Genomic DNA, 288,358 nt, shown 5'->3' on the forward strand with positions numbered 1-288,358 from the left:
GCTGGAGGCTTGGTAAGTATTTTACAGCCCTTCAACCTACCCAAAAAAAGCACCCCAAAAAAGGTCCACGTTATCCCCTCAGGCATGTAGGCTAGTTGAGGACTTCCGGTTGCTTGAGGTCCGGATAACGGGGACTTTGCTTGCTGCTTTGTGTATGAACAAATGGTAACATATAAAATAAAGTATGCACTGCCAATGTACAATATTGTTGAAGGTCTCAGATATTAGCCTTGTTGATACAATAGATGTACATCTTTCCCACGTTGCCTTCCACACCACCTAAAATCATCCCTTACTACTTGTTTCTCACAGTTACTCTCCAAAGGCTTGAGAAAACCATCTGAATTGTTTCTTCAGTGATTCCAAGGGCCTATAGATTCCAAATCCCAAATATTTTGACCTGTACAGACTAAGTGCCTATTTTGACCTGTACAGACTAAGTGCCGCAAATCAAACAAAGACCCTTCCAAGCAACACTAGTTATATTCTGTAATAAGTACACCCTGTGCAATGCAGATCTCTGTTCATTTTGTTGAAGCAAGTATTTCAGGATTTCGGTCATGAGGACACCACCAATAATAACTAACATTAGGCCTGATGCACATACTGCCAGTAATATTGCCGTGCACAGGAAATGCATGGCAATATCACCAGTACTTATGCCAGCAGAGGAGTGTGCATTGCACAAATAGTGCATCCCGCAGGAAATGAGTATAGCAAACATTGCTATCGTACCTTATGATACTTACCTGATGTGTGCTACCCATGTACCACAGGTCACGCTAATTGCACAATGTGTAGTCCTCTGCTGCCGTTAGTACCACTATTATATAATACTGGTATATATCAGCAATATTACAAGGGGGGCGTGCATCAGGTCCAATGTATCAAATACATTAAAACAAAATCAAGGGAGGGAAAGAAACCAAAAACATATTTATTATGCATGGAGGTTTGTCATTTGAATCTTCTAATTATTGTAAATGTTGCATATGTTGGTGCTTTATAAATAGTAGATAACATTCGGTAATAATAATAATAAACTGTGGGTTACACGGTCTAGGAATGGAAATACTTCAACATCAGGCATGGGAGCCTTACAGCCACATTAAGGAATTAGGAGAATTACTAATCACAACAGAAAAATAACTAGAGATTTACCATATGACACCCAGGATAATATATGCTGTTTTAAGTATCAGCGAGAAGCATTCATCCATGTAGGTTTAAAAAGCCATTGAATGTGGTTTCAGAAAAAGGAAAGCATTTATCATCATTCCAGGAGATAACAGTTGTATACTGCTCATTTTTCATAGTGATGGCGCTATTTTTTATGAAAAATATATCCAAAAAGAAGAAAAATGATTTGTGAGGCTACATATAACATCACTGACACCTTTTAAATTAAGCACCCTTGAATACAACTGTTCCTACACATAGCATCATAGACAAAAACACAAAGAGACTCGTTGGTTACACCCATCCACCCTTAACGACACAAAAAAAAAACACGTCTAGATAGTGAAATTAGGTATGTATTCTGTTGCTGATTGCTGCTGCTTTCTATAAATACAGTAGTTATAGGTCTATTGAATATAGCCTAAGCTGAACTTTGAGTATGAAACTAAAAGTTCATACACACAGTAGATTAAAGGGAACCTTAAGTGAAGCAAAGTTGTTCAGTTTAACCACTTGAGGACCACAGTGGTAAACCTCCCTAAAGACCAGGCTGTTTTTTTCATAATTGGCCACTGCAGCTTTAAGGCCAAGCTGCAGGGCCACACAACACAGCACACGAGTGATCCCCCCCCCCTTTTCCCCCAACCAACAGAGCTCTCTGTTGGTGGTGTCTGATCGCCCCCCAGTTCTTTCTTTTTTTTAAATACAAATATTTATTGTCTTTTTTTTAATTAAATAAACGTCTTTTTAATTTTTTTTTTCCTCTCCCACCCCCAGCCAGTCAATCACGGCAATCGGCTGTCATAGGCTTCTGCCTATGAGAGCCGATCACTCTCTTGTTGCTCGGAGACTGAAGACGAGGCAGAGCGCCGCCCCCCGTGAAGGAGATGCGCACGCACCCTGCGCGCGATCTCCTTCAGTAGCCAGCTCCAGGACCTGACGCCAATTGGCGTTAGGCGGTCCTGGGGCTGCCGCCGTGACCACGCCCATTGGCGTGGGGCGGTCTTGAAGTAGTTAAAGGATACACGAGGTGACTTGATGAGATAGACATGGGTAAATACAGTGCCTAGCACACAAATAACTATGCTGTGTTCCTTTTTTTCTTTCTCTGCCTGAAAGAGTAAATATCAGGTATGTAAGTGGCTCACACAGTTCTGACTCAGACTGGAAGTGACTACAGTGTGACCCTCATTAATAAGAAATTACAACTATAAAACACTTTCCTAGCAGAAAATGGCTTTTGAGAACAGGAAAGAGATAAAAAGGGTCAATGGTTAATAGATTTCAGCTCTGGCATACTTCAATGAATCTGTCATTGAGCAAAAACGATAAAACATTTAAAACTTAAAAAGTAAATTTAAACATAAATTACAATTGTGGAATATCTTAAAAAGTCATTTTTAGGAGACGGAAGATAGATAAAATCGTTTATTTCATTAGTTAATTTTCGCCTTGGGTGTCCTTTATACCAAAAAAGGTGCAGCCATGCGAGATAAAAAGGTCATGGATATGATCCAGTTTGTTACATACAGCGCAGGCATTCCATAAAGCGCCTGCTATGGGAGGGGGTGATTGGGGCTTTGAGATATGTGAATAAGGTTAGTTGTGTGAGGAGAGGTGTGGGCAGTGGCGTAGCTAAGGAGTTGTGGGCCCCGATGCAAGTTTTACAATGGGGTCCCCCCAGCACTCTATACATAACAATTGATACGGCGCACCAAAACCTGCCAAAGGCAACTACAGTGTCAGAGGTGCAAGTAGGGGATGGGAAACAGATTGTTAATGAATACCACTATTCAAAGTATCTATAGAAGTGAGTATTATGAGCACAGGACCAAAAGAGACCAAATACTGCAGTTGAGTGAGGGTCCTGCGAGGCCCCTCTGGCCCAAGGGCCCCGATGCGGTCGCAACCTCTGCACCCCCTATTGCTACGCCCCTGGCTGTGGGGTGTGCATAATTACTTTTTTCTAAGTTGCCTTCTGGGTGATATTTTCCCATTGTATCAATAAAATGCTTTTTAAGCCAGTAGCAAGTGACAAAATTGCAGAGTGCTGAAAAGTTATTTTACACAGAAGATGATAAATTACCTCCTAGGCAAAAACTTCTGAGAAAAATTGAATTTAATCAGGCCCACAATGTAATAATACAAAGTATCCCCCTACTGCCTACCCATGTTTTTATCTGAACAAAAAAAACAGAGGTTTTAATTTGTTTCTTCATTCACGTGAGGAACACAATTTTCAGTATCCAAACGAACCATGTGAAAAAGTAAATTCATTTTTAATGCCAATAGTGGTTTATACTATTTTCAGCAGCAATAATACAGCCAAATGCTCGTTATAATTTGAAATCTGTATTTTACATGACTGCTGACTGGAAACCCGTGGTCTGATCAGCCTATTTTAGAAATAACAGATTACACCCTAAATATTTCTGTCAAAACTCAAGAGGGCATTTATCCTACAGAACGAAGAATGAAACCCAACATTTCACTTCTTTGCTCTAAAATATTATTTACAGCATATAATATACGAACACAATTTTTTAAGTAAAACAGCATTCAAAGGGTTAATCACAGGACTACCTTTTTCTCCTGCAGGGCCAGTCTCATCTGAAATGGTGATAACCTTATCTTGTGTTTACATTCTTCACTTATATAGATATAATTAAGTAAACATTCTCTGACTGTGCAGAAACTTCTGCTAATGAGTCCTGAACTAAAACACTGCTCAGTAATCATTACTGGGTGCATTACAGTAGAAATGCAACAGTTATGAATAAAATGCACCAGCAGCTCTCAGAGTAAATAAACTGAACTTTGGAAACTTAAAGAGAATCTGTATTGTTAAAATAGCACAAAAGTAAACATACCAGTGCATTAGGGGACATCTCCTATTACCCTCTGTCACAATTTCGCCGCTCCCCGCCGCATTAAAAGTGGTTAAAAACAGTTTTAAAAAGTTTGTTTATAAACAAACAAAATGGCCACCAAAACAGGAAGTAGGTTGATGTACAGTATGTCCACACATAGAAAATACATCCATACACAAGCAGGCTGTATAGACCCTTCCTTTTGAATCTCAAGAGATCATTTGTGTGTTTCTTTCCCCCTGCATCTCTCATGCACTGAAGTTTCAGGCTGCTCTTTTCTTCCTGCAAACAGCTTTGCCCTTGTCTGAATTTCCTCAGTATGTGAAAGCCCAGCCAGCTCAGAGGACGATTTATCCAGCTTGTAAAAGATAAGAGAGAAGAGAGAAGCTGCCCTAATCTAAATAATACACAGGCAGTGTGCATAGAGGGGCCTGGAAGGGGGAGTTCATAGCAGAACCACAACACTGAAGAACTTGGCAGCCTTCCAGACACAGGCCGACAAGTCTGACAAGAGAGAGATAAGTTGATTTATTACAGAGACTGTGATAGTACAACGTGCTGCAGTAAGCCAGAACACATTAGAACAGCTTTTGAAACTTGTAGGATGATAAAAAACAGGATGCAATTTTTGTTACGGAGTCTCTTTAAAACTGCACAAAAGTGAATTTGCTAACTATATGGGTTAAAAAAAAAGTAGGAAAACACATTTTTATTGAATATTATGTCAGCGTTTTATACCGCTTTAAATATCCAATCAGAAAATAGTACATACTTGTACAAATGGCAATGGTAGGGGTTAGATTGCGAGCCTCTCTAGAGGAGAGTTAAGTGACAAGACAATAAACTCTGTACAGTGCTGTGGAAGATCGGCACAATATAATTACAAAATAATAATCATGAAGAAGGTGCTGGTATCTCACCCTCAGTTCCTGGGCACATTCTCCTGACCCTCAGATGTGTGTATGTTGTCCTGTGTGAGCAGTGTCCCATCACAAGATTGAAATAGTGCAAATGTGAAATAGTGCAAACACCATGCTATTGGATGAACTCATGCTGACACCCACTTTTCTGTATATGTATCCTTTCTCCCAGTACACTGTGATTCTCCTTGCCAGCAGTAAAGATGCCACCACCTGTGATACATTTAAGAATGTGAATCAGGGAGAGGAGAGATTTTACAATGGGTAAACATTGACTAAATCATCTATAAATAATTATTGTAAAATAAAAGAAATTTAATTATTCACATTCAGTAAAGTTCCCCTTAAAGGTTGTAATTGAATGTGTTATTTCTTTCTGTAAAGTAGCCATGCCATGCTATGCCAGTATGCCACATTGTCAGATGTTACCCGCTGATATATACTTTTATTTTATGTGCTTTTTCACTGGTCTGAACTAACAGACATTTTTCATATGTTTGAATAGTTTCCTTAAGCATGGCAGTCTTGGTTCTGTATATGCTCCAACAAGCCTTCTTGATTTCACAACACAGCCTTGTATTAATATGCCTGGCAGTGGCACTATTAAGGTGTAGAACCTTGCCAAATCCCAGCATGCAACATATATCTTGAGAACATGCTTCTGGCATTTTGGATTTAATGCATCTTTCAGACTTTCTACATTAGCGTATTCAACAAACATTCACATAGTGTTACTAAATAGCTCTAATTGAAGGACTGTTTTTCCTGGCAGAGGTTATTGTAAGCACTAAATGTAAGTGTAAATGTGTGTGCACTTGAACATTTCAGGATATTGTATGCTCAAATTATTGTTTTCTATGGGTTTTGGTGCTACAGTACAAAATCAAAACAGTATATAATCAAATCTAAACAATATATACTCAAAATAAATCTTCCCATTATATACTTTACCTTATGCTGTATTTTATTTTTTTTTTTTTATAAAGGAAACCTCTCAAGGTTTTCAGTATACATAACTTTCCCTGCTGTGTAAGGTTCACATTAGCGTTTTTTCTGGAACATAACCGGAACATATACTGTACAAATGGAACGGATGTGAATGGATCCAATGTTAACCTATGGATCCATTCACATACATCCGTTGGTACAGATATGTTCCGTACGTTCCGGTCCCCCGGACCTAAAAATTGCTGCAGGCCCTAATTTTCCAGACCGTTCTGCTTAGCGGAACGGATCCGGACAAAAACGCAGCAGCATTGGGGGCAATGGGAAACGGAATGTTTCTTCACACTAGCGAAGAAACGGGCCGTTCCACGGGGGATGGGGGCATGGGTTGACGCGAATCTAGCAACAGGAGGGTGAGGGGAGGGTGCAGCAGCCAGGCGGGTGGGCTAGGGAGGATTTATACATACCTAATCTTCTGTAGCAGCCGGCGGTAGAAGCTTCAGTCTTCTTCCGCGTCATGTGACTAGTCACATGAAGCGCTGTGTGGTCACAGCGGAAGAAGAGGAGCCTCTACCGCTGGCTGCTGCTGAAGCTTAGGTATGTATTTGCTGAGTGAAAATGGATCCGATCAATCATTGATCAGATCCGTTTTCACTATGTGAACAGGGCCACGGACGAGCCATTCGGATCAGGTGAAGCGGAGACCGGATATGCTCACCAGATCCTTTTGGCTCAAAACGCAGATGTGAACCGGGCCAAAGCCAAGTGCCATTAAGTTCCTGCAGTTATTTTGGTATCCGTCAATATCCATCACTGTGTTCCCTGGAGTCCTGTACAAATCTGGTGGGCACTGAATAGAGAATTTAAAGGAGAACTGTAGTGAGAGGTATATGGAGGCTGCCATATTGATTTCCTTTTAAGCAATACCAGATGCCTGGCATCCCTGCTGAGCTCTTTGCCTGCAGTAGTGTGAATCACACCAGAAACAAGCATGCAGCTAATCTTGTCAGATCTGACAAAAATGTCAGAAACTCCTGATCTGTTGCATGCTTGTTCAGGGTTTGTGGCTAATACTATTAGAGACAGAGGATCAGCAGAACAGCCAGGCAACTGGTATTGCTTAAAGGAAAATAAATATGGCTTTCACAACATACTTCCCAGTGCCACTACAGTTCTCCTTTAACCACCTGAGCGGTCTGGACGAGCTGAGCTCGTCCAACACCGCCGGAGGTCGCCGCTCAGGCCCTGCTGGGCCGATTTTAATCAAATAAAAAGCAGCACACGCAGCCGGCACTTTGCCAGCCGCGTGTGCTGCCTGATCGCCGCCGCTCTGCGGCGATTCGCCGCGAGCAGCGGCGAAAGAGGGCCCCCCTAGCCGCCTGAGCCCTGCGCAGCCGGAACAAAAAGTTCCGGCCAGCACTAAGGGCTGGATCGGAGGCGGCTGACGTCAGGACGTCGGCTGACGTCGATGACGTCACTCCGCTCGTCGCTATGGCGACGATATAAGCAAAACAAGGAAGGCCGCTCATTGCGGCCTTCCTTGTTTATTCTGGGCGCCGGAGGCGATCGGAAGATCGCCTCCGGAGCGCCCTCTAGTGGGCTTTCATGCAGCCAACTTTCAGTTGGCTGCATGAAATAGTTTTTTTTTTATTTAAAAAAAACCCTCCCGCAGCCACCCTGGCGATTTAATCAGAACGCCAGGGTGGTTAACATCTGATTTGGAAGCCTGTTTCACACCAAGGCCCAGTTTCATAGTATTTTTTGTGATCTGGCTGGACTTACACACCAGAGGAAAAGGTTAGTGTTAGGTAGGGGAGAGGAGAGGTTAGTGTTAGGCAGAGGATAAGGGGAGGGAAGTGTTAGATAGAGGATGGGTAGAGGGTAGTTATAGGAGAGGGAAAGCGTTAGGCAAAAGAGAAGGGAGGTTAGTGTAAAGGTGGCATCTAACGGTCCAATTTCTAGTGAAAAATCGTTTGGGCGATCAGAAATTCTGATCGGATTGGTTGTAAACAATCTCAGTTGACAGGCACAATCGATTATGAACGATTATATTTTAATTTTTCTTGTTGATTGTGATAGATAGGAAGCAAAGATTGGTTCGTTGGTGGTGTAGTGAACGATTTTTCTTCCGATCAGAATTTCTGACCGTTGGACCGTTAGTGGCCACCTTTAGGTAGAGGGGTTGGAAGGTTAATACCTACAATAATATAAAAAATATGTATATTTTTAGTAAAAGTGGTTTTATCAAAAGTAGGTTTTTACATTTTTTTAAATCATTAAAATATAAAATATCACAAACATACATTTAACATTTGTTTTGAGCTCTACCTGCTGCCTTGACTGGTCAGCTTTATACATTTTCCTATACCATAAGTAGTACAGATAAGTGAACAATCGGACCTAGTCAACAGTCACCAAGTCTGAGAACTTTGCTTTGGCGATGCAAGAAACAATGTATTTCTTTACTTCTACTGTCAAATAATTATTGAGAGTCTTTTATGGTCAAAACTTTTACCATACAAACCAACAAGCAATGCTCCGAAAAATGAACCGTGTTTAAAATATTTCATATATCCCTAAATAAAAAATAAGATTTTTTTAAGCACAACAGATAAATAAAACAATCACGAAAAAAAGCAAAACTATATAGTACATTCCTTTTAAGAAGAGTAGAAAGAAATGTCACTTTATCTAATTTCACTTTACTTTCCCACCCTGTGTATATGAAACCGACACAGATAACATGAAAGGAACTTTTAAATTAGGCAGTGGTTTCATTACAAAAATCCAAACAATAAAGTTGCTCAAAAAGCACTACAACAGAAAAAATTGTATTAACCCAACACAGATGTGTGGCATTAAATGGACATGAATTGATTAAATTATTGTTTCTTGGATTAAATTTGCATAGCAACTTTGTGTAAGGAAGGAAAACAAACACAGACAAAGGCCAAAACATGAATAACTAAAAGATGTGTGAAAGACACGCAGCTGAGAAACATATCTGTGTATGAGCCTAGCTGCAATATTTGAGGCTCAGCTCTTAAAAGCTATGCAGAAGATCCAGGAGAGTCAAGTGTACCCTGTCAGGTGAATGTCACTTAAAGTGGACCAGAATTCTTGCACAGGTCAGAGGGAAAACAAAAAGTTGGTCCACACATACAAGCATGCAAGCACACAATTCATGCATACACCTTGAAATTTGAAGTGGGAGCAGCTGGGGTTCTTAAAGCGGTCTAACACCCAGCATTTCAACTTTGCTTTAAAAGATTGCTTACAGCTTAGAAACTATTATGCCAGATTTTTTTTAAGCAGAAATTCACTGAATGGGTTAAACATGAAATTTTAGTGTTGCATTTAGCTAGAAATCCGCATCCGTGCTGAGGTTTAGATACAAATGTATCATGTTTGGAATGCAAATAAACCTCTCAAAAGCCTGTCTGGGAAGCCCTCTGTGCTCTCTCAGAGAGGCTTTTGTTTATTTACATTCCAAACATGATACATTTGTATCTAAACTTCAGCACAGACTCTGATTTCTAGGTAAATGCAACACTAAAATGTCATGTTTAACCCATTCAGTGAATTTCTGCTTTAAAAAAATCTGGCATAATAGTTTCTAAGCTGTAAGCAATCTTTTAAAGCAAAGTTGAAATGCTGGGTGTTAGACCGCTTTAACCAGGGGCTTAACATGAGACCCTGCAAGAAATGCAGCCGCAGGGAGGCCCAGAAGCCACAGGGAGCCCATTCCTGAGAGACTGACAACTAAGGGCAAGGAGAGAAAAAATGGTGTGCTCTCTGCACAATTGTTTTAATGACTGCATCTGCTCAGCCACTGATAAGGAATCATACAAAGTTTTGCAGACAAAGATTTGTAGACAGTCCCTATTCAGTGTGCAGCAGGGTCTTGTGTACAGTGCTGTTCTACCCCCAGTGTTTTACACCTCCCCAAGTGCTGTGTCCTGTCTTGATGCTTGAGAAGGCTAGACATGGAGAGAAAAAGCTATTTTCTGCACAATTGTTCTAATGACTGCATCTGCTTAGCCACTGATAACAAATCATACAAAGTTTTGTAGACAAAGATTTTTAGACAGTCCCTATTCAGTGTGCAGAAGGCTCTTGTGTACAGCACCCAGCCCCCAACCTCTCCACCCCTCCCCAAGTGCTCTGTACTGTAGTGATGCCAGAGAAGGCTGCAGAGCCAGTTCTGCTCCATCAGAGATGGACAGAGTGAGTGTAATAAGCTGAGACTGGGAGCACACTCACATGTCGGCTTTCTGTATGCATTTTCTGCAGACCATGTGTGTCTGTATATGTGAAAACATGCACGTTTTATCACAGAAGCTAATGTAATTGATAGAGAAAATGCCTGCAGTGCTTCAGTGCTATCTGTTTATATCTGCATGGGTAAAACACATTCAAGTGTGCACTAGCCAATTGAATAACTTTGTTTCTACCTGTGCAGATAGCTGGGGGGGGGGGGGGGGGGTTTGTCGGGAAGAAGCCCAATCGAAAGTATTGCAGGGGAGCCCAGCGATTTCTAATTACACCCTTGTTCTTAACCTCAATATAAGTGTACACTAGTAAACTATAACTCAAAGTCAGATCGTCACCTGAGGTCATACACAGTGAGGTCAGAAATATGCGGTACAAAAGGATTAAGGCAGAGCTAGGTCAGTTACACGCTAAGTTCATACACTGGTAATCAGATGGCTAAAGTACAAAGCACTGAGACAGGTGCTAAATCGTTAAACAGGCTGAAGTCATACACATAAGATCAGGTGGTAGAGGGACAAACAGGGATGAGACAGAGACAGGGTCGTTAGGCTAGCCGAAGTCAATAACGAATATCAGATGACAATAGTACAGAGGGATGAGACTTTAATCAAAGTGGAGGGCACGCCAGGTCATACACAGAATAACAATCAGGATGATTACAATATACAATACTGAACTAACTAGAGTACGTATATATCGGCAGTGTCTGCATATATACGTAGCTCTGCGGATCACTAACTAGACTCAGTAGTATAGCAAGGTCCAGCGCTCAGAGAACTGAAAGCTATAACGGACAGCGAGTAACTGAATGCCCAGGGTTTATATAGCAGGAATAGAGCACAGACCAAGCCACCAGGAAAATAAGACCAATCAGCAACATCCCTGCAGCACGTGTCAGCTGACTGCAGGAATCAGCTGACACACTTCAGACACGCCTCCTTTACCTATAAAGGCAGTTCTGAGCTGTGCTCGTCCTCCTAGAGAGACTGCCAGAAACAACATGTTGACCCACATCTACAGGGGAGCCAGGGATGCGAACGTGCTGACTCACGTCTACAGGGGAGCCGGGGATGCGACTGACCAAAGAGGAAGAGGAAGCTTCCTCCAGCTGCTCAGAGCAGCCTCCAGAGACAACACCAGGTACGTTTGTTACAATAACGTGAATGCACACTTATTCATCCAACCAGCCATCCAAGGGGATACAAACTCTCTCTTACACCATTGCTGTAATGAGCTGTTAGTGAACCAATCCTAAGGATGGAATCATTGATCATTTTTGAGAATGCTGCAGCATTTTTAGAGAACTAAAATCCTCCATTTTATTTGTCATTGTTTTATGCTGTGTGATATGTGGTGTTGGGCGAACACCTGGATGTTCGGGTTCGCGAACGTTCGCCGAACATGGCCGTGATGTTCGGGTGTTCACGCCGAACTCCGAACATAATGGAAGTCAATGGGGACCCAAACTTTCGTGCTTTGTAAAGCCTCCTTACATGCTACATACCCCAAATTTACAGGGTATGTGCACCTTGGGAGTGGGTACAAGAAGGAAAAAAAATTAGCAAAAAGAGCTTATAGTTTTTGAGAAAATCGATTTTAAAGTTTCAAAGGGAAAACTGTCTTTTAAATGCGGGAAATGTCTGTTTTCTTTGCACAGGTAGCATGCATTTTGCCGCCATGCAGTCATAAATGTAATAAAGATAAGAGGTTCCATAAACAGGGACCGGCAACGCTAACCCAGCAGCAGCACACGTGATGGAACAGGAAGAGGCGCAGGAGGAGAAGGCCACGCTTTGAGACACGACAACCCAGGCCTTGCATGAGGACAAGAAGCGTGCGGATAGCATGCATTTTGCCGCCATGCAGTCATAAATGTAATAAAGATAAGAGGTTCCATCAACATGGACCGGAAATGCTAACCCAGCAGCAGCACACGTGATGGAACAGGAGGAGGCGCAGGAGGAGAAGGCCACGCTTTCAGACACAACAATCCAAGCCTTGCATGAGGACAAGAAGCGTGCGGATAGCATGCTTTTTGCCGCCATGCAGTCATAAATGTAATAAAGATAAGAGGTTCCATAAACAGGGACCGGCAACGCTAACCCAGCAGCAGCACACGTGATGGAACAGGAGGAGGCGCAGGAGGAGAAGGCCATGCTTTGAGACACAACAACCCAGGCCTTGCATGAGGACAAGAAGCATGCGGATAGCATGCATTTTGCCGTCATGCAGTCATAAATGTAATAAAGATAAGAGGTTCTATAAACAGGGACCGGCAACGCTAACCCAGCAGCAGCACACGTGATGGAACAGGAGGAGGCGCAGGAGGAGAAGGCCACGCTTTCAGACACAACAACCCAGGCCTTGCATGAGGACAAGAAGCGTGCGGATAGCATGCTTTTTGCCGCCATGCAGTCATAAATGTAATACAGATAAGAGGTTCAATAAACAGGGACCGGAAACGCTAACCTATCACAGATGGTCATTGTTCATGTTACTTGGTTGGGGTCCAGGAGTGTTGCATAGTCGTTTCCAATCCAGAATTGATTCATTTTAATTTGAAATCACAAACACTGGTCCACATGACAGCCCAGGGGCCCCAGGTCTCTCTCACTCACTGGGGCCCCCAAACCACCATGCGACACCTAGAGGGAAGTGCGAGCAAGCCCTGGACCTCTCACCTCCAGGGAACTCACCCCACCACCTCTAAACTGAATGGCAACTGCAACAAACACAATTGCTAACTTCCAGTCAGAGCAATATCCTGCCTCTATCTGGCCAGCAGACGCTTGTCAGCCAATCAGGTGCACTGTCATACACTCTTTGCCTGCTGTACCATACCTAGCAGGAATTACATAGATTAGCATTCAGGTGGGAGGCTTCGGTTGGACGCAATCGTGAATTGCGTCGTTTAACAGGGACGCCCCTGATTGGCTGACAAGCGTCTGCTGGCCAGATAGAGGCAGGATATTGCTCTGACTGGAAGTTAGCAATTGTGTTTGTTGCAGTTGGCATTCAGTTTAGAGGTGGTGGGGTGAGTTCCCTGGAGGTGAGAGGTCCAGGGCTTGCCCGCACTTCCCTCTAGGTGTCGCATGGTGGTTTGGGGGCCCCAGTGAGTGAGAGAGACCTGGGGCCCCTGGGCTGTCATGTGGACCAGTGTTTGTGATTTTAAATTTTATTTTTTGCAGCTTCTACGATGCGGTTGACAGGTGAGTGGTTAGGGAGGGGACCGTGTGGGAGATGTGCCTACTTCACGATTGTGTCCAACCGAAGCCTCCCACCTGAATGCTAATCTATGTAATTCCTGCTAGGTATGGTACAGCAGGCAAAGAGTGTATGACAGTGCACCTGATTGGCTGACAAGCGTCTGCTGGCCAGATAGAGGCAGGATATTGCTCTCACTGGAAGTTAGCAATTGTGTTTGTTTCATTTTAATTTGAGTCAGACGGTCTGCATTTTCTGTGGAGAGGCGGATACGCCGATCTGTGACGATGCCCCTGGCAGCACTGAAACAGCGTTCCGACATAACGCTGGCTGCCGGGCAAGCCAGCACCTCTATTGCGTACATTGCCAGTTCGTGCCAGGTGTCTAGCTTCGATACCCAATAGTTGAAGGGTGCAGATGGATTGTTCAACACAGCTACGCCATCTGACATATAGTCCTTGACCATCTTCTCCAGGCGATCGGTGTTGGAGGTGGATCTGCACGCTTGCTGTTCTGTGGGCTGCTGCATGGGCGTCAGAAAATTTTCCCATTCCAAGGACACTGCCGATACCATTCCCTTTTGGGCACTAGCTGCGGCTTGTGTTGTTTGCTGCCCTCCTGGTCGTCCTGGGTTTGCGGAAGTCAGTCTGTCGGCGTACAACTGGCTAGAGGAGGGGGAGGATGTCAATCTCCTCTCTAAAGTCTCCACAAGGGCCTGCTGGTATTCTTCCATTTTGACCTGTCTGACACTTTCTTCAAGCAGTTTTGGAACATTGTGTTTGTACCGTGGATCCAGAAGGGTATAAACCCAGTAATTGGTGTTGTCCAGAATGCGCACAATGCGTGGGTCGCGTTCAATGCAGTCTAGCATGAATTGAGCCATGTGTGCCAGAGTCCTGCCAGAATCCTCATCATCCTCTTGTGAGCGTTGTGATAGTTGTGATGCATCATAGTCGTCACCTTCTTTCTGGTCTGCTTCTGCTGACCATTCGCGCTGAATTGTGGAAGTCCAACGTGCACCGCTCTGGCCCTCGTCAGTGGTGGCATGAAATTCCTGCTCCAACTCCAGCTATTCCTCCTCCTCTTCTTCGTCATAGCTGCTGGGGCCAGCGTTTCCTGAGGCAGATGGCCTGATGTTGGTATCATCACGCTGATCGTTTTCTCCTTCAGATTCCCCCAGTTGCATCATGACAGCTGTTTCCTTGATTTTCAACATTGACTTCTTCAGTAAACACAGCAGTGGTATGGTAATGCTGACTGAAGAGTTGTCACTGCTCACAAGCAACGTGGATTGCTCAAAATTTTGGAGGACTTGGCAGAGGTCCAACATGTTGGCCCAATCGGATCCACAGAAGCTTGGCAGCTGTCCGGATGCGCCTCGGTACTGCGCAGTCATGTACTGGACCACTGCACTCTTCTGCTCGCAAAAGCGGGCTAGCATGTGCAGCGTAGAATTCCAGCGCGTAGGGACATCACACAGCAAGCGATGGTGGGGGAGATTGAAGCGCTCCTGCATCTTGGCGAGTGCCCCTGAAGCAGTACTGGAATTTCTACAATGTTTGGCCACTCCTCGCACCTTCAACAGAAGATCGGCCACGCCTGGGTATGTCCTCAGGAACCGCTGAACTACTAGGTTCATCACGTGCGCCAGGCAAGGGATGTGTGTCAGCTTAGCCAACCTTAAAGCGCGAATGAGATTACTCCCATTATCACACACAGCCATGCCCGGTTTCAGGTCCAGCGGTGCCAGCCACAAATCCGTCTGTTCCTTTATTCCCCTCCAAATTTCCTGCCCTGTGTGCTGCTTATCCCCAAGGCAGATCAGCTTCAGCAACGCTTGCTGATGCATGCCAACAGCTGTGCTGCACTGCTTCCACGATCCTACTGCTGCTGGGTTAGCGTTTCCGGATGAGGTACAGCTTTGAGATGCGTTGGAGGAGAAGGAGTCAGAGAGGTAGGTGCTGCTGTTGTTATCCAGTGGGAGGGACGGCAGTGCAGCTGTTTGCGGCGTGGGCAACACCTGCGCCGTAGCAGGTGAGGAATCGCTGCCAGGCTCCACAAGGTTCACCCAGTGCGCGGTAAGGGAGATGTATCGACCCTGGCCGAATGCACTCGTCCAGGTGTCAGTGATGAGGTGAACCTTGCAGTCAACGGCATTCTTCAAGCTTCGGGTTATTTTGCTGACCACGTGCTCATGCAACTCAGGCACTGCAGAGCGCACAAAGTGGTAGCGGCTGGGAACGTGGGATGGCCACTGACATCATGCCCTTGAAGCTGTTTGTCTCCACCACTCGATATGGCAGCATTTCGCAGGCCAGAAGCTTGGCTATGCTGGCTGTTAGTGCCACGGCCCGGGGGTCATTTGCTGGCAATTTCCTTTTGCGCTCAAGCATCTCCGAGACAGATAACTGAACCGTAGGGCTGCACACTGAACGGCTGTTGGTTGTTGTGTTTGATGACTGGGAGACCTCAAGAGCACTATTCCGGAAAGTGACAGTGTCAGCGTGGTCTGATGTTTGTGAATGTTGTTGTGAACCACGCAATGGCTGGGCTACTGCTGCTGCTGAGGAGGGTCTGGTGGTGAGTCTGGTGACCCCAAGGGAGGCAGTGTTGCTGGTACCCTGTCCTGGCGGCCACAGAGTGGGATGTTTGGATACCATGTGGCGGGTCATGCTGGTGGTGGAGAGGTTGTTAATATGTTTCCCCCTGCTCAGGCGGGTCTTGCACACCTTGCAAATCACCATGGTACCATCCTCACTGCAGTCTTCAAAGAAAGGCCAGACTTTGGAGCACCTGCCTTGCTGGCGATTTCTGTTTGCGCCTCTTTTGCGTCTCACTTGAACTTCCACGCTTGTGGTGCCTGAAATTTCGCGCCGCCTACCTTATGGCACAAGGCGAACTCGTGCAGCAGTGGGTTCTTCAACAGACTCATCTGTGCTGCTACGACGGCGATGTTCTCCTTCACATACAAAATCTGGGTCTCTGTCAACATTGTCCATACCCTCCTCCTCTTCCATCTTCTCAAACTCGTCATATGTGATTGTGGGCCACCGCCGTGGAGTAGAGCTCCCCACAACAACCTCTGCGCAGCACACTCCAACGTCGTCTTTAAGATCTTCTCGGCCGACCTCCTGCAATTGAAACCCCTCCTGCCCAACTTGCTCTGGGATTTGGGTTTCAAAGTCCTCCTCGGACTCGCCTTGCATTTCGGTGCGCGGTGCATTTCCCACAGTCAATGGTTGTGAATCCGGGCACAACATTTCTGGCTGTTCCATTGACCTTTGAAAGGTGGAGGTTTGTTGGACTGGGAATAGCTCCTGCGAATACCCCATTGTGTCCTGAGGAAATTCATTGGACTGGTTATTTGGCAGTTGTGTGCGTGGTGTCGCTGCCGGTTGTGTCAGCTTTGTGCCCACTGGCTCCTTGTAACTGGCTGAGGACTCGGACCTCGTGCGTGATGTGCTGGTGCTGCTTAACCCACTGCTGGACGCTTGAGAGGTCATCTAATTAATTATCTGGTCCTGTTCTTTTGGATTTGTGAGGGTTGATTTCCTGGACAACATGGGCGGTATTGAGTGGGTTTTCTTCGGTGCTCCACTGTGGCCTGTACATGAACCGTCAGGGGGAACACCTCTTCCCTTGCCCCTCCCTCTTTCACAGGATTTCTTCTTCATTTCACTTATCCTTAAAGTACACGCTGACTGGCAGCAGTACAGTGGCAATACAGAAATGCTATACAGTGGCGGGTGAGCGGTGTACTACTATTCCCAGCAGCGACACAGAGCACAATGCTATACAGTGGTGGGTGAGCGGTGTACTACTATTCCCAGCAGCGACACAGAGCACAATGCTATACAGTGGTGGGTGAGCGGTGTACTACTATTCCCAGCAGCGACACAGAGCACTATGCTATACAGTGGTGGGTGAGCGGTGTACTACTGTTCCCAGCAGAGACACAGAGTGGCAGTAAACACAATGCTATATAGTGTGGCTGAGCGGTGTACTACTGTTCCCAGCAGCGACACAGAGCACAATGCTATACAGTGGTGGGTGAGTGGTGTACTACTGTTCCCAGCAGAGACACAGAGTGGCAGTAAACACAATGCTATATAGTGTGGCTGAGCGGTGTACTACTGTTCCCAGCAGCGACACAGAGCACAATGCTATACAGTGGTGGGTGAGCGGCGTACTACTATTCCCAGCAGCGACACAGAGCACAATGCTATACAGGGTGAGCGATGTACTACTGTTCCCAGCAGAGACACAGAGTGGCAGTAAACACAATGCTATATAGTGTGGGTGAGTGGTGTACTATTATTCCCAGCAGCGACACAGAGCACAATGCTATACAGGGTGAGCGGTGTACTACTGTTCCCAGCAGACACACAGAGTGGCAGTAAACACAATGCTATATAGTGTGGGTGAGCGGTGTACTACTATTCCCAGCAGCGACACAGAGCACAATGCTATACAGGGTGAGCGGTGTACTACTGTTCCCAGCAGACACACAGAGTGGCAGTAAACACAATGCTATATAGTGTGGGTGAGCGGTGTACTACTATTCCCAGCAGCGACACAGAGCACAATGCTATACAGGGTGAGCGGTGTACTACTGTTCCCAGCAGACACACAGAGTGGCAGTAAACACAATGCTATATAGTGTGGGTGAGCGGTGTACTACTATTCCCAGCAGCGACACAGAGCACAATGCTATACAGGGTGAGCGGTGTACTACTGTTCCCAGCAGACACACAGAGTGGCAGTAAACACAATGCTATATAGTGTGGGTGAGCGGTGTACTACTATTCCCAGCAGCGACACAGAGCACAATGCTATACAGGGTGAGCGGTGTACTACTGTTCCCAGCAGACACACAGAGTGGCAGTAAACACAATGCTATATAGTGTGGGTGAGCGGTGTACTACTATTCCCAGCAGCGACACAGAGCACAATGCTATACAGGGTGAGCGGTGTACTACTGTTCCCAGCAGACACACAGAGTGGCAGTAAACACAATGCTATATAGTGTGGGTGAGCGGTGTACTACTATTCCCAGCAGCAACACAGAGCACAATGCTATTCAGGGTGAGCGGTGTACTACTGTTCCCAGCAGAGACACAGAGTGGCAGTAAACACAATGCTATATAGTGTGGGTGAGCAGTGTACTACTATTCCCAGCAGCGACACAGAGCACAATGCTATACAGGGTGAGCGGTGTATTACTGTTCCCAGCAGACACACAGAGTGGCAGTAAACACAATGCTATATAGTGTGGGTGAGAGGTGTACTACTATTCCCAGCAGCGACACAGAGCACAATGCTATACAGGGTGAGCAGCGTACTACTGTTCCCAGCAGACACACAGAGTGGCAGTAAACACAATGCTATATAGTGTGGGTGAGCGGTGTACTACTATTCCCAGCAGCGACACAGAGCACAATGCTATACAGGGTGAGCGGTGTACTACTGTTCCCAGCAGAGAGACACAGAGTGGCAGTAAACACAATGCTATATAGTGTGGGTGAGCGGTGTACTACTATTCCCAGCAGCGACACAATGACCGGGGGACCCTGGCTAGCCTGGCTGGAGAGAGAACTACCCTGCCTGCCTACCTAAAGCTAAACCCACAGACAAATGGCGGAGAAATGACGTGGATCGGGTATTTATTTACCCGAACCACGTGACCCGTTCGGCCAATCAGAGCGCGTTCGGGCCCGAACCACGTGACCCGTTCGGCCAATCACAGCGCTAGCCGAACGTCCGGGTAACGTTCGGCCATGCGCTCTTAGTTCGGCCATATTGCCGAACAGTTTGGCCGAACACCATCAGGTGTTCGGCCGAACTCGAACATCACCCGAACAGGGTGATGTTCTGCAGAACCCGAACAGTGGCGAACACTGTTCGCCCAACACTAGTGATATGTGTTGCTGCAAGTGCAAGCTTTGAGTGCAGGGGTTGATACTGATTTGCATTTGATTTGGCTGCACGCCTTTGCACCTCCCTTTCCCCTATGTTTGGTCTGAGTTGGATGAACACAGCTATTTTGTATGTTTACATTGGGGATGAGGTTAAGTCTGGACTCTGGAGACTGATATGACAAATGTTTTTGGAGTGCAGATAACTTCTTTAACCACTTCGCCATATCTGGATGCATATATCCGTCCAAATAGGCAGTGGTGCTGCAGCCGTGTGGTGCGCGCGATCGGGCGCGCGCCCGCTGCCTCCCGCTGCCCCCCCGATCAGTGAATGGGAATATAATTCCCATTCACCGATCTAAGTCCCCGGCAGAAATACCGACGCTTTCTCATCAGAGAGCGTGGTATTTCTGCCCCCAGGAAACTTCTTCTCTTCATTTTAGTTCCTAGATGCGACATCGTTCGCATCTAGGAATTTTTTTAATGTGGCCATCTTGTGGTCAAATAGTAAACTGCACCCACATAGCTGTATTGAATAAAAAAAATACATTATATTACATCTAAAATTGGCTATTTACCTCCCAAACTAAAATTACCCAAATACATTTTTGTATTAAAAAAAAAATAAAAAAAATTACAATTAAAAAAAAAAAACTACATAAATAGTTACCTAAGGGTCTGAACTTTTTAAATATACATGTCAAGAGAGTATCTTATTAAATTTTTTAAAATTATAAGCTTGTAAATAGTGATGGACGCAAATTGAAAAAATGCACCTTTATTTCTAAATAAAATATCGGCGCCATAAATTGTGATAGGGATGTAATTTAAATGGTGTAATAAGCGGGACAAATGGGCACATAAAATGCATGGGTTTTAATTACTGTAGCATGTATTTATTTTAAACTATAATGGCCAAAAACTGAGAAATAATGATTTTTTTCCATTTCTATCTTAATCTTCCTGTTAAAATGTATTTACAGTAAAGTGGCTCTTAGCAAAATGTACTACCTAAAGAAAGCCTAATTAGTGGCGGAAAAAACGAGATATAGATCAATTAATTTTGATAAGTAGCGATAAAGTTATTAGCGAATGAATGGGAGGTGAACATTGCTCGGATGCATACGATTTTCGAAGCTGTAGGCTGAAGTGGTTAAAATAATTTTTGACCTTATAGCTTTGGTCTCTTTGGATCTGGTAAGCCACCTTGTTTGGTTGGGGTGAAGGAGGTGGTGATGGTAACAGAGTACTGTAAAGCAGTGCACCTTATTGGGAGAATTTGCACTGGTATGATAAATGTTCACTTTTTTCATGGTCTTATCATTTTTAATTTATCTGTAAAGTAAGGTTATTTCAGTTTAATATGTATACTGGAATTGTCATTTATACTGTGAGCTCCACACAGATATTTACTCATGTCGGCCTGTGATATATGTTTGGCTATGAGTTTTAGTGAATTCTCATAATTTATTTAATCATATATTGGCTTGGTCTTTTCATAACATTGTTAGTATTTTACATTATAATAGTGTAAAGGAATTTGAATGAGGCACACTTGGTCTCTCTGGAGACTGCTTTTTCTTCAGCAGTACAATTATAACCAGATACTATCACACCCAAAGAGTGGTCAGAAGCATAATTACGACATTTTAAGACCAGAACGAAAGCATGTACGTGGTATTTTAGAAACACAATCGTGACCAATACGGTATTTAGCCAAAAGTAGTTTTTTCCATAAATCGGTAAGTGATTCTGCAAAACTGGTCAGGAATTATAGGTGAAAAGGGTTTGCATCCACATGAGTCATGTTGGACCATAGCTCAGACTGTTGAAACATTACTGAATAAGAGGATGTTTGACTGCAGCTGCATTCGCACACCCAAAATAAGGACTTAACTGTGTAAAAAATATAGGACAAGCTACATTTAAAGGCTAATCAGTCAAAGCTACATCTTGCATATGTAACTAAAATTTTCAGGTATGCCTTCAGACCTATATCTGCTCTACAACCTAAAAAAAGACTACTTTTTTGGGGAGGTTAACAGCCAGACCAAACACCAAGGCCACCATCAGAGAGTACAGAAGGTCCTGTATTTTTGTAGTGGGCGAAGGCCACAGTATTTTGTGCCCAGCTAATAATACATGTATTTCAATAAAATTTTACTTAAAAAAAAAAAATAATAATACATGTATAATTTATAGTCCAACACTGACCTTACATTGTACTCTTCTGCCTTTTATTACCGACATGAGTATTCTGAACCTTGTTTATTCTGATAGTCCACATGCAGCTCATGGTACAGAATGGCAAGCCGTCTTCCAATTAGATACAAATGTGCTTGTAGTCTGACCTTCTTATTGGCCTTGTGTAAGGTGGCTGGGGACTGGCCTTTCTCTCAAGTAGCCATGACTCCTGCCTCAACATGATTTAAAAAAAAAAGGTTTAGATCTCTGCAGGAAGGTAGCTGGCAGCAGAGGGCTTTCTAAGGTATAAGTGTCAGTAGCGAACGCATGGAGATAATATATTTCTCCTCTAGAAATACTCAGACAGGAGAAATTATGGAAAAGCATGTGTAAGCTAGATAGGAAGCAAAAATGAAAAATGATATTATGATAAGACAAGACAAATAACATTTATATCGTGCTTTTCTCCTGGCGGACTTAAAGCGCCAGAGCTGCAGCCACTAGGACGTGCTCTATAGGCAGTAGCAGCCTAAGGTCTCCTACTGAATAGGTGCTGGCTTACTGAACAGGCAGAGCCGAGATTCGAACCCTGGTCTCCTGTGTCAGAGGCAGAGCCCTTAACCATTACACCATCTAGCCACTGCATCTTATGAGCTTCGCAAGCTATTCAGAAACATACTGAGCAATCACTCACATGCATTTCGCTTAAATCTCCTTTAGGAGAATTTATGTAGGAGAAATTCAAATGTAAATTAGAGGTTTAGGGTGCTAAAAGTCATGGCATGATAACCCCCACAGGCAGCATAGGCAAACGCAGGGGGAGGGGGGATTACAACTTCCCAGAATCGCCCCTCAGACCAGGGCCGGTGCAGTGTCTCGCGACAGACACAAGTCGAGACACCAGCATATCTGCAGGTATCCTGCAGCCCACAGCACTGCCCCCCCCCCCTTTTTTTCCCTGCTACAGTTGACTTTGGATGTAGCAGCAGCATGTGTACAGAGCATGGAGCAGCTCGGGGGAACTTAACAGAGTCAGGTAGGAGCACAGCCCTGTGTCCTGCTATGTGAATGCCTCACTTCCCCCTTCATTACCAATGTCAGCTGTCCTCATTATTATCTGTATCCAAACTGCTCTTGATCCTGTTGTCAATTGGTAGCAGATCGGACATTTAGGAAATAATTGGCAGATCCTGTAAGTCGGACAAGAAATTGCATTATGTGTACCCAGCATGATGTCTTACTTGATATACTAATTAATATTAATATTAATATACTGTTTTGTGCGTAGCTGATAGAGACCTTTCAGGAATCCTCCCTTAAAAATCCTGGGTTTGCCCCTGGGCAGACCACAGATCATGTTTCTCAGGGTTCAAATAAATATAAACTCAATTTTAATATTACTACTGTAAACTCTAAAAATGAAACATTCCACTCAGGTCCTTTCTTCCAAAATCCAGGACCTCTATATATCTATTACTGCTGCGCAGGTCTCGGTTACCATGATCTTCATGATGAATCGATTGAGAATTGTAGACTACAGTCACACGATCAGCATGCTATAATGGTAAAAGAAGAAAAGAAGTTATCATTTAGCCAAAAACAGAAATGAAAGGTGGAGACCTGAGACAGAAAATTCTGCTGACTGCCCTGCAACTTATATATGAATTTTTGCTGATGTTTAATATTGTATTCCTTTTATCATAGGTCATATTTGTAACATGTTGTTTATAGTACCCATACTCTTCATACTAGTGAGGTTCCCCAATATAACTATTTCCATATACTCCAAACTTCTTGTATTTGATGTTCTAAAACCATGGATTCATTGTTTTCACTAACCATAATTCATTACATTCCATGCCACAGAATTTATGGCACAGCGGGAGTTGTGAAATAGTTGTGCATTTCACCATCTGAGATCATGACCAGCTCTTACTAAAAATGGTATATGTTAAGGAAACACTATAATAGCTTAAAATGGCAACCATATGGTGATCATATTTAACCCCTTTCAAATATAGTTAACATTCTCATACAGCAGAAAGAAAAGAAAATGACCGGCAATATGGTAAAAAACGACAATTTTCTTCTAAAGATACATGGTTGGTATAAACAATGTGCAGTGGAGTCTTGATTTCCCATTATCCTCACAGCAGTACCACATATGGCTTTCCTGACCTCCTCCTGTTGATAGTACAGGTGGGTTAAATTAAGATAATTAGGGTCTGTAATGTGTCTTTGCCTCAGCCCCTCAACGCAATGGTTAGTTCATTAGAACGAGGACAGGCACAAATTGCTAGCTTGCAGTTTGACTGGTTGTTGTTGAAATATATGGACATCTCAAAAGTGATGATTGATATGCTATGCTCTAAGAGTGAGTGTATGTTACTGAACTTTCCGAGATGTTAACAGAAGACCGGAGCTCATATTAAATCTTCTTCACTGCCTCAGATTTACTTTATAATAGCATAGAGGGGCTTATTCGCTAAGCTCAGAGAAACATCAGTGAATATTTGTAAAGCATGATTGTCAACAGGGCCGGCCCTCTCATGAGGCGGGGTGAAACTTTTGCCTCAGGCGGCAATCTTCTAGGGGCAGCACCCGCCCGTCCGTGGGTGCAGGGGGGCCGGCCGCCGAGCCGGAGGGTAGCGGGCATGACGGGGGTATTACAATACAGTGGGCAGCGATGCAGGAAGTGACGTCAGTGGAGCGCACTTTGGAACGCGGAAAAGGTGAGTCCTCCCCGCCCGTGCCTCTTACTATTGGGCATTGGCTGCTTCCTATTTACAGCTGGAGGGGAGCGCAGATCGGGGGACCCAGGCGAGGGAGGGGGGTTCGACCCCCTCCCCACCGCTAGGCCCAATACCCCCGTCCTGTCCGCTACCCCGCCGGCGGCAATTTTTTTCTAAATTTGCCTCAGGCGGCAAAAAGTCTAGGGCCGGCCCTGATTGTCAATAGCAACCAATAGAATTACAGTGTAATGTAGACAAATCAGTTTTTTTTGTTTTGTTATTTTTCTGAACTGGCTGCTAGATTTTCAGTAAACTGAACATTGTTGTCAACAGAGTACAGTTGATTACACTATTAATTTTATTTGTTCATACAAAAACGGAGGACAGATCATTTTATTTATCTTAAAGGTAACCTAAAAAGCCAGTTTAACTTACCTGGGGCTTCTATCAATAGTTACTGCACCTGCGTGGCACTGGCCGCACACATCCTCGATCGCACACAACTGTCACTGTGAGCATCCTGCACATGCGCAGTATGCGAGTGGGAGCGTGATCAAGGACGTGCAGGCACAGTGGCCATCAACTGGCTGAGTAGCCCAAACTGAAAGTGGTGTGCTGCGTGGGACCGGAGCCTCAGCGATGGCATGGGCACAGGGCGGCTGCAGGGGGCTGGTAGAAGCCCCAGGTAAGTTAAACTGGCTTTTTTTATTCCAATTACTTTAGGTTTACTTCAAGATACATACACACATGCGATAACTGTTGGTCCAAAAACGGTCATTAACAACCGTTTCAGCTGACGATTATTCTGTGTGTACGGCGGCCACAGATAGATCCTAATCAGGCATTGTTAAGAATCTGTCCTGTCAGATCCTTAACGACCCCCTGATGCCCGAGACCGACCAGTCATAATGCTATTTACGACCCCCTAGACCAATAGAAGCCTCTCTGTTCGTGGAGCATTGCCCCTTTGTACAGCATTGTACCTCTAATTGTGGCCTGAGGGATCGTTTTCTGATCCCCAATGGGTAACAACTATCAGATGTGTTTACATAACTTTACACATTCACATAGAACAATTCACAGTTCTTCCTGGACCTCAAAGAGACTTACATTCTGAGGCCCTTACCACACTTAGGTTAACGAGAACCCAAGGTGGGGATATGGGGGCAGATGGGACACAGCCATGTTCTCTGCCTATTGACATGGCTGTGTCCCCCAACCTCCACAATCTGCCCCCCACCGCCGCGCTATAGCTCCCCGAGTTTAGCAACAAGATTTGTCGCTAAATTGGCGGTAAACAGAGGGGACAGGAATTCCCCATTTAAACCACCCGCCAGGGGCGTTCCTACAGGGTTTCCTGAGCTGCCGTTGGGCAGCTCTCTTCCCTGGCCATGCCTCCTGCCGCTCCCCCGCCTCCCTGCACGCTATGAGAGATAACACAGTCTCTCAGCGCAGCGTCGTGTCCCAGGGGTCACGCAAGTGAAAGTGAGCTACTGAAGCCCACGGGAGCAGCAGGGAGTGGCGTTTTCTGTGGCTACCTGATCCACTCAGCCCTGTGGATCAGGTAGCCTACTTTTTTTAAATTTTTTGAGCCCACATCGGGCTCTCTTTAATGTGTTAGTTTGCCAGTTAACAATCGAATATCGTTATTAATAATATTATTATGTGGCTGTGGGGGGAAACCAAAGTACCCAGAGGAAACCGTCTCATGCATAGTACAAGTCAGTTAGGAATCCAAATCCCAGACTCTCTGCATCATAACATCATTTTGTGCGATGCATGAGCTAGGCACAACAAATTTTGGTTTTTGAAAAATGGGTAAAAAATGTTGATATTAGATGTTTTCGTTATGTAGCTTTTCAATGCAAGCACATGAATGGAAATGAAATGTGCAGGTCAGCTGGATGGAATGTTTATTAAAATATAGAACCATTCTCATTGAAATTGCGCTGTAAAATGTGTTTGCTATATACAGTATTTCTGTTTTATAAAACCGTGCAATAAAACTTGCCTTTCAAACATCAGCTATATTTTATTTATTGTATAATAATCAAAGTCATGTCCATAATTTTATTTTATTTTATTTATATTGGTTCATAATGAAAATATAGAGATTGTGTTGTCAATGCTTTCTAAGTTGAAAATTTTTTGCATAATGGTAAAGGTCTTTGGAGTGTATTCTAACAGCCGGTAAAATGTATGTGTGCAGACAGTGCATGTAAATGTTATTTGGGAGCACGTTATGTACATAATTATGCAAACTGTCCAGGGGCCTAGCAATAGGGGTTGCAGAGGTTGTGACCGCATCGGGGCCCTTGGGCCAGAGGGGCCCTGAAGGGCCCTTCCTCAACTATATTATTAGCTCTCTATTGGTCCTGTGCTCATAATAATCACTTCTATAAATACTTTGAACAGTGGTAATCATTAACAAACTGTTCCCCATACCCTTCTTGCACCTCTGACACTGTAGTTGCCAGTGGCAGGTTTTGCTGTGTCGTATCAGTTGTTGTGCTTGGGGGGCCCCACTGCAAAACTTGCATCGAGGCCCACAGCTCTTTAGCTACGCCACTGAAACTGTCTAATGAGCGTTACATAGTTGCATCACTCCATGTAAAGTGAATGGACCCCTTGAGGACTGCAACACACTATCGCGCTTTGGCAGCGCTTAAAGAGACTCCGTAACAAAAATTGCATTCTGTTTTTTATCATCCTACAAGTTCAAAAAGCTATTCTAATGTGTTCTGGCTTACTGCAGCACTTTCTACTATCACAGTCTCTGTAATAAATCAACTTATCTCTCTCTTGTCAGACTTGTCAGCCTGTGTCTGGAAGGCTGCCAAGTTCTTCAGTGTTGTGGTTCTGCTATGAACTCCCCCTTCCAGGCCCCTGTATGCACACTGCCTGTGTGTTATTTAGGATTAGAGCAGCTTCTCTCTTCTCTCTTATCTTTTACAAGCTGGATAAATCGTCCTCTGAGCTGGCTGGGCTTTCACATACTGAGGAATTACAAACAAGGGCAAAGCTGTTTGCAGGAAGAAACAAGCAGCCTGAAACTTCAGTGCATGAGAGATGCAGGGGGAAAGAAACACACAAATGATCTCTTGAGATTCAAAAGGAAGGGTGTATACAGCCTGCTTGTGTATGGATGTATTTTCTATGTGTGGACATACTGTACATCAACCTACTTCCTGTTTTGGTGGCCATTTTGTTTGTTTATAAACAAACTTTTTAAAACTGTTTTTAACCACTTTTAATGCGGCGGGGAGCGGCGAAATTGTGACAGAGGGTAATAGGGGATGTCCCCTAACGCACTGGTATGTTTACTTTTGTGCGATTTTAACAATACAGATTCTCTTTAACAATTGCCAGAGATTGGCAAAGAACTTTGCCAGTGCAGTCATTTGGTAGCGATCCCAGAGCAATCCCATCATTGGATACAGTAGCCAAATTGCAGTCGCAAATCGCGACAGCATTGCACCTATTAGATTTCAGTATGAGCGTTTGTATGCGTGTGTTTAGGGGAATATTTAAAGGGGTTCTTTCGCGAAAAAAGTAGGCAGTTAAAAAATGTGACAGATGACAGGTTTTGGGCCAGTCCATATTTTTAAGGGGTATTCTCAGGGCTTTCTTTGTTTTCAACAGCATTTCCTGAACAACAGTTTAACTGCCAAAAAAGCAAGATACCAGCCGGCCTCCCTACTCACTTGCACACTATTATGTCAGTTAAATTTTGCAACTGTTTTTCAGGAAATGCTGTTGAAAACAAAGAAAGCCCTGAGAATCCCCCTTAAAAAGATGGACTGGCCCAAAACCTGTCATCTGTCACATTTTTTAACTGCCTACTTTTTTCGCAAAATAACTCCTTTAATTACAGGCCTATTGAGCAGTGCTATTTTCATAGAGAGTGTCCATCCTCCTGTACTTAATATTGAAGGGAATCTTAAAGAACAAGCGACACCCATGCTAACCTAGAAATAAAAAACACATATATAAGTAGATAAATACTAGTTCTACTTACATAACAGATGTATTGTGCTATTCACGTAATGATTCCTGTGAATTTTATAAAGGAAAAGCAGAAAATCCTATTCTAGGCAGTGGCCATTTTGCTAAGCTAATGCTGACATCATATCCTCCCTGACTCTTGTTTCCCCCCCCCCCTCCCTTCTCTTGCTCATTGTGTATTCATTAGCTGTCCTCCTGCCAGAGTCTTCAGACACTCCCACTGAGGTGTATACTAGCAACTGCACTGTCTTATCCTCCAATCTCTGAGTCACCTCAGCCTTGCTTGTAAACACAAGTGAGCAGGTAAGAAGCTAGGCAGGGAAATAAAGGGAAGAGGAGGAATATATTATAGATAAAAAGAACCCCCAGCATGCAACTGAATGGCAATTAAAGGGCCAGTGCTCCTAAAGTATGTGATAACTCCAAAATATAACAGCAGAACATTTTTTTGCAAGTTTTGAATGCAGCATTAGCATCTTTATCACTTAATACACTCAGACCAGTTACTGTTGAAATTTGACTTTTATGGTGACTATACCGCTTTAACCACTTAAGGACCGCCCCCAGCCGATGGGCGGCGGCAAAGTCCGGGCCCAAACGACCACAATACGCCCATCGGCGGGGGCGGCTGCGGGAGTGGCTATGCGGCGATCGCGTCATTTGTGACGCGATCAGCCGCCGGGGACTGGCTCCGCCCACCGCTCGCTGTAACCCGCCGGCCGTTCGGAAGCGCCGGCGGGTTACTAGCTGCCCGATCGCCGCACGGAAAGTGTATAATAGGCTTTGTAATGTATACAAAGCCTATTATACTGGCTGCCTCCTGCCCTGGTGGTCCCAGTGTCCGAGGGACCACCAGGGCAGGCTGCAGCCACCCTAGTCTGCACCCAAGCACACTGATTCCCCCCCCCCCCCTGCCCCCTGATCACCCACAGCACCCCTCAGACCCCCCCCCTGCCCACCCCCCAGACCACTGTTTGCACCCAATCACCCCCCTAATCACCCATCAATCACTCCCTGTCACTATCTGTCAACGCTATTTTTTTTTTAGTCCCTAATCTGCCCCCTACTCCCTCCTGATCACCCCCCCACCCCTCAGATTCTCCCCAGACCCCCCCCCCCCCCCCGTGTACTGTATGCATCTATCCCCCCTGATCACCTGTCAATCACCTGTCAATCACCTGTCAATCACCCGTCAATCACCCGTCAATCACCCGCTGTCACTGCCACCCATCAATCAGCCCCTAACCTGCCCCTTGCGGGCAATCTGATCACCCACCCACACCAATAGATCGCCCGCAGATCCGACATCAGATCACCTCCCAAATGCAGTGTTTACATCTCTTCTCTCCTCTAAACACCCACTAATTACCCATCAATCACCCATCAATCACCCCCTATCACCACCTGTCACTGTTACCCATCAGATTACACCCTAATCTGCCCCTTGCGGGCACCCAATCACCCGCCCACACGCTCAGATTGCCCTCAGACCCCCCCTTATCAATTCGCCAGTGCAATATTTACATCTGTTATTCCCTGTAATAACCCACTGATCACCTGTCAATTACCCATCAATCACCCCCTGTCACTGCCAGCCATCAATCACCCCCTGGCACTGCCACCCATCAATCAGCCCCTAACCTGCCCCTTGCGGGCAATCTGATCACCCACCCACACCAATAGATCGCCCGCAGGTCCGACATCAGATCACCACCCAAGCGCAGTGTTTACATCTATTCTCTCCTCTAAACACCCACTAATTACCCATCAATCACCCCCTATCACCACCTGTCACTGTTACCCATCAGATTAGACCCTAAACTGCCCCTTGCGGGCACCCAATCACCCGCCCACACGCTCAGATTGCCCTCAGACCCCCCCTTATCAATTCGCCAGTGCAATATTTACATCTGTTATTCCCTGTAATAACCCACTGATCACCTGTCAATCACCCATCAATCACCCCCTGTCACTGCCACCCATCAATCACCCCCTGGCACTGCCACCCATCAATCAGCCCCTAACCTGCCCCTTGCGGGCAATCTGATCACCCACCCACACCAATAGATCGCCCGCAGGTCCGACATCAGATCACCACCCAAGCGCAGTGTTTACATCTATTCTCTCCTCTAAACACCCACTAATTACCCATCAATCACCCATCAATCACCCCCTATCACCACCTGTCACTGTTACCCATCAGATTAGACCCTAATCTGCCCCTTGCGGGCACCCAATCACCCGCCCACACGCTCAGATTGCCCTCAGACCCCCCCTTATCAATTCGCCAGTGCAATATTTACATCTGTTATTCCCTGTAATAACCCACTGATCACCTGTCAATCACCCATCAATCACCCCCTGTCACTGCCACCCATCAATCACCCCCTGGCACTGCCACCCATCAATCAGCCCCTAACCTGCCCCTTGCGGGCAATCTGATCACCCACCCACACCAATAGATCGCCCGCAGGTCCGACATCAGATCACCTCCCAAGTGCAGTGTTTACATCTCTTCTCTCCTCTAAACACCCACTAATCACCCATCAATCACCCCCTATCACCACCTGTCACTGTTACCCATCAGATTAGACCCTAATCTGCCCCTAGGGCACCCAATCACCCGCCCACACCTCAGAACGCCCTCAGACCCCAGCCCTGATCACCTCGCCAGTGCATTGCTTGCATCTATTTCCCCCCTCTAATCACACCTTGAGACACCCATCAATCACCTCCTGTCACCCCCTAGCACACCTACCCATCAGATCAGGCCCTAATTTGCCCCATGTGGGCTCCTGATCACTCGGCCAAACCCTCAGATCCCCCTCAGACCCCCTTCCGATCACCTCCCCAGTGCATTGATTGCATCTATTTTCCCCTCTAACCGCCCCCTGAGACACCCATCAATCACCTCCTGTCACCCCCCTAGCACTCCTATCCATCAGAACAGGCCCAATACATCCTGTCATCTAAGAGGCCACCCTGCTTATGACCGGTTCCACAAAATTTGCCCCCTCATAGACCACCTGTCATCAAAATTTGCAGATGCTTTATACCCCTGAACAGTCATTTTGAGGCATTTGTTTTCTAGACTACTCCTCGCGGTTTAGGGCCCCTAAAATGCCAGGGCAGTATAGGAACCCCACAAGTGACCCCATTTTAGAAAGAAGACACCCCAAGGTATTCTGTTAGGTGTATGATGAGTTCATAGAAGATTTTATTTTTTGTCAAAAGTTAGCGGAAATTGGATTTTTATTGTTTTTTTCACAAAGTGTCATTTTTCACTAACTTGTGACAAAAAATAAAATCTTCTACGAACTCACCATACCCCTAACGGAATACCTTGGGGTGTCTTCTTTCCAAAATGGGGTCACTTGTGGGGTTCCTATACTGCCCTGGCATTTTAGGGGCCCTAAACCGTGAGAAGTAGTCTAGAAAACAAATGCCTCAAAATGACCTGTGAATAGGACGTTGGGCCCCTTAGCGCACCTAGGCTGCAAAAAAGTGTCACACATGTGGTATCGCCATACTCAGGAGAAGTAGTATAATGTGTTTTGTGGTGTAATTTTACACATACCCATGCTGGGTGGGATAAATCTCTCTGTAAATGGACAATTGTATGTAAAAAAAAATCAAAAATGTGTCATTTACAGAGATATTTCTCCCACCCAGCATGGTTATATGTAAAAATACACCACAAAACACATTATACTACTTCTTCTGAGTACGGCGATACCACATGTGTGACACTTTTTTGCAGCCTAACTGTGCTAAGGGGCCCAAAGTCCAATGAGTACCTTTAGGATTTCACAGGTCATTTTGAGACATTTGGGTTCAAGACTACTCCTCACGGTTTAGGGCCCCTAAAATGCCAGGGCAGTATAGGAACCCCACAAGTGACCCCATTTTGGAAAGACTACACCCCAAGGTATTCCGTTAGAAGTACGGTGAGTTCATAGAAGATTTTATTTTTTGTCACAAGTTAGCGGAAATTGATATGTATTGTTTTTTTTTCACAAAGTGTCATTTTCCGCCAACTTGTGACAAAAAAAAATCTTCTATGAACTCACCATACTCCTAACAGAATACCTTGGAGTGTCTTCTTTCTAAAATGGGGTCACTTGTGGGGTTCCTATACTGCCCTGGCATTTTAGGGGCCCTAAACCGTGAGGAGTAGTCTAGAAAACAAATGCCTCAAAATGACCTGTGAATAGGACGTTGGGCCCCTTAGCGCACCTAGGCTGCAAAAAAGTGTCACACATGTGGTATCGCCGAAGAAGTAGTATAATGTGTTTTGGGGTGTATTTTTATACATACCCATGCTGGGTGGGAGAAATCTCTCTGTAAATGGACAATTGTGTGTAAAAAAAATCAAATAATTGTCATTTACAGAGATATTTCTCCCACCCAGCATGGGTATGTGTAAAAATACACCCCAAAACACATTATAATACTTCTCCCGAGTACGGCGATACCACATGTGTGGCACTTTTTTGCACCCTAACTGCGCTAAGGGGCCCAAAGTCCAATGAGTACCTTTAGGATTTCACAGGTCATTTTGCGACATTTGGTTTCAAGACTACTCCTCACGGTTTAGGGCCCCTAAAATGCCAGGGCAGTATAGGAATCCCACAAATGACCCCATTTTAGAAAGAAGACACCCCAAGGTATTCCGTTAGGAGTACGGTGAGTTCATAGAAGATTTTATTTTTTGTCACAAGTTAGCGGAAAATGACACTTTGTGAAAAAAAAAAAAAAAAAAAAGTTTAAAAAATTAAAATCAATTTCTGCTAACTTGTGACAAAAAAAAATCTTCTATGAACTCACCATACTCCTAACGGAATACCTTGGGGTGTCTTCTTTCTAAAATGGGGTAATTTGTGGGGTTCCTATACTGTCCTGGCATTTTAGGGGCCCTAAACCGTGAGGAGTAGTCTTGAAACCAAATTTCTCAAAATGATCTGTGAAATCCTAAAGGTACTCATTGGACTTTGGGCCCCTTAGCGCAGTTAGGGTGCAAAAAAGTGCCACACATGTGGTATCGCCGTACTCAGGAGAAGTAGTATAATGTGTTTTGGGGTGTATTTTTCCACATATCCATGCTGAGTGGGAGAAATATCTCTATAAATAGACAATTGTGTGTAAAAAAAAATAAAAAATTGTCATTTACGGAGATATTTCTCCCACCCAGCATGGGTATGTGTAAAAATACACCCCAAAACACATTATACTACTTCTCCTGAGTACAGCAATACCACATGTGTGGCACTTTTTTGAAGCCTAACTGCGCTAAGGGGCCCAAAGTCCAATGAGCATCTTTAGGCTTTACAGGGGTGCTTACAATTAGGCACCCCCCAAAATGCCAGGACAGTGAACACACCCCACAAATGACCCCATTTTGGAAAGTAGACACTTCAAGGTATTCAGAGAGGAGCATAGTGAGTCCGTGGCAGATTTCATTTTTTTTTGTCGCAAGTTAGAAGAAATGGAAACTTTTTTTTTTTCTTTTTTGTCAGAAAGTGTCATTTTCCGCTAACTTGTGACAAAAAATAAAATCTTCTATGAACGCACCATGCCTCTCACTGAATACTTTGGGATGACTTCTTTCCAAAATGGGGTCATTTGGGGGGTATTTGTACTATCCTGGAATTTTAGCCCCTCATGAAACCTGACAGGTGCGCAGAAAAGTCAGAGATGCTTGAAAATGGGAAAATTCACTTTTGGCACCATAGTTTGTAAACGCTATAACTTTTACCCAATCCAATAAATATACACTGAATGGTTTTTTTTTTTATCAAAGACATGTAGCAGAATAACTTTCACGCTCAAATGTATAGGAAATTTTACTTTATTTGAAAAATGTCAGCACAGAAAGTTAAAAAAAATCATTTTTTTGCCAAAATTCATGTCTTTTTTGCTGAATATAATAAAAAGTAAAAATCGCAGGAGCAATCAAATAGCACCAAAAGAAAGCTTTATTAGTGACAAGAAAAGGAGCCAAAATTCATTTAGGTGGTAGGTTGTATGAGCGAGCAATAAACCGTGAAAGCTGCAGTGGTCTGAATGGAGAAAAAGGCTCTGGTCCTTAAGGGGCGAAAAGACTGTGGTCCTCAAGTGGTTAAAGAGGAGCTGTTAGGTATAGGGTCTCAGAGAAAAAAAACACATATATCAGTAGCTAAATATTGGCTCTACTTACATTACATATGCATTTCACTGTCCACGTTTGGATTTCACAGAATTTTTATATAGTATTTGCAGAGAACGATGCTCCTGACAGCTCATGGCAGGTTCCATGTTTGTCTGTCTCCTATGAAGCCAATTGTGATGTCAGATCCTCCCTGTTTCCTGATGATTCGACTCACAAAAAAGATCCTAATGGACAACACTACTGTGCAGTGAATATTAATTAGCCATGTGGCTAGGAACAATAGCGGACTCATGCAATATACTCATGTGCCCTGTGATTTTTCAGTGCTGTGAGTTTAGGCTGCTGTTAGAAGCTGCTGTAACATGAGCCTGTAACTTCTCACTGTGAAAGCAGCCTTAGGGCGTGATAGGGAAATGAAGGGGATGACCCAAGGTAGTGCAGTGGGGAGAAGAAGCAGCCCCAGAATGCTTTGCAGTATCTGTTATGCGTCCTGCCGGCCTCCTTACGAGCTTGGGAATAACAGCCTTGCTGTTCAACACACACCACAGTAAGAGAGATTTTTAACTTCAGTATTGCCTTTTTAGCTTCCTTCTAAACTGTTTAACACAGGAAAATAGATGTTTAAATTAGCTTTTGCAGCCTGACAGTTACTCTTTAAGTAAAATAAATAAATAAATAACTTATCTGGGGCTTCTTCTAGCCCCCTGGACACCTACTGTGCCCACAACATCCCCTCCGTGCAGCGGCCCCTACAAAGCTGGGCTGTCGCCGCCAGTCGGCAGCTACAGCGCACGTGGGGCCCCTAGCCGTGCATGCGCAGTAGCCACCGACTGGCGGTGACAACCCATCTTTGCGGGGGTCACCACTGCTGTCCGGAGGGGATCAGGAGGATGTTGTGGGCACAGTAGGAATTCAGGTGGCTGGAAGAAGCCCCAGGTAAGTTATTTTTTTTTTACTTAAGATTCCTGTAATGTTTCTCTCAGCTGTCTGCACAGACAGACAGCTGTTTGACCATTCCCCTTGGCGGTATGGACGAGTATACACGTCCATTACCGCCGGAGGTCGCCGCTCAGGCCCTGCTGGGCCGATTTTTACCAAATAAAAAGCAGCAAACGCAGCCGGCACTTTGCCAGCCGCGTGTGCTGCCTGATCGCCGCCGCTCTGCGGCGATCCGCCGCGAGCAGCGCCGAAAGAGGGTCCCCCCAGCCGCCCGAGCCCTGCGCAGCCGGAACAAATAGTTCCGGCCAGCGCTAAGGGCTGGATCGGAGGCGGCTGACGTCAGGACGTCGGCTGACGTCCATGACGTCACTCCACTCGTCGCTATGGCGACGAGGGAAGCAAAACAAGGAAGGCTGCTCATTGCGGCCTTCCTTGTTTATTCTGGGCGCCGGAGGCGATCAGAATGACGCTTCCGGAGCGCCCTCTAGTGGGCTTTCATGCAGCCAACTTTCAGTTGTAAAACAGTTATAAAAAAAAAAACCTCCCACAGCCTCCCTGGTGATTTTAATAGAACGCCAGGGAGGTTAAGTCTGAGGGATGCAGGTCTCTGGAAAAGAGACCTGTCTTTGCTTTGCAAGTTTCAGACCTGCTCTGCTGCTGAGGAATTTGCATATATTTGTTATGCAGATTGCCTAGCTGCCTCCTTTGATGGCTGGCAGTATAAATACCATGTTCTCCCAGAATCCTTTGCTGGTCATCTTCATGGTTTGTTACTAATGAACTCTCCTAGAGTATCAGCCCTGTCTGTTTGCTAAAGTTTATCTTAGAGTAATTCCTTGGGACTGCACTAGGCAGCTCTCCTAGTGCAGTCAGGTTAAAGTTTATCTGTTTTGCCTGTGTTGTCTCTGCTGCGATTGCCCTGTCGCCAGCGGCGGTCGACATGAAATCGTTCCGTCTGTCTGGGAGTGTAGGCCAGAGCTGCGGTTGCTACTGGCTGCTCCATCTGTCTGGATCACACTTGCCCTAGTGGTAGTGGCACTGCCTTAGGGGTGCTAGCCAGAGCAGCGGTTGCTACTGGCAGCCCCACCTGTCTGTCTGTCTGTCTTGTCTGATACGAAAGCTTGCTGTAGGCTTGGTGAGGTAACCGTTTAGCAAGCGTTCGCGTTCTCTATTCCGTGTTTGTGTGACATTGGTCAGTTAGGGTGGCACGCTTATCACTGGGCGCCTAGCCTGATTCTTGTTTGCTGTGCCTTTGCTACTCTCGTGCTCTGTCCTTCTCAGTCTGGTGTCAGTTGGCAATCGCCATTCTTGCGATTGCATTCGCGCTTTCTTTCCGTTGATGTGTGTTCACCGTTGCTGGGGGCGACTAGATTGGTGAACACACATTCTGTCTGTCCCTGTGCTATTTCTCTTTGAGGGCTATTCAGCCCTGCTTGATCCTGCTCGTACAATTCCGACTGGCATCTGTGGCAGTGCAGAGGCAGGGCTCATCTGCACTCCACAGCTCCATCCGCCGGTGGGAATTGCCCTCTACCGGTGCATTGCACCTAACCTGGGTTCTCCCAATTACATGTTTGTGGAGGATTTCCGCCGTGTCAGCACGCATCTTGTGCGCTGACCACGGAGATAGAAACCCACAAACGTTACAATTCCCTTTAATGGTAATTCATTCTTAGCTGTTCCTGCCACAACTTTCCTAAGTGTACTCTAATCCATTAAAGGTTAACTCCTTCCCTAGCAAATATCTAACTTTTCCCTTCTATTTCATTGGAGCCTAAGGCCTCATGCAAACGCTAGACTGAACTCAGCCATGGTTGCCATTCAATTTAGGACTGTCTTAGTTGAGAATCTAGCATTTGTACAGGTATCCCAAAATACCGCAGATATGGCAGCTACAGCCAAGTGCATTGTTCCCCTTGGGATCTCCCTAACTGGAAGCTGTCTCATTGTGCAATGCACTATTGCCCCTCGCCCCTCCCTACAACAACAGCTACACCTAAGCATTGCATCTATATGTAATTGTGCCTGGAACCATTACCCTAGTATTTAACATTGTCCTAGTTCTACCCCTAAAAGTTAACACTAACCCTTCTCCTCTACTAATCACCACTTTTGGTGTTTAGAGGACAATCTTTTTTATCCACCTTAATTCATGATTTAAATAATTGTGTGACCGGTAATGTTTTTGTGGGTTCTCCAAACATATCATCAGTACATTACATGATAAACCTCCCTCACAGATCATGTTTCTACTTCTATTCTATGTTTTGACAGACACAGCCCTGGATTGGAGCTGGTGAATCATACGTCACTTCCAGTAGGCGGCTCCTTTTTTACTAATCTGGTGCACAGGTCCTTAATTAATTAATTCACCCAATTAAGGGGAAGGCAGGTCACCAAACAATATTAGCAACAACAAAAAACGAGTGACCGCCACTCAAAGAATTATAAAAGTACAAAACTTTATTGGTCAATAACTCTTCCAAACCCCCAGCTGTTCCCCACAATTCAAACCTCCCCCCCATAAAAAACTGCATAGGTTATTCTTCTAGGAGCGCTCCCAACCTCACATCCATCATCAGTTACACCACACACACACAATCCAGATCGGCCGATCTTAGGACTGACATTCTGTGGAAACTGAGATTTTGCAAAGGGTTGCCCACTTCCATTGGACTGAAACCATCAACTCATCTGGTACCTGGATCTTCAACAATTCACCCAAAACCCCCAGGTAAACATTCGTAAGCATAACAAAGTCCTTCTCTTTACATCGCCTTCATGGCCGGATTCCGCCTTACTGACAGCCTGCGGCTGTAAGATCAAATAGCAGCCAAGCCCAGTCAGCATGTGACAGTAACAGTCATTCAAAGCGGGGAGTCCTCCTCATCGCGGCCACCAAACGTCTAACAAAAGCTTTTACCTTGTTGCTTCAAAGTGAGGGAGTATTCATGGATGTGTTGCGGCGTCCCGCAGCACCAGGTACCTGGTTTGTGCAGCCCAGCGGACGGACATTAACCTTGCGGCATCCATGAGGTAAAGGAGCGTCCCATCGACCTCTTGCAGTTAGCCACGCCCACATACGCGTTACGCCCACATCACGTGGGCTTCTTCAGTGTGATGCTGCTGTGGATGAAAGGCAGTGGGCGTGCTCTCTCTTTTGAGCAGTAACTTTGAACCAAGCCTCGTTCTGACAGACGGGACCGATCCTCCTCTTCACATTACTAGAGCTCACTCTGTTGTAACCATGCCTCGTTTTCATCATAGCAGGGAAGTACATACAATATACCGATATATTCATCTGCTATAGCTCATCAGATTACCACTTACACTTTTTCAGATTTCATGTGCATCTTGACGGGATCCTTAATCATAGGACCCCATAGTTCCATAATGTCGTTTTGCATAATAATTTCCACAAATTCTTACATGCAACCGACATACATTCTAAACGACTTTTTGTGCTGCCTTAAAGGGGAACACTCCACTCCAGATCTCACAGCAATCCACATTCAGTTTGTCACCTACCACTCATTTATTTCTTATATGCAGGTAGAAAATGGACTAGATTTAAATCTGAATTCAATCCATTTGGAATTAATGTTCCCAAATTGTAAATCCACCTGTTCTCGATCTGGTATAGTAATTTTTCGTGATCACCCCCTCGTTTATTCCTTTTGGGTTTTAGGATCCCCTTGAACCGCAAACAATCTGGATTTCTATCATGAAACAAGGCAAAATGTGCACCCAGAGGACTTTTTTCATCTGCTTCTTTGATGTTGGTAACATGCTCCCCTATGCGTTCTTTCAGTTTTCTCTTAGTTTTTCCTATGTATTTAAGCCCACATGGGCACATAATCATGTAAATTACTCCCTCTGATTTACAATTGATAAAACTTCGTATCTCATATTCTCTAGTTTCTTTGGCATTCTTAAAAGTTTTTGTTCTCTCAACTAGCTTACAGTGTATACACGAGCCACAGGGAAACATTCCATTTGGTATTGGACCTAAAAAACCCCGTCCATCATTTTTCTTAGTGCTTTTAGAGTACACTTCGGCCCTAACCAATGTATCCTTTAAATTTGGTGCCCTTCGGGGAGTCAGAAGTGGGTATGGACCCACCGCCCTGAGTATATCAGGATCCAGACTCAGGACATGCCAGTGCTTCTGTAATACTCTTCTTAATTGGGGCCAGTGTGAACCATAAGTGGTGACGAGCCTAACCTTGTCATCACCCCTTTTCCCGGTCCTCTTTTTAAGACATTCCTCCCTATCAAGGGACGAGGCTTTTTCAAAGGCCTCTTCAAGAACATTTTCAGGATACTCTCTTTTTCTGAAACGGTCACACATTTTAATCGCTTCCTCTTGGAATTCCTCATCTTTAGAGCAATTCCGTCGGACCCGTACAAGCTGGCCATAGGGTATCCCCCACTTCTGACTCTCAGGGTGAAAGCTTGTTCCATGTAAATAAGTATTACCTGCTGTTCTCTTTCTGTACAAAACTGTCTCAAGTCTATTATTTCCCTTTCTTATTTCCAAATCCAAAAAGGAAATTTTTTCCATACTTATAGTGAAGGTCACTCTTAAGTTCCTAGAATTTACATTTAATCCCCCCAAAAACTCCAACAGAGCATCATGGGGACCTCTCCAGACGAGGAGGGCGTCGTCAATGTAACGAAGCCAGAGGGCCGCGTGCGCACCAAAAGCCGGTCGGCGATAGACATCCTGCCTCTCCCACGCTCCGAGATGCAAACATGCATAGGCCGGTGCGCACGCGGCCCCCATCGACGTCCCCCTCGTCTGTCGGTACAACACCCCATCTGCCAGGAAACAATTATTTGTCAACACCAACTGTAAAAGATCAACGACCACCCGGTTTCTCTCGCCCATCCAGCCCCTGTATGAGTCAAGGAAATAACTCACCGCCTCCACACCCACCCTATGGGGTATGGAGGTATACAGGGACTCGATGTCGATCCCCACCAGGTAGTCGGTGTCCTCCACTTCAAAGTCCTTGATCAAATTTAACAGTTCTCTGGTATCTCTAACAAAGGAGGGCAATTCCTCCACCAATCCCTTCAGATTCTCATCAATAAATGTCCCGATTTTTTCCAGCGGGCCATCAATTGCCGCCACAATGGGGCGGCCTGGAGGGCATTCCATATTTTTGTGTACTTTTGGAATTAGGTACAGAACTGGTATTTTGTAATGATCCAATTTCATAAACTGGTACTCACTAGCAGAAATTGCTCCTTGTGACAGGGCTATGTTCAGAATTTTATCTCTCTTTTTAATGATATCTGGAAAAGGATTCTCCCTTAGTCTGGTGTACGTCTCACTGCACCCCAACTGTCTATTCATCTCTTTAAAGTAAGCTTCCTTACTCCATAAGACAATGTTGCCCCCCTTGTCACTCCCCCTGATGATGATGTCCTCAGCCTCCTTGAGTTCAAGCAATGCCTGTCTCTCCTGTGGGGAGAGATTGTCAAACCGACTTCCCCAATAGATTTTTCCAAGATCTCTACTGACCAAGTCAGAAAAGATCTGTACACTCTTATTCATGGAGAGAGAAGGCATATACCTGGACATCTTTTTCAGGTCAGTATAAGCAACACCACCACCAGGGGGAGCTGTCACACAGTCACCTCCTTCATCAAGAAGGGTTTCAAGATCTCTTAGGGAGATTCTATCATCCAACGATCTAGTATTAGGACCTGCCTCAGCTGGTTCTTCTGGCGAAGGAAACTTTTCATTTTTTCCAGCAAACATTTTTTTGAACAAAACCCGCCGTAAAAAGAATTGAATGTCTTTAAATGTGTCAAAAGGATCGCCTCCACACACTGGGGAAAAAGATAGTCCCTTATTAAGGACTGAGACATGATGTTCTGACAGCGGAAAATTACTCAAATTCAAAATATTGTTATTATCCTCTTCACCTTCATAACCAGCCACGGTCTGTTCCTCTACTCTTTGTTTCTCTTCCCCTTTCTGTATGGTTGAACTCTCTTTTTCAGGATTGGTTGGGGGTCCCTGTCCAGCCTCTGCCGGGGGTTTCTGCGGGTATTCTCTCTTTGATCTTTGGAGTTTTGGGGGGGATTAAATGTAAATTCTAGGAACTTAAGAGTGACCTTCACTATAAGTATGGAAAAAATTTCCTTTTTGGATTTGGAAATAAGAAAGGGAAATAATAGACTTGAGACAGTTTTGTACAGAAAGAGAACAACAGGTAATACTTATTTACATGGAACAAGCTTTCACCCTGAGAGTCAGAAGTGGGGGATACCCTATGGCCAGCTTGTACGGGTCCGACGGAATTGCTCTAAAGATGAGGAATTCCAAGAGGAAGCGATTAAAATGTGTGACCGTTTCAGAAAAAGAGAGTATCCTGAAAATGTTCTTGAAGAGGCCTTTGAAAAAGCCTCGTCCCTTGATAGGGAGGAATGTCTTAAAAAGAGGACCGGGAAAAGGGGTGATGACAAGGTTAGGCTCGTCACCACTTATGGTTCACACTGGCCCCAATTAAGAAGAGTATTACAGAAGCACTGGCATGTCCTGAGTCTGGATCCTGATATACTCAGGGCGGTGGGTCCATACCCACTTCTGACTCCCCGAAGGGCACCAAATTTAAAGGATACATTGGTTAGGGCCGAAGTGTACTCTAAAAGCACTAAGAAAAATGATGGACGGGGTTTTTTAGGTCCAATACCAAATGGAATGTTTCCCTGTGGCTCGTGTATACACTGTAAGCTAGTTGAGAGAACAAAAACTTTTAAGAATGCCAAAGAAACTAGAGAATATGAGATACGAAGTTTTATCAATTGTAAATCAGAGGGAGTAATTTACATGATTATGTGCCCATGTGGGCTTAAATACATAGGAAAAACTAAGAGAAAACTGAAAGAACGCATAGGGGAGCATGTTACCAACATCAAAGAAGCAGATGAAAAAAGTCCTCTGGGTGCACATTTTGCCTTGTTTCATGATAGAAATCCAGATTGTTTGCGGTTCAAGGGGATCCTAAAACCCAAAAGGAATAAACGAGGGGGTGATCACGAAAAATTACTATACCAGATCGAGAACAGGTGGATTTACAATTTGGGAACATTAATTCCAAATGGATTGAATTCAGATTTAAATCTAGTCCATTTTCTACCTGCATATAAGAAATAAATGAGTGGTAGGTGACAAACTGAATGTGGATTGCTGTGAGATCTGGAGTGGAGTGTTCCCCTTTAAGGCAGCACAAAAAGTCGTTTAGAATGTATGTCGGTTGCATGTAAGAATTTGTGGAAATTATTATGCAAAACGACATTATGGAACTATGGGGTCCTATGATTAAGGATCCCGTCAAGATGCACATGAAATCTGAAAAAGTGTAAGTGGTAATCTGATGAGCTATAGCAGATGAATATATCGGTATATTGTATGTACTTCCCTGCTATGATGAAAACGAGGCATGGTTACAACAGAGTGAGCTCTAGTAATGTGAAGAGGAGGATCGGTCCCGTCTGTCAGAACGAGGCTTGGTTCAAAGTTACTGCTCAAAAGAGAGAGCACGCCCACTGCCTTTCATCCACAGCAGCATCACACTGAAGAAGCCCACGTGATGTGGGCGTAACGCGTATGTGGGCGTGGCTAACTGCAAGAGGTCGATGGGACGCTCCTTTACCTCATGGATGCCGCAAGGTTAATGTCCGTCCGCTGGGCTGCACAAACCAGGTACCTGGTGCTGCGGGACGCCGCAACACATCCATGAATACTCCCTCACTTTGAAGCAACAAGGTAAAAGCTTTTGTTAGACGTTTGGTGGCCGCGATGAGGAGGACTCCCCGCTTTGAATGACTGTTACTGTCACATGCTGACTGGGCTTGGCTGCTATTTGATCTTACAGCCGCAGGCTGTCAGTAAGGCGGAATCCGGCCATGAAGGCGATGTAAAGAGAAGGACTTTGTTATGCTTACGAATGTTTACCTGGGGGTTTTGGGTGAATTGTTGAAGATCCAGGTACCAGATGAGTTGATGGTTTCAGTCCAATGGAAGTGGGCAACCCTTTGCAAAATCTCAGTTTCCACAGAATGTCAGTCCTAAGATCGGCCGATCTGGATTGTGTGTGTGTGGTGTAACTGATGATGGATGTGAGGTTGGGAGTGCTCCTAGAAGAATAACCTATGCAGTTTTTTATGGGGGGGAGGTTTGAATTGTGGGGAACAGCTGGGGGTTTGGAAGAGTTATTGACCAATAAAGTTTTGTACTTTTATAATTCTTTGAGTGGCGGTCACTCGTTTTTTGTTGTTGCTAATATTGTTTGGTGACCTGCCTTCCCCTTAATTGGGTGAATTAATTAATTAAGGACCTGTGCACCAGATTACTATCCAATTTGTAGAATCCACAATTTCTGTGTTGAACGGTCTTTCTAGGTCAATTGATTACAATTCCATCTCCAGCCTCCCACTGCAAACCTTGTATGGGGTTCACACCAAGTTTTTAATTGTTAGTGTTGAGTGCTCTCTCTCTGGGTTTCACAATGGCATACAGATTGGGGACTGAGATCGACTCTGATATCTCCTCAGCGTTTAAAGAGACATCTGAGAATGATCATGATGAAGTACAGGAATTGAAAAGATTGTTTAGAATACACAAGAAACTCACTTTAAGACATTTAAGGCGGAAGTGGAGTATAAGCACCACACAATCGTATGTTGATAAGGGGGTGGTGCCATGGGGTATGAGAAACAGATTTGTTCCAGCTGGTCATCTTCAAAATCCACGATTTATGACCAAATGGAAGGCTATGGCAATTGCCTCTGATCTCAATGTGATGAAAATCATGATTGAGGAAGAAACAATACAATTGGAGAGTCTACAATCAGAAATAAAAGAAAGTGTGGCGAGGTTAGAATGTTATCGGTCACATAGTGATTTTGAACGTTTGAATGAACTGGTTAAACGAGAAGTTGAATTAACTCAAAAACGGATAAAATTGGTGAAACAAGCTAAATTTCAGATTGATATCAAGGAATGGAAGGAAGGAGAATTTTACAATTGCAAGCCAGGTCGGGCAAGATCTAGATCTAGGGGTAGAAGTGGAAAAGATACAGAAGATGAAGATAGCATGGGTGGGTCTCCTTCCTCTTCTGGTAAATCTGTCCTTTTTTTAGAGGACGAGGAGGGAACAGAAGAGGAAGAAGAAGACGAAGAAGAGGCCCAAAAAGCAAACAACAACAAAAAAATAGTCAAAAAGAAAAAGAATATAGATCAAAGAGAGAATACCCGCAGAAACCCCCGGCAGAGGCTGGACAGGGACCCCCAACCAATCCTGAAAAAGAGAGTTCAACCATACAGAAAGGGGAAGAGAAACAAAGAGTAGAGGAACAGACCGTGGCTGGTTATGAAGGTGAAGAGGATAATAACAATATTTTGAATTTGAGTAATTTTCCGCTGTCAGAACATCATGTCTCAGTCCTTAATAAGGGACTATCTTTTTCCCCAGTGTGTGGAGGCGATCCCTTTGACACATTTAAAGACATTCAATTCTTTTTACGGCGGGTTTTGTTCAAAAAAATGTTTGCTGGAAAAAATGAAAAGTTTCCTTCGCCAGAAGAACCAGCTGAGGCAGGTCCTAATACTAGATCGTTGGATGATAGAATCTCCCTAAGAGATCTTGAAACCCTTCTTGATGAAGGAGGTGACTGTGTGACAGCTCCCACTGGTGGTGGTGTTGCTTATACTGACCTGAAAAAGATGTCCAGGTATATGCCTTCTCTCTCCATGAATAAGAGTGTACAGATCTTTTCTGACTTGGTCAGTAGAGATCTTGGAAAAATCTATTGGGGAAGTCGGTTTGACAATCTCTCCCCACAGGAGAGACAGGCATTGCTTGAACTCAAGGAGGCTGAGGACATCATCATCAGGGGGAGTGACAAGGGGGGCAACATTGTCTTATGGAGTAAGGAAGCTTACTTTAAAGAGATGAATAGACAGTTGGGGTGCAGTGAGACGTACACCAGACTAAGGGAGAATCCTTTTCCAGATATCATTAAAAAGAGAGATAAAATTCTGAACATAGCCCTGTCACAAGGAGCAATTTCTGCTAGTGAGTACCAGTTTATGAAATTGGATCATTACAAAATACCAGTTCTGTACCTAATTCCAAAAGTACACAAAAATATGGAATGCCCTCCAGGCCGCCCCATTGTGGCGGCAATTGATGGCCCGCTGGAAAAAATCGGGACATTTATTGATGAGAATCTGAAGGGATTGGTGGAGGAATTGCCCTCCTTTGTTAGAGATACCAGAGAACTGTTAAATTTGATCAAGGACTTTGAAGTGGAGGACACCGACTACCTGGTGGGGATCGACATCGAGTCCCTGTATACCTCCATACCCCATAGTGTGGGTGTGGAGGCGGTGAGTTATTTCCTTGACTCATACAGGGGCTGGATGGGCGAGAGAAACCGGGTGGTCGTTGATCTTTTACAGTTGGTGTTGACAAATAATTGTTTCCTGGCAGATGGGGTGTTGTACCGACAGACGAGGGGGACGTCGATGGGGGCCGCGTGCGCACCGGCCTATGCATGTTTGCATCTCGGAGCGTGGGAGAGGCAGGATGTCTATCGCCGACCGGCTTTTGGTGCGCACGCGGCCCTCTGGCTTCATTACATTGACGACGCCCTCCTCGTCTGGAGAGGTCCCCATGATGCTCTGTTGGAGTTTTTGGGGGGATTAAATGTAAATTCTAGGAACTTAAGAGTGACCTTCACTATAAGTATGGAAAAAATTTCCTTTTTGGATTTGGAAATAGGAAAGGGAAATAATAGACTTGAGACAGTTTTGTACAGAAAGAGAACAGCAGGTAATACTTATTTACATGGAACAAGCTTTCACCCTGAGAGTCAGAAGTGGGGGATACCCTATGGCCAGCTTGTACGGGTCCGACGGAATTGCTCTAAAGATGAGGAATTCCAAGAGGAAGCGATTAAAATGTGTGACCGTTTCAGAAAAAGAGAGTATCCTGAAAATGTTCTTGAAGAGGCCTTTGAAAAAGCCTCGTCCCTTGATAGGGAGGAATGTCTTAAAAAGAGGACCGGGAAAAGGGGTGATGACAAGGTTAGGCTCGTCACCACTTATGGTTCACACTGGCCCCAATTAAGAAGAGTATTACAGAAGCACTGGCATGTCCTGAGTCTGGATCCTGATATACTCAGGGCGGTGGGTCCATACCCACTTCTGACTCCCCGAAGGGCACCAAATTTAAAGGATACATTGGTTAGGGCCGAAGTGTACTCTAAAAGCACTAAGAAAAATGATGGACGGGGTTTTTTAGGTCCAATACCAAATGGAATGTTTCCCTGTGGCTCGTGTATACACTGTAAGCTAGTTGAGAGAACAAAAACTTTTAAGAATGCCAAAGAAACTAGAGAATATGAGATACGAAGTTTTATCAATTGTAAATCAGAGGGAGTAATTTACATGATTATGTGCCCATGTGGGCTTAAATACATAGGAAAAACTAAGAGAAAACTGAAAGAACGCATAGGGGAGCATGTTACCAACATCAAAGAAGCAGATGAAAAAAAGTCCTCTGGGTGCACATTTTGCCTTGTTTCATGATAGAAATCCAGATTGTTTGCGGTTCAAGGGGATCCTAAAACCCAAAAGGAATAAACGAGGGGGTGATCACGAAAAATTACTATACCAGATCGAGAACAGGTGGATTTACAATTTGGGAACATTAATTCCAAATGGATTGAATTCAGATTTAAATCTAGTCCATTTTCTACCTGCATATAAGAAATAAATGAGTGGTAGGTGACAAACTGAATGTGGATTGCTGTGAGATCTGGAGTGGAGTGTTCCCCTTTAAGGCAGCACAAAAAGTCGTTTAGAATGTATGTCGGTTGCATGTAAGAATTTGTGGAAATTATTATGCAAAACGACATTATGGAACTATGGGGTCCTATGATTAAGGATCCCGTCAAGATGCACATGAAATCTGAAAAAGTGTAAGTGGTAATCTGATGAGCTATAGCAGATGAATATATCGGTATATTGTATGTACTTCCCTGCTATGATGAAAACGAGGCATGGTTACAACAGAGTGAGCTCTAGTAATGTGAAGAGGAGGATCGGTCCCGTCTGTCAGAACGAGGCTTGGTTCAAAGTTACTGCTCAAAAGAGAGAGCACGCCCACTGCCTTTCATCCACAGCAGCATCACACTGAAGAAGCCCACGTGATGTGGGCGTAACGCGTATGTGGGCGTGGCTAACTGCAAGAGGTCGATGGGACGCTCCTTTACCTCATGGATGCCGCAAGGTTAATGTCCGTCCGCTGGGCTGCACAAACCAGGTACCTGGTGCTGCGGGACGCCGCAACACATCCATGAATACTCCCTCACTTTGAAGCAACAAGGTAAAAGCTTTTGTTAGACGTTTGGTGGCTGCGATGAGGAGGACTCCCCGCTTTGAATGACTGTTACTGTCACATGCTGACTGGGCTTGGCTGCTATTTGATCTTACAGCCGCAGGCTGTCAGTAAGGCGGAATCCGGCCATGAAGGCGATGTAAAGAGAAGGACTTTGTTATGCTTACGAATGTTTACCTGGGGGTTTTGGGTGAATTGTTGAAGATCCAGGTACCAGATGAGTTGATGGTTTCAGTCCAATGGAAGTGGGCAACCCTTTGCAAAATCTCAGTTTCCACAGAATGTCAGTCCTAAGATCGGCCGATCTGGATTGTGTGTGTGTGGTGTAACTGATGATGGATGTGAGGTTGGGAGCGCTCCTAGAAGAATAACCTATGCAGTTTTTTATGGGGGGGAGGTTTGAATTGTGGGGAACAGCTGGGGGTTTGGAAGAGTTATTGACCAATAAAGTTTTGTACTTTTATAATTCTTTGAGTGGCGGTCACTCGTTTTTTGTTGTGGCTCCTTTTTTACGATGGATATTCGGGGCATGAAGGACCGGCCGTCCACAGAGTTCGTCACCTGAGGAAGGCGTGGACTTACGCCGAAACCGGTAGTGACGTCAGACGGCAGAGTCTGTGCACTGCTCTCCCTAGACGGACGTCCCTCCGACATTCCACCTACACCATCGGCCCTGGCCAGGCTACCTATGGTACGAGGAGACCCGCCAGACGGGCTAGAGGCACAGAGACAGACATTATTATCAAATGTGAGTGTAATCATTTTATTTTTTGTGAAAGTGGCAAACCCCATTTAATGCACTACAGAGCGCACTCTTGTTTCCCTACCCTTTGTTTCTTACAGTTGCTGGCACCAACCAGTATAAGAGAGCAGCACCGTGTGCATATTAAAGGGCCAGTGCTATTTTGTTTGAGTGCAAGTGTTTTTCTTCATTTTTTCTACTTCTATTCTTGTCTATTCTTTTCTGTCCTTAGTCAGTCAAGTATTTCAGATCTATTTAGTTTTTAACTGCTGAAACACTTCCACAGTTTTGTCATAATGATTATGTTTTCACATTATTAAGAAAATGTTCTGTTAAAATGTTACTTTCAGAATATCTGGAAATGCATTCATTACAAATTCAATGGTTCTTACAGCATCGTTACCGAGTTCTGCCTGCAGTACACATGCTTGCTGGAAGATCACTGAAATATAATCACCACAATTGTGAAACATTCCTTTTGTGGTTTTTAATGCCTCAAAAAATTCTCTCACTGGGTCGTATTAAACTATTTGAAATCTATCTGTGTATATTATGATGGCTACAAAGCATTTCCATATGAACTCTTTGAAGGGACCTGGTGGTCTCATGCTAAGCAAGGAAATCCAATATACTATGAAAGACCAATCTCACTATGATCAGAGGAAAACTCCCATTGATTTCAATAAAAGTCTCCAGACATTCTTATTGAGATCTTTTGGCTCTTATAATATTGAATTACATTATTCTCAGCACAATCTTTACTTTAGAGATATCATACTATTGTTGAGCTGAGGATTCTTTGTCATTAGCACATCAAATCCAGTTTGCTCTAAAATTATGCTGTGTATAAACCTGTTTTAGTTTAAACCATTCTATATTATTTATCAGTCTTATAAAATCCAACCTTCTAGTTTAGGTTTATATCTATAAATATAAGCAGAATGTTTCACATTCTTTCATATATCATGATTCATACAAGTTTGTTATGCTATATCCAGGGAACAAAGATTTCATGGTCTTAGTAGGGTACATACTTAAAGTAAATCATCTATGAATAAAGCAAGATGTTCATTGAGTTTATCCAATCTCAAAATTCCCTACACTGGTTCCTCAGTTGCTAATGGTTAAAGACATTATTATTGATAATTTCATGTGCTTGTATAAAGCCATGGCACAATATGCACAGGAACAGGTGATGACCACAGTGTGCAGTGATACAGACATGGAAATGAGGAATAATGTGCCATATTAGCTTATTGTAACCAGATTGTGCATACAAACTGACAAAGCAAATATAATACAACCACATGCACAGCACACTATATACAGACAACCCAGGCAAACAGTGAACGTGCAAGTATATAAATAACACCCTGACTAGTCTAACTAAGCACACCACAATATATACAGATGATATATACAACATGTAAATATACAGTATACAACCATACGCAATACCAAAGGAGCAAGACAGAATCAGAAACAACAGGAGAGCAGGGTCAGTAACAGGTAAGCAGATAAGCACAGTACCAAGGATTAAGCAAAAGTGAGGTCAAGACAAGATAAACAGGTTAGGACAAGGAACAGATTCAGATCAGGTAAAGGGTACTAGGATTGTTCAAAAGCTCAGGTCTGCAAGTGACAACAAAGTTCTTGTAACAGGCTGGAGCAAACAGCAGTCTTTATATAAGCCACGCAATTAGTGGAATTAGTAACAGGAAGCAGCTGGTGGTGTGATCCTGCAGAATCTGCTCCTGAACCACCCACAGGCCAGGAACTGCAGGTCTTTCTTACAGAAGATATACAGCCACCTGCTGGTGGAAGGCAGAAATCTAGGGCTGCTTAAAGCGGACCTGAACTCAGAACATCCTAAAAACATACAAATAAGCTAATTGGCTTCCCCGAATTAACTCTGGAAAGTTGGTTCATTCAAAATTTACTAAATTTCACCAGAAATTCTCCTGAATTCTCCTGCAACAAGACTAACAGCTTCCACCCAATGTAGGAAAATTCCTGGTTTTAAAAGGCATACACCTTTCCACCATGCTTACCTTGATCGTTCACGTGGTCTGCCTTATTTGCATACATCTGCATAGCTACTTGCATCCTCCCAATGTAGCACACTCTACATTGATTTCACTTTCCTTGCTTTCTTCACCTTCCTTAGCTTTTCATGAACTCCTTTCTCTCCTGAAATCTCTCTCCCCCAGGCAGCTCCAAAAACTCCTAGGCAAAATTTAAATCACACTCTCATCTGCAGACACTTTCCCTTCTCCTCCAGATGGTGATATATCCACTAACCCTGGATTATAGCCTCTCCACAGTGAAGCCTCCCCTGCTCACCTGCCTTACACACCCCACAGCTCTCCTCACACAAATGACCTTATTAACATACCCCCAGCCAGCTCCATCCCATAGCAGGTGCTTTATAGAATGCCCACTCTGTATTTAACAAACTGGAACATATCCATGACCTTTTTATCTCACATGGCCTCACATTTTTTGGTATAACTGAAACATGGCCACTTCCCTTAGACACCGTCTCTCCTGCTGCAGTCTCATATGGAGGCCTACAGTTCAGTCACATAATCAGACCTGGTAATAAACATGGTGGAGGTGTAGGCATCATTCTTACTTAGCACTAATCATTCAGCCCGCTTCCTCCTGCCCCAGCCTTTTGCTTTTCATCCTTTGAAGTCCACTCAACCCGAGTCTATTCCCCCTTTAAAAGGGAACCCGAGGTGAGAGTGATATGGAGGCTGCCATATGTATTTTTTTAAACAATACCAGTTGCCTCGCAGTCCTGTGTCTCTAATACCTTAAGCCATAGACCCTGAACAAGCATATGCATATCAGATGTTTCTGACTCAGCTGACTCAGGTGTTATTGGTTTAGTTATATGCTTGTTCCAGAGTTTTGACTCAGACACCATGTATGCCAGAAGATCAATAGGGCTGCCAGGCAACTGGCATTGTTTACAAGGCAATAAATATAGCAGCCTCCATATCCCTTTCACCTCAGGTTTCCTTTAACCACTTTACGTCCGCCTCACGCCAATGGGCGTGAGCAGAGTGGCTGCCCCAGGACCGCCTACGCCGATCAGCGTGCAGTCCTGGGGGCGTGTTTTGCAGGAGATGCCGCGTGCCGATGCGCGTACATCTCCAATTGAATGACGGAGCTCCGCTCTGTCATGAATCTCACAGCGGCAAAACGCCATCTATTTACAGTGTACAGTGCTGCAATCTACTGCAGCACTGTACTCGGGACAGCCGAATGACACGGCTGTCCCCTCTTGACCCACACGAGTGATCAGCTGTATTACGCTGATGCCAATGACAGCCAATCACTGTGATCGGCTGGCGGGAGGAGGGAGAGCGGACTTTTAATAAAAATAAAAAAATGGTTTTCTTTAAAAAATAAAGATAAATAAACATCCCCACAGGGATCAGACCCCACCAACAGAAAGCACTGTTGGTGGGCAAAAAAGGGGGGGAGGAATCACTTCTGTGGTGCTGAGTTGCATGGCCCTGCAGCAAGGCCTTAAAGCTGCAGTGGCCTAAATAACAAAAAAAATAGCCTGGTAAACGGGGGGGGGGGGGGGGGGGGTTAGGGGGGGTGTAAGCCTACAGTCCTTAAGTGGTTCACTTTCAAATCTATCAACTCCCAGGTCCAACCAGTCTTTTCTTAGACCATTTCTCAGCATGGCTTCCCCTCTTCCTGTCCATTAACATTCCCTCAGTCATCATCGGGGACTTCAACAACCCCATCAACACTAACAACTCCTGTGCCTCTAAGTTCCTGTCACTTACCTCCTCCCTTGACCTCACCTTTTGATCCACCAATGCAATCCATGCTGACAGCCCCACACGTGACTTAATCTTCACAAAGATGCTGTCCCCTATCCAACCTTACCAACTCTTCCCTCCCATTGTCCGATCATAGCTTACTCAAATTATCTCTCCTTCCATCCAGCCTCTACACAATCCCATGCAGACCTCTATACACAAGTTCAGAAACACTTAAACCTCAACCTCCAGGCACCACTAACCTCTCTGCATCCTCTACTCACTCTACCCTCTTTTACTGACCCAGAGATAGAAGCTGCTCACTATAACAGCACCTTAACCTCAGCCTTTGATTATGTAGCTCCCTCTCCCATGATTCACCATTGCCAACCCCACCGGCAACCTCGGCTCAACGAGGAGATCAAACAACTGGAACATCGCTCCTGGGTACCTGAAATGCCTGGCGCGAAAAAGACCAGAGCACCTGCAGAGTTTCAAAGAGGCTTTGCACACACTCAGACAGGCTTTCTTAGCAGACAAACAATCAAACGTTTCCACCCCAATCTCCTCACAGTCCCACAACGCTTAACTACTATTTGCTACTTTCAACTCCCTCCTCCGGTACCCACTCCCATCTCCCACTCCCTGCATCTAAGCTGAGTTTGTTTCCTTTTTTAGTGACAAAATTAACAATAGCAGGAAAGGTTTCACCCAACAGCCTCCTCTCTCCATACAAACCCCAAACCTTATATTCTCCTTAAAAGTGTTCTTACCACTATCTGAACTCACTGTCTCCTCTCTCATCTCTAAATGATGTCCCACTACATGTCCCCTCGACCCTATTCCCTCTCACCTTATTACTCACCTATCCTCTACCATCACACCTGCCTTAACCTCCATCTAAAACCTTTTTCTTTCCAATGGTATCTTTCCTTCCACACTCAAGCAAGCCCTCATCATGCTTATACTCAAAACATGCTTGCTCTCTTGACCCCTCTTCCCTTTCCAACTACTTTCTTATCCCTCTGCTTCCCTTCTATTCCAAACTACTTGAGTGCTACATTCACTCAGACTTGGTCTGTCACCTCACCACAAATTCTGTGTTTGATGACCTCCAATCTGGTTTTTGCCTAAGCCACTCAACTGCAACTGCTCTTCTCAAAGTAACCAAATACCTAGAAACTCCTAAATCTAAAGGCCTCTACTCTATTCTCATTCTTCTAGATCTCGCTTCCGTTTTAGACACAGTTGACCATCCTCTTTTTCTGCAAATCCTCTCATCCTCTCATCCATGGGCATCCAGGGTCTTGCCCTCTCCTGGCTTTCCTCTTATCTTATAGATAGGACATTCAGTGTCACTCACTCCAAAACCATTTCCTATGTCCTCTCACTGTTAGAGTTCCTCAAGGCTCAGTCCTCGGACGTCTCTGTTTCTCTATCTACGCATATGGTCTTGGTCAGCTCATCAGTTCCTTTGGCTTCCAGCATCACCACATGGACAAGAAGGAAACAGTTATTTTTCCACCATACAGTTCAATGACCCTGCCTGTCATCTCAATCTCCATTGATAGCACTTCTATCACCCCTGTCCCCCAGGCAAGCTGCCTAGGTGTAATACTGGACTCAACTTTTTCATTCAAACCAAAGGATTGATGTTATGTGGCAATGGTGGGGTTGGCTTGTTAACAGTCTTGCAATAGCAATCTGTACGAGCTTGCAGGTGGTGTAGGGGTGTAGGGGTTTATTGGGAAGGCCTGCATAGAGGGCATTGCAATAGTCCAGCAGTAATGTGTTGAAGGCGTAAACTAGGGTTGGAAGATCCTCTGAAGGAATGAGGTGCTTAATTTTTGCAATATTCCTTAGGTGAAAATATAAATAAACTTATTTCCAGATACCATCCTACATGCAATCACCATTCTTTCAACAATATTTTCCTGTCTTCCTTTCCGGTCACGTTTTCTCACTCCCATCTACAAGACTTTTCTAAGCTGTAATCCATCATTGTCTTGTACTGTTATCTGTTGTACTGTTTATATTGTATTGTTATACCTTGAAATCTATTGTTCAGCACCATGGAAGATACTGGCCCTATATACATCAATAATAATAACTCCCCATGAGCAGGAGGTGTTGACAGAAGTTCAGATTGCATATAGACATAAAATAGTTACAGTACCTTAATTCAGAAAAAAAAGTAAGCTTACTCTTCAGGTTTGTTAGTCCTTAAAGAACGGCTATTTTAGGAATGTTCATTCATAGTGTGTGTATGTGATATATATATCCCCAACATGTCTTTCTGCATAAAATAAAACAAGAGCATTCAGTTATTTAGGGACTCCCAATGGCTCTTCTCTGCTTGCACAATCATTGTAAATTATGTCAATATAAGCCGAATGTATGGTTGGCACATTAGGCTTTTTTGTTTTTCTACATTGTTATGTCTGGTCTCAGTATCAGTAACATTTGGCTAGTCTTGTATGTATATTAACTTATGCTATCCACTGCCAAAGTAAATGCAGTGGAACTTTGGCCCAACAACGGGAAAGGAAATATCTGGGGACCTTCCCTTCTGTACAATATGGCAATCTCACACCAAAAACAAATTAGACAATTTATCAATAAAGTTATCATTTTTGCTTTGTTAGAACACAATTCTATTGAAATAAGCAAGAATGGTACGAAAAATCTGCAGCTTATGTCCTGGGAAAAGATTGCAGTCGTTGTTCTTGGTATTGTTCCATCACATAAGATAAGCAGATTTGATGCTAAGAACTGCTCTGTACAATATTCAATAACACTCATTGCAGCTGTACCAGACATCCGTAGATCCATCTATGAGTCATACTTATTTCTATATTTAATTACATGCATTATGATTTCCCCTCCAAGCTATAATAGTTTGCATTTGCTGTCTTTCATCATAGAATAATTTGATAACCAAGTTCCTTTTTATTTTTACAATCTGTTATAGGACAAGCACTTATTTTTTACTCCTTCAACTTCACATAGTCAGAAAAAATGAAATTTACAAAGTGGATAGTTGTAATAATTTTGCTTTCACTAAATCGTATAAAATGTAGAAAAAGTCAGCCTGCTTATTTTATAAATACTGACCATTAAAAATTAAAAATAAAAATAATATTAACATAAAAAGTAGAACTACAGTACATATACTTTACTGGCGATTAAATTATTTTAAAAATGATTTCGAAAAGAGAAGAGACAACAATAGCAGAGGGATGGCAACAGCGGGGATGATGTCAATAACTATTTTGTGAAAGTCAGCAGTCTTTGAAAGCTGCTAAGCCTGGCCAAAGTCTGGTTAGGTGCGCCATAATTGCCCCTGGCATTTTTAATGCATAACTAGCCAAAGAAAATATATCTAACAGGCAAAATACAGTCTACAAAGTCCAGCTTATTTAATAGAGCAAGGAGCGATACAAAATTTTCATAGTGATTGTCACAAATAATTATGGATCCTGTATGCCACCAGCAGATGTTCAGAGCCAACCGGCATCATGCCTGTTCTTCTAAGGAATATGGGGGTCAGGTTTGCTGCAGTTCTTGGAATCACTACTCTTATGATGATGACAGATGAAAAGAGGTGGAATGTGCATGTGTACGAGAAGAAACATTAACCAGTGTGCACTTTATTGGTAGTGATGACAGTAACCAGAAATGACCACCTTTGGTCCTCTATAGCAGGGCTTTTCAACCTTTTCATAAATTGTACCATTTCTATCGCAATAAAATTTCTAAGTACCACCAGTGATTTTGCAAGGGGAGAGGGGTGGGGAGACTGCTGACTTTGCAAGGGGAGAGGGGTGGGGAGACTGCTGTGTTTGCTAACTTTCAATCTGCGGGATCAAAAAGACACATTTAAAAAAAAAATGCAGGACACACTCACACACACAGGTGTGAGGAGTATGGTGTAATCACGGGGGCTGTACTATGCCAAAGGATAAGGTAGACATGCGGAAGTTGGCAGGGCTGTGGATCAGCCGGCTCCGCTCTGGAACACCTATGAGCACAATGACAGGATCAACTAAATAGACGTGTATTACACGTCTTGTGTTGACTAAGGAGTGCATATGGTGTATAACTATGTGGATCCGCTGGTGACCTTTATCCTGAACAGTCTGATGTAAGTTTCCTCGCTGTTTCTCACATATGATCCATGTAGCATTTGCAGATGCTAGTTTTGTTTGGATATATTTGCTGTTTCTATTGGCTCATACAGATATGAATATGCATATATGCAAATTGTGATAGGCATGCTGTAGTTCTCTATCAGGTCCTCTGTAGTAATATATAAAGGACAAGGTTGTTGTGATTTGACAGTGTGCATTGGAACCATTCTGATGAAGGAGTGATCCGAAACGCCGTGCGTCAATGGTGACCCAGCACACATTTTTATCTTTGTCCTTGATGATTTTAAGAGCTTAAATAAATACTACATTTTAGACGGTGCGGACCCTTTCAACTGATAAAGGATAAGGTTTATGGCATAGTGCAACCCACATGATTACACCATACTCCTCAAACAGACTCCTGGCTGCTCTGATGTCATTTCTGTCTATACCCCCCCCCCCCCCCCAATACACATTACAATTCATCTCCCCTGCTCACCCCCTTCCTAGTACACATTACGATTCATCTCCCCTGCTCAAATCCCCTCCTCCTCCCAATAGAAGTTTTTGAAAGCTTGAAAAATCCACATGCTGAAAAGTCTAGTGGCCTGGCATTTAAAATTAATACTTGTGCAGATTGCTGTATATTTATATAATTCTGAACTATGGACACTGTTCTTACTCAGCAGTGCTCATCTCTTTACAATACTAATTGGCCCTGAATTGCTTGTTTCTTTTTTACATTAAAAATGCATGCTAACAGTGTGGTTCATTACTAAGATAAATTCCATTCTACCTCTTCTTTTTACATGTAAATGTTTGTAAGAGGCTTTTATAGCTCTACTTCCGTGGCCTGCAGTCCACATAAAGAGCAGACAGATAAGGACTGCTATAATTAACAGTAGCAAAGAGCAAACAAAATCTTTCATCAGCGGGGGAGGAGGGAGATAGGACACTGTTCTTCAAGCAGTTTAGAGTAGTCACACTTGATTACATTCACATCCTCTCCTAGATAAATAAGGGAAGATGAAGGGGAGAGGGGAAAATGGCAGCTCTTACAGCTTTTAGAAACCAGGACAAACTACAGAAAAAAAGCTGCTTGGATCCCTTTAAATGACAGGAAGGGGTTACTATTAAAGTAGCATACAGGCTATGTTCACACTTTAGATTTTCCTCTATGAAACAATCATTCCTAATCAGTGTCAAACTGGGAAGTGAAAAAACTGGGGAAATCCACTTGCTGGCCAAGCAGCAGTAATCAGGTATTGCTGCTCACAGTGAAGACTTGCTACAGGTTTCTATTGGGAGTGATAACACAGGGTTATTGCTGCTTGGCCAGCAGGTGGATTTCCTTTTTTCCCACCTCTCAGTCCGACACTGTTCCTGATCATTTCAGCCAGAAATATAAAGTGAGTACAAATTTCTCCCAATGCTGCTGGCCTCCAGAGATCTTTCTACCACTGTGACTTTGAGAGGTTTAGCAGCTTGCACATTTGCAATTACATATTAAGTACAGTGCTCAGCTGGGATCCAAACAGCAAAACTGGTTAACTTAATTTTTACAGCTACTTAGCTAACAATAGTGGCATCTTGGCACTCCGCCACATTCTCCTTTGAGCAGGTCAAGCATAGACTTTGCCATATTTTATTGTTTGAAAAATTGAGAGCTCGGCTAACGGACACTATGAAAAAATTTGATAAAATCTGGTCTCCACTGTCTAACTACATACTGTGAACGGTTGTAAATGCACAACTTAGGCATCTCTAACCTGGGTTTAGCGGCAGAGCGGGACGCGGAAAAGCTGCCACATGCAACAACAGTCAGGCGGCTGATTCCGCGTCCAGCGCGGCGGTTTGCACGCAGCAGCGTGCAGCTGGTGTGGCTGAGCCTGTTAGTTCACACAAGTTTAGAGCTATGCACGCGCGTGCCAGAAGTCAGGACCTTTATGCCAGCAGGAGATGTGTCAGCTGATCAGGATGATCAGCTGATTCCTGCTGGACTCCTGATTGGCTGAGTGGTTCGGGCGGGGCGGCAGAGTCCTGCAACTATATAATCAACTTGCTTGTCAGTTGCTGGTTGTCTGCCGTTGCGATCACTACGTGGAAGCACTCAGACCTTTAGTCAGATCCTACAGTGTGTTAGAACTAGGTGGACCTGGGAATTCACACTTAGCCAGTTTACTAGTACTGTTAATCTGTGTATTTATTCAGACTAGTTCCAGGGTGCTGAGACCAAGGACCTCGCACTCAGACTAGGCATTGTTTGATATCTGTTATGACTTATTGCTTTTCTGACTACTCCTCTGTCTTCTGATTCGGTACCTCGCATATTTGATATAACATTGCCAGACCCTGCTTGCCTTGGATTCCGAATCAGCCTTCTGTCTTTGTACTTTATCTGTCAGTGTGTTACCGACCAGGCGTGCCCGACCTCGAGAGCTATCTCTCCCCTTAAGAGATAGTCTCCAGACCAGATAGTGACATCCACCTTCGGGTGTCACTCACTCCCTGGTCCTTCCTACCTCCAGCCTGACTCCTCCCCTTGGAGAGCCTCAGGCTGCTGAAAGGTTCCTGTGCCTTGCTGAGCAGTATTCCAGCACTGCTGGTGCATTGCTCAAAGTATTACTGTTACACCAAACACTCACATACCTATAGGTGTCCAGAGGTTAGCAATATATCTGTATTATCGATGATGCTGCAGATCACCAATAATCAGGTATATATCTGCATTTTTGGTGATACTGCAGATGACCAATAATCAGATTCTCTCTGCGTGCTGACACCAATCGTTACAATAGGTATAGATCTTAACCACGATTGATAGAATTGGCTTAATACCGTAGGAATGGTCCTCACTCCCTTTGACCTTGTAAATTAAGCCTCTTTCAGTCCAGAATAAAGTTCCAACCTCACTGGAAATTGGACCTCACAAGTTCCCTATAGCATTTTGTGGGGAATATCTCTACCCAACCACGTTTGGTCTAGTTAATGTGTAGTATTTATTTTCGTGAGTTTTGCTTTGGAATTCTATATGTATTGACCTTTCCTATTTGAAATTGGTGATTTATCGTTTTATTGCAATACAAATGCTGCTTATAAGCCTAATATTGCTGCTATCCTATCTCCCTCTCTTGAATGTTTATTGTTATATTTTTAAGCATTTTTGTACAACCAAGATATAGTTTAAGGCTGTTATGATTTCCTATGTTGTTATGAAATTGCGCCTTATGTTCTGCTGTTCCACTGTTTTTACTATTTATTGTAAAATCAATAAAAAATATTGAACAAACAGCAAAATTGTTTCAAAACTGTTGCCTGATATATATATATATATATTCGGCCATGAACAGCCAATCATATTTGTTTTATTTCAATAGGAAAATTTACATTATTGATGCCAAGGACCCAAAGCTCACAAACTTGGACATTGAGTGGCTGTGTGTCAAGATTATAAAACGTGGGCAGAGACAACAACAGCCAAATACATACCAAGGAGGCAAGGATGGCTCATCAGCTAGTGATTTATAAAAATAATTTGGGTCAACAGACAGTTGAAGAAATGCAGCTAACACCAGCAAAAGCATCATTATCCGTGATAAACTTTTACTCATTGCATACTTGTGTTCCTTTCATATAGTTTATAGGGCATTCCTCAAGCCAAATACTTTTTTGTTTTGTTTTAATACTCCAATTCCCTATAAACTAAACAAGCCTCACCCACAGCTTTTTCAGAGAGCCTTGGCATTCAGTCCCAAGTAGCAGGGACTTATGGGGGCTCAGTCTGGGCAGGAGGAGGTTACTAGCCATTAATTTCAGAGGCAGAGGGGAGGAGGGAGGAGAAGAAGGGACTGAATTTACACACAGGCAAGCTGGTAGCATCTCCAGCCCTCAGGCCTGTGACAATGTGACAAACAGAACATGGCTGCCCTCATTGTATCACATGAATACATAATCATAAACTTTTAAAGCTGTTTGAAGCTAGATTTGCTGTGTAAACTATATAAACTTTAGACAAGATATATAGACAAGTTATTTGTTATAGTTACTTTCTCATCTCGGATCCGCTTTAAGTGTATCTGGGCAGGTACACAACTACACAAAGGAAAAAGATTTTCCTGTTTTAAAAGTTCAGAATTTACCTCGTTTAATTTGGGGTTTAAATGAGCTTTACAATGGGACTTTTTATGAAAGTGTTATTTGATGGGTACATGATAACAAAGGTTAAATAATTAAATCAGTATAGACCTGTTCAGCACTAATATTGGAATCCGTTTAAATGCTATGCGTCATCACGGCGACGGTGCGTCAGGGAGGTGCTGGTTTGCTGTATATGTCATTCCGCCCATGCAGCAATCAGTTGACTTGAGTTGCCATGGTGACGGCAGGCAATGCTGTATCGTGTTGAAATGCTGTTTTAGTACAGTGCTGACCTCTTCACACATGAGGACTTTTTGATCATATCTATGGATTTAGGTGCCTGTGTCCTTGCCCTGGTGCTTGTTAGGTAATGTTTGCGCCATTCAGATCAGATATATTTAGCACTGTCTATATGTTTATAATGATAGTGTGACATCACTTCTGGGAGACCAATGAGGTGGGGGGGGAGTGGCTCTGTGTAGCCAGCTCCTGCAGTTCCCCATCAGGTCCGGTCGTTAGCATGTTTATTCTGATTGGCTGCATTTGTATTGTAGTGACTATATAAGCTGTATGCTTGCATTTGTCTTGTTGGCTGTGTGGCGTGAACAAGGACCTTGGAGGTTTCAAATGATCGATCACCATAGCCACTATGCAGCTTGTATGTGTTAACCTTTGAAGACTAAATAAAGCAAATTGCAAAAGAGCTGTGCTGGATTACTTTGGAGAAGCTGGATTACTGACCCAGGTGGTACACGGGTGTATCCACTGCAGACTTTTGTTCCCTACTTCGCTTGAGTGCTGTCCCACACACTTTTTGGGAACTATAGAGAGGCAATTTGATAATTATTTTTTTTTCTTTGGAAAAGGGGACATAAACATCTACTTTCATTATCCCCAGTCAAACATTTAATATATTCATGAAAAATCTGTAAGCTATTATCTTATGGTTATTAATGGCTTCCTTATAAAAATACAATAGTGTATTACAAGCTCGCAGTGCATTTTTTTGGCTTGTTTTTTATGCTTGGTGACAAGTTTCAGGAATATAAAAGGGATACCTAGTCATTGAAGTACACCCACAGCATCATGCAGCTGTTTAAAGTGTGATTGGAACATATATTCCAAAGTCCATATGTGCCATCATTAGCCATGTTCTAATAAACGTACAAATGTAAATGCAAAATGAGTGATTGAAGTTCAAAAGCACATTTGACGTGTTCATCCACAGAACAGTTCTTTGATCACTAAAAATGTCTGGTTATTATATACTACTAGCTAAGAAAAACAGGGAGGGTATTCTTCCAGTATTCACAGAACATTTTCTTTAGCTGTTTGGATTCTTGCCACTGTTTAAATATAGGCAGGTTTTTTTCCCTACCAACATCTGCAGTTTGATTATTTGACTATTCTTTGGCATTCTGACAAGCCACAGCAGAACACACTATCCTGTAATTAACTATCCTCAAATTCAATCGAAATGGCTTTCAATTTATTTAGGTAACTCTTCCTTCACAGACTGATTTACATAAGTACACATTGTTACAGCAACAATTGCATACCGTAATTGGACAATTTGTTGGGAAAGGTACAGAGTCGTTTCAAGTTGAAAATCTAAACTGGACAAAGCTATTGAATACTTTTAGGCACTAAATACTGCATAGTCTTAAGGTGGTCATACAACATCAGGTGACTTGGCAACCGATCGACCATCCAATTCAATTATCATAATCGAATTGGATGAAAATTGATGCCACCAAGTGCATGCCCAACTGACAATGCGACCAATTTCGGTCCCGAAATTGGTCACATAGTCGATTGCGCATGCTCCAAAATGTTAAGCTGACTCGCTCAATTGGGAGCGCGGAGGTAACGGCGTGCAATTTCACGACAATCGACAAACCCGACGAAACCCCCTGAGCTATTCCCCTAAACAGCATTACCTTTCTGCCGCCTTCACTTGTCCCACGGAGGCTCCGGGTGCATCTTACTCGCCATACACGCACGCCCCACGTGGTTTCCTGGTAAGGGATGTGCGTATGACATCAGACGTCATACATGCGGCCACGTAACTAGGCAACCACGTGGCGCGCGTGTATGATGAGCAGAGTGCGCCAGGAGATTGCGGAGACTAGCGGAGGCGGCAGAAAGGTAATGTATATCTTGCACTGGGCACGAGGGGACATTTACATTAGGGGGGCAAAACGTCGGGGCGCCAAGGTGGACATATGCGGTGCACAAGGCCGATTCCAGAAAGATTTCATGCTGAAATTGCCAAACCCCGAATTACTTCTGCCTGCGAGTTTTTACAACTCGGAGGGGGCATAGTAATTAACATTTGTGCGGCAGTGGAATTTGTGCGGAATTTGTGAGTCATCATTCTGCTCACCCTGTGCCAAAAAGACCAGGCGGCGAAACACTATGTATGCCTTACAGTACATTCATATAATAGATTAAACTCAGACAGGGAAGCTGATAAAGACCACCTCAGGCAAGAATCTAGCATGCATCTAGCATCAGTATGGAAGCTCTCCGACGTTGCCAAAGATCTAGCATGGTGGAACTGTAGCGATCTCCAACACCTGAGAGACCTCTAAACACACTGCCATGTTGTCGTTGTGCATCATCCCTCTGCCCCCTCCATAGTAACAGAGGTGTCATCTGAGAAATCAAGTTCTGGTCTCTACTGGGTGACAGTCCTCAAACTTGGGTATGAGGCTTTAGGACCTACAACCTGCATCAAAAATATTGTCTGGTTGCTTTGTTTTAGGAACCCTTAACAGCCTATTTGTTTATATGCAAATGTGTACAGGTCTTCAAGCATAGTGAGAGCCTATGAATTGGGCAGCTTGGTGATGTTGTAGATAGCACTCTAACCAGTTCAGGATCCCTGGTTCTAATTTGGGTCAAGACACTATCTGTATGGAGTTTGTATGCTTTCCTTCAGTTCATATGCCTTGTGGAAGGCACAATACAAATAGTAATTAAATAGAGAAAAACATTGTAGTTAAGTTGAAAAAATTAGAAAGAAGTGGAAAACTATATGAAAAGAACAAATGTAGGATGTATCTAGAAAGGAGGAAAAAAAAGAGAATGAAGGTGGGTTCATAGCCAATGATAGGACAACTATTCGACTAAAGGTGGACACAAAAGTACATTTTTTTTTATATTTTATTTTGATTTGAGAATTACGATCATCTATTTTTCTCTATTGATTGTATTTTCGGAACATCTGACCAATGTATCACATATGTGTTTGATCCTTCCCCAATTATAAAAAAAGATGGAAAACTCCCCCAAGATTACTTGGGTCTATAAATCAACAAATTGACAATCTATCCTACATATGGCTATGGTAGGGTCAAGATTGATAGCCCCACCGAGGGACAGTTAGTGACAAGACTTTATACTCTGTACAGCGCTGTGTAAGATGTCAGCATTATATAAGTACATTTTTAATAAATAAAAAAATAAACAGCCTGCCAGTGCCAATCGCAATCTGACAAGCTGATCTCTGGGGTCCACTGTGCACGCTCCCATCAAATCTCGTTCCTCGCAAAATGACGCTGTCCAGCAGCAATTCCGCGTTAGGGGGTCAGGAAGGGGTTAATATCTTTTAGCTTTTTTCTTTCTTCTCTTGTCACCTGGCTTATGAGGATTATAGTTCTTGACTAGGGATGGTCAATGAGATCCAAATGATTCTCAGCTGATGAGAATTACAATTACTGTATCCAAATTGATGCAGCCTGAAAATAGATTTATAGAATTTCCCCAACGTGGAATTCGGTTGTTCCCTTTTCAAGCTGAATAAATTTTCATATAAAATGTGCATTATTCTGCATCAAATCATAATTATTTGTATCCCATTGACCATTTCTGTTCTCAACTATGCACACCTGGTAATGGAGCCTGATCACTTCATATTTGTTCACATAACTTTTTATATATTCAACCTATATAGCTATGATTTCTTATTTATCTATCAAAATTATAAAGTGGCCCTGCTGTTTGATATATGCATTCCTGCTTACATGTTCTTTTCAATGGAAAACTGAACAATTGATATAAGGACCAGGGGATTTTGCACTGATCGGTGCTGCGTGGGCTCTACAGCCCGCAGCACCGATCAGGAATGTGGCAGGGCGATCCGACTTCCCCCCCTTTTTCCCCACTAGGGGGATGTCCTGCAGGGGGGGTCTGATCGCCGCCGGCTACTACTGATTTGCGGGGGGGGGCTCCTCAAAGCCCCCCTCCGCAGCGTTTTCTGGGCTCCCCGGCTTTCCCTCCCTCTACCTTTTTTTCTGAGCAGCGCAGGACGGAATTCCGTCCTGCGCCTGATAGGATAGGCTTCTGCCTATCAGATGACGGCGATCCCCGGCCAATCAGAGGCCGGGGATCGCCGATCTACGTCACGGCGCTGCTGCGCAGCAGCGCCGTGTGATGTAAACAGCGGGGATTTCTTCCCCGGATGTTTACATTATGCGTGCGAGCCGCAATCGGCGGCTCGCACACTGTTCACGGACGCAGTCTCTGTGAGCTAGCATGGAAAGGCCGCTTACCACTAACGACCCGCCGACGCCTATCGGCGTTAGGCGGTCGTTAAGTGGTTAAAACAGTACTACATACATCCATTGGTAATTTAATGTTATTAAAAATACCTTTACATTTTTGTATGTGTAGTCATGACACCATACTCACTGTTTGGTGAATTTCCTTTGCAAACAATCTGTGTAGTTGAACGGTTGACACATAAGTTACCATTCTGTATTCATGTAGCTTATCTATCTCCTCAGTAAATAATATTGAGTGTTATTGTGTATGCTGTTATTATTGCAATGTCTCTATGGTTTTCCTAGTGTATTTTTACACAACGTTTTACAATCCTCATTTATTAATTTACTAGTTTACCAAAGATTCTGGCCTTTTACACACCTATTGCCCATTTTCTACTTTTGAAGACAAAGGTTCCCATTAGAGCAGCAACTAGCAGTGCAGATTTGTCATTGAAGGTGGATGGACCAAAGGACCAAAAAGGCAAACAGAGAACTAATAACAGGAGCCAATAATGCAATATGCCAAAATAACAGACAATTTTTGTTTAAATAAGATTACTCACACTTTTCTGGTTGCAATAAAGATGCAACAACCAAGGCCTGCAGAGGAATTCCTACCACAGCTCGGGTTTTGTGATGCTACTCACCGGTTGCACTCCTGATGATTAGGAAGGCCCCCAAAAGGGATTTAGCTTAAAGGAGTCATCAGGGCACAGAGAGTAAAATGAATGGTACTTACCGGGGGCTTCCTCGCCGCAGCTCTGTTTGCAGCCATTCGTCGGAACTCCGACCTGGTCCCCGGCTCTGTACTGCGCCTGTGCGATCGGTGCTGTCAATCACTGCCACGTGGGCCGGAGCGGACTGCGCAGGCGCAGAACTACTGCGCCTGCTCGAACGGCTGCGAGCAGAGCTGCGGTGAGGTAGGTCCTGGGAGCTTGGGGCTGGAGGAAGCCCCCGGTAAGTACCATTCATTTTACTCTCTGTGCCCTGATGACTCCTTTAAAGAAGAGCTGTTAGCTATACTATCTCAATAAAAAAAAAACACATATATAAGTAGTAAACTTGCTCTACGTACATAAAATATGTATTGCACTGTCCATGTTTTGATTTCAGTAACTTTTATATAGCAAATAAAGAGAATTCTGTTTCAGGCATTTGCGATCGTAATGCCCTCTGACTGAAGCCAATACTGATGTTATTTCCTCCCTTACTCTGGGATGAGGGCAGCCAATGCAAACACACTCTCTCCCAGCTCTACAATAGAAAGTGCATTGTCATTATGTGACTCTGTAGCTTGAGAAGCATGAGAAATATTGGCCAATCAGAGAGGAACAGAGGTGTGGAAGGGGAAAACAGGAGGGAATGAGGAGTCAGCCAATCAGGCTGCATTAGTTAAGTCTGATGGGATAGCAAGGAAGCAAAAACAGACAACCCAGCATGCCCTGCAACTTCCTTTGTGCGACAGATGTACCTAATAAGAGCCACGGAAACTGGGGAAAGATGTATTATGGAGAAGAAAAGTAATAGTGATTTTAACTTTTGGATTGCCTGGTTAGCATCTTTATTACTTGTTTACCAGATAAAAATAAAGAATTGATTTTTGATTTTTATGCCCGACAGTTACTCTTTAAAAGAAAAAAACTCCCAAAAGAGGCGTAAAACAGTAATACCAGAGGTTAGAGGTGCCCAAAAATAATAAAATCATTAAAAACTGTTCAAAAAGGAGATTTAGTGGTTGGCTTACATCCCCTGTAAAATATAGTCACCAGTACTACTCAATAGAAGTACAAAAAGTTTATTGCACAGAAATAAGGTCAGATGTAGACGCCAAGCTCTGTCTGCAAGTCTGTTTTGTCAGCACCGACTGGAAGTCCCAGGAGGCACCAAACCTGGATGAGTTGGCAGATAACGTAGCCTCATACATTTGTTTTTGTGAGGACTCTTACATACCAACCAAATCCTTCAAGGTCTACCCAAATAAACAAAAGTGGTTCACCAACAAACTGCGGCAACTGGGGAACCGTAAAGAGGTTGCCCACAGGTCCGGCAACCAGGAGGATTACAGGAGGGCGAAAAATGACCTGAAGCGAGAGCTGAGAGTTGCAAAAAAAAAAAAAAAAAAGTATGCTGAGAGGTTGTGGCATAATCTGCGCTCAAATGACTCACGTGCTGTATGGAAAGGGCTTAAGGCTGTCATTAATTACAAGCCTCCCCCCCAACAGACACCACCCAGCCATGAACTAGCGGAAGATCTTAGTAAATTCTTCTGCAAGTTTGAGAGACAGGCAGCACCTGGGGAACATCTAGCAACACCTACTCCCCATCCAGGTTCCAAGAAGGACACCCCGGATCAACCCTCTCCACTGGTGGAGGGCGAGGCCGATGTTCTGTACCTCCTGTCCACATTAAGCGCCAAGAAAGCCTCCAGCCCCAATGGCGTGTCCCCAGTCTGCCTGAAAACTTGTTCTCGGCAATTTGCTGCTGTCCTCTCCGCCATCTTTACCAAGACACTAAAGGAAGGCAAGGTCCCTGCATGCTTCAAAAGGTTCACTATCATACCGGTTCCTAAGAAGCAGGGGATCTCCGACTTTAACAACTTTAGGCCTGTGGCCCTGACGTCCGTCATCATGAAAACCCTGGAGCGGGCGGTCCACCCTCAAGCTCTCCCTCTCCACCTAGCCTTTTCTGGACCCCTACCAGTTCACCTACAGGGAAAACAGGTCCACGGATGATGCCATTAACACCTTCCAGGAACTCATCTATGACCACCTTGAAAGGCTAGATGCATATGCCAGAATACTACTCTTGGACTTCAGCTCAGCCTTTAATACCACCTGCCCATGCATTCCCTAGGATTATCTAGCTACATTGGTGTCCATCCCTGCCTACGCCTGTGGATCACGGACTTTCTCACCAATAGGACACAAGTCGTCAAGCTGGGGAACATCCACTCAAAAGTAATGACAACAAACACTGGTGGACCTCAAGGCTGTGTCTTGTCACCACTGCTGTTCTCCCTCTACATGAACAGCTGCAGATCCGCAGCAGACTCGGTTAAGGTTATCAAGTTTGCTGATGACACCACCACTGCCGGCCTGGTCACCAGCTACAATGTTCAGGAGTACTGCCAGAAGGTGGAGAGACTCTGCCATTGGTGTAAGGAGAACAGTCTGGTGTTAAACACGGAAAAAACTGTCAAGCTGATCGCAGACTTCAGGAAGGCTGCTTCAACCCCATCTATCTTCATCAATGACATGGAGGTGGCAAGAGTACCATGCGCCCGTCTTCTGGGCACTACCATCTCCAGTGACCTCAGCTGGAAGACTAACATCTCCGCCATCCAGTGGAAAGCCCAGCAAAGACTTTACTTCCTTTGCCAACTGAGGAAGTTCGGCATGGCCCAAGAGATTCTATCAAGCTTCGATCCTATGCTCTTCCATCTTGGTCTGGTATGCTGGCTCCACCGCCAGTGACAAGTACAAACTACAGGGGAGTTATCAGGTCGGCGGACAGGATCATTGGTAGACCCTTCCCCTCACTTTCCCGCCTATACAACACAATTCTGCGTTCTAGGGCACTGAGGATCTCAAACGACTTTTCCCAACTAGGCAACCTCTACTTCAGTTTGCTTCCATTGGGCTAGAAGTTAGGGTCAACCCCACAAGGACTGCTAAACACATGAACTCATTCTTTCCCTTAGCTGTCAGCCTTTTAAACTCCCTCCACATTCTTCCATCAGAAAGTGCCACGTGACTTGGTCAATCGATCAGACCAAATGACTAACTTTATCCCTTTGTCAGACTGTAACTGTATACAGGATGGTGTTATGTACAATGAGCAATGTAAATGTAATTGATGTTCCTCTACTTGATTGTTGTTCCTCTGCTTGATGACTCTTGCATGCTTGTTCACCTTTCTATCTATGTCTTCCTCTTGAGCTATGAGTTGTGTCAAACCCAATTCCGGGCATGACCCTATTATGCTTGGCAAAATAAGTTATTCTGATGTGTACTGTGGTTGATCCCCGCTTCCCCAGGTCAATATTACCCCAAAAAGCAGCATGTGGCTGTGTGTGTGTGTGTATATGTATATATATATATATATATATATATATATATATATATATATATACACACACACATATACAGGAGTGCAATTAGATACCTCTCCAATAGTTTTGAAAATGCAAATGTGTATAGACACTGTGCTGATTGGCCATATTTTGCAAAACAATTTCCTGGTGTTATGTGCAAATGGAGCAGATTATTGTGGAAAGACAATCAAATCTTTTAAAAGAAACAAGTTCACTTTAAGTGAGATTTTTAGAGCTATTTTAAATAAATCTTATTCTATTATTTTGCCAGTAAAAGTAAATTAGGGAGAATGCGCTGTCCTACATGAAAATGGAATTCATTTGAATGCATTTTATAGGTAAGATTGACCAGGGGCCATAACCACAGCTTGATCCATTCCATCTGCACTGTGTCAACTGTGTCTGCTACCAAGGCGTCTGGAACATATGCGGGTATGTGGCATATGAGTAAGACTTCATTAAGCCAAAAATGGATTTTGGTCCCTTTTATAGATCTCATATTATGTCTGGTTAGAACTTTTAAGTTTCCAGCGAAAATTCATCTGGCAAAGGTTCCTTCCATTATCCTCTAATAGGATCCCCATGTTTAAAATGACCAGCATTTTTTGCCAAGTTCATATTTACAATATTTGCATTTATTAATGTAATTTATCAGAAGACACCATGTGAAATGTGTTTCTATATGAACATTAGATACAGCAGGGGTGATTAACAGTAATCTGGAAAGAACATGAAATAGGAAAATTGACAGTAAGATACCGTAATAATAAATGGTTGATTAAAAATGATTAACGTCTCCTACATGATTCCTCCAATAGGATCTATGATCTATTTATAAGCCTCTGATTGAGGATAAGGAAAAAAAAACAACAAAACAATTTCAACAACAGAGCAGCACACACCCTCCCTAAGAAGCTCCCTCCTACCACACATACACAGCCAGGCCACAGAAGAGGGGGCAGGGTCTCTGGCAAAGTCTCTGGCACTGCATTATTATTTTCCCCTGCATTACGTCACACATGCGCACCTTCGTCGGTCACCGAATTGAAAGCTGCTAGTAACACCCTCCTGATCAGCCGCTTATCGACCAAAATTTTCCGCTTCGGCGGATTGACCCAATAAAACAATTTTATCTGGAGATCACTCAATCGGTCGATTGATCAAGCCAAATGCTGCATTGATTTCTCACTGATTCAATAAGAGAGATTGAATCGGTTGTATGTCAACAGGAGAAATCGATGAGTGTATGGCCTGCTTTAGCCTACGACAGGGACATATGACATCTTCTAGAGATTAGACTGGCAGCTCCTCTGAGGGACAGTTAGTGACATAACTAAATACTCTCTCTGAATTATATACAATAATAATAATTCTCACTCAGTTGCCTAGAGGAGCCGGTCGTTGAGAAACAGCCCAAGCTTTGGAGTGTCAGAGAATATGTTAAGTTGTCAACAGCTAACAACTCCTAAAAGCTATTCAGACGTAATGAGCTAACTATGGTCAAAACATAACAAAACTATTTATTACAGTACAAGTAATTTTTTTACATGCCAAAATTATCATTGATTTGTTCCTATGCAGTTCAAAATCTATAGAGTAACTGTTCTTTAACATCTTTAAATATGTTGCTTCTTAACACATTTTTTATTGCAGTACTTTAGTATTTTTTCCTTACAAATGGAACGAAATACTGTATGCAATTTAGCTAAGAGTGGACACATATTTGCTGTAATACTATAAATAACAAAGGATCGTTTCTAAAATCAAATGTTTTAAGCCTTGGATTTTAACTTAGGCATATTTACAGCCAGAAACTGTCTAGTCTTTAATGGAACCAACTATCTTCTAAAAAAAAAGCCTCTTGCCAGATAGCCAAGCTTTGCAGGATAAACAGGATTTAGAAAGGCTTTTACTAAATCTAATTCTACTAATGTGCAGTATAAATGCTCAGAATAAGCCACATCTATCTAATCTATTTGGCGAAATAGAACACAAATAAATATGTGCATAGGAGAATTAGCAACTATACGACATTCATCACAAAGGATATATTAGACATAGTTAAATTAAGCTTTTTGTTAGGTCCTCTTTCATACTGTGCAGATGGGAGCTCTTGGCAGGTCCATAAAAATTAAGGACAAAATTAAAATAGTATCGTAAATATGCACAGGAAAAATGTATTTTTATTCTGTTCTGCGGTGTTCAAACAACAAACTTTAAACACATGTAAAACATTTATTTTATTTATGAAAGCACACATAATCCCCATTTTTATGGGATGTAATTAACATGCCAAACTATAGATGAAATTATATTATATAAACAGACATTTTTCTGCAGCTAATGCATTTACCATTAACTTTGTGCAAGCATTGCAAATGTATTGCCTAAGGACTACTTTAGACCTTTGTGCCATGATGCACTAGAAGATTAGCGAGTGGAAAAATGAAGCTCTTCCACAATTAGCTTATTTGCGTTACTGAAGCTAGCTACTTTATAAGTTTGTGTAGCTACAAGTCATTATCATGCAGTGGTTTGTAGTTCATAGTTTTGCTAGAAGATAATCAAGTTAGATTCACTAGAAATTCAGCCAAATAGGCCAAGAATGGCATTTTAAATCCTAAATCCAAAAAACACTTAAATGATGCATCTGACAAACCTGATTAAAACAAGTTTTACTCACCATGGGGCTTCTTCAGGCCTCTAGAAGTCTGTTACGTACCATAGCGCAGCTCTACTCTGACCTAGGCTTCCGCTCTCCCCTCCACAAGACTGTGCCTGTAGCCGGGTTGGGATCTTCTGTGCATGCGTGGGCACCCACAGCCCTCGTGATTGCTCTCCCGATGCCGGGAGCACTCTGCGCTTGTGCGGTTCAAATAGAACTAAACTGCGCAAGGGGGGTAGAGCAATCACCAGAGGCACGCGGGTGCACCCGGTCATGTGCAGAAGATAGTGACCCGGCCATGGTCACGATCTTACGGACGGAAGAGTGGAGGCCTGGCTCAGAGCAGAGCTGTGAGACGTGAGACCTAACTGACCTCTAGGGGCTGGAAGAAGCCCCAGGTGAGTTAAACTTTTTTTTTGGGTTGCCAAAAGACAAGCAACCACTTTTCTCACATGTGAGGAAGTGCCGTCCTCACTCGGCCTTGCTTCTGATAGTATGGGAGGTCGCAGCTTCAAGCAAAAGGCTGGTCACTAGGAAAACTTCCAAGTGTACGCTCCCCTGTACAGGGGTATAGAAGACTGGGAGAGGGTAGGAGGCATATATCAGTGGTTCGTATCAATCATACAACCGTTAGAATAAGGTACTATAGTTCCTACCTTATAGCAGTAAAATTCACTCGTAAGGTAGGGGTAAATACTTCTCAAATTTTATTGGGGCACAATAAAATATAATATATAAATCTTTTTTACCCCACCTGTGCATAGACATTTCTTCACTGAATGATGCAATACGCAGCTTCCAAAGCTGATAAAAATGTCACGGAGGAAACTGTAAAGGCACATCTATAGACCTGAGGAAGCGGTTTTGACCGTGAAACGCGTTGTCGTTTGTGCCCCAATAAAATTTGAGAGGTGTTTACCCCTACCTTACGAGTGAGTTTTACTGCTATAAGGTAGGAACTATAGTACCTTATTCTAACTGTTGTATGATTGATATGAACAACTGATATGTCCTCGGGCGCCTCCTACCCTCTCCCAGTACTCTGTTCTTTGTTTCATTCTTCTCTGTTAAATCTGCCTGTTATCAGCTCTGATAAGAATCCCCGACTGAGCATTCAGTCTAGCTTTACCCCGGAATGTTATAGCTGAGTCAGTCTTCTGTGATGTCTTTTCAAGTCCAAGTCTGCCCACTTGTAGCTCTGATTTCCTGCTATGTATCCTCATAGCAGGAAAGCAGAGCCACAAGGGGGTTCTCTTTAAAGGGAACCAGAGATGAATGATTCACACAAAATAAACATATCAGTCGATAGCTTGTAAAGAATAAATGCTCTACTTGATAATTTCGCCACTCTGGTGTGCCTGTTTGAGTGTTTGTTATTCATTATTGCTCCAGGAAACTCCAATATGGCTGCAGGCTCATGCCCATTCTGCTTCTAGGTTATGAGCTGTTCTGGATGTGCTGTCTAGGCTCTACAAAACTATAGACAAGCAGGGCTGCTGCTGCAGCCTTTCATCTATCTGTGTGCATTCAACTTTATTATTCTGGTATGCTGTGTGGCTGCCTGTAGGAAGTGTCTCTCATAGGAATGAACCTGCATAGATAATAATGATGACTGCACAGTGCACACAGATCACACAGCCACACTTGTCTTTTTTAGAGCTTCTTTCTCGGCAGGAGCAACCCCTCCCATGTCAACAGAGCTCTGAGTATGCAAAGCAGGAAAGCTGAGCCAGGAGGGGGCGGGCTTGGGCTTAAAAAGACTTCACAGAAGACTGACTCAGCTATAGTGATTCCAGGTCAAACCTAGACTGAATGCTCAGTTGGGGATTCTTATCACAGCTGATAACAGGCAGATTTAGCAGAGAAAAATGAAACTAAAAGCAGGATAGGTGTTTACTGTCATGTTCCCACTGATAAATGTAAGAAAATACATGAGGGTGCTTCGTCTTTGGTTCTTGTTAAATGTGTTGTGAAAGAAATTAGCTGGGCTGTTTAGCAGCTCAGATGACTACAACAGCCTTATATGGGAGATACTATTACTCCATCTTCAGCTCCCATTTTTTTGGGAGCCATACCGGCATTCTGCAATGATTTTCTACTTTCTTAAGGCCTTTTATACACCATGCACTTTGTGTAATGCATGTTTTATTACATATATAAAATTCATTACACCCTGTTATTTTTTTTCATAGCCTTTCTATTCAAATTTCTATGGTACATACATTTTTGCATGTGTTAGTTAAATGCATTGTAGACAGGGCCTCGAGACAACACAATCTGTTATGCCACAGAGATGTGAATGTGCCCATCAACTTGAATGGGCAGTGCATTAGTATGTGCTAATATGCTGCCTTATTGCGCAACACATAGGGGTTGATGCGCACGTAACAGCGGTAATACCCTTCCTTCTGCCTGCAGTACCATGAGTTACGTTATTAGCAGGACTTGCGTAGAGCAACTGTTGCTGGGGTAATATGGTAACGTGTGTTACGAAGGAGCGTTAACATATGAATGTGCGTTACCATAGGTCACACTACTCGAGTATTGCGAGTTGTGCTAATAATGTAACTCGCGGTACTGCAGGCGGAAGTAAAGGTAATATTGCCATGCCCTGTCTGTGCACGGCAGTAGTACCACTGTTATGTGCATCATCCCCCTAGGCCTTTATTCAATTAACTTTTTCTCCATTTTCTACTAGAAAATATCTTTTCATCTTCTGTTTAAAATAACTTTTCCCATCTCGTGGCTGATTGGAAATCGCAATTTCTCTCTACAGATGCAGTTTTTACTACCTTGAATGAGATTATGCTTAGTGGACATATTCGTGTGAAGATCAGAGATACACTTCCTAATTTCCATAAAACGTGGGACCTATGGATCTCCTGGCAGGATAAGCTGGGCTTGACTTATGTGTTTCTTGTCCTCTCTACTGTATAAGCCGTAAGTGAACTGCCCTGATATTGCAGTTTGGCATATGAGAGGCAATGCGACCAACCTGTGTGTCTGAATCCTCTATGCTCTACATTTCTCAGTTCCTCCCCTTCCCCCCTATACTGATGATATCTTTGACCATATTGATAGGTGTAACCATTGGTCCACAGACAGAAGTGTGACCCATCATTGGGCCAGACCTTAAAGGACATCTTTTTCTTAGGTTACCTGTTCAGTTTCATTGAATATTTGCTTTGCTCGTAATTGCTGCATCATGTTAGCCCCTGAATGGGCAATGTTGATTATGTTGATGCTTTTCATGTGTTGATGATTTCAATAAAAACTTTTTTTTGCTGTTGGCTTAAAAAGGCATTTTGATAATGTGTTAACCTTAGGAGAAAAGTTAATTGGATTGGCCCCAGAGTGTTAACAAGGCCTTTCCTTAATGATGGGCCTATAAAGGTAAACAAAGCCTCTTATTGGCCACGTTCACAGCTAAGCCATTAATTTTCTGGAGTCAGCCAATCAGGGGTTTATTTACCTCTGAAAGCTAGCCACTAGGGGCAGAAGCACATAAAAGTTGCCCAGTGGCTCCATTTTGGCTGCCATTAATATGGCTGCTAGACAGAGGGTATTACTGCTGTTACTTTTGATCACAACAGTCACTAGAGCAGTTAAATTATACATCATGTACTCCCTGTAGTCCTCAGATGTATATTAACCAGTTCTCCCCCGCCCTTAGACAATATATAGCAGCTGCATGAGCACATGTGCACCCCCCACCCCACACACACACACACCCGTGGCAGCCATGGTTGTCCATTGATCTTTGCTACTGCAAAATGGATGTTTATAAAACATCCTATTTGCACATGATTTGCAGCTATGCAACCGGGATGTAAGTATACTTCTTTAGTTTTAAATTACAGACTAATCAAGAAAGCCTCTCCTTTCCCATGGCAGAGTATGGCATTTGGCATAGCATGTGGAAAGTTACTGGATAAGTATTATATTCACATCTACACAACCCTGCAATATTGACCATGATGCAGCCCACCCCGAGTCCTCTACGACAGCCTCCACTGCCATTTGGACCAAGTGTGAGGACATCATGAAGTCATGTGACTGTCAGGCCAAGAGCTGTGGAGGACTTGGTAGAAGACAACTGTGTTCAAAGCATGAATAGGAAGATAATAATTCACAGCATGCTTTCCACTTGCAAGACTTTGCAGAATAAAAGAGGTATTGTGTTGAGGGAAATAGATGCTGTAAATGGGGGCACTAAATGTGGAATGGCAAAATATATAGAGATTATAATAGGGGACAGGAGAGCACTAAAAGGAAACCATAAACTACAGATATATTGCAGGGGCACCAAAATAGAAAGGCTAGATCAAGAGCCAAACATGAGAGCTATAAAATGCTATTTATTCACTGAAAACACTTAGAGCCTGAGCCCACTGATGCAGTTGTGTCCGCTTTTCAGTTACACATCAATGTTACAGATGCTGAAAAGCGGAAATAAGCAAACACAACTGCGTTAGTGTGCTCAGGTCCTAACTCTTCTTGTTAATCAATCAATAAAAAAATGTTTTTTTTTATTGATACAGTGCAAAAAAGTACACGGAAAAATATACCTTTACGTCAGAATAAACTGTCTTTCCCATGCACTGTACTAGCACCACACAGCTATTTTTGTTTCTTTAAAGCAGAATAAAACCCTGACATAATATTCAATAAAAACATGTTGTCCTACTTTTTATATGTTATCATATTTGCATTTGTGTATAAGTATTATTATTCATTTAGAAATTATAGGTTCCCAAAAGTACAGTTTTTTGCTTTGTGAGCTGACTTTGGCATTTTATTAATAACTGGTTTTATTCATTATGTATTGAAGGCAGACATGCTTTGACCCTCTGTCTGTGTGGAGCTGCTTCTCCACAGTCAGAGAATGTGTCACATTCCTCACGTGATACATTTAAGTAAACACAAGATAACATAATCTACAACTTCGGAGGTATCCACATTTCACTGCACTGAACTTTCAAGCTCTGTGTGTAACCCTTCGAATGCTGGTCTAGTAAAAAAAAAAATGCTGGTTGTATATAATATGCTGTAACACAGCATCCTACATATGAAAATGATGATCATTATCACCTGTTTGACCAGATTAGTTAATCATACACATGACAATAGGCCCACAAAATCCCTGGCTTTATGCAAATGTACATATAAAAATGTATGCTATTTTGAAGACAAAAAATAATCGCACTAAATAATGATTTGATTTAGATTTTACTTTTGTCTGTTACTGTAGCTAACTTTGCAGTTTATTAACTGACTAGTGGACCTAAGCCCGTTAATATAACAGGCTCTAGGCCACCCTCACAACCCCTTTCCCCTCCCACCCGTCACCGCCGCATGTCAGCGCACACACGCCTGCGCACCGTGCCCCCACACACCCGCCTCCCTGGCCCCATCCTCCTCCTTCTCTAACTGCCGCCCGCGTGCCGCGCATGGGTGGTATGCAAAAGCACGGACACAGGGACACACAGGAGGAGGAAGCAGGGATACAGGGGTTTTATTGTATAGGATAAGCATAAACAATTAAAATTTATATTTATTAAAGCATTCTTACTGTACAATATTTTTCACACCTGCCTAAAATGTTTACATAGCAATATACATATATATCATTTCCTTCTCCTGTAAAGTGAATCCGAAGTGAAAATAAACAATTGCATTTACCTTCCTATAAATGACTTTTTTTTAATATCACATGGTTTTATTTTATATTTCAACATTTTATAAAGAAGATTGAATGTTTTATTGTCTCTGCTCAATGGCAGCCTAGTAAGTGTCCCAGAGTTAAAATACATGAACTATTGACCTTCATCTATACCACACCTGCCCCAGAAGTATTCTGCCAGGAAAATTTTGTTTATCAGTGAGGTTTACTATATTCCTGACAAGGTACTGACAAAACTGATGCTGTCACTTGCATGCCTGAAAATGAACTATTTCAGGCAGAAAAATGAAAACAAAAACAGCCTGGTTATTAATGTTTTGCACTGTACATATACGTTTATCTCATCATGGGTTTAAATGTATAAGGTATGTATTCAAAACATCACAGCAATGGGGTAATTACAACAGAATAGAGAGCCATAAGGCTAATCAAAGACATGCTATACTCCTATAGGAGTATACAAAACTCCTACACGCACTACTAAACGCACTACAAAAGGAAACGACGGGTCCGCCGAACCCTCCCGCTGAGCGGTCTTTAGCCGACAGTATGCGCGTGTGTACGCGCTATCGGCGGACTGATAAGGCTGTTTCTGAATGATCCGTTCAGAAACAGGTTTATCTATCCGCAGACAGCGCGTACACACGCGCATACTGTCGGTTAAAGACCGCCCAGCAGGAGAGTCCGGAGGATACATTTCCTTTTGTAGTGCATGTGTACGCACCTATAGGAGTATAGCATGCCTTTGATTAGCCTTATGGCTCTCTATTCTGTTGTAATTACCCCATTGCTGTGATGATTTGAATACATACTTTATGCATTTAAACCCATGCTGGTGTGCTAGTCAATTTGTATTGCATATGTTTGTAAGACTCAGCACCCATTAGTGTTATTTTTGCCTGATTTGCTGATACCAGGTATGCAAACCTCTCTATTTAATATTGGGTAGTTTAAGCCATGAAGCGGTTTTAATGCGATTTGCTTTACTGACCCAAACGTTGACATGGAGGTGCCACTTCTGGGTTGCGGCTATTGGAAGACTTGCAGTCCCACTAGCATCAGAATGGATTGCATCAGATTGTGGTAGTGTCATTACATGACAGGAGCAGAAAGCATTTTATGCCACTTATTACAGTGACTGAGTACAGTGACAGTTACAGTTAGCAGGGTGAAGATTTCTGTCTAGTCAATTTACTGATGCATTATGCCTCAACTAGAATTCCAAAATCTACACTTGTTCATGCTCTTTTATTTTTTTAAGAAAAAAATGAAAACAATAGGAAAGGAAACATAGTTTGTTGTAAAAATGTGGATTGCTTTGTAATACTGCTAAATGTCTGGATGTGTTGTACACGATATTACTTCTCCGCAGGATACATTTAGTTTCCTTTTGCAATTTTGAGGAAAGGCTTCCCCCCCCCCCCCCCCCCCCAAAAAAAAAATTGAACACTTTTGGCCAGTTTACAATTTCACCTTGCTGGCTGATTCAGATAAGTTGGTTTACACAAGAGCGTACTTTTCACTAGACTGTGTTCATATCACGTTTCAGTCCTATTTATTAAGTTTTAATTATTTTTTTACATCTCTGTGGGTACTCAGTCGTTTAAAAGGGCATCCCTTCCATGGGGCAATGAGAGGAAACAGCCTGGCACATAAGGGTGGTCTGGCACATAGGGGTGGTCTGGCACATAGGGGTGGTCTGGCACATAGGGGTGAAGCAGCACTTCTCAGCATTCATTAGAATCACCATGAATAATATTTAACAGTTTAATATCAATAGTGAACGTGATCATTATTTTAAATAACAATTCCAGTATTTGTATAGCACCTTTCTCCTGTCAGACTCAAAGCACTTGCAAGGCAGCCAGTAGAGTGCACTCAGTAGGCAGTAGCAGCATTAGAGAGACTTGCCCACGGTCTCCTTACTGAGTATGTGCTGGCTTACTGAACAGAGATGTGCCAAGATGTGAACCCGGGTCTCCTGTGTCAGAGGCAGAGCGCTTAACCAGTACACTATTCAGCCACCACTTTTAGTATGGGCGAAAGCTACTATTAGTTGTGTCCAGGGCTTACTCATACCATACCCAGTGTGAGTGCTTGGAGGCGGAGGGGGGAAGTTACTTCAAACATCTAGAATAGCCCCTGGTTGTAGGACATGATTTTGTCTGTGTGTAAGCATCTTAATTAGCTGCTGTCACAATACATAACTTTAAACCACTACAGGATCGTAATAATTGAAATCTACAGCCTGTTTTTGTCCTGTTATCTTTGAGAGGATATAGATTTCACTTGCCAAAGTGTACTGCTCCCGATACAGGAGATTACAGTACGTTGTCACTTGACAGCTGACCTCTTCCAGTGAACAGGGGTCACGTCATACTTTTTGACTACTGATCCATAATTACTATTGCAAAACAACATGTGTGGCCCCCCTATGACATGTGCAAAAATCCATTGCTACACACACACACACACACACACACACACACACACACACACACACACACACATTCTCCCCTCTATAATTATCCAGTTTAGATTTTTGGACGTGAATTTCACGTCCTGATTATCCCTCCTGTGCATTCTAGGATGTGAAATTCACGTCCTGCACTTTAATCCCACACCGCGCGTTCATGCGCGCTCGTGCCCTCACTTAAATGTACATGACTGCTGCTAATAGCAGCACTCATTTATGTAAACAGAAAAAAAAAGTTCAGTTAAAAAAAAAAAAGTTTACAGTGACAGTGTCTCCATAAAAAAATAAAGTCCATATGTAGAGGAAGAGTTGCACACTACTAGTGAGGTGCAGGACCAAAACAAATTTGCAGCAAAAATACAAAAAGGTTTGCACACTCCAGTGTGGTTCGTTACCATTCTGCTCTGTTGCCTTGACAAAGGGGGCCCTCCGTGGCCCGGAAACAAATCGTTGGTGCTGGAATGGCATAATGTCACGATGCATTAAAAAATAAAGTTTTCACAATCCCCCCAGCAAAGTATTATCCCTTTGTCTACACGTGTTTATTGTGGAAGAGATAGGCATTTACTTTCAGTATATCCGATGGAGGCGGCTAAGTGGGCACTGGGATGGAGGACCTCTGAGACATCTGTTTTGCACCGCTGGCGTTTGTTCAACCAGGCGGTCTGACCTTTAGACCTCTTGGATGAGCAAGTACCAGCAGCGCAAAACGAACATCTCAGAGGTCCTCCCTCCTGGTGCTTAGGCCCCGTTCACACTGCACACGTTTCCAGACGCGTTTTGGAAACGCATGCAGGTGGCCGACACGCACGACATCAGACAGTGCATAGAGTGCACTGTCTGATGTTCACACTGCATGCGTTCCGGACCTGTGCGGTCCGGGAACGCATGCTGCACGCATTTTTTACAAAAACACGTGGCTGTCCCATTCACTTTTCAGTGATGGGATCAGCCACGCAACGCACACAAACGCGGATGGCGTGCGTTCGCATGCGTTGCGTTCCGCACGCATGGCCATCCGCGTTTGTGATGTGAACGGGGCCTTGCCACACTTAACCTCCTCCACTGGACACACTGTAAGTGCCTCTCTCTTCCACAATAAACACGTGTAGCAGCAGTGCCAGCGTTCCTCTTTCCTCCTTCATTGCTGCTATACGTGTTTATTGTGTAAGAGAGAGGCACTTACATACAGTGTGTCCAGTGGAGACGACTAAGTGCGGCTGAGTGAGCGCCATGATGGAGGATCTCTGAGGCCTCCATTTCACGCTGTTCACCTCCTGGGTGAACAAACACCAGGGGGGAAAAAACAGGTGTCTCAGAGGTCCTTCATTCAGGCACCCACTTAACCGCGTCTCACACCTCAACCGGGCACACTGTACGTAAATGCCTATGTCTTCCACCATAAACATGTGTAGCAGCAGTGCAAGCATTCCTCTTTTCTCCTTCATTAAAACAGAAGGTATTTGCAATAAGTCAGGTTGGAGTGAGCTTTGAGGTGTCCCACAATACATTACTGCTGAATATGCAAATCATCTCTTTGTCCCTGAAAGCTAAACACACATCCAGAACCGCTGGAATACAATGATGTGTCAGCTTGTTAATATTACATTGCTAAACTAATCTAACATGCATACAGACTGTTTCAGATTGGTTGATCTGCATCAGTGCATGGCATGGATTAATACGGCTCTATGTTTCAAGTCCTACCACATAGACAAACTTTCATACCAGTGCGACAGGAAGTCAGAGTCAGAAATATAGGTTTTATTTCCCTGCCTTCTCTCTTATCACATCAGATTAATCATGGAGATGGTCTTATGTTTTTCCTGGGTCAATAATGGTATGGCATGCTTGTAAAACTGTCAAATATCAAAGGAATGCATAGAAGAAAGCTTAAGGGCTTTTAAACTGACAACACAAGAGAACAGAAACCAGAAGAGAGGATCTGTCAGCGGCATATAAGTCTGGCAGCATATTACAGACCTTCAGCCTGAAACTTAGTGGAAGATACAGAAGAAGATTCAGTGCACTTGAGTATTTGACAGACTTTCCCCCCATTCAGAGGCCACTGGCTGGCACCTGCAAACTCACTCTTGTCATGCCTCACCCCCAGCAGCACTGCATACACCAAGCTGCCATGGTCCAACTTCCTAAACTTTTAAGTTCACCCTACCTGGTTCATCGCATGAGTGACTCACGGAAGGGCACACACTAGATGAAACATGTAGGCTGGAAAATTTGAATTCTGTTAGGTTTTTAACATTTTAATTCAAAGACAATTTCAAACTGACATTAGTCAGTCAGTTCCTGACATAAATGAATTACAGGCAAGCTGGTGAGTGATTAACCCTACCACCTGCCGACCTGCACAAGATCTTTCATCAGTGGTCCTCTTTAACCTGTTTAAATTGTGCCTCATCTTCTAAGCTGCCTTCCCATTCTCTGTTTTAGTCCTTCATTAACATCCATCCCCTCCAGGTGTTGAGGCCACCATTACCTGCTGTAACCTGTGCTCTCTTGTCCCACAGATTGGACACAGGTTTCTTTCATGTTTGTACAAAAGAATACATAATATTGGTCATAAAAACCCTTTACTTCATCATTTTAAAACATCCAAGTACAAAATATCCACATTGTCAATTCTAATCTAAAATATCTTGCTCCTAGGTGCATCCAGTCTAACGTACGTTTCGCAGATTTCAGGCCGCTTCATCAGATGCACTGTTGGTGATATCTAGCGTTGGTGGAGATCACCAATGCTCTAAGTACATATAACTGCACCACAAAGTGTACCTTTATAATAAGAACAATAAACATACCAGATAAAGGTGGTCAACAGCCTCCATAGCTCTCAAAACAACAAGGGTATTTTAAGCAATGGCCTATTTAAGGAGGAAGTGTAGTGAAAATAACGTAAGTAATAAAATTGCTTATTTTATAATTATTTATAATATTCATTTATTAAGTGTTTGCCCATTGTAAAATATTTCCTCTCCCTGATTTACATTCCGAAATTTATCTCAGGTGGTGACATCTTTATTCATGTCAGGGGCAGCTTTGAGGAACTACTGGAAGGGGGAGGCACCTCAAGATGTGATGTGTGAAAGTGAGAATGTCAGCTGGATAAAACATAAATAAATAGGCTTACCTCTAAAAGAAGGGGGTAGCCCAAGTAAAATTATAATATTTGTAATAGAAACCAGACACTTAAATGATAACGTGTTTCGTGGACTGCGGCCCACTTCCCCAGATCAAACAACAAAGTGTCTTAAAGCTAGCATTTTGCAAGCAGGGAGTGCCTCGCTAGTATTAAGTCATTTTTTTGTTATTTGATCTGAGGAAGTGGACTGGGATCCACAAAACTCATTATTATTTAAGTGTCTAGTTTCTATTAAAAAAAGTTATATTTTTAGACTGCCCCTTCTTTTAGAGGTAAGCCTATTTATTTATGTTTTATCCAGTTTACATTCTCACTTGCACACACTACATCTTGGGGTGCCTCCTCCCTCCCAGTAATATTCTGCACCAGCCCCCTCAGCTCGGGGTATTGGCCGTGTATGTTGGTTCCTTGGAACATTGTTGAAGACTAAAGAACCTGAGTGAGGACAGGTTTTCCTCACCAGCCATTAAACTATGGTTGCCAGTCTTGCAATCTATTCTTGTGAGCATTCTGCAAATACCGTTTTTGGGTGTCCCATACTTTCGATAAGCTGCACTATCAGGGTCTTCTGTAGTCCCCGTCTCATCTTTGGTCTCCTTTGGAAGGTCTTCAGACTCCACTGGTACCACACTCTCTAGCTTTGAGGAATGTTCATTACTGAGATTTAAGAAACCAGTACAAAATATACCTGGGCTCCCAGAATGCACTGGGAGGAGAATTCTGCATAGCTTAACAGCCTAGAATAAGCATCACTGGTATAGGGGTGGGGGGTTACAAACCAATATACAACAATATATACTGTAGATATAGGAAGTGTTTCTTATGCTGAAAAAATTAACTTAAAAGTGGGTATCCTGAATATTTTACTGCATTTTATTATATGTCACTACAGTGCCGCTTTAAGTGTTCTATTAAACTTACATTGGCATCATTTTTCTTACATTTTCAAAACATTTGTAACAGAATTATGAAAAAAATGTTTGCACGTCCTGAATCATTAAACCTTGGATAGGTTACATTTTTGACAGCAGGCAGCCATCGAGTTTACCCAGATGTTTTAGGTAATGGAAACTGGCTTTATATATGGGCAGTGCAGAAGAGTGATCAATTTTCTAGAAAACATTTAGATCTTTTCATCTCTGACCAGCCAGCATCAGTGCTCTCGTTAAACACATCCATTACAAAAACATACCAAAAATAAGACGCAACAGAAGCCAGTTTTGCAAACCTAATTTCAAAGCATTCCTACCCATTCCGATTCATTTAACTCATCTTCTCTTACAACAGATTACAGTGTTCACTTCTGTTAAGGCACAGTTCATTTAAAAAAAAAAATTCTCGAAAAGCATCTGTTTTTAATTTGGGTCCTGACTGCACAGCAGGCAGGTTAACTGCGCTGAACTAAATACAAAGAAGCATACAGTATTTCCAAAACAGAATCTATCCACTTGCCTCGAACCTTCAGTGTATTTATAGCAATGACCTGCTTGGAAGCAAAGCCATTTCAGGACATGACAAAACGCAGACTTCTAGCACTGTAACTGTATCCAGTAAAAATCATACAAATAAAAGTCCATAATTTAAGACTTTGAAGTCTAACATTTTTATGGCTAGTAGCCATGGCTAGTTTTTATGGCTAGTTGACCTAAAGCTCTCTGGAATTTGCACAGCATATAATCTTCTCACTCTCAGCGGTTCCTTGGCATTCACCTTCTATACACCTGTGTATTTTAATAGCTTCTTGTATCATCGTTATTCCACAGAATGCAAGAGTCCTATCCAGTATAGCTTTAAAAACTGCACATGCAATGAACTCTTGGAATGAGGGGAACATGGAGGCTACCATTGCCAATTGCTTGGCTGTCATGCTGATACTTGTTTTGAGTGATTTCTTAGTCATACACCTGCAACATACATTCAAACCATGGATTCAGCTAATCTACATACTTATTCTGAGACTCCGAGTCAGACAGAGATGCACCTGCTCACAGAGATGCTTGGCTGAAATTAAAGGCCCGTACACACGGCATACCGTAGCGAACGACGGGTCCGTCAGACCCTAGCGCTGCCGACAGTAGCACGTGTGTACATACTGTCGGCAGACTGGTAAGACTGTTTCTGACAGATCCGCTCAGCGGACATTTGCCTGATGAAGCAGGATTACAACAGCGAAACACGTATTGTGGAGTATTAAAACAGAATAGTTGACCAAAATCAACAGGTTCATATCTACCTTGGGGAGATAAGTCCACCACTACCTCCGTTATTAAACATTTTTTTTAGCATACTTTTATTGTTGTGTGCACCTCTGTTCATGTAATCAGTTTATAGAAATTAATGTTGGTGTGCTCTGAACAGGAACTGGTGGTGTCCTGCTAGGGTGTTGGTAAGAAAATATTTGATCCTCATTTTTTTTTAATATAAAAGGAAGGGGGGGGGGGGGGGTTGTACATGAACGAAAGTTATCTGCTTGTATCAGTACAGGGCAGAGCTTCTCATTAAGGCCTCTTGCACACTGCACGCGATTCAGATTCAGATTCCGCTTTTTAATCAGTTTTTACATCCGATTCAGATTCCGATTTGCAGTTTGCTCCCTGCACACTGCAAATCTGAATCTGAATCGGATGTAAAAACTGATTAAAAAGCGGAATCAGAATCGGAATCGCTTGCAGTGTGCAAGAGGCCTAAGAGTGTTTACCTTTAGCAAGACGTAAACATTTCAGTCTGACTGTGTCCAATCTGTTTCTTCCTGTGTACATGGCTTGAATTATGTGGGATAAAATAATAAAAACACACATCTGAACACAGGCAGTGATATTAACCACTTGAGGACCCAGCCTTTACCCCCCCCCCACCCTTAAGCTAAGTACTCACGGGGGGACAATTGTAGCTGTCGCTGCACACGGGAGCGTGTGCGCGACAGTTCGGAGACAGTTCGGCGACAGCTCGTCGCCAAGTCCCTCTGCATACACACGGCAGCAGAGGGATTAGCGATGCGGCGGAAGCTGTCGCCGAGGTTCCTCCCCCCCGCCGGATGCTCCGTGTACTGTCTGTGGGTAGCTGTCGCTAGCCCGCATACACATGCGGGGCTAGCGACAGTTCCGGCGAGGTTGCGGCGACGGCTGTAGCCAGCGATTGAACATGTCAATCGCCTGGCGACAGCTCCGACGGGTGACGGTTCGGGGCGCGCGCGTCATACACACGGGCGAACTGTCGCCGCAACATGCGCGTGCCACGCGGTTGCGGCGACGGCCGTCCCCCGTGAGTATGGGGCTTAAAGGACCAGAGCTGTTTTAGAAGATCTGTGCTGGGTGGGCTCTATAGCCCCCAGCACAGATCAAACAACAGGCAGAGCGACCAGATTGCCCCCCTTTTTTCCCCACTAGGGGGATGATGTGCTGGGGGGGTCTGATCGCTCCTGCCTGCGTGTGTATGGCGGGGGGGTCACCTCAAAGCCCCCTCCACCGCAGGATTCCCCCTCTCCCTCTCCTCCCTCCCTGCCCCGGAGATCGGAGGCTGCACAGGAACGGATCTGTCCTGTGCAGTCTCTAACAGGCTCCTGCCTGACATGTGACAGTGATCCCCGGCCGCTGATTGGCCGGGGATCGCTGATCTAGTACAACGCTGCTACTGTTAGCAGCGTTGTACAAATGTAAACAAAGCAGATTATTTCCGCTTGTGTTTACATTTATCCTGCGAGCCGCGATCGGCGGCCCGCAGGCTATTCACGGAGCCCCCCGCCGTGAATTGACAGGAAGCAGCCGCTCTCGCGAGCGGCTGATTCCTGATTAATTAGCCTGCAGCCGGCGACGCAGATCTGCGTCGCTGGTCCTGCAGCTACCACTTTGCCGACGCGCGTTATGAGTGCGCAGTCGGCAAGTGGTTAAACTTCAACAGTTGTGGTATGCGTTAAAAATGCAGTATAACCTCATTATAGTAAACTCTGATATTGTAAACATTTGGGGCTTGATCCACAAAAGCGTGCTAACCCAGTTAGCACGCCTAAAGACTTTTAGGAGTGATAACTATAGCACTAACTGGTTAGCACCGCTGTGTAAACCTGATCACGTGCAAAGTCCGATGCGCAAACGTCGCATAGGGGTGAATGGGCGCTGTGCGCGCGCAAAACTTTGCGTGCGGGACTTTGCGTGCGATCAGAATTTATCACGCCTAAACTGAGTTTAGGCGTGATAAGGGGCTTTTCACAAGCGTGCTAACAGTTAGCACGCTTTTGTGAATCAAGCCCTTGGTATAGTAAACGTATAGTAAAATAGTGAAGTGGCCAGGCTCCATTATAGTATATGGGAGTAACACCAGGTATAGTAAACCTTAATATAATAAAACTTCTGTTATAGTAAACCTGTTTTTTTTTTTGCCCCTGCAGTATTCTGTATCAGGCGCACGCATCATAGTCGGAGACCCATGAGCCGTGGTTGGTAGGCAGGCTAGCCGCAAATTGTAGCCTGCTCCCTTTCTACACACTACTCTGGGCCTGTGTGGATTACCTCAAAAGCACCAGCTAGTGAGACCTATGCTTCCTGTGTACGCTGCTGCCCGATTATGGAGGGAATTGCCTGTGACTTTCCTGTACATGGCTGCAAAGCTGCACAGAAATGTGGACAGAGGAGCACACTATAAGCACGGTACCTGCATTAACTGGTGAGATCTAAGCTTCCTGTGCAAGCTGCTGCATGAATATTGCATGCAAATCACTGCATATTAAACACCTTTTAAATGCCAGTTACTGTAAAAAACAACAACATTTTTTACAACTTTTTATATTCTGACTGTATAGTCTCTTTTAGTTGTATAATGCCCAGTTCCAGATCTTTAAAGGGTTTTACTGTTAAGTTTTGCCTAGGAGACACATTTCCTCAACACTTCCTGTCTCAATCTCTACGAAGCTTGGACTTTAAAGAAATTACAAAAAACAACAATTACATCACACCCCATTCGGTTTGTGTATTGTTTTGTGTAGCTGTTTTGAGCTTTACTTATTTGCAGTTATCTCCTACCTCCTGTGCTGTGGTTGAGGCAAGGGGTATGTATAAAAGATGTATGAAAGATTCAGACTAAGAAGATACCCACATCGTTGTTTAAAGAGAGGAGACAAATGGGCATTACAAACCAATAGGTCCAATATGGTTTCCTCTGAGGGAGGTACAGATCAACAGGAGAATGATTCGACCCACCCTCCGAGCGGAAGGTTTCCCTGTGGGGCAAGCAATGTGTGTGATTATATGTAGAGAGGTCCTGACTTTTTCAGCCAGGATAGTTCCAAGAAATTCCCCACTAAATCCTTCATGAATTACACCACCGAAAGGGTGGTGTATACTGTGAGATGCCCCTGTGGCAATGTCGGTATGACTACAAGAATGTTTAAACTGGCTGGTGTCAGGCTTGCCAGGTATTAGCTATAGGTCAGATCGTATGCCCATATGACTGGCACCTAATCCAGCCCTAACACCTGCGCAAGCTCCTACCTAACAACAAGCTAAACCCCTGCAGATAGATGTCACATACAACCTGGCCAAATAGCAACATACCAAGGTAATAATGGATGCAATACAGTACACTTGTAACAGTAACCTGAGACCTTAAAGAGGATCTGTAACCTCAAAAAATCCCCTGGGGGGTACTCACCTCGGGTGGGGGAAGCCTCCGGATCCTAATGAGGCTTCCCACGCCGTCCTCTGTCCCACGGGGGTCTCGCTGCAGCCCTACGTGCAGCCGTGACGTAATATTTACCTTCCTGGCTCCTGCGCAGGCGCTCTGACGGCTGTCGGCTCCGAACTTCACGGAAATACCCGATCGCCGTCGGGTCTGCTCTACTGCGCAGGGGAAAGTTTCCGGCGCCTGCGCAGTAGAGCGGACCCGACTGAGATCGGGTATTTCTGTGTAGTTCGGAGAGAAAAGCAGCCACAGCGCCCCCGCTGGAGCCAGCAAAGGTAAATATTGAAATTACAGTCGGGCCTGTCGCCGGCTGTTCAGAGGGCTGCAGCGAGACCCCCGTGGGACAGAGGACGGCGTGGGAAGCCTCATTAGGATCCGGAGGCTTCCCCCACCCGAGGTGAGTACCCCCCAGGGGATCTTTTTCATGTTACAGAGTCTCTTTAAGAGCTGAGGGAATCAAGGTGCAGTACTTCAATACAGATGCGTGGTCAGACAGGCCGAGATCAGGGCAGGCAGCAAACAGTCGTAATGATAATCCAGGCAAGAGGTCACTCATCATCGGGCCTGGGGCCCCCCTCCCTGGGCCCACCCACTTGTTGCTTTGCCCGCCCACTAGCCACCCCACCCCCCGTGCACAAAGTGCGCTGCAGCGAAAAAATGTTCATGGCTCCGACACTGAAGAAAGCGGCATGCACAGCATGATGCGTCAAAAAGTGGGCGTGGCAATGACATGTTGTGGGTGGAGTCAAATACTAGCAAAATACAGGTAGTCCCCGGTTAACAAATGAGATAGGGACTTGTAGGTTCGTTATTATTCTTTATCCATCCTCTTTTGTCCCCCTCTTTTCTTCCTGTGCCTCTTTTGTCAGTGCTGGAATGCAGTGTGCTGGTTAGTGAGCCACAGGCCCGCAGCCAGCATATGTGGCCCTTCCAGCGCATGGGGGGGCACAGGGCCCCAAGAAGCCCTGGGCCCCTCACTGCAGTGTCAGTTGTCCCCCCCATGGCTGCCCTGCACAGTGGTCAAGCGCACCGCTTCCGATGTGAGAGACCAGGGTTCAATCCCAGGCAGGGTCAACATCCACATATATTATTTATGACATAAACCCCCTGCTCGAGTGTCAGCTGACTCTACCTCTGTCGCCGACTCAGACCATACTGCAGCCAAGAGGAGCGATTCCTTACAGCTGGATAGGGTACTGGTTGAGGGCTCTGCCTCTGACACTGGATTTCAAGGTTCGAATTTTGCTCTTCCTGTTTAGTAAGAGAGTCTTCACCTATTCAGTAGGGGACCTTGGGCAAGACTCTCTAACACTGCTACTGCCTATAGAGTGCATCCTAGAGTCTGCCAGGAAAAAAACGCAATATAAATGTTCTTTGTCTTGTCTTTAAACATATGCATGAGCATTTTTCTGATATTCAGAGCAAAGAGCCAAAAACTCCTGTTGGCCGGCATTTTGGATCTTGCCACGGGGGCAGCATCTCAGGTGTTAGGGTGAAAGCAATCTACAAACTCATGGTTTCCCGATGTAGGGGTGACTTTGAGATGATACTAAGGCAGAATGAAACAATGTGGCAATATAATCTAGGAAGCATGATCCCCTTTGGTTTAAATACTTACTATTTTGTCAGCCCACTAATATTTGGTTGAGACGCATGTATTTTCCTGCCTATATCTGGCTACTTTTGGTATAATTTATAATGCTTCCTCTGGGGGAGCTGTTCTGCCACATCTAAGTTAAATGAGTCTCTTTGCGGAGTCTGTGATTGTCCCACTACTTGTGTCTCCATAATTTATGTACATGTATTCATTCCTTCAAAAAGGAATGATGGCTCCTTTGTACCCCATTGGCACTGATGACGCCTACATGGGCAAAACACGTAGGATCCTCCCACCACCTTGCGTACTGATCCATGCCTGCATGGCAGGTGTAGGAGTGCAGAACATTCAATTTACACTGTTGCACCGAGTTGCCGTATTGGCTGAGAACGTGTTTGCCTGGCAATGACAACTGGATTCCTTGTGGAACACTGCCAGGATGCTACAGATCTTGCTGCCTGATTCATTTCCGGACTGGGATTCATCCATTGTGTGGTGCATATCCGCCCATATCCGCATAGTCAATGAAAGCATGCTTTTATTGAAGAATAAGTACACTAATACTATACTGAGAGTATTATGGGTTGGGGAAACCTGAAGATTTTATTTTAATATGCTCAGAGTTAGTCTAAAACCATGAATAAACATAACACAGACAAACCAGACCACAACTTGTTATATTGTTGATCACACATTTTTATTTGATAAAAAAAAACATGAGTTAAAAAATACCATACTTTAGGCGGTTAGCATTTCCCAGATAACATTGCTTATGTCCAAACTCACCTATAATCACCAGTAAACAAACGTTGCACCAATTAAATTACATTAAATATATTATACTTTTGGAACAGATTTACGAGCAATAAATAAAAGGCAATGCCAAACAAGAAATAAAAAAAAAAATCACATTGCAGTACAAAACATATTAAATAAACTCACAATACTAATAACAATGTGCAGTCAAGTTTTTTGTTTCCTTTTGTTCTTTTCCAGAAATGAAAATACGCCAGTAAGTCCCAAAAAGTATTTCCAGTTTGGCAATAAGCGGTCACACTTGCTTATTCACATAATTACTAATCTAACATCCATTTGTAAAATAAGGCCTGGGCAAACACAGTCAGAACAGCATACCAGCTTTGGCAGCATGCAACTTGGCCTCAAATAAATGCCCTCTTTAGCTGCACCATTATATAATTCCCATTAAATCTAAATATCTTGTAGGCATGTGCTATACACGTAAGATCTCAGAAACTGGAAATAGTACAAGGTACAAAACATGTGAAATGTTATACATGTTGTTAGTATAGCTATAGACTGAATAGCAAAGTTGAGTTGCTTGCTCAAGGGTGAAAAAAAACTTGTCAAATGCATATAGCTATTTAAATACAGTAGTAATAAAATAGAAATGGGATTATCTGATATTCCGCATTATAGCTTTCTAAAAAAAATGGCATACATAAACATAAAAAATTAGAGTACAAGTGCACAAATACAGATATGAAGAGACATAATTGTAACAATAATAATACATGAATAGCAACCATTAAATGATGTGCAAATGGTTTAACAGCAATAAACACAATATCTGTCTTTGAAGAATATTTTTAACTGAAAACAAAAATGAGTAATCAACAAAAAATAATAGCAGGACATTGGATTTATTGCATTTTTTTCAGATCTTTACATCATTTAAAATAGGTAATAAACAATGTCAGCTATTAAAAATGAGCCTATATTATACTATGTTTGGAAGTTTCGGACCACTGCATGTTTCCTACATCTACCCAGTCAGTGATTTATAATATACGCTATGTGCCTCTGAGCAGTCAGTATATTTTCCCCTGCATCTCAACCCAATTGGAATTTTAACCTCTGTAATTAAACATGTGCAAAGGTCTACAGTAAAAATGCCTGATCAAAAATTCTGATGCCGTGCAGAAGTGAACGTGACGTGCCTTTCCAAATATTTAAAAGCATTTCCAGCCTAAGTCTAAGGGCTTGTTTATATTTGTAATGCAGAGCTGTGCGGCTTTGCATTGCACATGACTCCCTGGGCGGGGGGGAGCGGTGCTTGCCATCCCATTCATTATATTGAATGGGATTACAGGCGCAATCGTCTCAAAATGCAGGCAACCGTGCGCTGTGATTCAGTGGTGAATCGCAGCGCATGAATGGTATCAGCAGACGGTGCAGTCTACACACTGTCTGCTGGCCCTGCGATCGCTATTCCATAAGTGCTCCTGAAAGTGCACTATATGTAAACAAGCCCTAAAGAGGTACCACAACAGCAATAGCAGCCAAAGCAACCAAGCACTGCATTTAGGTTTGGTAAGAGAAGACTTTCTGTAGTCTAGCTTGAGCAAGCAGAAGATCTACAGCCTAAGCCTTCATGTTGAGGTCTAGCGACAAATTTTACCATCAGCCAACTATTAAAGTAATAGTAGTAAAGCCAACACATGTCCTCAAAAGATCCAGTTACCTACACTAGTATTCATGTGCTTTGGCAGCTCACAATTACAATTGAGGGTCTCTGTGACAAGACTTCTAATAAGAAAGATGATTTCTACAAACAGCTGAGATCGTTTAACCACCTGGATGTTACTTTGCTTGGTCTCCTCAGCCCCGCATCTCACTAGAGGGTAGAGCTATTAATCTGGGTTGATGTTTCTTGATAATGGGACACTCATAATTATGGCATTGTTACAGTTTACACATGTGTTAGGTTTATTTTGTATATAGCAAGTAAAGATTTTTATGAAAATAATTGGATTTATTACAGTGATTACCATTGCAGTATATACTGTACATTTCTGGTGTAATTATGGTTAATATGGCATTGTGTCAATTTTTTTTATAAAAGTTAAAATGTATTTGTTAAAGTCATCATTTTGGCTCATTATACTTTTGCCTTTAAAATGTGAAAATAAAGATACTGAAAATATGGGACTATTTTTGGGCCAATTCATTGAAACAACTTCATATAGTACATCAAATCATATAAATACCATGTTTTTGTCATACACACATTCTTCAAGAACTTGCTCCATCTAGATTAGCAGTCTTAGGTTTGCCAAGGCCTGTCTCACTTTGGACATGCAAAAGTATACACATTTTCATTGACCAGTGAGACACCATTATGATGGGCCTTAACTTTTTCTCTAACATTTTTAACTACTTTTAACTTTCTCACACCCTACAGTATTCCATTTCAACATATCTGAATTCTTTTCAAAACTGTAAATATACAGTACCTTCTGATCCGAGCCTGAGTGCATAACCTCATTCTGGGCACCACGCAATGAGATTATTTCATTTCAAGTGCACACAAATAAACCTCTGCACTGTATACACAGATCTTCCTACACTTGCCGAATGGAGGACAGAAATTGCAGTATAACCTATTGAGTCAAAACTAACTGCATTTCATCCATCCTCTATAGTTCTGCCACTCCACCTAAACACTTTCTTCTAACCATCTCTTCAAATCACATTACATAATTCCAAACAAGTGACTTTTCTACATTCTGTGAGCCATTTCCATCAACACGGTACAAACAAACGAATCCAACATAATATAACCAATATTAAGCCCATATGGTACACTTTTCACGTCAGATTTGCTGACAGTAAAAGTAAAAAAAACTTGAATAGTCCGTTGTACTGACCATTGGTCTGCAAAATATTATATCTACTTGATACGGTGTTTCACTTAGCATAACATAAGTACCTTTTTCATATTAATTCTGACTACTGCAACTTAATCCATCATATTTTTAAATGTTAAGTTACCTCCTACAGATGCTTTACCAGCATTGTATCTTTAAATGTTTTTAAAACCTTGAAAGATAACTGCTCTCACAAATGTAGGCACCACTATCCACTTGTCTCCACAAGGAGTCCATGCCATTTTTTATGTGCATGATTCAATAAGAAGATACACCTGGGGTGGCCTAGTACCCGATTACCTACTTAGTGTGCGTAATTTGCATACATCAGTCCAGATTGCAGGTGGGGGGCAGGGGTTTTAGGTTAAAATTGGTGAGCAGCATTGAAAGGCAAATTAATAACTTTGCTTATAGTTGTAGTTTATAGTAATCGTGTAAAAGAAACACCAAAAGTTACATAGTCAGCATCATTTGTTTCATTCAATGAATTACATGAGGGTCAAAATCAGAAAACTACATTAATAGGTGTAAAGTAGATTAAAATTTGGTGCAGTTTTTTGTACGTTTTTGTTTTCTTGTAAAGGCACACATAGAAGACTAGCACTAACTAAAATCCAATTGTCAAAAATAATGCTTCGTGAGAATCAAATATCTGCATTATAAATAAAAATCAGTGTTAACAGATTTACTAATCTGTATACTCTTCTTCCCTTAATCTTGAGTTACTTACTGAACATACTGAGCATTAAGAAAACAAGATAAAAAAAAACATAAAGGAGACAGGAGTAACAGTATGAAATTAAGATAACTTAATATTTTATATATTAAATATACGGTACCATTTAAGGTACTTCGTTTTCATATGAAAACCAAGAGATTAAGGTTTTATTTTTTTAAATTAGTTAATAAAATACTGTGCAAATACTGTTCTACCTGATGTCCAGTTACCCAAAAACTAGAGTATCATCAATATATAATATAATGTAACAACTAAAAGGGGGAAAAAAAAGATTTTCAAATATTTTAGGTTAAAAAAGCTAAAAATAAAATAAAAAATATTTCAAGTAAATACTAGGCAAAAATCTTCTATAAATTCCATACCAATAAAATGTACCTATTAAAATAAAAATAATAATATTTGGGCTTAAATACTTTTTGTACTCCAGCTTAACAATTTATGCTTCCACAGTATAAAATGATTTTATCAAAATAATATTAACAATTAAAAAAATTATAACTTGACAAGTTGTTTTGATTCCAACAAATATAACAGAAGTGCAGTTCCCATAATGTCCAATTACATAGCACATGGTATTCTAGACTTTACACTGTCAGCAAAGTATCTACCAGTCTAATGAATTTTGCCTTTCTGCAGCTAATTGAACTTGTTGCAGATTTCCAATGCTTTTTTATAAACCTGAGTGACATCATCCATATCTGTTAGTAGAGAAAAACTGCTGTCAGCAAAGCGATTACGAAAACGTTTTAAGTTCTGTGGCCGAGGGCTTTTCTGAAACCTCTCAAAATCCTTAACATGAAGGATATTTTCAGCAGAGACACAACTACGTATTCTCTGCCTGTTTGGCCTGCCACTGGTCAATTCAAGCAATTCAAAGGAGTCATTAGAGAGTATGCTGTCATCACTAATCACACTAGATGGACGACTGTAGCTTCGAGACAATCCTTCCCCGGGTAAAAGTCCCTGTTCCATTGATTCCAGTGATTCTGAGGTGGTATTAGCCAATGAGGGATCGGTGTTTGCGCCGGCATATTTACTGTTGTGCTTTAAGATGCCTTTCCGTCTATAGGAAAGGCTGTGAGACACGGTACGCTTGGGTTCATTATTAACTTGAGATGTGCTGCCACTTTCAGTTCCGTTATCCAGTAGTTCTGAAGACTCACTCCTCTCTGGTGAAGAATAGTAGCCAGACTCCCGTTGCTGAGTCTTTTTCAAAATGCCTTTCTTTGGCAAAGGTGTAGACTGGTTTGAATCACATATGACTAGTTTTTCTATGTCACCGGCATTGTGAGTACAGGCATCTGTGATCCCTTTTTCATTTTCCGTTTTGTACGTAGGAGACAATATGGGGCTTATAATACCCTCAATATAACCAGCACTGTGGCACCGATGTTCACTGTTACTCCTTTTCTTTAAGATACTTTTAGGTCTCTTTGAAATGGATGTCTCCTCAGAGCCATCCTGTAAAGACTGTGCAATGTCATTTCCCTTCTTGGATTTCTTCAAGGATCTCTGTCGCTCAAGTGATACTTCAGATGGTTTTGATAGGCACTTGCTTTTGCTTTCAGACTCCACCTGGCGGGTTGCAGAACGGTGATGCCAGTCAATAAATCTGGCAGTCAGTGGGGATTCTGAGTCTCTCAAGACATCACAATCACATACACTACTTTTGTAACTCCAGTTAACCCACCAGTGGTTTGCAATATCTTCAATGGTGGCTCGACGTTCAGGATTAACCATTAACATCCATCTGATTAGCCCACGAGCATCTGAAAATACATTATACAATGATGTGAATAACCAAAAGTACAACTTGTATTTTATCATCCATATTTTTTAATCAACTCTGTTCCATATGCATTCATATATTCACAATACTGCTAGCATAATGATATGGGGAATAGCTACAGGAAATGACTGATCCCAGGCAGATTTCATTCCTAAAATTCACCTGCAATATTTATAAGGCGGTTTGGTAAATATAGTTAAAGGACCACTATCATGAAAAATTATAAAATTGAAGATACTTGTGTACGAGAAATACATTACTCCCACATTAAAATGCACTATAAAGGATTTTTCTCCTTTGTTTCTGCTGCTTACAGTAAGCAGTAAAAAGTTGACAGGTTTTGGAAAAGTCTATCTCCTTATGTAAAGTTTCTCTGGGTTTTCTTTAATTTTCAGGAGCACTTACTAAATGGTAGTTGTTAAGACCAACTGCCAGAATAGTGTGCAAATGAGCAGGCAGGCTGGCTGACATCTGTGTATAGATATTTTCTAGGGAGTGCTTTTGTAAATCTTGACCTGGGTTCAAATCTCGGCTTTTCCTGTTCAGTAAGTCAGCACTTATTCTTTAAGGAGTCCTTGGGCTTCCTAACACTGCTACTGCCTACTGCATCAAGTGCTTTGAGTCCGCCAGGAGAAAGGTGCAATATAAATGTTATTTGTTTTGTCTTTTTATAGAATAAAGGAGATATTGAAAATCCCAATGTGAAAATATCTATCATATAGGTCAGATTTTTACTGCCTACCGTAGGTGACAGTAACATGGGTGAGAAGTATCAGGGAGAGATATATTTAGTTGTAGCGCTTTTAACAGAGATTGGCTGCAGGGAAGACTGTGGAGTTGCTCCTACCCCACCGACTTTAAAGAAACAGTGAATATTGAGACTCCTGTGCCTATAAACAATTTATTAAAACAAATGATCACACAATAAAATAATGACCCATTCCATCAATATTCAGTTGTGATAATATTGCTTTGCATACTGAACATTCAGTCTGGTCTCACCTCCATACATCCAAACTGCCTCCACACTGACCGACTCACACACCAAAACTTGTCTGATTATCTGCATAAAAGCCAGCGCTAAAAATATATATCAAATATATCCAGAGCCGCTCGTATATGAACAAAACCAGTCCCCCTGAGGTGTGCTTTTACACTGGTGTCGGAAGTCCGTCCAGGTGCAACGTTGCAATAAAGTACACCAATATAAAAAAATCCCCCCCAAAAATCTTTAAAATATGTTCAAGCCACATCAATCGTATATAATGCCACTTCAGATAGTTATCTGCTGTCTTTAAAAGTTTCTTCTAAAATTGCCACCATTCGCATTTAGATATTGCACTTAGATGCTCTGATTTATAATGTCCTCTATAGTAAGCCGCTGAGGCGTGTAAATTTAATGCTAATTGCTAATTTCCTGCTCAGTTTGACCGACCAATTTCGAGGCTGCATACGATTTGCATTCAATTTCCATAAAAGCTGGAATTATCAGCATTTTAAAAAGAGTAGAATATAAAATTCAACAAACCATTAAGGGCTTACATGTATGTAAAAGAAAGGGTCTACTCCAATATAACTAAAAAATAGAGAGATTCTTGATCTGGTGTACTTCAGTTTCCAATATAGGTTTATATTAGGTTTTGAGTACCGTATATGGTTATCTCAGCTGCTCTAAACGGGTGTTTGTTGTGAATTATAAGGAGGGCAAGTGCTGCAGTTTTAAATCACCTTAAAACATGTTATTTGGTTCGTCCTGGATTCAACGATGCCAAATATGCCATATTTTATCACTAGTTGGCATGTTGCGTATCATTCTCGCTAGCCTGTGCGTCTGGAGCAATTGCATGCAATCACTAAGGTGCACACTTTGAGGATCCCAGTACTGTACAGATGCAGTGTTAGACAACAGGCTAGCGATGCATCTATACTGCATTGGGTCTCCAAGCTATTGTCTAGTTAAGCCATCCCACTGATACAGGCAGCAGCCTTAAAGAAAGCCTGTAACGAAAAAAACCTTCCCTGGGGGGTACTCACTTTGGGTGGGGGAAGCCTCCGGATCCTATTGAGGCTTCCCCCATCATCCTCCGTCCCACGGCGGCAGCGATAAAGCTCCCTGAACGGCCCGGATGTAAATGTTTACCTCCAGCACAGGAGCGGCTCTCTGCTCTGAGATAGGCGGAAATCGGAACAGGCAAAAATGGCGCACAGCGACAACAGTATAAAAGTGGTGCCCCAGTAATGTACATAAACCGATATTTATCGTTTTATATGTTTTTATCGTTTTATATGTTAACAAATGTTAGGCAGGAGGGATCGGAGAGAGAGGCAGCGGGACACGAGGCAGCAGGGTGGAGGGAGTAGGATTAGGTGGAGGGAGGATTAGGTAGCATTGGTATACATTACTTTGTCCTTCACTTCTTCTGTTAGTTTGCTGTAGTCCTGTATCCAGCCAATCACCATGCGGCTTCAGTTGCATGGTGATTGGCTGGATGCAGGAATCCTGCAAGCTAACTATGAAGTGAAGGAGCGATCGCCGGCCGAGACAAGGTAATGTATACCAATGCTACCTAATCCTCCATCCACCTAATCCTACTCCCTCCACCCTGCTGCCTAGTGTCCCGCTGCTTCTCTACCCCGACCCTTGCTGCCTCACTAGCCCCCCTGCATTTTTCAATGGCGCACCGTTCTGCTTATAAATGTTTTATAAAACGCTATTTACCGTTTTAACCACTTGAGGACCTAGGGCTTTCTACCCCTTAAGGACCGGCCACTTTTTTTCCATTCAGACCACTGCAGCTTTCACGGTTTATTGCTCGCTCATACAACCTACCACCTAAATGAATTTTGGCTCCTTTTCTTGTCACTAATAAAGCTTTCTTTTGATGCTATTTGATTGCTCCTGCGATTTTTACTTTTTATTATATTCATCAAAAAAGACATGAATTTTGGCAAAAAAATGATTTTTTAAACTTTCTGTGCTGACATTTTTCAAATAAAGTAAAATTTCTGTATACATGCAGCGCGAAAAATGTGGACAAACATGTTTTTGATAAAAAAAAACCCATTCAGTGTATATTTATTGGTTTGGGTAAAAGTTATAGCGTTTACAAACTATGGTGCCAAAAGTGAATTTTCCCATTTTCAAGCATCTCTGACTTTTCTGACCCCCTGTCATGTTTCATGAGGGGCTAGAATTCCAGGATAGTATAAATACCCCCCAAATGACCCCATTTTGGAAAGAAGACATCCCAAAGTATTCACTGAGAGGCATAGTGAGTTCATAGAAGATATTATTTTTTGTCACAAGTAAGCGGAAAATGACACTTTGTGAGAAAAAAAAAAAAAAAAAAAGTTTCCATTTCTTCTAACTTGCGACAAAAAAAAATGAAATCTGCCACGGACTCACCATGCCCCTCTCTGAATACCTTGAAGGGTCTACTTTCCAAAATGGGATCATTTGTGGGGTGTGTTTACTGTCCTGACATTTTGGGGGGTGCTAAATTGTAAGCACCCCTGTAAAGCCTAAAGGTGCTCATTGGACTTTGGACCCCTTAGCGCAGTTAGGCTGCAAAAAAGTGCCACACATGTGGTATTGCCGTACTCAGGAGAAGTAGTATAATGTGTTTTGGGGTGTATTTTTACACATACCCATGCTGGGTGGGAGAAATATCTCTGTAAATGACAATTTGTTAATTTTTTTTACACACAATTGTCCATTTACAGAGATATTTCTCCCACTCAGCATGGGTATGTGTAAAAATACACCACAAAACACATTATACTACTTCTCCTGAGTACGGCGATACCACATGTGTGGCACTTTTTTGCACCCTAACTGCGCTAAAGGGCCCAAAGTCCAATGAGTACCTTTAGGATTTCACAGGTCATTTTGAGAAATTTCGTTTCAAGACTACTCCTCACGGTTTAGGGCCCCTAAAATGCCAGGGCAGTATAGGAACCCCACAAATGACCCCATTTTAGAAAGAAGACACCCCAAGGTATTCCGTTAGTAGTATGGCGAGTTCATAGAAGATTTTATTTTTTGTCACAAGTTAGCGGAAAATGACACTTTGTGAAAAAACACAATTAAAATCAATTTCCGCTAACTTTTGACAAAAAATAAAATCTTCTATGAACTCACCATACTCCTAACGGAATACCTTGGGGTGTCTTCTTTCTAAAATGGGGTCATTTGTGGGGTTCCTATACTGCCCTGGCATTTTAGGGGCCCTAAACCGTGAGGAGTAGTCTTGAAACGAAATTTCTCAAAATGACCTGTGAAATCCTAAAGGTACTCATTGGACTTTGGGCCCTTTAGCGCAGTTAGGGTGCAAAAAAGTGCCACACATGTGGTATCGCCATACTCGGGAGAAGTAGTACAATGTGTTTTGGGGTGTATTTTTACACATACCCATGCTGGGTGGGAGAAATACCTCTGTAAATGGACAATTGTGTGTAAAAAAATCAAAAGATTGTCATTTACAGAGGTATTTCTCCCACCCAGCATGGGTATGTGTAAAAATACACCCCAAAACACATTGTACTACTTCTCCCGAGTACGGCGATACCACATGTGTGGCACTTTTTTGCACCCTAACTGCACTAAGGGGCCCAAAGTCCAATGAGTACCTTTAGGATTTCACAGGTCATTTTTGTTTCAAGACTACTCCTCACGGTTTAGGGCCCCTAAAATGCCAGGGCAGTATAGGAACCCCACTAATGACCCCATTTTAGAAAGAAGACACCCCAAGGTATTCCGTTAGGAGTATGGTGAGTTCATAGAAGTTTTTATTTTTTTGTCACAAGTTAGCGGAAATTGATTTTAATAGTTTTTTTTCACAAAGTGTCATTTTCCGCTAACTTGTGACAAAAAATAAAATCTTCTATGAACTCACCATACTCCGTACGGAATACCTTTGGGTGTCTTCTTTCTAGAATGGGGTCATTTGTGGGGTTCCTATACTGCCCTGGCATTTTAGGGGCCCTAAACCGTGAGGAGTAGTCTTGAAACCAAATGTCGCAAAATGACCTGTGAAATCCTAAAGGTACTCATTGGACTTTGGGCCCCTTAGCGTACTTAGGGTGTAAAAAAGTGCCACACATGTGGTACCGCTGTACTCAGGAGAAGTAGTATAATGCGTTTTGGGGTGTATTTTTACACATACCCATGCTGGGTGGGAGAAATATCTCTGTAAATGACAATTTGTTAATTTTTTTTACACACAATTGTCCATTTACATAGAAATTTCTCCCACCCAGCATGGGTATGTGTAAAAATACACCCCAAAACACATTATACTACTTTTCCTGAGTACAGCGGTACCACATGTGTGACACTTTTTTGCAGCCTAGGTGCGCTAAGGGGCCCAACGTCCTATTCACAGGTCATTTTGAAGCATTTGTTTTCTAGACTACTCCTCGCGGTTTAGGGCCCCTAAAATGCCAGGGCAGTATAGGAACCCCACAAGTGACCCCATTTTAGAAAGAAGACACCCCAAGGTATTCCGTTAGGTGTATGGCGAGTTCATAGAAGATTTTATTTTTTGTCACAAGTTAGTGAAAAATGACACTTTGTGAAAAAAAAACAATAAAAATTAATTTCCGCTAACTTTTGACAAAAAATTAAATCTTCTATGAACTCGTCATACACCTAACATAATACCTTGGGGTGTCTTTTTTTTCTAAAATGGGGTCACTTGTGGGGTTCCTATACCGCCCTGGCATTTTACAGGCCCAAAACCGTGAGTAGTCTGGAAACCAAATGTCTCAAAATGACTGTTCAGGGGTATAAGCATCTGCAAATTTTGATGACAGGTGGTCTATGAGGGGGCGAATTTTGTGGAACCGGTCATAAGCAGGGTGGCCTTTTAGATGACAGGTTGTATTGGGCCTGATCTGATGGATAGGAGTGCTAGGGGGGTGACAGGAGGTGATTGATGGGTGTCTCAGGGGGTGGTTAGAGGGGAAAATAGATGCAATCCATGCACTGGGGAGGTGATCGGAAGGGGGTCTGAGGGTTTGGCCGAGTGATCAGGAGCCCACACGGGGCAAATTGGGGCCTGATCTGATGGGTAGGTGTGCTAGGGGGTGACAGGAGGTGATTGATGGGTGTCTCAAGGTGTGATTAGAGGGGGGAATGGATGCAAGCAATGCACTGGCGAGGTGATCAGGGCTGGGGTCTGAGGGCATTCTGAGGGTGTGGGCGGGTGATTGAGTGCCCTAGGGGCAGATAGGGGTCTAATCTGATAGGTAGCAGTGACAGGGGGTGATTGATGGGTAATTAGTGGGTGTTTAGGGTAGAGAATAGATGGAAACACTGCGCTTGGGTGGTGATCTGATGTCGGATCTGCGGGCGATCTATTGGTGTGGGTGGGTGATCAGTTTGCCCGCAAGGGGCAGGTTAGGGGCTGATTGGGTGGCAGTGACAGCGGGTGATTGATGGGTGGCAGTGACAGGGGGTGATTGATGGGTGGCAGTGACAGGGGGTGATTGACAGGTGATTGACAGGTGATCAGTGGGTTATTACAGGGAAGGACAGATGTAAATAATGCCCTGGCGAATTGATAAAGGGGGGTCTGAGGGCAATCTGAGCGTGTAGGCGGGTGATTGGGTGCCCGCAAGGGGCAGATTAGGGTCTGATCTGATGGGTAACAGTGACAGGTGGTGATAGGGGGTGATTGATGGGTAATTAGTGGGTGTTTAGAGGAGAGAATAGATGGAAACACTGCGCTTGGGTGGTGATCTGATGTCGGATCTGCGGGCGATCTATTGGTGTGGGTGGGTGATCAGATTGCCCGCAAGGGGCAGGTTAGGGGCTGATTGTTGGGTGGCAGTGACAGGGGGTGATTGATGGGTGATAGGTGATTGGCAGGTGATTGACAGGTGATCAGTGGGTTATTACAGGGAAGGACAGATGTAATTAATGCACTGGCGAATTGATAAGGGGGGGGGGGGTCTAAGGGCAATCTGAGCGTGTGGGCGGGTGATTGGGTGCCCGCAAGGGGCAGATTAGGGTCTGATCTGATAGGTAACAGTGACAGGTGGTGATAGGGGGTGATTGATGGGTAATTAGTGGGTGTTTAGAGAAGATAACAGATGTAAACGATACATTTGGGAGGTAATCTGACGGCGGGTTTGCGGGCGATCTAATGGTGTGGGTGGGTGATCAGATTGCCCGCAAGGGGCAGGTTAGGGGCTGATTGATGGGTGGCAGTGACAGGGGGTGACAGGGGGTGATTGATGGGTGATAGGTGATTGGCAGGTGATTGACAGGTGATCAGTGGGTTATTACAGGGAAGAACAGATGTAATTAATGCACTGGTGAATTGATAAGGGGGGGTCAGAGGGCAATCTGAGCGTGTGGGCGGGTGATTGGGTGCCCGCAAGGGGCAGATTAGGGTCTGATCTGATAGGTAACAGTGACAGGTGGTGATAGGGGGTGATTGATGGGTAATTAGTGGGTGTTTAGAGAAGATAACAGATGTAAACGATACATTTGGGAGGTAATCTGACGGCGGGTTTGCGGGCGATCTAATGGTGTGGGTGGGTGATCAGATTGCCCGCAAGGGGCAGGTTAGGGGCTGATTGATGGGTGGCAGTGACAGGGGGTGATTGATGGGTGATAGGTGATTGGCAGGTGATTGACAGGTGATCAGTGGGTTATTACAGGGAAGAACAGATGTAATTAATGCACTGGTGAATTGATAAGGGGGGGTCAGAGGGCAATCTGAGCGTGTGGGCGGGTGATTGGGTGCCCGCAAGGGGCAGATTAGGGTCTGATCTGATAGGTAAAAGTGACAAGTGGTGATAGGGGGTGATTGATGGGTGATTGATGGGTAATTAGTGGGTGTTTAGAGGAGAGAATAGATGTAAACAATGGATTTAGGAGGTGATCTGATGTCGGATCTGTGGGCGATCTATTGGTGTGGGGGGGTGATCAGATTGCCCGCAAGGGGCAGGTTAGGGGCTGATTGATGGGTGGCAGTGACAGGGGGTGATTGACTGGTGATTGATGGGTGATTGACAGGTGATTGACAGGTGATTGACAGGTGATCAGGGGGATAGATGCATACAGTAAACAGGGGGGGGTGATCAGGAGGGGGCAGGGAGCAGGGGGGGGGATAAAAAAAAAATAGCGTTGACAGATAGTGACAGGGAGTGATTGATGGGTGATTAGGGGGGTGATTGGGTGCAAACAGGGGTCTGGGGGGTGGGCAGGGGGGGGGTCTGATGGGTGCTGTGGGCGATCTGGGGCAGGGGGGGGAGAAATCAGTGTGTTTGGGTGCAGACTAGGGTGGCTGCAGCCTGCCCTGGTGGTCCCTCGGACACTGGGACCACCAGGGCAGGAGGCAGCCTGTATAATACACTTTGTAAACATTACAAAGTGTATTATACACTTTGTATGCGGCGATCGCGGGGTTAACATCCCGCCGGCGCTTCCGTATAGCCGGCGGGATGTTGCGGCGAGCGAGCGGTGACAGGCGCCGGCGGAGGATCGCGTCACGGATGACGCGATCGCTCCGCCCATGCCCTTAAATGGACCGCCGCCTCTGTGGGTGAGGCCGTCCTGCAGGGCTCCACTTCCCCGCCGCCCCTGTGTAGTGGGCGGTCGGGAAGTGGTTAATGTATTTACATTAAAACGATAAATAGCGTTTTATGATCGGCGGAACGGTGCGCCATTTTTCACTCTGCGCTATTTTTAACTGTATGCGGCGGAAATAGCCGATCACTGTCGGGCCGCACTACTGCGCAGGCACAAGTGTTTTGCGTCTGCGCAGCAGAGCAGCCCCGACAGAGATGAGTTATTTTAGCCTATCTCCGTGCGGAGAGCTGCAACAGCACCCCCCCAGAAGCCAGGAAAGGAAAGGTAAATCAGCGCTTGTCAGCCTTGTCGAGGGAGGATTTTGGGACACTTTGGGGGAGCCAGCACTTTGGATTGCCTGCAGCTACAGGGGAGGGGTAAGCCTCATTGGGGCCCTGAGGCTTGCCCCTCCCAAGGTGAGTACCCCCCAGTGGAACTTTTTTTTTGTTCCAGGTTCTCTTAAACAGGTGTCCACGTATCTTAATGCCAAGTATAGGTACGGGTTAACACTTCACTATATGGGACAAAAAACACTAATGTCACTTTAACAAAAAAAATAAACTTTTTTTTTTTTTACTTTTCATGAATGATATGGCAGCAATCATTCACTATTGTATGGGTGCATGAGTGGTGAGGCGCATGCACAAGCGTGGCAGCGGATTTTACTGCAGGATGTGAATCTCACGTCCAGGAATCTTTAGTGTAGCAAATTAGGACGTGAGACTCACGTAAGTGAATCTCTCAACTGGCTAAGGTTAGGTTTGCTTTAATCATACCACCAAAGGTAAGAATATTATTTGCCATTTTGTCAGGAATAATGATAATGATTATTTTTATTTACACAGCCCCAGAATCTTCTATAGAGCTGTACAGAGTACAAAACAGTTAGTAGTGGGGACCATTAATACGTAAGTGGTTCAACATATACCGGAAGCACAATGAAAACATCCACCAACACAAGTACAAAATAAATACATACATTTGTGTGTACTTTACAACGCGGTTCGTTAGCCAGGTAATCAGTGAATCGGGCTATGGTGCCCGATCACTGATTCCTCTCCCCCGCTGAAAAAGCGACAGCTTCTCTTGGAAGCTTCGCTTTTTCTGGCTGTAGCGTCCCCCATGCGTCTCTCTAAGCGTATGTTACGCTTAGAGTGATGTCATGTAAACAAACTCACGGCCGCCATCTTGTGGCCAAAAAGTAATACTATAACTAAAAGTAAAAAAATTAAAATCACACATTTACATTATAAACCTATTGTTTACATCCCACCCTCCCAAAACTAACCTAATAAAATGTTTAATATAAAAAAAACAAAAAAATGTTACAATAAAAAAAAACATGTAAATATTTACCTACGGGTCTAAACTTTTTAAATATTAATGTAAAGATGAAATATTTCTATATTTTTTTTTATTTTAAACTTGTAAATAGTGATAGATGCAAAACGGAAAAAATGCACCTTTATTTCCAAATAAAATATTGTCGCTATACATTGTGATAGGGACATAATTTTTACGGTGACATATGGGCAAATACAATACGTGGGTTTTAATTATGGAGGCATATATTATTTTAAAACTATAATGGCTGAAAACTGAGAAATAATGATTTTTTTCAGTTTTTTTCTTATTCTTCCTGTTAAAATGCATTTACAGTAAAGTGGCTCTGAGGGCCCTTTTCCACCAGCGCGTTTGCGCTGGCTGAATCGCAAAGTCGCAAACCGCTAGCGATTTTACAATCGCTACGGTTTGCTTTTTAACATAGGAATCGCGGTAGGTCATTTCCACTACCGCGATTCGTTTTTTACCCGAACGCGAACGCGTGGCGGAGCGATATTTGCCGCGATTTTGCTATGCAGTGCATAGCATAGCAAAATCGCGGCCGCAAAACGTCGGGGAATCGCCGGTTTTGCGATTCAGCAATCGCTAGCGTTCAGCGTGAACGCTAGCGACTGCAGGTGGAAAAGGGCCCTTAGCAAAATGTACCCCCCCCCCCAAAGAAAGCCTAATTGGTAGCGGAAAAAACAAGATATAGATCACTTCATTGTGATAAGTAGTGATAAAGTTATAGGCTAATGAATGGGAGGTGACCATTGCTCAAGTGAAAACGACGGAACGAGAATGGGTTAAGCATTCAAAGTTACCTGATGGCTGGGTTGGCTCTTTGTACTCTCCACTACTTATTTGTCTGATAAGGTTTTTGTGATCAAACCCATCAAATGGCATTGTCCCATAAACCAAAGTATACAGAAGTACACCAAGTGCCCAGCTGTCAACCTGCAAAACAGATTTAATACATTGAAATCAGAGGTCTATATCATAAAACAATAATTTATCTTATAACGTCACTAGAAAACAAACAAACTTAATCTGAAAAAAAATACAGCTACCTTCACACTATTTTAATGTGTTTGTGGATCCTGTTTCGCACGCACATTGTTATTTTCTTAATGCACAATGAGTCTTCATACACGTACAATACTTGCATCTTTGACAGTAATGCAATACTTTTCAATATAAAACAAGCAGGTAACACACTACATGCAAATAACCCCTTCGTTTCAGCTGTCAGAGCCAATTCAATTTCGCGTAAATATGCATGCAATGTGAATGAGCACTAAAGCTGTGGTCCTGCATTCCTTGTTTAGCCCTCATCATCATCAGAGTTTAAACAAAAAAAAGAAAATCTACTGCTGTTACCCTTGAAGTCTCCTAAAGATTCGCCTCCCTTCCATTCACAGTCTCTGCACCAATTAAATGGCTGTAGTCATGGAGGGGAGGGGCCTAGAACCCTTGAAAACCTCTGTCCTTTTTCATGGGGAAATCAAAGCAATTTTTTTTTTTACAGTGATATAAGTGGTGATATGTAAGCATTTTTAAATATATGTGCACTCAATTTAATCATGCAACAGCACCGGAGATTTCAGCACAGCTGGCGCCACCATAGGCTGTAATGGGAATTATGGCTAAAGCACGCTCGGAGAGTAATCTAGGCCCTGTCAAAAGACAGAGCCTAAATTACTATAAATACAGCGTAATTCAACTGAGAGCAATAGCTGGCAGCTGAATTACATATTTCCCTACTATCCACCGCAACCTGGTGGGTGAATAGTAGTTAATGCTCACAAAACTTTTGCAGGAGCAGGGTGAGCCGTTTATCAGTTTTACCCTGCACCCAAATTTCCTGGCACAATTATAGATACGCCACTCAATGGGGTGTATTCACTAAACTGCATTAAAGGACAGATCCAAAAAACAAACAAACAACCAAAAAAACAAGATCTACTCACCCAGGGCTTCCTCCAGCCCCTGGCAGCTGATATGTACCTAGCCGCAGCTCCAATGTCCCGGGGTCCCCTCCATTGCAGATGCCGACCTTGCCAGGTTGGCAACTTTTGCTCCTACGCAAGCGCATGCCCGTGAGCGTTCTGCGCAGGCGCAGTAGCCATGTGTGCACACTCCTGGCCATGCAAGCATGATTGCGAGGGACATAACGGCTGCCAGGGGCTGAAGGAAGCCCCGGGTAAGTTTTTATTTAATTTTATTCGGATCTGTCCTTTAAGCTGAATTATATTAGTAAAATCATATGCATGATGAGTAAAGCGTAATGAATTGTGTGTAATGTATTGTATTCTGCTCTACTCATCATGAGGCAAGATCTAACAGGTTATTCTGCTTACCATAGTTTAGTGCATATACCCCAATGTTACAAGATGTTACAAGAAATTAACATACAAAAATAAATAAGATAGCTACATCTAGACAGCTTTTATGTATTATAGCAGAGGTTTTCACAGTAATGTCCAGACACTTTTAAGCACATATAATCCACTTAATCAAGGAGGCAGTCTACACTAGTTGATGCTCATTATGTTGATGTTAATTGTTTAAGTGCTCAGCACTTAAGGTGCATACACACGCACTACTACAGAGAACGACGGGTCTGTCAGACCCTCCCGCTGGGCGGGCGTTCTGCCAACAGCAGAGCGTGTGTATGCACTGTCTGCAGACTGATAAGGCTGTTTCTGAACGATCCGCTGAGCGCATCGTTCAGAAACAGCCTTACCAGTCTGCAGATAGACTGTACACACGCACTACTGCCGGGAGAACGACCGCCCAGCGGCAGGGTCTGACGGACCCGTTGTTCTCTTTAGTAGTGCGTGTGTACGCACCTTTAAAGACAACATTTTGACAGGTCTAAATAAGGATAATAAAATGTTATTGTATGTAGATGGCGAACAATATGAATAACCCTGTCACTTGTCATCATTGTTCCCATCTGATATAGATAGATAAAATGTGCCCTTCACTATCCTCAAAAACCTTTCCTTTATTCTTGAGGTGTAGGTAGGCTGCAAAGTCTAGACATGTAGAATTAGCCCGCCTATGTTACACCATGTGCTTCCTCAGGGATTGCTTCATCACTCCAGTGAACTCCTCAGTATACTGAACTGCATGCAAAGTTCCTTTGCTTGCAGCTAAGTGCTGAATTTTTTAGGATGTACAAGTATCTGTGTCAGTGTGTTGCTAGGTTTAAGAAAGACAGGGATGTGATATGAATTGAAGGTTGTTTCCACCACAAATGGCAAACGCACTGCGATTGCTTGCCAATTTTACCGTGAATTTTGCATTTTTTGTGTCTTTTTTTAACTTGCCATGTGTTTGTGTCTGCAATTGGACTGGCTAAGGAAAATCCCATTCATTGCAAGAAAAACGCATAGTTCCAATTGAAAATCACACCAACACAAAGGCTCAAAACTACAGCTAGCAATGCTATTGCAGTTGTGTAAAAAGGCTGCACCACATTATAGTGCAGGCATCATTGAAATCAGAAAAGTGCATGCATTCCAAAAAAACAAATCAAATGCATGCAGTAGAAACGGGCTCTTTGTCAAAAACTTCAAATACAAGGAGAGAGCAAGCAGCTCAGTCCACTGGCCATCCAGAGAACATACAAACACTTCCAGATGTGTTCAAGGGCCAGAAGCCTGATCTATAGACAAAAGCAATTCATCTGCACACTGGTGATGTTGACTCCGACATTTATTAATAATCAATGCATTTACAGATAAGAGCAACAAGGCTAACGCGTTTCACACTTCTCAATGCTTACTCAATACTTCAACTGCAAACAGGATTACTATGTATGCAATTTCTGATTCTCTCCTGTGTTCTTTGGTCTGATGCTTTCATTTGACTAACAAAAAGATCAACTTATAAATGATCCCTCATAAGAAGCATTCTTTTTATTGCCCCAAGAAAATTGAAAAATGTATTAAAAAGTTGTTATATGGTTTTGTAACAAACTATTTTATGAAAACCGATTGAAAGAGTTAAAGTAATCCTGTGAAGGAAAAAGAAAGTGCCCCTGGGGAGTACTTACCTTGGGAGGGGAAAGCCTCTGGATCCCAATGAGGCTTCCCAGTCTCCCTTCATCAGCCTGATCCAGCACTGGCAGCCCCAAACACAGAGAGACCTTAATATTCACATCTGCGCTCCTGCGGCGACGCAGCAGCGGCTCTCTGCTCAGACTTCAGCAGAAATAGCTGAGCTTGAACGGGTCCACCTTACTGCCTGAGCCCAAGGAGAAAGACGCTACTGCTCATATGCATCGATAAGGAGATATTTGGGGGGTCCCAGGGCTGGATACCCTCTGCTGCAGAGGACAGGGGAAGCCTCATTAGGATCTAAAGGCTTCCCCTTCCGGAGGTAAGTACTTCCCAGGGGAACTTTTTTCCCTTACAGGTTTACTTTAAAGAAATTGTAAAACATAACTAACCCCAGACTTCATATTCTTAATTTACAAAGAGATAGAGAAGAGCTATACTTTACCTCAGGACCTCGATAAGGTCTTCCGTTTACAATTTCTGGGGATGCATAAAGAGGACTACCACAAAATGTCTGTAAAAATTTATCTTTCTGATAGAGATTTGAGAGTCCAAAATCAGCAATCTGCAAGACAAAAATGAAAGGTTTTTATTTATTTTTTGTGTTTTATATTGAAAAACCAAAACACATCACTTTATTACTTTTTGAATTGTGCGATTGTTTTTGCTGGTTCTCCCAAATTCCAAGGATCAACTTAACTTTTACAGAGTAACTCACGGTGGTGCATTAGGGTGTTGAATCAGACAATATAACCACATTGCTAATGCAATTCAATTATATGGTAATGCTACGTTAGAAGTGTGGTGCAATGCAATCCGTTGGCACAACAGCATGCATTTAGTGCATTACCGTATAATGTGCACTGAAGCATAATTTCTATATACGCTATGCTTCACTGTATGTGTTGCATGTACTGCATGAATAACAAGCAAAGCGACCTTTCCCCTCCAATACGTTGCATTCCTGTTTTTACATGGTGCACAATGCAACTTCCCACTGTGAATGTACTCTGGTGCCATAAGTACTTTAAAGCCCCAGTCCAGGCACACTCATTTATGAGCATTACATAAAACATTATTTAAATTAACTGTGCACCAAAAGTTTACATTTAAATTTGCAAAGCAAAAAGGAAAGTGCCTGTTGCATCAGCTTCAAAAGCTCTTGAGCATGAACTTTCATAATGGACAATAAATAGAAAAAAAAGACACAAAATATTTTCGCAGATGCAACTTTGTGGATACATATGGAATTTTGTGTCTACAAATTGTCCAGTTACAGTTAAGAAAAGAATGCGATTTTATTTAACAATAAAATACTTTTTCTGTATTGGTAAATAAAACAAATAATAAAACATTTGCGTATTACGTTTAGGTACAGAATTAATTTATGATCCTGTTAAGCTATTATATAGGCTATTCTGTATGCCTTAGCCTTGCCTGACCTCCTGTACTCCTATTCCACAGCACAGCTTCTTGCCAGTATCTATCTGTTTTGAGATTAAAAGGATGATGCAGACATTATAGCAGACAAAGGGATAGGGTCATATTTTAACTCACCACATCAACCAAACTGCTTTTTCTTCAAAACCTATCATGATATATTTAGAGCCAGCACTTTATTAGTCACTGCTGGATTTATAAGCAACCTAAAATAGTAACAATAAAAAAAACAGTTTTCCCCAAATTCCAGTAAACCAAGGGTTACATGAACCGAATAGCTCGCAATTCTATAGTATAGCCAGGAGAAACCGGGTGTTCTTCTCCCCCAAGAATATATACTACCGTGTGCTAGGCCCAACCAAGCAGAACTTCAGCATCTCCAATTAGTCTGTCTGAAAAAAATTCCAGTTGATTCAAAAGGTAGTCAAAAACCAACTTTTACAAATGATTGGTCCACTGGTTTCACGATGGGAAAAATATATTCTCGACTCCAAAGCAGCAATCAAGTAAAATCCCTGGATCATTGTCTTAATTATGATGTACTCCATGTTTGTGTCTTACTCTGCACAGTGCCATGGAATGCTTTATAAATCAACAATAATAACAATTATCAATCTTCTGTTTAGGATTTTTTTTAACTTTTGCTGAGGAGCATAAGTACTAGTCAAGCCCTGCTGTATTATATAGGGAGGCTGCCAAACTGGTGAACCAAAGTTACCATGTAAAGGCAGAACAGTAACCAACATCAGCAAACTAAATAATTATAACAAAAATATTTTAGAGAGGTTTTTTTCCCAGAGGACTTCAAGTGCTGTTTTCAAAAATGATGCATTCTTAACCACTTCAGGATTCTGCGTACGCTTAAGTACGCCCCTGAATCCTGAAGTGGATTGCATGGAAACGGCCACTCGTATGAGCGGCCGTTCCATGTCAGTTCACGGAGGGAGTCTCTGTGAACACCCTGCGAGCCGCCGATCGCGGCTCGCAGGGTAAATGTAAACACGCGGGGAAGATCTTCCCCGGTGTTTACATGTATTCGGCGCTGCTGCGCAACAGCGCCGTAGAGGAGATCGGCGATCCCCGGCCTCTAATTGGCCGGGGATACCCGGCATCTGATAGGCTAAAGCCTATCCCATCAGGCGCAGGATGGAAATCCGTCCTGCGCCGCTCACAGGGGGAGGGAGAGGGAGGGAAGGGGAAGGAGGCCAGGAAGCGCTGCGGAGGGGGGCTTTGAAGAGCCCGCCCCCCGCAAGCGCAAGCAGCTGGCGGCGAACAGACCCCCCCAGCAGGACATCCCCCTAGTGGGGAAAAAAGGGGGGAAGTCTGATCGCCCTGGCTGCTAGCTGATCGGTGCTGCAGGCTGGAGAGCCCACGCAGCACCGATCAGCAAAATACCCCCCTGGCACAGAAGTGGTTAAAGGACTGTCGGAGTGAGTCCCTAAGAGCTGAGGCTGTACAAGACAAAGCCAGGCATGGGCAAACTTGGCCCTTCAGCTGTTTAGGAACTACAAGTCCCACAATGCATTGCAAGAGTCATACAGCAACAGTCATGACTCATAAAGACAAATGCATTGTGGGATTTGTAGTTCCTTAACAGCTGGAGCCTTAACAGCTGGAGGGCCAAGTTTGCCCATGCCTGTTCTAAGCACAACCCACAAAAGGGCACTTAAATACCATAAAGACTACACATGGCCAACTTTTAGGGTTCAGAGTTGTAGATATGATTTGGAAAAACCGTAGCATTATCTTCCTTGCACTTCTGTCTTTTAATACTTAAAGCAGAATAGCTGTCTGGTACTGTTGCTTCCACAATGCCCAGCCAAGTTTAGTTATGCAAGCCATAACATATATCTGAATAAGGTTCATTATCATTGCCATCTTATTTACAGAGCAGGCATTGTACATTAATACAGTGAAGGAATATGGCATTAAAGAGTACCTGAGCCGAAGCTTGGGTACAAAATTAGATACCTAAAGAGAGGGAAGCCTTGGGATCCTATTGAGGAGTCCCTCGCACTCCATTGTCCCTTGTTGCTGAGCGCAAGGCATTGTTGCTAATCACATCGGGCAGCGCAGATCCTCTTCTTAAAGCATGGCGAGGCAATAGCCGCATGAGCCTGCTTGCACATGCACAGTAAGCTGGAGCCGCGGGCTCACTGCACGCCCACGTTATAGGAAGAGGAGCTCCGCAGCCCTGATGTGGAGGGGGGCCGCACTCAGCAACAGAGGACCACGGAGTAGCAAGAGAAGCCTCAATAGGATCCTGAGGCTTCCCTCTTTTAATGTAAGTATCTGATTTCATTTCGGGATCAATTTAAAACTGAAATTTGTGTTCACATCAGGAGACACAGTTTTTGATTTTGGGGCCAGGCAGAAAAAAAATTTTTCGCCTCACCATGCATATACACATTTAATATGCACTAAACTGAGCTGAGGTGTGGAGCAGGTAAGATGCGAGACAGACACCTTAAGTTCCATCTGCAATGTTAAAGGGTGGTTCAATTGTAGTTCATGCTCAGTTTCAGGAAAATATTTGATTTCAGTTTAGGATAGTATGAAAATTAACCTCTGGGTTTACACTGCCAAATCCCCATTAGTAGGCTTTATACTTTGTTGCTGTAGCTGGACCTTCAAGGCCTTACCCCTGGTGGTCCAGGGGAACATTCTCAGTTAGAAAAAAATATTTGTTGTAGTTTCTGTTCACAATAAATATTTTTTTGCCAGGACCAGGAATTTGGACAGATCTTCCAGGTGGGAATACAGAGAGCAATGCATACCGAATACTGGTTCTCTTCTCTTCCCATGCTATCCAAAATGCCGAGTCACTACTACTGAAAGCTCAGATAGTTACGTGAAGACTCAAAACTGCTTTCTCCAGTGCCAAAAAAGAGGGGCTACTTGTGTAATGTCCCATTAAAGGGAACCTGGAGTGAGAGAAATACAGAAACTGCCTTTGTCATTCCCTTATAAACAATGGCCTCAATTCACTAAGATCATGCTGGAGATAATAAGGCAAGAGAAAACGTACCTCCACACAATGGCCTCAATTCACTAAGCTTATCTCCTGTCTTTAATAACTCTTCTAGAGTTGTTACCATGGTGATAAGGCATGTAGCATTCAGGAAACATTTTACCTCAGGCAAACCTAAAGTTAACTCTTCTGTCTTTAAGTTAACTCTTCAATCCTTAAAATAACTCCAGAGTTAAAGACAGGCTGTTTATTAACTGCGTGTGAAAATAACTACAGAGGAGGTAAAATAACTGCAGGGGAGGTAACTTAACTACAGAGGAGGTAACTTAAGGAATGAAGAGATACGATACCTCTCTCTTATGTGGAGGTAAGTTTTCTCTTGCCTTATTATCTCCAGCATGATCTTAGTGAATTGAGGCCAGTGAGAGTTATTTTTTCTCTTCATTACTGAAGTGACCTCCTCTGTAGTTAATTTACCTACTCTGTGGTTATTTTCACACGCAGTTAATGAACAGCCTGTCTTTAACTCTGGAGATATTTTAAGGATTGAAGAGTTAATTTAAAGGCAGAAGAGTTAACTTTAGGTTTGCCTGAGGTAAAATGTTTCCTGAATACCACATGCCTCATCACCATGGTGATAACTCTAGAAACGTTATTAAAGACAGGAGATAAGCTTAGTGAATTGAGGCCATGGTCAGTTGCCTGACTTCTGCGCTGATGCTCTGCCTCAACTACTACTCTACTACTATAACCACTCTGCGACCACCTAATGCAAATCGGCGGTAGCAGAGTGCCTCCCCTATGACCGCCTAAAAATATTTTTTTTTTAAATGAACATTAATATTTAGAAAATAAATACAATTAAATTAATTAAAAAAAAAGAGAAGCTGCAGCAGTGATCAGAGCCCACCAACAAAAAGCTCTGTTAGTGGGCAGAAAAGGGGGGGGGGAGATTAATTTGCATGTGAAGTTGTATGGCTCTGCAGTGAGCTTTTAAAGCTGCAGAGCACTGAATTGTAAAACATAGCCTTGTCACTAGGGGGGTGTAATCCTGTGGTCCTTAAATCATTAAGTGATTGGCCCACAATGAGCATGCAGATCAGATGCTGTGACTCCGATCTGATTCCACTGACTACACTGGCTGCATGCTTGTTGCAGGTGCGTAATTCAAAAACAGCTAACGCTAAAAGCTCAGCATGACAGCCCGGCAACATGTATTGTTTTAAGGGAATGAAAATGCCAGCCTCCATATTCCTCTCACTTCCGGTTCCCTTTAACTAGGGAGCTTAGCTGAAACTTTTCAATTTACTATGCTTCTTGTTAGACTTGGAAAGTATATATTTTTTCTATCTTCATTTTTTCCAAATAAAATCTTCCTGTGAACACAATTTAATTTCCAATCCTTAGCCTAATATAATAGTAAAAACGAATAACTGCTAGTCTGAAGAATTTATAAAAGCATTACTTCATAAAATAAAGCAATGATCATTGGAAGGTTTCAGTGCTTGCTTTGAAACCTTATTCCAGGACTCGTAAATTGGCCTGGATTTTCTTTCTTATCAATTTTCCCTGACTGGCCAGCAGGAAGTTGCTCTGAAGCCTTGAGACGTGTGTCCTGCCAATCAAGAGGAAAAGAATGAAACACTTACTTAGCTAATGAATTTGCGCTGGTCTCTGACCCTTGTTCCAGTTCTCAAAACTCAAAGCATTTTCCCTAAAATTGCATACTATACTTTCCTTAAAAAAACACATGCCTTTCAATGGCTTGGAATGTATGAAACCTGAATTGCAAAGTCTGATATATTTGTTTTTTTACGGAGGAGCGGTTTCAGCAGCCATGTTTTCATTATGGCTATTCAGGAAAAAAGTATTTACATTAAAATCCACTCCCATCCTCACAGACTGATTCTTATCGGATTTTCCCATTAAACTTGTCAGGCTCCTTGAAGCAAGATTAATAGGATTTCTGATTACTTCATGGTCTTGGCACTTAAAAAAGCAGCAATATAGCAATCTGAGCAGAGAAGAAAAATACGGGAGGGTTTGACAAGAAATGTTATATCTGCATGCTTCAATGTGGTCAATTACAAATATGGGTCTATTCAAATCAAATGTCAATATTGAGGAAAGGAACTGCAGACAAGCACTTGTAATCCAATTAAAGTAGTACACCAGCCAAAATACGTTTCTTAATCGTTTTGGATAAAGCAGGAAAGGGATAGCATGTCTCCCCAGTTTTTTTGCTGACAATTACCACATTGTAGGCAGTGACTCTCGCTTTCTTTCATCCCCAAAGGTCTTGGAGATAAATCATTGATTTTGTCACTTGTTCTATTGACAACTGTTAAAAGGTGGACTTTCCCCGAGTTCTGGGAGATTCCCTCTGAGGGCCCGTTTCCACTAGGGCCAAATCCGCCCCAAATCTGCAGTGTTTCCCTGCAGGCGATTTGGGCGCGGAAAACCTGCCTATCCCACCAATGCTTTGGCGTCTGAATCGCACTGTGGTGACATTCTGGACAGCAATTTCTGCAGCACGCACCCAAATCTCTAGAGCCGTGCATGGCATGGCCAAACGATCTGGATACATTCTCGCATCACTTCAAGTGCTGGCATTCATCCTGCAAGAAGCAGAAATCTAACTTCCTGTTCTGTCTCTGAAGCAGGAGACCTTGAGAAACCTTCACAATGGGGACACAAGTAAACTTTAAAAGATCTAACACACATCCAATCTATCTGAAACAAAACATTTTGGGTGGAGTTACTTTAAAAAACACTTCTTCTAGCCTTAAGACTTTCTACCTCAGCAGCATTGACTTTAGTCATAAACACAGCTCTGAGCTCCTCATAGTTTGATAAGAACTTACTTCATCCTCGTTCCACATGTGATTGCTGCCTTGCCTTAGTATTGTTACAGAAGCCAGGGGGCAGAAAGTGTCTGATGGGCTGTAGATGGTTGTGGCATGGCAGGCAGAAGCATAATAAATGGCGGGAAGGCATGTCATGTCTGAAACGGGGCATGACTTGGATTCTAATAACCAAATATGTAGGACATGAAACGGATTTAGGTGGGCTTTACAAAGGAAAATAAATAATCACAAGAGATGCAGGTGTGGGAGAGTAGGGAGTATAAGAGGAAGGGATCATTGGCAAGTACAGGCTGTATGTGAGATGGTATCTGAAAAAGAGTGTAGCAATGTATGGGGTACCAAGTTGAGGAGAGCTTTATAGATGAAATTTAAGGTCAGTTCACAATCTCAACTGCCACAGTCAGAGTAGGTTGTACTCACTCCGTGATGCAACATGAAGCAGATGGCATGCCATCTTGGATAAATAGCATTGAATCTGCTATCATGGAGGACTTGGCTAAAACACACTTTGTGACTAGGACCCTAGGAAATCACAGGTGAATTCTACATGTCCATTGTTTCCTCCTTAGCAGTGGTCCTAGTGGGAAGTGTCCCATAGAAACTTGCACTGTATCCCTTGAAGAAGCAGAGTTCAAGATGGACTTAAGAAGTACCAGTCAATGAACTAGTAGGCCACAGAGCAGATCACTGCAACATTATACTGTAGTTGGGAAATGATGAAGGTGTTTTCTAGCATTTTGTTTCTATCAAAGATCTAGAAAGGAACAGATCTAGATCTTTTTAGATGGAGACAAAAGGAAATTATTAACTTGGTAAGGTGAGGTTTCAATGAAAGTGCTGAAACAAATGTTAGCTCTAAACAGTGACCTCTAGAGACTCTAGAGACTAGTTTTATTAAAGTGTTATCAATGTTAATTGGCAGGAAGATGAATTTCTGTTTTGTACATACTGAGTTAAGGACATAGCTTTCAGATAGACAGTGAAAACAGAAAGATCAGAAGCAAAGAGATAGATTTGGGTATTATACATATACAAATGATAGCTGTGTGTTATTGTAATAATGTTCGGATATGTCCATAAATAAAGACATTCCATTAGGGCATTGTGGGGATCTGTTCTCTTTTTATTCATACAAATTATATTTTAAGCCAAAAGAGCTAATAAGCCTGTCAAGACTATAGGTGTGGATGGAGCAAGGAAGCAGTCCAAGGACCGGGGCCTGGGAGAGAATGTTGGGTTCAGATTGGGCAGCACTGAAAGTCTTTCCACTGACATAAGAGGAAAGCCATGAATTAGCAAGGATGGGTTATGGGGAAGGGGGGGGATATAGCCTATTTTAAGATTTTATTCCTGTCTGTGTACCCATCTTGGATGATTTTCCTTTCATTCCTGAGATCAACGAAAATATATTATGTTTGGCAGAGCAGGAACAATAGGGATTCACTATCAATGTTTTATTTCTGCCAGCCACTTTCTGTTCCTAGGACTGTTGGGGTTCAGATTAAAGCCATGGTGGCCTCAATGACTGGAAGGGACAAAAACACAGAAGTGAAACCAAAATGAGAATAATGGCTAGGAATGGCTAGGCACGGTGGCTAGGTCCACAAAAACCCTTGCTCACAGTATCTAAAACTAAAATACATATCTTCCAGATGGGCTTTAATACTAAAGCAATGAGAGGAAGAACTGAATGCTAGAATGACTATCAGTGTCAGGTATAGGCTACTGAATCAGTATGGACAAACCTTGGTCCTGACACCCTGCTTTACATTGGCCCTTTATTGTGATGTGTAGTGGCTGGATAGTGTACTGGATAAGGGCTCTGCCTCTGACACAGGAAACCTGAGTTTGAATCTCGGCTCTTTCTGTTCAGTAAACCAGTAGCTGTTCAGTAGGGACTCCCTATCACCGCTACTATAGAGGGCGCCCTAGTGGCTTCAGCCCTGGCGCTTTGAGTCTACCAGGAGAAAAGCACAACATAAATGTTCTTTGTCTTGTCTAATGTGTGACCTCACTGTTCAGTAGGGAACATCATAAACTCAAGTCACTTTTCTTTCATTATGATTTCACCAGCCGGTTTTGTCAAGCGAAAGGTAATCTGTTGTAATCTGCCTCTACATATGCTCAGTATTTACTGCCTGGGTTTATGACAGGTTCAAGTAAACTCAACAACATGACATAATACCTTGATGTGAGATAATATTTGGCATTCATTGTGTTGTACAACAATAGGTAAACATGCTTGCCCATTATCTCTAAAATCAGGCAACAGGTTCTACCACTTTCTCTAATTGTATTCAAGCAACAGTTAGTGTACACTTAATACTGTAATATTTTGTTTCCTTCTAACACAACCAACAAAGTGAAACCTCAAAACTAAACCCAAGTCATAAACTGAAAATTGTAGCCGATGCACATAGGAAACTGTTTTCTAAAGATGGCTATCCACTAGTTCTTTAGAATCATTAACATTATAATCATTATTATTATCTAGCATTTATATAGCGCCCACATCTTCTGCAGCGCTGTACAGAGTATATTGTCACTTAACTGTCCCTCAGAGGGGTCACAATCTAATACCTACCAGAGTCATATGCCTACAGTGCTGCCCATAATTATTCATACCCTTGGCAAATTTTGACTTAAAATTACTTTTATTCAACCAGCAAGTAATTTTTTTGACGGGAAATGACATAGGTGTCTCCCAAAAGATAATAAGACGATGTACAAGAGGCATTATTGTGAAAAAAAGATTTCTCAGCTTTTATTTACATTTGAGCAAAAAGTGTCTAGTCCAAAATTATTCATACCCTTCCCAATAATCAATAGAAAAGCCTTTATTGGCTATTACAGCAATCAAACGCTTCCTATAATTGCAGACCAGCTTTTTACATTTCTCCACAGGTATTTTTGCCCATTTATCTTTAGCAGTGAGCTCCAGTCCTTTCAGGTAGGAGGGTCTTCTTGCCATCACCCTGATCTTCAGCTCCCTCCACAGATTCTCAATTGGATTCAAGTCAGGACTCTAGCTGGGCCACTCCAAAATGTTAATGTTGTCTGCTAACCATTTCTTCACTACTTTTGCTGTGTGTTTTGGGTCACTGTCATGCTGAAATGTCCACTGGTGCCCAAGTTTCTCTGCAGACTGCCTGATGTTGAATCCTCGTGTATTGCTCTTTTTTCATGGTGCCGTTTACAGTGATTAGGTTTCCTTGTCCATTGGCTGAAAAACACCCCCAAAGCATTAGGTTCCCACCACCATGTTTGACAGTAGGGATGGTATTCTTTGGAGCCTTCTCCTTTTTTACGCCAAATGAAGGAAACATCATTGTGACTAAACTATTCAATTTTTGCTTCATCTGACCCTAACACAGAAGACCAGAATCTTCTTCTTTGCCCAGATGAGCATTTGCAAAGGCCAAGCGAGCCTTTGTGTGCCTTATCTGGAGAAGTGGCGTCCTCCTTGGTCTGCATCCGTGGAACTCAGCAGTGTGCAGTCTCTGTTGGATTGTCTGCCTTGAGACATTGCCACCAGCAGAGCCCAGATTCACCAGTATGGTCTTGGTGATGATCTTTGGATTCTTTTTCACCTCTCTCACTATCCTTCTGGCCAGCACAGGTGTACGTTTTGGCTTCCCTCTGAGATTTTCCATTGCGTGGAACATCTTGCATTTTTAATAACACTTTGCACTGTAGCAACTGGAACATGAAAACATTTAGAAATGGCTTTGTAGCCCTTTCCTGACTTGTGAGCAGCCACAATGCACAGCCGCAGGTGCTCACTGAGCTGCTTTGTCTTAGCCATGACTGTCCACAAATTAACTGCAGAGAGCTGCTGTTTTCACCTGCTCAGTTGATTAAAACAGCTGTTCCCAATGTATCAGGGTAATTAGGATGCTTTAGAACAGCTTGGATTATTTTGAATTGTGTAGAACTTTTGATGTTCCCACAGACTGTGACAGTTTGTGAAGGGTATGAATAATTTTGGACTGGACACTTTTTGCTCAAATGTAAATAAAAGCTGAGAATTTTTTTCCCACAATAAATACTCTTGTACATCGTCTTATTATCTTTTGGGAGACACCTATGTCATTTCCCGTCAAAAAATGACTTGCTGGTTGAACAAAAGTAACTTTAAAGAGACTCTGTAACAAAATGTTTAGCCTTATTTCTTCTATCCTATAAGTTCCTATACCTGTTCTAATGTGGTCTGGATTACTGCAGCCTTTTCTAGTTGCACTGTCTGTAATATATCTAAACATGTTTTCTTTGTCAAGCTTTGTCTACCCAGGGAGGAATGCACTGCCTCTGCTGTGATAGGGAGAAGTTATGCACGTCCCCAGCAGGCTCTGTGTGTGTCCTGTGTGTATGAGTGCTGTGTGTATGAGTCACAGGCAAAGTCTCTGCTCACAGCCAGCGTGTCTGTGAAGGCTCATGAAGCTGTGAGGATTCAAACAGCTGTGAGTGCAGAGCGATCAGTGCAGAGCCCAGAAAAGCAGCTAAGGCAACAAGTGGGAGTAACATTCCAGCAGTCAAGTCAGGCTTGAGAGGAGCCAACCCAAATGGGCATCTGCTCTGAGGATGTATTTACTGTTTGGCGGCCATCTTCATTGTTTACAAAAACAATGAATAAAACAGTGATTTTATCACCAAGAAAGCAGCGGGGACTGGGAGCGGCGAAAATGTCACAGGGGGCTAAGAGAAGACAACAAACAGGCTGGTACGTTTATTTATGTAAAATTTTCACAATAAAAATTCTCTTTAAGCCAAAATTTACCAGGGGTAAATTATTATGGGAAGGACTGTATGTATGTATGTATCGTATAGTGTGTGTATTGTAGTCTAGGGCCAATTTTAGGGGAAACCAATTAACTAACTAATCTGTATGTTTTTGGGAAGTGGGAGGAAACTGGAGTGTCTGAAGGAAACCCACAAAGAGATGTAAAATATACAAACTGTGTGCAGATAATGCCCTGGCTGGGATTTGAACCAGGGACCAAGCGCTGCAAGGCAAGACTGCTAACCACTACATCACGGTGCTACCCACAACATTTCCAGCAGATTCAATCACTTTGACATGCTTGCCTGTGATCTATTGGCTCCTGCAAGCTGATCTGGTGGGAGAAAGGGGAAGAGAAAAGAGGCAACCAATTGCAGTCTAGCTTTGTAATGCAGCAAATAATATAAAACTAGAGTGTGCAGCACCAGTCAGGTGTCAGTGAACTGGTTTTGGTGTCTTGGCAGGCATCCTTCTGACTACACTAATTCATTGCATCTCTCCTATTTGCTGCTCTGCACCCTCTACTCACTGCCAATGCATCAAGCGCCCACACTCTGGATACAGTCCTTCACTAATGAGCTGCCCAGGGTAGGTAAAGCGGGAAAGATGCATTGCTCTGTGGTCTGGATGACTAGTGCAGCATAGTGGTAACTGGAAATTAATGAGTAAAAATACACTGCTCCATGTCCATCATCTTTGTCAGCAGGCAGCTTGGTCCCCCATATCTGCCAAAACTCATTATTTGCCTAAAATTTCTGACACCCAACAAGGGCCCAAATCTCTGTCAAAATAATCCCCCCCCCCCCCCACACACACACACACACTCGTAGTGGCTGCCATGAGCACCCCTTCAGCAGCTTGAACACTCCATGTGTTAGAAGCATGGGCCTCCTATCTTTGTTAGGAACCATTATAAGTGCCATCTCTGTCAGTGGCCACAATGTCCTCAAGTTTTAGAGAGATGCTAGGACTCCCCACAATGGATCCAAAGCCATTTGTCAGTAGGTAGCATTGCCTCCAAAATATATCTCATCAGGCACCACTGGCTTAAAGAAATATCAAGGTGAAAATACACTGAACAATTGTATCTATCCTCTTTCTCCTAAAAATCTCTTTTTTTTTTTAGATATCCTAGAATTTCATCTCATCTTTAAATCTGCTTCATTGAAGTATACCAGAGCTAAAATTTATGAACTACTGACCCTTTTTATCTCTAGCCTGCTCTCAGAAGCCATTTTCTACCAGGAAAGTGTTTTATGGCTGTAATTTTTTTATCAGAGATTAAGCTACAGTCCAATGGAGAGAAGCATAAGAAAAAAGGAACATAATAGCAGTGCTGCTCAAACCCGGATCCGGGAGATACCCGGATAGTTGCTATCCGGATATCTCCCAGTAAACCTGTGCGGGGTGGGCGGTGGGTCAATCTTACCTGTCTGACGTCTTCTTCGTCCGTCCCTCGGCACCTCCCGCGATGCGCTCCAAGTGATTACAAACACTTCCTCCTTCAACCCGGAAGGAGGAAGTGTTTGTAATCACGTGACCGGCTTGGACCACATCGTGAGAGGCGCCGAGGGACGGACCAAAGAAGACATCAGACAGGTAAGATTGACCGCCCCCCGCCCACCCCACACAGGTAACTGGGAGATATCCGGATAGAACTATCCGGATGTCTCCCGGATCCGGATTTGAGCAGCATTGCATAATAGTTATTTGTGTTCTTAGCACTGTACAAACACATCTATATCATCACGACCCGTGTAGCCTCGGTATACCATCAATAGCAATAAAACCTCTGTCAACAAGCCATGTGGCCCTAAAATCTGCAGGTACAAGTTACCATAGTGTTTGTCAAAAGACTAATGCTAGGTACACACCATACAATTTTCTGTTAGATAGATGGTTCGATAGATCATTTCCAACATGTCCAATCTTATTTGCAATCATTTTTCGGATCGATTTCTCATAGAAGTGAATGGAAATAGATAAAGAAAGATAACAGAATCGAATCGGAAATCGATCGGAAAATCAAATGGGAAATGGATCGGATGGAAAAAATGCATCGTGTGTACCCAGCATAAAGTGGCTAAAATCTACACTAGCAGTCCTTGGCTGTTCCAGCCACAGTCAGTGGTCAAATCTGTCAGTGACCAGTATTCAGAGCAAGTAATCAGACCAGTAATCAGAACAAGTTGGTGGCCAACTAAAGAAACAAAGCATGGAAAATGCTGCAAAAAAGTAGGGACAAATTTTAGGCAATACTGTTAAGTTAGGTCCAAATACTGCCAGCACAGGCATCTTAAATTTGTCACGTGGCCCCTTTTTTTTTTTTTTGAAAAAAAAATGTAGGCAGGCTTTTTAAATTACTTAATAGTAAGACTATATGTCCATATCTAATGCTGGGAATACACCATACAATTTTCTGTAAAGCTTCGTACACACGCCATACCAGATGCAACGACGGGTCTGCCGGACCCTCCTGCTTTGCGGTCTTTATCTGACAGTATGCGCGTGTGTACGCGCTGTCAGCGGACTGATAAGTCTGTTTCTGAACGATCCGCTGAGCTACTGTCATCTAAAAGACCGCCCAGCGGAAGGGTCCGGCGGACCCGTCGTTGCATCTGGTATGGCGTGTGTACGCAGCTTTAGATTTTCTTAGATTTACCTGCCTGATAGATAAATTCCAACATGTTGGAAATTATATATCTACCATCTATCTGCCTAGCAATTAGGCATTGATTTACTCAGCAGGAGACAACCAGAAGACAATGCACCAGAGATAATGACCAGTCTACAGAAAATAATCTAATTATGCATTCTAACAGAAAATCTTATGCTGGGAATACACCATACAATTTTCTGTTAGATTCTTCTGTTAGATTTTCTGTTAGAATGCATAATTAGATTATTTTCTGTAGACAATGGTCATTATCTCTGGTGCACTGTTTATCTCCTGCTTAGTAGAACAATGCCTAATTGCTCGGCAGATAGATAGTAAGATAGATACATTTCCAACATGTTGAGCTTTATCTATCTGGCAGGTAAACACACGGTGCGTTCCCGCACTCGATTCCCGTCGATGCGGCGCTCGATTCCCATCGATTCATTTATTTACGACATGTCCGATTCACGTTTCGATGGATCGTTAGGTCGATTTGCCATACTTTACATGGCATTCGACCTAAAAATGCTCAGAAATAATCGAATCGTCTGGAATCGAGCGGCGCATTCGATGCGGGAACGCACCGTGTGTACCCAGCATAACAGAAAATTGTATGGTGTATTCCCAGCATAACAGAAAAATCTTAAGAATCTAACAGAAAATTGTATGGTATATTCCCAGCATTATACTGTTATGACAAGTTCTCATTCATAACATCAAAAAGCTATTTCTTATTGTCAAAGTATACAAGTAAATACAATTAAGTGATCTGCTGTGTATTTTTTATTCTCAACTGTGAACTGTGCTTATATAAGCACCGAATTAATAAAATATTTACTTACGCAAGCACCAACCTGGTGGATTTCCAAATTGTCACATAATTTGTGAACAAAAGGGAAAAATGAGTTATTTGAAAAATGCAATTAGGATTAATTATTACAAAGTGTACAGGCATGTTTGTCTCTACTTGTTTTTAGAATACTGTCACAGTTCTTGGCTCGACCTTGACCAATTTCTGTACAGCTGACTTGGCATGCACACAAATGTACAGAGTACAACCTGCCACAGCACTTCCTCACCTACCATTCACTCTAAGGTAGAAAAGGTCAAAATTTGCTCTTTTTATAAAATCTGCCCAAGAAAGGTAATTTTTCTTGGTGTCGGTTTCAGCAGATGGACAAAACACGAGTAAGCTTCATAAAATAATAGTATGCAGACACATAAAATGTTATAAATGAATGATGGTAAACCTATATTTTCTCTGCTTCTAAGTTGAATGTTATGTCTGACATACTGTAGGTACTACAGAGACCAATTTCTTAACATGCAGTATGCTTCGCCCAACCAAATCGATTCCCTAGCATTCAGTGTGCTTAGCCCAGGGGGTTCCTAGCATGCAGTATGCTTAGCCCAGTGGGTTCCTAGCATGCAGTATGCTTAGCCCAGGGGGCTCCTAGCATGCAGTATGCTTAGCCCAGGGGGTTCCTAGCATGCAGTATGCTTAGCCCAAGGAGTTCCTAGCATTCACTATGCTCAGCCCAGGGGGTTTCTAGCATGCAGTATGCTTAGCTCAGGGGGTTCCTAGCATGTAGTATGTTTAGCCCAGGGGGTTTCTAGCATGCAGTATGCTTAGCCCAGGGTGTTCCTAGCATGCAGTATGCTTAGCCCAGGGGGTTCCTAGCATGGAGTATGGTGTTTTGTACAGCCTTAGCTTTAAGGGTTTAAATCCTGATCTCTGCCAAGCAACAGCCCTCAGTTTAAGTTTGGAAATCTACCTCCTACTTGTGGCTGTGCGGCTCTGACAGGACGTAGATTTCAACATCGCCACCGAGCGGTCCCACCACTCCCGATGTTCTGCCCACACCGCAACTCACTTGCACTGCCGCCAGTATCGACAGCAGAGCTGTGGGAGGCTGTCAGGAGACAATTTCATTGGCTCCTGGCCCTGCCATGACTGTGAGCCAATCCCATTGGCTTACATTGAGGGACAGGGTACATTGATGGACAGGGTCAGAAGCTCCTGACGGATGCAGCTCTGCCGTCATAAGATGGTAGACAGAGAGACCTGCGGCGATGGGAGAGAGGTGTGACCAGTGGGAGCAATGGGTTTATGCGGCGAATTGTCAGTAAGTGCCATTTTGTGGTACCATCATTCTTTGGTACTTAAGGGGCTAAAGACTGCAGGTACGGAAGAAGTATAAATAATTGAGACATTGGGCCTGATTCACAAAGCGGTGCTAACAGTTAGCACGATGGTCCTTTATCACGCCTAAACTCATTTTAGGCATGATAAGTTTAGGCGTGATAAGTTTAGGCGTGATAAGTTTAAGCAACAACTGGGTTAGCACCACAGTGCACAGCTGATCAAAAGTTTAATGGCGCTGCTTTGCATGCGGGACTTTACGTGCGATCTAAACTTATCTAAACTTATCACGCCTAAACTTTTCACGCCTAAACTTGCTTTTCACCAGAGTGGTGCAATGGTTATCACGCCTAAAGTCTCTAACTGGGTTAGCACCGCTTTGTAAATCGAGCCCATTGTATGTAAACAAATCTGTTTGAAAATTTTAGATAATATAATGCCTAAAGCAATGCTTGAAAAAACACACAATTATGCAGTGTTCCTAAAAAATATTTATCAAGGGAATAACTGGATGTTATTTGCCACAGGGGGTTCTTGGCAAACACAAATATTTCATGAAGCACATACTGTATAATCATAATATTGAGCTGCCACAGAGGACAATGGTATCCCCATCTATCATAGCACAGGACGTGTACTGAGCAGAATGATGGCTGCTCTCTCTTTTCCATGCAGGTGCTGTGCTAGCAGAGGAAAAAGTCGCAGCACATACCAAATAGTAAGGACTATTAGAAGGTCTACTTCCTTAAAGGAACACTATCACGAAAAATGTCAAATACATACATAGAACATTTAAATTTGTCCCAGAGTAAAATGCACTGTAAATTACCTTTTTCCTGCTGTCACTTACAGTAAAAGTAGTGTGACTCCTGTTCAACAGGCCGAGAACCACATTGCAATCACCCTCAAAATGCTGCATGAAGAGTTTTGATTTATGCAAACTGCAAATGCTGCAATAAGAATGATCCCATAGGGACAAATATGCACAGCACTTTCGCTGATCGCCCGCGATCAGCAAAGCGCTGAAAAGCACCTGACAGTGAACCAGCCCTTTTATCTGCCTGGAGGGATTACCTCTATCTCATTGACCATCCCTATCTGGCCCTTTTCCACTGTAAACCGCAAAAACATGCAACTGCATCTTTTTTTAAAGAATTTTCGTTGGCAAATCAGAAATACGAATAATTATCACAACTATAATCACGATTGGAATCACACAAGAATACGATTGCATTTCTGCCAAAATGGAAATGCATCAATGGAAATAGTTTTCTGTGATTTCGATTCTACATTGCCTATTCCTGCGATTCGCAAATCACATGCATTTTGCGACTCTGATAGGATCGCTGCTGATGGGGTCCTTTTTTTGCAATAGCTGCAGTAGTGTCTTCAATGTACATGAAGAGTTCCTATTTTGTGGTCAGGACTCCTTTAAAGAGGAACTCCAGTGAAAATAATGTAATAAAAAAGTGCTTCACTTTTACAATAATTATATATAAATGATTTAGTCAGTGTTTGCCAGTTGTAAAATCTTTTAAATCCCTGATTTACATTCTGACATTTATTACATGGTGATATTTTTACTGTTGGCAGGTGATGTAGCTGCTGCATGCTTTTTTTGGCAGTTGGAAACAGCTGTAAACAGCTATTTCCCACAATGCAGCAAGGTTCACAGACAGGAAACTGCCAGTGTCCTCAGAGTTTCTTGTGGGAGGGGTTTCACCACAATATCAGTCATACGGCGCCCCCTTGTAAAAGGGGGTATCAGCTACTGATTGGGATAAAGTTCAATTCTTGGTCGGAGTTTCGCTTTAACAAACTGAAATCATTAGAATTCTGTGCTCAGGTCTCTTCAGGTCAATCAAGGAGAAACATGCCACAGTTCCCCGGTAAACTGAACTAAAAGTATTCCAACCAAACTGGAGATAATTATACCTTACATAAAAAAATGATAATGGGATGAGATGAAATGAGTGAGAGTTGACAGAATTGAGCCTTGGGAATAACACAGAGGAAGGGTGAGATGATATGTGCACAGTTCAGGCTGGTTAGCAGTGCGGGCTGGAAGGGATCTCTGTACCTGGCTGCTGGCATGGGAGTGTAAATTCTAAGTAGAATAGTGCATGTTTTCACAAGTTTTAATCTCATTTAGTGCCAGCTGCCATTACTTGGTATTGAGTGATATATTGGCATAGTATTATGCTTGCTGTAATGGGACTAAAGATTAGTGCTTAAAGGCAATGGGTGGAAACACATGATGACATTCAAGCAAGGGTCAGAGCACCAAACATAAAAGATTCTGCAATGTTCTAATTTAATCCCTAGGATATCAGTAACTAGAGCTATGCGACCACTAGTCTGCTACTATGCTGTACAGCTAAGAGGATATGGTATACAGCCAAATGTACCCAGCAAACACACATTTTTCAATTACCGGTACTCAATTTTTGAAGTTTTTGAAGAATTTTACCTAGGAAAGGATATCTCTACCTCTAGTCTTAGGGAGCCATTTGTGAAGGAACAGACAAAAACTCGGCTGTATCATCAGCATTTTCCTTGTTTAGCAGCGCTGTTGAGCGGGATTGTCAGCCATAAAGCCAAATTCCATTTACCCACTACTCTGTGCTTATAATGCAGTCACAACCTGACCCTTCATTGCAAGCATTCCAACATAATCAGAAATGTTTCTGCTGTAATAAATCTCATCTCAGCCCTCCTGGCTGTATTTAGTACATTGCCAGGGAGAAGGAAGCTTGTTATCTCCCCTCCCCCATTCCTACTCCTCACTGATTGGCTGAGGGCAGTTCAGTGTTACATGAGGCTGAGAAGGGAAATAGACGTCATTCCTCTGAATAACATATGTTATTTAAGTAGAGCAAGCATTTATCTACTTATACAGGTTTTTTTGCTGGAATAGTATGGCTGTCCCTGCTGCTTTAAAGTTAAAAGAACCACATTTTTATTGTGATAGGCTCTCTTGAAAAATACCATTATTTATTTATCTGCATTTTATGTCTAAATTACATTTAGAGAGAAGCAAATAGACTTGCTCACCTTTTAAAGAGACTCTGTAACAAAATTTTCATTCTTTTTTCTACTATCCTACAAGTTCCTATATCTATTCTAAAGTGCTCTGGCTTACTGCAGCCTCTTTTAGTTGCTCCATTGCTGTAATAAATCAAATTTACTCTCCTTTGTCAGGCTTGTCGGCCCAAAGAGGAAGTGGCTGTAATTGTTTACAGACAGGAGGAGGTTACACTGATAGCCCTGCTCTGAGTCTCTTCGAGTGTTTCACACACTGAAAACTATGAAAAGCAGAGATCACACATTCCCTGCTCTCAGTAACCCAGTATCATCTACTGATAAAAGCTGATAATTGTGAGAAGCATAGCTCATAGACTATTGCAGAATGCAGACACGGACCTGCTATCAGTAATCACTACTAAAGATTGCAGCATTCTTTACAAGGTAAAACTTCTTCTAAACTATGAAATAAACTCTAAAGGCTGAATTTATTGTTCAATAATATAACCTTTCATGGAAACTGTAATGTAGTTTACAGGAACACGCAATATTATGATGAACTTCCTGTTTGGCAGCCGTATTTTTTGTTTACAAAAACAGTTTATAAAACTGCTTTTTTGGGGCCGGGATCCTGGTGGGAAGCAGCGAAAATGTGACAGAGGGGGACAGGAGATGAAAACCTACAGGCTGGTATGTTTATTTATATGAGGTTTTTAGGTTACATATTCTCTTTAATAAGGGTTAGTCATAGTAGATGATGGAGCGCAGCATTGTTTGTTACCAGTGCCAATTTGCCATTTTTGCTACATATACCAGAGGTCAGGATATGCAGCTGCAATGAAAATCAATGAGGCTCCATCTGCTAGTTCTCAAATAACTGTCACAACAACAACTGATGGTCACGATTTGAGAACTGACAGGTCTGATGCAGGTGAATGAGGCTTCTGACCATCACTTTAGCAGAATTACAGTACAGAAATTCACCACTTTTTAAACCTAGATTGGCAGGGAAGGAAAGTTGGTTCTGTTTTTATTAATGTGGCATTGTAAAGGTGATTGGCTCTTATAGGTGGTCAAAAAAAAAAAGGTTATTTTTTTCAGATTTCCACTCGTTATACATAGCTCCCATAGTGCTGAATGATCAACAGAGATGAGAAAATGGATCAACACAAAGCATAATAAATCTTATGTATTAAATAGATGATACTTTAAATTACAAGTACTTATTTATTAAAATGATGCAGGGCAATGACTCAATAGTAATTGCTTGGCACACTCAGCCAGTGACTAATCTATTGGCTAGCAGCCTGAGGGCAAAGGCAGCGCTGTAAAGTGATTGCTGATTCACAGACCTGCTGTAGGCGACATGTGAAGGAGACAATGGTAGCTTACTACTGTGCTGCAAACATGAGATAACCCTGCAAAGTTGTTTCATTCCTATTAAGGTTTCCTGAACTTTTATTACTTTTCCCCACCTGGTTACTAGGATGGATGAAAATGCTGAAGGAGTATACTACTGAAAGCAGATGCACAGCTTAAAGAGGCACCACAATGACATATACTAAAATGTAATATATTATTCACTTTGCGTATATGGCATTACATTTGGTGCAGTTAGCCGAATGATGGCTCACTCTGCTGCCGCGCAAATTCCCAGCAGCGATAATTACTATTCCCGTTCTGAGTCATAGTAAGGCTCAACACACACCATACAATCTTGGTTGTTCAATCTTACCACTTTCCTGTAGTATAAGAGCTTATCCAATCAATCATTCAAGGTATTTTCAATCTGTTGGTCCTTATAATACATAGATTTGGTAACTCTGTACAACCAAGATTGTATGGTGTGTGTTGAGCTTTACTCGGACGGAGAAGTAATTCTGGGTCCGGCAGTCGCCGGATCCCCAAATTACCTGTGCATGGACTGTAGCGTTACTGCTATAGCTGTGCCAAGCTGTGGCGCTACCCAGCACTCGTCGCAAAGCCCTGCCTCAATAGTGTGGAGTTCCCCTTTAAATTTTCTGTACTAGCCCCCCCTCCCCCCCCCCCACACACACACACTATTTGTCCTGTGGTACTGGCGCAACAGAAATGGCAAATCTAACACTGCCATTTGCTCCCAGGCAACCAGTTGGGAGTTACAATTAGTTATAGATTGGTATAGATAAGTCTTCCTAACAAAACAGTACCTGTACAGTATATAAAAATACATAATCCAGACACAGCTTATAAAGACGTAGCTTATTTATGACTGAGTATACAGTATTGTGTTTTGCCTGTACCGCAGTAATTCTACCAGTGCATATTTCATCTTGTCTGTTTGCATGCCCTTCCATCTCCAAAAGAAAACTAAACGTCACTCCTACAAAAACAGTCTGGCTTATGTAAAAGCGTGGGGTCAGAGGGCAGAGCATAACTGGTCTATGGTTACCGCACATGATGTGCAGGGTTTGTATATATATATATATATATATATCTGCTAACACACCGGCAGAAATCTGCATGTTCAACATTCAAAAACCATATTGTTAAACTCTCACTTAGCACAACACAAACAGTTTTTTGGGCTTGCACACATGGCTGCTTTAAGTGAGTGTTGAAGCAGTGATTTAGCTAAATCTAGCACTGCAGAAAATAGGATAGGGATGACTGAGCCCACTAACAGCTACAAGGAATGTACACATGGACTTTAGTGCTAAGCAGGGGTTCTCAATATCCTGGAAGACCAGAAATTTGGCACATCGTTATTTAAGTATGACAGTTCACTAAATTTCCTTTTTTTTACATTTTAGGGCCTCCTAGTAGCCCTAGAGAATGACTCGCTTGAGCTGGAGTTCAGCAGAGCAGCTCTCCAGGGATCAGTGTATGTTAGTGAACTGTGAACAGTAAACAGAGCCAGGCACTTTTCAGAACTACAGACGCTGCTGTATTAGTTTTTATGAGTTTCTGCTTGGATGGACTTAGAAAAAGATTCTTCCTCCTGCTTGCAGCGGTATAAATATCAGCTCCTAATTCCCCCTCAAGCCTATGTTACACTCCAGGAAAGCTCCAGTCTTACTTCAAGAAAAAAAAACTGTGCCAAATATGGGCAGCAGAAACTGAGGCTAACATAACAATATCCCCCCTCCTTTCGTATCACCACCCCTCCCTCTAAATTGTGAGCCTTTGGCAGGGCCCTCTCCCCTTGTGTATCATACGTAATTGTACACCCTACCCAGAATATGTGAACCTGTATAATTAGCACCACCACTCCAGTGTATGGTCTGGCATTGTATTACTACCTGTATTATGTTATGTATCTTAATGCTTTTTTATTACCTGTATTGTTGTATCCATTGTCTATTACCTGTGTTGTGCTGTCAGTCACCCCTGTTATTGTCTGTAATACTAATGTATTGTACAGCGCTGCGTAATATGTTGGCACTATATCAATCCAATACATAATAATATACATACTTAGCAGCTTCTGTGAGAGGTGCATGTCAAAACAACTAGTAGTTTCAGATAAACCATGAACTACATTCAAAAGTAACATAGTAATGAGCCTTATTGGTCAGTGAAGCCATCTATGAATGAGAAAGCTTGGAAATTCAGGTTTCACTGAGCATCGATTCTGATTACTTATGCGCTCTCTGGGCTTGGAAACCTTCAAACATACTCTAAAAAACACACCTGTTCAGACAAGCCTATAATTTGTTGTAGGAAGCACTGGAGGCTCACTGTCTCATCCGCTAACCCGTGTCTCCTTCCCTAATGTCTACAATCCTATTACCCTCTAGATCCTGGGTGTCAAACTCAATCACGTAAGGGGACATCTAAAAACATAGTCCAGGTCACGGGCCAAATTGTTTATCAAGATTTAACATATATTGAACAGACTCAAATAAGGTGGCATAACTATATTGACCACGGGAGGCTGGGATGCTCACTCCTCTCCCTTCTCCAGTGGAGAAGTTTAATATTCACCTGCTCCAATGCTGTTTGGATCTCCTCTAACCTTCCTGAAAGACACATGATCTTTGCTGCATACCTTTGGCTCTTAATCTATGTCACATGATCAGAAGCTGGAGGTAAGGAAGTATAGAGCATGAAGTTGCTGGGAAGAACGGAAGAGACAAGACTCACATTATGGGGTACAGAGGCCGGGGGTTGATCAGGCATGCTTTTGGTGGCACCAATTTTCATGCGATTTGATAATTATTGAATTGGATGGTCAATCAGCCACCCAATCTACAGATGTATGGCCACTTTAACATCTGTAACATTATCAACATGCATTCACAAATACGATCATGGCCACCCGATAAGAGATTTAAAAAGCAAACATAAGCCAGTCCACAGCTGCCATTACTCAGAACTCTAAGGAATGTTGCTCTGGACATAATATGCATAAGCCAGTTTTTATCTAGAAACCCAGTGATCAAAGGAGGACATAGGGCAGTGATCTGCAAACTTGGCTCTCCAGCTGTTAGAGAGACACTGAAGCGAAAAAAAATATATGATATTGTGAATTGGTTGTGTACTATGAATAATTACTAGAAGATTAGCAGCAAAGAAAATATTCTCATACTTTTATTTTCAGGTATATAGTGTTTTTTCTAACATTGCATCATTCTATAATATGTGCAGATTACACAACACTCAGCATTCAAAATGAGTCTTTCAGAGCAGTCTGTGAAGTAATGACCTCTCCTCTAGCAGAGGAAAAGTAAATAGTCCAGGAACAGTTGAGATAATAAAAGTCAGATAACAGCCCTCGGAGAGCTTAATGGCTTGTTTGCATAGAGATAACAACTGGAGTTTCTCAACTCTTCCTGTACTGGAAACAATTACACTGATGTATCTGATCTTAATGTTTTATTTCTTAGCTGTGCTACACATACAAATCATAATATCATCATTTGTTTTCGCTTCAGTGTCTCTTTAAGGAACTACAAGTCCCACAATGCATTTGCCTTCATGAATCATGACTGTGGCTGTCAGACTCTTGCAATGCATTGTGGGACTTGTAGTTCCTTAACAGCCAGAGAGCCAAAATTGCAGACCACTGACCTAGGGAACATAGCATTCAACACAACTGAAAACAAAAGGAAGTTATTAAAAGAATGGGAAAGTGTAATAAAACAGGAGTAGAAGAATCTACCTCTTCCTATTTTAAGCCACAGGATTTGGTTTACAGGCAAAGTCTGCAGTCAAGAATGCCAGCCAAAAATTACAAGCAAAAGCAGAAGAGATGAGTGAATTGAAAAACCATTAGTTCTGCTCATCTTCAGGCCAAAAATGAGGAAAATAGCTTAGTGTGAACATGGTGAAAAAGCAAATATGAAGGTTTTTTAAACGCTCATACGGTGTTCCAAGCTGGACCAATCTGGAGGAAAGCATCATATGATATGGCTGTCCTGCCCACTCTTTAAATACAGTTTCTTTTGTAAGATAAAAAAAAATGACTGAATAGTTGGCAGTTGAGACATCTGTACATGGTTTTGATACAATTCCTACATTTGTATTATTCGACAAAAAATATGGAAATGACGGATGACATTAATTTTTGCCTTGGCCACTTCAATGTCACCTTCAATGATTACATTTTCTATGGGACCATTAATAGTAATTACACCACTGGCATATGGGAATCTTTAGTAGTTCTCACACTCCAAAGGGGCTGTCCCAAGTAGCATTGATTGGTCAGAACAATGACAACAACAACAAAACATTTGTACAACGCTTTTCTCCCATAGGATGCAAAGTGCTTAAGCTTGTCTCACATCAGTACATAGTGACAGGGGAAAAAGTTATAAGATCATAAATGCCAGACAAAAAAGGTGGCTTTTCAGTTATGAGTTTAACATGTCCAGGGTTGGAGCTGTCTTGATTAACCTTTTCGGGACCGGCCGCCTACCCCCCTTAAGGACCAAGGCATTTTGCGCGGGAGGGGGGGGCCCGCGTTTGGGGGGGTCAGGCGGCCGGTTCCCGTGTGTGGCTGGCTGGATTGGTGTCCCCCCATGGTGGCCTGTGCCCCCCCTTCTGCCAGCAGCCTTCACTTACCTTCCAGGCTCCAGCGATGAGCCGCACGGGACCCTTTTCTCCGGCCGGCATCTCCGTTCTGTCTGACGATCAGTTCCGGGTCGCGGCTTGATGACGTCATCAAGCCGGGACCCGGCGCTGACGTCAGATGGAGCGGAGATGCCGGCCAGAGCGGAGGGGGGCGCCGATCGTCGCTGGAACGGCAGGGAGGTGAGTGGATCCTCTTCTTTCCCCCCCTGCCGGCGCAGCTGTCAAGTTGATCACTACGATCCAACGGCGATCGTAGTGATCATGTGATCAGCAGCCATACGCGATGGCTGCTGATCACTCGGGGGAGATGTTGGCTGTCATATGACAGCTTAATCTCCCCCTCCGGGTGAGCACGATCGCGTCGGGAGCGGAAACTGCGGGCCGGCGTAGATCCTACGCCGCATCAGGCTAGAACAGCCACAAGTGCGGCGTAGGATCTCATAGAGGCGGTCCTGAAAAGGTTAAGGTTGGCAAGGCATTCCACAGAATAGGGGCAGCATGACGGAAAGCTCTGGCTCCAAATGTTTTTAGTTGGTCTCTGGAGGTGGTCCCGTTATTAAATCCTTTGGATCTGAGTTTTTGGGAGGTGTGACGCAGTTGCAGGAAATACTTCAAACTACTGGCCAATCTACATGTTGGGGATTCCCTCATATTTCTGGCACCAACAGCCCATAATGGAAGGATAGTAAGCAAGATCATGAAATCTAAACAGTAAAACTGATATAGAAGAAAATACTGGCTCATCTGTAATTAATATTATGAGGCATAAGTGTTAGTAGAAATAACAACAGTAATAATAATAATATACCGTACTATAAAAATACTCTTAATCTTACCTTTATGTTCCCATTTTCATCGAGAAGAATGTTCTCCAGTTTGAGATCTCTATGCACAACACCATTCTGAAAAATAAAACATAAGAAATGTGTGCAAAAAGAGCAAAAAAAGTAATATCCCTTCACTTGCATATACAGTGCACCAAACGCTATTCCTTTGCAGTGTTCATGCCCGTGTGAAGTCTAGCATCTATTAGTCATATGCTCTGTGGTTAAGACAAGAATGAATGGAATCCATCCTCCTATAAACGATAGGAAGCAACAGGAGATTCTTTCGGTACCTCGACTCCCCTACTTGCCTTAGTGTGCAGGAGTAAAATAATCTGCTGCTCGGTGCCAAGATCTGGACATGTGAGTCTCATTCCATTTGGGTGTCTAGCTGACTCTCCGTAAACATTTCAGAAAGATATGCTTTGATTATGGAGGGAAAATGTGTTCTTACTTTGTGTTAAGCTTATCAAAGCTTTCGCAGTTCCAGGCAGCGTGTAAGAAAGAGTCGCAAGCCTGTGAACAGGGTCCTACCTTGTTTAGTCTATGGGCAAGACAGCAGGAAGGATTGTCTATAAAAAGAATGTCGGAAACATACTAAAGCAAGTAGTTGCTTTATGATAACAAACACATCTTCTGCAAAGCTAAAGATACGCAATATGAAAACAAGAAAGCACTTGATATTAGGACTCTTCTTGCACATGTTAATGTATTACAGTTAGTTTTGCCTGCAATGACCATTACAAGCTTGGAAATGCAGGAAAAAGAAAATCAATTTAGCATTCAATAGTTTGTGCTGTCTGCGTCACCATTAGGGTCATCTCCCCTCATTTCTTCCAGGGATCTCTAAGGTATTAATATACATCCTGTAGATAGTGAATAAAACTTCAATAGGGGTTCTGCAATTTCTCCACACAACGGGGCCGATTCACAAAGCTTTTCTCTTGAATTATCTCACCTTACTTATTAAAGGTGCCCATACATCAGAAGATGTATTGGCAGATCGGAGAGAGATCTGTTGCCTTCCCATGCACCACAGGCCAATTCCCGATTTCAGCATGATATCTCTCGGGAATTGGCTTTGTGACGCCGCATCCACCGCAACCCTGCGCTGTTCCCCAATGTAAAATGTTCCCTCCAAGTGCCTGGTGCAGTATACTTTACCTGTCCACCGCTGGTTCTGGGCTTCGCCCACATACACATGCTCACGTGGTTGCCGGCATATACGCGGATTTGATGTCACAGATATGTTCCCGGGGTCCAGTAGAGGCTTCCCACTTTATAAGTATCTAATTTTTATTTTATTTTTTTTAATATCACCTCGGGTACAGTTTAGGCAAAACATTTTTGACAGCAATTAATACTGGACTGTAAGGTATAGTCCGATACCTTGGTGCCAAGCCTAAAGTACACGGGACATCAAAAAGCGCAAGCCTCAGGTTCCAAAAAAGTTCCCTATGCCATCCTCCGTTGTCCAGTGCCGACCCCCAAAGATTACCGACAACGGCGCGCTTGTGCCAGAAGAGAGGCGGGACCCTGATGTTCCAGAGGGTGCCGAGCAACAGCAGAGGACCGGAGGACAACGTGGGCAGCCTCTGGAGGATCCACAGGCTTCCCTCTCCGTATGCATTTACTTTTTGAGATTTGTAATGCCTTGGGCTTTCTTTAACTCTCCAGCAATCACTAAAAGAAATATATTCGTTTTGGATGGGATGACCTTTAAGGCCCATACACACATCGGATTTCCGCGAACGACGGGTCGTCGTTCGCGGAAATCCGACGTGTGTATGGGCCTTTAATATGATCCTTTAAAAACGATCTGGACTTATTAGGATGCTCCAAATAAGTTACCTCTTTTATGTATTTTCCAAACCCTTGACATAATGTTTGTTTCCACTGGTATGAAATATGTTTCTGCAAAGGCAGTTATCTCCATTCTTTACAACCGCACGCCACTATTTTTCAAGTTTGACTGAAGCACAGTTCCTTGAAGGTCAGCAGGATCTGAGAACTTCTTATCAGTGCAAATACTTGCTCAGTGAAAGCATCCACAAATTGTGTGTGGGTACATACATATAATATTGGAAATGCTAGCGCTGCCTGGCAGAATACTAAAAATATACTTATTTATCTGCAGCAGCTCCTGTCTTGCTCTTTATGGAATTAGGGCAGTTGCATTATGTAAACCCTTTCAGTGTCACAGCAGTGAGCAGCAATGATCTACTGACCACTTTGGCTGAAACCAGAGTGATAATAACACATTGCACATGCAGAGCAATACGATAGGAGTCCTATAGCTGCATAACCTCATGCTCAAGGATTTAGGTTAAATCACCATCAGAGAGCTCCATCCAAACCACGATGCCTGCAGCCAGAGAGCAGACGCCGATATTCACAGCATGTACTTCTGCTCACCTTATGGCAGTAGTGTACCGCGGAGACAATCTGTCGAAAGAAGTGTCTTGTTTCCCTTTCGCTCAGTCTTCTCCTCTCGCTGATGTAATCGTACAGCTCACCTTTGCTGGCATATTCCATGATGATCACAATTTTATCTTTATTTTCAAACACTGCAAGAGAGATACAGCGTAGAGTGAGGTCATTACACATGTCCCAGCATACAGCGATGTAGAAATATGTAAAGTACATAGATATCTATCAACAAAATGTACTAAGCACAAAAGATGGCATGCAGGTTTTTTTCTTATCATCATACATAGTGCAAGAGGAGAAGTTTGTACTTGAGATTTCATCCTGCAATAGCAAAGGTGTATGTGAATTCTTGCTGCCCGGTCACTTTGGCGCAGGGAGAGCCGAATAATGCCTCACCCTACAGCTGCACAAATTCCAGGTGGCGTTAATTATTATTACCCCTCTGATTCATAACAAAATAAAACATAAATATATATACACAAAAGGACTCGCACACCAGCTGCTGGTGTGCGAGTCCTTTTGTATATATATTGTCTCTAGGGCTCTTTAGCCTAATTACAGACTCAACACCCATTGCACCCAGTGCATTAATTCGCATACATAGGGTGTGCAGTACCTTCTTGTAAATAAAAAAAAACATAAAAAAATAATAAAAGGTGCCCAAGTGTGATGTTTAGCAAACGATCGTATTTTTTATAAGATCATTTAAAGTGGACCTGAACTCTTCGTCAGGACAGAAGGAAAACAGAGAGAAATGCACCCTGCCTGTTTAATTCCCTCATTTGTGTATAATCACAAGTTGTAATTTGATCCTCCCCTGTGTCACATGACTGCCTATGGTCTGCTTCCATGAATCAGGAAGTAGAAACAGTGCAGATTTATTTTAGGATTTGTATCAGCTGTAACAAATACATGTTTTTGGTTAAAGGTTATTATGCTGTTGTGTATCTTTTAGAGCAGAGAGGAGTTCTGAGTTCAGGTCCACTTTAAATTGAAAGAAAAGATCATGTTTAATCCATCCCAAGCATTAACAAATCCAACTTATGATCATAGTTGAGATTGTATTTATGAAAAATCTACAAAGTCATTTCCTTAAAGAACCGATGCAATCATTCAGGATTAATTGGGCCCAGCAGCTTCTTTGTTTTCATACAATATGATCTGAACATTGTGATCGAAAATCTGATCGTTTACTAAAAATTGTACTGTTAAGAGCCACTTTTAGCATAACCCTTCAACAAACTCAAAATGAAGCAAGATAAACAACATTGGTGCATGCCTGAGATATATTTTTCCAATTCTTCAGACAGAAGTTCCTTAAAAAGTGGTTAAACTGACGTAGTTAATGCTGAAATAGTTTGCAGGTGCAGCTGGAGGAAGTGAAGTAATGTAAATAGGTGTGGATGTTACAGAGAAAATATTACAAGTATATGTAAGTGTGTAACTAGCACTGCCAGTCTGAGTGGCATGGCCTTGTAAAATATCTCATGTACATGAGCACACAACTCTGAACTCTGGTTCAACAACCACTTCTTTTTCCTAAGAGATCACATTTTTAGGAGATTAGAAAACTGGTATTTTTATGTTGAGGCAAATAAGGATTTTGGTATTTTTATTTGTACTTAGCTAATAGCTACATAAGAACACAATTATGTGACTTTCTTTCTTTGTCTCTGACACCCAGCATATCAAGACTAAAGTATGGTCTTATATTGTATGTATAAAGGAGTCTGAAAGTGCAAACCAGAAAAATAAAATTTGCACACACAAAAAAAGAATTATAAAGCAGCCCACTTACAGGAAACCGGTATGATTTCAGTCACAGGTATATGACAATAGTTTTTTTTTCAAGCAGCCAGGCTGATATCAAATAGTCTAATAATAAAAACAGTTTTTATGCTAGCTAACATTTTTGTTTCACATATAGCTGTACAAGCACCTTTTTCACACTTGTATGCTGCCTTTTCCTGTACCTGCGTGTTTTCTACTTAATTTGTGTTAATAGAACTTTGTAAAAAGGCAGACCGGAAGGGAAAGGGATGGTCCTGGTACACTATAGTGGCCTGAAGATGTTTCCAAACAGAAGCACTGCGGAAGTGATGTCACTGTGCTTTATGGCTATATACACAGATTAAGGGAATCTAACCATGCACTTTACAACCATTCAGATATACTAATTATGTAGTAAAATTAGATAAAGCCTAATTTTAAGGATCTGTGCAACCAAGAATGTGGAAATGACTTATAACCTACTACTGCTTTATAAACTACTACTATGCGTAATATGGTGGCGCTTTATAAATACAATAAATAAATAAAATACTAGTAACATACTACATACTAAAGCTGATTGTTTTGTCAATCCCCCCCCCACCAGAGGATCAAGTTCAAACATTTAACTCTAAAGCTACATAAACACGGGGCACAACTGTCCCCTGTTGCATGCAGCCGAAAGAGACCAGGGAGCGACAGCTCCCTGGCGGCGACAGCTATCCACACGTCTCGCCAGAAAGGCAGAGACGCGGCGGAAGCTGTCTGTGAAGGGAGCATCCCCCAGCCGGATACTCCATTCCCTTGCGGTTGTCTCCTGTCGCTAGTCCGCATACACACGCAGTACGCGTGGCGGACTAGCGACAGTTGCGGAGACAGGAGTTGCCGGTGATTGAACTTTTCAATCGCACGGCAACTTCACTATCCGGCGACAGTTCGTGGCGCGTGCGCGTCATACACACGGGGCAACTGTCGCTCAGACATGCGCGTGCCACGTGTTTGTGGCGACAGTTATGCCTCGTGTGTATGGGCCTTTACTTACAAAGCTCTCCGCAGTCCCTCTCCACTGTACATCTCCTCACTAGTTTCCAGATAGCCACCCACAATCTCAGATCTGCACATGATCTTCTTTTGTCCTCTTTTAGAATGATTATACCAGATTACTTTACCCCTCTTCTGGAATCCCCTGCCACAATACATCAGTCACTCTCCAACGTTTGATCACTTTAAACATGCTCTCAAAACTCACATTTTCCATTAAGCATACGCTCTACCTTAGGCCATTTCCCCTTTGACCTCTGGTCAAGGTGAACACCCAATAGATAACCTAAAACACACTGCCTCTAGGTATGTTTACAATATACTACCCCACTTCCTGCCCCCCCCCCCCTCCCCCCCCCATTAGATTGTAAGCTCGCAAAGGTAGGGCTCTCACAAGTTTGTGTCCTGGAATTTGTTACACATTTATTTATATTCATTTTGTCACTGTAATTACCAATTCTGTATTTTGTACCAATTCTGTATTTTGTACCAACTTTGTATTCTGTATATTGGTGTATACCATTGTCTGTATTATTTTGTACCCCATGTTTGTATGTACACCACCACAGGATATGTTGGCGCTTTATAAATCAATATAACCTTTTTGTGAGGTTTGTGTCTCCCCTACAAATTTTCTTCATTTTCTGTCCTGGCAGGAAGTGAGTGGTTCTCCCAACAAGGACATTCCCAGAAATGAGACCTCCATCACCGGCACTCGGTTGACTTCTAATCTGGAAGTGATAGTGATCAATAGTTAGCTGGACCGGGCCATTATCGACTAATTATTAGAGTCACAAGGGTATCCTCTTCAGAAAATGTCAACTTGAAGCTGAACAAGACTAAGTTTATATCTTCTCCAGTGATAAGGCTGGGAAATAGTAGGTAGGATTTTGGAAGTAGTTAAAATCCCTTTGAAATGGAAAAAGATTTCATGCTTGACCCGAAAATACTTATGACCTAACCTAAACTTAAGAGTTTAAGTCCACTTAAAAAACACACTGCAGAAAGATATTTTCGTATATGTATTATTGCCAGAAAGCACAAATAGTGTAACACCATTCTTTCATAAGAAATAAGCAAACCTGGAATCACTTAGACTCAGCTTGAAAGATGTGGTATTTCAAGTTATCATTTCTCCTTGTCTCCCCATTATTTGTCTTAGATGGCATGCCAACATCTGCTTCAAGTTCCCACCCTTGAGCCACCAGCCAAGAAGATCTGACAAAGAAGACAAGGAAACTGAAGCAAACGTGCCCTGCCCTGAAGCTCAGTTTGGCCCATCTCATCAGTAGCTCTCACCTGTGTAATCCTTATATAAAAGGAGGCATAGGAAACAAGAAGAAGCTGGCTTGAGGCAGATGACATCATGCAAAGAACAAGATGTAAAGAACACATTTGTAATACTAAATCTAAATGTTAAATATAGATGGTACCAGAAAGAGCTGTTCAACTGATCCAGGGGCAAAGAGGCGCCATGTAGTGCAAACTTACCAAAGCAAAGAAGAGAGCCAAGTTGATGCAGGGTTATGCAAATTTTGTATGCAAATCAATGCAGCTTAAAGATGGACCAATCAAATCTCACCTTGATAGGATTTGATTGGTCCTTTTTTAGGAGATTTTCCTTCCCATACACTCAGTTACTCCTGAGTAAGTGAATGTTATTTCACAAAATGTGTTGAGCTAAAGACTGATTGCATTATACCACCTCTTATACAGCATTACATAAGATAACAATAGGTTTACAAATTTCACTATGGTACTATGGGGTTCATGCACAAATGCGTGGTAATATTGTGCACAGACAGAGCATGGCAATATTACTGTCACTTCCATCAGCTTGTACTGCCAGTTGCTACAGAACATTTTCATTAATCTAGCCTAGGTTTTCCATGTGACCCATGACACTGGAAATGATCAGAGATCTCTGGATGTATGTTAGGAAATCAAATGTCTCTGAAAGCCACTAAATCTGATCAGTGTCATCGCATTAGCAATTTTTAGCTACCAGCATTACTTAAAGGACCACTGTCACAAATCTTAAAAATGTAAAATATATGTAAACACATACAAATAAGAAGTACATTTCTTCCTGAGTAAAATGAGCCATCGATTACTTCTCTCATATGTTGTTGCCACTTGCAGTAGTTAGTAGAAATCTAACATAACCGACAGGTTTTGGGCTACTCCATCTCTCCAGAGGGGATTCTCAGCAAGGCCTTTACTCTTTATAAAGACACTCCCTGAAAAATATTTTTATAAAGATGTTGGTTTGCCTCCCTGCTCATTGTACACTTTTTTGTCAGTTAAACAGAGCAACTGCCATTCACTAAGTGCTTTTGAAAATATGGAAAAATCCAAGAACCTCCCATGAGGAGATGGACTAGTCTAAAATCTGTCGGTTCTGTCAGATTTCTACTACTTACTGTAAGTGACAGCAACATAGGAGAAAAGAAATTTATGGCTCATTTTACTCTGGAAGAAATTTGCTTCTTATATGTACTTTTATATATATTTTAAATGTTATGATTTTTGAGACAGTGGTCCTTTAACATAAAAATCTGCTCTTAGAATTGCCCTTTCATTACATGATGTCCTAACACTGACTCTTGCCAGAAAGTAAGAGTTGTAGCCAAGCACAAAAGCTTCATTCTGTTCATCTGTATACACTTCCCTCTACCTACTGAGATTACTAATGCCGTGACTTAGTATATCCTCTTTGTACAATTTTAGCATTTTCAGTTAAATCTACCCAGATTACCTGATCCTTCAGCTCCCCCTAAAACGAGTGCAAGATTTCATTTTAAGGTAATGAGTTTACCAGGCTAATGTCTTGTTTTGTTTATTACTGGTGAGATGCCAACTCAGAGCATGGTTTTCCTCCAAAGAGGTGGCCAATTTATCCCATAATATATGAAATTACAGTGCTGTACTTCGTACATTATTACCAAAAGCACAAACTCACTCCAACAAATATTAATTACAGTGTCAAGAAAGATTGGATGGTCTATAGTAGCAATTATAAAATTATGGTCGGAAGAAACATTTGCCAGTATTCTTTCAGGAGTTTACAATTTAGAGTCAATGGTAAAATGTTTAGAAAGGTGCACATGTGACCATTTCCTTTCTGAATAGCTTTATGAAGCCAAATGGAAACTTCAGTAATATAACGCTCCTCAATTTTTTTTCCACATTTCACTGCAGATGACATTGTGGCTTTGTAGACAACAGATTATAAAATAAAAGTAATGTTCTGTGTATACAAGGCTCCAAATGTTTTAATCATAGGAACACACATGACCTCACAATAGAAGCAACGTTCGATGCCAGAAGTCTTCAATTACTTTAAAGCTGAACTAAAGTTATGAAACAAAGCAACAAAAAGAAAATATCAAGTTCCAAGATATCCATGGCGGGTAAAACATTTCAATGGCTTTCCAAGGTAAATTGCTCTCTTTACCCATCATAATGGTAAATGTGTTTGCTACATTGTATTACTCTTCTGTACCAGACATCTCTCTGAGTGAGCAAACAGTGCCCTGTGTTCCAAGAACTAGCTGCAACCCATAGAGTTACAGATTTGTCTTACAAAATTCCTTCCCCAAACCAGTTTAAGGTAGCTGTGCAATGAAAGCAAGCAAGATGAAAATGCTACATACACACTTCAATTTCTGTCGCCATACGCAATAATTTAGGATTGTTCTGGGTGACATGTTTAGCATCAACTATTGTACAGACAAGCTGCTTGGCTCTGTCAAGAAGACTGTTATGTTCTGTGTAAATGAAGGATAAGAATACACTGCAGGAACTTTAATGGAAATTCCTACAGGAACAATAGAAGTTGGTCAATAGTAATAAAAATCGAAAAATCGATACTGACCTCATCAATGACTGGGGGAGGGGGGGAGGTTGAGACACCTGTACACACTCTATATTTCTATCCATACTGCCCTTATATAGCCACGTCCCCTCCCACTGACGTCTGTAAAAGTCAGGTCTTGCCTCCAATTGATGACATGACTAAACAAGAAGGAAAAGCACCATCCTAAGAATCACATTTAGTATATAGAAGGGAATGTGCTAATTGGGTAATGTTAATCATTGTACACATAAAGGAGGAAAAGTACCCAATATACAGCACCAGACCACTCAAGACTCAATTACATTCCAATAGAAAAAATCTTTATTTGATGAAACCTACCATAATAAAAACAATTCAGGCGTCCTCATCTCTCCTCCATGTAAGTCCTTCTGCCTCACTTCTTTGCGACCTTGGCGTCCCAATTTCCTACACCCTAGGTGTTATGACACTTTGTTTTTAGGGTTGGTCCCTCCATGAAATCACTCATTAATTCATTAGTATTCCACTATATCACGTTGCATCTCTTTTCACAGGACCCATTTTCCATTCATTGTTATTATATGTACCTTAGATAGGACTTATTTTTGATTATTATTTTTCATGGTGACTCACCTATGTGTTATATTGTATATCATTATTGGAGTATTAGGACAATCTTATTGTTTGGTTTGACCATTATTTATTAATATATTTATGGATACCGCTGCTATCACCATGTGGTGATTTTTATTATTGTTTTTATTATGGTAGGTTTCATCAAATAAAGATTTTTTCAATTGGAATGTTATTGAGTGGTCTGGTGCTGTATATTGGGTACTTTTTCTCCTTTATGTGTCCAATTGATGGCAAACATGGGTGGTGAGTGAATCAAATCCCAACCCACCTCCAGAGGTTGATGGACACCTGGGCAGAATCCCAGCATTATGACTCCCAAGAAGTATAATGGTGGGAGTTTAGTAGAAGGAGGCCCACCTTGTAGCCAGGCCAGAGTGCCATTCAGGCAACTGACATTTTTAGGAAGGAAATAAATAATACATTTTAATAATATAATTTTAAATAAGGAAATAAAGAGAGCATCACCAGTAGTTCTCTCAGATCAGGAATCCTACAAAGTCCAATTTCTACCAAAAATGCTTTGCCAGTGCTTGTATATAATTAATAACAGAACTTATTTTTTATCTGTGCACAAGCTACTTAATTAGCTAATGTCCTAGTCAAGACCCATTTTGCCACCCATCAACCACATAGCCAACCAGCAGCGCCGTCCACAAAGCCTACTGCTAACTCCTTCAGCTCGGTGTTTCAGGGCACATTACTAAAACTTCCAAACAGAATTTGAAGCTCCAGAAACCTCGTATGACACAGATTATAAGTGATGTATTTCAGTTTATGAATGAGGCTGAGATCTGATGCAGCTGAAGAAAGAATGCCTTCCGTATTTCTGAAGGGAATACACCACTCTTGCTTTATAGTGAAGAGTGGTGGGAAATCACTCTTTGAATTTTAAGGGACAGCCCAAATTGTCCTGAAGACCAGCAGGCATTCTCCTTATGCTTTCTCTTTCAATCTGAGTAATCTACCTAAATTAGTTCCAGTATGTTGACATTCCTTCCATCTGGTGTCTTTCCATGCAATGGTATTTTTATTGCTCTTCTAGCAACCGCAGACCCAAGTACCTTTCCACAGTTACAAAGTCTTTCTTTATTAAAAATTCAATCAATCAAAAAAAAAAAAAAAGGCACAGGCCTGTAGCTGTTTAATTTTAGGTATACTGTGCTATAATAGCCTCATAGCCAATAAAGCATTTAATGCCCCATTACTCTGTTAATGTAACAGCCGATAAACTGTTCCTGCAGCTATCACTTTCTGCTAAGCATTTTAAGAAGCTGGAAAGTGTACTGTGTATTCACTGCGATAGATATACATTCTGCATACAGTGAACAGATACACAGCATTCAACATTGTGTGCTTTTGCGCGCCAGTATTATCATCCGATTACAAACTACACTTTCCCGAAGTTCAGTTTATCTGCTTTAAAAGCTGCCATTGTAATTTATTGCATAGCTGTTGAATTTATATATTATAATGTGTCCAGTGAGAATTTGTCTGCTGTGTACTGTGTTCTATGTGCTTTTATTCTGAAGCACTGCTATCAATGTTTACTAATAGTGGCTGATGAGGAAACAAACAAGATAATGTGATCACTTCCTCAACTTTAGCATCAGAGCCAGAGGCGTCACTAGGGTTGGTGTCGCCCGGTGCAGAAACTCATGGTGTCACTCCCACCCCATGAACCTCCAACCTCACCAGGTAGTAAGGTTGCTTGTTATAGGGGGATGTTAAGATGATCACCATGTGGCCCTGGTGGCCTCTTAACTCCGTTATCAGCTCAACATGGAGCAGCCAGAAGGGAGAAGAGCAGGAGGAAGAAGTACACCACGAACTAGCCTGTCTGTATTTACTTAGACTACTCCACTCTCCCTAAGCCTGGAGCTTAGTGTCACCCCCTCTGCTGGTGACACCTGGTGCGGTCCGCACCCCCGCTAGTGATGCTACTGATCAGAGCTAAGCTTCCCACTGAAGAGGAAAGTTTTTATTTGTTTGAATGCTGTTTTGCTACCATTTTTTCTGGTACTAGGTTCTATGCTGTAAAGAATCTTTTAGAGCAAAGAATAAATTCTGAGTTCCATACCACTTTAAGGGGAGTAATTTACATCCATGTGATGCAGGGATGCCAAACCAGGAATATTTCTGTGTCTGTGTGTGCCATTTTTGAACTTGTACATTAACAAGAGATAGTTGAAACATGCATATATTTTGAAAAGCTTCTTGAAGACCCACTTCTTGTTTAAAGCTATGCTGTAATGTATAACCTAATACTGGGGGTAGGGCTGGCGCTAAAGCTTCTATAAAGGATACTTGAGCCTGAAACAACTCAGCCCAATTAAAGCAATGTCAGGGTAATTATCAGGCCTCCTGACTCCCAACAAGTAGGTATTGTTATTGAGGGTTACAGAGATCAAGGTACGATAGGCTTTAGGGAGGTCAGTGTTTGGCTTTGGGTTACTGATAAGAGTTAGGTTAAAGCTAGTATAGACTCATCAGCCTGGGTTACAAAAAATAAACATAAAAGGGACATGTGTTGGCTCAGAACAGTGATTTTTTTTTATATGAATCCTGGTTGAACTTAAAGGACGGACATATTTTTTCAACCAAACCAACTATGTAATTGGTGACAACTGCAGTCAGTGTTCAGGATCTTATAAAGCACTGATGTCTACCTTCAGGAGGCACATATGGCTGCATTTTCCCAACCTAGATATTGAAGGGTCCCCTCCACCCCAGAAAGGAAAATGGTGGTGGGCAAAGACAAAAATCTAACACAGTTATAGTTTCCCCTTACAATATGTATGGTAAGTTTTCCAAAATATGTACAAGAATGAAGATGCACACCCAGAAGGTTAGCGGTGATTGCAACGGTCAGCCTATCTGAGCACAGACAGGCACACTTGTAGCAATTCAAGAGACGATCAGCACTTCAATAGATGCCTGAAAACATTTTTATTCAGGAATGCACATGATTCAAAAGTGACTGCCAATGGTACCCACTCAGCTAAAAGTTCCCAGTGAATCCATAACTCCGTGAGGATAAAGTGCTTTCCAAGGCCAGGTACAGCATGGCCTTGATGCACCTGATTCTTGGCTTGATAACGGGTGGATGGACATCCAAAACAGTGTCAGGCCTATGTCTGTCGCCTATCCTATGGACATGGACTGATCTATGCCTATGTGTTAGCATCCATGCTGCATCATTACCTTTTACCATGTACCTGGCCTTGGAAAGAACTTTATCCTCCCGGGAGCGATTGATTCACTGGGGACTTTGGCTGACTGGGTACCATTGGCTGTCACTTCTGAATCATTGAGCATTCCTGAATAAAAATTGTTTTCAGGCATATATTGAAGTGCTGGTCGTCCCCGGAATTGCTACAGTAAGTTTTCCAAAGTCCCCCCCCCCCCCATGTCTCTCACTAGTAAACTCCTCTCACTTTAAAATTCATGTGATATTAAAAGGAAGTTATCATGCCAAGTTGTGGTGTGATTTGTTCATGCTTTTTCCTACCTTTGTAGTGATTTATTTACACCCAGAATAGGTTGTTCTTTGGGAAATTACATTTGAAGTTTGACTATTTGGTGGAGTCACATACGGATTATGTTTGGAGAATTTTACCATTTCAAGGCTTATTTATTTAGCACTTTATTGTTATTGTTTTTATGTAGAGAAGACCAAGATTGTTATCATAAAGAACTTACAGAAGAGGTTCTTCATGTTCTCTTAGCCCAGGTACCGTGGTCATCAATTACATCTTTGGCCTAATTCTACTAAAAATACCAATATCAGTAACTCATTAATCTCATTAATCAATAATTGCTTCCTTATGTATTACTCATGTTTTCCAAAGTACAATTCAGTTATAGCAAATATGCCATTGTAAGTGACTAATTATGTTGTTTGACATGTCAGTGCACTTCCAAAGTGAACAAGGAAAAGGAAAAAGAGGCAACCAAAGGGAATCAAATACTCTAAAAGCAACTAAAAATAAGAAAAATGAGATGGCTTACCTCAAGGACGACAAATTCACACAAGATGAATTGTTTATTAGTACAGAGCACAGGCAACGCATTTCGTGGGAACTCGCCCACTTCCTCAGGCCAAATAAAGTGCCACTGGATACTGGTAGCTGCATTTAGAGGCACCCTGAATGCAGCTATCAGTATCCAGTGGCACTTTATTTGGCCTGAGAAAGTGGGCGAGTTCCCACGAAACACATTGCCGTGCCTTGTACTAATAAACAATTCATCTTGTGTAAATTTGTCGTCCTTGAGGTATGCCACCTCATTTTTCCTATTTTTAGTTGCTTTTAGAGTATTTTATTCGCATTGGGCGCCTCTTTCCCCTTTTCTGTGTCTTACTCCCCCCCCCCCCCCTATAGTGAGGGGAGTTCCTTACACCTGTCCCCAAGTGGGATTTCACCACTCTACGGGTGATCAGAGTGCATGTGATTTTTCAAGAGAGCGACCATCTCCAGGATATCTGGTGTACATGAGTGGAGTCGGGAGTTGTACATCTCCATCTGTCTAAAGTGGTTGGTTGCCCCTAGTGCAACCCACCTTTGTGAGTATTTTTGACCTGTTCTTTGACACATCCATGTATTATCGCAACATACTGCCCCATTTGGGCTCCCACTGTCTCTGTGTTTTTTCCATTAGTGTTTTACACTTCATCTCCCGCTCCAAGTGAACAAGGTTAACTCCACAAGTTCCGTCCACTCCTAGTGAACCTTCAGTAATAGCTGACCGCAGAGTGAAACTCACCAGGAGTCGACAAATCAGTGGATGAAAAAAATGTTCAAGACAATGGCCTCAATTCACTAAGATCATGCTGGAGATAACAAGGCAAGAGAAAACTTGCCACCACACAGTGAGAGAGTTATTTTATCTCTTCATTCCTTAAAGGAGTTATCAGACAAAAAAAAAATAAGTTTCACTTACCTGGGGCTTCTTCCAGCCCCATGCAGCCATCCTGTGCCCTCATAGTCACTCACTGCTGCTGTGGTCCCCCTCCGTCAGCTAGTTTAGTTTTTGCCGACCTTGGGTACATTTTTACGCGTTGAACCACTAACGTGTAAAAATGTATGTGTTAATGTTCCTGCACCAAAATGTACGCAATGCGGCCCGCCGGCCCCGAGGTCGGCAAAAACTAAACTAGCTGGCAGCGGGGGACCAGAGCAGCAGTGAGTGACTACGAGTGCACAGGGTGGCTGTATGGGGCTGGTAGAAGCGCCAGGTAACAAACTCATTTTTTTTTTGCCTGATACTCCTTTAAGTTGCCTCCTCTGTAGTTGAGTTAACCCCTCTGTAGTTAAGTTACCTCCTCTATAGTTACGTTACCTCCTCTGCAGTTATTTTCCCACGCAGTTAATCAACAGCCTGTTTTTAACTTTAGAATTCTGGAGTTATTTTAAGGATTGATGAGTTAACTTTAGAGATGTCACCCTAACTTTAGGTTTGCCTGAGGTGAAATGTTTCCTGAATACTACATGCCTTATCACCATGGTGATATCTCTAGAAACGTTATTAAAGACAGGAGATAAGCTTAGTTTCAATAAGGATTCTAATGGCTAAACTTCCAATTCAATATGTATCCTTCACTACCTCTAAATCAAAAATTACTAAAGAAATTAAATGATTAGGTCCAGGAAACAAAATGTTAGGGCATAGGGATGACCACACCTACATTGTGATGCTTAGTAATGAAATGCAGTCTTGTTGTTTTTCATCTATAATGCTACGATGCATCATAGTGAGTACTTTTAGCTTTATCTGCATTTTATGTTTTGTTTTGAGTTTTTTTAACACCATTTCATTTTGAGATACCATATTGACTTTTCTGGATGACCCGGACATTGGAGGAGGGAGCGTATGCATGCTGAGTTGGAAGCCTCCCACTTGTAATCCTTTTTGGAATATTATCATGAGCCTAGGATGATCTATTGTTCTGTGGTCTCTTCCCATGATGAGCATATAGCGTGGGTTAACAGTGAAAGCAATAGGAGTGTACTGAGCTTGTGCTGTTAGTTACATTTCTGTAAGTTCAGCTCATAAGTGCATTATCATTTTTAGTGCAGAAAATGTTATATGTAATTTTGAAGCCTTTTGTTAGGACTATTATTCAAAGCAAATCTGTGAGGAGGTAAGGGTTAAAAAGGGATACTTACCTTCTCTCTAGCCTTTCTCTTCTAGCCCCCTGCCAAGGGCCCTCTTATTCCTGTGTCAGCGCCTCCATCCACGTGCAAGTTTATCCATACTGGGCATGTGCGAGTAAGATCCGTGCATGTCCAGTAGAACAAAGCCCTCGAGCACAGAGGAAAAAAGCTTGGTTGCACAGGGCATGCACAAACCTTACTCGTGCATGCCCAGTAAAAATAAGCCCATGATCAGGGGGGGGGGGGGGAGCAGAGTAGCCCCCATAGTATATGTAGCCAAAGGGGCCCCAGTGTAAGTTGCCATACAACCCCCTCCCTCCAGAATGCAGAGTAGCACAGCAGCAGGAGCATCCCCATCTGTAGGATTACAGCACCCTACATTCTGGGGGGAGGGGGCCCACCTTGGGTCTCCACAAGGCCCGCTGTGGACCCCACAATGTACCGCACAATTAGACCCTTGTGGCTACTGGCCCCAAAACGGTCAATATGGCTGCTATGGTGATCCCTCCTATGCCACTGGACATAGGGACTGCAGAGAGCAAAAGATCTTCCCGTCTCACAGGTTGTAATCCTTTTAAATGTGAGCACTTCTTTAACTTTCTATTCGCAATATGCTCCGTTAGATCTTTTAGACTACCTACATAGCTGTACAATAATTATGAGCAAAAAGCAAAGTACAGCGGAATTCAATAGCTGCAAGATCTTCGCTCTTGACATTCAGCCAGATGCTGGTCATGAGATGACCAGGGTTTAGTTCACAGTGCTATCGAAGGAAAACAATGAGTGGTCTACTGTAGCGCACTCTGATGTCACTGCCCAGCCAGACAGGAAATTAATTAGAAGCAAGGTCTAATTGAGAGGTAAAATGATGCCAGATTTATTATCCTTCATCTATGTTAAGTGTCTGGCTATCATTACATTATTTGTTTTTCATTTCATATCGTACCTTACATAAGGTCACCTCATTCCAGTATACACAGGGGGCTAGGCTAAACCATGGTTTTCATCATTCCAAAAACACGCCAAAGGCTGGATGATTGGCATGGTGCAGCTGCAAATGTAATGTTAGCCCTGAACACTGAAATCTACAGGCTATTTTCCCCAATCTAGCATGCCCAAGAGCAACCTTTTTATTTTTTGTAGTTTCCTATGCTTACAGCAATAGAATACACACACAAAAAATATATACATTTACACGGAGGGAAGTAAGTGAGAAAAGAGGGACTAGAAGATAGTGCTATGAATTGAATACTGTAAAGATTCAAGAAAAGCAAAACATTCCACAAAAAAACCCTATATCTCACACTAACCCTCCGCTATCTACGTCTAACATTAACGCCCTCCCTCTACCTATGCCTAACACTAACCCCCAGCTAGCTATGCCAAATGCTAAGCTATAGCTGAGGTGGTGTTCCCCACTTCTGCCTCCACCAATATCTGGAGTTCAGCTACATGGTAGCCAAACTCAGTGCGATGGTTACTGCCCCATCTGCTAATATCTGGGATTCTCCTACATAGAAGATTAACCCCTGGAGCCGCTTACAGACCTATGCCGCTATTTGGAGGTCGGGTAACTAATAGCACAACTAATAGCACAACCACGTCTATTTGGAGTTCCTACATGGTAGCCGACCTCAGTGCACCACCACTCACCTCCAACAATAGCCGGAGTTCAGCTGTATAATAGCCAAACTTCAGCACACAAAATCTACAGTCGGTGCCACCGTAGCTGCAATTTAACTTGTGGCTTATGGTGGCGCCCGGAATACCAGCTGGGCTATGTGCCCAAATTACCTATTTAACAATCAAAGTTATAATGTGGTACGTCCACACTCTGTACAGATGGATGTTGTGCTAGACCAAAACACAAGACTTAAAATACCACTTCTGTATGTAGAAAATCGGAAAAAGCCATATATGGATGTAAACTACACATCTTTGCACTCCCTGAGAATCATTCATAAAGACAGGCGCAAAGAGAAATGGAGCATGCGAGAACTCGCTGTCCAAGCCACTCAAGTGAATTTTATCTGGCAAATAAAACAAAAAACTCGAAGTTTTTTTGCATCGATAAATCGGCCACTCTCACCCACAACAGCAAAGTGGTTCTTTGGGCCATGCAGAACTTTGCCGTCTTTGAAGGTGTCACATAAGAATGATCTTTACATGGCCTCTATGCAAGAATGGCCATGATCATATAGGTCACAGCCAGGCCAGTTTTACAGTAAATGACTTATAATAAGTGAATGTGTGCTTTGTCTTGGTCCAAAGCAAATATAAAGAAAATATGCATGTTTGTTCAGAAAGCTTACTGTTAAACTCATGATGGATGACCAAGACCTCAAGACGCATTACAGGTAAACCAGACTACTGTGCAAACACTCAAAAGTATTCATAAAATTGCTAAAAGAGAAAACAAACCCCAGCATAAATCAGAAATCACACACTTGCTTTTATGCATACATGCATACCATACATCTTTTATACATACATGCATACATTCCACGTATTAGATTCAAACCACTTGTTTTTGCCTCGACGTGTAACTGTGAGGATTTTTATGAAAGAATCACTTTTCTTCAGATTAAATTTTTACTGTCAAAAGTAAGGATCCTGGCAGAGCAGACCCTAGCTGTTCATTACTATTCAAGATCTTTTAAGTCACATCAACAGTATTTTCCTTGCAGCTGTAGGTTGATGGTTGCCAAATTCTGTCCTGCTGAGTGGATGGAATTTCTTCTGTCAGAGAAATAAGGTCTACCACTTTCAGTTACTTTTACAAAACAAAAGCGCTTCTATGTCATAACTAAACACGCATTATGATAATATAATTTTTTTTCTAATGTGTTTAAATTTACTATGCAAAACAAACAAAAAATTATTAAATAACTAATAAAAGTAGCTTCAGCTGAGTTACTGGTGAGCACTATTCATAGCAAGTTTACCACAACTCTAAAGCTAAGTACTCACGGGGGGACAATTGTAGCTGTCGCTGCACACGGGAGCGTGTGCGCGACAGTTCGGAGACAGTTCGGCGACAGCTCGTCGCCAAGTCCCTCTGCATACACACGGCAGCAGAGGGATTAGCGATGCGGCGGAAGCTGTCGCCGAGGTTCCTCCCCCTCGCCGGATGCTCCGTGTACTGTGTGTGGGTAGCTGTCGCTAGCCCGCATACACATGCGGGGCTAGCGACAGTTCCGGCGATGTTGCGGCGACGGCTGTAGCCAGCGATTGAACATGTCAATCGCCTGGCGACAACTCCGACGGGCGACGGTTCGTGGCACGCGTGTCATACACACGGACGAACCGTCGCCGCAATACGCGCGTGCCACGTGGTTGCGGCGACGGCCGTACCCCGTGTGTATGAGCCTTAACTCCCTAGGGCCAGGGCACACTGTTGTGCTGCCGTGCAGACAACAGTAAAGCCTTGAAAACATGTCTGATGAAACTCAGTCTAGAACAACCAGCTCTGTCGAACAGCTAGAGTGAGTACAGAGGCTCCAGATGCCTTGGCCAACTATCGACCCGTGCGCAACGCAGTGCTGTTCCGTTTAGTATCGGCTCTGAGACAGAGAACAACAGAGGTTCCATGCGTTTGTGTCCCCCAGATCCTAAATGCACTTGAGTCAAGTTTAGTTAAAGCTTCGTTTTTAAACTGTTATGCATAGATATGTTATTTATTGTATGGGGAGTTCACTTTCAAATAAAACTAAAGTGGATTTCTGGCCACAGAAATTGACAGTATTTCCATGCTGCCAGGTTTAAAATGCAAAAACCTATCATGTTTAGAATGCATTTCATAATATACTGAAATTGTGATCCTCAAACTGCTGTGTCTCTGTCCATTCCAATACTTTTTGCCTCTGATCCTAAGGCCCCTTTCACACTGGGCCAGGTGCGGTAATTTTACCACACCCCACTGAACCTCTGTGTTCATACCGACACAGTGCAGCGCGATAGGACGGAAGTGACGTTTTCACCGCATCCCTGATGCTCAGATAGACCTACGTTACTGCATGGTTCTGTGACGACCTGAAGTCACATAAGTCTATGGCGACGCAGGTATTTAAAAACAGATGGCATCGGCAATGCGTATAAGCATATTTTTTACAACCCGCTTCTGTTTTTCCCAAAACAGGAAGTGACCGCAAGCGAACGCCACTTCCTGTTTGGATCTCAGCTACTGAGAATCTGTAACAAAAAAAACAGCCCCTGGGGGAACTTTCCTCGAGAGGCTTCCCCCGTCCTCCTCAGCCATCTGGATCCAGAGCTGGATCCCTCAGACACAGAGTGGCAATACTATTTACAATTGCCTCTGCGCACATGCATAGTAGCAGCTCTCTGCTCGGGCTCCAGCAGAAATTGCAGAGTCTGATCAAGTCCGCTCTACTGTGCAGGAGCATACGGCTCGCACCTGCGCAGTAAGGTGGACCATGATCGGGCTTGACTATTTCCGCCAGTGCCCGAGCAGAAAGCAGTTACTGCGCATGTGTACACGCCAACAAGCAGACCCTCGGGGTCCCAGCACTGTATTCCCTCTACTGAGGAGGAAGGGGGTAGCCTCTTTAGGTTCCAGAGGCTTCCCACTCCTGAGGTAAGTACCCCCAGGGCCTTTTTATTTTGTTACAGATTCTCTTTAAAAGAGATGCTACTTAACAGCCTGTCTGGCTGAACCTTTGACCTAGTGAGTCACTTATTAGAAATAAGGATGCGAGACAGAAGAGCAGACAGGCAGACAATATGTCAATGACTCACTAAATAGCAGAATCAATAACAACCAAGGAGCATGTACTATTAAAATCAATTTCGTATTGGCATCTCCCATGCTGACAGGTTCTCTTGACTCAAAGGATTTAGAAACATTTTTTTTTCATTTGGTAACTATTATTGTTGCTAGGATACTTTTCTTTCTATAATAGCTCAGTGTGAGGCAAACAGATATATAGCTGGCAGCACTTCATTCTCCCAGGAATTCTTTCACTTACAAAAATAATCTGATTTTCTATAATTCATGAAGCATTTGCCCAATATGTATCTGTATATTTCCAAGGAATATGAAGCAGATTCTGGTTTGCCTCCAGAGTGAAAGGAAATCCCCATTAGGTGTTTCTACTTGGCAAGGTGCACTTGGCAAGCGCTTCCCTTGGACTAGGGTGTGTACTTCAATCATCATTTTTCAGGAGATCACGGTGCACACGGCTTGTTCTTAGGGCTCCTTTCATTCTAATCCATAGCATTCTTCTGCAGTTTCACTCACTCACTGAACTAATCTCCCTGCCTGAGTCCTTAAAACATAAACTTGTCCTGCAGTGACACAACGCACAACACATCACGCTCTCGCACTCCCGTCCCCTTGTCTTGGCTCCGGCTTTCCTCAGCGGGTAGGAGGTAGCTTCATGTAAACTGAATGCAATCCTCTGGATGAGGTCTTGTGTGATCCATTTAACTTCTTTCACTTTCCCATCTGGACTAACAAAATTTCTTGGCGGAGAAAGTTTAGGTTACTTTGGGACAGTCAGATCAATTTTCACAAACTAGTTATTACAAATGTTTAATATCTCCTTCTCATAACACTTCTAGCAATTTTTACTTCATGATTTATAGCTCTGATATCAGTGTACAAATGTTTGACATTTTATAAGTGGATACCCTCAAACTGAAAACCGTTCAAATGTCATAACAGCAGACAAAGATGGAAGATGCCAAGCAGGATTTTCAGAAGGACAACATTTTTTAAAGGCAACTCTGTCAGGGGACATATTTGCATCTGCAGACTACACCTCCTGACATGCATTGGGACGAGGGCAGGACTTTGCAGGGAACTTCGAAATGTGGCACAGCTGGGGTCTCTCCCAGGAAAGATGACGAGTCCCATATGGGTGTGAGGTTAGAGAAGCAGCATCCCATAGGTAAGTAATGTTGATCACCCCAGCTCACGCCCTCCCGAAGGAACAGGTGCTCAGTTGCCTTTAAGTGCAATTCTGGTCACAAAACAAAAATAGTACTGCTTACGGAGTGGTCAATTTGAAACTGACCATTTGAAATCTGAAAGTTCTATGCGCATAGGGAGATATTTGCTTTCTTGGCAGTTGGAAAAAGGCGTTATTTTGCACAATGCAACAATGTTCAAAGACAGCAAACTGTCAGGACCATGGTTATGAGGTCCTGACGTCACACTGTAGGAGGAGTTTCACCACAATATCAGCCATATAGATCTATTCGAGAAATGGTGAAGATTTCTCATGGGAAAGGGGGTATCAGCTACTGATTGGGATGAAGTTCAATCCGAGGTTACAGCTCTTTAAAGTATACTTTATCTCAGGTACTTTTAGGCTAGGTTCAGAGTATGCCCAACAGTGTGCAGACAGCATATCCTGAGCAGATACACAATGCTCCATTGCAGTGTCTGTCAATGTATTCACACTACTCACCAGTCCTCCACTGCTGCTTGGGGGACAAGCACTGATTTACAGAGTCCTAGCAGAAGCACCTGCCATTAGATTGCAAAAGACCAATGGGAATTCTCCTTAGCAACAGGGAGGATACTCATTGGTCCACCACTCAGTGAACCAATGGAAATCCTCCCTGGTGCTAGGGAGGATTTCCATTGGTCTTTTGCAATCCAATGAGAGCCCTATGCTTCTGCCGGGACTCCCACAGATATAGAACGGCACTTGTGCCCCAAGCCCTAAGGCAGTACCATAAGTGCAGAGGACCCGAGATGAATTAAGACACAGAAGACAAGACAAATAACATGAACCCAGGTCTCCTGTGTCAGAGCCCTTAACCAGAGCAGGAATGGAAGGGGAGAACAGCACAGTGAAAACAGACACTGTCAGTTTCCATAGGCTTTGACTGATTCCATAAGCATCCACAGCATCTAAAGTCAGGGAAAATCATTTAAATAGGATTTGTTTACACATGTACTTCCGTCCCACCAAATAGTTAAGTTTTTATGCCTAGTGTGAACCTAGCCTGAAAGTAGGAAATAATATATGCAAGCCTGCCTTCTGCAACAAAAGACAATTTTACACTATGCATCTTGCCCAAGGAGTTAAAAGCCAAAAAGATTTACACTCTAGAAAGGAAAAAGTATTTTTCCACAATAAGACAAAATGAACATAAGCCTTGCATTTCTCCAGTGAGTTATACCCAAATGTACGCTATAATGATAACCATATTTACTTGCTGAAAGTAATGATGTGCAAGTCTGCATCCCACACAAACATAAGGGAGGCGGGCAAGCCGTCAGAGACACACAAAACAATGGGCCACACAACTCTCACGTCAACTAATAAACCTGGACCTTACCTTCATATATACTGATGATATGCGGATGGCTGAGCGATGACATTATTTCAATTTCTCGTCTGATGTGAACCATATCTTGCTCATCTCTTATTTTGTCCTTGCGGATTGACTTTATGGCAACCTAGAAGATAAAAAACATTAAGCTTTACTCTGGGAACAGCAACAGATGTTAGGCAACAATTAGAACTCTGCAAAAATCAACACAGATGTTGTTTGCTGGCATTTAATACATGTGGATCAAACTCCAGCTAAAATGTCTGCTCCATTAATGATACCACACATACTGTTAGTAAGCAGCAAATGTGATATTCAAACAAAGACAGCTTAGGGAATATCCGGGATAGATAAATCTATATATTGTACAAGATATTATACTCTGTGTACAGATTAGAAGACGATTTTGATTAGAACAATTATCTGTTATAAATACACAGACCACACACACACACTGCAGCTTTACAACCAAGATCAGATGACTGGGAGTTTCCATAGATGTACAGTGGCTTGCAAAAGTATTCGGCCCCCTTGAAGTTTGTCACATTACTGCCACAAACATGAAGCAATTTTATTGGAATTCCACGTGAAAGACCAATACAAAGTGGTGTACACGTGAGAAGTGGAATGAAACTCATACATGATTCCAAACATTTTTTACAAATAAATAACTGCAAAGTGGGGTGTGCGTAATTATTCAGCCCCCCTGAGTCAATACTTTGTAGAACCACATTTTGCTGCAATTACAGCTGCCAGCCTTTTAGGGTATGTTTCTACCAGCTTTGCACATATAGAGATTAAAATCCTTGCCCATTCTTCTTTGCAAAACAGCTCCAGCTCAGTCAGATTAGATGGACAGTGTTTGTAAACAGCAGTTTTCAGATCTTGCCACAGATTTTCGATTGGATTAGATCTGGACTTTGACTGGGCCATTCTAACACATGGATATGTTTTGTTTTAAACTATTCCATTGTTGCCCTGGCTTTATGTTTAGGGTCGTTGTCCTGCTGGAAGGTGAACCACCGCCCCAGTCTCAAGTCTTTTGTAGACTCCAAGAGGTTTTTTCCAAGATTGCTCTGTATTTGGCTCCATCCATCTTCCCATCAACTCTGACCAGCTTCCCTGTCCCTGCTGAAGAGAAGCACCCCAGAGCATGATACTGCCACCACCATATTTGACAGTGGGGATGGTGTGTTCAGAGTGGTGTGCAGGGTTAGTTTTCCGCCACACATAGCGTTTTGCATTTTGGCCAAAAAGTTCCGTTTTGGTATTATCTGACCAGAGCATCTTCTTCCACATGTTTGCTGTGTCCCACACATGGCTTGTGGCAATCTGCAAATGGGACTTCTTATGCTTTTTCTGTTAACAATGGCTTTCTTCTTGCCACTCTTCCATAAAGGCCAATTTTGTGCAGTGCATGACTAATAGTTGTCCTATGGACAGATTCCCCCACCTGAGCTGTAGATCTCGAAAGTCACCATGGGCCTTTTGACTGTATTTCTGATCAGCTCTCTCCTTGTTCGGCCTGTGAGTTTAGGTGGACGGCCTTGTCTTGGTAGGCTTACAGTTGTGCCATACTCCTTCCATTTCTGAATGATCGTTTGAACAGTGCTCCGTGGGATGTTCAAGGCTTTGGAAATCTTTTTGTAGCCTAAGGCTGCTTTAAATTTCTCAATAACTTTATCCCTGACCTGTCTGGTGTGTTTTTTGGACTTCATGGTGTTTATGCTCCCAATATTCACTTAGACAACCTCTGAGGTCATCACAGAGCAGCTGTATTTGTACTGACATTAGATTACACACAGGTGCACTCTATTTAGTCATTAGCACTCATCAGGCAATGTCTATGGGCAACTGACTGCACTCAGATCAAAGGGGGCTGAATAATTATGCACATCCAACTTTGCAGTTATTGATTTGTAAAAAAATGTTTGAAATCATGTAGGATCTTCGTTACACTTCTCATGTGTACACCACTTTGTATTGGTCTTTCATGCGGAATTCCAATAAAATTGATTTATGTTTGTGGCAGTAATGTGGCAAAATGTGGAAAACTTCAAGGGGGCCGAATACTTTTGCAAGCCACTGTATGTCAGGCCTTAAAAGTAACTTAAAGCAGCAGAGACAGCATACGATCCCAGGAAAAAAAACACATATATAAGTAGATAACTACTTGTTCTACTTACATAACATATGTGTTATAATGTCCACGTTTTGACTTCAGTGAATTTTATACGAGAAATAAAGTGAAACTGTTCCAGGCATTTTCCATCTTAACTACCTCTGACTGAAGCCAATCCTGATATAATTTCCTCCCTTAGGCCTGTAAACAGTGAAAATCGCAAACGCAGACATTTTCACTTTACATGAGATTTTTGTGCGTTTGCCATTTTGCTGAGGCTATCTTTTCCTGGTTTCCTGATTGTTTACCTAAAACGCAATAAAAATCGCATGCATTGCGTTTTTTAATGCTTTTTTTCAGATGCAGCACTTTAAGCGCAGCAGTAACTGCAGTTCCGGTTTTCTAAAAACAGGTCATCATGATTATCATGATTTTTCAAAAGTTTGTACAGGCCCTTACTCTTTTTCTCCTACAAACTGCACTGTTATAGCTAGCTTGCTTTGTAAAGTGAGTATAGCATAGATTTGGGAGGTATGATGACAAGGTTCCTTCTCATCGGTAATGTACCAAATAGAGCCAGGCTGACAGATAAGATTTATTACAGCAGAAACACTTCTGAATAGATTGGAGTGCTTGCAATGCAGGGTAAGGTTGCAGGCTGCATATTAAACACAGAGCAGTGGGTAAAGGGAATTTGATTTTATGGCTGACAATCCCTCTTCAAAGCCCAACGTTAACCAACATTTATAGTAGTTTTGGACAGAAGGCATAAAGGCTGGCTTGCCTTGTTAGGCCCTATTCACACTTAAAAGCGCAAAACGCCAGCAATTTGCGGGAGTGAGTTTTCCGCAATGCAACATGGAAAAAAAAAAATCACTGGACACCGCAGCGATTTTCCCCGCGATCGCGTTAACGCTTCTATAGCACTGAAACGTGATCACCAGGAAATTGCCTGAAAATGGTTCAGGCTACACGCTTGCGTTTGGCGATTTGTGTTAATCGCCAGCGATTAACGCAAATCGCCCAAGTAAGAATGTGCCCTTAGGGTATTATAGCGCCAGCACGTTTTGCCGAAATCGCCGGCAAAACACTCTAGTGTGAATGGGCCCTTAGGGTTTTTACTGCTGGCAGACAGGAAGTGTGTAAATCTTTTAAGCACACTATAAGTTCACTATATAATTGTAACTACAACATGGAGTTCTGCAACTTAAAATATAACTTTTATTCTTATATCATAAAATGCACATATACTATAAAAATCCCTAAATAGGGTGAACCAAGCAATGTCCTTACAGTGCGCACTGCATAATGTGAATGGCGATAAATTAATCACCATAAAAACTCTGTCTGAGGCCTACAGACAGTCTGTATATGTATCAAGATTCCATGGTTTCCATCAAAACAAGTGTCACAGTGATCAAATCTGCTGTACATCGCTGGGAAATTGACGTAGTGTATGGTTAGCTTAAAGGTCCAAGACGTGGACAACCTCGAGATAACAGGCCAATATTCGGTCTGTCAGAAGTCAGCTAAACCTCTTTGCGTGATTTACTTTCCAGGCTGTCTAGTTTGCACTTCACATTTCTTTGAAAACATCTGGCGACAATGAAGCTTCCATTGACAGTGCTGGCAGCTGAACCATTACAGTGAAATCTTTTCAGCGCTAGCATTTTAAAGTTAATATCGATGTGTAACTTTTCACCGTTAGGTGTTAGACCGAAGAACAATAATGTGGAAAAATAATCCATCAAGCATGTCTACTATGCACTTGTGTGTATTTGCTTTACATATTTACTTTTCTGGGCAACAAAATCCAATAGTTACTCTCTGAGCAGAGCTGTAAAATGAATCCACAACGTTTGTGTCACCGTGTTCACCAACAGCCCAAAAAATAAATACAAATTATACACACAGCAGAGAACATGGAGCCAACATGCCTTTGTAAATGCCGTAACCTCCTAATTTTATTTTATTTATGTATTAAGCAAACCACTTGGCATACAACCATTTTGAACCCAGATAGAGATGAAACTCAAACAGCGCAGATGAGATAGAAAACACATCCTTTGGAATCGATCCTGTGTCTTAATGGGATCTTAAATTATAGATTCCTTCCCTACATTATTATAAAACTCAAAATGTGAATGATGGATAAATGGCAATGCTGTAAGTTAACAACTATAGTTTAATTTTTTTACGCTGTAAAGATCAGCAGATGCAAGGGTTTCTGGGAAATCTCCCAAGAGGCAAGAACATCCGACAAGTCTGGATACCACAGAATAAGCCATAAATCTTTTAAATGCTTTCATTCACCACTGGGTTCAAAAACTGTGGCATATAAAGTTATGTTACAGGTTCTGATGTAATTTGTGGCAGGCTTCTGATATTCGTAATACACACAACAATGGCCAAAGGTTAATTTTTGAGAACAATGTACACTAAACTCTTCAATGCAGGACTAAAGCCTTGTACCTTCATAGGATGCTTGTTGCCTGAAGCAATCAAGAATTGTTCTGTACAGACATGATACTCAGCTCTCTGCCAAACAGTATGTTCTGGAGAGGGCAGGAAGGATGCAGAAGAAGCAGGAGGCATCTCACTGAGACCTGCAGTCAGAACACTAATAACTGGCTGACAATTTTCCAACTTGGCATACTGATGAAAAGCGGAAATCAACATCTGGGGAAACTTGCATTCACGGTAGATTTTCACCCAAAATCATCACACTAAAGTGAGTGGTGTATGGTATAATATTGGTTGCACAGCAGATCTGACATCATCAAACCAACAAATGTCAATTCAGGTAATACCTTTAATGATTATACACAGTTTTCTCCTCAGGTATGGATCAGAAGCACAGTTTTCTCCTCAGGTACAAATGGATCAGAAGCATACACATACAGTGAATGTAATATGCACAGGCTTATATATGATTTTGCTGGCTTATTCAGCAATTTGACAGAGAAAGAGCTACAACATGGGTTCAGCAGGGATGCTGGCTGGTTGGTAGAAAGAGGAACAGAGTAGCTGGCGGATTGGTGGCTATCTGCAGAGGATTCGGTGGGACTGTGGAGGTTGCAAAGGAAAAATGTTATTAGTAGTTTTGAAAAGAAAACAGTACCTGGCACGAAATGCAGCAGGGCGGACCAACCGGAGCTGGGAGTGTGACATCCAATACACTTTAACATTCAGCAAAAAGGAAATAGCGGGCCACCAACTTTCTTAAGAAAGCCTTTTATTTCCAGCTGAGGATAAAGCAAGTACAGAGCAGTGGGGCGGCAAGTGCCTGACAGCTGTTTCGCTGGTTAAACCAGCTTTTTCAGAGGCAGAATGCATTGGGGGTGCACTTGTCACTTGCTTTGTCCCCCAACTGGAAATAAAAGGATTTCTTAAGGAAGTGGTGCCCCGCTCTTTCCTTTTTGTTAAATGAAATATGTTATTACTATTCTTGGGTAGATCATATGTGGCAGATGGCAAGGGGGCTATGGATAGGATATAATCAAAGGTCACGAGGTACTGCAGAGGAAGTGCAAACAGTGAACTTCTGTCTCTTCAATCTCCCTCTTCAAAGCCCTTCAGGCCTTGACCATTCAGGGTGTAAAACAAGTGCACCAAATCTTTTGTAATGTACCTCCTGATCCTCTGGTGTTTCAAATTCAGGTTCCCAATGGGTTCATTGTGCTATGCATGTGGCTTTGCAAGTTCATCCTTCTATTTTAAGAGCTTATGATAGCACATTTGCATCAGTGAGCAACATATATTGATTTTGTACCTTTTGTATTAGGTTTATTTAAAATGCCGGACTACCTGGCTGGTGCTTCAATTCCTGTTGAGATGACAGAGCAATTTTACTGGACACAAAGCTGTCCACACACCTCCTCATCCCATCATCACCAATACAACTCAGTAGTAAGAGAGGAACAGTAAGTATTTTTTATTTTAGCCAAGCAGCCAAATATTAGCAAAATACTACAGGAACACCTCCCTTTCCCTTTCACTTCACTAGCAATGTCAAGGAAACCCAGGTTTGTTGCAGGTTAAATTTTCTGAACATGCAACCTTGTAAACGTTATAAATGACCATCTATCCAAACGTCCTAATTTGTCACAATAACTCCTTCCTTCGGGCACCTAGAAGATGCTCAGTGGTCTTTACAAACACCTTTTAAACGCCCCTTTGAGGCATGTGCCTGAACATGCCCTAACAGTGACCTATCTGTGCTGCAAAGAAATTCTTACGTGCGTGGATTAGCACTGCTACAGGGTATGTATGCCATTTGTATTTGGAAAGATTACATCAGAATATTTACAGTAGTCAATGTGAGGTCACCACACATTTAGATAAGTAGACTTCAATTGCTGTGTAAAAGGTCATCGCCATGGCAATGCAACCAGGGAGATGCTGAAAAATTCTAATTAAGGAGCCATAAATGTAAGGAATGCTTTGTATCAGTAAAGGAGGGGCTGAAATCTAAAACCAGCGAATTTAATTAAAAAAGTTCATTGTATCGGTCATCCCCTCCTGGGGCTTTGCCAATATAAACCACAGGCTGCATTAAGATTATTTTTGTCTAGTATTTGTTTATTTGTATCAATATTACAATGTCTTCCAAAGCAAATGATGTGGTCACCAAACCTACAGCTGTACCAACATGTAAGCTTGGCATCAACACACCAACTAAGGTTACACAGTAATAATGACTTCTCTACCTAATGTGATATAATATACCATTGTGAAAGACTGCAGCCCTCACCTGTGTCATATAGAAACATAGTGAGGTTTGATGATAATTATTAGCAGCTGCTTCATGCAGGCAGCACACTCAATTACATTATTTTTTCAGTAAACGTCGGCTGTGCTGGATTTATTAAGAAAAGTAAAAAAAAAAACACACTTATGTACGGATTGCCAAAAATCTCTTGCTTGATACGACCCAGGTGAGAGAAGCAGATCCAAACCTGTTCATAGCTGGGGATTTTAATTAGTCCAGACCAGGTTTGCTGGGCCACTTATGATAATCCAATGGACTTTCTCAGAGACATCTGAATTGAGAGGGATCTGGTGGCTGCCATATTTTTTCTTTTAAATGGTACCAGTTGCCTGGCAGTCCTGCAGCAAATCCATGCAGACTTCAATCATAGCACCTGATCTGCATGCTTGTTCAGGCTCTATAACTAAAAAAATTAGAGGCAGAGACTCAGCAGGAGAGCAAGGAAATAGATATGTCAGCCTCCATATATATCCTTTTTAGTTCAGGTCTCATGCACATGTATGAGCACTGTCGCCCTGAGGGTTAAGCACTTGATTCTTCATGCCACAATTTGAGGCTGAGTGCTGTACAGACCACTGTTACTATGAAGCAGGAAGGAGGGGTGACACCAGGCATATGACAAAGCGACTTTCAGCCACCAGGGTGAGGAGGAGAACAGTGCGCTTGATGGTCGATCGAGTGTCAGTGTGTAATGATCCGCTCAGCTGGATGCACTGGCAGACAGCTGTTTGACCATTCCTCTAGTCTGTGGGCTGCAGGTCTCTGCAAGAGAGACCTGTTTTTCCATTACAAGTTTCTGGTCTGTTCTGCTGCTGAGGAATTTGCATACACTCGTTATGCAAATCCCCTACCTGCCTCCTTTGATGACTGGCAGTATAAAGAGCTATGTTTCCCAGAGTCCTTTGCTGGTCATAAGAGTTAGTTCCTGTGTAACAAACCTGGAGTGTCAGCTTTGCTCTTTGTTTGAAGATTAGCCTAGAGTAATTCCTGGAACTGCACTAGGCAGTTTTCCTAGTGCAGTTAGGATTGCATTATTTGTATTGTCTGTTCTGTCTGTCTGTGGGGTGCTAGCCAGAGCAGCGGTTGTTACTGGTAGGCCCCTCTGTTCTGTTGTTGCCTTACTTGGATCGCACTCGCTCTGACGGAAAGAGCAGTGGATCGTATCTCTTACGTATTCCTTTTTTCGTGTGTCTGTCTTGTCTGCTACGACCGCTTGCTGGAGGCTCGGTGAGGTTACCGTTAAGCAAGCGCTCGCGTCTCTGTTTCATGTTTGTCTGTCGGTGGTTAGTTAGGCGTGCTTGTCTCTGTTGTGCTTATCACGCGGGGACCGCGCATAAATGCGTGCACTGTTGCGAATGAGTGCGGTGTTCGCGTTTAGCTAGCGTTTGTTATTTTCCTTATCTTCTCATTGTATTATTTGCTGTGCCCTTGCTACTCTCGTGCTCTGCCTTGCTGTAGCCTTGTGTCACCTCTGGCAATCGCCTCTCTCGCGATTGCGTTCCTACTTCATATCTGCTGTTGTGTATGCACCGTCGCGGGTTGGCGACTAGTTTGGTGCACACACATACAATCTGTCCCTGTGCTCATTCTCTTTTGCAATCGCTTCTCTTGCGATTGCGTTCTCACTTGGTTTCCTTTGTTGTGTGTCCACCGTCTCAGGGTGGCGGCTAGATTGGTGGACATACATACATTACTCATCTGTGCTTATTCAGTCTTGTGTCGCTGTTAGCAATTGCCATCTCTGGCGATTGCCTTCTCTCCTGTTCTTCATGGTTGTGTATGCATTTTCGCGGGTTGGCGACTAGATTGGTGCACACACATCCCCTCTGTCGCTTTGCTCTCTCTCCTTCAGGGCTATCTTGCCCTGCGTTTCTTCCCTTCGTGCAATTCCTGTCTGGCGTGTGTGGTAGGGCAGAGGAGCTGTTCCTCTGCACTCCACAGCTCCATCTGTCGACAGGAATTTCCCTCTACAGGTGCATTGCACCTTTTGCTGGGTTCCCGCAAATTACACGCTTGTGGAGTATTTCTGCAGTATCAGCGCACGTCTTGTGCGCTGATCACGGAGAGAATTCCACAATCGTTACAGTATGACCAGCCCAACCGAAATTCCCAGTGTAGAGGGAATTTCCGATTTGTACGATTTGGTCAAAGATGGGTCCTGTATCTTTAAGAGGTTTAAGATACTGGACTCTGAAACCAAAGATGAGTTTATATCAGAATGTTCCAGATTCTTGGCAAATCCTGAATTTCAGGCCACCAATATTTCCACTTGGAGTGCTCAGATTGCTTACAATCTTTTCCAAGGGGATCTGTTTGTGTGGGCAGATGAGTGGGCCAGACACGTGAATCTGAGACATAACCCTCGCAGATTTCTGAGTCATGTATTTTCTCGTAGCTTAGAATTCCCCTGCCAGGTATTTCTATGAGTTTTTTCCTGCAGAGCATGATGCTGATCAGATTAGTTTATGCAACATTTCAGTGTCATTACCATATGTTAATGAATTGGTGCTTGCAGGCCAATCTGCTGATTTGGCTTGTCAGCCAAAAGATTCGTTGCCCATAGCAACCACAAATAAAGAGGTTATTTCTGTCAAGTCTGAAATGTGCAAAACCATTCAGTATGACAATGATGTTTCTCAGTCTCCGGGTTTTTTGCCCAAATCCAAAGCTTCTGTGGATCCTATTATAGGTAGGATCGCACACTATATTTAGGGCCCGTTCACACTGCACACGTTTCCAGCCGCGTTTTGGAAACGCGTGCAGGTGGCCGACACGCAGGACATCAGACATTGCATAGAGTGCAATGTCTGATGTTCACACTGCATGCGTTCCGGACCTGTGCAGTCCGGGAACGCATGCTGCACGCAGATTTTACAAAAACGCGCGGCTGTCCCATTCACTTTTCAGTGATGGGATCAGCCACGCAACGCATACGAACGTGGATGGCGTGCGTTCGTACCGCATGCGTGGCCGTCCGCATTTTGCAGTCTGAACGGGCCCTAAAGCAGTTAAAAAGTCTGTTCTTGTTCCTGAACTCCACCCATATGGAGATTATCTGGATACTGGCCTGTTTGAACCTCCATTTGCCTCATGGGACATTGGGGCCTTGATGGAGGAATTTGATTTTGATTGGAAAGCCTTTTGCGATTTTTACATCGCAAAAAGCGAAGATGTCTTGAATGATTGTCTCAATTCCGTGTACACTTTGATGGATTCTGATGAGTGTGACAGGTGTTTTGTGGATCCAGTGTTGTATGTGTGGCAGACGATTTTGGATGAGTTGCACACACACCAATCAATTGATTCCAATAAAGAGACATCGTTGTCGGATGATTGTTCCTGCCTTTCTGGGGTAAAGCATGTGAGTCGTGACATTGTGCGATCTGAAGTGAGTGGGTGTGCCACTGTGGTTGATTCCTGTGCGAATCCTGGAGGATTCTCTCCTGACTGCGTGCGGTTTGAATCTGTGCGATCTGATGCCTGTTTCTCTGATGTTCCTGCAGATTGTGATCAGCATGAATGTGTCAGTTTTCTCAAGGATGTGTGGGACCCCTTGTCATTTAGAGACAGATCTTTAAGATCTTCCATCTGTGACCCTGCTATGGGGAAAATTCCTAAATTATGCAGCATCAAAAGTAAAATTAATATGTCTAATAAAATTTTTCCTGACGTTAAGTCGCTATTTCTACTGCAAATGCGTCTTTGTCTCACCCTGTTCACATCTGTAAGGGCCCGTTGCCTGGTGACAGTTGCTCCAGTGTTTCTGTCCTGAACGCCTTACAGTCTGCCCCGCAGATCGCGGAGGTTTGAGCTATGGAAGCGTCAGTTTCACAACCTAAAGTGATTTTTGATTCGCACGTTTTGCGTTCTGACTCCTCGGATTTGACATTGTTAGCCGAATCTAAGAGTGAGACAGCGCTTCGGTTTTGCGAATCTGATGCTGAAGCCTCTTTTCTTTGCCCAGAGAAGCTTTCTCTGAATCTGTCCTGTACCATGAATGAAGACATGATCTCCACTCGCACTGACATTTGTGAGTCCCTTTCTTGTTCTGAGGAAAATGCTGATTCTGCACCTTGTACTCTGGATGAGTTAATACGGCCTTGTTTAGAGTCTCCTGCAGTGTCTCTAGAGGCTCGTCTAGGTATTGCTACTATACTTACCTGTTTTTCTGCAGTTTTTGAGTTGCAAGCTAGTTTGACTGCTACGCAGACTTCTGGGTGCAGTGAGATTAAAGTTAGGGAGTCAGTGTGTGTTCCAGTAAATATTCCTGTACATTCCGCTCATGATAACGAAATTCAGTCTCAGTTTATGGTGGAACCTTCCCTGGGACATCTGCCCTGCCCACAAAATAAAGTTCCAGTTTTGCCCTGCAACATGGATAGTTCAGAATCCTTCTCAGAAAACTTGAAAAATGATGTTCCTGAGGTATTGTCTGATGTCCTGGAGACCTCCGAGTTCCTCCCAAAGGGTGTAGAACTTGTAGGAGATGTCTCTTGTCCCCCAAGTCCTTCTGAAGTGTTGCCCACTTCAGTAGGCATTGCTGTTGTGCTGACTACCTTTGCAGCTCTGGTGGAGCTCCACTAATATGTGACCACTGCTCGTGATGATTCTCTGCCCGGTTCTGGTTTTGGTCTTGTTGTAACGGACTCTGAGGTTGGCAGTTCCTCGACGTGTCCTGAGGTTCCCCTTGGGCTAGTGTACCCCGATGTGTTCTGCGACACAGAAAGCCCAAGTGTGTCTCGGTTGCCAGCCTGCTCAGATGCTTCCTCGGTGGAAACCTGTTCTGATGTTGCCTGCCTGCCTGCATGCCCAGAGGTGGTCCCTGAAGGCCCTGTTCTTGATGCTTGTCCTGGTAATTCTGAATCCGGAATTGTCATTGGTTCCATAGGGGTTCTTGATAGTTCTCCATGTGAGCCTGGTGATCGTTCTGCCCTCCTGGGATCTCTGCGGAGCTTCAAAGTGTTCTGGGAGATTCTGGGAGAAATTTTTTCTGGTACCTTGGATGAGATCAGCAGTGGGTGCTTTGTGGAAAGGGACACTTCGAATGGGTATTGTGGCAGGTTTGGTACGGTCCTTGGAAGGTGGTGGGCATGGCTCGGTGGGTGTCGATGGCTTCTTCGCTGGCATTCACAGTCCTGATGGGTGTTACACTGAGACTTGTGGTACTGATGGGCATGTTTCGGTGGCTTCTCCTTCCGATGAGGTCGGTTTCAGGTGGGCTGACTCTGGAATTGGGCCTTGTCGCGCTGCCCTTCATGAGTCTTCAGTTTAGAGGGTCGTCTGGAATCCGACCCTAGAGGAGGGGGTACTGTAATGATCCGCTCAGCTGGATGCACTGGCAGACAGCTGTTTGACAATTCCTCTAGTCTGTGGGCTGCAGGTCTCTGCAAGAGAGACCTGTTTTTCCATTACAAGTTTCTGGTCTGTTCTGCTGCTGAGGAATTTGCATACACTCATTATGCAAATCCCCTACCTGCCTCCTTTGATGACTGGCAGTATAAAGAGCTATGTTTCCCAGAGTCCTTTGCTGGTCATAAGAGTTAGTTCCTGTGTAACACTCGCCTGGAGTGTCAGCCTTGCTCTTTGTTTGAAGATTAGCCTAGAGTAATTCCTGGAACTGCACTAGGCAGTTTTCCTAGTGCAGTTAGGATTGCATTATTTGTATTGCCTGTTCTGTCTGTCTGTGGGGTGCTAGCCAGAGCAGCGGTTGTTACTGGTAGGCCCCTCTGTTCTGTTGTTGCCTTACTTGGATCGCACTCGCTCTGACGGAAAGAGCAGTGGATCGTATCTCTTACGTATTCCTTTTTTCGTGTGTCTGTCTTGTCTGCTACGACCGCTTGCTGGAGGCTCGGTGAGGTTACCGTTAAGCAAGCGCTCGCGTCCTCTGTTTCATGTTTGTCTGTCGGTGGTTAGTTAGGCGTGCTTGTCTCTGTTGTGCTTATCACGCGGGGACCGCGCATAAACGCGTGCACTGTTGCGAATGAGTGCGGTGTTCGCGTTTAGCTAGCGTTTGTTATTTTCCTTATCTTCTCATTGTATTATTTGCTGTGCCTTTGCTACTCTCGTGCTCTGCCTTGCTGTAGCCTTGTGTCACCTCTGGCAATCGCCTCTCTCGCGATTGCGTTCCTACTTCATATCTGCTGTTGTGTATGCACCGTCGCGGGTTGGCGACTAGTTTGGTGCACACACATACAATCTGTCCCTGTGCTCATTCTCTTTTGCAATCGCTTCTCTTGCGATTGCGTTCTCACTTGGTTTCCTTTGTTGTGTGGTGGCTAGATTGGTGGACATACATACATTCCTCATCTGTGCTTATTCAGTCTTGTGTCGCTGTTAGCAATCGCCATCTCTGGCAAGTGCCTTCTCTCCTGTTCTTCATGGTTGTGTATGCACTGTCGCGGGTTGGCGACTAGATTGGTGCACACACATCCCCTCTGTCACTTTGCTCTCTCTCCTTCAGGGCTATCTTGCCCTGCGTTTCTTCCCTTCGTGCAATTCCTGTCTGGCGTGTGTGGTAGGGCAGAGGAGCCGTTCCTCTGCACTCCACAACTCCATCTGTCGACTGGAATTTCCCTCTACAGGTGCATTGCACCTTTTGCTGGGTTCCCGCAAATTACACGCTTGTGGAGGATTTCCGCAGTATCAGCGCACGTCTTGTGCGCTAATTACGGAGAGAATTCCACAATCGTTACACAGTGTCACTAAGAGTCTGGATGCTGGACCTTTAGGCCGTCAGGGGAGCTCCTGCACACACACAAGATTCTCAGATGAAACAGTCTTTAACAGCTGCCTTGGCTGATTTGAATCCAGTTCCGGTATCTAACTTTATTAAATGAGACCATTTCATTAATTCTGAAAAACAGGAATGAATGTTAGGTGTGGATTTGTAACAAACGGCACACCCACTAATTCTTGCACTTTTCAGTTATGGTTAGACATAACCCACAACTTTACCACCCTTATTTTTGTAGCCTCACTTGTGGTTAGAATGGTAGTAGTTGAACAGTGGAAGAACCCTGCAACTCCCACGTTTTCTGACTGATTGAGTAAAATGGGAGTCCTTTATGGAATGTGAATCAAGGTCAAAAATTGCACGTCACAGGGTCTTTCATAACATATATCAGTTTATATCAGTGCAAGAGGCAAGACATAGAAAGGGGGCAAGTGTTTTTTTTCTTCTCACTCTATGTCATTATTAGAAGATCTTTCATGCATCGGAAATAAAGCTTGGGGGGGGGAGGGAGAGATGGGTAGAGAACAAGTACAAACTACGATCTAAACTGTTCCCCAACGCCAAGAGCGTGCAGATTTATCTTCAGTTTCTCTGTTGGGATAAAGCTAAATCTATTTGCTGAAGTTCACAAGTTAAAAAAAAAAAAAAAAAAAGTTTTACTACCCAATAGATAACTTTTAATGGTACGTGGCCTCACCATCAGGCTAGAAACCCACTAGGAACGATTTCTAACAGCTAGTGATTTGGAAAAGCTCTTGCTAATGCAATGCTATGGGGGATTTTTATAAAACAACATCGCTCCAGTGGGATACACCCATAGCATTACATTAGCAAGAGCTTTTCCAAATCGTTTAGAAAATAGCTCCTAGTGTGTTGCTGGCAGTCTGATTTACAGCAAGCCTACAGGACTGCTTTAAACACTGAGTTCTCTTTCTATTTTATTTCAGCTAAAACAAGCTGCCCAGACGCTTAACAGAAGAAAACAAACAAGTGTGCGCTTGGCTTTTGTGTTGCATTCTGAACTGTGTGCCAGTTTCTAAGTGGGCTTCAAAGAGGGCTGCTGGCCAGACAAAGGGAGGAGATGAGCTAGAGCCTGCAACAAACCAGCTTCCAAGCCAGAGCAGACTTCTTGTGACAGTACATCATAAGACATCCTTTAAACACTGTCCTACTTCTGACCACATCCCAGCTAAATTGAAGATGAGATTTCCTCTCTCTACTCTTACATACCAAGAGCAAACACTAGCCAGATGTTAGCTGCACACATCTAGACAAGGAAAACAATATTTTGGTTACACACACAAAAAGAAAAAAAAAATCCATGAACCCATACTGAAAGATTTGAAACATTTGACTGGTAATTTCCGTACATATGCCCCATCTGCAAAAAGATAAAACACCTAGGGTAAATGAAAAGGCAATTCTTGATTTACAATGTCTTTATTTTTTATGGCCTTTTATGACATGACAGCTCATAAAATATTTGATCTCCTCAGGCTGACAACTCCTAAGATGTTCAAGTTTTCTTTCATTTGAAGGATCACAGGCATAATAGGACATGAAGGCTTGTCATAATGAGAATTACAATGTTATAACCTAGAACACTTGGGGTTCTCCTCAGCATAAATGGCAAGGAACAGAGGGGGTATTGATCGCTCGTGGATAATTCAGTTCATGCAATATGGGATATTTAGGGGGTAACTTTAACCAAGAATTGAACTTCATCCCAATCAGTAGAGGATACTCCCTTTCCGATGGGATATCTTTACATTTTCTCAAATAGATCATCAGTGGGGGTCTGTATGGCTAATATTATGGTAAAACCCCTCCCACAGTGTGATGTAATGACCATAGTCCTGTCTGTGAACATTTTTGCATTGTGCGAAATAATGCCTTTTTCCATCTGCCAAGAAAGCAATATCTCCCTATGTGCATAGAACTTTCAGTAACAAACATTCCGTACAGATCACCTGGCAGAACTAAAGATGTCAACACCAGTGATAATATTTAAAAAGGTAAATCAGGAAGAGGAAAGGTTTTACAATGGGCAAACACTGACTAAATAATCTATCAATAAATATCTATCTGACATCGGTCCATTCACTCGATTGGTCCAGACGGAAAACTTCATATCTACACTTCATATCTATACTACATATCCTGGTGTTCTTGGGGACCGGAAAGGTTAGGATTAGAAGAATGTGAAAGTCACGTAAGGGCCCTTTTACACTTAATCAGTTGCTCTCAGTCATAACTGAAAGAAAACTGATTTTCAAAGTAATGCCCATGTTTTCCTACGGCCTCTTTTACACTTAACGCGTTTTAACTGAAATCTTCTTCCCAATGCACTGCTATGGAAAAAACGCATACCAACGTGTACCAACGCACACTAACGCACACCAACTGACTAAGTGTAAACGGGGCCTAAGTGTCAGGATAAGACTAGGGTCCATGTGTTACTAACATTTAGAATTAGGCTTAGTTTGTTGATTTGTTCTTATATGAGTATGTTAGCATTGGCACAAATTAGCGATGGGCATCAGGGAAGTTTAAAGATAAGATCAGGTTATGGTTATCTGCAAGGAGATGAAGATGATCAAGGGCTGGAACCCACTAGAGCGAATTTGAGCATTTAAGACAAGACACAAGACAAATAACATTTATATTGCGCTTTTCTCCTTGCGGACTCAAAGCGCCAGAGCAGAGCAGCAGCCACTAGGGCGCGCTCTATTGGCAGTAGCAGTGTAAGGGAGACTTGCCAAAGGTCTCCTACTGAATTAGTGCTGGCTTACTGAACAGGCAGAGCCGAGATTCGAACCCTGGTCTCCTGTGTCAGAGGCAGAACCCTTAACCAGTACACCATCAGCCAACTGCTGATTTAGGGCCCATTCACACCTAATGTCACTCAACGTTAGTGATTTGCGTTAGCATTTTCCATGGGTGGTTTTTCCGCGATTTAACCCAGGAAAATCACTGGACAAATTCACGTTTTTGGAGCAATCGCGGTTAGCGGGTCTATATATGCTAATGGCGATCGCTCCAGAATTGCCGCAAAAATGCTGCAGGTAACGTGTTTGCAATCAGCGATTATCGCAAAACGCCCGCAATTGTCGCAAATCACGGCAGTGAGAACACTGCCATAGGCTAGAATAGCACTAGCGTTTTTAAAAAACGTTAGCGCTTTAGGGATTAGCGGGAATTGCGCGTTTTGTGCTAAAGTATGAATGGGCCCTTAGGGAGCAATTCAAAACGCTAGTGATTTCCATAAACGCTCAGCTAATGCTAATGGATGGGCCAAATTCCACTGGAGTGATTGCGATTACCAAAATCGCAAACGCAGGAGATGCAGCATTTTTAGCGTTTTGCTTTAGCCTTTCTGCAATGTAAAATATATAAATGCTGGCGTAATCGCTCGTCAAAACCTACACAGAGCGATTTTGCTAGCGTTTTTAAATTACTGCACACTGTAAAAAAAATTTAAATTAATTGAAAGGACCAATCAGAATTAAAAACGCTAAACGCTACACAATCGCTGGCAAAATGCTTACACTTTTTAAAATGGCTATCAAAATCTCCAGAAAACGCCCAAAAATCTGCCCAACTATCTTTCAAACTTGGTCTGTTGGAAGATAGATGGACCTGCCATTAGTCTGGACAACAACATATAGACATATAATTGCCCCTGGAAGATACCCCTTTCATGGCTGTACACATACACATATACAGTATATAAGAAGGGATCGTTGTCAGGCAACAAATGAAGGAATTTCCTCTTACGCCTGAGCAGTGAGCTCCAATTACCGTACTTAGAATATCACTTAATCATCTTCTGACATGTTCAGATTTGAGGTTACAATGTACAATCTTTGTTAGCTACAGGAAATTCTGGTGACATATGTGTTCTATTGTAATGCCGCTTGTCTATGTTGCTGTTTAGCACTGGATTTTTCATTGCTAAAGGGTATTTGTACTTATTCTGCTTAATTGCTTTTGTTGGCCAGAAAGAAGGATGTTTATGAGCAAAGCACAAGAAATAAAAAATTTAAAAAAAGCCCAACATGCTTCACTATAAAACGTTGATTGTCTTTCTGTGGCTCCCCCCACTACACTTGTCCAAATGCTGATGCCACAGAAGCTATTGATCTAAAGCATTGCATTGGCCTTACCTCCTTACCCTATGTGAAGACACAACCAGCCAAATGCTGCTTACTCCATTATGAATGGTTATTATGGTGAGTATACGCTAATCAGGAAGATTTTTTACTTGTGGGATAAACTATCTTTCTTGGTCTAAAACCTTGTCGGCCAACATGGTATCTATCAGCCTAGTGTCCAGAGAATGTGTATCTATGGTAAATAGGGATGATCAATGAGATGCAGATAGTTTATACAAGATCATGCAAATTCTGGATGCAAATATATGCGGCTTAAAGGTCCATTTTTAAGCTGCATATTTTTGCATCCAAAATTAACATAATTGCATATCACTGATCATCCCTAATGGTAATGGCACCATGTATTTGGATCTATAGCAGTGATTTCATTAGAAAATGCATACACTACTACAACACCACACCTTCAGAAAAGGTTTGTCACATATAAAGCATGGCTAACAGCTCTCTGTCACCAGACGATGCATGAATTCTACAGATATTACTCTGCAATTGCTTTATCTAGTGGGCATATGGTAGGCTGCCCATGGGTGCATTCCAGTTTACCATCTGCAGAATAGCATAACATCTATGGCCAATTTTTACATGGCGAGTCTGAGCACTGCCAATCAATTCTCGATCAATAACTAAATCAGAGGTTGACCAAGAGTGCCCTAGATTTTAATTGATCCAATGTTTTAAATAATAGTGTACGCCTAACTTTAGCCTTCTTTACAAAATGAAATCCATTTAACTACTAGCGCCGATGTTATGTCAATGTAATATATTCCCCATTTTACAGCCACTTGTCATTAGCTGTAAAATATTTTCATGACCACTAGTAGAAGCTATGTCAAGCAATCAATTACAAGCTCAATGCATACCGAAAGGGCAATAAAAACCACAAATACATGTCTCAATAAAGACAATACACATAGATCAATCAGCAATGGTCAGGCGCTTCTTATTTTATTGCATATGTTGAAAATGTTACGTTGTCCTGGGTCAGGCTGCACTGATTACAACCTGAAAGTAAGCAAATAACAAGCCTTTCTTCTGTCCAATATTTCTAACTGCAAACTAAGCTGTCACTGTAAATTATACACCGTAATAAGCCAATCTCTCCAAATGAGTCATTTTCAATACACAAAGCCAAGTCAAATGAATCTATAAATTACACATGTATTTTTAAAAAGGCCATTTTATTTTAGGCAAATAGAGATCAGCTTATACAACAGCACCCATATTTTGTAGACCACGTTAAAAATCGTCTCTTTAGATTATACAACTCATCATTCTGAGACGGATGCGTCTGATCCTTCGAAAACATTACATGAATGGAAAACATGGAATTCAGATACATTGCTTGGCTGGAAAATGTGAGATGAAGAAGCTGGAATTAAAACACTGGACTCCCAACACAAGATTACACCGCGTTATGTCACTATGTCAGTGAACACAACTTTGAAGTCTGTATGACTGGTTAGAGTGTGCCAGCTAGTTAAACTAGGGATCTAAGAATGGTGTACTGAGATTAGGTAGGCTTCACAATGACATGTTTACTAAGAAAGATGACATTCAGCAGAGCTATTTCTAAATAGGACTTCTGGTATCATGGAACAAGGTTAGCACTGCACTTTACAATCCTGGATAAAATGGAAACACAAACATAAAAATAACATTTGCCATGTACAGTATGTATGTAGGTATGTGTGTGTGCGCGCGCGCATTGGTTTTAGTTAAAAGGCACTTAAGTGACATATTATTCAGGATACCCACTTTTTACGTTAATATTCCCGGTTTCAGCATCAAAAACACTTTCTACATCTATACATTTATTTTAGTATTTACATAGCGCCGACATATTACACAGCGCTGTACAGAGTATATTGTCCTGTTACTAGCGGTCCCTCAGAGGGGCTCACAATCTAGTCCTTATCATAGTCATATATGTCTACTGTATGTATGTATCGTGTAGTACATGTATCATAGTGTAGGGCCAATTTAAGAGGAAGCCAATTAACTTATCTGTATGTTTTTTGGAATGTGGGAGAAAACTGAATTACCCGGAGGAAACCCACACAGACACGGGGAGAACATACAAACTCATTGCAGATGTTGTCCTGGCTGGGATTCGAACCGGGGACCCAGCGTTGCAAGGTAAGATCGTTAAGCACTACACCACCATGCTGCCTGATATACTGCTGTAAATTGAATTGAATGCCCGGCGGATCACTCAGAAACAGCCTTATCAGTCCGCCGACAGACTGTACACACGCTGTACTGTCTGCTGAAAACCCGCCCAGCGGCAGGTGACGACGGACCCGTTGTTGCCTTTAGTACGGCGTGTGTACGAGCCTTTAGCCTAAACCGATTAGCTATGCGGAGTTCACCGTATGTGTTGTGCTGGTTCTGGAACTCTCAGTATGCAAACATTCTGCAGAGCTGCACCTGACAGGACTAAAGATGTTGCCAAAATGTGAAATCCAAGTGTGGAAAGATTTTGCAGTGGGCAAACACTGACTAAATAATTTATAAATGAATATTGTAAAGAAAAAATAGGTATTTTATTCAACGCTGTTTTCACTACAGTTCCTCTTTAAAGATGAATCAATGTCAATACATGGAGAGCTGAATACAAATAACACCTTAATTTATACCTCCGAAATATTTCTGCTTTTCAAGAGTTATTAGTGGTGTGGGTTTTAGCTCTGGCCAGCTGACTCATGCAATCTAAAGTAGTCAGGAGATAGCTAGAGATACAGAATGCTTGATTAGCTGTTCAATGGAAAAATAAATAATCTCTAAAGTCCTACCTGGTTCAGCCTTTTATTTATTTTAAGGCATCTGATTGTAAATTGTCTTTATTTAGCACTTCTCAAAATTTTGAGCATTGCCTGCCTGTACTTTCTCCAGTAAAGGTATTGAATACACCTAGCTGGCTGAAAATGACAGCTGACCAAACACCTACCCTATCCCATCAATGCCCACATAAATTAGCAAAGGGCAGGGCAAGAACCAATATCTTGTACTAGTACTATGAGCTCATTCTGCCCATCTTTTCTCTGCAAAGATATGAACATTTTGTGGCCAGCACTGCAGCTATAGCTCAGAAAAGACAACCTCTAAGCAGCACAGGTTGGTCAGCGTGATTAATGACAAGACCTAACCAGAAGACATAGCAGGTAATGTAATTGATGCACAATTGAGGAGTTGAAAATGACTATAAACAATGCATGCTCACTTCCAGCAGAAAATGGGGGCCTACATCGCTAAAGGAAGGAGTGCAAAAGCATCTGGGACATGTACAGTTTCAAGAAAATCACATCATTCCTTCAGAATGTGTTTGAAATGCTGTGTTTTTATAAAGCGCATAAAACCATTTGGATATGTTCTCATCACAGTCACACAATTACCCCAGATCCATTGTTATTGCCATCTGGTTCCCAAATGGGAAGATCATGTGTTCCTAAGGAAGGACATGTCCATGGCATCACTTCCAGCTACTTGCAGGCAAACAATACATCCTTCACCTGCTAAATAAAGTTTACTACAAATGACTAGGAATAGCTTTGTGGATTCCCAAATTGCCACAGCAGGTCACACACACGTGACGATGTTGTGAATAGGCAATCAGGATTTTTTTCCACCCCAACAATGGGCATTGGTGTATCAGCTTGGACAAAACCATGCCTATGTACAGACATCATTTTCCATGGAATGAAACCATCTATGGTCACTTCATGTTTAGCTTCATCACATTACTGGAACAGGTTTTAAAAAGTTCAGCATTACTCCAAAAATACCTCCCTGGAAATGCAACATCTACCATTTGTTTGATGAAGTATTTCATTTTTGGACCGGAGCTTTGGTGATGAGTGGAAAGATTATCATCTGAGTCGGAGACTGCTGCCTAAGCTGGAAAAAAACACCTTATGGTTAATACATGAAGGCCATAAACTGTTCTACTTAGCTATAACTTTCCAGCAAACTAGATTGAATGACAAGGACGTGTGCCAGGCTAATTCTGGAACGCTCCCTTTTCTCTCAATTTCTCATCAAGCGAGAAGTGGAGCAGTGAAGACGAGGGTTCATAAAGAATGTCAGCCTCATTACACGTCTCAGTATACAACTCTGCAAGCAACAGCTACACACAACGTGCGCGTTATGTGCTGCTGAAACACAGAGACACACTGCATAAACTGACATTAAGCTTAGTGCTCGCTTAAAGGGGGTTATACACCTAATGATTTTCCCGCCAATACACAGCAGATTCGATCACTGTGATCGAATCTGCTGTGAAATTGTTGTGCAAACGCTGACAGAACGATAGATTTCCGTCCGAAATCAATCGTTCCTGTCAATTCCCGTCGAGCCCTCCGTGCAGAAGATTTTGCTTGATCGCCGGCGGGAGTGCGTCAATAGCGGCATTCGAATGCCCGACGACCGACGCTAGTGGCAATACATTACCTGCTCCGCCGGCGTGAGTCCCCTGGTCTCCGCTGTCTTCTTCCCCGCTGGGCTCCGGCTGGCTTCACTTCCTGTCCCGGCAGGAAGTTTAAACAGTAGAGCGCCCTCTACTGTTTAAACTTCCCCCGGCAGGAAGTTCAGTGAAGCTGGAGTTGAGCGTGGAGAAGAAGACAGCGGAGACCAGGAGACACGCCCCGGCCGGATCAGGTAATGTATGCAGGGGGGGGGCGTCAGAAGCTTCACAGATGGTGAAATCGATTCACAATCTGTTTGCAGTAAAGGCAGCCATACTATCCCTCTCTGATCAGATTCGATCAGAGAGGAATCTATCTGTTGGTCGATCTGATGGCAAATCGACCAGTGTATGGCCACCTTAAGGCAGCCATACATCTAGCGAAGATGGGCAGATTTGACCGAGAGACAAATCTCTCTCTGATCGCATCTGATTAGAGAGATCTGTCGGCTGCCCATACACCACAGGCCGATTCCCGATCACTGTCAGCATGAAATCACTCAGAAATCGTCCAAGCACGCCGCGTCCACCGCCTCACTGCTTTGGTGCCTGTCCATCTTCAAATCCGTCACTGTTCCATATACAGTACACGCTGGCGGTGTGGCGCGTGTGTGACATCACATGCTTGTTGATGTGCTATGCGCCAGCAGCGTGTATGGAAAGTGTAACGGACAGTGGTGAATTTGAAAGAGGGTGGGCAGTGTGACACAGGAAAGGTAATGTGTACATGCATATATATTTATAAATTAGGTAAACCGCGCCGGCAGTTTCGCCGCTCGTCCAGTTATCACTCGCCGGTACCACCGTGCACCCGACCAACCACGATGGCCCAACAAAATGATTGCAGCATGTCCGACCGATTAATGCGACCAATTTTTTTCTGGCACATTGTCTATTGGGCATGCACTTGGTAACACAGACTTTCATTGGATCGGATTATAATAATGGGAATCGGATAGTCGATTGGCTGCAAAATTGCCTGATGTATGGCCACCTTCAGTGTGTCAATGTGGTCCAAAGGCATTTACTGTCAAATCATAATCTGCTGATAAGGTAATACATTGGCTCACATATGCAGGAATAGATTTTTCTCAGCTATTTAAAGAATGGCTGTCTACTACAGATAAAATCATTACAACTTTTACTGCAGTCACAATCCAAGGCTTGCGAACCTCTCACACTAAAGCCGCATCTACACGCGTAGATGCGGCCGCGATGTTCCTTATCAATCGAGCCGCTGATGCGGCTCGATTGATAAGATCCGACAGGACGGATCTTGCTTCCACCGATTCCCTGCTCGCTCCCCGCGAGGGGACAATGGCAGGGAATCGAGCGGAAGATAAGCGGCGCCGGCGGGGATGAGCGGGGAATCAAATCCGCCGCACGCACGGCGAGCGGTGACGCGGCGGGCACGTGCGGGGACGCGTAAGAGGCGATCCGGCGGTTAATCGAGCCGCCGGATCGCCGCCTCATCTACACGTGTAGATGAGGCTTTAGTCCCAATTCACATCGGCAGCCAAACAAACCAGAACGGATCCTATCAATGTTAAGCTATGGGTCCATTCACATGGCTCTACTAGAGTGGGTCCATTTGGCGCGTTTTCCAGAATGGACTGCAAGTTTGGGGAGGCTACGATAATTCCGGAGCGATGGTCGCGTCACATTGACCGCTCGCTATTGGATCAAAAACTGATGCCAAATAAAAACTGATCCATTTTACGGATCAGTTTTTGATCTGTCCAGTGTGAACCGAGCCTAATGCTAGCTCAGTGATCTGCAAACTTGGCTCCCCAGCTGTTAAAGGAACTACAAGTCCCACAATGCATTCGCCTTTAGAAATCATGACTGTGGCTGTCAGAGTCCTGCAATGCATTGTTGAACTTGTAGTTTCTTAACAGCTGGAGAGACAAGTTAGCAAATCACTGTGCTAGGTCAACCAGCTTCCCCGAGGGCAAATAAGAATCCCAGATTACCTACGCCAATTTAACTCTCCTTGGCACTATCCAGTAAAGCTGGGGGCTGGGAGCACATAAGGCAGAGCAGAAAACCATGTGTTTTCTGCGCTGTGCATTTTTAGTGTAGTTGTAGTTTTTGTAGGTGTTTCGCGTTTTCATGCATATTTGTTTTTTTTTTTTAAAAAAGCACCAAAAACGCTTTTCTCTGCATTTCCATTGAGATAAATTATATGCGTTTCACATTTGTTTTTGACTATGCAGGAACTTGTGTGTTTTAAAATATACACTGTAAAACGCACATATGTGTTTTTCATGAGGTCCATAGACTTTCATTAAATCAGCAAAAACACAAGCTATCTACTCAAAGCTGGCGTTTCTGCCTAGTGTGTTCCTAGCTTCAATAAAGCAATACTGACAATTTGCAGATTACCAAGTAGTTTAATCAAAAACCCCATCACCTCTCTCCCTACCCATGGCACATACTTCCAAAGCTACACGCTACAATCTACAGCTCTGCCTGTGCCTCTCCCTTTGCTGCTGGAACCTCCTAATACTAGATAATTGCAGAAGGGAGGAACGAGAATTCCAGGAGATTTTATCTACAGGTGTCCTGGTTGCATTGTGAAAAATCTGAATTTTAACAAAAGAAATAAAGTGTAAAGATATATATTTATAAAATAAGGTTTTTTTTTTCTTTGGCGGTTCTTGTAGGGATCAAGAATACCTCTGCGAGAAGTAGGGAAAACCCAATGGTGCAGTATAGTCAGGTATAGGGAGGATAAAAGTATATAGATATATACTCACAAAGGTGGGTTTTAGTTCCTGCAACCACCATATAAGCCTTTCGGGGAATTAACCGTCCCTGCTCAGTACTCCAGGTTCTGGAGGTGCTGAATACTGGAAGGTCACTCTCCTGTAGTACCACAGACTTTCCAGAAAAACAGCAAATCTATTACCTCCAATGAAGGTCTGACTGGTAATGGGTTAGATTGGGGGCATCCAACGTGTGTTCTATTTCAGTGTGAAATGCGTTGCCAGATTGCTTATTGAACAACAATTTTTCCAGTTGAGCTGGTGTCCATATCTTCTGTAGAGGTAAGTGATTCCCTCTTCTTTTATTTTCATTTATAATTTACAACACTAAAATAGAACACACATTGGGTGGGTGCCTCCATCCCACCCATACATTTATCAAAGACTACCAGCAGGATAAGGTTATAAAGCCATTTTAAACTTATTTTTACTTTAAACTGAAACGTGCAATTATATATGTTAGGGGAAAAAACTATTTCCTTAAAGCAAACCCAAACTCTAGCAAATCCAATAATGAAATGTCTTTATTTCTCATATGGCTGCAGAACAAATTCACTGGGATGTGCTTGTTTAGCTAGATCAGAGTGTCTTATCAGGAGCCGTGAATCAGAACTGTGATCTTGTGCCTTGGCAGCCATCTGCCCTCTGTAATCACAGGCTTAACTCTTTCAGTGCTTATAGTGAGGTAAATCCAAGTAAAACTTCAGTTTTATTTTAGGATTTCCATAAACTGTCAGCGCTGCGTAATATGTTGGCGCTTTATAAATACAATAAATAAATAAAATAAATAATAAACTGTAATGAAGAATTATTTTTCTAATGGTTATCATGCTGCAGCTAATCTTTTAGAGAAGAGAGGAAGTTCTGATTTTAGTTCCATTTTGAAGCTTCTTAAGAGGCAGCCTACCACCCAGTTTCTTGAAAAGGGAGCAAACTGTTTGACACCAAGATGCTACGTTTGCATTTAAACATCTGCAAGATAATTTCTGGTAAGAGTCCTGGATCAATATATAGGAAGCCACTCCTCTTCTGTCTCCCGAGTATGAGGATTTCATGTGATGATATAAGCACCAAGATGCTGTGCGTGGATTATTCCTTAAAACAGATGTTGCATGACCTAGGCTCTTGCTAGCTAGATGCTTGTTTCAGTAACATACAGTGAAATAACCAATTAAACATGCTGTGGATAACATCTTGAGATTTCCACCCAAATTTATTACATATACTAAGAATACTGCTTGGAGAAGGCTGGCAAGTCAGTGCTTCTGCGTCAGAGTTTAGAGATACACTACTGATGGGAGCTATGCTTCCAAAGAGCTAAACAGATACTAAGTATAAGTATGTGTCTAATTATTTCCTGCTGAGTGCTAGCCATTGTCACTTGGCACCTCCAGCAAGCAGATAATCAGTTCAGGCTTGCTGACAAGTCATTCAGAGATGTACGTGGGACAACACTGGAAAGAAGAGCAGAGCAGTGCTGTATAACTTATGTTGTGTTCTACAGATAGATCAGGAAGTATTTTCATTGCTATTACAACAAAGCAGTTCCACAATTGTGCAGCATAATCTGTTCAACGTGCAGCAGACACAGTGGTGTAGTGGATAGCACTCTCGTCTTGCAGTGCTGGATCCCCGGTTACAATCCCAGCCAGGAGTTTATATGTTCTCCCCGTGTCTGCATGGGTTTCCTCCCATATGCCAAAAATATACAGATAAGTTAATTAACTTCCCCCTAAAATTGGCCCAAGACTACGATAAATACTGGAAATTCGAGTATAAGTCTAGAAATGTAGGTCTGATTCACTTCATAAAAGTATAGGGGTCGACTTACACATGCGTCACAGGCAACACTAAGCACACCTAGTAATATGTGTACTAATAGTGACATTCCCATTTGCAGCAATTTACCCTGTGGTAAGTGATACTTTGAGGAAAGGAAATGCCAAAAAAAAAACACAGGTCTGACAGTCCTGCCTAAAACAATTAACATTTCTGGCCTTAAAACGCTGCTTTGCGTCAAATCCAGATTTTTCCCCGGGACTTTTGGCATCTTTCCCACTCATCCATGCCCCCCTCCAGGTGTTAGACCCCTTGAAACATCTTTTCCATCACTTTTGTGGCCAGCATAATTTTTTCTAGTTTTCAAAGTTCGCCTCCCCATTGAAGCCTATGGCGGTTCGCGAACGGTCGCATGTTCGCAAACGTTTGCGGAGGTTCGTCAACCTAAAATCAGAGGTTCAGGCCATCTCTAGTATTCAGCTAATCCAGTCTAACTTCAGTCAGAGCACCTGATCTGAATGTTCGTTTAAGGGGCTGTGGCTAAAAGTATTAGAGACACAGGATCAGGAGAGTCAGGCAACTGGTATTATTTTAAAAGGAAAAATCTATGTCCTTTAGGTTCCCTTTAAGGGACAGGAGAGGTTAATGGCTGCAACACTGTATGCAGTGCAGTCATTAACCCCTCCTGAGCCCCAAGTGCCGCCATTAACTTTGCTGGGTAGACTTATACTTGAGTCAATAAAGAATTCCAGCTTAAGACGGTTGAATATTGGAGTCGACTTACACACGAGGTCGACTATTTGAGTATATACGGTATACTACATGATACATAGACATATGACTATGGTAGGGATTAGATTGTGAGCCCCTCTGAGGAGACAACAATGTGACAATAGACTCTGTACAGCGCTATGCAAGATGTTGGCGCTGTATAAATACTAAATAATAATAGTAATATTACATGAACAGGATAGTCACTGGGGAGCTGATATACATCAGGAGTTCAATTAGTCAGTGGTACATATTGGGACCGGGAGGGGATGTTGTAGTAGGAACATTAGGTTGTGAGCTCCTCTGGTACAGAAGTGAATGGTCCTATGTACTCTGAAGTCTTTTAGAATGAGTCAGGGCTATATAAATACAATAATGATCAATCTCACCTTATTTGGCTGTCAGAGTAAAAGATGAATTACTAAAATTCCATTGTTAACACATACTTGCACTATCAGCTAATCAGTCACCTGAACAATAACTAATGACCAAATACTGTGCTACAGAACACTATCCTGAGAGTACATCCATCTTTATCAAGGCAAATTATAGCCTTTTGGATCTCCTTGTTATCTAGGATAGACAGCTGTACTAAATTGCCCACCACTGGAACCACTGGACAGCTACCATGTATGGCCAGTTTATGCTTCCTGCAAGCGTGAGTGTCCAAGTCACTCAATAGAGACATTATCATTCACAATTCATATCCTCCAGCAGATGCAGCATGCAGAGGTAGCCTGATGCTGAAAGACAGACACCTTGCTCTGCTGCTTTTGACTTCTCCAGGGCTATGCACAACTGTTTGGTGTTCCTCTTCCCCTCTCCACAGCAGCCAAGCTAAGAACGCAGCTAAGCTAAAACCTTCAACTTTTGCAGCAACTGTAATACAGCAGTGCCTCACTAATGGTGTAAATTACATGCATTTCTTCACAGGAGCACAGAAAATTTAGCCAATTAGTTAGATCAGGAATTAAAGCTTATACAAATATTAGAGGGTTCTTGGCCAATGCATAGCCATGAGTTCCAGCGGTCCTGGTCATTCCAACCAAGCCTGTTGTTCTCCACATACCTGCTGCTCTGTCAGGTACCATACTGATGTGTCTGTCCAGAACTCAGCTTCGAACTGCTGGCTGAGGAACCCAGCTCTAATCTCTGCTGGTGACCGCAATTGTGCATATGATGTGTAAGCACCCTAAAGGAATCATCAAGCATATTATGCTACCTTTAGATCTACTTACCCGGGACTTCCTCCAGCCCCTTGCAGCCGACATGTCCTACTGCATGCGGAGATGTGGCGTGGGACATGTCGGCTGCAAGGGGCTGGAGGAAGCCCCGGGTAAGCAGATCTGAAGGTAGCATAATATGCTTGATGATTCCTTTAACTCTCTGTGCTCTGGAGATAATAAAAAAAAAAACAACAACAAAAAACTGTGTATAGTTCCTTAGGCCTGAGGAACAGTTTAAGAATATCTGTGAAACACTATGTTGTAGGCGCCAGGTCATGGTCCTAAGCTCCAAGTTCAGTTCACAGAGTTTAGCTACACAGTATGTTCCCATCTCCCTTTTACTACCTCAAATCAGAACGAAATCTTGAAAAATATCAGGACTATACTGAGGTTATACTGATAATGCGTTTAAAAAGGTTTCATTAAGAATTATAAAAAAAAAAAAAAAAAACTGATGAAAGTATTCAGTAGCAAGAACTCCCAGAAACCTCACCCTATATCTGTCTGTCAGACTCATGCTCTTTGAAACCATTTGATTTTGCAACTTGCTAAAGATTTATCCTAAAATAATCTAATAATCCTTAAAAAGTCAGAAGGTGTTGAAAAAGCTTCTAAAAAAATCTGATTAAAGTAGACCAGAACTCAGAACGTCCTCTCTGCTCTAAAAGATAAACAGCAGCATAATAACCTTTAAACAAAAAACATCTGTTTGTTACAGCTGATACAAATCCTAAAATAAATTTGCAGTTTCTACTTCCTGATTCATGGAAGCAGGCATATTGTTTAAAGCCTGTGCTTTCAAATGGGCTTATCTGCTTATATGCCATAGGCAGTCATGTGACGCGGGGAGGATCAAATTACAACTTGTGATTAAATGAGGGGGAATTAAACAGGCTAAACTCTCAATACATACAGGGTGCATTTCTGTACGTTTTCCTTCTGTCCTGTGCAAGAGTTCAGGTGCTCTTTAAAGAGGAGCTGTTAGGTATAGGGTCTCAGAGAAAATAAACACATATATCAGTAGCTAAAGATTGGCTGTACTTACATTACATATGCATTTCACTGTCCACGTTTGGATTTCACAGAATTTGTATATAGTATATGCAGAGAATGATGCTCCTGACAGCTCATGGCAGGTTCCATGTTTGTGAAGCCAAATGTGTCGTCATGTCCTGCCTGCTTCTGATCACAGAAAAGCTCATACTGAATAACACTAGTTTGCAGTGAATATTAATGAGCCATGTGGCTAGGAACAATAGCGGACTCCTGCAGTGTACGCTGCCCCGAGATTTATCTGTGCTGTGGCTGGACTGAGTTTTAGAAGCTGCTGAAACTTGATCCCGTCTTCTCCTTAGCAGCCGAGGGGAGGGCCCCAGAATGCTTTGCAGTATGGTTTGCGGCTTGCGTCCTGCTTAGGTCTAAGCTTTGCTGATAAGCACACATCAAAGGTAAGAGAGATCTTTATCTTCAGTAATGTCTTTTTGGCTTCCTTCTAAACTGTTTAACACAGGAGACTAGAGGTTTAAATTAGCTTCTGCAGCCTGACAGTTACTCTTTAAAATATATTTCTAGATACAGTAGAGTCACCAGACTGATATAAAATAACATATTGTAAACTGTTCCAGTAGGCGTACGAGAGGTATCGGCGCAGGAGACTTGGGCGCAGGATACAGCCGGTATATGGCTGATCCTGCTGCTGCACAAGACCGGCCGTATTAAGTACTATTCCCCCTACAGGCCCCCATGGATAGTGGGGAATGAAATAATTTGGCTTCCAGCAATTGCTGGAAGCCGAATTATTGTGTTTTTAAAGTAACTTCAGCTCCATCTTCTGACGGCGCCAAAGTTACTCCCTGTGCGCTGCTATAGCCGTAATTCCTATCACGGCCTACGGTGGTGCCGGCTGCGCCCAAGTCTCCTGGCTTGGAATAGCAGTGGTCGTCCAGTAGATCTTGCAAATATTTTCAGAAAACTGCTCTTCAAAAGAGTTGTTATAGTATCTAACCCTAGGTTCTCCTACCATAGTTTCTGAGTGAGAAAGTGAGTGGAATATATCATAACCTTATCTGACTGTGTGTACATAACCACCTAGTGAAGACAGCTGATCTCGCTTGCTTCAGGTACAAACATGTCACACAAGAAGACTTAAGCTGGCCACTAACGGTCCAATTTCTAGCGAAAAATCGTTCGAGCGATCAGAAATTCTGATCGGACGAAAAATCGTTCACTACACCATCAACTAACCAATCATTGCTTCCGATCTATCACGACCACCAAGAAAATCAAAATTTTCGTTCGACGAAAATTCATTCGGGCGACATTTTTTTTCACTTGTTCATAATCGATTGTGTCCACCAATGGAGATTATTTACAACCAATCCGATCAGAATTTCTGATCGCTCGAACGATTTTTCGCTAGAAATTGGACAGTTAGTGGCCAGCTTAACTTTGCAGTTTCGTTATTCCTGATATTACAAGAAATGCAATGGCCTACTTATATTTACACAAGTTTCGTTATATTGCTTTCAGGATAAAGCTTCAGATTATTAGAAATACGTATTTAAGATTAGTTCTTTTCAAGGCTGACCTATCTTATCTCTCTATATTTTTATTTTTCAATTAGGCACAATTTTAGTCTTCAATATAGTGTAAAATTAAAAAATATATCTGTATTAATAAATTCTGGATAACTTGGTAATATGCTGGGGTCATTGGCTGGGCAACAAATTCCTCAACAATGGAATGACATTTTAAAAAGTATAGATAAGAAGTTACAAAGCGCAAAATAAACATTGCTAGACATGTACACAGTCCTTGTTTGTGTAGGGAGCATATTTAGATGCATTGTTTGTGTGTCTAGCAAATACTAGCTAGAGTTATGCATATATAACAGTGTCCATTGTCAGAGGAATTTGATTGGAAACAAACCTACTATTGTACTGTGCATACTTTCTCTTCTTATGAACAATACAGACTATTGCATTCCTCAGATAACATTACACAGTTTATAAATTCTGTAATTTTTACTATCTTCTGTTTTTAATAACAGAAGGTATTTGCAATTATTTAGCTTTGCGTCAGCAAGAAGGAACTCCCGTGATCACATCACTGAACACACACATCACTCTTTTGTGTCTCTGATGACCAGCGACTCTGGATGTGTGTCTGGCTTTCAGTGTGTATATAGCCGATTGACATGAAAGAGTCATACTAATCCAACTTGCATACAGCTGTTTAAATCTGACTGCCCTCTGCCTTTCAGCTCCAGACCCCTCTAAGCCAATACATTTACTTGGTAGGTTTACTTGCTGATAGGTGTAGCAGCCAGTCTCTATGGTGACAAATCACCTGACCCAGCCTTCTGGCAAGAGTTGGCTGGGTTTTGGACTAGACTGCTGAAAAAGAAAGTATGTATCTTACCCATTGAAGCTATGCTTGGGGTCATAGAAAAAGAACAAAATAAACAAATAAAAAGAACTTAGAGAAATTGGTAGGCAGGTGGCACGCTATATAATAGCTAAAAGGTGGAAGGAAAAAGCCCCAATCGATATGACAACCTGGTTTACGGAGATGTGCCACTTTTGGGAGGAAGTTGATGGGGAAGAGACGGACCCATTAAGAGAAGGCAGAATAAAAAAATTAAAAACCCTATGGTCGGACCTATTACTACATTATTGAAGGGGGAAAAATCAGAAGGAATAAGAGGTGAAGAGCCGGCTGATACATGGAATGTATGATGGATAGTAAGAAAGGGGTGAGTGTATGTGGAGGATGGGTGGAGGGAAGGGATGATAGGAGAATGTATGACTCTGTTGGAGGGGGGAGGGGAGGTAGCGGTCATAAGAATGGGTTTTGTCTTTTGTTTGATATATTATATTTTTTGTTTGATTCTCTGCTTATGGAATTATTAAATAAAGAAAAGAAATAAGTAAGAAAATATAAGTGAAGCGCGAACTATGATGCAAACTAAAGAGCTAGACACCGGGAGTGTCCTAATGAAGCTTGTGATTAGGCCGGGCAAGGGCAAGGCCGAGCTGAGTTCGCATAAGAAAAAAAAAAAAAAAAGCTGACTGCCCTCTGCCTTTCAGCTCCAGACCCCTCTAAGCCAATACTTTTACTTGGTAGGTTTACTTGCTGATAGGTGTAGCAGCCAGTCTCTATGGTGACAAATCACCTGACCCAGCCCACCACCTCCTTCTGCTAGAAAATTATGAACTCTTTGTAGCCATAACTGCAGCTATAGAGCAAGCTAAACAGTCTTAGCTGCTATCTAGCTGGGAATACCCACTCTACTATCAACTTCCTGCTGGAGGGATCTCAAAAATGAATATTGGTATTTTCCTGTTCAGTTCTAATTTAGATATAGACAGTCTGACAAAGATAAATATGGCTGACGCTAGGGGTGTAATAGTACTATATAATCCGACATGGCGTCAGCCCCTTTAGATCAAAGTGTTAGACCAAGTCCAAGACTGCTGCCAAATGTCTCATGCTCCGCCATGTAATATAAATATTGCATTTGGGCTCCATGATGCCTGTACCAGGTTTGGTCCCAACAATTCAATCCCCTATTGCACCACACTGCGCTATGTAATTATGGTGGCACTGGTGCAACAGAGGGTGGAGCTGCAGCGTGATCTGGTACTGGCCTCAAACCCCGCTAATTTATGTATTGTCTCTTGAACTAGTGCAAGAAGTTAGAGACCCCACCATGCTGCTGCCAATGTTGCTAATTCATGCTGCTAATCTAAACGTATTTGGATTTATGGGATTGAAGCAGGTTGCAGTGTCACGTGTGGAGGGGTGGGGGCAATAGGGATCAGTGCCTGTGGAGGGAAGAAGCTAAGATCATATCAGTGACCGAGGCGTGTAGACGCTTGGGGCTTAACAAACGTAATGAACTCCACTGCTTCCTGGATAGACACTGATCCCCTTGCCCTCTCTAGATTTATCCTAGGTTCACTTTTCTTTTTCAAATGTTCAGATTTGAAGATTAATATCCCCGGATTGACAATTGTTGGATTTACTGTACCTTGACATTTGCTTAGCATATAGGCTCATATATTTTGCATGCTGGAGAATCAATTAAGATGCTTTGCTTTCTCTTCTCTGTGCTCTATAATCTATTCTCCTTTTCGAGATGGTTTTCCAGGGCCAACAATGTTTTCAATGTTTTTAACTGCTGTGTTTTAATGTTTGTTATTTTAGGATTATGCATTTTAGGTGGAATTTCCAATAAAGGATGGACTTCCGCATAGCAGAGTGTAGTCAGGGCAACTGAACTAGACTGACACACAACTTGCCTCACTGATACTGCCCAACACAGGGTGCGCTGGACTAGCTGCCACGGCATTGATTGGGGAACTCTCAGAGGACTAGCTCCGAAAGGGGTGGTCCCCTCTCTCTGGTGTGAGGCAGGAAGCTCAGGGTGGTGCTTTGAATAGAACGCCCGCTCTGTAGTGGGGAGAGGTCTATGCTGGTGATGTAGCTGCTGCATGGTTTTTGGCAGTTGGAAACAGCTGTAAACAGCTATTTCCCACAAAAGTTCGAACTTTTCTTGTGGGAGGGGTTACTTGTGGGAGGGGTTTCACCACAATATCAGTCATACAGCGCCCCCTGATGGTCTGTTTGTGAAAAGGAATAGATTTCTCATGTAAAAGGGGATATCAGCTACTGATTGAGATAAAGTTCAATTTTTGGTCGGAGTTTCTCTTTAAACTTGTGCACTGTGTGACTTGTAACTGTGTCTGGTCTCTGAAGAAGTGAGCAATGCTTGTGAAACAGCTGTCAGGCCACACACACCTAGTATTTTATTACCGGGTGATGAAATAAGTCGGTGTTTTTGATCTTGCAACTCATCTAGTGCCGGAAACTGGTCTTTCTACAGGTATATTATAAGTATGTATGTATGTATTCACTTAACTCACGTAAGTTCATTCAACACGCGCTGCTGCAGCAAGCTACAATTAGTGAATCAAGCCCAAGATCTATAAACAGGAACTGACTAGGGCTTCTAACTAACGGATTATACATTTACAGTGTGTGAAATACACAAGACTGTGCTGCCATACTGATTAAGTAGAAGACTGGTTAAACAATACAATAGGCTCAGTTATGAACACAAACTTCAGTCGGATGTAGACAAATGCAATAAGACAAGTTGCTATGATTAGAAAGCAAGCCATGCTCACCCTCTTCCCTGAAGCAGACTGATGAAGACAATGTAAAACTATGTCAGCAAGGCTTTGCAATGACTGAATCTGTAGTGACAGTGGGACTGTTGATAGGGGTGTGAATTATGTCACAGCTGATTTGTCTGCCAGATCCAAATGGAATGCATGCTTGGATCCCAGGGCTGAGCAGAACTGCCTTTGTGTCTTAAGAGCAAATACAGTAATAATCCTCATAACTAACATAGCTAAACCAGCTGCAGTTTTCCCAACAGAGTAGACAAGGGCATGCTTCAACCAAATGACAATGGGGGTGATTTATCATTACCACCATATGCGCAAAATATCCCAATCACGTATTGGCTGGAGAATCTTAACCACTGTTGTGGAACTTCCTGCTTTAGGTCATGGCTGTAAAGATCACCAGAAAATACCTGCTTTCTACACATTGAATCTGTGAGGAAAATGCTTACAGTGCCTGGTGCCGTCGTTCCTCTTCCTCCCTCCGTGGGAACAGAACGCATCCCGTGGCTGTTGCTTAGTGACGCGTCTGTGCAGCACTGGGGCCCTATAATGTCAGCCACCAGGTGGACTTCAATCCTAGCAGGTGACACAAATTGCATGCCAACTGTGCAATTGTACATAGCTTTACATTACATAGTGCCAATTCTAGATTTATCTAGTATTTATATAGCTCAGACATGTTTTGCAGCGCTTTACACAGTCTGGTCACTAGCTGTCTGTTATGCTGGGAATACACGATGAGATTTTTCAGCTGATCGATTTCCATTCGTCTCTATGAGAAATCAATCAGAAAAACGATCGAAATTCAGATTGGACCTGTCGGAAATTATCTATCGAACCATCTACCTGTCAAAAAAATCTCATGGAGTATTCCCAGCACTAAAGGGGCTCAAAGTCTAAGCCTTATTGTCACACGTTCACAGATTACTGTCTACATTATTCAATTTGGGGCATCGATATCCGGCACCGCTACGTAGCCCTCCCCCCATTATAATTTCAAGCAATTTTCATCCGTGATCAATCAAAACTATCAATTTGGCACACTGGGCAGATATCGCCTGAAAGGGCTCGGGCAGTTTCAAAGCGATAGCAGAGTCTAATTTACCAATGACCGACAGAGACCTCAGCCGGCCCCCGTGTAAAATGTACAACCGCCCCCGGAGGTGTAGAGCGTTACAGGCTCACTTGTTCATCACCTGTTTTCAGTGTCTTTCTCCAGCTATCGAACCCCGCTGCATGTACATGATGTCACAGCACAGGTGCCTCCGACAGCAATGGAGAAGGTTGGGGGATGAAGGATGATGAATCGCTTCGGCAGACAGGTGAGTCTGCAACACTCTGCACAGCCTGGGGGGTACACATAGATGGGGAAGATCTGGGGGGTAAGAAAGTTGGAGGCGGCTCCACAAATTCCAATAGATTTCATGCTGACAGGTAGGGTGTGGATCCTGTGGATCCCTTTCTGATCAGATTTAATCAGAGAGAGATCTATCAGATGGTCAAATCTGGTGGTCATCTGCCAATGCATGGCCACCCTAAGGCAAATTCCTAGGGAAGCCAATTAACTTGTCTATGTGCTTTTGAAAATGTGGGAGGAAACCTACAGAAACTGGCAATATTCATCTCCAACATTCTTCGCAATGAGCTATAGAAATACATATAGAACTAACATATTCTGGAATGCCTGTGAAGTGTTATATAATGACCCTGAAATGGCTTGATGTAGGGATAATAAATCAGTCTAGCAGCAGACATTCTAACAGCCAAAGGCAATAATAGGTGGAAAAAGCCACAACATAAGAAGCTATGTTGTATAAGTAAGCAAAGGATAATAGAGATAAAAAAAAAATGACTCAGAAGAAGTCACGCCAGTGGGCCTACACTACTGATACAATCACTCTCACCCAAGTAGCCACTAGATCGACTTGAAAAGACTGAACCCACAGGAAGAAAAATACCTGTTTTCATATATCAGCAAAAGGAGAAAAATATAGTTGGCACTACAGCATTACACAGCTGACGCTGGAGCGGTGCGGACAGGGTTATTGCACTACTTTTCATATGGTGCACCCTGCGTGCTCTGATGTAGTTGAGATCACTTGTAGTATGAATGAGGAGAAAGAGGTATTATCGGCACTGCAGGTGCTTTATTCCATCAAGGTACTTGGTAAAAACATGCACATAAAAATAACGTGTCACAAAAATCACATACCATGGACAAGTAGTGCGGTGGTGCGGTGGGTGCTGGGCAAGGACTGCCTGACGGCCGTTTCGCGCTGTATATGCGCTTCGACGGAGGCTGTAACGCGGGGCTCCCTCTTGCCGGGCATAAATACACTGTTTACCCGGTGTCCGGCATGATTGCGCCAATTGGCGCCGCCCCTAGCTTCCCTAATAGGCCAATTGCGTGGTGGAGCGCATATGCACTCCACCACGGCATTCTGGGAGTGGTGGCGTCATCTTCTACGGAAGCCTAAGCTAGCCACACTTATTAGGTGGCTGCTGTTGCTATTGTAAGCTATTGCTGCCGTTAAAATAAGATGTTTGCCATCTAGTGGCCAAAAATGAGATGGCATGTCAGGCTAAATGCTATACATGCATAGGTGCAGGCTTCTACCATCTAGAACATTGGTAAACAAGTGTAAATGGATATAAAAATAAGTGAAAAATAGTGAAACCAGTCTGTCAATAAATGAAAATAAAATAGTGAGTAAAAAATGCTTCTGTGTCCTTATTAAAAAATGTGAAAAATATCAACAGTGAAAATGTGATAAGAGGATATGTCTATCCAGTATAAAGTGCACTGTGCTGCCATATTAATTAATCTCAAACAATGCAATTTAATATTTGCATAGGGAATTATTATTTGTTGCTAGAAGTGTGCGTCAGATTGAAGATTTAATATAAAGAAGAGGGCAGGGATTATTTTAAAAGAATGATATATGTTTTTATATCATTATTAACTGGAAAGATTTCTGCGGGGAGGAAGGGCTTAACTGACTATGGAAACGCCACTTTTTGCCGCCATCCAGTATATAACAGGATGGTGCATTAGTAATCACTATAGCTATTTTTAGCTTATATTAGTAATTAATGCCTCCACAATACATTAACCATGAATATAAATATAGATAATGAGGCAAAGAGTAAACAGTGGGCAAACAGCAAGTGGCCTAGGCCACTATTCATGTGTGATTGTTCTTGTTATGGGTCTAGAAAGCAAGAAAGATCTGTGGCGTCATTTAGGCCCAATGGGCCCATTGCTTCAGTCCGTAAGATTAGCAGGGCTTCTTCTCTTTTGAGTTTCTTCTCCCTATCTCCTCCTCGATTTCCTGGGAGTATCTTGATCAGTCCTGCAAAGGATAATAAATTGGGATTGCCCTGATGGGCTTCTCTCATGTGGTTGCCTCATTATCTATATTTATATTCATGGTTAATGTATTGTGGAGGCATTAATTACTAATATAAGCTAAAAATAGCTATAGTGATTACTAATGCACCATCCTGTTATATACTGGATGGCGGCAAAAAGTGGCGTTTCCATAGTCAGTTAAGCCCTTCCTCCCCGCAGAAATCTTTCCAGTTAATAATGATATAAAAACATATATCATTCTTTTAAAATAATCCCTGCCCTCTTCTTTATATTAAATCTTCAATCTGACGCACACTTCTAGCAACAAATAATAATTCCCTTTGCAAATATTAAATTGCATTGTTTGAGATTAATTAATATGGCAGCACAGTGCACTTTATACTGGATAGACATATCCTCTTATCACATTTTCACTGTTGATATTTTTCACATTTTTTAATAAGGACACAGAAGCATTTTTTACTCACTATTTTATTTTCATTTATTGACAGACTGGTTTCACTATTTTTCACTTATTTTTATATCCATTTACACTTGTTTACCAATGTTCTAGATGGTAGAAGCCTGCACCTATGCATGTATAGCATTTAGCCTGACATGCCATCTCATTTTTGGCCACTAGATGGCAAACATCTTATTTTAACGGCAGCAATAGCTTACAATAGCAACAGCAGCCACCTAATAAGTGTGGCTAGCTTAGGCTTCCGTAGAAGATGACGCCACCACTCCCAGAATGCCGTGGTGGAGTGCATATGCGCTCCACCACGCAATTGGCCTATTAGGGAAGCTAGGGGCGGCGCCAATCGGCGCAATCATGCCGGACACCGGGTAAACAGTGTATTTATGCCCGGCAAGAGGGAGCCCCGCGTTACAGCCTCCGTCGAAGCGCATATACAGCGCGAAACGGCCGTCAGGCAGTCCTTGCCCAGCACCCACCGCACCACCGCACTACTTGTCCATGGTATGTGATTTTTGTGACACGTTATTTTTATGTGCATGTTTTTACCAAGTACCTTGATGGAATAAAGCACCTGCAGTGCCGATAATACCTCTTTCTCCTCATTCATACTACAAGAAAAATACCTGTGTTGTGTTGTTCCATGACTCAAGGGCACATACAGTTCCAGAGTTGTCTCAATGAACAGTTTTAGAACACAATAATAAAAAAAATACTAAAAACACAAACCTACCAAATCAAATTGCTCCACAAATGGTTAATCAGTGAACACACGTTACCATGATAAAACCAATTCTACTATAGTTTTGCAGCACATACAGTCCTAAGAGAACTCCCTGGGATCCTGGGCAGTCCTCCATGAAACCTGTTGTGGAAAAAGGTCAGAAGGAGGACAGGGCAGTACTCAATGTAAACAAATAGCTGCACAGACAATACACAAACAAAGGGGAGGTCATTACTAAGAAACAGTAACTATAGCAGAGATGTTCCCCATTAATGTTATAGAAAATAGATATTAAATTGTATGTTTTTAAAGTGTAACTTTAAAAACCCTTCTGTAACTGTCGAGCATAAGATCAAAAATAAATTATTTATTTTTATCTGGTAAACAAGTAATAAGGATGCTAACCAGCTAATCCAAAAGTTAAACTCACTATAACTGTTCTTGTTGATAAATGATCATTACCCAGCTTACCTGACTCTGATTTGGTACACACAAAATTTGGTACACAAAAAGGAAGTTGCAGGGCATGCTGGGTTGTCCTTTTTTGCATCTCTGCTTCCCCTCAGACTTACTGTAACTAATGCAGCCCGATTGGCTGAAGCCTCTTTCCCTTCTGTTTTCCCCTCCCACACCTCTGTTCCTCTCTGATTGGCCAATATTTATCATGCTGAGACAATGCACTTTCTATAGTGAAGGGCGGGCAAATCAGACAGAGGAGAGTAAGGGAGGAAATTACATCAGGATTGGCTTCAAAATAGCCACACTTAAAATGGGAAATGCTAAGAAGGATTTTCTTTTTTTTTACTGTAGAAAAATTGCTAAAATCAAAACGTAAACAGTGCAATACATATGTTATGCATGTAGAGCAAGTATTTATCTTCTTATACATGTGTTTTTTTTCTGAGATAGTATGGCTGACAGCTCCTCTTTCAACGGCAAGTGTAAGCGAATGGCTATATCTATGATGGCCTATAATAAAATAATAATGTGATAAGAACATTATTGCCTGCTAAGTCTCAATGACAACCATTATTAGTCAAATATAACATATCCTCTGTTAGGAACTTATAAGGGAGAAGTACATTTGGGCTGGCCAGTGATGAGGAATTAGGAACATGGTACAGCATCTCTGCTTCCTTCCTTCCAAGGAGAGAATAGGTTGCAACTGATGTGTAACAGAGCACAAAGTATGTACCAATACTAATGCTATTTTCAGAGTAACATCTAAATTTATTAACACTTTGTCTTTGGTGGCTCTGCTAAGCAAACCTAAATAATTCAGAGGACAGTGCTGCATTATTAAATACATCCCTACCAGTTTACTTTCATATGGAATACAATGTTCTGATCCACTTTTAAGTAATGGGAACAAAACTGACAAACATTTACTATACTAAAACCTACAACATAAACATGCACATCAAATGCTTTTAATACACGTGGCATGAAAGCTACTTTTTTCCAAATGTTATCCCTTTCACATTAAATATTAACAGACTTACAGATAAGGTGGTAAGGCAGCTTTCAAGCAGTACTGTAAAAGATTAAAAAGTGGTGAAACTGGGAATCAGGTCACTGCAGACAACCATCACATGACCATTGATGACCACAGGTGATCTAGAGAATGTTAGACACATATATTCATAGATCTCATTTGGAAAGTGCTGTCTCATTATTAAAATCACAGCATGAGAAAATTTGGAAACAGATTACAGAGACCTATTCAATGTACACGGTTGAGTTAAAGAAGCGGCTTATGTGTTATCATGTGGAAGTCATAACTGCAACCTTTGTTGTACAGTTCCGCCTCCCATGTGCCAGCAACCAAGCGCCTTCCAGTTGCAATTTCAAGCAGCCGAATGGCAGTGTTAGTAAACTCACACTTGTCGGCATTTGACACGTGGTGCGGTTACCAGGCAGAAACAAACCGCCTCATGATGTGTCTGATTGCAGGTGAATCCATGCTTAGATATGTATCCATGAAATGGATGCCTCCCAACTGCTCATACCAGGCCCCTCCCAGTGCCCAGAGGGTGTGCTGGGCCGATTGCTATGTAAAACGGGCCTTAGTGGTGATGTAGTTTACAAATGTAAAAAAGACATCCAAGGCATAAAACTGGGTGGCTTTTTATCCCCAGATAGGTACAAAAGACAAAAAGAGATGAACTGTGTATGGAGGAAAAGAGATTTTGTCACCATTTAGAATAGGTTCTTCCCAGTAAGAGTAGGTAAGATATGGCATGTCTTGCTACAAGAGTTTTTTATAACATGTTTTGTGGCTGCATTTAAAAATGTACTTGGATGTTTTACTGAGGGCCATAATTACTAGGTATAATACTTTGATCTAGGTACAAAGAAAATGTTACCCTTTCCTCCAGATTACGTTACAATAAAAGGGTACAGGTAAATCCCAGATTACAATGCAACTATGCACATTTTCACACACCGAATAATCCAATGCAATGTTATGCTAGGTACACACGATACAAATTTCTGCTAGATTTACCTGCCAGATTGATTTTTCCAAACATGTCCAATCTTAATTACGATCCATTTTACCAACTGATTTTCTGATCGATTTCATAGAAGTGAACGGATATGGAAAATTGATCAAAATTAATATCGGACATATTGGAAAAAAACGATCTGGCAGGTAAATCTAAAAGAGAATTGTATTGTGTGTCCCTAGCATTAGACATCACTGCAAATTTACATTGTGGTCTAGGGCAGTATAACAAACAGACTGAGCACTAAAGATAACAGATTTGCTTGTACTTATAGCGGTATGTATAGCTTTTTACCCAAAAATGTCCATATTTATGCCAATTTGTTGGTTGGCTTTGAAGGTCTGCAGGTACAATGCATTCATATAGCTTGGAAAAGGCAAATGAGAATCAGCAGTTGCTGATCTTCCTTATTACAGATCTATCGTGGAGATTTTATACTTAGCTGATTCCAAGAAAATGAACTTCATTCCTGAAAAAGAAAAGGAGGAAGGAAAAGAGAATAGAAGCATTCCTGTACTGATCGCCAGTTGGATAACTCCAGGAATGGACTGGACCATGCTGGCATCATTACCGTCTGCTTCTGTCCCCTTTGCCTGGGGCAACCTCGTGAACATCACAACATTACAGCTTCGAAAAGCAATCCAGTTTAGAAAATAAGTTACACTGACATATTCTTGCAGTTCAACCAAGAGTGCTGGAAGTGGGCCCTAAACTTTTCATCACACAAAATGTCTTATTTAAAGCCAGCGAATCACAAAATGTATTTAATGCTTGGAAAAAGGAATGTTTACATATTAAACGCTAGTATTTTGCCTTCAAAAAAATTGAAAGCCCATATATTTTCATTATTTTCTGAACTGAAGCCCTAATGTAGACTCGAGGTGAACAAAAAAAATAAACAAATTAGATACTTACCTATGAAAAGGGAAGCATCTGGATCGTCTACAACAACAACTACAAACAACAACATTAGTAAAGCGCTTTCCTCCCATAAGACTCAAAGTGCATAAGCATGGCTCAGGCCAGTAACTGGTGGACTGGTAAATTTTGGTACAGAGGAAGAATTCTATACGTCTGCAAATGCTAGGCTGAACAGGTGGCTTTTCAGTCTGGATTTGAATAATTCCAGGGATGGGGATGTTTTTACAGGGTGTGGTACGGAATTCCGAAGGGTAGGGGCAGCATGACAGACAGCTCTGGCTCCAAAGGTTTTAAGGTGCACTCTGGGAGTGACCAAGTTTATAGATCCTGCAGAAAAGAGGATAATAAGGGGGGTGGGTGCAGTTTCAGTAAGTTCTTTTAGAGGCTTTCAACATCCTCCCGGAGCCCATGTCTACTGCCAGGGATATTCCCGTCTCAGGTACACTTTAAAGCAAAGTTTCACCGGGGTTATGAAAAACACACAAAAAAAATACTACAGAACGGCTGCAGCTGCTGTGAGAGTGAGCACTCACGCTAAATAAATGTCACCCTTAACCATCGGTGCTTATCAATAGGGCTGCTTTGCAGGGCTTATAGTTAAGCAGTGTGTACTGCTCGATGCAGTGGGAAAGAGGAACTGCGTATGATCGAGTAATGTCCGATATAGGAAAGCAATGCTGGCAGATTGATAAAAACATCATTATGCAGTTGTGCATATTATAGATTTTCATCTGAGAAGATAGTGATTGTCTCTGAATTTTTTTCTATAATATGAATGAGCCTGGGGCTGAAAGGTTTCCTGACTATAGCCTATCACAGGTGACTCTGTACTCGTGTCAGTCTGTCATGCCATCAGACGTGTAACATCTCTATGGCTCTTTAGGCCCGGTTTACATTATTTCTGCAAAATTTTGAGGGACTGTACAGCGGAATCAAAGAACACAGGTTGAAGAATGTAATGGGTTTGCTATGGGGCAGTTCACATTTATCTATGCCATTGACTTCTTTTTCTGTCAGTTTCAGAAAAGTTGCACTTTTCCAGAGGATTGCATTGACATTAGTTTAACTATAACATGTCTCTGCTCAAGACAAGCAGTGGACACTGCTATGGACCCAGCAGCAATTACAACACATCTGAATGGATATGGTAATACACCAGCACAGTGTGTATGTTCACGCTATATGCGTTACATAATGCTCGCAGGCATAATGTGTGCACAATCAACCTGTGCATTTCATAGCATGGTCAGTTGCTATGGAACGAGCAGGTTTCTTCACATATTATCCAGAAATGCACTGTAGACAGCATGTTAGGGTAAAAGTCTGTTGCAACCAGGGCTGTGGAGTCTGAGCAATTTTTGGGTACCTGGAGTCTGAGGCGGTGGCTTCATAAACTGAGGAGGCAGATGATTTTTGTACTCACTCCATAGCCCTGCAAGGGTGTGGAGTTGGAGTCAGAGAAATTTTGGATAACTGGAGTGAGTGGTTTCATAAACCTAGACGTTGGAGTTGGGGTCAGATGATTTTTGTACCAACTCCACAGCAAGTATGAGAACAGGTTCACCTAAATCCTGCTGTCAAAACGACTAAAAGAAGCTAATACACAGTCCATTTTGATGCTCATAATCCACGTTTCCATTAACTTGGGTGTTTATATGCAGCACTTGTGTGCAATTCCCTGTGCATTTCTATTTTTCCCCACTGATCTATTACAGTGAAACATGACCATTTAGCTCAAAAGTGTAGAAAACTGCCCAATTAAAAATGCAATGTGGAATGAAAAAAACAAACACACAAATGTGAAAGCAAGCACAGTTTGCTAAGGAAACCAGTTAGTGTATCTCCAGGCAAACTGGCTCTGTTCAACTCTACTCAGTTGAGAGGGATTAACCAGTGCCAGCCTCCAGACCAACAACAGCAAACTCGGTCTGCAAATTGTCCAAACAAAGAATGAGGAGACAAACAATAACACTGAGTTTCGGGCATCCACCCTTCATCCGGTGTGAGCCCCTGATGAAGGGTGGAAGCAAGAAACGTGTATTGGGATAGTATACTGCCTACTCTCCTTGGTTGGTTATAGAAAACCACATGCAATGCATTTTTTTTTTACAAAAGGGTGTATAGAATAAATGGGCCCATGACACGATCAGGTACATAAAACTATTTTGCATTTAGTACATAAATACATAATACATAAACTATTTTGCACATAATGCATTTAGTCATTCTGTATGGAATGGATTATATAGTGATTCAAGGGCCAATACATTATTTGTGTGTGAGGGTGTGTGCACGCACCAACATTTTGAATCCATCATTAAAGCGGAAAGATGCTTAAACCAAACTTACATTAACCTTACCCAGCTAATGCCTAAAGCCTGGCACACACCCTCAATTTTGGTTGGCCAATTACTGACCAACTGTACCACCTCCATGTAGTATGAGAGTTTACCTACACAATTGTGTACTAGGCTTAACAGTATCTAAGCCTCACCTCAAGTGAGCCCTCATCTAATTTTAACCATTACAAAACACCTAAAAGTACACACAGACCTTGATGGCAATCTAACTTTCGCCCATCACTGGTAATATAAACTTCTTCCCATCACTGACTAAGCCTTACCCTACCAACATCCCCTTATTACCCCTTTTGAACAAATAAATGATTTACCCATTTGATTAAAAAACAAATAATAAATGTGCTGTATACGCATACGCCTTGTGTTGTTGTGCCACCGGTGAGTTGGGCGCAGGGGTGAACCGAATGACAACTCACCCTGCTGCCACTCAAATTCCCAGCAACGTTAAATACTATTCCCCCTCCAAGTTGTAGCAACTCAAGGGGTTGATAGAGAAGCAATTCAGGGTCCAGCGATCGCTGGAGCCTCAAATTGCCCTTATGCACCCCCCTCGCACTATAGCATTAATATTAGTGGCGCCCAGCTTCAGCGCTCAACACTGAAACCACCTGCTACGCAGTGCAGGTTATGCACCACTAAAATTAAATGCTTTGGATTTCCATTTTTGATCTTATGTGTTATGAGTGGATGTAGACCAAATAGAAGACAGACAAGATACAGAACATTTGTACGACGCTTTTCTCCTGGTGGACTCAAAGCACCAGAGCTGCAGCCACTAGGCCATGCTCTATAGGCTGTAGCAGCGTTAGGGAGACTTGCCAAAGGTCTCCTACTGAATAGGTGCTGGCTTACTGAACATGCAGAGCCAAGATTTGAACCCAGGTCTCATGTATCAGAGGCACAGCCCTTATCCATTATACTATCCAGCCACCATGTATGGAAACTATACACCTCACACCCACCAATCAGAATTTTATTTCATAGTCTAAACGAATTGAGTTTTATGGGTAATGCATGCAATACTATTGTCGTGCATCCATAATTTAACGTGAACAAGTACTGTCTGTCCATTAGGACGAGGCTACGTAGATCCATAAACACTTCAGATAAACATCTAGACACTGAATCCTAGAGTAGCATTTTCAACAGGATTCATGCCATGTCTATCTAATGCACTGAGCACAGTTTGAGGCACAACACAAGCGTTATCAAAGCAAACGTCACGTTGCTATGACAACCCCAGAGCCTACCAATAAATGTATATTCTGTTTGTATTAATCATCCTTGGTTCACAGCAGCGGTGATCATAAATACAGCAATTTTAGAAGACTTTTTTTCTATTTATGAACAGAAGTCAAATATTGCAAATTCAACCACACAGTTAACAATATGACCATTCCCTCTATACCCATGTTGTCAAATATGTATAGGAGGACCCTGCACTGAAATGATGAGATGCAGGTGGAGCCAGGAAACCTCTAGACTATCCAAAGGCTTTTCACTACTGAGGTAAGTATCTCACTCTTTTCAGAATCAGAATCAGAATCTTTATTATCGCCAAGCACGACTGGGTCGTGCCCGGAATTGGGCTTGGCACGTACAGGGTACTGATACAGGATATAGATACAGGACAAAACAAGCAGTCAGGAAGGAACACATTTGCAGAGAGAGACAATGTAGCATAAGTAACAACACAAAAAACACACAAAAAACAACCAAAAGAAAGTCAAAAGAAAAGTCGGCTTGAGCTAGAGCGCCGTCTATGTGTAGTGTGCCGCAGTGCCGTCACACTGTTTGGTGTGGGGATGTGCAGTTACGTGGAGAGAGTTCAGAAGGTTGACAGCCGAGGGAAAGAAACTGTTTTTATGCCTTGAGGTCTTGGTGAAGATGGACCGGAACCGGAGTCTCCGGCTCGAGGGGAGCTGACTAAAGAAGCGGTGGCCTGGGTGCGAGGGGTCGCTGGTGATCTTTAATGCTCTGGAGTACAGCCTGGAATGGTAAAGGAGGTCCAGAGAGGGAAGGGATCTCCCGATGATCCTCTCCGCTGATCTGATGACCCTCTGCAGTTTGAGTCTGTCGCTGGCAGAGGAGCTGGCGTACCAAACCAGGATGGAAGAGCATAGGACAGATTCGATTGTAGCGGTGTAGAAGTTTGTCAGAAGTTTTTGGGCCATACCAAACTTTTTTAGTTGGCGGAGAAAGAAAAGTCTCTGTTGGGATTTTCCTCTGTGTGGAGGCAGTGTTGGCCTTCCACTTCAGGTCATAAGAGATAGTTGTGCCCAAAAGGCGGACGCTGGGGACTCTTTCCACCTCCTTGCCATCGATGCAGATTGGGGGCGGGGTGGAGGCGCATCTCCTGAAATCAACAATCATCTCCACAGTTTTCGCTGTGTTTAGAACCAATCCGTTCTCTCTGCACCAGTGACAGACACCTTCAACCTGGTGGCGGTACTCTTTCTCATCATTATTGGTGATGAGACCGACAATGGTCGTGTCGTCAGCGAATTTGATTACTTTTACCGAGTCTGACGTGGATTTGCAGTTATTTGTATACAGAGAGAACAGAAACGGCGACAGAACGCAGCCTTGTGGGGCTCCTGTGTTGGTGATCCTAGGTTGTGAGGAGCCTAACAACCTGGGACCTATTGGTGAGGAAGTCCGTGATCCACAGGCGCAGGGTGGGGTGGACTCCTATTGCGGCCAGATTGTCTTGCAGTATTTTGGGGCTGATGGTATTGAATGCTGAGCTGAAGTCCAGTAGAAGGATCCTGGCGTAGGAGTCTGGTCTGTCCAGGTGATCATAGACGAGCTCCAAGCAGATGTTAATGGCATCATCATTTTAAGCGCCCCTTTCCTCATGTGGCTGAACTGTGCGCATCAGTGAGCAGTTACTAAGCAGAAGCGAGCAGTTACCAGGCAGCAGCAAGAAGTTGTCGGGCAGCAGCAAGCAGTTGTGAGCGTTCAACAGTCTTTTCACTGCCTATCAACTGCTCATTGAAAAGAGCCCTCAAGGCAATGTAGAATCAGAATCACTTCTCACAGAAGAGGTACCAAGCTACTAGCCGAATGTAGACTTTCCACTCAGCTCTAAAAACCTCTTCATCCCATTATGGAATCATTGTTGGCCATTCCATGCCTACAGCTCCGTTAACACGTTGGGCTCATTTCCACAAGCAGTTCATAGGCAGTGAAAAGCCTCTCACACCTGCTTGCAGCTGCCAGGTAACTGGTCACTGCTGCCTGCTAACTGCTTGTTGAGCACACAGTTCAACTGCCCATGGAAATGAGCCAACCACTTGATGACCCAGCCTTTACCCCCCCTTAAGGACCAGTGCTGTTTTTTTATGATCTGTGCTGGGTGGGCTCTGCAGCCCCCAGCACAGATCAGGGTGCATGCAGAGCGATCAGATCGCCCCCCCCTTTTCCCCCCTATGGGGATGATGTGCAGGGGGGGTCTGATCGCTCCTGCCTGCCTGAGGCTTGCGGGGGGGGCACCTCAAAGCCCCCCTCCGCAGCAAAATCCCCCCCTCCCTCTCCTACCTGTCCCCCTTGGTGATCTGGGGCTGCACAGGACGCTATCCGTCCTGTGCAGCCTGTGACAGGATGTCCTCTGTCGCATGGCGGTGATCCCTGGCCGCTGATTGGCCTGGGATCGCCTATCTGCCTTACGGCGCTGCTGCGCAGCAGCGCCGTTCAATGTAAACAAAGGAGACAAATGTCTCCTGCGTTGACATTTAGTCTGCGAGCCGCGATCAGCGGCTCGCAGGCTATTCACGGAGACCCGCTCCGTGATCTAACAGGAACTTTCCTGATTAATTAGGGAGGAACCTGGCGACGCAGATTTGCGTCGCTGGTCCTCCAGCTACCACTTTGCCGCCGCACGGTATGAGTGTGCGGTCGGCAAGTGGTTAAACAATAATTGTCAGCCGTAGCAACAGTTAAGGTGCCCATACACTCGTCAGATTGTCAGCAGATAGATAAGAAATGCATCTGATGATCTATCTGATGCGTTTTTAGAACATTTTTTACCAGGATAGAATTCCAATAGATTTCAGTTTGAAATCTATTGAAATTTGATCTGATGGCATTTTTTTGCCATCAGATTTCCATTAAGGCCAATGCAAACTGATAAGCAATCTCATTAGATCAACCTAAATTTTCCACCCTGCCAGTTTGATGGAAATCCATCGAAATTGATCGAAATCGGCCATCGATCGGTCGATTGGCCAACCGATTTGCGATCGATCGATCGGTCGGCCAGAAAATCGGCTGAGTGTATGGGCCCCTTAAGTGTACACTCCAGCTGACCGTTTTATGGACAAGCACTCTACAGGCATGCTGCTCAGCTACTCCTGAACATTCTGCTCTGTTCTATGGAGAGGGGAAATTTAGCAATGGGTGGAGAATGAGCCGAAGACTTAAAACATATTTATTGATTTAGCGGTGTGGTGACTCGCCAGACTACACTGATACTAGATATTTTGTAATTGTAATCCTCAGTGCTGATGTAACACCCACTCCTGCTGCTACAGCCTGCAGTCACCCAGTGTTCAATAGGTATACAGTGTCCACCACCAAAGGACAAACCATAGGGCCAGGCTTAGTAGATCTTAGCAACAGGGGGTTACACTTTTATTTCACAGTCTTCATATATTAAAAACAAATCACTTACATTGTGGGTTCATGAAAAATGGACCCTTACTGCCTAAACACGCTTAAGCCCATGGACACACAAAAAACCTCTAGCAGATCTGCAAAATGCTAGAGGTTTTTGAAGCAGATTTCAGAGCGATTCTAGGCATGTTTAGAGACGTTTTCTCAACATGCCTAGAGTTTTTTGGAGCGTTTTTGTGTAGCAGATTACAAATATTGTTACAGCAAAGCTGTTACTGAACAGCTTCTGTAACAAAAACGCCTGGAAAACTGATCTAATCTAACGTTTTTCAGAGCTGTTTTCCACTTTCCTATACTTTAACATTGAGGCAGAAACGCCTCAGAAATCTAAAAAATGCTGCAGCCCCCGAGTTTGCGTTTGTGGAAAAAACGAGCCACTCCAGTGTGCACCAGCCCATTCACTTTCATTAGCCAAGCGGTTTTCCCCCTGCAAGTGTTTTAAAAAACGCTTCAGAACCACTCTGTTGTCAAGTGCACATTATTACACATCAGGGTGGTCTTTGATAGAGATAGCCCGTCTCTCCTTCCATACCAGGTTTCGGCGCTATGCCGTCATCAGATATTTGCCCAAGACAATCGCACATGATCATATTAACCAATGAAAACCTATGATTTATATGTAGCTCTATTAGGGCCTATTTCCACTGGTTTCGGGGTCAGTTTTCCATATTGGATGTGGCATCCGGCTACTGTGGAATAGCTATAGCCACACCATGCACGGCTTTAGGGATTCGGATGTGGCCTGCAGAAAACTGCTGCCGGCACTATTTTTTGGGGGCCGTATGCGATTTTAGATGCAGCTCATTGATTTCAATAGGCTGCGATTCAGCATCCAAAATCACGTGCAGAAAATGGCTAGTGGAAATAGGCCCTTACTAAATATGTTGCATCAGCAGTGAAAGCTGGACAGTAAGCAGAAAGATCTGCTAGCCTTAAGCAAAAGTTTAAACAATGAATGCACTGCATTATTTTGATATAATATAAAGATCAGTCTGCTCTGAATAGAATTTGTTACAGCAAAATGATTTAATAGGTCAAGACATGCATAACACAATGTATTCTTGTGATGCAGCCAAACATATTTGAATGATTATCTCAAAATACACTTAACATGCCCCTATGCTCTAGTCACCACGCCAGGCATGCCAAAGGCTGAGGGCAGCACGTCAACAATCTCTCTCTTTGGTCAAAATGCCTCCACCTGGCCCCTCTCTGGCTCATGCACTGGTCGCACTCTCGCACACGCTCAACTGTAAACTAGAAAGTTGTTGGCTACACAAACATTTCCGGTTGCCCAGGGAAATCCCTCACCTTCCTAATGGTATTTGTAGTTTCCAGGTTGAAATAGGAGTTGTGGAAATCTTAAACTTGTTAGTATCAAAATAATAATGAGGCAGATTTATCAGTGTGAGCCTCTTGCTGGGAATACAAAACGAGTTTTTACTGGACAATCTATTTTCCAATCGATTTCCATTCACTTCTATAAGAAAATCGATCAGAAAAATGATCAAAATAAGATCAGACATGTTGGAAAGGTGGAGGCATTTTGGAGGCATATTGAGCCATCTATCTGCCAAAAAACTCATGGTGTAACCCCAGCAGGAAGACTGGTGCACTTTCCCAGAGCAGCCAGTTAAATTTCAGTAAACCTAAAAAACAAACACCTAAGTAGTGGAAAGTCTCTGGCTGTTTCCCCTCGAGCCCACTGCTGCTGTCTGGGACCTTCATCTTGTTCGCGGTCATGCTTCTGTCCATGTACAAGCATGGACATCCTGGGCAATCACCAGTCGGGTTTGCACATGCACAGCACCATGTAGCCGCACTTGCACAGAGGAACAAGGCATGCACAAGTGGCTTTGTGCTACTGTACATGCGCAAAAAGTACTTTCACAGATGCAGCACGAACACACTCGTATACAGACAGGAGTTCGCCCATGAGAACATTTTTAACAAGCTCTTGTCAAATGTGTTCAGAGGATCCCAGCACTTGAATGGTGGGCTCCAGGAGGAATTGGAAGCACTCTAACTGAGGTATCCATTTTTATTTTTTTCAGATTCCCTTCCAGTGCAACCATATCAATCATTTGTTGCGTCTGGTGATGATCTACTGTGTGCCCAGGTGTCCTCTGACTTGGCTTAACCTCCATGACCAATCCATTGAGTTGGACAATTCTCAGACAACCAATACTGTAGCTCCTACTTATCCTCCTCCTCTATTCACAGGGCAGAATCGAGCAGCATATCTGTTCAACAACCATATCTAAACAGTCATTGAAAGCCAACTAGCATCTTATGCTGGGCATAGACGGGTCGTTTCTGCGGCTCGATTAGCCGGATTGACTCCAGCCGCGTCCCCGCGTGCTCCCGGATCGATTCCCGCTCGTCCCCGCGAGCGCTCCTTATCTTCCGCTCGTTTTCTTCCCATTGTCCACCCGCGGGGATCGAGCACAGAATCGATCCGGCGGGGTATCGGACACGTAGGAAATTATCAATCGAGCCATCAGCGGCTCGATTGATAAGGAGGAAACGACCCATCTATGCCCAGCATTATGCGGCTCGATTGATAAGGAGGAAACGAACCGTCTATGCCCAGCATAATGCTAGGCATAGACGGTTCGTTTCCTCCTTATCAATCGAGCCGCTAATGGCTCAATTGATAATTTCCGACGTGTCCGATACCCCGTTGGATCAATTCTGCGCTCGATCCCCGTTGGCGGACAATGGGAAGAAAATGAGCGGAAGATAAGGAGCGCCCGCGGGGGACGAGCGGGAATCGATCCGGGCGCACGCGAGGACGAGCGGGGAAGCGGCGGGAGTCGATCCGGCGGCTAATCGAGCCGCAGAAACGACCCGTCTATGCCCAGCATAACACGAGTTCAAAGTGTAAGAAACCGATAGACACAAGAAGACAGTTGCATCAAGTAGCAGCATTAGGCTGTCACGGTTAAGCTACCTACACACAGGTGATAAATGTCATCCAAATTGATATTTTGTAATTGCCTCAAATGAAAGTTTACCCATCATCAGCGTATAGATGAGCTGTCGGTCTCTCTGAGGAATAACCTATTTTGTCCCACAGAGAAGGAAGGGGGAGGATTAGACAGAGGTTAATCAGTGCGAGTCAGGTAAAAAGTGCGCCGTGCAGCCTAGGACATAAGGGCACCGCCATAGGCAGTAATGTGATGGAACCCCAAATTACAATAAAAACTGTGCAATTCAGATGCTATAAATAGCTGGAAGCCAAATTGCATCTCTTACCCCTACCGTACGGCACCTTGGAGGGGAAACAATAATGGAAAATTTGCCACAGCAGGGTGAGCCTTCACCCTACGCCCAAATTTCCTGGCACCTTTTTTTACATATATGCAGTTAGCGATCCATTGAGTTGGATAACACTTGGCCATTTGCAATATGACACTTGGCCATTTGCAATAGTTGTTGCAGTGGCAGAGGAAGTGCTCTAGCTAATCCTCCCCCTTCCCTCTCCATAGGACCGGGAGGTGGGATTTAACAATGTTAGAAAATCACAGGCGAGAAGATGCATCTTTTCATAGCTGATTGTAGCTTATCTTGAAATAAGGTACACAGAAAATGTATTATTCAGCATACTGGAGGTGCTATGCCTTGATGCAACCGCACCAGCAGTTTGTCCAAGCTTTTTCTACTAACATAAACAAAAACACTCATTGGAAGGTTTTGGTTTCTGAATAAGCAACCAGCCAGAAGAATGGCTGGATCAAAGGCTTTACACAAAGAAAACTGCAGTAAAAGTGAAGCAGTTGCCCAACGCAACCAGTTAGGATTATTGGTCTATTTAAAAGTTTTATTTGAACCTTTATTGGTTGCTTTGGAAAACTGTGCATCCTTTGCTTGAGTTTTCTTTGCCGCTTGATAGAGTAGCCTCATATTGTCCTGAGGATTGGCTTGAGCCCATGCATTCAACATCATCCTAGACTTGAGCATACCTGCATCCTCGTACCACACTTTGCTTTATGCGGGTACCTTCCAGTGGGAGTGATGGTGATGGAGAAGCATTCTTTCAATGAGCACATGAACACACACACTCCTGCAGCTGACACTATACACAAGCTAATCACAATCTAGAGATGGCCACACACAATACAACATGATCACACAATAACAGCATTGATAAATGGTTTCTATTCATTGACGAAAAAAATATTTTGGATTATTGATTTTTCTCCAAATCAATTGAAAAACATGGAAATTTTTGTTTGAATGAGCGGTCATTTTTCATTTATGGTCACATAGGTGTTTGATTATTTTATCATTACATCAATGGAATGTGAATGGGCATCATGGAGATACTTCATCTGAATGAAACCTGACTGGAAAATAACTGGATGTCTATATGTAACCTTTAACCTTTGGCAATGCCCACAGGCTAACCAATCTCAAATGAAAAATGAATTGCCAGGCATGGAATTTCTAGACTGGTTGCTAATGTTCTCTGAACCTACAGCCAGTATTGTGGATGCCTGGTTATGTTTGGCTACGAGAATCAGCAGGCCTGAACTAAATTTGCATGGAACTTCTCATATCTGGAAACGCAAGGTGCCCATCAATGATACAATCTTTATTGTACAATCTTACCAAATCTATGTAGTAGAAGGGTAAATTGGGTGAATATACTTTGGATACTTTAAGTAGTTCCTCATTTATGACAAGATTGCACAATCAATATTGGGCACCTTCAGCCATGAGCTTTCCAATCTGATTAGTCCATTGCAAAGTTTCAGTGCTATCCCCCTCGGATTCCGATACATTGTATATATGCAAGTTTTGCAAGGAAAAAATATGTTAACATCTAATAGCTACATTGTACATAAACATTCCCACTTTACAACTGTGAGTGGAAAAGTGTATGTCATTATGGCTGGCTGTGATCCTCTGACCACTATCAAATACCCATTGGAACCTCTGCAGTATAAGCACACCTCATACAGAATGATAATCCAAAAAGTGATATGACTTACCACTCTGCCCGAGAACCTCTCAATGGCCCTCTTGACTTTGCCATAGGTCCCTTTGCCCAGGGTCTCCAGCAGCTCATACCTGTGCTTCAGGTTGTGTTTGTGGTTATGCCTCTTTACCCCTTGCTGCTTCAAGGCAAGCTCTGGGGTATTTGGGCCAGACTCTTCCTCGGAGGGGGTTTGGGATGGGGAGGAGAGGTTCATCTGCTCCACCATGCATACAGCCCCCCTGTCTGGCCCCACTTGCAGGCAGCTGTCATCAGCATTTGACTCTTGCTTCTCCACAGCATCCCCATCCATGTCCCCGGCAGGGAGTGTGTCCCCGCAGCAGGAGGACACTGCTCTCTCTAGCTCTCTGTGTCAGTATGGAGCGGTCACTGCTGTCACTTGTCGGTGGTGGCAGCAGCAGCAGCTGCGCATTTGGCACGTGTGTGACACCGACCCCCTGCCTCCTGCTCAGCACACCCCCATTGTGCAGGAGCCCGGCAGAGGTATGTGATCTTATCAGTCCAAGGAGGGCGAGACACAATGCCACATGTGATAAGGCTCGCTAGGGGGGGTCCATTCCCAGTCTATATTTGGTGTGGCAGTGATCGCTAGTGTTCAGCTAGGAAGGTGAGCAGGAGGAACGATGTGCCGTGGCTTGCAGCAGCCTTCTCCATTGAGCGTTAGATCCGCCAGTGGCTGCTGGGGTGAAGCATGTGCGATGCGGTGACCTGAGGTGCGCGGTGTAATGTTACAGGATGCTGATTCACCTTCCCTGCTGCTGCCATGATCCTCAGGATTTCCTTCCTTTCGCTTTTCTCGCCCTGCCTGATGCTGATCAGCACTATATGCAGGCTGATGCGAGAGGCCCTTTTCATCCCCCCTGTTCTCTGTGCTCTCATGTGGGTGGAGCGCTGCCTCCTCCCTCCCTTCTCTCTCACATTCCAGGCAGCGCTGGAGCAGGGAGCCGAGGTCAGCCAGCGGGGCACAAGTCGATTACATGGGCTACTACTAGTGCCAGGGAAATGATGCTGCGTGCCTGGCTTCCTGTACCACCTTGTCCTGCTGCTGTCATGCTTCCAAATGCACCACCCTCTGCTCTGATGGTGTGTTCCCATTAACACCAGTCTTATTACTGCTCTGCTCTCACTGCTAAGAAAGTTCATCCAGACCATCGTTCATCCTTTAACAATTTCATGGAGAGCTGCCAAATCTACTTTGCCCAATTCTGTACAAGGAAGAATGGATTGTCCAGCTCATGTTTCATGGCCAGGTTAATAAATGACTTGTTTATTTTATGTCTGAAATTGTATTTAAGCATTGGCCATCTACATTAAAAGTACCTGCACACTGGGTGTCTGATTCATTTTTCTCTACAAGCAATACCAGTAGAGGGGCAGCAAACACCATAAGTATAGTGTCACCTCTGATGAAGCGTCTGCAAACTGTGATGCGCATTAGGTCCCTCTCCCCTAGTTGCCAAAGTGTTTGCCACAGTGACATAAGTCTGTGTCTAGAGATATTGATATAGATGTACTTGTATTCATTGATGGCATACTATTGTGTATCTGTTTCTAGCTGGTGATATATTTTTTACAGGACAGGCTATTATTGTATAGATTTAAGATACTTCACAGCATGGGTCACTTTATTAGTTTTTTTTGTATTCACACTTTTTTCATGTATGAAATATTTTTGTATGTATGCAATTTTTGTATGCATATTTGCACTGTGCACCTTTTGCATTGTATTATGCTGGGAATACACGATGCGATCCGGCGACTCGATTAGCCGCCGGATCGACTCCCGCCGCATCCCCGCGGCCGTCTGGATCGATTCCCACTCATCCCCGCGGGCGCTTCCTTATCTTCCGCTTGATTCCCCGCTATTGTCTATTGTGTATCGAGCGGGGAATCGATCCGGCAGGCAATCGGACCTGTCGGAAATTATCAATCGAGCCATCAGCGGCTCGATTGATAAGGAAGTATCGACCCGTGTATGCCCAGCACTAGGGCCAGTTCACATTGTAAGGATCAATTGAGTTTTTCATCCGTGACCATCGAATCCATTAGCGCGCAATCCATCAATGTGATGCATCAGTCATCATGAAACTTGATATTCGTTTGTATATTTATGATGCACAGAGCACTTTATGAATCTTACTGGGTACATTGTTTATTGATTTGATACATTGGCAATTATCCCATTCTGATATATGTGCCCTGACATCCTCTGATTTTTGACGTTTTTAATTTTATGATGTTCAATAAGTGATGTCTTTCTAGTACCTTACATCCGTTTTGGTGTGGTATCCTTGTGGTTATGTTTTTTTGGGTAGACAGTTGATATTTATGCCTTTCTGCACACTCTGGATATTATATGTCTGGGTTATTTATCGGGACTGTTGTATGTTTAGCATGGTGCTTGTCCATTTAGTGTTGTTTCTTATAGGGTTCATTGGTACATTCCTTTTTTATAGTTACACTTTCTTCTTGCAGGTATGCAATTTTTGTATGCATGCAATTTTTCTATGCATATTTGCACTGTGTGCATTTTGTATTGTATTATTGGACTGATTGGTACATTCCTTTTCAGAATATTGTTCAGAGATTTTGCTGGCCTACAGACTAGGCATGTGCTCTGTTGCTATGGAAGGAGGTGGAGGAACAATGTCGCAGTGCACAATTGAGCAGGAGGGGTGAGGAGGAAAACAATGGGTTTGGCCAGTGCTCAGATCCATCGGCGACGCATTAGGACCGCTAAACACATGCTACATTCTCAGCAGAGGCAGCCAGGAACCCTCTAGCATGTGCACAAGACTAAAGCCCCCCTCTTCACCATACAATTCCACACGCAATGGAATTTGATTGGATAAATTAAATCCGACATTCGATTGGTAGTGTGGTTGATTTTGCATTAAAAACGATGCAAAATCAACCACACTACCGATCGAAACCCGATCGAACATGTTGGATTTAATCGATCCAATCGAATTGGATCGATCACGTGTGGAATTGTATGGTGTAGAGAGGGCTTTAGGCTACATTCACAGTGGGTGTTGCGTTGCAATCCCTGTAACTGCAGTAATGCAACTGAACAGGAACATGGCGCTGCATGTTATTCACACATTACATCACATACAGTGAATCATACAGTCCATGAAAAGTAAGCTTCACTGTTAATGTGTGCGGTGTGGAAAGGTCACACGGAACAAATCACACAGGTGGGGCATTGGAGTGCAGCAAGCCCCGTTACAATGCGGCCATTACACCACACTGCACACTGCGAACTACTTTTGCTTACTAGGAGCTGCAGAGGTCCTTTACTGAGAAGGTGTGAAAACATGTCTAATGAGTAAACTCTGGAGAAAAGCTTAGTGATTTAGGCTCCTTTCACACCAATCAAATTGCAATGCTAAGCAATCGCAATGCAAAGTCTGCGCACTACTGTTGTGGTGTGACTATACAGTGAGGCATACAGTACAATGAAAGTATACCTCACTGGCAATGTATACGCACCCATTGCCCTGTAAACACGTTGCATGCTGTGAGTTAACCTTAGGGTAGGAACACACTAGGCAGAAATGCTAATGCTGCGGAAAACGCACATAATGCAAGTCAATGGGCCGCATGAAAAAAAAAATGCATATGTTTGCATACTGCAATCTGAGTTGGTCTTGCTGCATATTTTTCCAAAACGCATCTAAAACACAAATAATGGAAGTCAATAGTGACGCATAGGTATTGCGGTTTATTGCGTTTTTTTATGTGTTTTGTATGCATTTTTTAATGCGTTTAAAAAAAACAAGTTTGATGTATTTTCGCTTCCTGTCATTTGCATAAAACGCATGCAAGACACATATGGTATTTATATATATGAACCACAATTGCTTTAAAAAGCATGCAAAACGCATGTGTGAAAAAAACACAAATGCACAGAAAACACACTAAAAAGGCATGAACATGTGCAGCAAAACTCTACCTTTCCCTCACTGCCGAGTGTATCCTCAGCCTGACAATGCACCACAATCAATGTTATAGCGTCCTAGGATTAATCATCGCTTCACGTTGTGATGCAATTATATTGTCCATTGCAACGTGATGCAATGGCCAGTGTGAAAGGAGCCTTAGGGAGTCTCACTGCTAGAGATCTTTTACAGACCAGCTGTTGAATTGGCATACATTCCTCAGTTACACAATGAAATAGTTATTTTTTATTTATAAAGTGCCAACATGTTACTCAGAGCTGTACTTTAAATAATGGGAGGTGAACAATCGCAGGTAATAGAATACAGTGTTCAGTTTACAATGCATTGGATCAAGAGTTTGAGCTTGCAATCACTTTCAGTAAATTTTAAAATAATTAAGCTATGTAATAGTAAAATATTTCACACCTTATACACTCTGTATGGTTCTCTGCCAAGGCAACCATTATCTCTATCGACAATCGAGCATGTGACCCCCTATGCGTTGGTTTGAGATCTACACTGGTGGATCATCTCGGCCAAGTGCAGGCACTTCAGAAAACTGTATCATCTTTCAATGAACGTGTCAACAAATTTTCAGATTTCTAAGGTCTTTGATCCTCTATGGAAATACATACCCAGACCTTAGATTAGAATATCCAAGCAAATTATATGTTCGGGAGACGACCAGAAGGCCAACACATGGGGTAGAGCAATTAAAAATGATGTGCCTCATTGTTCCAGTTAGCACGTGAGTGTGCATTTTTATCTTTTTTGAGTTGTAATGCTCTGAGAAGACTAGTGATTGCTGAGGTGTTGAGGTGGATTCGTGGCAGGTTAGAGGTTACCCTAAAACATTCCAGAGGTGCTGTGGACCTATCCTGTAGAGGGTGAGTGCCCTTTCTTGAGGGTGAGAAGGTGGCTTTCACTCTGACCTGCTGGTGCTCAGGGCGGATTGAAGGACTTGGAAAAATAAGTTGCGAGCTAACTCCTCTTTCTATCAGCACAACTCGAAAGAGGAGGGCTTGCCTAGAGGGACAACAGCTACAAAAATATACAAAGCCAGGTAGCCCTACAAGTGCGTATGAAAAACTTTATTGGTACAAAAGAGTTAATAAGTCATTGGAGATTTTAATATACCCATCGACACTAACTGCCCTACTGCCACCAAACTGCTCTCTCTCTCTCTCTCTCTCTGCAAACACCAAGCCAAAATGGCGCTGAGCCAGCAGCCTCGGCACACAGCTCCTCACTTTCTGCCTCTTTTTCGCTTTTTTTTGTCCATTTTTGTTACTTTTTTTATCTTTTTACTGTGCATCACAGGTCGCTTATGCCTGTGATGCACACCTGCAAGCACTCAGCCCCCCGCTCGCCTCCGATCCGAGCTGCACTGAGGGGATACCGCTGCCTGCCGCCGCCACCGCTACCACGTGGAAGGACCACACAGACATCACCTCCTCAGCTGGAGCCCCGCACGCATCTCCGCTCGCACCGCTGCCCACCACTGTTCACCCGGTCCGCGGAGGGGACACCCGCTGCTCGCCTCACAGCTGCCCGTCACAGACCTTCTGGTCATCGGCATCGCGGAGGGGACACCCGCTGTTCCCGCCTCACCGCTGCCCGCCACAGATCTCCTGACACAGCGGAGGGGACACCCGACGAGCCCTGCATCCTCGCCGGAGTCGTCCGCGAGCACCGCTCAGCTGTGCTAGGCCACCCACGTGGCCCGCTGACACTACAGCTGCCTCCTCGGCTCCCAACATCACCAGCACTGTTGCAAGGGGGCCGCGAACCCCGCTGTAGCCAGGCTCCACTGGGCAACACTAGCCGGCAGCTGCTGCTGTTGCTGGCTGGCTCCCACACACAGCACGCAGTAAGAACAACTGGAGGTGCCCACAGGACCACCGCAGCAAGCCTTCCTCCTGCTCACCGTGCAGAAGACACAACCACCGGTGGCAGCGGATCCCAGACGAGGCCTGAGCCATCCATTGACTGCTGCTTGGAGGGGGTAAGGGCCTCACTACCCCTGTTGCCTAGGATGTGCATGCTATCGCACCCCTTGTGCTGATCCCCCTGGGCCCATCCTGCTCTACTGCTGCTGCTCCCAGCTTCACCCTCCTGTTGTGCACCCAAAGCCCCTGACCTCACCTGGCCCCAAATGAAGTCCAGTGTGGTGTCTGGCCAGCTTTCCCCAGGCTGAACTCGCTGAACTCTCTTGCCCCTTGTGCGGATCCCCCTGCGCCCAACCTGCTTGCTTGCTGCTACTCTTGCCCTTAGGCTGAACTTTTTGCCGCTGACACTGCTGGACCTTCTACCGCCTGCTCCTAGCCTCACCTCCTGGTGCGCACCCTGCTGGCTACTCCTGGCCCCACTGATCGCCCTGTGCTGTGTCTGGCCAGCTGCCCTGTGCTGACCCCTGCTCTGATGCCTGGTCCACTAGCCGGTGGTCTGATACTCAGGCAATGCCATGCTTCACTACCCCCCGCTGGCGCTCCACCTCTAGTCCTCTCACCGGAGACCGGGGCCCACTCTCACCACCCCCCGCCACATGCACTACATATTCCAGGGAGCAGCTCCTACAGTGGGAACCTTGGGGCCCCTCTCCCCCTGTAGCCAGGCTTCTGTCGAAGCTGGTCTGGAACCACATCCAACTGGTCCTGGATCCGGCTTTTGGCCCTCGTGTAGGCCAGAGGCGGAGAGGCTGTCGGTCAGGCGCTCGCGAGAGACTCAAAAGGAAGGGCCTACGATCAGCTATCCCCTCAGTCCTCCTGGCGAAGGTGCGCTCCCTCCCCAACAAGCTGGACGAACTGAGCCTCCTCTGTGACAGGAAGGACCTTAGCGGAACGACGCCAGTCCTCTGCTTCACGGAAACCTGGTTACACGAGGACATCCCTGAGAACTCTCTACATCTCCCAGGGTACAGCCTCACCCGTGCAGACCGGGACCCTGTCCTCTCTGGGAAGAAAAGAGGCGGCGGTGTCTGCTTCTATATCAGCTCCTCATGGTGCACCACCACGACAGTACTCACCAGGAAGTGCTCCCCCGACCTCGAACTCATACTGATCAACTGCAGGCCGTCATACTCGCCACATGAGTTTTCCTCCTATGTTCTTGTCGGTGTGTACATTCCCCCCGACGCTGACGTCAGAGGTGCCTTACTGGACCTCAGCGAGACCATCTCACAATGGGAGACGTCCCTCCCAGACTCACTATTCATTGTTATGGGCGATTTCAACAAGGCAAATCTTCACCAGGAGATGCCACGTTACCACCAGCATGTGGAGTGCCCCACCAGGGGCGTGAACACTCTCGACCACTGCTACACAGCACTGAAGGGTGCTTACAAAGCAGTCCCAGGGGCAGCTCTTGGCTCCTCTGACCACTGGGTCATACACCTGATCCCCACCTACAAGAGGCGCCTAGAATCTGCTAAACCGACTCTTAAATCTGCCAAAGTATGGTCGGACGAGGCCAAGCTCCAACTCCAAGCCTGTTTCGACTGCACCGTCTGGGAGTCCTTGGAAGCACCTAGCATAGACGATTGGGCAGACAATGTTGCCTCATACATCAGCTTCTGTGAAGACTCATGTGTACCAACCAAATCCTTCAAGGTCTACCCGAACAACAAGCCGTGGTTCACCAACAAGCTACGGCTTCTGCGGAGGCAAAAAGAGATCGCACACAAGACAGGCAATCAGGAGGACTACAGGAAGGCGAGGAATGACCTAAATCGAGAACTGAGGGCTGCCAAAAGGGCCTATGCTGAGAGGATGGAACAAAACCTGCGCTCAAATGACACTCGAGCTGTGTGGAAGGGGCTTAGGGCTGCCACCAACTACAAGCCTCCCCCCCAACATGCACCTCCCAGTCCGGAGCTAGCCGAAGAACTCAGCAAGTTCTACTGCAGGTTTGAGAGTCAGGAAGAACCGAGGGTACACCTGGAATCGCCAAATCCCCCCCCCCTCGCCCCACAGAGAACATCAGGAGCCCACCTCCTTCTCCAGTGGCGAGTGAGGCTGATGTCCTGCAACTCCTGTCAAGATTAAGCACCAGGAAAGCCCCGGGACCGGACGGCGTGTCTCCAGCCTGCCTGAAAACCTGCTCCAGGCAACTCGCTCCCATCCTCTCCGCCATCTTCACCAAATCACTTAGTGAAGGCACAGTCCCCAGCTGCTTCAAGAGGTCGACCATCATACCTGTCCCGAAGAAACAGGGAGTCCCTGACCTGAACAACTTCAGGCCGGTAGCCCTTACGTCCATCATAATGAAAACACTGGAGCGAGTAGTCCTATCCACCCTCAAGTTCTCCACCTTGCCCCTTCTAGACCCCCATCAGTTCGCGTACAGGGCGAACAGGTCCACTGACGACGCTATTAACATCTGCCTGGAGTCCATTTATGACCACCTTGACAGACCAGGCACGTATGCCAGAATTCTACTCCTGGACTTTAGCTCGGCATTTAACACTATTTGTCCACGCATCGTACAGGAAGAACTAGCCACACTTGGTGTGCACCCAAGCCTGCGCCTCTGGATCACAGACTTTCTCACCAACAGGTCCCAAACTGTCAGGCTGGGTGGCATCCACTCACAATCCATGACCACGATTACAGGTGCCCCTCAGGGCTGTGTCTTGTCTCCACTGCTGTTCTCCCTCTATACGAACAACTGCAGATCCAACGCGGACTCAGTCAAGGTTATCAAGTTCGCCGACGACACCACCATTGTCGGTCTCATTACCAAGGACAGACAATATCCAGGAGTACAGTCAGCAGGTGGAAAGAATCTCCCAATGGTGCAAGGAGAACAAGCTAGTGCTGAACACTACAAAACTGTCGAGCTAATTGTTGACTTCAGGAAGTCCGCGCCCACCCCACCACCAATTCACATTGATGGTACGGAAGTGGCCAGAGTGCCTTGTGCCTGTCTCCTGGGCACTACCATCTCCAGTGACCTCAGCTGGAGGCCTAACATCACCGCCATCCAAAGGAAAGCCCAGCAGAGACTCTACTTCCTTTGTCAGCTGAGGAAGTTCGGCATGGCCCCAGAGATTCTGATCAGCTTCTACTCCGCAACCATTGAATCGATTCTCTGCTCCTCCATCCTAGTCTGGTACACTGGCGCCACCGTCAGCGACAGGCTCACACTTCAGAGAGTTATCAGGGCAGCTGAGAGGGTCATTGGGAGACCTCTTCCCCCACTTGACATCCTACACAAGAGAAGGCTGAGATCGAGGGCGCTGAGGATCGCTAACGATTCAACTCACCCGGGCCACCGCTACTTCTGTCAGCTCCCACTGGGACGGAGGCTCCGGGCCATTTCTACAAGGACTTCCAGACACAGTAACTCTTTCTTTCCCGCGGCCGTCAGCCTCCTCAATTCCCTCCACATACTCCCATCTGCACACAATAACTAATGATAGGCCATCCTTTGTCTTTTGTCAGTGCAATGAATGTGAATGTAAATGCTTGTCCTCTGTGTTTAAGTGTAATGCAACTTCTGTTCTGCTGCTATATGCTACCTATTGCTGTCTCTCTGAGCTATATGTACTGTGCCAAACCCAATTCCGGGCATGACCCAGTCATGCTTGGCGAAATAAAGAATTCCTGATTCCTCTCTCACCTCCTCGTTTGACCTCGCCCAATGGTCCTCCACTTCCACCCACAAAGACGGCCACACTCTTGACCTTGTCTTTACCCGCCTCTGTTCTATTTCAAGCTTCCATAACACCCCACTTCCCCTCTCAGACCACAACCTTCTTACCTTCTCAATCAATTTTTCTCTACCGTCAACTCCTCCAACACTACACCATACAGTCATGCGCAGGAACTACCGCAACCTGGATCTGAATACCCTGACTGAGGCATTGCAACCTCTAAGTACTCTGTCATCCTACACTGACCCGGAGGCAGCATCCAGTTACTTATTTAGTGCAGTCTCCTCTGCCATGAATTCAGCTGCCCCACTCACCACCACCTGCCCCCGCCAAACTAACAGGCAGCCCTGGCTCACTGAACAAATCAAACAGCTGAAAAGGCGCTCCAGGGTGGCAGAAATGTGCTGGAGTAAGAGCACTGCTGTAGAGGACTTCCACCACTACGAACTATGCAGGAGCTCAGGGATGCCCTCACCTCTGCTAAGCAGTCTTATTTCTCCTCGCTCATTTCCTCACAGTCCCACAACCCAAAACAATCGTTCAACACCTTTAACTCCCTACTTCGTCCCCCACCTCCTCCCCCTACCACATGTCTTTCAGCTGATGACTTTGCATCGTCCTTTACAAGCAAGATTGATGCAATACGTAATAGCTTCAACACGCAACCACTTTTACCAGCTCAACCATCACCTGTAGATTCCTTTTGTCCGCCTGCACCCTCGCCCACTGCTAACTGCCTTCTCCCCGATCCACAAGACCACTCTCCCACTCTAATATCTTTCACCACACTCACTGAACAGTGTCTTTCCTCACTAATCTCCAAAGTACATCTCACTACCTGTGGCCTGGACCCCATTCCCTCCCATCTAATCCCCCAGATTTCCTCCTCCCTTAATCCCGCTCTAACAACTCTATTCAATCTTTCTATCTCCACTGGCACTTTTCCTGTGTTATTCAAACAAGCTATCATCACACCACTTATCAAAAAAACCTCTCTCGATCCAACTTCTCTATCCAATTACCGTCCTGTCTCGCTCCTCCCCTTTGCTTCTAAACTGCTGGAACGTCACATCCATTCAGAATTATCTGCCTTTCTCTCTACCAACTCCTTACTTGACCCCTTTCAATCTAGATTTCGCACACACCATTCCACCGAAACTGTCCTCACGAAAGTTGCTAATGACCTACTGGTAGCTAAATCCAAAGGCCAGTTCTCCATTCTAATACTCCTTGACCTTTCCTCTGCCTTTGACACGGTTGATCATGCTCTGCTTCTGCAGACATTGTCATCTTTAGGAATCAAGGGACAAGCACATTCCTGGATCTCCTCTTATCTTACTGGGCGCTCTTTTGGCCCATACTCACGGGCAACTTTTTGGCCTGTCGCCAGCACACTTGAGTGTGTGCGCTGCAGGCCGGCGATAGCTCCTCGCCAGGTCCCTCCGCGTACACACGCGGAAGAGGGACCAGCGGTGCGACGGAAGCTGTCGCCGACGTTCCTCCTCCCCCTGCCGGAAGCTCCGTATTCCTTTATGTATTTTGCTGTCGCTAGTCCGCGTACTCACGCAGACTAGCGACAGATGCGGCGGAGTTGCGGCGGCAACTGCCGCCAGGCGATTGAGCGGTTCAATCGCCTGGCGACACTAGTGACGGGCGGCAGTTCGGGGTGCGCGCCCGTGCAACGTCGCATACTCACGGGCGACCTGTCGCCGCAACACGCGCGCGCCGCATGTTGCGGTGACAATTGTAGCCCGTGAGTATGGGCCATTACACTGTGGCCTTCTCTAACACCAATTCCTCCCCACGCCCACTGTCTGTTGATGTTCCTCAAGGCTCTGTTCTTGGGCCACTTCTTTTCTCAGTCTACACTCGTGGCCTGGGACAACTAATTAACTCTTTTGGCTTCCAGTATCACCTCTATGCGGATGACACCCAAATCTATCTCTCAGCTCCTGATCTGCCATCACTACTATCTAGAGTTCCCGACTGTCTACCTGCCGTTTCTGCATTTATGTCCTCCTGCTTCCTCAAACTCAACATGAGTAAAACGGAAATTGTGATTTTTCCACCATCGCTATCTACACCCCCACCAATTGGAACCATAACGGTAGACAACACCCCAATAACCTCAACCACTATGGCCCGCTGCTTGGGGGTTATACTTGACTCAGAACTCTCCTTTAAACCTCACATTGCCTCATTAAACACCACCTGCTATTTCCAGCTCAAAAATATATTCCGTATCCGTCCCTTCCTCACACAAGAGGCCACCAAAATGCTTGTACATGCCTTAATCACCTCCCGCCTAGACTACTGCAACACCCTGCTCTGTGATCTACCACAAAAAAGGCTAGCACCTCTCCAATCCCTTCTAAATTCAGCGGCCCACCTCATTCACCTCTCCACACGCTCTTCCGATGCAGCCCCACTGTGCCGTTCTCTCCACTGGTTACCCATTACCCAGAGGATCCAGTTCAAACTCCTGACTCTAACATATAAAGCCCTCCATGAGTTGTGCCCCCCATACATCTCACCACTAATCTCAAGATATTGTCCCTCCCGCAACCTCCGCTCCTCCCAAGAAATTCTCCTGGCTTCTAAGCTGATCACCTCCTCTTATGCTCGCATCCAAGACTTTACACGAGCATCATCCCTTATCTGGAACTCTCTTCCACAGCCTGTACGTCATGCTATAAACCTGGACATCTTCAAACGCACTCTTAAAACACACCTTTTCAGACAAGCTTATAACATTCTATAGCCCTTATTTACTTATCTGACACAATGTAATCAGAGGCAAAGGGTCACTGCCTCATCCATCCTCCACCCCCGTACCTAGTGTGTCCCTCACTACCCATTAGATTGTAAGCTCGCACGGGCAGGGTCCTCCTCCTAATGTTTACTGTTTTTGTCACAATATTTGTGCTGCTTGGAACTCTGGTGTACATTTTGTTAGTGTATCTATGTTCCCCTTGTCGTCTTATTGTGCTTTGTAAGGCGCTGCGGAATATGTTATAAATAAAAAATAATAATAATAAATAATAATAATAGCTTGGTAAACCCTATTAAAACATTTAAAAACACATCACATCTTAGGTTTTTCCACTGGTCACCATACGGTTAATGCATAACACGATCACCCAGCATCAGCCTATGCTAAACGTGTCTGCCACCGATATGGTCTGACCATGTGTGGACCCGCCACCGACGCACACCACAGAGGCCTCAAAAAGCAGCTGCAAGCAGTGTTGGTGCTACAAAAACCGTGTACAACTAGCTGGTGTCCTATAACTGGAAATGTTCAACACTGATCCTGATTAGGTTCTACCGCCAGGCCAGGGGCACATCGATGGGGGCATCCTGTGCTCCGGCATACGCATGCCTACACTTGGGACTTTGGGAGTGTCAGGATGTGTACCCTATGTGCCTCTTCCAGGAGCATGTCAGGCTCTGGCTGAGGTGCATAGATGATGTGGTCCTGGTATGGCGGGGAACAATAGAGACCCTAGATAAATTTGTTGACCAGCTTGGCCATAATGAGAGAAATTTGAGTTTCACTTATGTTTGGGACAGGCAGGAAATCTATTTCCTGGATCTGAAGATCAAAAAGGAGGGAGGTTTGCTGACAACTACGTCTTTTAGAAAGCCCACTGCGGGCAATACTCTGCTTCACTTCACAAGTCACCACCTGCCAAGCCAGAAAAAGTCTATACCAGGTGGACAGTTCCAGAGGTTGAGAAGGAATTGTGCAGCAGATGGTAACTTTGAAGTAGAGGCAGAAGATTTACAGAAGAGATTGGAAGTCAGAGGCTATCCTAGCAACCTACTAATACAGGAAAAGGAAAGAATCAGGAAAAAAAAATCAAGAATTGAAATACTTTTAAATGTTTTAATAGGGTTTACCAAGCTGATGACTTATTAACTCTTTTGTACCAATAAAGTTTTTTCATACGCACTTATAGGGCTACCTGGCTTTGTACATTTTTGGATTGAAGGACTTGTTGGTGTTTTCCTCTGTCAAACACTGGAGTGAAGGGCTTTCTCTGATGTGTACAGTATATCATTTTGACTGTATAAAAGAAGCGCACCCATCACAGATTGCACACCATTAGAGACCGATTGTTAGGCATAGTGATTTAGTTATTTCCTGTCTTACCTTGGGAATCCAGCACCACAAAGGAAGGGCAGCATTCTGGGACTTATGAATCCTAAACCGTTGCCCAAAAAAAAAAAGTAAGAAGCAGCCTGTTTCAACATTAAAATTCAAAAACATCAGATAAAGTTGAGGCTCACAAACGCTTATTGCTCAAACCCAAAAGCCCCTACTACAACTGTACTGTGCAGAGAGGCATTGTCTGTAGTTGTTAGAACTTAAAATGGCACATCTTTCATAAGCTTGTGCAGTCACCTTGGCAATATAATATTTATATTCAGAACAAAGTATGCAGGCCTCATCTTACAACAGCCTCTATTAGTACATCCAAGCCCATTACAAAAAAACAAAAAACAAAAAAAAACACTTCCAAACACTTCCAAAACACTTCCAAAAAAGCCAACATCTGTTTTTATAATAACATGCTTGGTTTCAAGTCATATTTTTAGCAATTCGCTTCCGAACCCATGATCGCTTTGGCCACACAGAAAGTGAGCGCCACTTTCCTGCTTGGCCGGCTGCCAAACGCGGATTACAGCATACTAACGCGATAACCCCTAAAGCCTTACGCCAATCTGCAGTCTGACACCGGCCTGAGGCCTTTAACCCACTACAAAACGCAAATAGCTATCGCAAGCGTTTTTTATGAGCTTTTTGTAAGTGATTTTATGAGCGTTTTCTGGCGATTTTGGTAACGATTTTAAAAAATGTAAGCTTTTTGCCAGCAATTGTGTAGCGATTAGCGTTTTTAATTCTGATTGGTCCTTTCAATTTCATTTTTTTTTTTACAGTGTGCGGTAATTTAAAAAACGCTACCAAATCGCTATGCATAGCAATTCATGAGTGATTACGCCAGTGTTTATTTACTTTATATTACAGAAAAGCAAATGCTAATGCCACCAAAATACTGCATGTCCTGCGATAGCGATTTTGCTAATCGCAATTGCTCCAGTGGAATTTGCACCATGCATTAACATTAGCTGAGCGTTTAGGGAAATCGCTAGTGTTTTGAATTGCTTCCTAAATGCTCAAAAAATTGCTCTAGTGGGTTCCAGCCCTGAGGGTCTACGGACACAAACTGCTCATAGTATTCAATATCTGTTGACCTTCACACTACTTGGGGGTGGCAAAATTATTCAGTGATTGGACAATCATAACTGAAAGTGTGTACCAGGCTTTATTGTCAATCCTTGAAATATACAGAGAGATTGACATTTGAAGGGGTTTTGTACACAGGCATAGTATTGGAGGTCCTTCATTACTATGATACAGTACATTGCATTGAGCTGTGTTGATGCTCTAAACAGATTTAATTACAGCCAGCTGGCAGGGGGACAGCATTTTACATGGGTACTGCAGAATTCATGTTCATGCATCTGAATGGCTCTTGTCCTATTCACTTGAGTTGATGTGTGTTCAGCAGTGTCTATACAGTCTACAAGCCTACTGCCAGCAGGATGTAATTAAATCAATTAGGAGTATTAGCTTTGCCACTTGAACTGTGCTGAATGATGGTGTCTATTGACCGGCCTCTGTGGATGCAGGCATGCACATGCCACACAACATCATGGCACGGGTTCCTGACCTATATGTATTGTGTTTCATGTAGTTTCTTCCAAATGTTGCTGGTGCATAGATCAGGAAATCCCCACACTTGTATTAAGCAATATGTCACATGTATAAACACATGCTCAGACAAATATTTGAGTTTAAAAATGAATGCCATCTAATTGTGGCTATTGAGGAGTAGCTGTAAACAGCCCTGAAAAAGCTCCTGGGAGCAGTGAAACGCAACGCTCCAAAACGCCGAGTTAGATGTGAAAGGTAAAATGAAAGTCTATGGACTTTCTTTTAGCTAGCAAAACGCCAACTTCGGCCGTGGCGTTAAAACGCCGAAAAATCCCTCTAGTGTGAAAGGGCCCTTAACAAATTTTGAAAGTGAAAATAAACAACTACTGAAGGAAACAATCTCACTAATATTATAAATGCGAAAGTTTGTATGTTTGTTACTCATTCACGCAACAATGGCTCAGTGGATTTGAATGACATTTGGCACACACATAGTACATTACATATAGGATACTTTTTATCCCCATAACCAAAAAGTGGGCTGAGACAAATACAAATTTCACTGGGAAAATGTAAACTGCAGCCATTCCGAGGCCTGGAACCCATTACAAAGTGATATCGCTAATCGCAATTCGTTAGGGTTTTTAATGGGTGTTTTGTAAACGATTTTATGAGTTTTTTGGCGATTTTGGTAGCGATTTGAAAAAGTGTAAGCATTTTGCCAGCGATTGTGTAGCGATTAGAGTTTTTAATTCTGATTGGTCCTTTCAATTAATTTACATTTTTTTACAGTGTGCAGTAATTTAAAAACGCTAGAAAAATCGCTCTGTGTAGAGATACATGAGCGATTATGCCAGCGTTTATATACTTTACATTGCAGAAACGGTAACGCAAAATGCTAATGCTCAAAAATGTTGCATGTCCTGCGTTCACGATTTTGCTAATCGCAATCGCTCCAGTGGAATTTGGCCCATCCATTAAAATTAGCTGAGCATTTAGGGAAATCGCTAGCGTTTTGAATAGCTCCCTAAACGCTCACAAACTCGCTCTAGTGGGTTCCAGCCCTTAAGGCTCATACACATGAGCCATAAAAAGAAAAAAAAAGGCAGCGACAGCTCGTCGCCATGCCCCTCTGTGCAACAGCGTACACACGGCGCACAGAGGGACACAGATTCAGTGGAAGCTGTCACCGAAGGTTCCTCCTCCCCGCCGTCCCCCGCCGGAAGCTCCATACGTTGTGTATGAAGTTGCTGTCGCTAGTCCGCATACACAGCGGACTAGCGACAGTTGTGGCGAAGTTGCGGCGACAGCTGTTGCCGGCAATTAGCCGCGCCAATTGCCTGGCGACAGCAGCGACTAGCGACGGTTTGTGGTGTGCGCCTCATACACACGGACACACGCGTGCCACGTGGTTGCGGCGACAGTTGTAGCCCGTGTGTATGGGCCATTACACTGTTTATGGTAGGGTTCTCAAAAACTTTGCACAGTTGATCACTGGGTGACTGGGATTTAGATTCAGAAAAGTGGGTGGATCCTACGAAAGCCTATCAAAATTCACCTATTGATTTTCAAGGGGAATATTTAATTGCTGCCATTCTTGGCAATTGTATGTTTGTATGGTTGTATGTTTGAAACATACAAAATTGCTTTTGCAAACCGATTTTGCAGCTCTTGGGGGGCTGAGCAATTTTTTAATTTATTTTTTTAAACCTTTATACTCACCAGGTGTCCGGATTTCCTTCTTCCGTTCATAGTCTCGATTGGTCATATGGCCCATACTCACAGGCTACAATTGTCGCCGCAACCACGTGGCACGCGCGTGTTGCAGCGACAGGTCGCCCGTGAGTATGGCGCGCGCGCCCGAACCGTCGCTCGTCGCTGCTGTCGCCAGGCGATTGGCGCAGTCAATCGCCTGGCGATAATTGCCGCCGCAACTTCGCCGCAACTGTCGCTAGTCCGCGTGTGTATGCGGACTAGCGACAGCAACCTGCAGCTGAGTGCACTGAGTTTCCGGGGGGGGGGGGAATGTCGGCGACAGCTTCCGTCACATCCCTAATCCCTCTTCCGCAGTGTGTATGCGGAGGGACCTGGCGACGAGCTGTCGCCGAACTGTCGCGCACACGCTCCCGTGTGCTAGCGACAGGCAACAAAAGTAGCCCGTGAGTATGGGCCAATAGAGAAGTACCTATGATTTCTTCCTTTAGGGGGCGGGCTACGGACAGAAGTCCGACAACTGGTAAGTATAAAAGTTTTACTGAAGAAAAAAATGCGCTAATCGCTAATTGGAAGCGCTGAACAGCGATTCTAAGTGACCGGTAATCGCGAGCGCAATCACATTAGGAATCGTTGCACACAGTGCTGCAGCGATTTTAAAGCGCTGCAGTGATTCGTAGTGGGTTCTAGACATCAGACGCAACTGCAGTCAAAATTATCAGCAGGACTGTCAGGCAAGTGGTATTCTTTAAAACTGGGTGAAGGGAAATTTTACACTGAGCTGCTATAGATTATATGCCGTGTATTGCATATTCTCTGGTGATCATGCACGTGGGTGCTGCTCTCCAACTGGATGGTGCCAGGGAACTGTAAGGAAGTGTAAAATGAAAGAGAGTGCTCTGATAGTGCAGTAATCTTCTTTAATTTAAAAAAAAAACGCAAAGTAAAATTGCACTTACAGGAATGTAAGGTTAATTGTGCATGTAGTCGGCCGCCCATGACTCAAATCTTTATCCGATGGTCTGGTCAGGACCTGGGGTCGCTTTGGTGTGTTCCTGGGTGAATGGTCCTGAGGTGCTGGAGCTGCAGGGGAGGTGGGCGCTACTCGTCAGTGCAGTTACGTCAGTCAACGGTACTACAAGCACATTTAAACTTACATTCCTGCAAGTGCAATTTTACTTTGCGTTTTTTTACTAAAGAAGATTAATGCACTATCGGAGCGCTCTCTGTCTTTTTAAACTGGTATTATTTAACCTGTTCCAGGCAGCGGTGATTGAAATCTATGCCCTTTTTGGAGGCTGTTATTCCTGCCAGGGCGTAGATTTCACCTCACCGCCGCCATGTGCTCTCGTCTCTCCTGCTGATCTCGTCACTGTCTCCTGCTGCAGCTCACTCGTCCTGTTGTCGGTATGACAGCAGAGCTCCGTGAGCCAGTCAGGAGACAATTTCATTGGCTCCTGACCCTGTCATCAATGTGAGTGAATCCCGTTGTCTTACATTGATCACAGGGTCAGGAGCCAATGAAATAGTCTCCTGACCAGCTCACAGAGCTCTGCCTTCATAGAGACAGCAGAGCAGGTGGGCTGAGGTGATGGGAGTGCAGTGTGTATGGCGGTATTCAGTTGATTCAGTGCAGCGATTCATCGGTATGCGGTGCTTTTTGGTGCCAGCGGACTCGGTCTCTGACTCTGGCAGAGACTGCTGGCACTGAAGGGGTTAAAATGAAATAAATATGGCATCCTCCATATCCCTCCCACTTCAGGTGTCCTTTAAGGGCAACAACCAGGGTTTGTATCTTGGATGGAGTCAGTACTGAACCAGTTAAGGCAAGGACCACACTCAGTAATGCAGAGAAGCAAAAATTATAAATATATCCTATATCAATTTACACCTATCTAAGTAGTACACTGTAAAAACAATAGAGGTTTTTATGGACAGGAATCAAAAAGGTACTAATCAAAATCAGACTTATTCACCAGTGATGGAACCATATAAGCATTACAGTAGCAAGAAAGATGGGACAGGGTAGGTGCAGTAAGGCAACCCCTGGCTACCCCTGAAAACATTTGCTTGTTACAGAAAAAGCTACGTGTCACTGGAAAAATCACTGCAGAAATTGCAATGTGGGTATGGGCCTTAAAGGAAACCTTAGATGGTATGTGTGGGCCAAGTTATACTTACCTGGGCCTTCCTTCAGCCCCATAAGGTGCTTGGGGTCCCTCAAAATCCAGCCCCAGGTGCTTGGGGTCCTTCCATGTCCTACCCTGCCACTCCGTTCTCTCAGTTAACCTCTTGGTAATCAGGCAGGCAATGCTCTCCTGTGCATGTGCAGTTCGGCCATGTGCACACCCCTGTCGCGCCTCTGCAGCCCGGAATATTCTGCGCTTGTGCCGTAGTACTGTGCAGATGCTGAATGCTCCTGGGCGCGGGAGTGCGACAGGGCGAGTGCGCAGCCAAGCTGCGCATGCACTAAAGACCACAACTGGCGGTGGCTAACCTGATTAACGGGAGGATTACAGAGAGAACAGAGCGGCCGATGAGGACGTTGAGGGACCCCAAGCTACTCACAGGGCTGGAGGACGCCCCAGGGAACCATAAATTGGCCCACACACTATCTCAGGTAAACTGAGTTATAATTATTATTTTTTTTTATTTCTATAGCGCCAGCATCTTCCGTAGCACTGTACATAATACAAACAAATAATGGGGAACAAATATACATAAGAAATACAAGACACCGTACAGTCATAACATTGTATAGAATAAATACAGATACATACATAGTTGATATGTAGTTGATACATGTACATATGTTAAAATAACATCAGTATGAGAAACACTAGGAGGAGGTCCCTGCCCTTGCGGGCTTACAATCTAGAGGGTAGTGGGGAGGAAACAAAAGGGAAGGAAACACAAGGATTAGTGGGTGAGGCAGTGTGCCTTCAGTGCTGCCTATAGCAAATTATAGGCTTGTCTGAACAAGTGTGTTTTCAGAGTACGTTTGAAGGTTTCCAGACTCGTGGCATGACGAACCGGCTGAGGGAGGGAGTTCCAAAGGAAAGGGACAGCCCGTGAGAAGTCTTGGATGCGAGAGTGAGAGGAGGTGACTAGGCTGGAGGACAAAAGGGTCTCCTGTGAGGAACGGAGGGTCCGGGCGGGGAGGTATCTGGAGATTAAAGAGGAAATGTATGGAGTCGATAGCTTGTGTAGAGCTTTGTATGCAAGTGTGAGAAGTTTAAACTGGATCCTTTGGGCAACTGGTAGCCAATGGAGGGATTGGCAGAGAGGGGCTGCCTCAGAGGATCTAGAAGAGAGGTGGATGAGATGGGCCGCAGAGTTTAGTAGGGATTGGAGAGGTGCCAGTCTGCTTTTTGGTAGACCACAGAGTAGGGTGTTGCAGTAGTCAAGACAGGAGATGATTAGGGCATGCACAAGCATTTTAGTTGCTTCTTGTGAAAGGAAGAGACGGATTCTGGAAATGTTTTTGAGATGGAAGTAGCAGGAGGTAGTTAAAGTGTTAATATGTGGTTTAAAGGAGAGCTCAGAGTCCAGAGTTACCCCTAGGCAACGAGCTTTGGGGGTTGATGCTATTGGGGTGTTATCTACATTGATTGTGACAATGGGAGGTGGAACAGAGAGCGAAGGTGGAAATATCACAATCTCCGTTTTGCTCATATTGAGTTTAAGGAAGCGGGATGACATAAATGTAGATACAGCAGATAGACATTTGGGGACTTTTGATAGTAGTGTGGAGAGGTCTGGGGCAGAACAATAAATTTGGGTGTCATCAGCATAGAGGTGATATTGAAACCCAAAAGAGCTTATTATCTGTCCCAAGCCATGGGTGTAAATGGAAAAGAGGAGGGGTCCAAGGACTGACCCTTGTGGTACTCCCACAGACAGTGGGCGTGGAGAGGAGTTGGTATTGGCATAGGAGACCATGAAAGAACGTCCAGACAGGTAAGAGTTGAGCCAGGAGTGTGCTAGGCCCTTGATTCCCAGTGTTGAGAGGGTCTGGAGAAGTAGGGTATGATCAACAGTGTCGAAGGCAGAGGACAGATCTAGGAGTATTAGTACCGAAAATCTGCCTTTGGCTTTAGCAGCTAGGAGGTCATTGGCAACCTTAGTGAGAACGAATTCCGTAGAGTGTTGAGGGCGGAAGCCAGACTGGAAGGGGTCCAACAGGGAATTAGCAGAGAGAAAGTTAGACAACTCTGAGTAAATGTGGCGTTCCAGAAGTTTGGAGGCAAAGGGAAGGAGAGAGACTGGGTGGTAATTAGAAAGGGCAGTAGAGTCTAAAGAGGGTTTTTTGATTGGTGGTGTTATGATAGCTTGTTTAAATGAAGAAGGAAAAATGCCAGTAGAGATGGAAAGGTTAAACAGTGTTGTTAAAGCAGGAATGAGGGGTGAGGAGAGCTGGGGGATAAGGTGAGAGGGAATAGGATCTGAGGCGCATGTAGTAAGATTAGCTTTAGAGATTAGTGAAGAAAGACGCTGTTCAGTTAAGGCTGAGAAGATTGTTAGCGGCAGGAGGTTTAAGTGGGTGAGTGGGTATGTGGAGAGGGATAGTTGATAGTAGGGGAGCTGCCGGGCAGAGAGGAAAAAGGAAGAGGTGATTGGACCGGTGAAGAGGGTTGCTTTTGAAAGCTGTTCTGTAGTGTTTCAATTTTGCTCACAAAATATGCTGCAAAGTCTTCTGCAGACAAGCTTGTGGTTGTAGGGGGAGGCGGGGGGTGGAGAAGAGAGCTGAAGGTGTTGAAAAGTTGTTTAGGGTTATGGGATTGTGAAGAAATGGTGTAGAGAAGTATGACTGCTTTGCAAGTGAGAGAGCGTCCCTGAGCTGCAGCAGCGTGTTTTTATAGTGGGCGAAGTCATCTGCATTGGAGCTTTTCCTCCACTGCCGTTCTGCTGCCCTGGACTGTCTTTTCAGTTGTTTGATGGGTTCAGTCAGCCAGGGCTGTCTGTTGATGCGGCGGGGGCAGAAGTTGGTGAGAGGGGCGGCTGTGTTCATGACAGCGGTGACTGTGGTGGAGTAGTAGATGGATGCTGACTCGGGGTCAGTGTAGGATGACAGGGAGCCCAGGGGTTTTAGAGAGTCAGCTAGGGAGCAGAGGTTGAGGTTGCGATAATTCCTGCATAGGCGTGATGGCTGCTCTATGGTAGCTGGAGGAGGCAGGGAGGGGCTGATTGTAAAAGTTATGAGTTTGTGATCTGAAAGGGGGAATAAAGAGTTATTAAATGTGGAAACTGGGCAGAGCCGGGTAAAAACTAGGTCCAAAATGTGGCCATCTTTGTGGGTGGAGGTTGAGGACCACTGGGAGAGGTCATAGGATGAGGTGAGTGAGAGGAATTTTGTGGTAGTGGAACAGTTAGTGTCTATGGGGATGTTAAAGTCCCCAATGATGATGGAAGGAATGTCAGTGGATATAAAGTGGAGAAGCCATGTTGAAAAGTGGTCAATGAAGGTGGAGGCTGGTCCAGGAGGCCGGTAGATGACAGCAACCTGGAAGTGGTGAGGGGAGTAGATGCGGACAGCATGAGCCTCAAAAGACGAGAAAGCCAGAGAAGGTGCAGGTGCAAGCGGTGTAAAGGAGCAGTGTTCGGAAAGAAGAATTCCCACCCCACCCCCATGTTTGTCACCCGATCTAGGTGTGTGGCTAAACTTGAGGCCACCGTATGAAAGGGCAGCTGGAGACACAGTATCAGATGGGGTTAGCCATGTCTCAGTGAGCCCCAGGAAGGTGTAAGCATTAGTGATGAACAGATCATGGACATGGGCTAGTTTATTGACTACAGAGCGTGCATTCCAGAGGGCCCCAAATATGGAAGGGGGAGAGCTGGGAAGGCAAGGAATGGTGATCAGATTACATCGGTTAATGTGCGTGGAGGAGTGAGGATGGTCAGTGCGGGATGTGGTATTTACCAGAGTGCAGTGCGGTCTAGGAGAGGGTCCTGGATTGGGTGATATGTCCCCAGCAGCAAGTAGAAGTAGTAGGCAGAGATTAGAGAGGTGAGGATGTGATTTGTATGTGACAGAGGGCTGTTTAAGAGATGTGGAGGAAGGTATGTGTGATTTGAGAAATAAGAATAGTTCATGAGTAGAGAGAAGAGAGGATGGTAGGAGAGAGGGAGCAATGTAGATGTCATTGCTGGCAGCGGGAGGGGTGAGTGATGTAGGTATTTTAAGTAGTGGGGCTGACAGGATAATGGCTGTAAAAAGGATATTAAACATTTTGCAAGTTGGTGTGTGTCTAGGGAAAATAAGTGTCAGAGTTAAAGAGTGCAGGGTAGTTTGTGTGATTTTCTCAGGTGTATGTGGATGGTTGAAATGAGGGTAGTTCAGGGTTTGATAAACATGAACTGATGGTGGGGGTCAGGGAAACCAAAGAGAAAATATCATACCAGTGTTAGATTAGCAGATGAGCAGCCGTGGAGAGTTTTGTGTTTTTTCTCATCTGTTCACTTCTGGTTCAATTCTGAATCCTTAAAGATATGCCCTGCTGACCAAAATGGTTTTGCTGACCTTAGAGTTCTACTAATATAGGCCCTTAGGCCTGGAACCCACTGAAAAACGCAAACGCAACCGCTAGCGTTTTGTCTGAGCGGTTTGCAAGCGGATTCATGCGCGTTTTTGGTCGTGTTTTGCAACATTGTATTTTTTTCCCCAGTGGGTGCCTAGCGTTTTGCGTTTTGCGTTTTTATCCTGATTGGTCCTGTGAATTATTTTTCATTTTGTTACAGTGTGCTGAGCCGCAAAACGCTAGCAAAACCGCTCAGTTTAGGTTTTGCTGAGCGTTTCCGCTAGCGGTTCAATACTTTACATTGAAGCGCTGACGCTCCCAAAATTCTGCACGTCCTGCGTTTGCGTTTGCGTTTCTGAGAAACGCAAACGCTCCTGTGGAAGTTGCCCCATCCATTAACATTAGCTCAGCGTTTTGGCAAACTGCTAGCGTATCGCAGTGCTGCCAAAACGCTGCCAAAAGCGCTCCTGTGGGTTCCAGCCCTAACTGAGTTTGTAGTTAATAGGCAGACTGCTTTCAGGTGAGAGTTGGCTGGCCAATTTGTCTCACAGGGGCAGGGCTAGTCAAACATATGCAAAGGCTCTATTGAATAGCTAAGAAGTAGCAGGAAGTGGCCTAAGTTAATTATGCATACCATTTGAGAAAGAGAGATTAGCAATGCAGGTTTCAGAGGCTTTCAATCAATCAGTCAGGAAATATTGCATAGAGTCAAATGCATACCTAGTTTTGTCATAGTTCTAGTTTTGTCATAGTTATGGACTGTCTGGGTTAAGCAAGGATCTGACCCGACAATTATATCTGTTTTGATATGGAAAATGTAGCTCTTTATGCATTGTTCTCTAGCATAAAATTATAATACAGAAATGAACAATATTGCAAAACCTTTGGTATGCCAGGTATTCCTTAATTACCCAGAAACATGTGCATGCCATTGTGGATGAAGTTAGTGGTATACAGGTAATGAATATTTATGTAGTGTTTTGTTTGTTTAGCCTTCCTGTTCACCAAAAGAAGAAACAATATGTTAAGAATTTTAATGTTACTTTAAGCACCGCTTAATCTGTGTGCACTGAAATTCCTGCATGTTTTCTGAATTCTTTGGCTCTGATTTACTTAAAGAGACTCTGTAACATTCAAAAGATCCCCTGGGGGGTACTCACCTCGGGTGGGGGAAGCCTCCGGATCCTAATGAGGCTTCCCACGCCGTCCTCTGTCCCACGGGGGTCTCTCCGCAGCCCTCCGAACAGCCGGCGACTGTGCCGACTGTCATTTCAATATTTACCTTTGCTGGCTCCAGCGGGGGCGCTGTGGCGGCTTTCCATTCCGAACTACACAGAAATACCCGATCTCATTCGGGTCCGCTCTACTGCGCAGGCGCAGGAAACTTGCGCCTGCGCAGTAGAGCGGACCCGACGGCGATCGGGTATTTCCGTGTAGTTCGGAGCCGACAGCCGTCAGAGCGCCTGCGCAGGAGCCAGGAAGGTAAATATTGACGTCACCGGTGCCCGGACTCCACGGAGGGCTGCAGCGAGACCCCTGACGGATGGAGGACGGCGTGGGAAGCCTCATTAGGATCCGGAGGCTTCCCCCACCCGAGGTGAGTACCCCCCAGGGGATCTTTTTATGTTACAGTTCCTCTTTAAAGGGGAGATCTAGGGTCCTAAACTGTCTCCCATTGACATAGCTGACCCTCTCTTAGTTAAATTAAGTTTAAGGCTAATTTCACACCAGGACGTTGCGTTAGAGGGGGCGTTAAGGTCGCATAACGTCCCCCTAACGGAACGCCTGGTGGTGCTAGATCTGGACGTCAGAGTGAGCCGCGTTGTGCAGCTCACTCTGGCGTCAGTGATGCCGTGATGCGCACTCAGAGCGGCGGCTCCAGGAAGTAAACACTGCACGTCATAACGTGCAGTGCATATTAATTAGCCATGTGCCTGGCCGCTCTCCGCTCCTCCCCAACATTACTGAGCATGTGCAAGCAGTCTAACGCGGCTCAGCTGCGTCCAAAGTACTGCATGCAGTACGTTGTCTTGTGACGCAGCGTTACAATGTAACGCAACGTCCGCACTGTGAACAGCCCCATTGATTTTTCATTACTGTGCGGTGGGCTGCGTTACAGGCTGCTCTAACGTGCGCCTGTAACGTCCCACTGTGAAACCAGCCTAAAACTTTTAACAAATAAAAATACCCATTTATGACTTAATATCTTGATGAAATCATAACTGTAACCGGACTGCACTATACGAGCAGTAAGGCGGGGGACGGGGGTTATTTCTTGCAGCCATTGCCTGTGGGACACAGAACTACACTTCCCACCATCCCTAGAGGTGCAGGTGACTGCTAGATGACTGGATACTTTTAGATGGTTGGTGTTACTTTTGTTGTTACAAAATAAATGCCCTTTAAAACACTCATGCATATAATCGCCGCAGACTGATTTTTAAAGAACTGTTGCTATCCCTACAGCTGATTTAAAGTGGACCTGAATACAGAACTTCCGTTCTGCTCTAAAAGATAAGCAACAGCATAACAACCTTTAAAGAAAAACATTTCTTTGTTACAGCGGTTACAAATCCTACATTAAATCTGCAGTGTGTCTACTTCCTGGTTTCATGGAGGAAGATACTGTAAAGGATTAACATCCTGTGTTTATATATTAGCTATGTCTGCTGAATTTCTGTGCGGACACAGCTGAAAGCTCAAATTATACTTGTGATTATTTAAAGAGGAGGGGAATTAGGAGGGCTCTCTAAAACACACAGGGTGCATTTCTCTCTGTTTTCCTTGTGCCCTGTGCAATAGTTTAGGTTCACTTTAAAAGCAGAGGTCCTAGTTTGTAAAAATTAAATAGATAATTATTGTAGTTTTTGAAAGTGTCCTAACTCTGGCCCTGTAACATGCATAATGCAACATGCAAGCATTCAGGGCATCGACCTATCAAAACATTAGTAGCACAAATCCTAACGTCCTCCTTATGCCCTCCTTTGGGACAGATAGTGCTTTGGACTAACCTAAGGCTGGTTTCACAGTGGGACGTTAAAGTCCCACGTTACAGCAGCCAGTAACGCAGCCTAACTCACAGCACTGTAAAATCAATGTGCCGTTTCACAGTGCACACGTTACGTTACATAGTAACGCAGCACGTTTAAACAAAGTGCTGCATGCTGTACGTTATACTGGGCTAAGCCACGTTAAACTGTTTGCACATGCTCAGTAATGTTGGAGGAGGAGGTCTCCCCTCCTCCTCCACAGCCAGCCACATGGCTAATTAATATTGACTGCACTGTAGTGACTCATGGTGGGACTGTAGTGTTGTCCGGATCATGAACGAATCGTTCATTTGATCCGGATCTTTTTTGTGAGTCGAATCATCCGGATCATCACAATGAAAGATACGGTTCACAGTGGATGTCTGTCTGGAAGAAACAGGAACATACAGAATGTACAGTGCAGGGAAAGTTCTGTCCTGCTAGTCATTTCACCCCCAGTCTGCTTCACTAGTAAAATGATTCAAATGATTCGGTTCAAAGATCCAGATCTTTTCAATGATCCGATTCAAATGATCCGAATCCTTAAAAAGATCCGGACTTCCTATTACTAACCTGGAGCTGCTGCTTTGAGAGCTGCATAACGCAGCTCAATCTGACATCCAACTTCAACACCACCATGCGTTGCGTTAGGGGCACGCTATGCGACCATAACGTCCCCTAAAACGCAACGTCTTGGTGGGAAAGTAGCCTAAAAGCGAGTTGAAAAACGAACTATAACAAGTAACTTGTGTGTATATATATATATATATATATATATATATATATACAGATAAGTTAATTGGCTCCCCCCTAAAAAATTGGCCCTAGACTACAGTACTTACACTACATAATATAGACATATGGCAATGGTAGGGATTAGATTGTGAGCTCCTTTGAGGGACAGTTAGTGACAATATATATATATACACTGTACAGCGCTGCGTAATATGTCGGCGCTATATAAATACTAAATAATAATAATAATAATAATCTAAAGTTTAGATAGTTTATACAGCATATCTAGCTGCAAACAGCTTTAACAGTTTATGATTATTTATTCCGGTAATACAATGAGGGCAGCCATGATCTGTTTGTCATATTGTCACAGGCTGAGGGCTGGAGATGTTATCAGCTTGCCTGTGTGTAAATTCAGTCCCCTCTCCTCCTCCCCTCTGCCTCTGAAATCAATGGCTAGTAACCTCCTCCTCCTCCTGCCCAGGCTGAGCTCCCATAAGCCCTTGCTACAGTGCCAAGGCACTGTGAAAAGCTGTGGGTGAGGCTTGTTTAGTTTAGAGGGGAATTAGAGTAGTAAATCAAAACAAAAAAAAGTATTTGGCTTGAGGAATGCCCTATAAACTATATGAAAGGAACACAATTATGCAATGAGTAAAAGTTTATCTCGGATCCACTTTAAAGGGTTCTACAATATACATCCATACGCACCATACACAACCCAGCGTGTGCTGTGTAAATGCTGACAATTGTTAGAGAGAGAGAGAGAGAGTGAGAGAGCGCACTGGATTTAACTCTGGTGCCCTTTTAGGTTAGTCTGAATTATTGCCTCCTGAGGGGATGTTTATGTCCCGAGAATGTTAGGATATGTGCTTCTAATATTTTGATAGGTTGATGCATTGTACAGGTATACTTGCATGTTGCACTATGCTTGTAAAGGTGCGTAAACACATGCGACTATAGTCGTTTGAAACGATCGTTCCCCAATCGTTTCCAACGACGATCGTTTGAAAAAAAGCAGCCAACGACCATTGAGTCTAACGACGGACGAGCTAGATCGTTAAAAACGAACGATCTAGCTTGGCGGATTTTTCCCAACGACAATCGTTTGCAAAAGTAGTACATCGTTGGAAACGATCGTTCATACTAGGCCTGACATGCGCATATCACTATTTCTCCATGGAACTTTTCATTTTTATGCGCAAGCGCAATCGTTGCTTTATGTGATGTAACATTCGTTTTAACGATCAGATCGTTACACACCTTCTACAACTAACTTTACTTAGGTCGTTCTTTCTTCAATTAAAAGTTCGTTCGTCGTTCATAACGAACGATCGTTATCGCATGTGTGTACGTAGCATAAGTCTGCCAGAATTTGGGTAACGTACAAAAACAGGGGAGCTTCTGCACAGTGTATGTGTGAAATGATGTTTTTTTTTTTGTTTTTTTTTTGCAAACAAAGACCTCTGCTTTTCACTTAGCTGTAGGGATAGCAGTAGTTCCCAAATGGTTGGCCTGCAGTGAGTATATGAGTGTGTGTAAAGGGTTAATTGATTTTACTGTTTGGCCACACCCCCTTTAGCACCACTTGAGATGAACCCCGATTCGGTGTCTTTTGTTGTTCTGTGACAACATTTTTTTTGTTATTTATTTGAAACTTTTGCAGGCCAGATTTCTTTTTTTTATCATTTTTCTTTTTCTTGGAACTTGTCTTGTTGAAAGTAATGTTGATAGATTAAATAACTGGTTATAGTTTTAAAGGACATCCGAGGTAAAAATAAACTGATGAGAAAAAAAATTGCATCTATCCTCCTCCTAAAAATGACTTTTTTACATATCCCACAGTTTTATTTTAGATTTAAATCGTTTTTATGTTTTTACTGTTTCAATGGCCTCAATTCACTAAGCTTTATCAAACACTTTATCAAATGTTTGATAATTTACCTCATGGGTAAAATCTAATTTTAAATTCACTAAGGTGTTATAGATGTATTGACTGTTTTATTGACAAAACATTCGATTAATATAAAACACCTTAGTAAATTCAAAATTAGATTTTACCCATGAGGTAAATTATCAAACGTTTGATAAAGTGTTTGATAAAGCTTAGTGAATTGAGGCCATTGTCTCTGCTCAACGACACCTTCATTGAAGTATACTAGAGCTCAAATCTATGAATTATTGAGCCTTTTTATCTCTTTCCTGCTCTCAGAAGCTATTTACTGACAGGAAAGTATTTTATGGCTGTAATTACTTTTCAGTGAGGGTTATGCTATAGCCTGACCCAGTCCGACCCAGCCCTGACTCAGACAGAAACTGTCACTTGCATACCTGATTTGTAACTCTTTCAGGCAGAGAAAGAAAAAAGGAACACAGCATAGTTATTTGTGTGTTTCTTAGCATTGTACATACGCATGTCTCATCATGACACGTCACGTCGGTTGTCCTTTAAAGGGCATATGAATGGCAGCGGTCTGTTATGACCCAGGCAAAAAACATCCACATCCAATCCAGATGCCCTTAACATGTTCAATGAGTACACAACGACTTCTTTTTGTGTAGCGGCAAATCGTGATGGCCTCTCACGTGGGTGTCTAAAGCTCTCCGCTCCTCTGCCTGCTGATAAGCTTTGAATTCACACACTGTGCTTTGTTCAGCAGCTCTGGCCGCCTTCTCACACTGCTTCTTATGTGGTTCATCTCCACCTCCAGTTATTTTGGTTTTCTTTCACGGACATCCAGGTTTCTTAGTTCATCCTGGGTCTGCTCTTGATTCTTCCACTTGCACAATCCTGCACGATCTTTGCACTTTTTTCTAACAGCACTGACACTTTTCCTTTTTATGCACCAGCAATTTTTTGCTTATTTGCACGTTTACATGCTCTGGCTTGTTTGTATTTATATTGCATTGCACTTAGCACTTTCATGTCCTACAGCCGGGCAGCCATACTTTACTGGTTACATTTAGTGTTGTCCGGATCATGAACGATTCGGATCTTTGATCCGAATCTATTTTGTGAGTCGAATCATCCGAATCATCAAAATGAGTGATTCGGATGGCAAAAGGGGCGGGGCCATGAGCGACACGCCCCTCTCAGCGGGCAGCGGGGTCCTGGAAGCAGAGCTGAGATGGATCGCTCTGTTGGATGGGAGCCAGCCTTGCAGGGAGACAGGTAGATGAGAGAGAGGGGACATGGGTGCCACTGCCAGATATGTGTAGAGCACACATACTGGCTGCAATGTGCTGCCCATTATAGGCTGTCTGTTCGTAGTTGTGCACAGTGACCACATGGGAAGCTTTTGGCTCAGCTCAGCACAGCTCTGTAACTTTGCAGGCACTGTGATTGCAGCGCAATATGATCCTCCTAAACGGCTGCACTGTAACTTCTGGGAATGCTTTCTTTCACTGTGCGACGTTTGCATGCAAAGTACACAGATGAGCATATAGGTGAAATGTATGTAAAGCATAATGATTGCAGCATGTGGGTATTGTGTGCAAGCAAACATTTCTGCTCTCTGCTCGTCCCTCCTCCCTTCTCTGTCCACTCCCTGCCCTCTGTCCATCTTCTCCCCTTCTCTGTGTGTCCACCCCCTCCCCTTCTCCTGTCCTGCTAGTCATTTCACCCCCGAAATGCTTCAGTAGTCAAATGATCCGAGATTCGGATCAAAGATCCGGATCTTTTCAATGATCCGATTCGAATCATCCGGATCATTGAAAAGATCCGAACTTCCCATCTCTAGTTACATTAGGAGGTGTTTGTGAGCTCTTTTATACCATTCGTGGCATTATTGCTATATTAACCTTCTTGGCGGTACGTTCGGGGTAAGCCGCCGGAGGGTGCCGCTCAGGCCCTGCTGGGCCGATTTGTTTAATTTTTTTTTTGCTGGACGCAGCTAGCACTTTGCTAGCTGCGCCAGCACCCTGATCGCCGCCGCCGCGCGCCCGATCGCCGCTATACGGTGCGGCGCGCGCCCCCCCAGACCCCGTGCGCTGCCTGGCCAATCAGTGCCAGGCAGCGCCGAGGGGTGGCCCGGGACTCCCAATGACGACCCGACGTCAGTGACGTCGGTGACGTCATTCCGCCCCGTCGCCATGGCGACGGGGGAAGCCCTCCAGGAAATCCCGTTCTTTGAACGGGATTTCCTGATCGGAGATCGCCGAAGGCGATCGAAGAGGGCGGGGGGATGCCGCTGAGCAGCGGCTATCATGTAGCGAGCCCTGGGCTCGCTACATGATATAGAAAAAAAAAATTAAAAAAAAACTGCCGCGCTGCCTCCTGGCGTATGGCCCATGTCAGTTCTTGTTTTTAATGGGGTTTTAGGTTTTTGCTTTTTGTAATTCATACTAATAAAAGGCTATATTGTTTTTTGCTTACATTGATTGCTGTGGTGCGGTCATTTGCGATCTACTTTTCCTTGTCTATGGTCTATGCAATTACTAGCCGATCTTCTACAATAAGTTGATCTGGTTGTGTAACTGAATCCTACATAGAAGCCAATTAGCTACTAGTATCCACATCAGGTGCCCAACTCATCACCTGGGTACCTAAATACCGTTAATTTTCAATGGCGTCTATTAAATGCCTGCCAAACCCAGTGCCCAAATGAGCTGAGCCGTGTACACATGCCAGATCCTCAACAGAGGAGGTCCCGCCCGGCCACCTCGGCCAAGAACCATCTGGCATGTGTACAAGGTTTAAGGGTGGAAAGGAAGGAAGTCTTTATTTACTGGACTGCCTGAGAAATGTGTTCTTTGAAACAATGCTGTGTGTTTCTCTACTCTATATTATTAGATTAATGTTTATCACTTCATAATATGGCTTGTGGTATAACATTTGATATTTTATAAGAAAAATAGTTCGTTTTAAGGCATGGAACTTGACAAAATACGTTTTACGTTGTCGTTTTTTATGTAATGTTGGTTACATCTATGACCTTCGCACAGCAAAGTAATTCAGTCTGTAGACAGTGTTATTGTTTCTGATAAAGATCCATCATTTCTGAACTGATAACACTGGAATGCAGTCAATACCATCAGCCTTTAAGCTAAGAAAGTCTTCAAAATTAGAAGAAAAAAAAAAGTTGCTTCTGAGAATTCAGACTAGTTGAAGATGATCTAATTTCAAACTGGTCTAACTGCTTATATGCACAAACAACTTAAAATAGAGGTGACTTACTTTGTACAGCACCACAGAATATGTTGGCACTTTGTAAATATTTTATCATTATTATTGATTTTTATTTTTTGTATGTATATGATTTTAGTAGATGGAGGCTGGTTTCACACTGCGAACTGGGGGTGCATTGCACCGCCAAAAACAGGCCTTCCGAGAATACCGCATTACTACGCAGTATTCCCATCTGGCATTGGGCCAAGCAGGAATTGATGCGCACTTTCAGTCACTTCCTGCTTTTGGGGTATAAACACCAATAAAGCTGCACTTCAGAGTCCTTATATCCACCAGATACGGACCACCCTATAAAAACAAATAAAATACGCACATAGTGCAAAGTATTGTCTTCATAAAATCAAGGTAAGCACCCAGTGTTGCAGTCCAGAGGGACGTACCCCCCTTTTGTGAGTGCACTCACCAAAAAGCTACTTATCATTTAGCATATCACAAGTATTGCTGTAGGACCATCACACGACTGCCAGCTCGTAACCAATAAAATAATCTGTTTATTACCATGATAGGTAGCTGTAACATAGACTTTCCTCCCTGGCCACGGAACTCAGGGGAACGTGTCCACTCTCGGCACTATAGGGAAGGACTGTAAGGAAGCAAGATACACCCTTAAAAGTTGAGATGAAATCTGCCAAAAATGTGTAGGTTAAGACACGACTTCTGATTGAATGACCCACGGAATGTCTGGAAGGGGATTAAGGCTGCCACCAATTACAATCCACTACCCCTTGCACACAACACCAATCATTAAGAACCTGTCGGCCTCTCAAGAGCACTCATCTCCTTCCACCCACACTTCTGCCACTGAGGTTATTGGCCCAAGCCTGAGAGCATCCTCACTGGTAGTGTGCGAGGCTGATGTGCTGCGCCACCTGTCCATGCTGAACGCAAGGAAAGTCCCCAGCAATGATGGCATGCCACCTACCTGCCTCAAGTTCTCACCTCTATCTTCGCCAAGTCCCTAAGGAATGGCACTGTTCCCACGTGCTTCAAGAAATCTATCATCATCCCTGTCCAGAAAAAAAACAAGGTTTCTCCGATCTTAACTATAGGTCTGTAGCCCTCACATCTGTCATCATGAAAACATTTGACAGGGTGGTCCTATCTCTTCTCATGCACTCTATGTCGGCCCTCTTGGACCCTGTCCAGATCGCATATAGAGCAAACAGGTCCACTGACAATACCATCAACATCTGCCTGGAGCTCACCTAAACCAGACCTGGGCAACCTTTATGCGGCCCGGGCAGCATTGTGCAGATCGGGGGCTGCATTCCATAAATTCCAACTCCCCTACCTCCCTGCAAAGTTGTGAGCGGGCACCGGGGGATTTGAAACTCACCTCGCTCACCGATGTCCCGCATCGTGTCTTCATGGCAACAGGACGTCACATGACTTGATCCCCTGGTGCCCGCTCGCAACTTTGCAGAGAGGGGGGGGGGGGGTAGGAGGGGAATACAGCTGCCTGACTGTGGGCTGGAGAAGCAACAGTGTATCAAGCAGCATTGATCTTGATACAGTGATACAGTGCAATTCTGCTTGATTCAGTCCAATTCTATGTGCTATTGATTTACGGACACTCCTTCCCGCACCTGATCCATCGAGGTTTTTTGTCCTGTCCTTTTCATCATTCTTATCGAAAATGTATTGAAATTACAATCGATGTAACATGTTGTGCGATAGATTCCTGGCAGATTTGAGCAGGGTGATCAAATCCTCTGGGAATAGACCAGAGGCCATACACAGCCATACACAGATGTGTGTATGGCCAGCTTAGCTACCCTGATTCTCCTTCTTTTGTTGTCACCTGGTGGCCAACAGAGCTACACACAAACATCAGCTATTAGGATTGAATGTTGCCATGCTGAATACCTGCTCACATTCCTGCACATACTACTGCTGAGTCAATCCTTGATTGCTCTCTGACCTGCCTTCTGGGGAGTGAGGCATTAACAGCTATAAACGCTGCAAGGGGTAAAGGAAAGTTTAACTAAAACTATTTACAGGTGATACATTTTCATTGCTCAAGTGTCATTAACCACTTGCGTACCAGCAGTTTCTGGCCCCTAAAGGGATACTGAGTGCAACATAAAAATGAAATTTGGACTTCTATGATGACACGCAGCTGAAGTTGCCGGATTACTGGAGCTGGGACCAGGACTATGGAAGGGGAAGAGGATGCGGGGGGAAGGGGGACCTCGCGGGCTATGGGGGGCTGAAAGAAGCCCCAGGTAAGTCCAAATTTCATTTTTATGTTGCGCTCAGGGTCCCTTTAAGGACTAGAAACTGCTGGTACCAAAAAAGGCACCTACCGTCGTATCGCTGTTCTCGCCATTCACCCATTGCTGCAGGCCCCTCGCTTTGATGTCGTTGTGACGATAGAGCTCTGTGAGCTGATCAGAAGCTGATTTCACTGGCTCCTGACCCTGTGATCAATGTGAGCCAATGAGATTGGCTCACAGTGATCACAGGGTCAGGAGCCAATGAAATAGTCTCCTGACTGGCTCACAGAGCTCAGCTGACATAGCGATGGCAGAGCGAGAGGCCTGTGGCGACAGGAGTGCGGAGCGATCGGTGGTATGGTGGGTTCGTGGGAGCACAGTAATTGAAATCTACGCACTGGCAGGAATAAGCATCCACAAACAGGGCGTAGATTTCAATTACCGCAGTCTGAAAGTGGTTAAATATTATTCTTGTGCAGCTGTACACCTCTCCCATGACTTTTCTAAATAATGAACAAGCTCTTTTTTTCTTATCACCACGGTGCAGCCTGTTCTATGGTAAGGGAAGACAATGAGCAAATTGCACCATTGTCTCCCCTCACCATAGAACAGGCTGCACAGCTGTAGTGGAGCATGATGCATGATGCCTATGCAGCGATTGTTCTGAATAACAGTGTCAGAAACAATCTACAATGATTGTTCAGAACAACACACATTGCCCATCTGTACACAGCTATTCCAATAGCTCTGAATAAGGCAGCCTAGGAATGAGGTCAACGAGATACTCAAAGGAGTTTGTATGTTCTCCCTATGTGGGTTTCCTCCGGCACTCCGGTTTTCTCCCATATCCCAAAAACATACAGATAAGTTAATTGGCTCCCCCCTAAATTGACCCTAGACTACAATACATACACTACACTATACATACATAGACATAGGACTTCGGTAAGGATTAGATTGTGAGCTCCTCTGAGGGACAGTTAGTGACTAGACTATATACTATGTACAGCGCTGCGGAAGATGTCGGCGCTATACAAGTACCAATAATAATATTAAGCTTGCTAAACACGGGATGGTCCTGACCGGCCACCTCAGCCAAGAACCATCTATAGTGTATAGACTCCTAGAGGAAACTCAGTCAAGACGGCCAATAATGACCACTTCTGCTGAGAACGTACAGCAGCCCCTGACCCCCCCCCCCCCCCCTTCTGCCGCTCGGTGAAACGATTTGGTAGAGTGATGGCCAATGGCATGGTTCTTGCCACTTACCCTGCGTATGCTTGACGTCACTCCCCCCCTGCCCCACGCAGCAACAGAATATGTCTGCAGGCTAGCAACACCTCTGTACATCTGTACAATGTCAGCCCTGCAGTGTTGCCTCTGAGGGATCGGATCTTTATCCCCGCCGGTAACGAACATGTGTATGGGATTTTAAATACATACACTAGAACCGGGATGGGTAAACATTTGGACTTGTGGGCCACATAATTATTTTACATTTTAACAGTGTAGGTAGCCAATACGTTGCCCGTCTTCGCCCAATGGCAAATTTGCCCTAGTCTCAGTTCGGCCCCCAGTTCAAGAAGACAATGTATAGGTAGCCAGATGTACCCTAGTATTAGCAGCCACTTGCACCAGTTTAAAGCAAACCTGAACTGAAAATCAAAATAAACATATACGTCATACTTACCTCTCATGTAGGCTACTCCTCAGTCTCTTTATCCTCACCTGTGTCCTGTTTATCCACTGATCAATGGAATTCTCTGTCCTCCATTTTGAAAATGCCTGGTTCACACATAGATTGCACATTTCCAGTCCAGTACTGTCCTGTCCTGTCAGTTATGCATCAGTTTTGCATCCGTTTTCTATCAATGTTACCCAACTGGACTGGAAATGTACACCTTTTATGTGTAAACTAGTAAAAAGGCCTGCCCATTAAAAAACCATCACTAGGCAATGGCCGCTACCACCCCCACACACACACACAACGTGCGCACAGACGCGTCCTACTCGCCCATCTTCCACCGCTGTCCGAAGTATATGCACACAGGGAGAGGTTGCTTGGCAGTTGGAAGAAGCTGTTATTTCCCACAATGCAATGAGGTTCACAGACAGCAAACGGGTCAGGTCTGGAAGCACGGACACAGGAGGACTCAGGGACACAGGGGATATATATATATATATGTATATATAATATATATATATATATATATATATATATATAATACAGCCATAGAAACGCATGCAAAACTAAAAGAAAGCTGACAGGACTGAACCGGACCAGAAATGTACAGATTTACTGTATGTGTGAACACAACCAGAGAAACACATGCAAAACTGATCTAAACGACAGGATACAGAGGCACCAAGAGGATAAAATATATATGTATGTATGTACAGTATACATATATCTTTAAAATGATAAAAAAAACAAGGGAAAGTAACACTTACCTTCCCAAAGACGAGGTTTAGACAGAAATGTCATAAAAAAACATTTAATTTTGTACTCCAAAATGTTGCAACGCAATTTAGGTGCCATGCTGTCTATGAGTTTGACTTAAGCTGCTCCTGCTCCTATTGCTTCAAGAAGTGGGCTGCGACCCATGAAATGTGTTTCAACATTTTGGAGTACAAATTGAAAGTTTTTTTAATGACATTTCTGTCTAAAACTAAAAAGTGTTACATCCTCTTGTTTTTATCATTTTAAAGATAGATAGATACATTTCATCCTTTTGTCGCCTCAGTATCCTGTTGTATACACCAGTTTAAGTCCACCATTGATGGAGGGGTCTGACCTCAAGTTCTTCCTTTCCTACAGAGAGAGACATCTAACCCCCCCCCCCCCCCCCCCCGAGGGGACAGGTGTTCTCCCTCTGCCTGAAAGGTGTTTTCTATCTGGTAACCCACACTTGTGAGTATTCTACACACATTTCATTAATATCTTCCTTGATACAGAAAAAATTAAACACCATTAGGGGCTCTCGTTTTCTTCTTTCCTCTACATGCAAAACTGATGCCAACTGTCAAAAGGTTGCAGAGAAGGGAAGAAAAAATCAGCACTAGATGCTGACTTGGCAGGTCAGGAGCTGCAGGTGCAATATCCACTGTGCCTCCAGTGTAGAAGTATATCCAAGTAAAAGCAAGTAAAGTTCTCCGGGCACCAGAAGGATTTGCAAGTCACCTTTAACCACTTCCCGAACGCCTAACGCACAGCGGCGGCCGGGAAGTGTACCCTGCAAGGACCAGCTCACCCACAGAGGCGGCGGTCCTTGTAAGGGCATGGGCGGAGCGATCGCGTCATCCGTGACGCGATCCTCCGCCGGCTCCTGACGCCGCTCACCCGCCGCAACATCCCGCCGGCTATACGGAAGCGCCGGCGGGATGTTAAACCGACGATCGCCGCATACAAAGTGTATAATACAGTTTGTAATGTTTACAAAGTGTATTATACAGGCTGCCTCCTGCCCTGGTGGTCACAGTGTCCGAGGGACACTAGTCTGCACCAAGCACACTGATTTCCCCCCCCCCCCTGCCCCCTGATCGCCCACAGTACCCCTCAGACCCCCCCCCCCTGCCCACCCCCAGACCCATGTTTACACCCAATCACCCCCCTAATCACCCATCAATCACTCCCTGTCACTATCTGTCAACGCTATTTTTTTTTATCCCCCCCCTCTTGCCCCCTGCTCCCTCCTGATCACCCCCCCACCCCTCAGATTCTCCCCAGACTCCCCCCCCCAGACCCCCCCATGTACTGTATGCATCTATCCCCCCTGATCACCTGTCAATCACCTGTCAATCACCCATCAATCACCCCCTGTCACTGCCACCCATCAATCAGCCCCTGATCCTGCCCCTTGCGGGCAATCTGATCACCCACCCACACCAATAGATCGCACGCAGATCCGACATCAGATCACCACCCAAACGCAGTGTTTACATCTATTCTCTCCTCTAAACACCCACTAATTACCCATCAATTACCCATCAATCACCCCCTATCACCACCTGTCATTGTTACCCATCAGATCAGACCCTAATCTGCCCCTTGCGGGCACCCAATCACCCGCCTACACGCTCAGATTGCCCTTTAGACCCATCCTTATCAATTCGCCAGGGCATTATTTACATCTGTCCTTCCCTGTAATAACCCACTGATCACCTGTCAATCACCCATCAATCACCCCCTGTCACTGCCACCCATCAATCACCCCCTGTCACTGCCACCCATCAATCAGCCCCTAACCTGCCCCTTGCGGGCAATCTGATCACCCACCCACACCAATAGATCGCCCGCAGATCCGACATCAGATCACCACCCAAGCGCAGTGTTTACATCTATTCTCTCCTCTAAACACCCACTAATTACCCATCAATCACCCATCAATCACCCCCTATCACCACCTGTCACTGTGGGCACCCAATCACCCGCCTACACGCTCAGATTGCCCTCAGACCCCCCCTTATCAATTCGCCAGGGCATTATTTACATCTGTCTCTCCCTGTAATAACCCACTGATCACCTGTCAATCACCTGTCAATCACCCATCAATCACCCCCTGTCACTGCCACCCATAAATCAGCCCCTAACCTGCCCCTTGCGGGCAATCTGATCACCCACCCACACCAATAGATCGCCCGCAGATCTGACATCAGATCACCTCCCAAGTGCAGTGTTTACATCTGTTCTCTCCTCCAAACACCCACTAATTACCCATCAATCACCCCCTGTCACTGCCACCCATCAATCAGCCCCTAACCTGCCCCTTGCGGGCAATCTGATCACCCACCCACACCAATAGATCGCCCGCAGATCCGACATCAGATCACCTCCCAAGTGCAGTGTTTACATCTGTTCTCTCCTCCAAACACCCACTAATTACCCATCAATCACCCGCTGTCACTGCTACCCATCAGATTAGACCCCTATCTGCCCCTAGGGCACTCAATCACCCGCCCATACCCTCAGAATGCCCTCAGACCCCAGCCCTGATCACCTCGCCAGTGCATTGCTTGCATCTATTCCCCCCTCTAATCACACCTTGAGATACCCATCAATCATCTCCTGTCACCCCCTAGCACACCTACCCATCAGATCAGGCCCTAATTTGCCCCGTGTGGGCTCCTGATCACTCGGCAAAACCCTCAGATCCCCCTCAGACCCCCTTCCGATCATCTCCCCAGTGCATTCATTGCATCTATTTTCCCCCCATACCACCCCCTGAGACACCCATCAATTACCTCCTGTCACCCCCTAGCGCTCCTATCCATCAGATCAGGCCCAATACAACCTGTCATCTAAAAGGCCACCCTGCTTATGACCGGTTCCACAAAATTCGCCCCCTCATAGACCACCTGTCATCAAAATTTTCAGATGCTTATACCCCTGAACAGTCATTTTGAGACATTTGGTTTCCAGACTACTCACGGTTTTGGGCCCGTAAAATGCCAGGGCAGTATAGGAACACCACAAGTGACCCCATTTTAGAAAAAAAGACACCCTAAGGTATTCTGTTAGATGTATGATGAGTTCATAGAAGATTTTATTTTTTGTCAAAAGTTAGCGGAAATTGATTTTCATTGTTTTTTTTCACAAAGTGTCATTTTTCACTAACTTGTGACAAAAAATAAAATCTTCTATGAACTCACCATACTCCTAACGGAATACCTTGGGGTGTCTTCTTTCTAAAATGGGGTCACTTGTGGGGTTCCTATACTGCCCTGGCATTTTAGGGGCCCTAAACCGTGAGGAGTAGTCTACAAAACAAATGCCTCGAAATGACCTGTGAATAGGACGTTGGGCCCCTTAGCGCACCTAGGCTGCAAAAAAGTGTCACACATGTGGTATCGCCGTACTCAGGACAATTAATATAATGTGTTTTGGGGTGTATTTTTACACATACCCATGCTGGGTGGGAGAAATCTCTCTGTAAATGGACAATTGTGTGTAAAAAAAATCAAAAGATTGTCATTTACAGAGATATTTCTCCCACCCAGCATGGGTATGTGTAAAAATACACCACAAAACACATTATACTACTTCTCCTGAGTACGGCGGTACCACATGTGTGGCACTTTTTTTACACCCTAAGTGCGCTAAGGGGCCCAAAGTCCAATGAGTACCTTTAGGATTTCACAGGTCATTTTGCGACATTGTTGGTTTCAAGACTACTCCTCACGGTTTAGGGCCCCTAAAATGCCAGGGCAGTATAGGAACCCCACAAATGACCCCATTCTAGAAAGAAGACACCCAAAGGTATTCCTTTAGGAGTATGGTGATTTCATAGAAGATTTAATTTTTTGTCACAAGTTAGCGGAAAATGACACTTTGTGAAAAAAAACCCAATTAAAATCAATTTCCGCTAACTTGTGACAAAAATAAAATCTTCTATGAACTCACCATACTCCTAACGGAATACCTTGGGGTGTCTTCTTTCTAAAATGGGGTCATTAGTGGGGTTCCTATACTGCCCTGGCATTTTAGGGGCCCTAAACCGTGAGGAGTAGTCTTGAAACAAAAATGACCTGTGAAATCCTAAAGGTACTCATTGGACTTTGGGCCCCTTAGCGCAGTTAGGGTGCAAGAAAGTGCCACACATGTGGTATCGCTGTACTCGGGAGAAGTAGTACAATGTGTTTTGGGGTGTATTTTTACACCTACCTATGCTGGGTGGGAGAAATATCTCTGTAAATGGACAATTGTGTGTAAAAAAAATCAAAAGATTGTCATTTACAGAGATATTTCTCCCACCCAGCATGGGTATGTGTAAAAATACACCCCAAAACACATTATACTACTTCTCCTGAGTACGGCGATACCACATGTGTGGCACTTTTTTGCACCCTAACTGTGCTAAGGGGCCCAAAGTCCAATGAGTACCTTTAGGATTTCACAGGTCATTTTGCGGCATTTGATTTCCAGACTACTCCTCATGGTTTAGGGCCCCTAAAATGCCAGGGCAGTATAGGAACCCCACAAATGACCCCATTTTAGAAAGAAGACACCCCAAGGTATTCTGTTAAGACTATGGTGAGTTCATAGAAGATTTTATTTTTTGTCACAAGTTAGCGGAAAGTGACACTTTGTGAAAAAAAACAATACCAAATCAATTTCCGCTAACTTGTGACAAAAAATAAAATCTTCTATGAACTCACCATACTCCTAACGGAATACCTTGGGGTGTCTTCTTTCTAAAATGGGGTCATTTGCAGGGTTCCTATACTGCCCTGGCATTTTAGGGGCCCTAAACCGTGAGGAGTAGTCTGGAAATCAAATTCCGCAAAATGACCTGTGAAATCCTAAAGGTACTCATTGGACTTTGGGTTCCTTAGCACAGTTAGGGTGCAAAAAAAGTGCCACACATGTGGTATCGCCGTACTCGGGAGAAGTAATACAATGTGTTTTGGGGTGTATTTTTACACATACCCATGCTGGGTGGGAGAAATCTCTCTGTAAATGGACAATTGTGTGTAAAAAAAATTAAAAGATTGTCATTTACAGAGATATTTCTCCCACCCAGCATGGGTATGTGTAAAAATACACCTCAAAACACATTGTACTACTTCTCCTGAGTACGGCAATACCACATGTGTGGCACTTTTTTGCAGCCTAACTGCGCTAAGGGGTCCAAAGTCCAATGAGCACCTTTAGGCTTTACAGGGGCGCTTACAATTAGGCACCCCCCAAAATGCCAGGACAGTAAACACGCCCCACAAATGACCCCATTTTGGAAAGTAGACACTTCAAGGTATTCAGAGAGGGGCATGGTGAGTCCGTGGCAGATTTCATTTTTTTTTTGTCGCAAGTTAGAAGAAATGGAAACCTTTTTTTTTTTTTTTTTTTTTTTTTGTCACAAAGTGTCATTTTCCGCTTACTTGTGACAAAAAATAATATCTTCTATGAACTCACTATGCCTCTCAGTGAATACTTTGGGATGTCTTCTTTCCAAAATGGGGTCATTTGGGGCGTATTTATACTATCCTGGAATTCTAGCCCCTCATGAAACATGACAGGGGGTCAGAAAAGTCATAGATGCTTGAAAATGGGAAAATTCACTTTTTGCACCATAGATTGTAAACGCTATAACTTTTACCCAAACCAATAAATATACACTGAATGGGTTTTTTTTAATCAAAAACATGTTTGTCCACATTTTTCGCGCTGCATGTATACAGAAATTTTACTTTATTTGAAAAATGTCAGCACAGAAAGTTAAAAAAATCATTTTTTTGCCAAAATTCATGTCTTTTTTGATGAATATAATAAAAAGTAAAAATCGCAGCAGCCATCAAATAGCACCAAAAGAAAGCTTTATTAGTGACAAGAAAAGGAGCCAAAATTCATTTAGGTGGTAGGTTGTATGAGCGAGCAATAAACCGTGAAAGCTGCAGTGGTCTGAATGGAAAAAAGTGGCCGGTCCTTAAAGAGGAACTCCAGTGAAAATAATGTAGTAAAAAAAGTGCTTCATTTTTTACCATAATTATGTATAAATGATTTAGTCAGTGTTTGCTCATTGTAAAATCTTTCCTCTCCCAGATTAACATTCTGACATTTATTACATGGTGACATTGTTACTGTGGGCAGGTTATTTAGCTGTTTCTAGCTGCTCTGTCTGTTAGACAGCTAATAACAGCTATTTCCTGTCTCTGAACATTGTTACATTGTAGCAGTTTGCCAGCAGTACCGCGGTCTTCAGAGCCTCTTGTGGGAGGGGTTTCAGCACAAAATCAGTCACACAGCGCCCCCTGATGGTCTGTTTGTGAAAATCATTGTCTTTCTCATGTAAAATGGGGTATCAGCTACTGATTGGGAAAAAGTTCAATTCTTGGTTGGAGTTTCTCTTTAAGGGGGGTAAAGCCCACGGTCCTCAAGTGGTTAATAAACTCCCAACACCTTCAGGAAATACATGCAACAAATCTAAGCCTGGTCAGGGCCCTTTTACACTTAATCAGTTGCTCTCAGTTAAAACGGAAAGAAAACTGATTTTCAAAGTAAGTCCCATGTTTTCCTATGGCATCTTTCACACTTAACGCGTTTTAACTGAAATCTTTGTCACAATGCACTGCTATGGAAAAACCGCGTACCAACACGTACCAGTGCGTACCAACACACACTAACGCACACCAACTGATTAAGTGTAAAAGGGGCCTTACAGCTGTTTCACAGGATAAACCTGCTTCTTCAGAGGCAGACGATACAACTGTCAAAAGGCTTGGTTCACACATAAAAAGGTGTCCAGTCCTGTCCTCTACTGTCAGACAGTTGGCATCAATTTTGCATTAGTTTCTGTGGTTGTTTTCACACATAAATCTGTACATTTCTGGTCCCGCCCAGTCAGGTAAAACTGCTATGTGCAGTTTTATGGGTGTACCAGGCCTTACAGGGATGCCCCAGCACTCAGCAACTGTGCAGTTGGCAATCCTGGAGCAGACATTGGTGCTGAAATAGTGAAACAGGACGGGTATGGGGTGTAGGCCGTAGTTTTCCCATCCCTGCACTAGATAGAAGTTGTTGGAAAAAACAAACAGGCGGTTGTCAGAGACAGCCCAGCAATGTGAAAAGATAATGACCAACAAATCTTGGGCACAACAAAAGATCTATGTATCCTGACAAATCTGTCTATGCAAGACCGTATGTACAAATATGGCTAGATCGCAAATGACAGTAAATGTACACATGTGCCTGTCATGAACTTTGAATGGATGCCCCAGAATGTTTCCCCACAGTCTGTATGGTATTGCAAATGATTGTTTCACTGCAGTATGTACAGATTCATTGTGCATCACATCGATAACAGATGTCGGTTGTCTGCTGGGAATTGTTTGCATGCAACATAAGTGAAGCATTGCAGAAGTAGCAGCAGCTTTGCAGTCAGAGAAGAATAAAATATAAGGGGGGCACATGTTTGCAGAGCCTGGACAAGGTCCTCCAGCATCCAAGGCTGAGACACCAAATTGCGCCCCTCCATCCCTCCCACCCCAGCTGTCACACACTGATTGCTATTAGAGTAAGAGGCCCCCAACCCCTCCAACACCTTAATCTCTAGTTATCTGGCTTGCAGTCACTGCCATGTATCCCCTTTTCTTATATCTCTGCTTCAAACACAATAGGGCAATGATAGCTGAGTGAGTTGTGTGCCCCCTCCTACACTGCACCCTGAGGCTGGAGCCTCTCTCGCCTCTGCATGTTTGAATTTACCCAGGGCCTGATTTTACCTAAAGCCATCCCTGCTCCTTGCCTATCTATACAGACAGAAAGAGAACTATCACTATAAGTGATGCACACCATTATAACAAACCTCACACCATGGAGCTCACTTGTTCTCCAGCCCATACAATAGAGCAAATATTGCTGCTAATGGACAACCAACTGTCCCCCGTACAACCCTATTAGTTTAATATGAAGGAACAATCAACAATATGGCAGTGGTTCACGGGGGAGCATTGGTGGCTCAAGCAACCCCCATTTTTTTGCTTCCAACCTATGGACCCCTTTCCCCCAAGACTGCTTCTCCTTACTGAGGTGTTCTCACAGCCTATGGAGAGTGGTAGTTTAGAGAAGTAATCCGAGGTGTGAAATAGAGCAGGAAAACTTGCCTTCTCCATGGCAGCCGGCAGCTGCGTCACGTGACTGGCGGATGATCAGTATAGATGTGGCTGCCAGAGAGTATGGAGAGGGGGCACTATTTACACACATTGCTGGACTGGAGGAGCGAGGAGAAAGGAGCGCAGCCACTGGTGACAGGTGACTACACCACACGCTCTGAAGCCGAGGCTGTGTCCTCCATGTTATAAGGGATATATGGGGCAATTCTGGTGCTAGAAGGAAGGGTCCATGCATTACTGCTCTGTTTGAGGTGGCGGTGAAGCAGGGAGAAGCCAACTATTGTTGCTGTGGGGGAGGTGGGGTAGGGCTACCTATTGCTGCATTTGGGGGGGGGGATGGTGAGCAGGTACAGTCTCCCTAAACCGGATGCTTCGTTAGTCCTTTTCTGGAGCACGTCAAAGAAATCTAACCAGTTGTGTATATCACCTGCATCTGACAAATACATTTATTTAAAAATTATTTATTGATTAAAAGGTATAAATAAGGTTTGTAAAAAAATAAATAAAGAAAAGCTGGATATAGTTAGGGTACTCCTAGCAGAGAGCACTCTCGCTTGCAGCGCCGGGTCCTCCTCAGTTCTAATCCCAGCCAGGGCATGGAATATGTATTTTCTGTGTCGGTTTCTTCCGGTCACTCCGGTTTCCTCACACATCCCAAAAACATACAGCAGCCCTAAGCTATGATGCTGGAACTGGCTAGTGGGGAGGCGTCCGAAGGTGTGTGGTTGTTTAAAAATAAAATACTAATACAAATAAAAGAGGTCTCTTACCTCTATTGAAGACTCACCCGGATGGATATGAGGAGTCTTTATTAAAAAAAGGTTATGTTTTATTTTAATAACGACTCCTCATATCCATCCGTGTGAGTCTTCAATAGAGGTAAGAGACTTCTTTTATTTGTATTAGTATTTTATTTTTAAACAACCACATATCTTGGGCGCCTCCCCACAAGCCAGTTCCAGTATCCCTACACCTCTTGGAGGTGACAACCTCTACTACCCTGAGCGTCTTCGGACCAGTAGAGAGGTCAACAGGAGGAGAGCAACCGCTGGGTTCCAGCTCAACCCGGGCGACAGAGCGGGAACGGTCCGAGTTTCCTGTAGGCAGATACGGTGGTTGCAGGACTGCAACCTACACTTGTGAGTATCCAATTATCACAAAACAAAAAACCCCAAAGGTACTAACGATACTGCACTATTCGGCTCCCGGTCTTCCCTTTCCCAACAGATATAGGGACCTCACTTCTCAAGAAGGTAGAGGACCCCCTTTTTCTGCAACACAACCTAATCTATGATGAACATAGGACTATGGTAGGAATTAAAGTGTGAGCCTCTCTGGGGTCTGACAAAACTATACTGTGTAAAGCGCTGCAGAAGAGGTCAGTGCTATATACTGTAGATAAAATAATACATATTTTAAATGCTAGTTTCACTCTTTAACAATGGCATTAATATGCATTGTTGACATGCTTCTTTTTACTGCACAACCTGGTAGAGGAATAATTCCTGGGAGTATGAAGAGACCAGCTCACACATCCTTTTGCTTTGTGAGGGACTGTCTCTCTTCTGGGGAATTCCAAGGCCACAAAAGCCAGCTGAGTAATATGAAACCTTCACATGTCTTGTGTCTGCCTCTCCCAAATGTATCATTCTGTCTGGAACAACTTGAGTGGGAATCCTGCAAAGCATATTCCAATAATATACTGTATAGAAATTCACAGAAAGTGGCAGATTGGCTTTCGCTGATCAGAGGAAGCCTTTGAGGTACATCTGACACATACACATATATATTTTATTTTTCACATTATGGGTATCCTACCTTTCATTTCATTACAAACTGTATATCAGTGCTAAACTAATCATGTGCACTTTAGTGTTATTAAACATTAAGTTTCCATTTTTTTTCACAACCAAAAATAATTTTATAAAACTGCCAAGACAATCCAATTTCACGTCTCTGCAACGAAGGCAACAGTATAAAATTGGTCGTTACCCCGTGGTGTAGTTATTATTGTTACCATCCTCATGGTAACATCTGGACACATGTTAAAGCACAACTCTGCTGTGGAATGCCTGTGCAATGGACAGACCAGTCACGTTCCAGGCAGACGTCAGGACAGTTATGGGCAGTGACCCACCTGGGGGTGAGGGTGTGCCCTCTGCATGCTTATATGCAGGGGTGCCTCTAGCCATTTTGTCACTCCAGGCAAGAAAGCCTGTGGCGTCTCTACCCCCCCCCCCCCACCGCCCCCGTGTCGGCCACTACGTCCCCCTCATCAGTACCCCTGCCCCCCTCAACCCCTCCCCCCCAGTGGCGCCCCCATGTGAAAATAATTGGAATGCAGCAGTGTTTCACCCAAAAATAATTGGAATGTGCCAGCGTTTTACCAGAAAATAATCATAATGCAGCAGCGTTTCACCAGAAAAGAATGATATTGCATCAGCATTTCACCAGAAAATAATCATAATGCAGCAGTGTTTCACCAGAAATTACACATAGGCAGGGCTCCACTTTCATGAGGCACAAAGGAGGACAGAAGGAGGCACAAAGGGGGACAGAAGGAGGCACAGGGGTTCTGAATAAGGCACACAGGGTGACATAGGGAGGCACAGGGGGACAGAAGGAGGTATAAGGGTCAGAAGAAGTCACAAAGTACAGAAAAAGGCACAAGGGTACAGAAGGAGGCACACAGAGGGACAGAAGGAGGCACAATGGGCAACAAAAGGAGGCACAATGAGGGACAGAATGAGACACATAGGAGAACAGAAGGAGGACAGGAGGAGGAACACAGAGGGGCAGCGGGCGGTACAGGGGAACAGAAGAAGGCACAAAAAAGGACAGAAAAAGGCACAGGGGGACCGAAGGAGGCACACAGGGGGACAGAAGGAGGCACAAAGTGGGGCAGAAGGAGGCACAAAGGGGGCATAAGGAGGCACAATGGAGGACAAATTGAGGCACAAAGGGGAACAAAAGGAGGCACAGGAGGGAAGAAGGGGGACTGAAGGAAGCACACAGAGGACAGAGGGAGCCACAAAGAGGGCAGAAGGAGGCACGATGGGGGACAGAAAAAGCACAAAGGGGGCACAGGAAGACAGTAGGAGGCACAAAGGGGAACAGAAGAAGGCAGAGGTGGGTGTAAGGAGGCATAGGGTGACATAAGGAGGCAGATGGAAACAGACTGAGCCACAGAGAGACAGAAAAAGGCACAAAGGGGCACGGAAGGAGGCACAGGGGATAGAGGTGGCACATGGGAACTAAAGAGGCACATGGAGAAAGAATGAGGCACAAAGGGAGACAGAAGGAGGCACATGAGGACAGAAGGAGGCAAAGTGGGACTAAAGGAGGAACAGGGGGGCAGAGGTAGCACAGGGGGGAAAAGAAAGGCACAAGGGGACATATGGAGGCACAGGGGGACAAAAGGAGGCAGAGGTGGTACAGGGGGACTGAAGGAGGCACATGGACACAGAACTGAAGGAGGCACAAAGGGAGACAGAAGGACAAACGGGGTCAGACATGGCATAAGGGACTGTAGGAGGCACAAGGAGACAGAAGGAAGACAGAAGGAAGCACAAAATGGACAGAAGGAGGCACAAATGGGGGGAAAGGGATGTAATTTCACTGGCATTAGACATTAAGTGAATACCACGTGACTATTTATGCACATTTCTGGAAGATATTGGTGATTGATCACTTGCAGACCACTTGCACCCACTGTATTGCATCATAAAACTGAATCCCGTTCTATGTATTTTGCTGAACATCTTTCACATAGCCATCTGAATCACGGAAGATGGCCGTTACGGCAAGCGTGTACATCAATTGTGAACTTTGATTGTTGGACGATCTGGTCTTCTTGAAACAATACCTGGTCTGCGATTTAATCCAGTTCTACTACATTAATATTAGAATGTAGCATCAGTTTGTCATTGGGATTGGTGTCGATGTGGTTTCATATTATGGTCCATTACTGATCTGCAAGTGGGACCTCTCGATATTCAGAATCAGAATCCTTTTATTTCGCAAAGCATGACTGAGTCATGCCCGGAATTGGGATTGGCACCATACATAGCTCAGTTAAGGCAAGAGATACATAGACATAATGTTAAAATAAAACATCAATAAAACATCAATAATAGGTCAGAAACACAACAGTATACATAATACGCTATATACATTTATGCATCTTCCAAACTGCTGAAGTCAAAGGTTCGTAAAAAGACTCATCACTTCGGTTGACTGGTTGTCTGTGACGCTTTCTGCTGGCTGCAACTTAGCGGGTTGACTTATCAGTTCTATTTAATTGCCAGTTACTGTTGCCCGAATAGATTTCCACTGGCCGCAGCTTGCAGATGGTGGGGGGCTGATGGAGGGTGGGAGAATGTGGAGAGAATTTAGGAGGCTAACGGCCGAGGGAAAGAAAGAATTCCTGTGTCTGGTGGTCCTGGTGGGGATGACCCAAAGCCTCTGGCCCAATGGAATTGGTGAGAAAAAGCAGTGGCCTGGGTGAGAGGGATCACGTGCAATACTCAGTGCCCTGGCACGCAGTCTTGAGCTGTACAGGAGGTCAAGTGAAGGCAGAGGTCTCCCGATGATCCTCTCCGCTGACCTGATAATCCTCTGTAGTTTGTGCCTGTCGCCGGTGGTGGCTGCCACGTACCAGTCCAAGATGGAGGAGCAGAGGATCGATTCAGTGGTGGCGGAGTAGAAGCATGTCAGAATCTCCTGTGCCATGCCAAACTTCCTCAGTTGGTGGAGGAAGAAGAGTCTCTGCTGGGCTTTCCTCTGGGTGAAAGTGATGTTGCCCCCCCCCCCCCAACTAAGATCCCTGGAGATGGTAGTGCCGAGGAGGCGAGCGCAGGGCACTCTGGCCACCGCAGTGCCATTCTGGGAATGTTTGTCATCACATCCTCTTGCACCTCAAGTTTTTTTTTTTCCCAGCAAGGATCCTCAGGTTGTCTTCTGACATTTTGACTAAACTATATAATATACCAATGCGTGGCATTTAAACTCAAGCAATACATTTGCATTTGAGTACTGCAGCCGCTCTTGCATTCTGGTTTATTGCCAGTGATGCTAAATGTTATGAGAAGTGGGCTATTTATATTTTTGCAATTGTATTTGAATATCATTGTGGTTTTAAAATGAGGGAGAGCACCATGCGGCCGAGCATTGCTCACTGCCTACGCTGCCTCCACTCAACCTCTGATGCTGCACTGGAGAGAACCACCAGCGGCACCGTGTCCTGCCACTGCTGAAGACTTTGTCAGCCTGCTCCACCATTGCCCCATCCCCGGATCATCGGCCCACCTCAATCCATCTTTTGGGTTGCTCCGGCCCTCCCACGTGGTCCCGTCAGGCGCAAGAGGAGCTCCGGACCTCCCGAGCATTCGTCATCAGCCTTAGCCCACCGCATCACCAGCTGCCTTGAGGACTCCGGCCATCCCAAGTGACCCTGTCCTCCAGCGCGTCTAGGAGCATCACCACCTAGCCCTCAGGATCACCACCTGCCTGTCAAAAACCTGAGCGGTTTTTGCCTTTTTCATGATTGCTAACTCAGTAAAGGACCAGCTCTTAAAGCGATGCTATCATATTAATTCGGCATAGTGGGGTCTGAACCCTCTATAACAGTAATTATAGATTGACGGTATACCTTGAAATGAATCAGAGCACTCAGTATATGATTTTATATAAAATATTGTATTTGCTTATCATACAGCATATATACAAAATATGAACAGTTCCAAGTATTGTTTCCTACTAACAGTATTCCATCTCATCAAGGCTTTATAGCCAAGCGATCATCAATCTTCTAAGTACATTCAAAAAAGAATATAACAGTTGTGTTGTATAGAATAAGATCAAAGGTAGTCTCATCTGTATCAATAGCTGTGTATATAATAGCTGTGTAAAACTTGTAGTAATCTTCTTAAAGAAATAGCATAAAAAATAGCTTCTAAAAAAAACTTCTTGCTAACATCTTAACAGAACTTAATGCTGAAAAATTAATAAATTAAATCACCAGAATATTAAGCATATTACCCCTTCTCTGTCATCTCTTAAGCATCTAGAACCACTTGTGGGAAGGTAGCTTCTGCCTCATGTGTCTTCTCAGGAGATTATTGGGCTTCTGCAAACTATGAGCTTTCAGCCCCTACTTTTATAGGGGTTGGAGGCAATATGGCTGCCTAATCTGGACTTTCCCTGAATCCCAGGTTCTGATTGGCTAAAGCTTCCATGCATCAACTCTCTATCTTTGACATTTAAAATACCCATAACACTTTTTTGTTTTGAATACCTAAATCATAATATTATTGTTTATAAATTCCTTAATTACCTTATCTTGTGGGAATTAACGTCATCTGACATTTTGACATTTGATAAAAAGGTAATATTTGACGCAGTTAATTAAAAATTGACGTCATCAGCCATCTTGTCTGCTGGCTGCCCCAGACATTGAGACTAAACAATGTCATTCATGACGCATTTCTGATAAAGTGTTCACTGCTAATTAGGTTGGAATGTCTTGGTATTTCCCCAGACATGAGATTGGTCAGGTTGACACTGTAACCAGACCTGTGAGAGTCTTCAGCAATTTAAGGCTTGTTAAAACATACAGGGCTTCTAATATAGTTATTTAAATATAAAGCTTATTATATAATTCTTCTTAAAACAATTACTCATATAAGAAATAATTGCATATTAAATCTTAATAATATAAAATAATTTTCCATATAAATATAATAACTTCAACCAGCAGAGATCAGCCTTTCATAACAAATAATATTAATTTTATAAGACTATGAAACCGCCAGGTGGCATCATTAAATCATCTTTAACTAATTGGGAAAACACCTTCTATGGTTTATATTTTATAAAGCTTGTTCCTAAAACATCATGTGTTATCAGCTAGCTGAGACTAGAGCACGTCAAAAACCTTCCAGAATCATAACAATCTCACGAGAATGTCTTAGTGTCTCATCTTTCACGGGTAGAATACAGCTTACATGTAATTCAAAGTACCGGTATTAAATTATATTATAGGTTTTAACAATAATTATTCCTTTCTTTGGAAGGACGGTATTGATTATTAATATTTATATATACATACACATGACAGCTTTTCCTGCATAAATAAAACCGCAAGAATTCTGACATGCCCACCTTCCTACACACAGGGAACCGGACCACAGAGCTGGACACGGGGTTATCTTGCCCATCTCTGCCTGCCTGAGCCACCGAGGTTAGTGCTGCTACTCCTCTGGCCTACAGCTGTTGCCCAAGCTGCCGCTGCTACATTGCTCACCCCCATCATAGGGCCATAATATATATCATCCCCACGTGGCTGCGACCATAGGCCCAGGAACTGCTTCACCTGATGCAGGCACTGACTTCACTTTCTGTGGGCCCTCCACAGGAAGCATCCAGGCCCTCCACAGAGGGACTTTGCAGAGGCCATCCTGGTCTTTCGGCCGTTGTGCCCTGCTCCTGGTGCTGCCACCTTCCACCTGGGGTCCACGGGGTCTGCCAGGCTTAAATAATCTAGCATCTGGCAGGGGCCCACTGAACTGCCACCTACTGGCACCTTACTACAGATCCAAACTGCTTCTCCATGTAGGGGCCACTACACCACCGCTGCCCAGAGATACCATCACAGACATAAGCAGGCAGCTCCACCGTCGCAGCCCGGAGGCCTACACTGCAGCCCTGGACCCCCGCAAGCTCTGGAAGGCCTAGTTTTCCTCCACTACACCTCCAGGTGCATCGGGTCCCCTCTGCCTGCAACCACCACAAAATGGAGTCTGGTCCCAACCAACTCGGATTGGGCAGCAAGCCAGGGCTTTATGCACATGGTTTCGGACTGATTGTCGCACAGCACCCAGGGGTGTTTCAATCTGCAGACCTAAAAGGACTCTTTGCCTCTGTCTCTCTCCTCTTGCTTTGGTTCTCTCTCTTTCTTTCCTCATTCTCTCTTTAGCTATCCCTTCTCTCTCTCTCTCTCTCTCTTTCTCTATCCACTCTTTTCCAGAACACACTGCGGGGCATCTGGAACTGCTGCAGAGCGAGCGCCACCGGTTGATATGGCTGCTCCCCTCACATAGCACTCCAGACTTCCCCACGCGTCCTTCACTATAGTTATGTGCCGTATGTATATATAGGTATATGCCTACTTTGTACTATACTGTACCTGATTGTATGTGTTGTAATGATCGCATGTATGTGTTTGTACCATCACCGACCCTGTATGAGCCAAAAACAATTCCGGGTACAATCCCCCGTTGTACTTGGTGAAATAAATGATTCTGATTCTGATTCCTGTATAAACAGTTTCCTGTAAGAGACACAAGTGTTTTTTTTGTTTGTTTTTTGTTTTGTTATGCAATCCCACCATTAGACTGCCTTGGTTTGTTTGGAATCTGGCACATCCTTTTACTATCCAAGAACTGTTCAAGCCCCTTTATAGCTGGCTGACATTCACCTGTGTTAGCAAAGCTAAAATGAGTAATGATGACTCATGGGACCTCCAGGCAGACTTTGATGAGGGATCCCCAGATGTTCACATCCCTTTACCCATTTTACAGCCTAGGGGCCCATCTGTCAGGGGCCATAAAAAAGTGTGGCTATTATGATGTGCCCACCCATAACAAGTATAGCCATAACAACGCCTGAAGTATGGACCTGTATATTGAAAGGAGGGTATGTAGCTTCTACAGTTTCAGGGAATACTTCCTTAGTTTCTACCTGGCATGTTCCTAATACAATTATAAGGTAGTGTATTCTAAGCCCCAAAGCAAAATAATAGCTACTGCGTCCAACGCCATTACAGGGGGGGCTAAGGGGGCCTGGTTTTGTGACATGAAGGAGGAGAGCAGGACAGCATCATACATTACCTGTCCTCCTCTTTCTTCTCTCACTGTAGCCACCATACAGCCCATCTCCCTGTGGCTCTTGAAGCATGTCACATGACGTGCTCAGATGGAACCTACAGGGAGATTGGCTGTATGGTAGCTACAGTAAGAGAGGAAAGACGACAGGTAATGTATGACGCTTTCTGCTCTCCTCCTCCATTTCAGGAAACCAGGCCCTCTAAGCCCCCCCCCCCCCCTTTAATGGCAGAGGTTGCAGGGGCTATTAATATGCCCCTGGTTCTCATAATGGAAGCTGTTAGGTAGTGTGAGAAGGGGTTACCGCTCAAGTTTTGACTGTTGTCTGCAGCATGTTGACCTAACAAGTCAAATAACTTCAACGGGAGAGGGCACAGGAACAACAGGGTGGACCAAGGACCAGAAAGGCTCTATGGTACCCAGAGCTGTCCTTTACTTAGGTATATGTCAAACCTGAAGGGAGTTTCCTCATTTCAGGTTCACTTTAAAGGGAACTGGAAGCAAGAGACATATGGAGGCTACCATATTTATTTCCTTTTAAATCATGCAAGTTGCCTGGCAGTCTTTCTGATTCTCGGCCTATAATACTTTAAGCCACAGACCCTGAACAAGCACGCAGATTAGATGTTTCTGGCAAGATTATCTGCATGCTTGGTTCATAAGTAGGTTTAAAGTGTATGATTCAGACAGTACAGCAGCCAAAGAGATCAGCAGGACTGCCAGGCAACCAGCATTGTTCAAAAGGAATTAATTATGGCAGCCTCCATATACCACTCACTTTAGGTTCCCTTTAAAATTTCTCACTGAGGTCTCCTATTGATCCATTGAACTGACCGATGAGAATCCTTAGCAGACAGAGATTCAATAGAAATACCCTCTCAATACACTTGAAAAAATCATCTTGATGATCAAGCCAGATGCTTTAGTGCAGCAGACAAATTAGTGTTTACTGACTTACGATTCCAATGTCAAGCTCATGCAAAGTAATTGTGATGATAATCATATTTACATTGGGTACATTTTCTTTTTCTGCTGGAATTGCATCAATGCCTATTGTGTCTTTCCTGGCCGCACACAAGCACGTCAGGAAAAAGGAGTATTACCCATCCTTATTTAGAATTTTTTAAGGAAATCAAAAATAGTATTACAGTATTTTCCATTAAATGTTTGTAAAACATGCTACAATAAATGGTCCCTTGATGCATCTAAATTCTCGGGTATCACAAAAGCAATGAGGTATTTTCGGAGCTAAATTACTCCCATGTCACTAGAAGGGAGTGTTTCCTCTAGATTCTAATGTGTCATTATAGCAATGATTCAGCTGTGTTGAATGTCACCTCTTGCTACAGAGGTCATATTGCTCAGCTCTTTTTTTTTTCTGTTACTAGAAAAAGGGCAGCCACAGTTCGCTGTTTCTTAGAACCCTCCTTTGTCATGCTAGTAAAGCATCACTATAGTGAAAAAAAGTAAGTAGTTAAAATCTGACAGAACCGACAGGTCTTGGACTACTCCATCTCCTCATGGGGGATTCTCAGGGTTTTTTTTTTTTTTTTCAAAAGCATTTTCTGAACGGCATTTGCTAAGTCTAACTGCCTACTCACTTGCACACCATTTTGGCAGTTAGACTTACAGTAGCAACTGCCATTCAGGAAATTCTTTTGAAAAGAAAGAAAACCCCGAGAATCACCCATGAGGAGATGATGGACTAGCCCAAACCTGTCTGTCAGATTTTAACTGCTTTCTTTTTTGAGGATGGCACACAACTTGCAGCTAATCAGTAACACTGGTGGACCAATCAGTAACAGTGAGGAAGAGACCACTGAAAATGCGGCGCAACCTAATGGAGAACTGCAGACAGACGTGTGACCACACCCCTACTGAAGAAAAAACATCCCCTAAAACCCCTAGTCAAATCTCATCATAACAAAGTCAGATATACCATAGTGAAAAACTGTACAGCATATAGGTGTAGGGAGGCTAATGTCCCCAGCCACCCACGTCTCCTGGGAGTGTATCCAGATACATAGTTAAGTATCATGATTGATCTGCGACAGCCACACCAGGATGCCAAAATAACCAAATCCACATGCAAAGCAAACAGAGACAAACATGCCTCTCCACAAAGGAACAAATGAAATCCAAAAAAGGCAGGGACTGAATGATGGGAGCTCTCCCCCCAGCATCCTATCTTTATGGAGGATCAAGAAGGGAATGGTAGCAGCCATGCTCATCAAACCGCTGACAAATTTGGGGGTCCTGAAGCAGAAACATCTGGAAAAAAAAAACTCAGTAGTAGTTCAGCTCCAACTTTGATGCACATCCAGCTGACCCAGCAGCAGGTAAATAGGAAACTTTTCCTAATAAAGAGCTACAATTTTACTATGTGGTGCTGCTGGATTTCCTACATTGCTGCATTATGAACTCCCTAAAGTGTACCCAAGGTGACACAATAAGATAAACATTTTATTTTGCTGCCGGAAAGAGTCAATTTTTAAACATGCAAGTAATAGCTTCTATCTTGTCGGTACCTTGTCGGGAATATAGTAAATCTCATTAATAAGCAAATTACAGCCATAAAGGATTTACTGGCAAAATGCAACTTTTGAGGGCAGGGGAGAGATAGAAAAAGGTCAATAATTCATGCTCTTTTAACTCTGGGACAATTAATAGGCTGCCACTGAGCAAAGGCATTAAAACATTGAATCTACTGTTTAATTGTTTAAATATAAAATTAAACCATGGGACAATTATTTAAAGAGACACTGAAGCGAAAAAAAAAATATGATATAAGGAATTGGTTGTATAGTATGGATAATTACTAGAATATTAGAAGCAAAGAAAATATTCTCATATTTTTATTTTCAGTTATATAGTGTTTTTTTTATAACATTGCATCATTCTCTAAGATTTGCAGTTTACACACTACTCAGCATTCTAAATGATTTTTGCAGAGCAGGCCAGTGAACTATTGACCTGTCCTGTGTAGAGATGGTTCGCCAGCGAACGGTTCCAGGTGAACTTCCAGGGTTCGCGATCGAAACTTTTCTGGAAGTTCGGTTCGCCCCCATAGAGCATCATGAGGGTAAACTTTGACCCTCTACATGACAGTCAGCAGGCACGTTGTAGCCAATTAGGCTACACTCCCTCCTGGAGTCCCCCCCCCCCTTATAAAAGGCAGGCAGCGTCAGGCATTGGACTCACTCGTGTGCCTGCAGTAATTAGAGAAGGGATAGCTGCTGCAGACTTTCATAGGGAAAGCTTAGTTAGGTTCTTGTAGGCTTCTTAGCTTGCTCCTAGCTGATTGCTATTGCTAAAAAAATCACTCCTCAACAGCTCTTTTGAGAGCTAATCTTGTTCTTGTGATCTACTTTTTTTTTTTTTTTTTTGTGTGTGTGGCCCACTTGCATTATATACAGCCCTGTCAGTCAGTCGCAGCTGGCCTTTGGCCCCTTGGTGGTATAATTACTACTGTGCCAGGTGCACATTGTACTACCCATCACTGCATATACCTACTACCTGTTGTACACTTCAGTGCACCCACCTACGTACATGAGCGCACGCAGTGTCACTGTGCCTGTCCGGTACCTGTCTGTGTGGGACAGGTGCACATTATAATACCCATCATCACTGCATATACCTACCTATTGTTCACAGTGCACCCACCTACCTATGTGAGCGCACACAGTGAAGTCACTGAGAAGTCGTCTAAGTCAAAAAAAGTGTTCAGTACTTCACCTTTATCAAAATGAATGAGGCATGGATCCCGGAGGGCTACTGCCCGCCCGAAGACTAAGTCAGTCCCCACATACAGCATCTCTGCCTGCACGCCGTGCGACTGCCTGCCCCAAGACTAAGTCGCTCCCTACACAGCACCTCTGCCCGCAAGCCACTTTACTGCCTTCTCCGCCACCAACAGGGTCCAGGACTCCAGGTGGATTCCTGAATTTTTTGCCGCTATATATACTTTTTCTGGTGCGTGTACATGCCTGCCTAATTTTTCTGGCTGCACTGCAGCTGCAACAACAAAACAAAAAGGCATGTACACGTGCCAAATCCCCTTTGTGATCATTACCTTGCTGTGGTGAAGGGGCTTGCGTATTACAATGAAGCAATGACTGACGGCTATATGAGTGTCTTGGGGGGGGGGCACACCCACGATAATAAGGTCGTTGCTTCATTGCGGACAGACCAAATTTGATCAGCTGGACAGTCACTGTTCTATCATTGAGCTACCACAGCCCGGCGACCATATGGGCTTGAAAACCGCCACGGCCTGCACTCTCGCCATGGTGTGCACCAGTCCAGCACGGCCGTCACTACACAAACAGCTAGTTGCGGTGCGTTACACAGGGAGTTTGGTGTGTCAGTGTGAAGCAGTACTCTAATTACACTCCCTAATTGATGTATACACGTGCAAGATGTTTTAACCACTTGAGGACCCACCCTTTACCCCCCCCCCTTAAGGACCAGCGCTGTTTTAGCTGATCTGTGCTGGGTGGGCTCTGCAGCCCCCAGCACAGATCAGGGTGCAGGCAGAGCGACCAGATCGCCCCCCTTTTTTCCCCACTAGGGGGATGATGTGCTGGGAGGGTCTGATCGCTCCTGCCTGCCGGGTGTTGCGGGGGGGGGGGGCACCTCAAAGCCCCCCTCCGCGGCGAAATCCTCCCCCTCCCTCTCCTTCCTGGCCCCCCCTGGTGACCGGGCTGCACAGGACGCTATCCTGATTAATCAGCCTGCAGCTGGCGACGCAATACTGCGTCGCTGGTCCTGCAGCTGCCACTTTGCCGACGCACGGTATAAGCGTGCGGTCGGCAAGTGGTTAAAGCACTTTAGGCCTGCAATTTAGCATTCAATGTGATTTCTGTCACATTTCTAAAATGCTGCTTTGCGTCAAATCCAGATTTTTCCCTGGGACTTTTGGCGTCTATCCCACTCCGCCATGTCAGTTCTGTCAGATTTTAACTGCCTACTTTTTCGCAATAGTGGTCCTTTAACGTGCCACCCCTGTATTTAGCTTGTAGTGCTGTCATGTAGCTGCGCTGCTATTACTTCATGAATCAGCCGCATTCTCTGCAAAGTAATCCTAAATTTGTCATTTCCTGTATTTGCAAGCAAAAAAAATAAACATATATACAAAATGTTTAACCTGAGTGAGGGGACTGACAATTTAGAATATAGATCGCAATAAAAGTTATATTTTAAATATTTAGTCCCCTCCCTTAGGTTAAAAATACTATTTGCAAACATCTAGACCTTTCCCCCCCTCATGAAAGTTTCAGTGACAACATTAATTAGTGAGCTCTCACGCAGGACTGCGTTATTTCACATGCCACTGCAAATGTGTTTGCTTGTGTTATATACACTTTACAATGCAAGGCCCCAATATGTAAATAGCTAACATGTATCCACCCTGTGACTTCACATATTTGTGTCCAATGGCATAACGATAACCACCGTCACCCCCAGGCCAGCTCCTGTGGTCACCTGCAGAGAAGCCGCAACAGAGCGGGATTGTTATATTCTTCAGGTGTTAACCTCCTGAGCGATAATCCCGAGCTGAGCTCGGGGTATATCGCGCAGGAGGATTTCTCAGGCCCTGGTGGGCCGATTTGCATAATTTTTTTTTTGTTACACGCAGCTAGCATTGTGCTAGCTGCGTGTAACTTCCGATCGCCGCCGATCCGCCGCCGCTCGCCGTGCCGCGCAGCCCCCCCCCTCCCCGACCCCTTGCGCAGCCTGGCCAATCAGGCCAGGCAGCGCTGAGGGGTGGATCGGGACTCCCTCTGACATCACGACGTCCAAGACGTCGGTGACGTCATCCCGCCCCGTCGCCATGGCAACCGGGGAAGCCCAGCAGGAAATTCCGTTCTGAACGGGATTTCCTGCTTATTCTGATCGCCGAAGGCGATCGGAGTGGGCGGGGGGATGCCGCTGCGCTGCGGCTATCATGTAGCGAGCCCTGGGCTCGCTACATGATTTAAAAAACAAAAAATTTAAAAAAAATAGTGCTGCGCCACCTCCTGGGCGATATAATTGTATCGCCCAGAGGGTTAAGACAGGTCCTCACTTGTGCTTGCATTATGGTCACACTCGTACATAGAGGAGAGCATAGTTGTGAACAATAAGAGGGTCCTTACCAGCAGCGGAGGGGTCAAGGAGGACATGGAAGGCCCCTGAACAGGGCCGGTTCTAGATTTTTTTTCTGCCTGAGGCAAACTTGTTAGGATGCACCTCCCTCACCCCCCCCACCCCCCACCCGATGTGGAATGATCGCACCGCATCTGACAATTTACTCTGCTTAATTTCATTCAAATGAAACACTGCTACTCTTCTGCCTCCCCCCTCCTCACTCACTGTCACACTCCTCACACTGCACAACAAGCTGCTTTTCCCCAATGATGACCTCTTCATCTCGCTCAGACCAAAAATGCTGCCCCTGTAATCTCTGCGCCTGATGCAAGTGTTTCACCTTGCTTTATGAGAGAACCAGCCCTGCCCTGAACCATCCCAGAGACTTCTCTGTACTTGTGTATATATCTCCGTAACTTTATTTTAACTGCCAATGCTGCTTTAAAAGAAAAAATGTGTTGGATAGTGAGAGTTTAACTATAGCCACAAGCTATGCAGCCTCCTCACACAACAGGGAGCAGCAAGGTGAAATGTATTTCAAGCCTTTAGAAGCACGGCTCATTAGCATTAATGCATCTCTACAGTTCGAAAACACAGTGTGCTGTTGCTAAAACAGTATAAGCTAAAATTAGTAAGCAATGCCGAGTAGCAGACACCAAACGTGTTACCATTTGTGAATCAGGTTCAGCTGACTTATTCTTATGCTTTATCTCTGTTTTTTAAAGTGTACCTGAGCCAAAGCTCAAGCACAACATTAGAGAGGGAAGCCTCAGAATCCTATTGAGGCTTCTCTCAGTGCTCTGATGTCACCCCTCGCTGAGCGTGGTCCCCCCTGGAAGTGGCCCCAGACAAGGCATTATCACCAATCATATTAGGTTCCATCCGTCCACAGAAACATTTTCCAGGGGGGGGCAAAAAGGCGGTGAAGAATTCCGGTGAAGTTGTGCGGCACAGGCAGCGTGCTGAAAAATGGGTGTGGCCATGGACCAGAATGTGGGTGTGGTCATGGGTGGAGACAAATTTACATGAACTTAGCAATGGTGGGACAAAACTGCAACCCAAAAGCCACTTATCTATCGCAAAGTGGCATCAGCAATTTAAACTAAATACAAATGTTTTAACTCATACATGAACATTATGGAAAATCCAAGTTGAAAATAAACTGTGAAGATGAACAATTTCATCCATCCTACTCCTGAAAAATATATTCATTTTTTTAGAACCTCCCAGTTATATTTTCTGTTTTAAAAAGCTAAAAAAGTAGGTTTAATGCTATTGTCTCATATGATGATGATTCAGCTTTTCCCATAGTCTCGCAGTTAGCAATCATGTGACCCCCAACAAGACACATTCAGCAATCTTGAGGCCCCCAACAAATCATGAGGCCCCCAAAAAGACACATTCAGCAATCTTGAGGCCCCCAACAAGTCATGAGGCCCCCAGCAAGACACATTCAGCATTCTTGAGGCCCCCAACAACACAAATTCAGCAATCATGAGGCCCCCAACAACAAATTCAGCAGTCATGAGGCACATAAATAGACAGCATTTCACATAAATAGGCAGAATGCCCCCTTAATATGGTAGACACCTCTCACCTGGCTTTTCAATTCTCCAATACTGGCTGCTGTGCCTGGCCGGCCTGGCAATACTGTTTTGGCTGGATTGGGGATGATGTGTGGGCTGAAAGGCCTGGCATTGATGCTGTGGCCGGGCTGGTGGTGATGCTGTGGCCGGGCTGGCTGGCGGTGATGCTGTGGCTGGGTTGGCTGGCGGTGATGCTGTGACCTGGCTGGCGGTGATGCTGGGCTGTGCTTGGCTGGTTGAAGTAAATGCTGCCTGACTGGTGGTGATGCTGTGGCCTTTTTGACAGTAATTCTGGGCTGGTTAGCTGGTGGTGATGCTGGGCTGGCTGGCCTGCATAGTTTAGGTAGTGACAGGTGCCCCCTAGTTTAGGTAGCGCCAGGAGCCCCCCAGTTAGGTAGTGACAGGTGCCCCCCAGGTTAGGAAGTGATAGGGATCCCCAGGTTAGGAAGTGACAGGGACCCCCAGGTTAGGAAGTGACAGGGACCCCCAGTTAGGTAGTGACAGGCGCCCCCAGTTTAGGTAGTGACAGGCACCCCCAGTTAGGTAGTGACAGGCGCCCCCCAGATCAGGTAGTGACAGGGACCCCAAGTCCAGTTAGGTAGTGACAGGGTCCTCCAGGTTAAGAAGTGACAGGGACCCCCTGGTTAGGAAGTGACAGGGACCCCCAGGTTAGGTAGAGACAGGGATCCCCAGTTTAGGTAGAGACAAGGACCACCAGGTTAGGAAGTGACAGGCGCCCCCCAGGTTAGGAAGTGACAGGGACCCCCAGGTTAGGAAGTGACAGGGACCTCCAGGTTAGGAAGTGACAGGGACCCCCAGTTTAGGTAGAGACAGGGACTGAAAATAATGTTATGAATACAATTTAAATTTTTTAGAATATTACTTTATAAATGATTTAATTAGTGTGTGCTCATTGTAAAATCATTCCTCAACCTTTCCTCTCCTTGATTTACATTCTGAAATGTATCATCTTTATTGCTGGCAGGTGCATCTCTGCCGAACGTTTGTATACTCAGTGTTCTGAACCCAGTGCAAAAAAAAATACATAGTCTCCCAGAATACTAATCTGGCAGCTGAAATTGGCACTGCTGTGCAATAAATGGTTTTGAAAAAAATGAAAACCCTGAAAATCCTTCACGAGGAGATGGATTAGTCCAAAACCTGTCAGATTTTTACTACCTACTGCAAGCGACAGCAACACAGGAGAAACCATTTTTTGTTTTTTACAAGACCAGAAATTATTATTATTATTATTATTTAGTATTTGCTGTATATTGCACCAACATCTTCTGCAGCACTTTACAGAGTATATAGTCTTGTCACTAACCGTCCCTCACAGTAGCTCACAGTCTACTCCGTCATAGTCATACGTCCAATGTAGTCCAATTGTAGGGGGAGGCCAATTAACTTATTTAAGTTTTTGGGATGTGGGCGGAAACCCACATAGACATGGGGAGAACATACAAACTCCTTTATAAGATAACTTTTTTTTTTTTTTCATCTATACAGAGTCAATATATTCCAACTATAAAAAAAATCTTGTTCAAAATGTATTCCCTTAATGCATCAATTCACTTGTACACAAAACACAGAGGACATAGACATTTTCGGAACCGAAAATTGGGATTGCTTACATGCAGCATGAATGCGATCGTTAGCAATTCGCAGACACACCGCAAATACCGCAGTGTGAGTAATACCATAGGACTACTTGTGCAGCAGCGCTTTGCTGATCACCAGCAAAGTGCAAAATGCAGGCAGATGTGAATGAAGCCACAGTATTAACATTTATAAAGAAAAATAAAATCAGATGAGTGGAAATATAAATATGTGAAATTATGGGGGGGAAGGGGGGGGTTAACCTTTGCATGTTCCTAACTGCGAAAACTGACAGCTAAAATCTCTGAGACAGCTTTCTGTATAATTCCCCTAAACCATGATGGTAAACTAGCTTTGTCTTCAGGTCATTTGAGAGTTGTTTTGAGACTCCCATGTTGCTAATCTTCAGAGAAAATTAAAAGAGGAGCGAAACTTAAAATTGACCCCCTTAAATACTTTTTCTCTTCATGACGAAATCGATAGGGAGGAGCCACATGCGGAAGTAACACGGACAGTGTAGTGGGACGCGGTGGCGTGGTGGAGCGAGCAAGCCCTGGGATACCAGCACACGGCGGCCAGCCCGGGAGGCCGCACGGGGTGGAGCCCGTTCCTAACACTCCACAGGCTTACCAACTACCTGTAACATGTGAGTGGAACCTTTTTTAATAAATACCCTTTTAAGCTAAGATGCCTGCGCAATGATAGCATTTGTTTGCATTGAGGTCACATTCAGGAAGAAAGGAGAGGTGATATCTGGATAGCATCTGACTGCCACAGGGTGTGGGGAGCCTATCAAATACCCCAGAGGCGAGATAAGGCCAATGTCATTGCTGGCCCACCTTATTTGGTGAGTGAGGATCCTTTAGGGTGTTCCTGGTGGTGGTGACAGCATTGTTGTCTATGGTGGAGCGCTTCTGGAGGAGAAATACTATTGATAAGAAAGGACTAACTCAAGCCTTGTTTCAGAAGCGTACCCGTAGGACTGTCTATAACATGGGAACCCTTTTAGTTATGTACTGTATATATAAATCACATTGATTATTTAAATACATCCTTGAACCATATTGGTAATTGCGGGTATTTTCATCTGAGCGCTGTGTAACGCTGTGTTTGACAATACCATAGGACTACTTGTGCAGCAGCGCTTTGCTGATCACCAGCAAAGTGCAAAATGCAGGCAGATGTGAATGAAGCCACAGTATTAACATTTATAAAGAAAAATAAAATCAGATGAGTGGAAATATAAATATGTGAAATTATGGGGGGGAAGGGGGGGGGTTAACCTTTGCATGTTCCTAACTGCGAAAACTGACAGCTAAAATCTCTGAGACAGCTTTCTGTATAATTCCCCTAAACCATGATGGTAAACTAGCTTTGTCTTCAGGTCATTTGAGAGTTGTTTTGAGACTCCCATGTTGCTAATCTTCAGAGAAAATTAAAAGAGGAGCGAAACTTAAAATTGACCCCCTTAAATACTTTTTCTCATAATTGGATTCACCTGTGTATGTAGGTCAGGGGTCACTGAGCTTACCAAGCAAATTTGAGTTCCAATAATTAGTTCTAGAGGTTTTGGAATCAATAAAATGACAACAGTGCCCACATTTATGCACCTGCCTAATTTTATTTAACAAAATTATTGCGCACATTCTGTAAATACAATAAACTTAATTTCACTTCTCCAATATCACTGTGTGTGTCTCCTATCCTATATAATAATGAGCCTGTGTTGCTGCGTCCAGCAGTTATGCAGCGTCCCTGTTAGTTTGTTACTGCACATGTGCGCAGTAACGGACAGCTGGAGGGACCAGGGAGCGAGGTGGGTGGGTAGTTGCGTGCGCGCGACAGGCACGCGCGGCGAGTGCGCGTCCAAACGCAGTGACTGGCGGCGGTGGTAAAAAAAAGACCTAGAGCCTGTTTTTAAACGGGCTTGGGTCTACTAGTATGATATATTTAACTGACATTTTTGTTCTGTAACAACCAATGATTTATACAGGAAAATTATGAAAATTAACAAGGTTGCCCAAACTTTCGTATCCCACTGTATAACATTTGTTACTGGTGGTACATTTAAGCCAAACTATTAAGATTATCAGAATTTACAGCACAGAGGTGATCATTACCATAACAGTACCAATAAAGAGTTAATAAAATGACTGACAGAATGAGGGTCCCTGGTGCGGTTGCTACCTCTGCAATCCCCTACTGCAGCAGTAAGGGCCTGAGCCCACTAACGCAGTTGTATCCGCTTCTGTCCGCTTTTCAGCATCTGTAACATTGATGTGTTCCTGAAAAGCGGACACAACTGCGCACAACTGCATCAGTGGGCTCAGGCCCTAACCATCTCTTTTCCTTTCCTATAAAAACCAATGGCAGATTGAAAGTGTGAGGCTAGGTTCATAGTGGGCGCTGTGTTGGGTTCCCTGTAACAGCAGCATTGCAACACAATAAAATGGGGGAGAGTACATTATACACATGTTTTGTCATATACAGTGAAGCATAGAGTCAATGAAAGGTATGTCACGCTGTTACTGTTAACTTGCCTATTTTACGGTAATGCATTACATGCAATGTATCACAATGACGCACACCATGATTACACAACACACCCGATAGGCATATAATGCAGTACAGCAATCTGGATTACAAAGCGGCTATTATGTCATACTGCAACGCGCTACTGTGAACGTAACTGTAACGATTGGTGTCAGCACGCAGAGAGAATCTGATTATTGGTGATCTGCAGTATCACCAAGAATACAGATATATACCTGATTATTGATGATCTGCAGAAGATATATTGCAAACCTCTGGACACCTGAAGCGTGTGAGTGTTTGGTGTAACAGTAGCAATTGGACCACCGGGGTAGCAGGTGGTCCAATAAGTAGAGACAGACTCTACTGCAGTCAAGGACTCCAGGGGAAGGAGACCTTGACTGGTTAGCAGCAGGGCCCCTGCAGGGAAGCTGAGCACCCAAGGGGTGGGTGACAGGTCGGGCAGGCCAGGTCGGCAACATACTGACAGATAAAGTACAAAAACAGTAAGCTGATTCGGTATCCAAGGCAAGCAGGGTTTGGCAACGGAATATCAGAAGTGCAAGGTACCGAATCAGAGATCAGAGGGATGGTCAGGAAAGCAATACGTCATAACAGATATCAAACAATGCCTAGTCTGGGTGTGAGGTCCGTGGTCTCTACACCCTGGAACTAGTCTGAAGTATAACAGAATGATAACACAAGTTCCCTAGTCTGGGTGTGAGGTCCGTGGTCTCTATACCCTGGAACTAGCCTGATGTATAACAGAATGATAACACAAGTTCCCTAGTCTGGGTGTGAGGTCCGTGGTCTCTACACCCTGGAACTAGCCTGATGTATAACAGAATGATAACACAAGTTCCCTAGTCTGGGTGTGAGGTCCTTGGTCTCTACACTCTGGAACTGGTCTAAGGAATAACACAGATAATACACAGTATTCCTAGTCTGGGGTGTGAGGTCCGTGGTCTCTACACCCTGGAACTGGTCTAATGAATAACACAGATAATACACAGTAAACTGGCTAAGTGTGGATTCCCAGGTCCTCCTGGTTCCACCACACTGAAAGATCTGACTAGGTCTGAGTGCTAACACATAGGTGTTCGCAACGCCAGACAACCAACAACTGAACAGCAAGAGATATATATAGTGGAGCGCTCTCCAGCACCACCCAGCTCCCATCAACCAATCAACAACCGAGGTGGGATCAGCTGACCGCCTCGATCAGCTGACCCTTCTCCTATTGGTATAAAGAGCCTGTCTTGCGGCGCGCACATAGCTCTCCATCTGTGTGCACTACTGGGTCCAGCCAAACCAGACGCATGTTGCTGCGGGGAAACCGCCGCTCTGTGCGCGCACACCGCCGCCTCACTGTCAGAAGGCGCGTAGGTCACTCCACAATCCGTCACAGTACCCCCCCCCCCCCTCCCCCGAGGAGTGGACTCCGGACACTTTCTACCAGGCTTCCCAGGATGTAAGTCATGGAACTCTTTCTTTAATTCTTCCGCATGCATGCGGCAATCTGGCACCCAAGATCTCTCCTCTATGCCATATCCCTTCCAGTGGACCAGATACTGCACAGAATTCTACACCAGGCGAGAATCCAGAATCTTTTCAATCTCATACTCTGGTTGGTCATCCACCAACACAGGGGGGGAGGGGGGGAGAGGAGTCCACCTGTACTGCTGGCTTCAACAGGGACACATGGAATGATCTCACACCTTTCATGCTGGGTGGGAGATCAATGGCATACGTGACTTTATTGATTTTCTTGGCCACTGGAAAAGGTCCTATAAACTTAGGACCCAGCTTGGGTGACAATTGCTTCAAGGCCAAGTGACGAGTGGAGACCCACACCAAATCTCCCGGGGAGAATCTCCACTCTAGTGACCGATGTTTATCGGCCTGCTTCTTCTGGGTTTGGAAAGCTTTCCCTAGGTTCCTCTTAACCATCCCCCAAATTTCTTTCAGAGCCCTTTGCCAGTCCTCCAGAGCTGGGAAAGGAGTAGACGCGACCGGCAAAGGAGTAAACTTAGGTGACCTCCCTGACACCACCTGGAATGGAAAGAACCCAGAAGAAGAGCTCTTCAGGTTGTTGTGCGCAAACTCTGCGAATGGCAAAAACTTTACCCAATCAGTTTGCGCATCAGCAACATAACACCTGAGGAATTGTTCCAGCGATTGGTTAACTCTCTCGGTCTGACCGTTGGTCTGTGGGTGATAGCCTGATGAGAATGCGAGTTCCATGTCCAATTGATGGCAAAAGGCCCTCCAAAATTTTGAAACAAATTGCACTCCCCGATCTGACACTACATTTTCCGGAATGCCATGCAGCCGGAAGATGTGCAGGATGAAGAGATCAGCCAATTCCTGGGCCGAGGGGAGTCCTTTCAGAGGGACAAAGTGTGCCATCTTACTGAAACGGTCCACTACCACCCAAATGACTGACTTGCCTTCAGACCGAGGGAGTTAACCCACAAAATACATGGAAATATGAGTCCAGGGTTCATTGGGAACTGGCAAGGACTGTAAAGTGCCAACGGGGGCCTGACGAGAGGGTTTGCTCCTTGCACATACTGCACACTCTCTTACAAATTTCTTGCAATCTGTAACCAAAGTAGGCCACCAGGCACATCTACCTACTAGATCCTGGGTTCTGGTGGCTCCAGGATGACCAGCATTCTTGTGAGAATGAAAGAATTGCAGGATTTGTAAGCGGAAAGGCAGTGGCACAAACATGACCCCCTCAGGTTTTCCCTCTGGAACATCCTGTTGGTAGGGACTCAACGTGGCTATCCAATCTGTCCATGTCTCAGTGGCTGCCAGAACTATCTTTGGGGGTAGGATGGTTTCAGGGGCTGCAGACTGCACTGACTCGGGCTCAAAACACCTGGAAAGAGCATTGGCTTTAACATTCTTGCTTCCGGGAGTATACGTGATTACAAATCTGAATCTGGTAAAAAACAGGGACCATCGGGCCTGACGAGGACTAAGTCTCTTCGCCCCCTCAATATACTCCAAATTCTTGTGATCTGTATAAACTGTGATAATATGTTCTGCACCCTCTAACCAGTGTCGCCATTCCTCAAACGCTAATTTGATGGCCAGGAGCTCCCGGTTGCCAATGTCATAGTTTTTCTCAGCAGGTGAAAATCTGTGAGAAAAGTAGGCACATGGGTGCAACTTGCCCTGCAAACCTGACCTCTGAGACAACACAGCTCCCACCCCCACCTCTGAGGCATCAACCTCTACAATGAAGGGAAAGGCGACATCAACATGCTTCAGTATCGGGGCAGAACAAAACAGTTTTTTTAAAGTCGAAAAGGCCGCATGAGCTTCTGGTGACCAGTGGTGAGTGTCAGCCCCTTTCCTGGTGAGACTGGTGAGAGGGGAAATGATGGTGGAGTACCCCTTAATGAACCTTCTGTAGTAATTAGCAAACCGCAGGAATCTCTTAAGTGCCTTCAGCCCCACAGGCTGAGGCCACTCCAGAACAGCAGAAACTTTCCCTGGGTCCATCGAGAGACCAGAAGTGGAGATAATGTACCCCAAGAAGGCTACTGACTCTACCTCAAAGAGGCATTTCTCCAGTTTGGCATAAAGTCGATTCTGTCTTAACTTTTTCAACACCCATCTGACATGCTGGTGATGTTCCGAGAGACTGGACGAAAAGATCAGTATATCGTCCAAGTAAACCAGAACAAACTTTGCCAACACCTCCCTGAACACCTCATTGATTAACTCCTGGAATACGGCCGGTGTGTTGCACAACCCGAAGGGCATCACCAAGTACTCGTAATGCCCGTCGGGCGTGTTGAAGGCCGTCTTCCATTCGTCACCATCTCTGATACGGACTAGATTGTATGCACCCCTGAGATCTAGCTTGGAAAAAATCTTGCCATTGGTCACCTGCGTGAACAAATCGTCAATCAATGGCAAAGGGTAGCGGTTTTTCACTGTGATCTTATTCAGGCCTCGATAATCAATACAAGGATGGAGGACTCCGTCTTTTTTCTTTACAAAAAAGATACCCGCCCCTGCTGGTGAGCGAGAGGGACGGATGAACCCTTTCGGCAAGTTTTCCCTGATGTATTCCTGCATAGCTAGTTTCTCTGGCCCAGATAGGTTATAAAGATGACCCCTGGGCGGCATACAACCAGATCTCAGATCAATGGGACGATCGAAGGTACGGTGGGGGGGAAGCTTGTCCGCTGATTTAGGACAGAAGATGTCGGCAAATTCTGCGTATTGTTTTGGTACACCTTCAACCTGAATGTTGGTATTACCCATGGTTACTTTTGCTAAACAATGATGATAACAATGGGATGACCAGCTCGTTAGCTGACCTGAAACCCAGTCGATCTGAGGCGAGTGAATTTGTAACCAGGGCATGCCAAGAATGATGGTAGAGGTTGCCATATGCAGAACCAGAAATTGCAGACTTTCCCCATGTAAAACCCCCACTGTGAGTTGCAAATTAGGAGTACGAGATAAAGGGTGCCTACTCTGCAGAGGAGAGTCATCCACAGCAGTGACCCGGATCGGTTGATCCAAAGGGAGCATGGGTATTCCCAATTTTTTAGCAAAATCGTAATCAATAAAATAAGCCGCTGAACCGGAATCAATGAAAGCTTCAGTGGAAACAGTCTGACCCTCCCATGTGACAGAGCAGGGAAGTAGCAGACGATTGTCATGTAGAGGTAAAGACTGCACGCCTAGGGTATTACCTCTGACTACTCCTAGGCGGCAGCGTTTCCCGACTTCTTGGGACAATTCTTCACTCTATGACCCTCCTCTGCACAGTACAAACAAAGCTGCTCCGTTTTTCTGTGATTCCGCTCTGCCCGCGTTAATTTGGACTGACCAATTTGCATTGGCTCAGGTGGCCTTTGTTTAAGGGTAGTGGCAATATTCAAGTATGAATTACATGTATGTTGTGTGCGTATGTGCTGTCTGCCTGCACCGCCCAGATACAGCCACCTGCCATCATTCACTGTTTACCATCAGCGTGTGTGATTCTCACACGCTGGAGCTGTTTACTACGGTTTCAGCTCCTCCCTGTAGTGTCTGATTGGCTGTGGCTTGTTTGTGAGTGGATGACGCACATGCCTGCCTGTTTGAATGGCCGCGTGTGTGTATTTAGGCAGGGCACGGACATGACGTTCACCACGCCTCCCTTTGAGAAAGCCGGAAGTCCCGGCGAAACATGTCAGGGCATCTGGCGTGCTACGGATGCCGCACATGGTGTTAGCCAGCCTCGCCTCCTGCTGCTTTCCGCCCTTGCCTTTCACTGCTTGCTGGGGTTTGCTGTCCGCTGCTGACAATCTTTGGCAACCCTTCTGGTCCGGCTACACATCAGCACATCAGCCGTTTCGGAAGCTGACAAAAGTGTAATCCTGCACTGCACTGCGACAAGTGGACTTCCTGGGACTGTAATGTCTCTCCCCTAGCCGTGAGCTCCGGCGGTGGGTTGAGAGACCAGGAACACAAGCTGCACTTTGCCATTTCTGCCGCCCGGAGTGGGTACAGTATACAGCCTTTGTCTGTTTATGTTGCAGCATGAACTGCCTATATTACATGATGTGGATACACTGCTTACTGCTGCTGCTTGCATGAGCTTCATCTACTAATCCACTAACCTAAGAATTGCATCCTTCTTGTGTATAGATACCACTCAACAGCTTGCTACTAAATCGCTCCCTTATTGTTCAAGCTTACACTATTGCTGAGATTGAGCAGGACACTTCCATTTTTTCCACACTGGATTGGACACAATAATATATATTTTTTTGGGATCCCCGACCACATCAGGTGGTCGCAGTGAGGAGGGGTTGTATGTGGACGTGTGAGTAGTGGCGTTGTTGAGTGTCTGGCTGCATTACATGTGCGACATTGTTAATGTTCTTTGTAAAAGTAATTAATTAAAGTATCTTTTTGTATTTTTTATAACAAGCGTGTTGGATTGAGTTTATTGCATATGCCTCCCAACCCCCCACTTTTCCTTGATTTTTACGCTACTGTTTTTGTGGGTGGCAGTGCAATATAGTGATTGACTTACTTGCTGGTGATTACACACACACCCACCAAGGGAAAAATACCGCTTTTCAATAGGTTAATTGGAGCATATAGCTCCGGGTGTGTGTGGTGTGCACCAACATTTGGAGCCAATTTTATGTGCGGTGATGCTGCAGTGGGAGGACCTGGTCTCGCAGGTTGAGAGCGATTGTTCGCAGACGCAGGGCGCCAGAGATTCACACCAACTTATCAATGGGGCCTTCCGTAGACTGACAAGACTGTATGAAAAAAAGTCTCGTCTCTGGTGGAACATTAAATATAATAAGATATATTTGGAGGACAAACTGAATCCCATGTGGCTTAGATTTCAAACATTTCCCCATAGGAAAAATATTCCGGAAGATTTTAAAAAGAGATGGGAGAACAATTTTGAGGGCTGTGCCAGGGTCTGCTTGACCTTGATGAACGAGTTGGATGAGATAGATCTTGCTAATACTGAGGCGGAGATTGTTAAAACCACTTTGTCAATACAGACCTCAGAGACTGATCCACTATACAAGAAACGCAATCAAGAACTTGAATCTCATATTAGGAAATGTAATAAAGACCTGGTTATTCAACGTGACCAAAAATTGTTACGTGATCGTGTGGCATATAAAACAGGCTCCGCCTATCGGTGGGGCTACCGCCCTCCTAGGCCAATTAAACCCAAGGGTGGGAAACCAGTTCCCATACAAACTCCATCCGAG

The 288,358-nt window shown here is 43.7% G+C and overlaps 1 protein-coding gene across 1 annotated transcript; it reads right to left on the reverse strand.

The window, feature by feature from the left end:
• Window positions 1-91,101: 91,101 nt before the first annotated feature.
• NUAK1 (NUAK family kinase 1) lies at window positions 91,102-216,591 on the reverse strand. The gene is made up of 7 exons (XM_068276888.1): window positions 215,542-216,591; window positions 160,537-160,657; window positions 139,774-139,925; window positions 137,371-137,436; window positions 111,042-111,161; window positions 107,354-107,486; window positions 91,102-96,605 (listed from the first exon to the last, which is right to left on the reverse strand). Exons 1-7 carry the CDS (start codon window positions 215,836-215,838, stop codon window positions 95,473-95,475), a joined length of 2,022 nt encoding a protein of 673 aa, XP_068132989.1. The 5' UTR covers window positions 215,839-216,591; the 3' UTR covers window positions 91,102-95,472.
• Between the last annotated feature and the right edge of the window lie 71,767 nt (window positions 216,592-288,358).

This window comes from Hyperolius riggenbachi, chromosome 3, assembly GCF_040937935.1.
Source record: "Hyperolius riggenbachi isolate aHypRig1 chromosome 3, aHypRig1.pri, whole genome shotgun sequence".
Lineage (NCBI taxonomy): Eukaryota > Metazoa > Chordata > Amphibia > Anura > Hyperoliidae > Hyperolius > Hyperolius riggenbachi.

Excerpts from the sequence above, each read along its gene's own strand:
- NUAK1 (XM_068276888.1), bottom strand. The coding sequence starts at position 215,838 with ATGGATGGGGATGCTGTGGAGAAGCAAGAGTCAAATGCTGATGACAGC. Across the intron at positions 139,926-160,536 it reads TATCATCAGTATATATGAAG|TGTTTGAAAATAAAGATAAA; the intron begins GTAAGGTCCAGG and ends TCTCTCTTGCAG. Across the intron at positions 137,437-139,773 it reads CGGTACACTACTGCCATAAG|AATGGTGTTGTGCATAGAGA; the intron begins GTGAGCAGAAGT and ends TTTATTTTTCAG.